Raw genomic sequence first — 288,358 nt, forward strand, 5'->3', positions numbered from 1 at the left:
ATTTTAGCTAAGCACATGAACATTGTATGCCCATGTAAGCCACTCTTGCTTTCTGCAGTTTATTTGTCCTCGTAATTATAAATGCACAAGTTGATGTAACTGTTTTTGTCTATATCCAAAGAGCAGAACAGGTACTCACAATATGGATATTTTTTTTAGATTAAGTCAAAAAAGAACAAATGTAAAGTCACCATGAAAGAACAGTGTCTGACACTTTCAAAAGCAACTACTGATTTTTGGGTACCTCTATTTTTGGGTGACCAGGTTGAGACACTTTTAAGGGAACTGATTTTTTCCAAGCATCAGTGCCCTTTGGTGAGTGGACCCAGGAACAACTCTTTTTAAAGGGGCACCTCCTCCTGGCCACCCTGGGGATTAGCTTTATCCAGGTCCAATATCCCCTTTTACTGCTTGTTGCATACCTTGCCATCACGCACTTTCTCTCTCTCACTGTCTGTGACTCAGGATGCTCTGTCATTGTCTGGTCCTCATGTCTTTCCCTACTCTCTACTTATCCTGCAGTCGTAGTATCGGAGCATCTTGAGCATCTTGAGCATCGGAGCATCTCAAGTAGCCAATATTTTTAGCAGGCAAGACTGAAAATATTACAAAAGGCTTTTATGGACTTCACTGGATTGTATTTAAACACCTACATCCTGGCCATGTCCTCTTTTATCCTGCTATGATTTCCTCCACACTCATGTTCACAGCAATGAAAACTTTATCTTGTATATATTTTTAACTCTCTAAATCAGAAGAAAGAAAAGGAGTACTTGTGGCACCTTAGAGACTAACCAATTTATTTGATCATAAGCTTTTGTGAGCTACAGCTCACTTCATCGGATGCATACTGTGGAAAGTGTAGAAGATCTTTTATACACACAAAGCATGAAAAAATACCTCCCCCCACCCCACTCTCTTGCTGGCAATAGCTTATCTAAAATGATCACTCTCCTTACAATGTGTATGATAATCAAGTTGGGCCATTTCCAGCACAAATCCAGGTTTTCTCACACACACCCCCCCCCCCACACACACACACAAACCCACTCTCCTGCTGTTTGTGTGTGGGGGTGTGTGTGTGTGAGAAAACCTGGATTTGTGCTGGAAATGGCCCAACTTGATTATCATACACATTGTAAGGAGAGTGATCACTTTAGATAAGCTATTGCCAGCAGGAGAGTGGGGTGGGGAGAGGTATTTTTTCATGCTTTGTGTGTATAAAAGATCTTCTACACTTTCCACAGTATGCATCCGATGAAGTGAGCTGTAGCTCACGATAGCTTATGCTCAAATAAATTGGTTAGTCTCTAAGGTGCCACAAGTACTCCTTTTCTTTTTGCAAATACAGACTAACACGGCTGCTACTCTGAAACCTAAATTAGAAGAGTTATAGTAAATTTAGTATAACAATCACGCATGGCTTGCATGAGAATGATTAGGTAATTTAAACTCTAACTGTTTTTTCCCCCTCCACGTGTGATAATGCTCATCCCAAAGGGATGTTGTGAAGGTTAATTATATTTATCAGAAAAGCACTTTGAGATCCTTCAGTGAAGATGCTGTGCACTTAAATGGACAACTGTTGGTGGGGGAGGGGAGAAATCTGCAGGAAATGTTGAATCTGAAGTGAAAAACTGAAAACCAAAATATTTCAAGTGAAAATAAAAAATTTAAATTTGGAAATTCCTCTGCAGTGCTCATGGGACTTGGAGTTTAGGCCCCACACATTCTCCTCTGTGGTCCAGGCTCCCCAGCAACACCTCATCTCCCATAATGTACTGTAGTATCCTCTCTTGCTAAGCCACTGATGTACATCATAGGAGATCTAGTCCAGACAGGGAGCCCATGGAGGAAGGAAACGGCCAATCTCCGATGAGGCACTGCAGAGGCATTTCAAAAAAGACATTCTTTTTGTTTTCAGCCAACATCTCCTCTGTTTTGGAGGCACTTTTTCAATGAAATATTTATTTTTTCCATAGGAAGCAAACTCTTCATGAATTTTTTTATTGTGTTGAAAACCTAATTTCCAGTAAAAAAAAAAAAAAAAACAGTTAATGGAAAATGTTCACACAGCCCTACTTGAAAGTACTTCTCTGAAGGATGGCAGGGTCAACTTTTATAGGATCTCAGTGGTATTGAATAGAAATCATGCATGTTGTAGGAAACCACTTACAGGGAGAAGAATTTTCAATTGAAAGAAACTGTAAGTACAAATAATAATCTTAAATTCAAATGCTCAATCTTTTTAGAATTCTGGTTGTGGATTCAGGATCAAAACACTGCAACTTTGGTCCACCTGTATTCATTATTGAACCTCCTAATTACTGTTACATGTCAATCAGGTTCTTTTCCAAGTTTTCAGAGTAGCAGCCGTGTTAATCTGTATCCGCAAAAAGAAAAGGAGGACTTGTGGCACCTTAGAGACTAACAAATTTATTTGAGCATAAGCTTCTGTAGCTCATGAAAGCTTATGCTCAAATAAATGTGTTAGTCTCTAAGGTGCCACTAGTACTCCTGTTCTTTTCCAAGTAACTGATTGCAGTAAAAATAGCTTTGAGTAGTAGTAATCTGATGTCAAGGTAGTCATGGGACCCATCATAGTCAAAGACAATCTCCATGGATGAAGTACACATACAAAATGCATGAATCATATTAATCTGAGACTGGAGAGCCAATTCTCATTAAAGTTAGTGGGAATCTTTCAATTGACTTGAATGGGAGCTGGCCCAGACCCTAAGAAAGCAAGCCACAATCTGTAACAGATTCTGTAATAGAATGCGTTTCATATCCACTAGCTGGGTATTTGTAGCAAACTACTTTTTTATAACATAACTTCACCAACCTATGTTTTAATCCACCATTCCAAAAGATGGCATCACACATTAGGGTATTAAATTAATACTGTTCATTTGAACACAGGACGTTTTTTCTCACTTTGAAACATAACCTCCAAACACAGAGATGCATCTGACTGTTTAATAGGTGAATGCTCTCTGCAACAATAAAGAGTCCCATTCCTGGTTCAGGAGATTTGACAGGTACTATATTTATACCATAGATTAACCAAGGTTTACCAGACAATGTCATAACATAACTATGATCTATCATATTTCCTGTCTGAGGAATAGCAGAACTTTGCTGAATTTTCATCTCATTAGTCACCAGTCCTTTGTCTCTTACCATTGTCTCTTAACTCTGTCCCTGTTGCTCACAGTTATTGTTCACTCATTCACAATGCTGGGTTCATAACAGGCACAATGTGCAAGAACAGGTTGGCTTCTAGAATGGAACATACCAATGTTTTTATTCATTTGCTCTTGAATAGCAGGGACCTAATTTAGTTATAACTATGACTTTTCTAGTAATTCCTTTCTGTGCCTGTCTACACCTGAAATCTCACTTCCTCTCTCAGCCCTTATGCCCTCTATCTCCTTCTCCCACTCACTACTCTGCACCTATTTTCATATCCCTGTGTTTGGGATAAACTCACTCTCTATACATATACATGTGCCCTCCCTCTCCTCCTTCAAACCCCTCCTGAAAAACCATTTCTTTCAAGCTGCCTTACCATTCTGATAATGATGCTAAGTGCTCTCTATAACACCCTAACACCTTGGGAAAAAACACCAAGATAATAAACAAATGTGGCTTCCCCTCCCCTAGTTTGTTGGGCAGCTTATAACCATAAAATTCACCTCTTGGTCAGTGCTTATCTAAGGAGCAAAGCTGTCTGTACTACTGTACATACACCATGTTCATTGAAAGGGGAAACACTTGTTCTTGCAATCTGTTGTCCTATGCTTGAAGGAATTCTGGGAGCAAATAATAGCCAATGAAGGAAGGACACAGTGGAAATTTTGGGAGGAGTGGGCTGGCTGGCAGAGCTGAGAGAAAACACTCTGCAGCATCTGGCAATAAACTTGCTGGCTCTTCAGCCGGCTCCTGCCAGTGAAGAGTTCCACAGAATGAACTGCCTTCTAGGTCTTGATTTTGATTTGCTGTTCCAGTCCATAGAAGTTTTGCTTGGCCTGCTGAGAGAGAAGGACTCATTGCTCAGACAATGAGCATTGTTTTAACTCCTGTGAGGAGGTGAAGTAGACTTCCTGCTCAGGCCTGACTAGCATGCTCCTGTTCCTCTATTTCTGAGTGCTCATATTAACCTGGATCTGTAGGGTGGCTTCTTTTGTGAGTACCCCAGGGGATATCCTGGCAACCAAAGTCTATTAAGTTAGAGAGATTAATAGACTCATCAGGGGAAGGACAGCTTGAGGGCTAGACTCTTGTGTAGAGAACTCAAATGCTTGAACTGCAGCATAGGATCTCTGTGTTGAGCTGTGTGGCTATTAGGAGTACTTAGGTGGATTTTACCACTGGTATGGATTTTTTCAACTATCTAAAATTGTTTTATTATCCATTTGTTCTTTATCCATTAATGGCACCTCCTGAAGGTAGCTGTGTTTTAAAAAAAAAGTATAACAAATGGAGGAAAAGGGAAGTTGATAGTAACGAATATAAATCAGAATTGTAGAACATTGATAAGTGAAGCCAGGTGATACAAAGAGAAATATATGGCCACCACAGTTCAGGACAATAAAAAGGAGGTTTTAAAAAATATTTTAGGAACTAAAAAGAATCCTGACAACAGTACGGGTGCATTACTAAATGGAGATGTTAGCCTAATCAACAATAAGGCAGAAATATTCAATATATATTTCTGTTCTGTTTATATGGGGTGTGATGTGGGTCAGATTTCCACACTAACACTGCAAAAGCAGAATTGGGCCAGGTGGGCCTAATCAGCTAATTAGACTGCAAATGGGATATTTTGGCTGTAGACAGCTAATTAGAGAACAGGCTCATTCTTGCAGGAACAGGTGGGGCCATTAAAACCAGGTTGCTGGCAACAGAGGGGGGCTGCTGAGAAGGACTGCAGAAAGGCAGGTAGCAGCCAGTAGTCACTCCCTGGGAAGAAGGAGGAAGGTTTGGAGATGAGTATGGCCAGGGAAAGGAGGGGAACCAGAAGTGTAGGAAGCATTCCAGGAAAGGAGCAGTGAAGGTGGAGAGGGGAAAGCCCAGAAATGCTGAACTGAGGGTTTCAGAACTGGAACCCAGAGAAGATGGCAGGCCTGGGTTTCCCTGCCAGTCACTGAGGGAGTGGCATCAAGGCAGTGGAAGGGAAGACTGCCTGGGACTGTTGATGGACTGACCCCCAGAAGGGAGAACACCACGTGACCTAGCTGGAGGGCTAAGTCACAAAGAGGATGCTGCGGGTCCTGGACTAAGAAAAGTTGCAGAGCAGAGTCAGAGTGACAGCGACAGTGTGCAAACTACAGAAGGAGGTGTTGGCCTTGAGAGCTAATCCCCAGAGTGACCAGGAGGAGGTGCCAGACAAGTGGTAAGTGGAGCATTCTGTGACAAGGGGGGAAAAAGATTATGCAACCTCACCATATGGTGATGATAACACTCTTTTTATTCCACTAGTGTCTCTAGGGGATGTTAAACAGAAGCTACTACACTCAGATAATTTTAAATTAGCAGGTTCAGAGAACTTGCATCCAAGAGTTTTAAAAGAGTTGGCTGAGGAGCTTGCTGTACCTGTTAATGTTGATTTTTGAATAAATCTTGGAGCACTGAGGAAGTTCCAGAAGACTGAAAGAAAGATAATATTGTACCAACTTAAAAAAGGTAAATAGGATGACCCAGACCTGTCAGTTTGCCATGAATCAGTGCCAGGATAATAGAGTGGCTGATATAGGACTCGATTAATAAAGAACTCTAGGAGGGTAATGTAATTAATTCAGATCAACATGGGTTTATGTAAAATTAATCGAGATTGCAAGTTTGGTTGATAAAGGCCATAGTGTTAATGTAATAGACTTCTGTAAGGCATTGGACTTGCATACTGCATGGCACTGTGATTAGAAAACTAGAATTATATAAGATTAACCTGGCACACATTAAATGGATTAAAAGCTGGCTAATTGATAGGTCTCAAAATGTAACTGCAAACAGGGAATAGTCACTGAGAGGGTCTGGTTCCAATGAGGTCCTGCAGGATCAGTTTTTGGCCCTAGATTCATTAACATCTTTATCAATGATATGGCAAAAAACATAAAATCATCACTGATAAAGTTTGCAAATGACACACATTGGGAGAATGGTAAATAATGAAGAGGACAGGTCACTGATTCAGAGTAGTCTGCTGGCACCTAATTTACTAAGAAATCCAAACGGTATGTGTTTTTTATATGGCTAAATGTACATATCTGGAAACAAAGAATGTAGGCCATACCTACAGGATGGGGAAACTCCGTCCTGGGAAGCAGTGACTCTGAAAAAGATTTGGGTTTGGTGGTGGGTAATCAGCTGAGAATGAGCTCCCGGTGTGATGCTGTGGCCAATGAGATGAGTAATAATTTGGTCCTGGGATCCATAAATGGAAATCTCGAGTAGGGGTAGAGAGGTTACTTTACTTCTGTATTTGGAACTGGTGTATCTGCTGCTGGAATCCTGTGTCCAGTTCTGGTGCTTGAAGAAGAATGTTGATAAAATGGATAGATTCCAGACAAGAGCCATGAGAATGATTAAAGGATTAGAAAACGTACCTTACAAAGATTGAGTCTAGCTAGTTAGCTTAACAAAGAGAAGGTTACGGGGTGACTTGATTAGTCTGTAAGTACCTACATGGGGAACAAATATCTAATAATCTATTCAGTCTAACTGAGAAAGGAAGGTGAAGCTAGACATATTCAGACTGGAAATAAGGTGTACATTTTTAACAGAGTAGTTAACCATTGGAACAATTTACCAGTGGTGGTTGGGGTTTCTCACTGACCATTTTAAAATTAAGATCTAAAAGATGTGCTCTAGGAATTATTTTGTGGAAAATCTATGCTGTGCACCACATAGGAAATCAGCCTAGATGATCACAGTTGTCCCTTCTGTCTTCAGCATCTATGAATCTATAACTATCTCCATCTGCCAACATGGGGTCCAAAGGAAAGCCGAGTTCAGAATTCGGTGCATGCATGTTCTAGTCAAACCACTGGGGCATATTCTGAGGCCATTCAGGCACCTGCAGGGCTAGCCAATCAGGGTGGTGGGAGGGACTGAGGGCTCAACTCACTGATTTTATGTTTGTTTTATAAATTATTACCTTTTTCTCTCTCTCCCCAATGAACACTTTCCACTAGTGCTTTGCGGTAGGAATTCTTCCTGACTGATTGTGGGTTCCCTTTTGAGTACCTTTTGCATGTATTGGGTATTGAAGTTGTTCTCTGGGGCAGAGTGGCACCCATTGCACCAGATTTTCAAAAGAAATCAGCATATTTGGTGTGGAGCGCTTCTGAGAATCTTGTGGGGCTGAGCGCTTGAAGACTTAACCCAGAGATCTTTGGAAAATGTGGCCCACAGTGCATGTGTCCTTCAGGCACTACTTTGGTTCCTCTAATTGACAACACCAGCTCCAGTTCTCATTGAACAACTGAGACCTCACACTGCATCTCGAGCCCTTAAACACATTGCCTAGCATCACCTAGTAAAGTGGTTCTTAACCTTTACTGCAGCCTGCACCCCTTTGGTTCTCAAAATATGTTCTTGCACCCCTTATCAAAAATTGTTGAAGTAGGTCAGTTCTTTAAACCTAGACATATTTTTGTTTGTATATTACAGTAATCATTAAAAATGTATAATGTTAATAAATACATAGGTTTGATGACACAAAGTAGCTGTACTTACGTGCCTGCGCTTAATTTGTGTGTTTGATGATTTACCGTCTAAAAAAATCTGGTATGTCTTGCAGCCCCAGAAAAGGGCATCTCGCACCCTTAGGGGATGGGTGCATCCCAGGTTAAGAACCACTGACCTAGTAGAATAGGGGTTACAATGACATATGAAAACCTCTCCAAAACCTTGACATTGTAACACATTACTTATGTGATTCCTTGTCAATAACTCTTCAAAGATCAATTTCCCCCTTTCCCCATTTGATCTCTCACCACTTCTTATTACACGAATGTGTCTAACAGAGCATGCTGTATCCGGGACGTGGATGTCCTATGCACCCTTTTGCATGGCTATTGTTTCTCTATGCTCCCCATTCTGTCCGTATCCAGCTACTGAATAATCTGAGTCAGTCTTCACTAAATAGGTAAACTGTGCCCAGATACTTAACACAATTTAATATTAACAGCAAGAGGGAAGGAACACATTCCAAAATAGGAAAAGAACAGGTTAAAGAATATTTAGGTAAGTTAGATATATTCAAGCTGGCATGGCCTGATGAAATTCAACCCGGGGAACTTAAGTAAGTAGCTGAAGCAATTTTGGAACTATTAGCAATTACCTTTGAGAATACCAGAGTGAGGCCCCAGAGGACTGGAGAAGGACACAAACAGTACCTATCTTTAAAAAGGGGAGCAAAGAGGATCTGGGAATTATAGACTAGTCACCTTAACTGATATCTGGAACAAATTATTAAATTAACTGTAAGCACCTAGAGTATAAATAGGGATCAATTGACAATATGGATTTGTCAAGAACAAATCACAACAAACTAGCCCAATTTTCTTCTCTGACGAGATACTGGCCTTGTGGATGCAGGAGGAGGTAGGTGAGGGAGATGTAGAGGGCTAAGGCACATCTCTTGCTTCAGACCTATTTATTGAACACCTTCTTATTGTCTTTTATGTCCTTTGGTAGGTATAACCTAAAGAATAATTGGCTAGGCAGTAGCACTGCTGAAAAAAGTCTGGGGGTTAGTGGATCACAAATTGAATGAGTCAACAATGTGATGCAGTTAAGAAAGAGGTTAATATCCTTCTTGCATCTATTAACAGGAGTGTCGTATGTAAGACATGGGAGGTAATTGTCCTGATTTGCTCAGCACCGGTGAGGCCACAGCTGAAGCACTGTGTCCAGTTCTGGGCACCACACTGGAATAAGGAGATGTACAAATTGGAGCGAGCTTCAAAAATATTCAAAGGTTTAGAAAACTTGACCTGTGAGGAAAGGTTAGAAACTGGGCATGGTTAGTCTTTAGAAAAGAAGACTGAGGGGAGACCTGATAAGTCTTCAAAGCCAACTAGTGGGGGCGCTTTTCTTGACCTGCTGCTCACAAACAGGGAAGAATTAGTGGGGGAAGCAAAAGTGGATGGGAATCTGGGAGGCAGTGACCATGAGTTGGTTGAGTTCAGGATCCTGACACAGGGAAGAAAGGTAAGCAGCAGGATACGGACCCTGGACTTCAGGAAAGCAGACTTCGACTCCCTCAGGGAACGATGGGTAGGATCCCCTGGGGGACTAACATGAAGGGGAAAGGAGTCCAGGAGAGCTGGCTGTATTTCAAGGAATCCCTGTTGAGGTTACAGGGACAAACCATCCCCATGTGTCAAAAGAATAGTAAATATGGCAGGCGACCAGCTTGGCTTAACGGTGAAATCCTAGCGGATCTTAAATATAAAAAAGAAGCTTACAAGAAGTGGAAGGCTGGACATATGACCAGGGAAGAGTATAAAAATATTGCTCGGGCATGTAGGAATGAAATCAGGAGGGCCAAATAGCACCTGGAGCTGCAGCTAGCAGGAGATGTTAAGAGTAACAAGAAGGGTTTCTTCAGGTATGTTGGCAACAAGAAGAAAGCCAAGGAAAGTGTGGGCCCCTTACTGAAAGAGGGAGGCAACCTAGTGACAGAGGATGTGGAAAAAGCTAATGTACTCAATGCTTTTTTTGCCTCTGTCTTCACTAACAAGGACAGCTCCCTGACTGCTGCGCTGGGCATCACAACATGGGGAGTAGATGGCCAGCCCTCTGTGGAGAAAGAGGTGGTTAGGGACTATTTAGAAAAGCTGGACGTGCACAAATCCATGGAGCCGGACGAGTTGCATCCGAGAGTGCTAAAGGAATTGGCGGCTGTGATTGCAGAGCCATTGGCCATTATCTTTGAAAACTCGTGGCGAACGGGGGAAGTCCCGGATAACTGGAAAAAGGCTAATGTAGTGCCAATCTTTAAAAAAGGGAAGAAGGAGGATCCTGGGAACTACATGCCAGTCAGCCTCACCTCAGTTCCCGGAAAAATCATGGAGCAGGTCCTCAAGGAATCAATCCTGAAGCACTTACACGAGAGGAAAGTGATCAGGAACAGTCAGCATGGATTCACCAAGGGAAGGTCATGCCTGACTAATCTAATCACCTTCTATGATGAGATTACTGGTTCTGTGGATGAAGGGAAAGCAGTGGATGTATTGTTTCTTGACTTTAGCAAAGCTTTTGACACGGTCTCCCACAGTATTCCTGTCAGCAAGTTGAAGTACGGGCTGGATGAATGTACTATAAGGTGGGTAGAAAGTTGGCTAGATTGTCGGGCTCAACGGATAGTGATCAATGGCTCCATGTCTAGTTGGCAGCCGGTGTCAAGTGGAGTGCCCCAGGGGTTGGTCCTGGGGCCGGTTTTGTTCAATATCTTCATAAATGATCTGGAGGATGGTGTGGATTGCACTCTCAGCAAATTTGCGGATGATACTAAACTGGGAGGAGTGGTAGATACGCTGGAGGGCAGGGATAGGATACAGAGGGACCTAGACAAATTGGAGGATTAGGCCAAAAGAAATCTGATGAGGTTCAACAAGCATAAGCGCAGGGTCCTGCATTTAGGACGGAAGAACCCAATGCACAGCTACAGACTAGGGACCGAATGGCTAGGCAGCAGTTCTGCGGAAAAGGACCTAGGGGTGACAGTGGATGAGAAGCTGGATATGAGTCAGCAGTGTGCCCTTGTTGCCAAGAAGGCCAATGGCATTTTGGGATGTATAAGTAGGGACACAGCGAGCAGATCGAGGGACGTGATCGTCCCCCTCTATTCGACATTGGTGAGGCCTCATCTGGAGTACTGTGTCCAGTTTTGGGCCCCGCACTACAAGAAGGATGTGGAAAAATTGGAGAGAGTCCAGCGAAGGGCAACAAAAATGATTAGGGGTCTGGAACACATGACTTATGAGGAGAGGCTGAGGGAACTGGGATTGTTTAGTCTGCAGAAGAGAAGAATGAGAGGGGATTTGATAGCTGCTTTCAACTACCTGAGAGGTGGTTCCAAAGAGGATGGTTCTAGACTATTCTCAGTGGTAGAAGAGGACAGGACAAGGAGTAATGGTCTCAAGTTGCAGAGGGGGAGGTTTAGGTTGGATATTAGGAAAAACTTCTTCACTAGGAGGGTGGTGAAACACTGGAATGCATTACCTAGGGAGGTGGTAGAATCTCCTTCCTTAGAAGGTTTTAAGGTCAGGCTTGACAAAGCCCTGGTTGGGATGATTTAATTGGGGATTGGTCCTGCTTTAAGCAGGGGGTTGGACTAGGACTGAGGTCCCTTCCAACCCTGATGTTCTATGATTCTATGATATGCTAAAGGTTGCTATAAAGAGGTTAGTGATCAGTTGTTCTCCATGTCCACTGAAGATAGGACAAGAAGTAATAGACTTAATCTTCATCAAGGGAGATTTAGATTAGATATTAGGAAAAACTGCCACCTGGACATTCAATGATAATGATTAGTTATATTACTATGGTGCCTAGGAGCACTAGTCATGGACCAGGACCCAGTTGTGCTAGGTTTTGTACAAACACAGAACAAAAACATGATCCCTGACCCAAGGAGCTTACAGTCCAAGACAAGAGACAACAGATAGTTACAAATAGCCTGACAGGAGAGTACAAAGAAACAATGAGACAATATTGGTCATCATGATAGTCAATGGTTACTGTTGTTTTAGGTTTTACTGAGACTGTGTTGAGGTGAATCTATCTCTGCAAACAATCTTTGGTTGAGGAACTGTCTACAAGTGGACATCCATAGCAAGTAAGCAAGCCTGCATTTAGGATGTGTTGCATGCCTCCGTTATTTCAGCTGGTATGTTTTGGACCATTTGGGGACTTCTCCCTTTTTTTCTATCTCCTTATTCCTTTCCTTCTTTGGCAATAAGCCCTCTGTGGGGGGAGGGGGATGATTTGTTGTTTGCCTATTGTGTTTGTCCTGCATTGGATTTGGCAGATTGGTTGAATTTTACATATAAAAATATATTGTCCTGGGTTAGGTTAAACCTCTGAAACTAGGTGTAACAACTGCCCTTCATTTGTAAGAAGCCATTAAGCTCCTTTATGTAACTATGTAGCTGAAACAAAGAGTCCTCCTCCCCCAAAACAAAGGCACACATGGGCAGAAGAGTTCCACTGGCTACAGTTTTGTGAATGTCTGACAGAAATAGCAGAAAGACTGGAGAAGCTGAGAGAAGGCAGAAAGGAAACTCCAAACACAGTCAGAGCAGCATGGCTATTGTGGCCCTGAGAAGAAGCTAAGAGAAAGAGATGTTGGGCTGAGTGCTGGCTGGAGGAGGCTTGGAACTATGAGCAAAGAACTATGAGCTATCTCCTGCTGTTGGATTTCTTCTGTTTTCAGGGAAACAGGACTTTGTATATTCTTTTTAAATAGGCTTGCCTCAAAGATAATTGATTCCATCATCAGTTTCTCCTCGTACTGAAAACAACCTGCAGGATCTGTACTTTGACTAACTGCTTGGGTGAAAACAGGTACAGTAATGTAAGTTTGTATGAGTGTATGGCACTTAGAAACCTACTACAAGGCACCCTGTAGATAGATGTACATGAAAATGAAAATAAACAATAACCTCTGAGTGAGCATGACTCCTCAGAAACTTGTGGGAATTTATATGTACTATGTGGCCATTGGTGCATGGGAGTAACAAGGTGTAAAATACCCTCCTGTGGATGACCCATACAACAGGTAGCAGCCCTGGAGGAGAATCAGGCTCTGCAGAGCCACTATGCCTCCTTCATTCCTTACATAGGTGAGCAGGAGGGGCGAGAAGGGTATACATAGTGGCTTTGTGCCCCCAGCTCTCAATGCTCCAGCCAGTAGAGTTGTGCTGACCTGCTGCACCCAGCACAGATTACTTCCTCTCCAGGCCAGCGAAGGAAGTTGGAGAGAGACTGTGACTCAGAGAATCACAATTGTCCCTCTTAGGATCCTCCAGGGACAGAGTAACAACATGTTGCCCCTTGCTCAGGGCAGATGGTACGGTTCCGAAGTAGCGCAACATGAGATGACTGCAGACCTTTTGAAGAAAATAACCAGAGCCATTTGGCCTGAGTTAAAAAGGTAGCATTACTAGAACAGCCAGTAGACCTCTCTGTTGTGCTTCTCCATTGTTTTAGGCCTTCCAGGGCAAAGAGGTTGTTTTCAGGACTGTCCCAATGCACAGTGAATGTCAATGCTGAAAAGCCACATAATCCAGACAAAATGGCTTACATTCTGCACAGAAGTGAAGCTGGGGAAAACTCCAGAAAGTCTCCTGGGTGAACAAGTCTTGCTTGTTCCCTTTCTCAGAAAGCTTTTAACAAGTATTAGACCTCGGGCTACGCTTGATCTGCAGAGCTTATGTCACAGAATGTGTAATGAATTGAACCCCACTGTTTAATTCTGAGGTGTTGGAGGCAAATCAACCCCTGTTGGTTCACTTCGACTGTTGGGTTTGGTTTAGATGAACTTGAACTGCTAAAACTGCACCTACGCTAGCAATTTGGGGGAATGTTTTTACACTGTTGCTTTACTATCCATTTACCAAGCGGTAGAAACTTTAGGATCACATACTGATGAGTGTGTCTGTTTGTTTGTTTGTTTGTTTGTTTTTTTTTTGATCAAGTTATCAAACTGATAAGTTTTTGTCCAGCAGTGCCTTGAGACCTCTTGAATTCTGTCATCTTTGATTAAGGCCACTGGAACCTAACATTCCCTAGTAGATCTAGATTTTCTAAACTGTAGGTTGAGTGAAGAAAGTTAACAAAATCCTATTGTGCATGCATGAAAAAACTTTCAGAGGTCATAATTTCAAAACTAAACCGATTTTCTTCAGACTAAGATATTATTATTCACTTGTGTTATGGGAGCATCCAGAGACCCCAGTCAGGATTAGTGCTACTTCCCATGTGCTACATGCTGTCAAAACATAGGGGGAAACATCATCCTTGTGCTGAATACTTCACAATATAATCGTCAGTTTTCCTCTTCCTTAGATCTCACTGAAACCTACCAAATAAACCAAGGTTGACTGAAATCAGTTCATTGACTGACTTGTACATGCATGGCTCTTCCGACTGGAACATTTGTGACGTGTGCAGTTGTGTTTTTTTTTTCCTCCTAGAACTCAAAAATAGCTGAACTGATTTTGCTGAACCTTTAAAAAAAGAAAAAGGACAAAAAAAGAGGAGGGGTGGGGGGTACTGGGCAGAGACCTAGCATAGAACAGTTCTGTCACAAAGAAATTTGTCCAGAAAAGTACTGAGCAACTGAAATAAGGTAGAATTACATGGGATGGTGCATTTTAAGGTTAACTATTGTGGTAGCTGCTGTTCCTGCTGTAACACTCACGTTACTATTGCTACTATCCGTTCCAAACAACCCATCATTATTTACAGTATATAGGTCAGATTTTCTCCAGTACCAAGATCCACTAAAGGCTACTGTAATTTATACCAGCTGGCTGTAGCTCATAAGGGATCTTTTACCATCTGAGAAATGGCAGAGCAGAGCAAAACTCTTCCCTGCCCCCAATATTCCCCTTCTGACCCTTAACATGATCTCCCACCACAGGCTGAGAGGCAGTTGGCATAGTAGCCAGTTCCACTGGTTTTGTGCCAGCTGAAAGCCCTGCAAACCTATTGAAGGAAATCTTAGCTGAGTAGCTGTGATTAGATTCCAGCCCCACTGCACCCAGAGGTGGAGAGAACCTGGTCTTATGTATAAATATATATATATGCATACATCAAATTGGTCATTTGTCCTCTGTTTCCAATAAAGATTATAAACAGCAAAAGTCTTTTTTTTTTCTTTTTTAAGAAGAAAAGGACAATCTGTGTGAAGAAAGACATTTCTATTTTCTAGGCTAGTTACAGTAGAGAACTGGAGGAAAAAAAAAAGAATGGTTATAAAATACTTGGCAGCATCACTTTGAAAACAAATGAGTAAGGAGAAAAATCCCAGGGCTGGATTCTGTGACCCCCCACCTACACTCAGTCTGTCAGTAAGAGAAGTTGCAGGTTAATTAACTTAGTTGTGTGTTTCCAACATGTATTGTTGGTTAATTACATGAGTCTAGTAAATTATGCATATTTCTGAAGGTGCAAAATATTGTTGGGTAACAAGCACGTGATTGTAACTCATTATAAACTGGGGTTTGAAGATAACAGCTCAAGAATTTCTATTAGAGGCAATACTTAAAATCCTGTTATAATGACTGGGCTGGATTAATGTAATCTACTCATGGGTGCTGAATTAGTTATAAACTCTAAGGAAAAAGACCTAAGTATCATGATCGATGTCCCAGTGGTGATGTCTACTCAATGTGCAACAGCATTAAAAAAAGAACAACAAAAAACAAGCAATTCAACTGCGTTTTATTCTAGTCACCTGTGCAATCCCAATGAAAACTTTGCATACATTGTAATTGCAACCTGAAACTTGTGCTGAAGAAGGGGGGAGGGATAGCTCAGTGGTTTGAGCATTGACCTGCTAAACCCAGGGTAGTGAGTTCCCTCCTTGAGGGGGCTATTTAGGGATTTAGGCCAAAATTGGGGGATTGGTCCTGTTTTGAGCAGGGGGTTGGACTAGATGACCTCCTGAAGTCCCTTCCAACCCTGATATTCTATGAAACTGCTTTTTTTTAGTGAGCACTGGGCATCCTGTGCACTGAATGAGACAAGGATCCTGTGGAAAAAATTGTATGTAGTCATGGAATTAAAGACTGTCATAATGCATATGCACAAGAGGGGCAAATTAGTTGCACAGACAACCTTAATTCTGGCATTTTTCCAACTTTTAAGTGCTTGATTTTATTAGTGTTGCAATGTTCTTTTAATTTAGGATTTTTTTTGCGTAAAACATAACATCGTAGCCTCCAGGCAAATGTTTGGACTTCTGGGATGAAATCCTGACACCGGTGAGGTTAATGGTAAAACTCCTATTGACTTCAATAGGAGCAGGATTTCACCCCTAGAGTGGGTTATTTCCTCATTGGGGGAGAAATGAGTGGACCTAATCCAAGGATTTCTTTTCCTGAACTATTCCTACTTACAGTAAGCGTATAGGCTTTGTTATTGCCTTAAGCTAAAACGGATTATCAACCAAAGCATAAGACTGCAATTCACAGGTAGACATATAGATTTAGAAGTCTTGGGGTGTCAGGAGGGAATAAAGGAGAGAGAAACCAACTGCAATCAGGCAGCCAGCTAGATCATTCAAATACACTATGGATTTTGTGCTGTAGTATATATACCTGTATGTATGTGTGTATATATAAAAAAATACACATACATACAGCCTAGCAGGTATAAATACCAGAGTGGGTATTAAGCATTTACAACATAGCAAAATTTCTTCAATACTTAAATATTTTTGCTGTTTGTTTATTTGTATGGTGAGAGAAGAGTTAACACAGTTAGATCATAGAGTTCTGGAGCTAATATAGAGGTGTTCCAGGATGTGATGCAAGAACTAGGTCAAAGTTCACTGTTGATGAGATTTGTGCTTCTCTGTGCCTTCTTTACGTCATTTCAGAAGTTGCACTAGCTCCATGTCCATAGCAATAAACCGAATAAACCCAGATAAAAAAAGAGAGAGAGAATTTTTTTTGAAAGCTGTATCAGATTGTCTGTCCCTGAATCACCCCTACAGCTGACAATCTGTGATTTGCTGTAGAACAAAAGTACAATAGAAAGCTAATCAGAAAAAATAGAGTACAAAAATTCCTTCCCCATGGGAATATTTGAAAAATGAAAGTCAAATGTACCCTTAGACAGATCCAGGCTATGGAGAGAGAGAGATGGAAGCCAGTTGAAAAAATGGTCAAGTTAAGGGAATATACATACAACTGCTGCCCAGAACTGGTTGCATGGCAACTAAAAGTGGAGGAACATCTCCACAGCAACAAGGAGTAGCAACAGCTCTAGAGGTAGATGAATTGTAAGATTGACAAAGTTTTAAAGGGGAAAGAACCAGTAACAACTGAAAACCACACTAAACCTCCCCCAAATCCAGCCACTACCCAATAGCAGCACCATTTCCAGCAACACCAGAGCTGCTGCAGAAACAGGAATTTAGCTCAGGTGGGTTAGAAGAGTGATCACTTCTGGATAGTGTCACCTCTTTGACAAGGAAATCCATGAATGCTGGGTAATGCTTTCATTACCTGCAAAACAATGGCTGACACTCCTATTGATGGAAGCAAACAACTATCCTCAACAAAGTGACTAAAAGTGTCACAGAATAAGTTATGGGGTGGCATGTCAGCCTACAAGAGTGGGTTATATAGGGGACCCTGAGTCTCACAATGACAAGCCAGTGAGACTCTTAAAGCTCACTGGGGGTGTGTGTCTCTATATAGACCTAATCTTATTGCCTGCTCTCCAGCCCACTTCTGGTTTCTCTGATCCTTGCCCCTTCTCTGCATAAGAGAAGTCCAAGCTCCTCTCACCTCAACACCTAGCACAGCTCCAACCCTCCCACTGTTACTCCTAGCCCTTAACCCAGCTTTAGGTACTGTGCACTTCTATTCTACTGTCTCCCACCTTCCCTGCCTCCTCAGTGGGAAAGCTCTGTGTGCCCAATCTTCCTCCAAAACCTCCTCAGTTCTTCCTGCAGAGCTCCAATATTTTCCTCCCCATGAATAATGCTGAATTTATCTACCCAATACCTCTGTGCTGTATTATTATTGCCATTTTTCAGCAGAGGAACTAAAACAGAGAGATTAAGGCCAAAGTTAATAGCCACCTCCAACCGTTCTGGCTTCAGTGACTTGCCCAACGTCCTAGAAGCAGCCTGTGGCAGAGGCAGGGATAGAATACAGCTTTTGAGGATACCACTTTATTGCCTTCAACTTTGGGTCACTCTTTCTTCTCATACCAGCCTATCTCATCCACTGCATAGATATTCCACCCTGTGAAACTATATGCTAGGCACATTTATTGGTGTACCTGTCATTGTTTTGCAAGAAAAGGCTCATTGCACAGAAAGTATGGGGAAATACGTAGATTTCACCTAACCTTTTAGAGAGTTGGTTTTGCTCTAAGTAGGATCTCAATTCTATTCCTGGCTCTGCCAGGAATTAACTGGTGACATTTCTCTCAGGCTCCTGATCTACCCATTTTTCAGAAAAATTTGGTTGTGTGTGTTTTTTTTTTTCCTCCTAAATTTTTAGAGAAGATGCCAAGTTAGAGTTTAAACTTAGCTGCAACTTTATTCAAAGTGGCTGGGGGGAGGGAGGAAGGAAGGAAATTCTGTACTGTTGAACCACAATGATCTCTGCATTAGGTCACCAGCAGTTTTTGAATGAAGGATCGTCAGATCCACTCAGACTCCTCTATCCCTAGAACTAACACACAGCTTTCAAAGGATTTTAACAGCTGCTTGTTAGACAGCAGTAGAATTTTGGAAATCAAGGAGTCCTGAGTTCTGTTTCAGGCTTGGGCTTTGGGGACTGGTGTCTAGTGGTAACAGGCTATCCAAGTCCATAACTTTGGCACATTCATTCATGAAGATTGGGTGGGCTAAGCGGATGAGAGTTGATTCTTTCATATTAAAGCAGTAGGTTCTGTTTCCAGCTCTAGAAGTCACCTTGTGCAACCTTTCCATTATTTTATCTGTAAAATAGAGCAGAATGTGGCGATAGTTGCCTGCTCCTGGTTATGGGTATGAGGTTTTGGTCAATAATAAAGATTGTAAAGTGCTCAGAAATATGAGTAGGCATCATCTGAAGATGAGTCAGGTGAGCCCAGAATTCATGATCTGGTGGACTGTAGTTCAATGCACATTCCCCTAGGGAAAAGAGTATTTGGTAGGGGAAGTTTTTTTTTGTTTCCTCTTTCCCTCCTACAGTAGAGGAAGGAGCTGTATCTTGGGCACTCCTTGATCAATAGCCTCAGTTTTTCTCTACCAAGTCTACCCTTGCCTTTGACCTACCTTATTACATTTTAAGCCAATCTGATTATGTATGTATATTTTAGATGCAAAATTCTGATTTAAACTGAAACTTAGCTGCAACCTTAGCTATGGAGAGGTGATACCCACTCCATAATGTTTATACCAACGTTACAGATGAGAAAACTGAAGAACGCTGAGGTTGTGACCTGCCGCAGGACATTCAGGAAGATTGTGGAAGACCTAGGAATAGAGCCAACATCTCTTGATTTCTAGATCACTACTTCAACCACCTCAGTTGTTTTGGGGTTAAATTGAGGGAATAGTATTTGTTAGAATTTTAGCTCCTTATTCTGGTTAGTGAATTGTTCATTAGCTGATTCTATGTTCTTTTCAAGCATCTACTGAATAGTTTGAGCAAAGAATTTTTAGATTACTGGTTGGTTGTGAATGGTTCACTACAGCTATTTATTATGTGGCTGTTCTCATGACCTGGGTTCTGTTTCTTGACTGGATGACTGAAATATTTTAAACAGGAGAATAATGAAAATATGTTTACTCATACGAACACTTGTATCAGGAAAAAGCTCTCCGTACAATACATGAAGACATTGATATTACAAATTCTTTCACAGCAATTGTCTATAACAAATAACATAAGATCAAGCCAGCAAGACCTGAACATGGTGGTTTTATTTCTGAAAATATTCATGAATCCATTTTTTAAAATGATTTAACTAACTCTCGTGGGAACTTTCTGAAACAAATCAACTATTGCACATCTCCAACAAATCCTCCTATAAGTGTTTCCAAGTCTAAGAACCTGTGAGGCTACAATTAAGTCTGCCGCTGATGGTATAGAAAAGAGAACCGTAGCTGTAGACAAGACATGCTCATGGTAGTTTTTGACAATAGGCCATGTTCTCTCAGTTACATTATAACAACTTCCATTGGACATCCCTGAACTTTCTGTTTTTAATTGAGAAGAAAGAAAATTCCTGAGAAATGGGTTGTAAAGCTGAAAAGGTTAACAATAAGTAACAGACCATGTAGTTTTTTGGGGCCCTAGCTCAAAAGTGTTCTGGGATGTGGTCTAAAAGCTAGAGATACTAATGCCTACTTTCCGTTATCCTCAGACTGTTCTGATACGGTGGTCTCTCTCTCTCTCTCTCTCTCTCTCTTTATAATTTAGAGACCAGGGGGGTGAGGTAAAATCTTTTATTGGACCAACTTCTGTTAGTGAAGGACACAAGCTTTTGAGCTTACACAAAGCTCTTCTTCAAGTCTGGGACATGTACTTAGAGTGACACGGTTAAACACAAGGTGACACAGATTTTTTTTAGCATAAGTAGTTAACACTTATTTCAAGGGACCACTGGTGAAGCAGTCAGTTAACACATCTCCAGTTATAAGGGGTGAAAGGAAGAAAAAATAATATATAAATAGTATATTTGTCAGGAATACAAATTATAAATAACAAAACTAACAAGAGTGTGGGAGCTTTTTAACATTCAACTACTTTTGTGTTTTAAATTTAATATTCTGAATGATTTCCTGTGTATTTTATGTAGTGAGCTGTATGATCTGTGTCTGTCATAGATTATAAGATTGGGAGAGGAGTATAGGTGGTCAAAATGTTTGTTGAAATGTTGTTTTTTAATGGAAAATAGCTTCGATGAAAACGAGAAATTTCAATTATTTTTTGATAAAAATGAAAAATATTTCTTTCCTCAAAATTTTTCATGGGGGCCAAGAGGGAAGAAATATTTGGTCATTTAGCTGTAGATGGGAGCCATGTGTTTGTACACTGCTGGACATACTAGTGATACTTATTAATTTTTTTTATTCTTATTTCTTTACTAACAATAGCCTCATTCACGTCTACATTTGAGGAAGAATCTACAGAGATTTCTATTGCCCCTGTTTGTTTAAAAATGTGACTTACTATTCAGTTTAACATGTTTTCTTGGAGTAATTCCACCTTATTTGTGATAGTGAATTCAAGCATTACAATAGTGGATGAGTAAAGTAAAATACAAAAGCAATTAAACTTACCATGGAACTTTTATGAAATTCCATAGACTTTAGATAATAGTCCATATAGCTGTCGAGGAGGAAAACAATAACATACAGTTTGGCTTGAACCTCTGTGTAGATATTTGTTATCCTTGATCCCCATTCTAAAAAATAAACTATGCCCAGGCTTCTGATCCATTTGCAATTGTTTATCATTGGTTTGTTCTAAATAACACTCAGAGTTCACCACTTCTTTAGATCGTCCTCGGCAGAAATGATTTATCTTTGAGACTCATAAAAGTACTTCTGAAGATCTTTGGACTGCACCAGCTTACATCAAGTGTCAGGTATTTTAAAACGTTTTCCCTGCAGGGGAATTACCATTTTCCCATAACACAAGCCAAACACTGTGCTGTTTTTATCAATATATTCAGTACACTTTTCAGGAACAAATTCCAGCAAAGTGCTCTTAATGTAAGTGATGTCAGTGCACTCACTGTAAGTGGTGGTGTCTCCCTTCTTGTTTAGGGTTATAAGAAAGTGTTTTTGTTTGCAGGGTCAGTTCAGATCCAAGTCATGAAGGCTCCATCACATCAGGGCCAGGTTAAAAGCTGGTGGAACATTTAATGCTCCTGCTCCAGTGCTATGTGGATAGAAGTGTGAGCTACTACCCATGGAGCGAGGGTTCCAAGGTGGTGAGTAGCAGTCCCTGGGGAATCAGGACATCTTTCATATCTTTGAGCCCGGGGAACATGATGGGTACTTCTGTTCTCCTGTTTAACAAGAACCCTGAATCCAGTATTTCCTTTGTACACTCACAAACACATTTAGTAGTACTGGGCACATTCCCTTGTACTATCCCAGATCTTTCCCACTCCTTCACAGCTTGCATGGCAGAATAGTTTGGGGCAGGCTGATGTAGGGAAGAAAGTGACACAGTGAAATTTGAGCCATGCAGCAGGTGGGAGACCTCAAATGAGTGGTTTCACAGGGAGCCTCTGATTTGCTCGAATGTCCCCACTTCCTTCCACTGCTCCCTGCTAGTGTATTTACTTGGTCTAAGAGGGGAAATTATGCATGAGGCTGTGCTATGTGTAACTGTGATTTTGATTTACAGAGGTTTGTCCAGATCTAGTCTTTAGTTTTGACCAATGATTGTTTGCACCCATTGTGTTTTGCTTTGTGCTTCAGGACCAAATGGACCCCAAAACTGAAAGCAAAACTAAGTCCAAAATGTGAAATTCTACCTGCTTTCATAGCCTGACTGTGCAAAGCAGCAAATTTCACCTAGTTGACCCAAGAAGCCATAAATCAAAGGCTTACTCAATGTGAGCTGAGTTTGCAACAGAGCCAGGAACAAGTCATGTTGCTGTTCTTTTGCAAACTTTCTGTGCAGCTGTAAAGGTAGAAGAAACTTACTGCAAAGATGGAGAATCCCAAAACGCTACAGAGGAGAACCTCTCTCTCTGCCCCTACTAATACATACAAAAGAGAAACAGCACATCAGCATCAGAAACTGGAAGCTCAGTAAGGATTCTGTCACTGGCACCAGGTCAGTGAAATGTGAACCTATTTGAATATAAAAGGGAACAGGAATATCTTGGGTAGGCACTAGGACCCCACGAATGCCTATATGAAATGCTGCTTGGCAGCATGTCAGTGGCACAGAGCTTCCTCAGCTGTTACACAAGACAAGGAGCAGCATTTGGAGCAGCATTTTCCTCCTGAAACCTGCAAGGTATTTAGCTATCTACCATTTATCTTTAGGATTCTTAGATTATAAAGCCTTGGAGCTGCTTATTTCATCCTTATTTATTTCCAGCATCTCAGTGGTTTATATTATTGTTGTTATGTTTTTATATTTCTGTAGATCAGATGGGAGCAACAGTGCCATAAAGAAATGGGCTAGTTATTTCCAGTTAGTGAGACCTGGGAGTATTGTACACCAAAAGTGTAAGTACGTGTTTTATCTTTATTATGCTGTTTATCACTGCTTGTTCCTTTGGTTTGCATTGTATTCCCCCTTCAGAGAGGGGAAGGAAACGTTGATGGGCTGATCTAGGAAGAGAAACCTGGATCTTCTGTTCACCCGTTGTGGAAAATGTCTAGCAAATGCCTGAAAAATCCTAAGTACTAGGGAGACATTGTGTGTTTTCTTCCAGCTTGTGAGATGGTGGATTTTGATGAGGATAGCAGATTTTTTTTTCCCATTGTGACTTTTTCTTCCTTGCCTGGGATGGAAAATAGATTTTGCTGGATTCTGTGAGCAAAGCTCGCAACTGGTTTATGTGTGCTCCATTTGCAGGGTTGAAGAACTGTTTGTTTTCTTTGTAATCACTTGTCCGATGCAGCATATTTTCTGAACATATCTGTAGTTTTCCAATTTCAAGATAGTCCCATCAGATATGTCATTCATTCATTGCTAGAAGGGTACAGAGATATTCATGAATCTTAACTGAAGCCAATGGATTGCTTCCTACTTATAAGGTTCACATTCAATGCTAACAATAGTCAGATGTAATCTTGGAAACAGATCATAGACAGTTTTTTCCCATTCATTGAAGCAAGTTGTATTTGGTCTAGATATGCAATTTTGTTAGCCATTAAAAGGTTTGTGATAATCTTTTAGATATGATTGCAATTTCCCTTTAACTACTCTGCATGTAGATAGCTACCACAGAATCTGACATACAGATTGGTCAAGGGCATATAGAGCACTGGATGCCAGTTGGAAAAAAAGTTTAATGAAAGAAGTTTTGATTGCAGTTTGAACTTAAGTGGATGTGACTACTGCTTGTCAATGGACTATGTGTGTAATTAAGGAGACAAGGATTTGGCCCAATCCCAATCTATGCTAGAAGCATTTACTTTACGAAGAGTAAAATAATTTATTTGGATTTTAGAGAAATGCAAACAACCAATATGACTTATAAATGGCAAGTGTACACTAAAGAAGACTCAGGCTTTATAATTTTAAATGGATTGATTTAAAAAGTGAGTGTTTTTAACTAATGACCAAAATTCAACTGGCAATGGGCCAAACTCATAGGTGAGTCTAAGGTAGTAAAAGGGCTGTAATTTATAACAACATGTGCATGACTGCTAAATTTGAGCCAAAATTTAAACAATCCAAAATATATTTTTGCAGAGAGGGATAAATTAAAGCATTCTCTGGGGAAAGGGGTGGGATGTTGTATCCCATGTTCATTTCTCTTTTTAAGAGAGTCAGAGCACAACTTAGATGCAAAATTCCCATAGAGTTAAAAGTAAGGTGGCACAATGAGACCTGAGGATTTAAGAGGTTTTTTTTGTAGTTTCCCTTAGAGCCATTTTAAATACAGTGAGTAGTTTCCACATGATTTAATTTAATAGCTAGATACAATTCAGATTGTATTACTTGGTAATAAAAGGTTTCAGAGTAGCAGCCGTGTTAGTCTGTATCCGCAAAAAGAAAAGGAGGACTTGTGGCACCTTGGAGACTCACCAATTTATTTGAGCATAAGCTTTCGTGAGCTACAGCTCACTTCATCGGATGCATAAAGTGGAAAGTACAGTGAGGAGATTTATATACACACAGACCATGAAATGTTTATCATACACATTGTAAGGAGAGTGATCACTTAAGATGAGCTATTAATACATACAATGTGTACGATAAACACCCATTTTTTCATGGTCTGTGTATCTAAATCTCCTCACTGTACTTTCCACTTTATGCATCAGATGAAGTGAGCTGTAGCTCACGAAAGCTTATGCTCAAATAAATTGGTTAGTCTCTAAGGTGCCACCAGTACTCCTTTTCTTGTTGTAATATTGTGACCTATAGGCCTGTAATCGAGTGACCAGAGAGATTGAAATGTTCTCCGACTGGTTTATGAATGTTCTAATTCTTGACATCTGATTTGTGTCCATTTAGTCTTTTACGTAGAGACTGTCCAGTTTGCCCAATGTACATGGCAGAGGGGCATTGCTGGCACATGATGGCATATATCACATTGGTGGATGTGCAGGTGAACGAGCCTCTGATAGTGTGGCTGATGTGATTAGGCCCTGTGATGGGGTCCCCTGAATAGATATATGGGCACAGTTGGCAACAGACTTTGTTGCAAGGATAGGTTCCTGGGTTAGTGGTTCTGTTGTGTGGGGTGTGGTTGCTGGTGAGTATTTGCTTCAGGTTTGGGGGCTGTCTGTAGGCAAGGACTGGCCTGTCTCCCAAGATTTGTGAGTGATGGGTTGTCCTTCAGGATAGGTTGTAGATCCTTGATAATGCGTTGGAGAGGTTTTAGTTGGGGGCTGAAGGTGATGGCTAGTGGCATTCTGTTGTTTTCTTTGTTGGGCCTGTCCTGTAGTAGGTGACTTCTGGGTACTCTTCTGGCTCTGTCAGTCTGTTTCTTCACTTCAGCAGGTGGGTATTGTGGTTGTAAGAATGCTTGATAGAGACAAACACCTACAAGATCTCTGTCTGAGGGGTTGAAGCAAATGCAGTTGTATCGTAGAGCTTGGCTGTAGACAATGGATCATGTGGTGTGGTCTGGGTGAAAGCTGGAGGCATGTAGGTAGGAATAGCGGTCAGTAGGTTTCCGGTATAGGGTGGTGTTTATGTGACCATTGCTTATTAGCACTGTAGTGTCCAGGAGGTGGATCTCTTGTGTGGACTGGACCAGGCTGAGGTTGATGGTGGGATGGAAATTGTTGAAATCATGGTGGAATTCCTCAAGGGCTTCTTTTCCATGGGTCCAGATGATGAAGATGTCATCAATATAGCGCAAGTAGAGTAGGGGCATTAAGAGACGAGAGCTGAGGAAGCGTCGTTCTAAGTCGGCCATAAAAATGTTTGGCATATTGTGGGGCCATGCGGGTACCCATAGCAGTGCCGCTGATTTGAAGGTACACATTGTCCCCCAAATGTGAAATAGTTATGGGTGAGGACAAAGTCACAAAGTTCAGCCACCAGGTTTGCCGTGACATTATCGGGAATAGTGTTGCTGACGGCTTGTAGTCCATCTTTGTGTGGAATGTTGGTGTAGAGGGCTTCTACATCCATAGTGGCCAGGATGGTGTTTTCAGGAAGATCACCGATGGATTGTAGTTTCCTCAGGAAGTCAGTGGTGTCTCAAAGATAGCTGGGAGCGCTGGTAGCGTAGGGCCTGAGGAGGGAGTCTACGTAGCCAGAAAATCCTGCTGTCAGGTGCCAATGCCTGAGATGATGAGGCGTCCAGGATTTCCAGGTTTATGGATCTTGGGTAGCAGATAGAATACCCCAGGTCGGGGTTCCAGGGGTGTGTCTGATACAACTGACTTAGGCTTGAATAGAGACTGGGAGTGGATGGGTCATTACACAAAGTAAAACTATTTCCCCATGTTTATTTCCCACCCCCACCCTCCACTGTTCCTCAGACATTCCTGTTAACTGCTGGAAATGGCCCACCTTGATTATCACTACAAAAGGTTTTCTTCCCCCTCCCACCCTCGCTCTCCTTCTGGTAATAGCTCATCTTAAGTGATCACTCTCCTTACAGTGTGTATGAAAACGCCCATTTTTTCATGTTCTGTGTGTATATAAATCTCCTGACTGTATTTTCCACAGTATGCATCCGATGAAGTGAGCTGTAGCCCACGAAAGCTCATGCTCAAATAAATTGGTTAGTCTCTGAGGTGCCACTAGTACTCCTTTTCTTTTTGGTAATAAAAGTCCATGATCCAATATTTTCTGCAGACAGGATACAGTAAAATCAGAATGAATTCTCCAGTGTCATACTATGGGGATGAAATGAACTAAATAACCTCTTCAACCGTTCATGTCTAATACTTGTTGAATATACATAGTCTGTGCATTTTTATCTTTTCGAGTATATTCACTTGAGTAACTGTATTCTATAATTCCACTTCTTTACATGTAAACACTATATACAAACACATACTGAAGCAGCAGAAAACACCTGGCACTGACTCACAAAATCAAGGCTATTTTGGCTTCTGCACTATTATTTCACTCCCACTTAGAAAGTGGCGGTAGCTCAGAATTAGAACTGTGCAAATAATGAATTTTTTGGTTCACTGGCAATTCTGAAAAATACAAAAGAAAAACAATTGTGGATCAAGCTGAAAAGAGGATTTTTGGTTTTTTTTTGGTTTTTTTTTGGAAATTTCAATGAATTGAAAAGTAAATTTTGTTTCAGGTCAAACAAAAGGTTTTTTGAACAAAATCAAAATATTTGACTTCGATTTTGATAATTTTAAAACATTTTTTATTTTTATTTTAATTTTTCTAAATTAAAGTCATTTTGAAAATGTCAAAACATTCTGAGGGGTTCTTTTTGAAGGATTTTGTTTTGAGCCAAACAATTTGGTGAAAATGATACAAATTTGCTAAATGTTTTGGTGTCACTGAATCTTCATTTGTCACTGGGGAAAAATATTTTGGCCAAAAAATGTTGCCCAGCTCTACCCTTAGGTTAGACATTGATTAGAACTATGTAGTTTTGGATCTGGATCTAGATCTCCATTTCAGCTCTAGTCCTCCAAAAATTCAGGGGTGTATGAATCCCAAGGTTTGGCTCTATCTTGTTATAGAGCTAACACCCATGATGTGAAATTTAGATCTGGGTCCAAATTCTAATCCACTTGCCCAGCTGTGTGAGTTGTCAAGGCTGGGGCTTTCACTTGAGCCTATGTGTAACTGTCCTATGCTTACAATTAGTTTTTGTGTATATTTGTTCAAAAGAACATTATTAAGGGTGCACTATCAAGCACTCAGAAGTTAACACCTGCCTGTGCAACTTTAAGTCAGCCCTTTGTGCATATGCATTATGATACAGTCTTTTATTATACATTGCCTCATCCAAAACACAGGATGGAGCTGCTCTGGGGGGTGAGTCAGGGTTGTACAGTGAAAGAGACTTTCGTCTGTAGTACCCCTGCTTCATTTACTACAGAAGTTGGAAGGTGAGTAATGATTAAGGCAGGGGACTGCAGGAAGAGAAAGGATGGTCTTGTGGCTGTTGAATGCTGGCTTGGGGAACTGGATTCTAACCCTGCCTCTGCCATGGAGTTCTTGTGCGATGCTGGGCAAGTCACTTAAGCCAAATTTTCACAGATGGTCACTAATTGTGTGTTTCTTATTTTCTGTGTACCCAGCTTGAGACCCTGGCATCTGCTAAGCACTCGCTGCTGCAACTGGACTTAATAGGCTCAAGCTGTGCTTTGGATATATAAAGTGCTATAAAAGTATTCTGAAAATTCAGGTCCTAACATCTCAATTTAGGCGCCCCACGTTAGTGGATACTTTTGACCGTGATCTCTTTGCCTCAGTTTCCCATTTATAAAATGGGATAATACCCTCCCCCAACCCATCTCACAGGAGTGCTGTGAAAATAAATGAATGTTTGTGAGCCACTCACTTGAATCATTTGGGGGATTCTTTGTCCTTTTTTTTTTAACATTATTAGTCTGAAATATGCTGGATTAACACTCCCAAAGAGCAGATGATGCCTCACTGCAACTGCTCTGACTGTGTACTCCACCCTTTCTCCTTTAGGGATTAAAAGGTAGTCCCATCTCCATACTCATTCCCTCTTTGGCCTCTTCGAGATTGATTACTAGACTGCCAAGTGTGGTGGTCATTTTTATGAAGATATCGCATGTGCACTATGAATGAGTCTGAAGTCACCAATTAATGCATTTCACATTGGCTGTTGTGATATGATAACAACTTTCACTTAGGCTGAATTCATTCTGGCAACCTGGCAATTATGATGTGAAAGATTATGTATCTTATCCATCTCTTGCATGATGCATTCTCCACAACTATGTTTTCATAAATATAAAGGGAAGGGTGAACCCCTTTGAAATCCCCCTGGCCAGGGGAAAGCTCCTCTCACCTGTAAAGGTTAAGAAGCTAAAGGTAACCTCACTGGCACCTGACCAAAATGACCAATGAGGAGACAAGATACTTTCAAAAGCTGGGAGGAGGGAGAGAAACAAAGGGTCTGTGTCTGTCTATATGCTGTTTCTGCAGGGGATAGACCAGGAATGGAGTCTTAGAACTTTTAGTAAGTAATCTAGCTAGGTATGTGTTAGATTATGATTTCTTTAAATGGCTGAGAAAAGAATTGTGCTGAATAGAATAACTATTTCTGTCTGTGTATCTTTTTTGTAACTTAAGGTTTTGCCTAGAGGGGTTCTCTATGTTTTGAATCTAATTACCCTGTAAGGTATCTACCATCCTGATTTTACAGAGGTGATTTCTTTACTTCTATTTCTATTAAAAGTCTTCTTGTAAGAAAACTGAATGCTTTTTCATTGTTCTCAGATCCATGGGTTTGGGTCTGTGGTCACCTATGCAAATTGGTGAGGCTTTTTATCCAACATTTCCCAGGAAAGGGGGGGTGCAAGTGTTGGGAGGATTGTTCATTGTTCTTAAGATCCAGGGGTCTGGGTCTGTAGTCACCTAGGCAAATTGAGGCTTTTTACCAAACCTTGTTCAGGAAGTGGGGTGCAAGGGTTTGGGAAGTATTTTGGGGGGAAAGACGTTTCCAAACAGCTCTTCCCCAGTAACCAGTATTAGTTTGGTGGTGGTAGCGGCCAGTCCAAGGACAACGGGGGGAATATTTTGTACCTTGGGGAAGTTTTGACCTAAGCTGGTAAAGATAAGCTTAGGAGGTTTTTTCATGCAGGTCCCCACATCTGTACCCTAGAGTTCAGAGTGGGGGAGGAACCTTGACATGTCTACAGTTATTATTTTATTATTTGTATTATCATAGTGCCTAGGAGCCCTAGTCATGGACCAGGACCCCATTGTGCTAGGCGCTGTGCTAACACAGAACAAAAAGATGGTGCCTGCCCCAAAGAGTTCACAATCTAAGTATAAGGCAAGAGACAATGGATGCATGCAGATGGGCGAGTTACAAGGAAACAATGAGACAATATTGGTCAGCATGAAAGGCAGTGGTATGAATGCACTAGCAACCTAATGGTCACAGTTTTTGTAGGCATCACAGCAAAGGAGAGCTTTAGGAAGGGTTTGGAAGGAGGATAATGAGTTAGGTTTATCAGAAGCTCTTCCCAAGAGTGAGGGGCAGCCTGGAAGAAAGCGCAAAGGTGCTACTTTGAAAATTTAAGAGCTGAGCAATGGAGTGTGGCATCCTGGGCTGGTCAGAGGGGAGAGTTGACATCTCAGTAGCAAATGAGATATGATAGCTAGGATGGGGTTAGGCCATAAAGGGCCTTGGAAGTTAATAGAAACCGTTTATGTTTGATGCAATATGGAAGAAAAACCCAATGGAGGGATGCAAAGGTGATAGTCAAAGTGACAGTCTAGGTAAATGATCTTTGCGGCAGCATTCTGAATGGATACAAGTGGGGCAAGATTGCATTTCAGGGCCAGACGGAAGCATGTTGCAGTCACCGACATGCAAGATGACAAGAGTCGGGAATAGAGTTTTAGCTGTGCAGATGGCTGGGAAAGGCCATATCTGAGAGAGGTTTTGCAGAAAGACTTGGCAAGATTTAGACTGAGCTTCGATGTGAGAACCTAGAGAGAAGTCCAAGTCAAAGATGACACCAGGTTATGGGCCTGAGTGAGAGGCAGGATGGTGGTGGTGTCCACAGTAACTGAGAAAGGAGGTAGCCGGGAGAGCTCAGGGAGCAAGGATTAAGAGCTTTGTTATATCCATGCGATAGCACTGAAGTCAGCTGGATTTCCTGGGTGCCACTGAGAGTAGAACATGCCACACTGTGTTTGTATTTTACTAAATTATATACATATAAAATAATTTTAAATCTATCAAATAGCCATAAACATAACTTTTCATTTGGAATGCCAAAGAGACTAATGCACTAGCCTGTTAGCCTGTATTACTATCTCAAATTGTCTGAAAGCACCTGCAACAGCACACTGTCAATTGCTAAATAGCTGTATCCATGGGCAAAGTATTTGTAGCTCATTTACTTAATAATGGAACATATTTATGCCCTTTTCAAAGATTTTATGCTCTGCAACTGATCATTTTTATTTATGACATACGATGGAACACAGAGGAGACATGACCCTGCCCGCTAGATGTTTACAATCTTAAAAAAAAAAAAATCTACTGTAAGGTGGAGGGAGAGGTTCTGAATTCTCTCTCGGTCTTATTTTTTCTTTTAATTCTACTATTTAATTGTAAAAAAAAATTAAAAACCAAATTGGGTCAGCATTATTGATGTTGGTATACAAAACAATGTTTAAGATGCCCTCTGGTGGTCTGAAGGCAGCAGTTATTCCCAGAACTATGCATATATTAGTGGGTCTTTTGACACTGCATTTGTTAAACACAAACAGACTGATGGATTTCAGCTGCTTTGAAAACACAGTGTGTGTAGGGGGGAATAAATATTTGCCAAATGGAGTAGGACACAGGGTCCTATCTGGCAACCCTTTCTCACCTGACTAGTCTATAGTCATGCAGGTACTTGCACTGAAGGCTATTGGCCAAATTGTGTTTTACTTGTTTAAATCAGGAGTAACTTCATTGATTCAATGAAGTCACTCCAGTTTTAAACAGTGTGAGAACAGAATTCGTCCCACTGGGGAAATCTACATGAGTGAAAGTTACAGGCTCTGATATAATGGGGGGCTGGTGATTCTGACTCCCATTATCCCACTGTAATTGCATTATTGTCACGGCAGCCCAGCCATTGCCCATTCAGTGAGTACCAGTGATCTAGTAGGACCGTCCTGTGCTGATTCTGAATGTGAAGGTGCCATATCTCAACATGTAGCCAGACCTTTTAAGTGGAAGTAAATATAGCTGACAAATTGTGAAAGCCATACTCTGAAGGCAATCTATAATACTTTTACTGGGCACTTTTTCTCCCTGAGTAACTCCATTGGATTGTTCTGACCCAATGTTTCTGTGATTTTTTTTAAAGCCTTTTCTAAGAAGAAATCCTCTTCAATATGATTGTCCTTTGAATTATAGCTAAGACCTATTTTATCCAGTATATAATAGCATGTCTGCTGATTTAAAAACTGGAGCACTATTCAATTTTTGTGGTATGTGGTTTTCTCCTTATGGTGTATATATGTAAGTCCTTTATCTGGTCTATTTGCTGACTTGTAAAGCATGCTCCTTGAAAGGATTCATAATACATCGTTTTTAGCAATGTGGTAGTCACACTTTGAAGCATTCAGTCGCTGGGTCAAAAGCCATCCATTAGAGAATGAGATGGTGCAATTAAGGAATACTTGTCTGTGGAACAATAGTATTGTAAATATTTTCTATCTAGTTGAGTTGGTAATCAGTGGATTTCACTGTCTTACCAAGCTTGACCCAAGACTTTTCAAAGAAGTGTAATTTTTGGTAGCACTGCTCAGTTCCTATTACTATTTCATCTTTTTGCATCTCAATCATGGGCCAAATTAATCCCTGATAGAACGCTAGTGATATCAGTGGTATTACACCAGAGATGAATTTGACCTAGCAACTCTCCATTTAAAAATCTCTGGCTCTGCATTTTAAATGAAAGTATCATTATTTATATTGTGTCACCCAGACTTTAGCAGATTATACTTTATTTTCAGTGCTTGTTAACTGGGGCTAAATAATGATGAAACAGAAGTACACATTTTCTCATAAATATCGAATCTGCATTTTTCAGCATTTCACAAATGTATTATTACTGGTGGTGCTTGGGAAATAGTATATTTTTAAAGCATAAACTATTTCTTAAAAGTAAATTGTTAATTTATTGTGTCAGGTTTTGTGCCAGGCTCTCCCTTGTCTGCTTTCCTAGGGCCTGACCCAAAGGTGGTTGAAGTCAATTGGTATTTTCCATTGGCCTTTGAATTAGTGTCATGGGTTCCCAGGAGTACAACCTGGAGCTGGGGTACTGCTGAGCTATTTGTCTTACCAACCTGGGATCCCTCTCATACTGTGATGTTGTTGTGACAAGCTGCAAACCCCTCCAGGTCCTGCACTCACACAGACATCCACAGACTGGGCCATACCCATATTCGTTACATGAATGCTTTCGCCAGCCACTCATGAACCAACAATAGAGAGGCTCCAGCCAATTCCCCACAGCTCCCCAGCCTAGGACCCCAGAGCTGTACCATCTTGCCCTTGTCAGAAGCCTGACCAGTGTAAATTTATTACCCAGTCTGCCCCTTCCTCAATGTGGAGAGGATCTGCTCCAGCCCTTGTTCCTGAGCAGATTTCCCTTGCACTTCTAACAACACACTGTTTTAGGTAAAAAATATAAAACAGATTTATTAACTACAGAAAGATAGATTTTAAGTGATTATAAGTAGTAAGTGTACAGATTAACCCTTCTAGTACAGTCATGTAGTTTTCACCTGCCATTTGTTTCTAGTCTTTTTTTTTTTCCACTGATGGCAACAACCACAATTTAGACCACTTTTCATTGTACCTAAGATCAGAAACTGGGTGCCAACTCAGGAAAACACTTAATCATGTGCTTAACATTTGTCATGTACTTAAGTCTCCGGTGACTAATGCAGCTGCTTAAAATTAAGCACATGCTTAAATGCTGTCCTTAATAGGGAGACTTCCTCTTGGCTCTGGGTGAAAATTTCAAATCAAACTGTCAATTTGTATGAAACTGGAGAACCTTGCTACATAATCCAGGGCTCTAGGGAGAATGTAGCTACTGATGCTGTGTTTGGGAAATTAGTCAGGATAAGCACCAGATGTTAGTGTCAAAGCACAAGTGGGAGCAGTATTAAAACAAAAAACCAACATGAAAATCCACTTATAGGCCTTCAGGGAAGAAGAGTGATCATCCTTATATTGACAAGGTGCTCTGATACTGTGATTATGGACTTTAGGGACCTATGTAGGCAGAGGGTGAAAATCTTGTTCCCATTGAAGTCAATGGGATTTTTGCCTTTGACTTCAAGGGGGCCAGGATTTTACCCATAGTCTTCTGAGCAAGAGGACTCTACTTGAACTTCATCTATGAACGTTTCCATTATAAGCTCTAATAATAAGCCACCACTATTGTTTTGAAAGGAAACTTATTCTAAGCAAGTTAAACATGTTAAAGAACTGTTCACAAGACATACAAAAGAAAAGTACTGCCTTTCTCCCCTCTGCAAAACAAGAGTCATAACTATACGTGGGAAGCCATGCAACTGCCCTTTTGAAATAACAGTTCTTTTGTGGGTTTTATGGATGATATCTCATCTTCAGCTGAAGTGATGGTTGTCCTTAATGGTAATTTTTGTCATTAAGTAGAGTTTGCAGGAAGGCAACTTCCTTATTAAAGTTTATATATCAAAGCTAAAAGCACATGAGAACAAAAAAATCATACTTTACAATCTATCTCCTGCACAAAAGAACATGCACGTGATGGGACTTCAGTTACATAAATCTCATTTAGTTTCAGGGGAACTACATGATAATAGGCTTGTGAATTGAGTTAGGACTATCCCCTCCCCAAGTCTGCATTCTCACATCAGTGTCACAGAATAAAATTAGTGTTCATGCATAGAGACCCACAGTTCAATAACTCAGTTGACGTTAATTTGAATTTATTCTCCCTTTCCCCAAAATATAAGAATTTACACCTGAGGTGATTTTTATGTCGCCTAACACCAGAAATCATTTTCCCTGGAGACACACATCTGCTTTGATTATCCAGATTTGTTTGTTTCCTGCTATGACACTTGACTAGACAGGGATAGCTAACAACATATCCAGTTTTCAGAGTAGCAGCCGTGTTAGTCTGTATTCGCAAAAAGAAAAAGGAGTACTAGTGGCACCTTAGAGACTAACCAATTTATTTGAGCATAAGCTTTCATGAGCTACAGCTCACTTCATCACTTGCATCCGATGAAGTGAGCTGTAGCTCACGAAAGCTTATGCTCAAATAAATTGGTTAGTTTCTAAGGTGCCACTAGTACTCCTTTTTATTTTATCATATCCAGTGTGTACCTAGTATTAGATGGTAAGGGCCAGATTCTGATCTCAGTTACATTGGGTAAATCCGGAGTAACTCCACTTTGACCATTGCATTGCAGTGGTCACAAAGTCCCTGCCAAACTGTCTTGTAAAACTTTGATGTTGGTTCAGAGCCTACGATGGCCATTGCATATGGACTTAGATTCCCAAACTGTTTGCAAACTCTAATGTGCATGTGTTTATGCATACACATAGTTGAAACCACTTTTGACAGGATGTGGATACCCTTTGACAGGATATAGGATTTGTAATTTAGCTGGACAGATTTAACTTAATGAGTGCGCTCTCACTTGAATGCGGTGCTCAGAGTTGATGGAGCTACTTTGTAAAGATAATTTGTGTCATTAATTGGCTTGTCAATCACAACGAAAGGGGCTACAAATTGCTTTCAGAATGCGACTCTGCTGCATCTCATCTGTGTGCACACAGTAGCATCCAGGAGGTACGAATTCTTCCTGGCTGAGAGTGTTTGCTGTTCTGCTGTTTCTTTCCTTTTCCCAGCCCTTCTGGGATCACAGAAGCCCAAGTGATTCAGATCAGTCAGAAGAACTTAAATATGAGTGGTATGGTGAATGAATGCTGTCACAGCAGGAATGTTAATTATGGGACAAGACTAGGTTGTTTCTGTCTCAGTACATGTAAATAGGCGTACTGTCTTGCTAAGGGTTTGTTCAGTCACTAATGCAGTGAAGCTACAATCTTGCTTGCTGCTAATACTTTGGATCTCATTTTAAGGTGGGGTTGGAGGTGATGGGTCAGCTGAAAAGGATCTGTCATGGTCACCACATGTAAACTCAGAATTGCAGCTCCTGAACATGTACAATTTTAAATTCCTTCACTCACTCAAGGGTGATATACCGCAGTGCACTTTCTTGACGGTGTCATTGCCGACTTTCATCAAATTGGATTCTGTGCTCTTTTCTTGCTGGCTGTAGGCAAGTGGGAGTGACTCGCAGACATCAAAGCCATAACTTCCTTCGAGAAGGTTATTTATTAGAGAACACAACAGGCTTGGAACATCTGTCTTGATTTGGAAGCCTTTATTAAAGGCACTTGCACAGTCTACATCTTTGGGTTTGCCCTTCTGAAAGGGAGGCAAAATTCAGACATGGGTTATGTAGTTAAAAAGACATTAACGTTTTCAAGAACACTGCTTAGTTCTTAGATTTGTTTGGGTCACTGATCGTCCATTTTCACTGGGATGCTCCAACTGCTTTACCCAGTTCCAGTGATGCACAGTAACAATAAATCTGTCTTAATAGGGCAGTTAATGTGGGTTTATGGCTGCTTTGCATTACTGGAGCAGCATAATCAGCCAGAATGTACTGGTGAAGCTGGTCCATATGGTTCTGTAATTTAAAAACCACATAATTGGGATTCTCAGGTACTCTCATTTGTACAAAATAAGCAGTCGTCCCAGATAAAAGGGTTCTTCAAAATGGAACCAAGGGCTACATATTCCCCAGTTTTATTGCAGTGCGGCTAATTTTGAGGAGTCCTTTATGTGAAATGCTCAATAATAGATTTCTGTATATTTAAGTGAATAAATTGCCATTCATAGTGTTTAAGAAATATGGGTCATATTAAACTCTTACAAGTACTGTAATCATTACATTAAGAAAACCCAATCATTCTGCTTTGTTTTAATTCAGAAATGGCTATTTTGTAAAACTGTAATCTCACCAGTATAACAAGTAGGTCTTTGCCATTCACCCACATTACTGGCACTTCATTGTTGTGGACAAGCTGTAAATTGTTTCAGCGGCATGCCTGGAGCAGTAAGTCTCCATGTCATTCTCCTCAGTCTCTCGTCTTCTATCCTCTGGAATATCTCTCCCTGCTGCGGCTAGCACCCTCCATCTGTCAAATCTTCCACTGTAGGCTTGTTTATATCCATGCTAACAAAATCTCTGAAGTCACCCACAAAGAAGGATTATGAAGTTAAAATTCACCATTAGTCTCTGAGGTTGTTCAGTTGCCTGGTAGAGTGAGGATGGTGAGGGAGGTCGGCAGAGAGGTGGGATGGTGAGGGATGATGGAGGAGTCTGGGTAAAGGGCACTTTGCCCTGGAAAGGGGGTTTTGGTGAGCTGGGCATGAAACTACAACAATAACAAGTTTTGCGCATATTTTAGAATGTGTGCATAACAACCGAGTTAGCATGTGAGTTTATTTTTGCAGCCTGTTCTGTTCCTCCGCTCGTCTGTGTTCTGTCATAGCTACTGCAGGTTAAGGGAGGATGGGCTACGGCTAGCGTGGGGAGAGAAAAAGCAACACTCCCTCCTCCAGTAAAAGTAGAGGGAAAGAAAGCTCCCCCTTCTCTCCCTGGTGGGGTGAGTCCTGTTTCCCTATGTCCACCCTCCTTCTGTTTCAATTTACTTTAACCTCTGGTGCTCCCATTAGATTGCGTGGTCTGCAGGACAGGGAGGGTGTCTGTCCCATACGGTCTGCAAGGTGGCTAGCATACTGTAGGTGCTATAAGTGGTTTATGATGGCTCTGATCACTAAGATGCCACGTCTTTCACCCTTGATTTTTAACTGTACTAATGAATGCATCTTAACAACAGTGTTGCCATTGTCTCTCTACCATATCTGTCAAGCCTCTGTGTGGGGCTATAAGCACTTGCTGAGCTACTTTGCAGTAGGAGCCTGAGGAGAATTGACATAGATTGTAAACTCTTTGGGGCCACAACCTTCTCTTTGGTCTGTCTTATAATCAGAAGGAGGAATTCTGACTGGCTCAGCTTGAATCCTCTTGGTCTCTGGGAGAGCACATGAGTGTGGCTCATCTCCCCCCCGCCCCAGGGCTGAAGCCCCAGTCCCTTTCCCCTTCCCTTCCACCTGGTGGCTGAAGTCTGGAGCTGCCATTCCCTTCCCCTGCCCCAAGCCCACAGGGCTAAAGCACCAAGGCCCCCACCACACACAGTGGCTGAAGCCATGAGCCCCGAGCCATCCCCTCCCCCCCCCCGCTGTGCCCTGAAGCTTTTATATTGTGTGTGTGTGTGGGGGGGGGGGGGTGTTTCAGAAGGAAAAAGGTTGAGAACCCCTGCTGCAAATTACAAAAGTATCTGCTTGCTCTTGCAGTTCGCTGTGAGTGAATCTAATTGTACTGCCTGCACTGACTTGCAGAAATCAGCTGAGCAAGTTTAAATTGGACTAGTGTAGAGTACCAAGCACCATGTGTTGGACCCAGTGGAGGAAATATAAAGGAAAATAGAAATATTTATGTATTACAAACATGGGGTTAGTAAAAGGTTGAACAAGGTGAAGAAATAATGTAGCTAAAAATGTGATTTCGGTATTCCTAAAGGTTCTACGAACATAAGCATTGTTATATAGGGTCAGACCATTGGTCCATCAAGGTCATCTGACAACGAGAAGTATCAGATGCTTCAAAGAAACCCAATACTGTATAGGTTGGCAAAAATCTGTCCATAGTAGAAATGTCTTCCTAATTCTGTATCCTGATCTATAGATTATGAATAAGAATTTCCAGTTATCACTTTGAGGGTTGACAGGTTCTTGTCCCAAGATCAGGCCTAGTATTAAAATTATTATATAGTTGGGAACCCCGATGTGCACAGGTGCAACACTCACACTATAGGAACTCCTTTATATTTACAAATAAATAATTTATTAATACATTTAGCAAAATCACATACTCTAACTCAGTAAGATAGATAGAGATAATACAGAAAGCAAATCTGAACCCCCATAGTTACACCATCCCTTGCAGAATAACCTGAAATGTTAGCATTATCTTCCTCATCACTGTCATCTTTCTCATCTTCACCAATGGCCGTCATTCTAGCCCCTCTCAAGGGCTACATCTCCCTCTCCTCCTGCTCACAGGCTGGGATGCCACTTTTATAATCTGTTACGTGGATGTTACCATGTCTTATGCATATTCAGTAGGGGTTTCTCCCCTCTTCCTTATTTGTATTTCCTCCCCTTACTAATGTTAAGGTGTCCATCTGTAGGATAGTATAATTATGATTTTAACTCATCATATACGTCAATTCATTGCCACGGCACTCTTGCGATTGGGTGTTCCATCCAAAACCTTCCAGAAGCTGGTGTGTGTTCAAGTTTTTGTGGTTGGCTGAAGTCACTGTGGACAAAATTCCGCCCCTACACTCTACTTCCAGTTCCCCAAAACATATGGGTTATCTAACTTTATCTATGCCAAAGTTCATAGGCCTCAAGCCTCATGCTAACTGCTGAAGCCAGTGTCTTACAGGATACAAGCCTGTAGGTTCCTTGCATTACAGCTGAATATAAGCAAGCAGAATATAATGCAAAGCCATGAATATAATAGAGGTAAACTGGCCCACTGGGCTACAATCCTTGGTAATTAGATTATACCCTGAAGCCTGAGGATCCCTTATTTGTTATTTTAATGCAATTGTGTATGTACTTATTATTCATGTATAAGTTTAATACTTTATGAAATCTGGGGAGCTGTTTGCTTCTGGGATATCTTGTGATAGTAATTTCCACAGGTTAATGTTGCTCACCTTGCACTTAAGCTAGAAATTTGATTCGACTGGTGAATATGGGTTTAATTATTTTTATTATGATTGTTTCCTTTACTCAAAAATGAGGTAGTTCCTAAAAGTCTTCCCTCTCAGCATCCATTTTCCATTCAGAACTCCAACATGTTCATATACCTTTTAATATTTGGTCTTTGGCTTAGTGCATTTCTCCAACAGGAAGTCACCATCTGTGTGCTCTAAAAAGCAGAAGGCCAAATTATATGACAGGGGGCCCCAAATCAAAATGTTAGAGCTTTGCAGCTCATCAAAATTCAAACATGGATCCGGATCCAGATTTTGCAAATGGCTTTTATCTTTATAATGAACTGAACTGAAAGCCCTGTTCTGTCCAACTCCACTTTGGGGTGTTCAAAATTCAGATCTAGACCTTGTTTCAGGGGCGAAATGTGCAGTTGGAGCTCATCTCTAGTATACAGCATATCAAACTCAGAAGGCCTACTTGCATGATATACAACTGTTTAGAGCATTCTTCTCTCATCCCAGAGGAACTCTGGGAATTTCAACGAGGCTGTCTCAGAGTTCATCAGCGACACGAGGAATAATGTCCTGAAATAGGTCTGAACACTTATATAAAATTATCATTTTTATTAAGTTGATTCTGCCAGCATGAAAGAGAGAGAGAAGATGAGTAATCCAGTTCTCCAATTCTAAAGGAAATTGGGTCAATAGGGGCTTAAAATGAAAGTCCTGCTGTCTATTAAAATCAGGAATAATAAGAATTGCAAAGTAACAAAAGAAGTTGACCAACCATGAAGCATCCTAGCAAAATTTAATGTGTGATTGAATTGTTTGTTGGCAATTGTCCAAGCTATTGTGGTCATGAGAACCAATTTTCTCTTTGTGGACTGTGAGCTGGAATGCAAGGGCTGCATTATCCTAGATGCTCTGTGAAGTCCTGCATCCCAAAGATCTCATCTATCCTGCCCGAAAGGACTTTTGCCACTGAGTTACCAATGGTTTGCACCTGGCAGGCAAGAAAATCCTCTACAAGAGAGGTGGAATTTTAAGGCTCCAGGTTCCTTAAGGATTTAAATTAAAATTTATACTCAGAGCAGGGAGGAAGCCCCTGACAGTTAAGGCAATGCCTTCAAACTGTCAGCATTTTATTCAGCAGCACAGACATTTATTTTATACATAGTTCTGTCAATGAAGCCCAAATTACTATTTTCCTATTACTTAGCAGAGGGAATTTTTGTGGACAGCTTAACATTGTGGACAGCTTAACATTGTTACATCCTGTAACTTGTACAGATTTTTAACTAAAGAGCAGAAAAGCAATGCTAGGAAACCAAGTAATATGATTGGTGAGCTCAAAGTCAACTCTACACAGAGCACTGACATTGGTTACTTGTAAAGGGGTAAGAAGTTCTTTACCAAAACTCCTTTCTTCTACACAGCAGAACCCACTGGAACACTTGCTCTATGCTGATTCCTTCTGTTATGATGCCAATATCACTCTTACTACAGCTCCTTTCACCCCCTCCCTTGACAACCGATGATACAGATTTTAGCAACTTAGTCTCCTGCCCAGCTTGCTTCCTTTTTAAGGCCACTCCAGCTCCCCAATAACCCACACTGTAGTTCCCTGCACAAACCTTCAGTCCTTCCCTAGCCTCCCGTGGTCACCCTCCCAAAGACCTGCTGATTGCTAACCCCTGTGACTGTAATCCTCTCAGGCCCTTGTGTGTGGTGCACAGGGGAAGGGGAATATAAAAGGAGCTTAAGCAAGAAGAGTGATGTTATGCATGGTTGTAGAAGTTCTGCTTAGCTGACTGTAGAGGCTGTTAGATCTTGGAGAAATGCTTTTTGTTAGGGGTGGTGTAATTTTTTGTGCATACAGTAAAGTCTGTGCCCCATCTTGGAGCCAAATCCAGTTTCACTGAAATCAGAGTGAGTTTTGGTATTAACTTCAATGGGAGCTGAATTTGTTTCTCTGACAAATCAGTGCTTAAGTGCAGGGCTGATGCTTATAGGATTTACCCAGAAAAGCAAACAAAAACATTCCTTGTTGCCAAAACATTGGAGGAAAAATCTGTTTGTGCCCTTCCCCTAACTTCCATGAGCACATGTAGATAGTGCCCTATCTGGCCCCAAAAATTTAGTAGTCTATTTATCAGTGTGCAACTCATGCTGAGGCTGATTCTTAGCCAGTGCAAATGGACATAACTTTAAAGTTGCCTCATTTAAGTCAGTGGGAATACATTGATTTACACTATCTGAGAATCTGGCCCACTATACACTGTTGCGGTTCAAATACAAGACAGAACAAGGCTTTAAGCAAGCAAGCAGGCTGGTCTGCCGACGGGCTGGTCTGCCTGTCAGCTTTCCACCCTCTTATTTCTCTCCCTCCTCCTGCGCATTACATACTCCAGCAGATAAAAGGAATACACTGGCTTTGTTTAATATTCTTACTTACCAATTTCTATCTACCGCATTCCTTGCTCTCGGGCCTTGAGCCCAGTCCTGGGAGGCTTCCCACAGTTCATGTCATCTGGGCGAGTTTCCAAGGTTCATGCCCCTGAGAGGAGCCGTGTGTGCGCTGCTCCTACACAATACTCAGGGTGTGCCCTGAATGTTGCCAAGCGCATGAACCCTGAATGAATCCTACATCCTCTCCTTTTTTGTTTATTTGTGCTCAGCCACCTCATGGTAGCCATCAATTTGCTTTTGCAAGCCATTAACTCCCGGACAGACAAGGTCATAACTCGTGGAGCCTGCCAGGGTGGTTCTCGACAAAGCCTTAACAAAAAGGAAATACATTGCACACAGCAACAGCAAGAAATAAGCCCAAGAAGGTAAAGTGTAGTTGGCCGGGCCCCAATTAGCCATGCTAGAGTACTGGGAAGAGAGGTTCGCGTAAGCAGCGAGCATCGTCTCATTCCCTATTTCCTCAGGGTGATGACATACTGGAATAAGGCACGTACCTAACAATTCTTCAGCTGCTACAAAATCAGATAAACAAAAGTGGGTAACATTTGCTATTGAAGCCAATCTTTCCCATAGGTTATATGTCATTCGGGCCCGTAACAGAGGAGGCGCTCCCGAGCCAACCCCTACAGGAAATAGCAGGCACATAAGGCACACAATCAATACAGAATTGGCAGTGATTTGGGTGAGAATGGCCACAAACAGAGTCTCAGGAGTCTCTGGCTGTTGGTTTGCTGCCAGTCTTCGTTGAGCTGCGGCGACCAATGCTTTCGCTGCTCCCCATGTCACGGACTGGCTTGGGACGCTACATCTCCTCCATCTCCGTCCTGCCATTGTCGACCCGGGAGGCACCGCGTTCTCCTCCAAGGTCAGCTGAAACTCCGGTATGGGGTTCGACAGCCCCTGTGCCACGCCAGGCTGTTTCAGTGCCGGTCGCACACACCGGGCCGGAACCCACAACGGTCCTGCAGGGAGAGACACAGCAGCATATCCCCGACCCCAAGTAATTAGAGGCACTAGGCCCAACCATTGCGGATCGGGCAGCTGACGGTAATAGACACGCGGTCTTTCCAGTACCTCGGACTTATGAAAATGCCAATCCATGGGGGTCTGCTGATCTGTATTCGGAGTTAAATTATTTAAAGTAAACAGAAGGACATGCAATTGTTGCTGAATGTCTCCTAAGGTTCGGAGATGCAGCTCCCCTTGTTTTAATTGTTTGTCAAGCAAGGTTTTTAGCGTGCGATTTGCACGTTCAACAATAGCTTGGCCCGTGGAGTTATAAGGGATCCCGTGTGTGAGACGGACGTCCCATTGGGCACAAAAGGTGGATAGGGCTGTGGAGCAATAGGCTGGGGCATTATCCATTTTTATCTGGCTCGGGCGACCCATAACAGCAAAACAGGCTAGCAAGTGGTGAATAACTTTGGGAGTGGCTTCCCCATGCTGTTGGGTCACCCAGAGGAATCCCGAGTAGGTATCAATGGAAACATGTAAAAACGAATAGGGGCAGAATTGTGGCATGTGAGTGACATCCATTTGCCACAGCTGATTCGCTGCGGTACCTCTGGGGTTAACGGCATAAGAAAAGGTAGGGGCAGCAGCGGCACAGTGGGGGCAGGAGCGAACAATAGAACGTGCATGATCAGCAGGAATGTGAAACTGTTGGGCCAGAACAGAGGCAGACTGATGAAAAAAGGAATGGCTTTCGATGGGGTCAGAAAAAAGGGAATTTACCTGACCACGTAATGCGCAATCGGCGCGTGCATTGCCCTCAGTGAGTATCCCGGGCAGAGGGGTATGACTGAGAATATGAGCAACAAAATAAGGGAAATTACGAGTGGTGATGAGATACTGTAAGGACAAAAACAGGCGAAGAAGGTCCGCATCGACCTGAGGGGTAATGAGGGCAAGGGGTAAATGATCAATTACCTAATAAACATAATGGGTGTCCACAATTAAGTTAAAGGGACAATCAGCAAAAAGTTGAAAGGCCAAAATAACAGCAGCCAGTTCTGAGGCTGCGCGGAACGCTGAGGCAGCATAAAACAAGAATGCCAACGAGGGGGGTCACCTAATTGATAGGTGACAACACCACGATGTGGAGAGCCATCAGTAAAAAGAGTGATAGCTGAAACAATAGGTCGAGAGCGGCTAAGACGACGTACGATTAGTGGCACCTTTTGTGTGATCACCAACCGAGGATTTTTGGGGGATTATAAGAAATCTCTCCCACATAATCACAAAGAGCAACCTGCCAGGCCAAGGAGGTGTGGTACAAGGAATCAAATTCACTACGTGATAAGGGGAAAACAATGGCAACTAAATCAGTGCCCACGAGTTGCACTGCACGGTGGCGGGCTTTACGAACTAGGTCGGAGAGGGCGTCTAAATAAGGATAAATGCTCCGAGGAGGAGTGGAAGACAAATATATCCACTCTATAATAGAGGCGGCTGTGTCTGTACGAGGTACAAACAGAGCCGCAGTAGGCGTATGAGGGGTGGCAAGGAGAACCAACTGCAGGGGACGAACCTCAGTGAGTCTATCCACAAACTGCTGACTCAACACTGCATTGATCTGTCGAATGCAGGCAATGTGCTCCTCAGTGATGGCAATAACTGCGCCCGGTGCCCAAGCTCCACGTAGGAGCTCGAACAACGGCTGCAGCATCAATGTGGGGAGACGGAAGTACGGTCGAATCCAATTTAAATGACCCAAAATTTGTTGTAATTTAATGAGGGTTAGGGGTTGGGGTAGGACCACTTCCGGGTGAACAGGGGCAGTATAGGTTTGTAAAACCTTATGCCCGAGATATTGGTAGGGATAAGAGCGTTGAATTTTTTCTGGTGCCACTAACAGGCCATTTTGGCCAAGAATCTGAGACAAATATTCAAGCTGTTGTGCCGTGACCTGGGGACCACTAAGCAAAATATCATCCATATAATGGTAGATGGGGTATCGGGCACAAAAAGGGGCGAGGGCCCGATCCACAAAAAATTGACACAAGGTTGGACTATTTTGCATTCCCTGGGGCAAGACCTTCCACTGATACCTTTGAGAGGGTCGCTGATTATTATATTCTGGTACCGTAAATGCGAATTTTTCGCGATCTTGTGGGCAAAGGGGGATGGTGAAAAAACAACCTTTTAAATCTAACACACAAAGCTGATTTGGTTTGAGGAATTAAATTCGGGTTTGGTAACCCAAACTGCAAGGGGCCCATGGGTTGGATGCGTTTATTTATTTCCCTTAAATCATGGAACAGCCTCCATGCACCAAATTTTTTTCTTAATAACGAACACCGGGGTGTTCCAAGGACTAGTGGAGCTCTCCAAGCGCTGCGCATGCAAATGTTGCTGCACAAGCGAATGAAGCGCTTTCAGCTTTTCTAGGGGGAGGGGCCACTGGTCAATCCATACGGGCTCTAAGGATTGCCACACCAAGGGTAATGCAGGGGGCAAGGTGGGTGGGGGAGGGTTTTGGGCCATTATATATTAATATCGAGGGTGGTGTCCAGCTTTACAAATAAGTCACGGCCCCAAATATTGAGGTGGACAGGGAGCACAAAAGGGTGGATTGTAGCAAGGGCACGGCCTCCTGGTTTAGAGACCGTGCCCAAGACAAACTTTGGCGCCCGGGTTTGCTACCCCCGATCCCCCACAACTCTTTAGAAGGAACTGTTGGCCAACTGACCGGCCAGTCCTGATCACGAATCACCGTAACATCAGCTCCAGTGTCCACCAGCCCTGTAAAAGGAAAATTATTTAAAAGAAGTGTTAACTGAGGTTTCGAGGGGCGGAGTGACATTGTTAGAGCAACAAGTGGAGAGGACGTGTCGTGAGACGGTGACTGAGACAGCGTTGATCCAAAGCCGCCTCCACCCCAGGCTCGATCCTCTGCAGCTGGCACCTGATAGGGGACTAAAATCAATTGTGCAATTGAGCGTCCACGTGGGAGCGACTGCGGAAGATGGGTCCATACCTGAACCTTAATAACGCCGGTGTAATCTGTGTCAATGACCCCTGGGATGACAAAAAAACCCTGTTTCCCAGCGTGTGAGCGAGGGAGAACCAGACGCACAAATCCGGCAGGGAGAGGTCCCGTCACCTGTGTAGGTATGGCGCAAACCTCCCCCGGCAACTGAAAATCAGCATCCTCCTGCATAATCAAATCAAGCCCTGCACTTCTGGCAGTCGCTGCCCTCATGGAGTCTATGGATTTTAAGGCAGAGGAACAGTTGTCTGAGTGGGGAACACCCCCGTTTGGCCCTGGGTTCGGGGGGGACCCGTCGTGCAGTTTCCCGACCCGCTACGACACTGATTAGCCCAGTGATAGCCCTTCCGACACTTGGGGCACTTCTTTGAGGGGCGGGCGGGCGCCGTCGATGAGCGGCACTCCTGCTGAAAGTGACCCTCCTTACCACAGCGATAACAACGCTTCCCCTCCTTCCTGCTTTTCTGCAGGGCGGCGGCCAGAACCCCAGCTTTATGTGCTTGTGTGCCGATGTTTTGGCACGCCCGCAGCATGTCCGACAGCTCTAGAACGCCAGCGGCTTGTGCCGCCTGGAGAGCACGGCGGCAATCCTCGTTCGCATTTTCAACCGCCATTTTTAACAGAATCTCCTGAGCTGCCACAGGGTTATCCACCTGTCGGAGGATAGCCTCCTGCAATCTATTGGTAAAATCCATAAAGGACTCTGATGCACCCTGACGGATACTGGCAAAGCTTTTGGTAGGCTTGCCTGAATCCGGGACCTTCCGGAAAGCATTCTGGGCGCAGGCAGAAATAATGGGGAAGACAGCCTGCTGGAGTTGAGACTGCATCTGAATGGTAGCAAACGGGCCCTCCCCTGCTAACTGCTCATAAGTGACACCATGCGCTATATATACCTGGGCTTGGCGTTCCACCATCTACCGATACGCACTAAGCCAAATAACATACTGACTGGGCGTCAGCATCATGCGCAACAGCGCCTTCCAGTCTTCAGGGACCAGGGTGTACCCAGTACCTAGCCCTTCAAGGAGACCACGTACATAAGTGCTAGTGAGGCCGAACTCGCGAATCACTTTCTTTACCTCTCTGATCACCGAGTAAGGCAAACTGACCCAGTTTGCAAGCTGGTTGCCCTGGCCATCATCCTGCCAGGTCACCAGGCAAACTGAGACCAGATCAGCTAATTCCTCTGATGTAAGATCTGGACGAGTCTTCGCTGCGTGAACCATTTGTTGCACCAGCGAAAGCCCCTGAGCAGACGCGGATGACCCCCCGGGGGGCCCCACGGAGCATGGGGCCCCACGGGGGGATGGTGACCACTCACCGGCTCCAGAGGGGAAGACAAAGGAGGCAGCAGTAATTGAGGCACTGGGGGCGAAGCAGGGGGAGGGATGGCTGCAGGAGCGGATAGGGGTGGCGAGATCGGCAGCCCCTCTATTGGCGCGGGAGAGGGTCTTTCCGAGGCGACACGCTGTGTCGCATCACCAAGAGGGGGGATGGCTGCAGGAGCGGATGGAGTGGCGAGATCATCAGCCTCTCTATTGGCGCAAGGGAGGGCCTTTCCGAGGCGACACGCTGTATCGCGTCGCGGCAGAGGTGCCAGGCATGTAAAGCCTGCACGGGCGCCCGAGGCTCTTTGTGCAATGTCTGGCCCAACCGCTCCCAGTCCGCTAGCTTAAGGGTTCCGGCTTCAGGGTACCACGGGCATTGGGCACTCACCTCCTGTAGCAGGAGAGTGAGTTCTCGAGTGGGGTAATCATGCTGAGCCTTACGCAGCAAATATTGTAGCTCATTGCGGTGTTGCACTTGCAAAGCAGAGAGGGAGCTTTCCATACTTACCACGACGAAAAATACTCACCGGGATCCGCGAAGCGGATGAGTGACACGTCTGAAACCCTTGCCGGGCAAGGTGAGTGCTGAGGGCTCCACGTTGGGCGCCAGTTGTTGCTGTTCAAATACAAGACAGAACAAGACTTTAAGCAAGCAAGCAGGCTGGTCTGCCTGTCAGCTTTCCACCCTCTTTTATTTCTCTCCCTCCTCCTGCGCATTACATACTCCAGCAGATAAAAGGAATACACTGGCTTTGTTTAATATTCTTATTTACCAATTTCTATCTACCGCATTCCTTGCTCTCGGGCCTTGAGCCCAGTCCTGGGAGGCTTCCCACGGTTCATGTCATCTGGGCGAGTTTCCAAGGTTCATGCCCCTGAGAGGAGCCGTGTGTGCACTGCTCCTACACAACACTCAGGGTGTGCCCTGAATGTTGCCAAGCACATGAACCCTGAATGAATCCTACAATACACTGCATGAGATAAAAATCTATCAGTTATCTGAGCACTTAAGAAGGTCTATATGAGCCTTGCACCTTGTCTTATGGATTTCATCTGAACATATTTTACTGATGTCTCACATCGTACGGCAGCAATACAACCCTGCTTTCTCCTGGATGCAAGTGGGCAGTGTATATTCATTTTTGTCAACAAAAAGAACATCTCAGCTTCCTGAAGTTTGCTGAGATGTTGCAAGTCCTGTGATGTCTGAGGGGCTCTTAAAAGGAGATGATGATGATGTTCCATATTCTACCTACTGAGGTAGTGATGGCTATTAAGTGGAATTGAAACCACAGCAGAACCGTGGCACTGCTTTGATCATAACCACTGAGGCTATTGAAGATCATCCATAGAGAATGATCACGTTGAGGCAAAGAGTTTGTTGTTAAAAAGTCCATAACTCTGCAGCTTTCATACATCTTAAGTCTTTCTTTTTTCTAAAGGTAGATCTTGTGGCTAAACTGAATCTGTTTATTTTTTATAAGGCCCATCATCCATCCTTAATGCTTCTGGATTTGGGTTTAAACAGAATCAGCATGATGAAAGGGAAAGACAGGCAGTTGATTCAAATCTGAATAAAACATTGGTTACTCCTGATTTGTCTCCCCCCCCCCCCCGCCCAATACTTTCCCCTTGCTAAAAAGATACTACAGCCAATGTTCTAGAGCAGAGGTGGCCAACCTGTGGCTCCGGAGCCACATGCGGCTCGTCAGAAGTTAATCTGCGGCTCCTTGTATAGGCACCGACTCCAGGGCTGAAGCTACAGGCACCAACTTTCCAATGTGCCAGGGGGTGCTCACTGCCCTGGCTCTGCCACAGGCTCCGCCCCCACTCCACCCCTTCCCTCCCCCTCCCCTGAGCCTGCTATGCCCTCGCTCCTCCCCCTCTGAGCCTCCTGCATGCCACAAAACACCTGAGCGGGAGGTGCAGGGAGGGAGTGGGAGGTGCTGATTGGTGTGGTTGCCGGTGGGCGGGAGCTGACGAGGGACTGCTGATGTATTACTGTGGCTCTTTGGCAATGTAAATTTTGGCTCCTTCTCAGGCTCAAGTTGGCCACCCCTGTTCTATAGCAATGTTCCAAATGTAACAGTAACACTTTTGCGCAAAAAAAAAAAAAAAAAAAGTAGGATTTTGAACCAATTCTATAGCACTTTTCTAACAAGCATCAAGATTGTGCCACTTATGGTCAGTTTTATGCTCAGTTTTGAATTCTTTACTTAAGCAAATCCTACTGAAGTCCAAATGAGTTCTTAAGAATTTGTATTGGGATTGCACCTGGAGACATGCAGGCATAAATTAACTTGTTGAACCTTCTTGTTTCTCTAAATGTTGGTTTACAGCTTCCCTAAACTTGTTGAAAGAGTATAGTAGTATTTAAAATGTGACCAAACAAGCTTAAATGCCACAGTAACACCTGTGTTTTTTTTATCATGGCTGGCGTTTAAATTGCAGCACTTAGATTTAAACCCAAGTTTACCATTTTTGAGAAACAAAAGATGGAAATTGTGGATTATGATGGATACTGGAATAATTGACAATATGCTGTTATTCCTATTTGTCGTTAGCACACTTTTTACTGTTCTGAGTTACTCCTCTGTTCCAGTTTAAACAAAGTCTTTTTGGAACTCACCTGTGCAAGAGCTTAGATAGTTGTATATTTTACAGCTTGAAAATTATATATAAAAACACTGCATGAAAGTCCCCTGGCCCAAGTAATTTCTCTTAAAGGAATAGCCCTTGGTTAAAAATCATATTTAAAAAATACTTATTTCCTTTTCTGATTAGGAATTAGATTATTAATATTCCCTTTTAGGAATATATCCTGAATATTCAGCTTAACCATTTCCTTTAGTTTAAATTAGATGCATTTTTTAAAAATCTACTCTTCATCATTTATCTTGTTTATTTCACTGAGTACCAACAATTTTCGGTGCCTTTTTCCATGCTGTTTCTATGGTTGAAATAACCTCCCTCTTTTCAGGTGAAAACTAATAACCCTTCCCTCATATCACCATTTCTCAGTGGGTCACAGCTGAGGATGCCAAATTCAGGACAAACTGCTGAGAAATAGGGCAGACTCGCCCTAAACTGGTGGTTATTCTATCATTAGTTTATACCATGCCAGTAAACTTCTGTCTCACCACACTGGTTAACAAGAAGCCAAAAATGTAGTCTCCATAGACATTCCAGCCTTTGGCTCACCACCCAGACACTGGACTCTATGATGAGTGGTTACTGAAAATCAATTTAATCAAATATAGGATCCTTCTAATCCCAAGAGATAAGCCACTTAACCAGGTCAATATATAATTCATATATTACTAAAGGATTGGCATCATGATTATTAGGTAACTAAAGGTTTAATTATAGAAGAAGGGGGTTAATAGATCATATACATACAAATAATTTCAGTGATGGAATAGACTGATGGCTTGTAAAGTCTCTGGTAACTTTCAACATATTGGAAGGTCCTCAGTCCATAGTTCAAAATGCTCCTTTTAGTTGTAAGTCCAGAGAATCAGGGCAGGAAAGAGGCAAAATGCAGGTATCTTAGGGGTCTTTTATATTGGTTGCCATGTGCCTGGAAAGTTACTGGCCCAAGATGGAGTCCAGGGTCACATGAGCATATCACATGTCCTTACATGCTTTGATGACTCACAGGGCAGCCACTACCCATATTCTTTTTGAGGCATCCACATGAAGACGTACTGGGCGAGATGAGTTTCCCTTCTATGGCCCATTGTTAGAGAGAAGTGTCGTTAATGGGCCAGCAACATGTAGCTGTCTACCCTTAATGTAGGGGTATCTGGTAGGTGTTACCCAGGAATGCAACACATGTGTAAGATACAGGTCCAAAGCCAATATTCATAACTTTAGATACAAAGATAATACATGGATTTAATCAGGATAATCATTTGATAGATTTATAACTTTTCCATTGACACCTTTGTATATACTTTGTACAAGATTTGTTACAATTGTGTAACAGTGGTAATATCAGTCATATAAATGGTCATATTCAATCATGCAGCACACATCTTGATCAAAACATGATTCAGGAAAGCACTTAAACCTGCAGTTAGTTAAATCCATCCCTAATCAGAACAGCACTTCAGCATATGCTGAAGAACTCACTGACTTCCATGAGACTCAAACACATGCTTAAGTGCTCTCCTGAACAAGGCTGAATTGGGTTCTCAAATTTCTACCTAAAAGTCATTCCTTTTGCCTAATCTTCTACCACTAAGCAGCTACCACAATGTCTATCAATTCTCCACCATTTTAGCTGTATGTATATGGGATCTGACCAGTATGTACTTTATGTATTGTAAAGCACTATGCATGCCATATGAGTAAGAACAAAAGGGAGACTGTCTCTTGTGTTCTTTATCAGATTCTAGGCAGTCACACTTCCTGGTTGTCATGCACAGACACAATGCTCTATAGTGTGCGTTTCAAATCCTGCAGGGATCAAGCCGAACTAAAATAAAAAAAAAAAGAACCTGTTTTTAATTTTAATTTAGTTGTTAACCATTTCAGTTTATGTTTCAGTTTCAAGTTTGAACTTAAGTACCTTGCAGTCTCTTTTTAAATTTTTAAAAAACCCTCTATTCTTTGTTTACCCTCAGAAGCTTTAAAAATACAATTTCTATTCTCTACCAGTTTTATTTCACTCTGTCTTAGAATCGGCGAGATGGATAAAAACCTATTGAATCGTATTGTAAATCCCCCTCCCTCCCTGCTGGTGCTCAACTGTTCTCTACAGTATGTTTGCCACTATTTCATTTGGTCTGTTTTTTTACATGACCCAGGCAATGAGGCTTTCATTGTTTCTGTTCTTTTGCTCTTGCCTTCACCGAGGTTCATCTCTCTCCTTAGAGTCCTATCCCTCTTCAGTTCCTTTCCTGGGTGTAGTAGAATTCCAATATTGGTACTTGTACATGATTACCATGTTCTATCACTCTCCTCATGGGGCCTGCAGCTGCACCTGTCTAGTCATCAGGCAGTCAATAAGTGCAGCTCGGTCACAGCAGAACCTCCCAATTGATTATGGTCATAGGTGGCTTGCTCGTAAGCCCAGCAGCTGCAGAAGATCAGTGGCTGCTCAATGCTCATGTCTGTGGATTCTCCATTTCCCTGTCCTTACCTCACTCCAGGCTAGACCCTACCTTGCATGCAGCCTTGTCCCTGCCTTCCCTGATGCCATGTAATCTGGCTCTGGCCATCTGCCCTGGTTCTGATTCTATCTCAACTGTGGGCTCTGGCATTCGGACTCTTTAGTTCTGAAACAGGGGGTTTGAATAGGCATGGGAGTTCTGGGGGGCCTGTCAGGGGGCAGGGATGTGGATAGGGGTCAGGGAACGGGGGTGGGGGGTTGGATAGGGGGTGAGGTTCGGGGGGGGTGGTTAGGGGCGGGGGGTCATGGGAGGGGGCATTCAGGGGACAAGAAGCGGGGGCGTGGATGGGTCTGGAGTTCTGAGGGGGGCAGTCAGTGGGCAGGATGTTGGAGGGGACTGACAGGGGGCAGGGGCCAGGCTGTTTGGGGAGGCACAGGCTTCCCCACCTGGCGCTCAATACAATTTTGCAACCCCGATGTGGCCCTTGGGCCAAAAAGTTTGCCCACCCCTGGTATAGGCCATCAAAAGCCATACTGGCTTTTTTCTTCATTGTTTTTTACCAGATCACATTTAAAAGCTAATATCCAGAATTCTATTCACTAGGCATACAGCTCTCTCCTATGCAGAGAGCCCACATGAGGCCCATATACCACTTAAGTCCTATTTAATAGCTTCCTGTGTACAACTCATAACAGTCCTGTTTGCAGGGCACAACATCAAGTTTTATTGGTCTTATAAAATCCAGCAGCTACTACGTGTTCTTAAGCACCATGTAAATAGTTTAAGTGCCAGTAAATATGTACAGGCCTAGAGAACTCCTGTAACAAGGACTTGTGTAGTGTAACAAGGGTTACAAATGCACTCTCTGTGAGCCTTTTGGACGGGAGTGAATTTTACCATATCACCTCAGGTCTTTTTCAGCATCACTGTTTTTAAACTCTCTCCTCGTGAGACACAGCTGCAGTCCCTGCTTCCTCTCTGCAATTAAAGTACTCCAAAAGGCGGTCTGGGAGATGATCCCACTACTCATCAGCCAGAGGAGATGTCTGGGCACTCAGGGAAGGTTAGGTGCACTCCTTGAGGGGTGTAGCAATATGTATTCCCCATATGAACTGTGGAGTCTGCCTCTGTAAGTTCCCTATGGGGCTGTGTGGTTCCAGTTCCCCCAACATGGGGATGTGTTCTGAAAAGAGCCTCTTCAGAGTTATAACAATTTAGTTATTCTTCTATATTGCATGGAAATAATTGACTTTGGATGTTAATAAAGCACAGGACATTTCTTCTGTTGACCATGAGTGTCATTTCTAAGGTAAGAGATGTAGATCAATGAAGACAAGTGACTGATGTATGGCTGTCTGAATGCCAAAACGTTCCCTTTTTGTGACTTATAATAAAAGCAACAATGTTTTAATTCATAAAGGATCTTGTCTGAATGATAGCAGGGATTTCACCTGTGCATCTATTAGTTCTCTCTCCTGTGCATAAAATATAATTAAACATTGGGTGGATAGTTACAGTATTGTCAATGTCTATTTTAATACTTAATAAAATGCACAACCATTATCTCCTGCAAGAATTAGTAAGCTGACTGCTGGTAAAGTCCTATATTTAATATATTCTGGGGTTTGATTAATATTTGAACACATTTCCCCTCTCTGGATCCAGGAAGCTATACTTCACAGTGCCATGTTGGAATACATACTAGTACTCCTAGTATGTTCTTCCATGTATTGGACTCAAGAGTCAACCACCTGTGTGTCTCTCTCTCTTCCCTGCCCTCCCTTTTCCCTCCCAGAAGCTGGGAAGGGCTGCAAGCCCTTTGGAAGACAGGATTAGAGTTCAAAATGATCTTGACAAACTTGAGAAATGGTCTGAAATAAACAGGATGAAATTCAATAAGGACAAATGCAAAGTGCTATAATTAGGAAGGAATAATCAGTTGCACAAGTACAAAATGAAAAACAACTGCCTAGGAAAGAGTACTACAGAAAAGGATCTGGGGAATTTAGTGGATCACAAACTAAACATGAGTCAACAATGTAATATTATAAAAAAAAAAAAAGAGAGAGAGAACATAATTCTGGGAAGTAATAGAAGGAGTGTTGTAAGCAAGAGACAAGAAATAATTCCTCCACTCTACTCAGCACTGATAAGGCCTCAACTGGCATACTGTGTCCAGTTCTGGGCACAACACTTCAGGAAATATGTGGACAAATTGGAGAAAGTCCAGAGGAGAGCAAAAAAAAAATGCTTAAATGTCTAGAAAACATGACCTATGAGGAAAGACTGAAAAATTGTGTTTGTTTAGTCCGGAGAAGAGAAGACCGAGGGGACATGATAACAGGCTTCAAGTACTCACAAGGTTTTTACAAGGAGGAGGGTGAAAAAAGTTCTCTTTATCAACTGAGAAGACAAGAAATAATGGACTTAAATTGCAGCAAGAGAGATTTAGATTAAACATTCAGAAAAATTTTCTGGTGGGGTAGTTAAGCACTGGAATAAATTACCTAGGGAGATTATAGAATCTCTATCATTGTTTAAGAACAGGTTAAACAAACACCTGTGAGGGATGGTCTAGATAATACTTAGTTCTGCCTCAGTGTAGGGGACTGGACTACATGACCTGTCAAGGTCCCTTCCAGTCATACATTTCTATGATATAGATGTGTGTGTGTGTGTGTGAGAGAGTATACACACACACACACACACACACACACACACACTATAATGTGTTATGAAATCTTTTATTAATGTTAAATCTCAATTAACTAGTAGTATATATGTATGTACAGAACATTATGTGGCTACAAGCCCATGTGTATAAATGGTATACAGCAAGAAAGACTTGCTGATATCTCTTGTGGAGACTACTCAAAGTTCTTGAAGGAGATTATACAAATAATTTGTGCTAATTTAGAATTATAGGGTCTGTTGCAAAGTCCATCAGAATGTATCAAATATTTTAGTGGATTGGACAATTACAAATTAATATAACCTCCTGCATCAGCTTCTTCACAAACTTTATAAAATCTGTCCAACCTGTACAGAGTTTAACATTCCTTTCTGGAATGTGGAGAGATTTCAGAGCTCTTTGCAAAACTAATGCTGGAGTGTGTGCAGGATTACAATTGTATAGTCTATTCCAGTCTTGGCTGTCTAGGGTGCGTAAAATCCTTAGTGGAGTTTTGGCAGTTGTCTTATTGAAAAAAATAGTAGAGATTCTTTTTCCTGGTTTACCTTTGTTAGGTCTATTGCAAACTCAATCTTTGTTGGTACTGTAAAATCTGACAAACTTTATAAAAAGTCTGAAGGAGATACTACAGGACATTATACTCGTTAACAACTGTAAATTATAAATAAATTAAAGCTTAATAAATTCTCACTGACATTACAAAGTCCTAGAAGGACTAATGAATGACATTTAGTTCCTTCTGACTGAGTAATTAATTGAAATCTGTTTCACAGTTGTTGACATGGAATAAGTAATATTTACCACACCACATTATGGTATCCCAGATACCACAATAAGCTTCTATTATAGGTAAAGGGAAAACTGTGGTATCTCAGATACCCCTGAGATGGGATGTTACTATTATCTCTTAATAAAACCACTGGATTTTTCACTATGAAGAAGCATTGTCTTTAGATGCCCATGAATTTAGCAAAAATCTATTCTCACTACAGGTGGTCTACAAAGGTCAGACAATCTGGTGCAATAAAACTCACTCATATCTGTATAATGAAGTGTATTTCATGTTTCTCTGACTCCTTGCTATAGTGATACAAAGTGGCAGAAAGACTGTTAGAAGAATTTTTAAAATACCATTATCTGCCAGTTATGTATTTTATTATTGAAATGATATGTTGGCAAAAAAGCCTTATGCTGCTTTCTAAATTCTATATAAATTTTTTTAAAAAGGGATGATGGTAAGATATTAGGTTGCAAACATGGTGTGAAAGTGAGCAGATGATCTGAAGTTCCTTCACAAACTTTTGAATGTAAAATCTAGGGGACTGTTCCCACTATATTTTATACACTTGCCAGGGCAGACATTGGGGACTGGATTGTTCAGGGATATGGAAGTGGAACACAGTCTCTCGGACCCCCATTCAAATACAGCTGTGTTGGTTGAAATGAAAGCTCTTCCTAGATGTTGGCTGTATACATTGGCAGAGCCAGGTTCTGAAATTGGGGGAAGAGAGGAGCGATAGTAGGAAGGTTAGGACATAAGGGAAAATGGGGGGCAGGACCCTGGGGGGATGGGGCAGATCAGGTGGGGATAGGACATGGGGAGTAGGAGAGTGAGGGGGTACAAGGCAGATGGGGATGCATCGTATCTGGTGCCACCTACCCTGGGGCAACCTCTCATCCTTGAGCTTATCCAGGAAGTGGCCACTGTAGGGTGCCCAGGTGTCCAATTTTCAACTGGAATGCCTAGTTGAAAAGTGACCTTGGTGGATCTGTTCAGCACCGCCATTAAAGTCCAGTTGGTGCAGGGCTTGCAGGCTCCCTGCTTGGCTCTGTGCAGCTCCCCAGAAGTAGTGACATGTCCCTCGGCTCCTAGGTGGAGGTACGGCTGGGGGGCTTCGTGACTGCTTCTGCCCCCAGCGCTAGCTCTGCAGCTCCCATTGGCTGAGAACTGAGGCCAATGGGAGCTGCGGGGGTGGAGGTAGCATGCACCGTGCAGCGCCACATGGCCGGCCCTATGCCTAGGAGCTCAAGCACATGTCGCAGCTTCCAGGGAGCCCCCCCGAGGTAAGTGCCACCTGGAGCCTGCACCCAAACCTCTGCCCCAGGCCTCAGCCCCCTCCCACAACCAAGCTCCCTCCCAGAGCCTGCACCCCATGCCCCCTCCTGCTCCCAAACTCCATCCCAGATCCTGCACCCCCTCCTGCATCCCAACTCCTTATCCCAGCCCTGAGCCCCCCCCCACATCCAAATTCCCTCTTGGAGCCACACCCCAATCCCAGTCTGGAGCCCCCTCCTGCACCTTGAACCCCTCATTTCTGGTCCCAGTCCACAGCCTATACCCCCTCCTACAGCCCAAATCCCTACCTCAGCCTGGAGCCACCTCTCACACTCTGAACCCCTCAGCTCCACTGCCCATCCAGAGCCCCCTCCTGCACCTCAAACCTCTCATCCCTGGCCCACCCCAGAGCCTGCACCCCAACCCCCTGGCACAGAGCCCCCTTCCGCACTCTGAACCCCTCATTTCTGGCCCCACCCCAGAGCTTGCACCCCCAGCCAGAGTCCTCACCCCCTCCTGCACCCCAATCCCTGCCCACACTCAGTGAAAATGAACAACTGAGTGAGGGTGGGGGAGAGCGAGCGATAGAGGGAGGGGGGATGTAGTGAGTGAGGGGTGGGTCCCCAGAGAAGGGGCAGGGCAGAGGCTGGGCCTAGGTGAATGGGTGGGGCATGGGGCAGGGCAAGGGTGTTCAGTTTTGCGCCATTAGAAAGTTGTCAACCCCAGGCCACTGGGAGCTGGGCCAGGCTACAGGCTTCCCCCTGGGCTGCCACTGCCAGGCCAAGCCTTCCAGCCGCATGGACCATGCTGAGGTTTGTGTGCATGTGTTAATATACTCAGGGTGTACACCAGGCACATCCTGCTGACACACATTAACAATTCCTTAATGTGCTTTGCTCTTGCCTCATTTCAAGAAGGACTAGATCAAAGCACGTTAAGGAACTTTTCATGCACCTCAGGATACACACAGACAAGTACTCTGTGCTACATCACACCCTAGCTTGCTATGAAACTGCCACCTAGATAGCTATGCTGCTCCAGGCGTTGCCTAACTTGCCTATGCCTAGAGTGACCTATGCACATATGCCTAAAGGCTGCCAGGGAGGAGGGAATGGCCTCTCCTGCTCCCCAGTTAGCTCAGTGACCGGGGAGCCTGCGTGAAATGAATTGGTGGTGTGGTGTCAGCCAATGTCGTAGAGGAAAGATGTTTACCTTACAAAATTACCTTTCATTTTCAAACCAATGCCTCTTCCTAGTTATATTGTCGTCTTTTATCTTAGTACCCATATGTATTAAATTATAGCTGAGTCAATGCTAGGATCTACATTGCAGTTTGGCTCACTTTTAACTACGATGAAATATGGTTGGTTTAAAAGATATAAGTCAGTGATTCACAGCAAAATTTCATTGAACTAAAACTGAGTTTTTCTGAATGAGCCACGCCAGCTTATTTAAAGAAAATAACAGATTCTGCACCGTTACACTGTATATCGGCTTGGTGTTCAGGACCGGCTCTCGGCACCAGCAAAGCAAGCATGTGCTTGGGGCGGCATTCTGGCCACTCCTTTTTTTGCTTGGGCAGTTGCGCTCTCGGAGCTTGGGGCGGCAAAATTTTTGCTTGGGGTGGCAAAAAACCTAGAGCCGGCCCTGTTGGTGCACTTCCTCTGGGAAACTGCCAGTTGCTAGTTTTAATTAAATTGACAGAGTGCAGTAGTTTTTCCACGAATCAGTGTGTGCTTTTTAAATCTGGAAAATGCCCCTAAATGCTATTAACCTTCATTAGCAGTTTGGTTTGTAACATGCCACAAGTACTCCTTTTCTTTTTGCGAATACAGACTAACACGGCTGTTCCTCTGAAACCTGTCATAGAGGAACAAAGTAAGTGGATGTTTGCCTTATGGTTTCCGCTGTGACGTGGAGCCGTTACAGAATGTACTCAGACTGTTCAAAAATATGACTGTGTTCTATTTTCTCAGATTATGCACTATTTTGTATGAATAAAAAGATAGGAAAGAAAAGGATAGTCCACTCGGGCTAGAATTGTGGGTGTTTTGTTTGGTCCATTCCATAGCACAGCAGGTGCACTCTACTGAACATACATGGGAACATGCCTGGTACATTCAGCAGCCCAGAGGGCACATTTACATGCCCAGCAGACACGTTATTCCTGAACATGCCTGCTTGGAACCTTCAAGATCAGAGAAGGTTCTCTCTACATTGATATACCTGCTTGATACATTTAGCAATAGACCAGGGTTAAAACCTAAAACTTTGTGTTCATTTAACTTTAGGAGTTATCTCTCTCTTCCCAGCTCAGCTGCTGGCTGCAACTTCTATGGAACTTTCCTCTCCTCTCCATTGTTCATTTTGTGTTGTACTGGAATCTGTGAGGGGAGAAGACTGGAGACAGAAATCTATTTCCTCTCAGCCTGAGACTTTATATCGTTTAGAGTCTTTGAAACAGTGATGTGATTTGGTAGCTGGCTGGGCTATTGTAATAGGTGGGGATCACAAATGAAATAAGAGCTAGTACTATTTCTAGCAGCTTGAGAATGGTGTTTTATTCACTGTGGGATGCATTTGTCCTCTTGGTTCTTGACCAACCTATATCCATAGCTGAGTTTTTTCTGTAAGTGTATGAAGAATCATACTGAAACTTTTTATTCCGGAAACTGTAGTAGTGCACACATTTCTGTTTTGGAGCAGAATATGTTTGTTTTATGTGAGGGCAGTTTTGTGGTTGGGAGCAGATGGTTGTTCAATACTGTTCATCTCAACTCTTTAAAAGACAATAGTTTTTGATGATATAGTCTGTAGTGCAAAACTATCACAGCACTTTTGATTCTGTGCAAATGACTGAGTTAAATTCTTGGCCACCCCCAGCTAAAACACCTTCCTTTTAGACATGAGTGCATTACTTTTAAAGGGTGCAATTCATGATGTTCTTTACTAAGATCTGTCGGAACTCTGTGCATTATTAGTAATTTTATTTCTCTGCTTTCTGGGCCAAATTTTTAAATGTGGGCATGAATATACATTCCAAGAAGTCCATATCTGCATCAGCAACTGGGCATCTACTCATGCAAGTCCGATAACTATGTGCTTAGCTAGCTATGTGGTGTGCATGTATGACATGTTACTTCTGTCATAACAGACACACATGCTTTTCAGGGTGTGCTCATTTCACCCGTCTTTGAAAACATGGGCCCATATGCTCCATTTCCCAACATTCCTCTTTACATTTTTAGTTCCTTTGTTGAATAAGGCCTGGTCTACACTAGAAAATTAAGTTGGCTTAACTACGTCGCTCAGTGATGTGAAATATCAACACCCCTGAGTGGTGTAGTTAAGCCAACCCAACCCAACCTCCAGTGTAGACACCGCTAGGTCGACAGAGGAATTTTTCCATCTACCTAGCTACCGTCTCCTGGAGAGGTGGATTAACTACAGTGATGGGAGAACCCCTTCCCATTGGCATAGGTAATGTCTACACTGAAGTGCTACAGTGGTGAAGCTGTGCTGCTATAGAATTTCAAGTGTGGGCAAGCTCTAAACAAGACATTCGATAGTGCTGGGTTAGATATTGATAAGCTAGTGGATGATGTTATAACATAAGTGACACACGGGCATGTATGTGGTGTGACATGATCCCCTCTAACTAATAAAAAGAAACATAAGAATTAAGTTATATATCCTGTGTACTTCAGATGGTTTATATTGTATATATGACAGTCCCTCCCTATCTTTTTCTCTCTCTGTATTATAGATATTTTTATAAAGTGATATGCTTTTTCTTTTGGCTGCTTTTTACTGAGCCAAATTTTGTGAAGCATGTGAGGCTCAGACTTACTTGTCAAGTTAAAATTTGGCCCATAATTTTCATAGCATGATTTTCTCTTTATGTTGCCATGAATTATGCCAGGATCAAATATTGTTTGACTATTGCCTCCTTTCCCCCCCCCCACCCCGTTTCGCTAGCTGAAGTGATTTACAAATGATTCTGCCCAGCAAACACATTTCCCCAGGTAGTGAGGCAAACTTTATCCGCACCACTCACTATCAGGCTGCAGCCAACTGAGCACATCACTTAGGAGACCGTTAGACATTGGGGAAAAACCCCACAGGCTGCACTGGAAAACTTTTGCACACTTGCTTTCAGACAACTATTTCACTTAATTAAGGGACAAGACTGAACATGGTGACTGTTATGAAATAGTCATGTGAAAACATAGTGATATGGAAGTTTGCTCCTTATCTGTAGAGTCAGATGCTGACCCTACTGAATACAATGGCAAAACTTTCTTTGGCTACACTAGGTGCTGGACTGATCAGATGTGCTCACTGCAGTTGTAGGTGGGGTGTACTAGTCCTGCTGCCTAGAAGAAAAGGAGTCATTGCCCTTTTAAGGGCCCCTTCTGTGACTGGTAGCAGAGGAAGGGGAAGGGGAAAATTTACCTGGAGTAGGGAGCATCAGGAAGCAGTTGATCCAGGTCTGGGGAGGGATGGAACTGTCCTTCCAGCTGAATGGAAAGGGGGCTTACTTATAGCCAATGCAGTCCTGGGATTTGAGAGTCTGTGCAGGGAACCAGTGAGGAGCCCATTCAGGTGAAGTGAGACCTCCGAAAGCCTGGTTCTTTATTCACCAATTTTGTCTTAATGCAAAACAACTAGCACTTTGAACATTCAAGTGTATATTTGAATTGGGTGAGAATTTCCTCCACTTTGCTATCAGGTTAATAAGGAGTTTGGCAAAGAAGGATTTAGATATGGATTTGAGGGATTTTCAGTGGGGAAAGGGACCAGACACTCTGTTTCTCAGGATGTCAATAAAACAATTGAGATAGCAAGGAAAGCCATATTACTACCAGAGCATGGGAGAGGCTAGGATTTGTCAAGTCAAAGCAGCACAGACTTGCTTAGTGTAGGTGCCATTTTCTCTTCACAGGGAAAGGAGTTACCTTGGAGAATGACATTTCCATGAACAGAAATTTCTAAGAATGCATATTGTTGAGGTGCCTCTGGCAAATTGCTTCATGATTGCATGGGTTACATCCACAGTAGAGCTTGGAATGGCAGGCCAGCAATTCAAGCCTATCAGTGATAGCATCCAAATGCATACAAGGTTGGAGCCCCCTGTTAAGGAAGATAATTTAGTGGCCTATGTGCTAAATTCTCTGTGTTTATTCCTTTCTTCAGGATCACATGAATAGACACAGGAGCTGGATGTGTGGGAATAATATTGTGCCTTTGGCCCACAGGTTCACTACTGGCCTTTAGCAGTGAGGGAGCTCTGAGTCAGCATGGATGGAGAGGCACTGTCAGGGCCAGGCTGTGGGCAGCCTATGTGCATTGATCAGTTACTAAGTTGTAGTCAGGAGACAAGTAGCAGGGTTGGGGACAAGCCGGGTCAGGATACCAGGGAGTCAGGGCCAGGCACCAGGTTACAGCCAATAGGCAAATAATAGAGTCAGGGACAAACAAATGTCGGTAGCCAGAATCAGGGCTGGAGGCAGGAAGTCTGCATTGCTTCCTGGTTTACAGTTCTTCCCTTTGTCCCTGGGCCTTATGCACACTAGATTGTATGCCACCTGCAGAACTGGTTTAGTGAAGCTCCTGGTAGTCCTCAGGCAGTTCAACAATTCTGGGATAAGGTGCAGGGAAAAGGATTTAAAGTGAAGCATCCCTTAAGGGATCTGAGGAAGTGGGATTCGGTGCTCCTACATCAGGTGCAATGGAGAGCTAACCCACCTCTTTTTTTTTAAGCCCCCTTAATCCACATACAAGGGGAGGATGGCAGGGTCCCAGCAACAGGGTGTCTGGCTGGGGATTTTGTGGAAATGCTTAAGGAAATGATGATGACCTGCACTGCAAAATTTATTGCTACATATTCCCAGATATTTTAGTAAAGTTGCAACCTATTTAAACCACATCCATTGCCTGCTGTCTTTCTTCAGCATGACTGGGCAATAGTCCCTACAGGGAGGCTCCTCTTTCATATCCTGGTCTAGGAAAATAGTTAAACAAGCGCCTATGTCCATTCCTACCGAGGACAGCGCTTAAGTGTATGCTTAACTATAAGCACACATGTAAGTCCCATTGCCTTCAAAGAGAATGGGCTTAAACTGGAGGGTGTGCTTAAATGCGGTCCTGAATAGGGATGTTTTCCTCTATCAGAGCCTCAATTACTTCCTTTCTAATCAAATGTGTCTAATGGAATTGCTCACTGAGATGTAAAAAGAAAAGGAGTACTTGTGGCACCTTAGAGACTAACCAATTTATTTGAGCATGAGCTTTCGTGAGCTACAGCTCACTTCATCAGATGTACATTGATATACATCTGATGAAGTGAGCTGTAGCTCACGAAAGCTCATGCTCAAATAAATTGGTTAGTCTCTAAGGTGCCACAAGTACTCCTTTTCTTTTTGCGAATACAGACTAACACGGCTGTTCCTCTGAAACCTGTCACTGAGATGTGTAATCTCAAATAGTTGCAGGGGCTTTTGGTCTGAGATGGTTTAAAAAAAAATCTACACAAGAGTGGTTCTTTTTTGGGTACACCAAGCCTTTTCCTCTCTTTAAAAATAAAATACTTAATTTCAGTTATTTACTGACCAGTAAATACTATTAGTTCCCTTTAAAATTCTAAGTGCTCAGATACTAGATCAAAATATTTTGCAGATAATTCAACACATGCATGGACTAGTAACTTAATCATATATAGTGCTGAACAGATACTGTACTACGTGTTTCTACTGCATGTTACTGTTGGTTATTAGCATGAAGCTACTTCATACGTCATGTTATGAATGTCCAATAATTAGTTAATTGCATCCTTTCATGGTTAAATAGGGGAGTAGTGAACAGGAGTAAGGAAATGATTTTTTAATCTGTATACTGCATTGATAAGAACAATCCTGGAATACTACAACCAGTTCTAGTGACAGTGGTTTTAAAAGGATGTTGAAAAAGTGGAGAGGATGCAGAAGAGATCCATTAAAATGATTTGAGGGCTGGAGAAAATGTCCTATAGTGAGAAAATTAAAGAGATCAATCTGTTTAGCTTGTCAAAAAGAAGATCAAGAGGGTGTGTAAATACCTGCACGGGAAGAAAATACTGGCTACCAGCAGGCTCACTAATCTAGCAGAGAAAGGCATAACAAGAACCAGTGGCTGGAAATCAAAACACATAACTTGTTTGTATTGGTGTATAAAATGGAGACTCAGAAGGAGTGTCTTTGGCTGGCCTAGGGGATAATGAAAAGTCCTGCCATTAACTGAGCTATTAAATTGCAATGGGCAACATGTGTTAGTGTACCTGTAACCATTAAGCCAGGGCATTAGGACCGGGCTTTGTTGACAATAAACCTGACTGAGTTCCTTCACCACAAAGGGGTCTGTGGTTATTGGGCAGTGCAATCGAGGTCTGCTGTGCCGGCTATCTGCACAGAGCTGGGACAGCACACAGAGAGAACACACACGCAGCCAAACATCTCACAACATCTATCAACAGTAGCCTAGAGTGTTAGTTCAGATGGGGCTAAGAGAACTGTAGCAGAAATGTTCTCAGCCAAGTTTTCAAATGGAGGCATCTCACACACACCTGAAAAACTTACAGATATATCCACTATTTCTGCAAATTCTGTCTATGCAAACAGGCACAGTCTATGAAACATGGTAACTGGGCATGTCTGATTTATGTGCATAAGTGCAGCATTGGATCTGAATGCGCAGCAGGTGAAAACATACCACCAGCCATTTGAAAATGAGGAGTTTAGCATTCCTATGCCCTCCTTTTCAAAAACCAGCCAGACTAGTAACTACAGAGACAACAATTCCATAGCAATGAGTCATGCTGATGTGTGACACTTAGATTAATACAAAAGCAGTCTAAAGATTTTTCAAGGCTCTTTGCATTTAAAGTGTTTCCCAGTTCAGTTCAATGGCAATGAATTGCTCCTTAAATTCTTATTGTAGTTCACTGTATCAAACTAAAACATAGGCCCCACCACACTGTCCAATCCAATATTTGTAGATATTCCCTTTTAAGGATCTGTGCAGGGTGGATTTAAGAACTGTGGGAAAGGCACAGCACAATAAGGAGTCTGATAGATAATGGTCTCCTAATTATTATTTCATGCCCTTACACACACAAGGATTGGCAAAGGAAAGCTAAAAACATTCTCTGTACTGCACTTGGGAATACCTAACTAATCTTCACAATACTTGATGAGGTATGGAAATAAGCATGGCTATCTTCATTTCACATATTGGGAACCTGAGGCAGAGAAGTGAAGTGACTCGCCTAAAGCCACAAAGGGAGTGAGTTGTAAGAATTGGGTTTAATTGGTTCCTGATTTTCAGTGCTATGCTCATACCACTTCACCACACCCATTGATTTCATAAAGGCATTTAGACTCTTCCTTACTGTATGCTGTATTTTCAAGCAATAAAATAAAAAACTGTAAAGCTTTAGAGGTAGTTATTATGGAACTCTCTTACTGAGCAAACTTCCTCTTCAAGTTAGAGAAATGGCACCATTGGACAAGTTCTTGTGCCTAAAAATGCAAATATAGTTTTTGAGGCCATCCCACGCACTGAAATGGTACATGTGTTGATAGGAATCCCTATACCAGTTATAATGAAGCCAGTGTTTTTGCAGAATAGTCAGAATTGCTGCACCAGTAGCTATATTTTATTTATTTTATTTCTGTCTGGCATTCACTGTGTCCAAAGCTAGCCCTAGCCCTACTCCCCCCCCCCCCCCCATTTGTTAAACATTTGAATACCTTATTTTTTATTACATTTCTAGCCCATTTCATGACTTTGATGTATGATTTGCATGCATGATTTATCCCTGTCATATAAAATGATAAATTTCCAGGCTAGGATCTGTAAATCTGTATGTATTCATGCCATATATAAGCAAATAAAAAAAATTCATTTCTCTAAGCTTCTATAAACTTTTTAATTTTAAGAATAACTGAAATATACTAACATCAGGAAATGGAACTGTGCACCAACATTGGGTGGACCAGTATTACAGAGTGTTACAGTAGGTGACAGCCTTAGAATGTTAACCCTAGTCCTTTAGTTCAAGAGGTCGCTTTTCTCGCCTTTGCCCTCATAAACTGAAGCACAGTGTCAGAGACCCGAAGACTGGCCAATGGTATTTTCAAGCAATAAAATAGCGAGTGATGTATGTCTCTTGTTGGCCATTGTCCGTTGAAGATATGTTTTAATGAGCCTGAGCTTTGAAAAGCTGCACTCACCATTTGCGTCTGTGACCGACAGCATGAGCACAATCCTCAAAACTATCCACACATTAGGAAAAGTGTCTTTGAGCTCTGCATCATGAATGAATTGGAGAACTTGAGGTGGAGAGTGGTTCCCTTGTTCAAGTGTGTTTTCCTGTCCGTCTGCAGCTTATTAAGGGTCATAACCCCCCCTTTTCCCCCCAGTCTTTTTGTGGTGCTTCATTTGTCTGAACCTTTCTTTGATGGACACTCGAGCAGTGTCAATGAGCAACCAAAAAAACTCCCTCTTGAATTTTACTTCTGAGCTTCCCATCACCTCATCTTTGCCCTCATAACTAAACTCTCTCTTCTTGTGATGAATACAATTTTCCTTGAAGACAGGCTTAACGCCTAAGTTTTCCACCATTTCTTTGGTAGCAGTGATGGCATCTTCAAATCCATTGTCTCCATAGGCCACAATGAAATCAAGGTGGCGTCTTATCAAAATAGTAGTGGTTGCGAAGTCCATTGACTGAGTTTGTAATGCCTTGCTTACTTGGAACAGGATATCTTGCCAAACCACAACTGAGACCAGAAATTTGAAGTCAGGGATCTGGTTTGCCAGGCTTTATGCCTCGTGTCAGATTCTGGCCTCAGCTTTACTGCATCAGTTCCATCAGGGCGCTGTAAATCTTAGTCTCTTGGTACCTCACTGGCCTTGCGCTGTCAATACAGCTCTCCTAGTGAGTGTCACTTAACGGTCTCATGGTCAGATTTGTAACATTATCTGTGAGCATCTTTCACCTGATACTTGAAGCTGACAACAGGATGTATATCCAGTATTCTGAAGAGAGATACTGAATCTAAAGAAGATGCTGCTGCATCTGACACAGCCAGGTTGATGGAATGGAAGCCATAAGGCATGAAGAAAGCTCTTGGATTCATCACAAGGATCCTAGCCTGGACGCCACTGTTTCTTCCCTTCATGTTCACACGTTGTCGTAGTCTTGGCCAGGGCAGTCCTGAAGCTTTATTTTACTCTCATTCAAAGAGCTGGGCTCTCACTTCACTTCCGTTTGTTCTTATATATCACTGACTGACTGGTGATACCCCTGGCCTTATATACCCATGAGGACATGGCTGACAGTATTCTAGGAGGTTTGAGGAAAATATAGATATCAGAAAGTCTGGAAGGTTCCATGAGATTCTACAGAGGTCCAGAACATTCTAGGAGGTTAGTGAAAAATGAATCCACATACAGAATACCTGAAACATTTTACTTCAAACATTCTATTTTCCCTTTTGTCACAAACAACAAAAACTGCACCCTGGGCGTGGCGCCCCCCCAAACCCAGCATCCCAGGCATTTGCCTGGGTCACCTGCCCCTCAATCCAGTCCTGATTGTGTCGAGTCTGGTCATGCAAGTGGCCAAGTCATGAGAACAGAGCATCACTCAGGAAGTTCTCAACAACTTGCAGGTTTGGGCACTAAGTGAATAACTGGATTTGAGTGGAATTCTAAAAGATAGAATTTTATTTCGCCTATTAAATGATTGCCCTTTAAACACTGAGGGTACGTTAGCTAGAATGATGTTTATGATGATTGCTTTATTGTAGGCGCTATCACTAACATATTAATGGGACTAGGGCCTTCTGATTTGTGACGTCATGTTCACTGTCATCACCATCTCTTCATGCTATCTTGCATTAGGCTCTGTAAGGAGACTGTTTTGGATGTAGTTGGTTTGGGGCCTGCCTACATGAGAGAGTGCCTCTCTTCACAATAGCCAGGTGGGGAGCTGAGCAGATGTACAAGGGGTTCCACGGAGAGAACTGCTTTTATGCAGCCTCCCACATGGGAAGGAAGAAAGAAAGATCTGTGTAGGCAGGGCCGGATTTAGGGGCAGGGATTCAAGAGGAAGTTTTTTGCTCAGTCATTGACACTGCTCAAGTGTCCATCGAAGAAAGGTTAGGACAAATGAAGCACCATGAAAAGACCTGTTTTTTTAATGACCTTAATAAGCTGCCAGCAGACAGGAAAACACTCTTGAACAATTGTATGGACCTTTACCGGATGCTGAAGGAATGTCCGGACATCAGTGATAAAGACCTCTATGTTGAATTGGACATCTGTCACATTTTGCCACATGGGAAGCATTCTCCATTCCAAGTTCCCCAATTCATTCATGATGCAGAGCTCAAGGACACTTTTCCTAATGTGTAGCTAGCTTTGAGGATTTTGCTTACTCTGTCAGTCAAAGTCGCGAGGTGAGAGCACTTTTCAAAGCTCAGGCTCATTAAAACATACCTTTGATTGACAATGGCCAACAACTGACTGACATCGTTTGCTATTTTATTGCTTGAAAATGCCATTGGCCAATCTTTGGATCTCTCTGACGCTGTGCTTCAGTTCACAAAGGCAAAGGCGAGAAAAGTGACCTTTTGAACTAACAGACTAGGCCAGGGTTAACATTCTAAGGCTCCAATTCATTCATGATGCACAGCTCAAGGACACTTTTCCCAATGTGTGGATAGCTTTGAGGATTTTGCTTACAGTGTCGGTCACAGTCGTTACCTACTACAACACTATTTAATACTGGTCCACCCAGTGTTGGGGCACAGTTCAATTCTTGATGTTAGTACATTTAAAATTATAAAGTTTCTATAAGCTTAGCAGAAATGCATTTTTTTTTGTTTATATGTGGCATGAATAAATACAGATTTACAGATCCTAGCATGCAAATTTATCATCTTATATGACAGAGATAAATCATGCATGCAAATCGTGCATCAAAGTTGTGAAATGGGCTACAAATGCAAAAAAATTAGAGCATTCAAAAGTTTGACAAATGGGGCAGGGGGTGCCGAACATGTTCCTCATTCGGGGTGCCATGCCATTTGGTCTAGGGCCAGCCCTGTGCGTGGGGTGGATTTTTGGCCTGTTCCCCACATGCTGTCCGTTGTAGTTCACTAATGTCCACAATATGCTGCCAGAGTGGTATTTGAAGCCTAGAGTGGGGGGGTCACATGCGTACAGGAAAGGGATAGCTGTTTTGTCTTGATTGTTCCATTCTTCATTTTTCTTCCTCTTTTTCTCTCCAGCCTATTCTATCCACCTCCTTACCATTTCCCCCCATTGTATTTTCTTTTAATATCTCCTTTCTCTTCTCTTCTATTTGAAACCTCTCTTTTCCTCTGATTCTTTATCTTTCACATTCACACCATCTTTTACTGCCCACTCACTACTCTCCCTGCTTCATTTTCCTTTTTCTTGTTCTTTCGTGTATTCCCTTTCTTCCATTTGGTCTCTGCGTGCAAATTTCTGTCCTTTTGATCCCTTCCTGTGTTCCGCTGTCTCTCCACAGTCCTGCCATCTATTTCTTTAAATACACAAGGGGTTGAATTAATAATTTATGATACCATCGTGAAATACATGATCACTTACTATCTTTTCCTCAGGACCTCTACCTCATTCATTGCACTGGATGAAGGGCACTCAGGGAATGAATCAGGGTTGTGTAGTGATTGAAGTTGTGGTCTGGAGGACCCCTGCCTCATTTGCTGAAGAGGTTGGGAGGTGTATCATTAAAGCGAGATTTCAGAGTAGCAGCCGTGTTAGTCTGTATTCGCAAAAAGAAAAGGAGTACTAGTGGCACCTTTGAGACTAACCACTTTATTTGAGCATGAGCTTTCGTGAGCTACAGCTCACTTCATCAGATGCATGCGATGAAGTGAGCTGTAGCTCACAAAAGCTTATGCTCAAATAAGTTAGTCTCTAAGGTGCCACTAGTACTCCTTTTCTTTTTATTAATGAGAGAGGAGACTACAGGAAGTAAATGAAAGTGGGTGAGTGCTCAGTAGTTTTGAAAATCAGGTTATTTATTTCTGCCTTAGGAGCCTTACTTTAGAAATCTATTTTGAAAATCTAATGTTGTTGCTCCCAGCAATGGTAGTGACGTTAAGCCCCCACAGCAAGTTTATATTGCTTCTCCCTGATCTAGTACACTAGGTTTGGGAATCGATAATATTTTGGCTGGGAAGATTAAAAGGTGGCTTAGGGCTCAGAAATGCCTAGTGATAACCTTAATATAAAAACCTGGACAGATTTGATTAGGTAGATCTTCCCTAGGTGCTAGCATGTGTGACTGCATGTTCTTTTTTTCATCATATCTAATAACTGGACTCAGCCACACCCCAAAGGCAAATACAGTTAATCCCATTGACTAAGCATCTGAGGTGAGTTGAAACAAGACTAGCAAGGGATTAGCAATTATGTAAACTATTGAAGAGTAAACATGCTAGAAATGGAAAATAATCAGTGCTGTGGAAAACAATAAGAGAGGGTTGTACAAGAAATATAAATTAACAGCCAGTTGCACACAGGGAGGCATACAAGCACACAGTGAAAGAATGTGAATAAAGATCAAGAAAGCTAATGTTACTAATAAAGACTACACTAGCTGAGAAGACAAATAAAACTTGTTATAAATATGTATATGGAGGAAAAGTTAAATGAGAGAAGCTATAAAGACCTGAACTCTTATGGGAATATGAAGTATATTTGGTACTATTACATATAAGGAAGATATTGCTGTGAAAGAGAATTGTTGCTTTTCCTCAGAGCTCACCAGAGAGACCAAGGAAAAAAATGCTGGAAATGGAGATAAATGTTCAGGAGTGCAGAAAATGAAAAAAATAAAATACAGACATAGAAGATTCTTAAATAGGTGACAAATAATTGGAACAAATGAAAGCTCAGAAACCTTTAAGACTAGAAAGCCGAATCTCAGAATCCTTAAAGGGATTGCACCCAAAAGGGCCTGCACTCCTTACTCAGGTGGGGTTCCCCTTCAAGTCAATGGAGGAGGAGTACAGGATTGGGGCAGATAAAAAAAAAAAAGAACCAGTTGCTGAAAACCAGAGAGGTACCTAAAGACATTAGAGTAGATAAGATCACAGCTACATTTAAGGTACCAAGAAAGGAAAAATGAAAACTCTTTGATTCTGAATGCCATACTGGGAGTGACTGAAGTCATGGACTAGGGACAGTTAGGAATAATTAGATATATGGAAACGTAATTAACATCCAGAAGGGACATAAAAAGGAGAGACAACAATGATGGTAAAAGGAGAGTTATATATGAAAAGATCTTTCTTGTGGAATTTTCAACTGAGTAGATTTTTCCTGTCAGAACTTCTTGTCTTAATCCTAAAATCAAACGTTAGAGATGAAAAGGATCCACAATATCAGGTCTTCTAATCTATCCCTCTACGAGTACAGGATTATACCCTGTGGTATATTTGGTATATTATATATATGGTATATTTTTCTAGTGCTTGACTAATCTACTTTTTAACTGTTATGCTTCTGCAGCAGCTGTAATATAAGTAAATTTTCTCTCTATATTAGCTCTATACATATTCTAGGTTGTGATTTTTACAGTGAAACAACACAAAATAAGGATTCTTCAGGGAAATAATTGCTTTATAGCTGTTTTCCTCTTTTGTATGCTCTCTGGAAGTCAAATTCCATCCTTAGTTGTATCTATAACTCCTCTTGCAATCATGTACTGCAGTGATGGGCACATTTTAAATGCCTAGACAGATAGTCCCATGTGTGGTTGTCCTGAAACGTTTGCCATTTTTGCCTTAAATAGTTGAGGATACCGCAGTATTTAGGGTATCTCCCAGCACCCACTTGCCCCCCTCCCAAAAAATGAAAACAGCTAAAAACAGGTTTTGATTTTCTTGAATGTTTTCCTAATTAAGAATAATTTGGTGAATAATTTCTGAAAATAATTCTTGTTCATGAGACGCTTGTTACAAGTATTTGATATTTTAAATTCAAGTAAAATGGTCAAGTGGTGAGCTGATATTCAGTTTTTCTGCTAAACTGTGATCATTTTGTGACCTGATCCTCCCACTGTCTTGTCTTCCTGTTGAGTCCTGTCTGACACCTACACCAAATCATATGTCCAGCACCTAGAAAATGGGGTCTTGATCTGTGATTGGGGTTCCTAGACACTATTGTCATACAAATAATAATAAATAATAGGACACATAGGTTACATGGAATGTTTTTTGTTCCCTGATTGAATTAGAGTACCTCTTATGAGGCTTCTTGTGTAAATATGCATGCTTACAAATTAAGAATTATTTTTTCCCATGACTATTTTGCAAAATCTACTTGAATACTTGCCAAAGTCAAAGTGAATTATTTTAAAAATTGAATGAATATTCATAAAAATATTTGCAATATTCACTTCATTCTGTTCTGGACCCAATTTTTTTAAAAAGATTCCCCCCAACCCCTTAGAAATTCTTTGGTTTTGTTCTGATCTGGAATAAAAACAAATGTCAAAACTGTGGAATTTCGTGGGCAGTTAAAATTCCAGTTTCTGCACAATTCTAATAATTACTGGGTCTACGTTGCTCACTGTTACACCCATGGAAGTTCAGGGAAGGAAGTGAATTTTCACAGGATTCAAGGGATGGTTGTCACATTGATTCAATGGGCTTTGGATCTGGCCATAAGTAAGAGCAGAATCTGTGCCATTCTGGTTAAATCATATTTTACAGAAAGTATCTGGCTAATATATTGTGCTTCCTTAATACTAGATCATAATTTAACATGGGACAGCACTTTCGTGGTGCCCAAAGGGTGGGTTAGTGGTGCTCAGAGAGTTACAATTTCCCTGCCAGTCTCCCTTCTGCCCTGGGGAGAGAGGGATTAAACTATGCCAGCTCTATACCTGGCACAACATACTTCTGTAGATTTCACTGGCTCAACTACACTGCCTTTCCCCTCCCTTTCCCACACACCAGTGCATGCTGGTGAGGATGCAGCGGCTCTGCAGAGATTGCTTCCCTTCCTTCATTGTTAGGCTTTGTCTGCACTATGCGTGAAAGTTACGCAAAAAGTTAACGAAAGTTAAGCTACGCAATTTGAGTTACGTTAATTGTGCAACTTGAGTTGATGTAGCTTAGATCTACTTACTGTGGGCTCCATACTACACTAAGTCAACGGGACACACTCTCCTGTTGACTCCCCTCACTCTCCTTGTTCCAGTGGAGTACAGGAGTCGATGAGAGAGCGATCTGCTGTCTTCACTATACCTGCTAAATCAACCACTGGCTGCCGCTTCCTGCAGCTCCCATTGGCCAGGAACGGTGAACCGTAGCCACTGGGAGCTGCAGGCAGCCGTGCCCGCGGACGGTCAATATAAACAAACTGTCTCGCAGACTGCCAGAGGATTACCCCGATGGGCCACGTGTGGCCTGTGGGCCACAGGTTGCCCACCACTGTTGTACAGGGTGCGGGGTTTTATGGTATTCTATATGTGCTTTACATTGGACACCTCATATAGCCTTGTATAACCATGTAGTTTTTTATTTTTGTTTTGCTTAGAAAGCCTTTCTTTGATTAGCTTAAACTATGAAGCTTGCCATCACAGTTTAAATGCCTCATCAACATTTCTGTGCTTTTTAATTGAATCAGAAGATGTAGGACATAAACTAAACAGCAGGTTTTAAATAATTAAGTTGCTACTAATCCTGAAGAAATGTCAGAAAATCCCCAAGTAATGTCATATTATATCTGCTTTCTTGTGGACCAGGTTGTGATGGGTTCGGTCATAGGGACCCCCTTGGGGCTGCCACCTGATGTGCTGAGACTACCTCTGAGCCCGTTTTCCCTGCCAGCTTGGGACTTCAGTACCCTGTCTTGTTGAGCCAGACACGCTAGTCTGCTGTAAACACAGACCCAGGTCTGAACCACATTCCCCAGAAGCTGCAGACTTAACTGAAAACAGCTTAAGAAGTGCTCCTGTCTCTAGCACCCAGATACCCAGTTCCCAATGGGATCCAAACCCCAAATAAATCCATTTTACTCTGTAAAAAGCTTATACAGCGTAAACTCATAAATTGTCTCCCCTCTATAACACGGATGGAGAGATATGCACAGCTGTTTGCTCCCCCCAGGTGTTAATTACTTACTCTGTGTTAATTAATAAGCAAAAGTGATTTTATTGAATATAAAAAGTAGGATTTAAGTGGTTCCAAGTAATAACTAACAGAACAAAGTAAGTTACCAAGCAAAATAAAATAAAACACGCAAGTCTATGCGTAATACATTAAGAAACTGATTACAGATAAATCTCACCCTCAGAGATGTTTCAATAAGCTTCTTTCACAGACTAGAATCCTTTCTAGTCTGGGCCCAGTCCTTTCCTGGTACAGTCCTTGTTCCAGATCAGGAGGTAGCTAGGGGATTTCTCATGACTGCAACCCTCTTTGTTTTGTTCCACTCCCTTACATAGCTTTGGCACAAGGCGGGAATCTTTTGTCTCTGAGCCTGTTTTCCCTGCCAGCTTGGGACTCCAGAATCATGCCTTGTTGAGCCATACTGCTGCAACACAGACCCGGGGTCTGGGCCATGCCCCCCAAAGCTGCAGACTTTAACTAAAAATAACTCAGCAGGTTACCTGTCTCCAGCACCCAGATACCAAGTTCCCAATGGGATCCAAACCCCAAATAAATCCATTAACCCCAAATAAAATCCTATAAAGATTATACAGTGTAAATTCGTAAATTGTTTGCCCTCTATATCACTGATAGAGAGAGATGCACCGCTGTCTGCTCCCCCAGGTATTAATCATTTACTCTGGGTTTATTAATAAACAAAAGTGATTTCATTAAGTATAAAAAGTAGGATTTAAGTGGTTTCAAGTAATAACAGCCAGAACAAAGTAAGTCACCAAGCAAAATAAAGAAAAACACGCAAGTCTAAGCCTAATACATTAAGAAACTGATTACAGGTAATATCTCACCCTCAGAGATTTTCCAATAAGCTTCTTTTACAGACTAGACTCCTTCCTACTCTGGGCCCAATCCTTTCCTCTGACTCAGTCTTTGTTAGATCCAGCAGACATCTCAGGTGGTAAGCAGGGGTTTTCTCATGATTGGCTGCCCCTTTTGTCCTGCTCCACCCCTTTTATAGTTTTGGAACAAGGCAGGAATCTTTTGTCTCTCTGGGTCCCCAACCCTCCTTCTAAATGGAAAAGTACCAGATTTAAGATGGATTTCATTATCTGATGACATGGTCACATGTCATTATAAGACCCCTAGTCTCCATTCCCCATGGGCTGAACCACACATACACAGGAAGGTTTTCAAGTAACTAAGGCCATTTACAACTGATTGTTTCTGGAGCACCCTTAATGGCCTCCACTTAATATGTTTACATCAAAAAGAAAAGGAGTACTTGTGGCACCTTAGAGACTAACCAATTTATTTGAGCATGAGCTTTCGTGAGCTACAGCTCACTTCATCAGATGTTTACCGTGGAAACTGCAGCAGACTTTATATACACACAGAGAATATGAAACAATACCTCCTCCCACCCCACTGTCCAGCTGGTAATAGCTTATCTAAAGTGATCAACAGGTGGGCCATTTCCAGCACAAATCCAGGTTTTCTCACCCTCCACCCCCCACACAAATTCACTCTCCTGCTGGTGCTAGCCCATCCAAAGTGACAACTCTTTGCATAATCAAGTCGGGCTATTTCCTGCATAGATCAAGGTTTTCTCACATCCCCCCCACCCCCATACACACACAAACTCACTCTCCTGCTGGTAATAGCTCATCTAAACTGACCACTCTCCAAGTTTAAATCCAAGTTAAACCAGAACAGCTGGGGGGGGGGTAGGAAAAAACAAGAGGAAACAGGCTACCTTGCATAATGACTTAGCCACTCCCAGTCTCTATTTAAGCCTAAATTAATAGTATCCAATTTGCAAATGAATTCCAATTCAGCAGTTTCTCGCTGGAGTCTGGATTTGAAGTTTTTTTGTTTTAAGATAGCGACCTTCATGTCTGTGATTGCGTGACCAGAGAGATTGAAGTGTTCTCCGACTGGTTTATGAATGTTATAATTCTTGACATCTGATTTGTGTCCATTTATTCTTTTACGTAGAGACTGTCCAGTTTGACCAATGTACATGGCAGAGGGGCATTGCTGGCACATGATGGCATATATCACATTGGTGGATGTGCAGGTGAACGAGCCTCTGATAGTGTGGCTGATGTTATTAGGCCCTGTGATGGTGTCCCCTGAATAGATATGTGGGCACAATTGGCAACGGGCTTTGTTGCAAGGATAAGTTCCTGGGTTAGTGGTTCTGTTGTGTGGTATGTGGTTGTTGGTGAGTATTTGCTTCAGGTTGCGGGGCTGTCTGTAGGCAAGGACTGGCCTGTCTCCCAAGATTTGTGAGAGTGTTGGGTCATCCTTTAGGATAGGTTGTAGATCCTTAACAGATTGATAGAGCCAGAAGAGTTCCCAGAAGTTACCTACTACAGGACAGGCCTAACAAAGAAAATAACAGAACGCCACTAGCGGTCACCTTCAGCCCCCAACTAAAACCCCTCCAACGCATTATTAAGGATCTACAACCTATCCTAAAGGATGACCCAACACTCTCACAAATCTTGGGAGACAGGCCAGTCCTTGCCTACAGACAGCCCCGCAACCTGAAGCAAATACTCACCAACAACCACATACCACACAACAGAACCACTAACCCAGGAACTTATCCTTGCAACAAAGCCCGTTGCCAATTGTGCCCACATATCTATTCAGGGGACACCATCACAGGGCCTAATAACATCAGCCACACTATCAGAGGCTCGTTCACCTGCACATCCACCAATGTGATATATGCCATCATGTGCCAGCAATGCCCCTCTGCCATGTACATTGGTCAAACTGGACAGTCTCTACGTAAAAGAATAAATGGACACAAATCAGATGTCAAGAATTATAACATTCATAAACCAGTCGGAGAACACTTCAATCTCTCTGGTCACGCAATCACAGACATGAAGGTCGCTATCTTAAAACAAAAAAACTTCAAATCCAGACTCCAGCGAGAAACTGCTGAATTGGAATTCATTTGCAAATTGGATACTATTAATTTAGGCTTAAATAGAGACTGGGAGTGGCTAAGTCATTATGCAAGGTAGCCTGTTTCCTCTTGTTTTTTCCTACCCCCCCCCCAGCTGTTCTGGTTTAACTTGGATTTAAACTTGGAGAGTGGTCAGTTTAGATGAGCTATTACCAGCAGGAGAGTGAGTTTGTGTGTGTATGGGGGTGGGGGGGATGTGAGAAAACCTTGATCTATGCAGGAAATAGCCCGACTTGATTATGCAAAGAGTTGTCACTTTGGATGGGCTAGCACCAGCAGGAGAGTGAATTTGTGTGGGGGGTGGAGGGTGAGAAAACCTGGATTTGTGCTGGAAATGGCCCACCTGTTGATCACTTTAGATAAGCTATTACCAGCTGGACAGTGGGGTGGGAGGAGGTATTGTTTCATATTCTCTGTGTGTATATAAAGTCTGCTGCAGTTTCCACGGTAAACATCTGATGAAGTGAGCTGTAGCTCACGAAAGCTCATGCTCAAATAAATTGGTTAGTCTCTAAGGTGCCACAAGTACTCCTTTTCTTTTTGCGAATACAGACTAACACGGCTGTTCCTCTGAAACCTATGTTTACATCAGTGATACAAGTTTATATCTTATTCTCCTAACTCCAGATAAAGAAATAATACATGCAAACAAATAGGATGAACACACTTAGTAGATTACAAACTTTCTAATGACACCATACAAGGGGTATTTAGTGTAAAGCATATTCCAGTTATGTCATATTCATAAGCATATTTCCATAAAGCATATGGAGTGCAACCTCACACCAAGTATACCTAGATCATCCCTGACAGATGATTGTCTAACCTGTTCTAAAAACCCTATGGTTCTTCTTCAAGAGATGTCCCTGTGGGTGCTCCATCCAGGTGTTGGTGCATCCCTGCACCTTCACTCGGAGATTTTTACAGCAGTACTCGTACTGGCCATGCACACGCAGAGTCTGCCTCCCCGCTCTGAGTGTACCTTAATAGTACGCATGCGCAACCGGTCTCCTCAGTTCCTTCTCTACCATCCCCCGCCTGAGACGGAGCTCAGCAGACTCATTGGAGACTGTCTCTCCTTTTGTTACAATTACCTTTCTAGTTAGTTAGTTTGTTACCAGCAGTACCTAGTTACCATTTTCTATCTTTTTTTTCTCTCCTAAAACAAACAAATACTTTTTCTTCATTCCTGTCAGCAGCAGCTGCTTCCAACATGCCTGGCTCCCCAGGCTTTAGGCGCTGCTCTACCTGTAAGGATGCCATCCCTCTGTCAGATGGCCATTCAAAGTGCATAAAATGTTTGGGGAAGTCCCACATCCCCCCAAAATGTGCCCACTGCAGCAAACTTAAATCTAGGGCACGGAAGGACAGGGAACTGAGGCTAAAACTGCTTCTCCTTCAAAAATCATTGGGGTCAGCTTCAGATCCGGGCGCCGACTCCGGCTCCGCTGCATGTCACAGGCCCCTGCCTCAAGAGGGACAAAAAAACTACAAAAAATTGGCACCTTCTCTCACCCGCAAAGGGAACTTCGCGGGAGAAGACTTCCTCAGGCAGATCGACAGCCTCCCTCCCGGTGTTTCCCCAGCTGAGCACTTTTGACACGCCAGGCTCCTCCAGTGCTGCGCGAAACCTGCCTGCGGCTGCGGCAGGACTGTGAAGCTCCGGTGCCAAGGCTTCAGGCTTCCAGTTGCCTGCCTCTCATATGGCACTGTTCGGCACCACGACGGAAGCAGTGCCGACACATGCTGACATGCCTGACACCCCCATACCCCCCCCCCGGCTGTTATTGCTTTCCCGGCACCGACACCCGCTGAGCTGGCCGGCAGTGAAACAATGCTTGGGACACCGGTGAAGAGAAATTTTTCTTCACAGCAGATTCCTCTTGCACAGCCCTCACCTCACAGGAGTTCCAGCACTGCAATTTACAGAATCAAGGGACCTGCTGGTATCACCTATCCTGTAGTCACCCCTAAACTTCTCTCCAAATGCTCAGTCAGGGTCCGGACAGCCTTCCTCCAGTGATGAGGAAGCTGGACTGCAGGGGGAATTTTCCCCATATCAAATCTCCCATCCTCAGACCCCGATCAATAGAGGTTATAGAAAAATTACTCACAGGATCCTGCCCAGTGGTGTGTAAACTCCTGGATGGCACCACCCATGCCCTTCTCTCCACAGTGGCAATATTGGGCCCCATGGGCATCTTATCTTTGAGACCACACTCACTATGCCACCTCAACCAGGCGCGAGACCTGTCCGGCACCACCAGCTGATGAACTGCCACTGACGTAAGGCACCAGGCAGCACCGTCACAACTGCAGGATCAGTCACGACCTGCCTCAAACCCAGCAGACACAGTTGTTATGCCTGATGAAGCCTGAGTTCAATCCCTGAGTGGGCCATTTAGGGATCTGGAGCAAAAATTGGGGATTGGTCCTGCTTTGAGTAGGGGGTTGGACTAGATGACCTCCTGAGGTCCCTTCCAACCCTGATATTCTATGATACCTCTGTTTTTGCTCATCCAATCACCAAGTGTTTTCTCAAAGGACTCCAATCCCTATACCCAGACATTAAACCTCCTACCCCTCCGTGGGACCTTCACTTAGTTATATCCTGCTTCACTCAACAGTCATTCGAGCCCCTAGCAACTTGCTCCCTCTTACACCTCTCTATGAAAACAGCATTCCTGGTGGCAGTCACCTCCGCCAGACAGGCAGGAGAAATAGCAGCTCTCATGGCAGACGCATCGCATACACTATTTTTTAAGGACAAGGTTACCCTCCAATTACACCCCAAATTCCTTCCAAAAGTGCATTTGTCATTCCACATCAATGAGCCAATACACCTATCAACTTTCTTTCCTAAACCACATGCAAACTCTTTTGAATCCACCATGCATACGTTAGACATACGCAGGGCTTTGTCCTTCCATTTGGATAGAACCAAGCCCTTTAGAAACTCTTCTAGACTCTTTGTCTCCATCATGGAGCGTTCCAAAGGATCACCTATTTCTACCCAGAGACTTTCAAACTGGATTTCTCAGTGTATCCAACTGTACTATCAGATAAAGAAAGTGACGCCTCCAACCGGCATCATAACTCACTCCACTAGATCTCTGGCTACCTCCGTGGCTTTTCTACACAAAGTTCCCCTGGCTGACATCTGTAAAGCGGCCACTTGGTCTTCTGAACACACATTTGTTAAGCACTATGCCCTTACTCAAGGACCTCTCTCTGATACATGATCCACTATGACCCCCAGATCCCTTTCTGCAGTACTCCTTCCTAGGCAGTCATTTCCCATTTTGTATTGTGTGCAACTGATTGTTCCTTCCTAATTGGAATACTTTGCATTTCTCCTTATTGAATTTCATCCTGTTTACTTCAGACCATTTCTCCAGTTTGTCCAGATCATTTTGAATTTTAATCTTATTGTGACTGGGGTCCCAATGGGGGTCAGGGATGATCACTCAATTAGGGTGAACTGCAAAGAATGGGGCAGACAATCCCCATAAAGCTGGTGGATATTCCACTATTTAGATTTACCAAACCAGCATAAAACAGCTGCTTTATTACCTTACAGGTTACTCAGAAGTCCAAACAATACAGTTCCCTTAAAGTGATCCAGCCTCAGGCCTCCATCCAGGTACCTATGTCAAATATGGTGAAAATTTCTGTAAATCTTATTTCATCATATAAAAGAAAAGGATCTACCCATCCCAAAGGATCAGACAAATTACCTCCCAGGTTATTGAATATTCCAAATCTTACTCAAATACATGCTACTTCCAATTCTTAATAGCTAAACTAAATTTTATTAAAAAATAAAAGAGAGAGAGAGTATGGTTAAAAGATCAGTATACATATCAACATGAGTTCAATTAATTTAGGTGCAGATTCATAGCAGAGATAGTGAGCTTTGTAGTTATAAGGAGTTCTTTTAGAAATAGTTCATAGTCCAATGTCCAAATATCATATTCAGGGCGTACCAGCATAACTGGGACCTCAGTCTTGCGACTGAAACTTCCCCTGATGAAGCCTAAGCAGATCAGAGATAACAGAATCAGAACACAAGGATCTTTTATATAATTTCATGTCTTTTGACAAGTTGGGAGTTCAAAAGGTAATTAGCATGACTTTGAAGGAGGTCCATCACCAGTACTTAGCTATAGAATCAGCATAAGGCAATTTGCTTGTTCCTTCACCATTCACAGGTTATTTGCTATACATTTCAAAGAGAGATGAATACAGAGATATCTCATGTTTACAATTTATTTAAATGATAGCATGTTCTTTTGACCTCTGAATTATCAGAATACAGCATAGACAGGGACTGTTTGATTACATTGCTGATCCTATTCATACATATGTAAATACATAAACACAAACATTATCTCCCCACATGTCTTTTGAGCGTTATTTATTTTGCAGGATGTTTAACCCTTTCTAGCCATGCGTCACACCTATCCTCTAAAGCACTTGCAATCCCTCCCAGCTTGGTATTGTCTGCAAACTTGATATGAGTACTCTCTATGCCATTATCTATATCATTGATGAAGATATGGAACAGAACCGGACACAGAACTAATCCCTGTGGGAGTGCACTCGATGTGCCCTTCCAGTTTGACTGTGAACCACTGATAATTCCTCTCTGAGAAGGGTTTTCCAACCAGTTACGCACGCACCTTATAGAAGCTCCATCTAGGTTGCATTTCCCTAGTTTGTTTATGAGCAGGTCATGCCAGACAGTATCAAAAGCCTCACTAAAGTCAAGATATACCACATCTACTGCTTTCCCACAGCCACAAGGCTTGTTACCCTGTCAAAGAAAGCTATTAGGTTGATTTGACACAATTTGTTCTTGACAAATCCATGATGACTGTTACTTATCACCTTATTAAAAAGAACAGGATTACTTGTGGCACCTTAGAGACTAACAAATTTATTAGAGCATAAGCTTTCATGCTCTACAGCTCACTTCATCAGATGCATAGAATGGAACATATAGTAAAATATAGATATAGATATATACACACACAGATAAGTTGGAAGTTACCATACAAACTGTGAGAGGCTAATTGTATGGTAACTTCCAACTTATCTGTATGTATATGTCTATATATATCTATATATATCTTACTATATGTTCCATTCTATGCATCCAATGAAGTGAGCTGTAGCTCACGAAAGCTTATGCTCTAATGAATTTGTAAGTCTCTAAGGTGCCACAAGTACTCCTGTTCTTTTTGCGGATACAGACTAACGCGGCTGCTACTCTGAAACTTATCACCTTATTATCTTCTAGGGGTTTGCAAATTGATTGCTTAATTATTTGCTCCATTATCTCTTTCTGGGTACTGAAGTTAAGATGACTGGTCTGTAATTCTCAGGGTGTCCTTATTCCCCCTCTTCTAGATTGGCGCTATATTTTCCCTTTTCCAGTCCCATGGAATCTCTCTTGTCTTCCATGACTTTTCAAAGATACTCGCTAATGGCTCAGATTTCTCCTCAGTCAACTCCTTGAGTATTCTAGGATGTATTTCATCATGCCCTGGTGACTTGAAGACATCTATCTTGACTAAGAAATTTTTAACTTGTTCTTTCCCTATTTTAGCCTCTGATCCTACCTCATTTTCACTGACATTCACTGTGTTAGACGTCCAATCACTACTAACTTTTTTGGTGAAAACTAAAACAAAAAAGTCATATAGCACTTCTGCCATTTCCACATTTTCTGTTATTGTTTCCCCCCTCCCTGCCCCACTGAGTAATGGGCCTGTGCTTCGTCTTCCTCTTGTATTTGTAGAATTTTTTCTTTTACCCTTTATGTCTCCAGCTAATTTAATCTCGTTTTGTGCCGTGGCCTTTCTAATTTTCTCCCTACATACTTGGATTATTTGTTTATATTCATCCTTTGTAATTTGACCTAGTTTCCACTTTTTGTAGGATTCCTTTTTGAGTTTCAGATCATTTAAGATCTCCTGGCTAAGCCAGGGTGGTCTCTTGCCATACTTCCTATCTTTCCTACATAGTGAGATAGTTTGCTCTTGTGCCCTTAATAATGTCTCTTTGAAAAACTGCCAACTCTCTTGAACAGTTTTCCCCTTTAGACTTAGATCATGGAATCTTACCTACCAGCTCCAGGTAACAGAAGTTTTGGGCTCAGTAATGGGGAAACTAGATGAAATTCTATGGCCTGTGTTATATGGGAAGTCATAGAATCATAGAATATCAGGATTGGAAGGGACCTCAGGAGGTCATCTAGTCCAACCCCCTGCTCAAAGCAGGGCCGATCCCCGACTAAATCATCCTAGCCCGAGCTTTGTCAAGCCTGACCTTAAAAACTTCTAGGGAAGGAGATTCCACCACCTCCCTAGGTAACGCATTCCAGTGTTTCACCACCCTCGTAGTGAAAAAGTTTTTCCTAATATCCAACCTAAATCTCCCCCACTGCAACTTGACACCATTACTCCTTGTTCTGTCATCTGCTACCACTGAGAACAGTCTAGAGCCATCCTCTTTGGAACCCCCTTTCAGGTAGTTGAAAGCAGCTATCAAATCCCCCCTCATTCTTCTCTTCTGAAGATTAAACATCCTCAGTTCCCTCAGCCTCTCCTCATAAGTCATGTGTTCCCAGTCCCCTAATCATTTTTGTTGCCCTCCGCTGGACTCTTTCCAATTTTTCCACACCCTTCTTGTAGTGTGGGGCCCAAAACTGAACACAGTACTCCAGATGAGGCCTCACCAATGTCGAATAGAGGGGAACGATCACGTCCCTCGATCTGCTGGCAATGCTCCTACTTATACATCCCAAAATGCCATTGGCCTTCTTGGCAACAAGGGCACACTGTTGACTCATATCCAACTTCTCGTCCACTGTAACCCCTAGGTCCTTTTCTGTAGAACTGCTGCCAAGCCATTCGGTCCCTAGTCTGTAGCGGTGCATTGGATTCTTCCATCCTAAGTGCAGGACTCTGCACTTGTCCTTGTTGAACCTCATCAGATTTCTTTTGGCCCAATCCTCCAATTTGTCTAGGTCCCTCTGTATCCTATACCTACCCTCCAGCGTATCTACCACTCCTCCCAGTTTAGTGTAATCTGCAAACTTGCTGAGGGTGCAATCCACCCCATCCTCCAGATCATTTATGAAGATATTGAACAAAACCGGCCCCAGGACCAACCCCTGGGGCACTCCACTTGATACCAGCTGCCAACTAGACATGGAGCTATTGATCACTACCCGTTGAGCCCGACAATCTAGCCAGCTTTCTATCCACCTTATAGTCCATTCATCCAGCCCATACTTCTTTAACTTGCTGGCAAGAATACTGTGGGAGACCGTGTCAAAAGCTTTGCTAAAGTCAAGGAACAACACATCCACTGCTTTCTTTAATCCACAGAGCCAGTTATCTCGTCATAGAGGGCAATTAGATTAGTCAGGCATGACTTGCCCTTGGTGAATCTATGCTGTCTGTTCCTGATCACTTTCCTCTCCTCTAAGTGCTTCAGAATTGATTCCTTGAGGACCTGCTCCGTGATTTTTCCAGGGACTGAAGTGAGGCTGACTGGCCTATAGTTCCTAGGATCCTCCTTCTTCTCTTTTTTAAAGATGGGCACTACATTAGCCTTTTTCCAGTCATCTGGGACCTCCCCCAATCGCCATGAGTTTTCAAAGATAATGGCCAATGGCTCTGCAATCACATCCGCCAACTCCTTTAGCACTCTCGGATGCAACGCATCCAGCCCCATGGACTTGTACTCGTCCAGCTTTTCTAAATAGTCCCGAACCACTTCTTTCTCCACAGAGGGCTGGTCACCTCCTCCCCATGCTGTGCTGCCCAGTGCAGTAGTCTGGGAGCTGACCTTGTTCGTGAAGACAGAGGCAAAAAAAGCATTGAGTTCATTAGCTTTTTCCACATCCTCTGTCATGGGGTTGCCTCCCTCATTCAGTAAGTGGCCCACACTTTCCTTGACTTTCTGCTTGTTGCTAACATACCTGAAGAAACCCTTCTTGTTACTCTTAACATCTCTTGCTAGCTGCAACTCCAGGTGTGATTTGGCCTTCCTGATTTCACTCCTGCAAGCCCGAGCAATATTTTTATACTCATCCCTGGTCATTTGTACAATCTTCCACTTCTTGTAAGCTTCTTTTTTGTATTTAAGAGCAGCAAGGATTTCACTGTTAAGCCAAATCAGACTAGATGATTTACTAGTGGCCCCTTCTGGCCTTAATTTATGTGAGACTATAAATTTAACCATTTACACCTATGCAAATGGATTCAAAATAAACGTTAGATACTATCATTCTGATTAGGTAGCCTTGGAAGCTCATTTTGAACTGGTGTAAATGACTAGATGAGGTATAAGGCCATGGAGAAGCTGGTCCAAAGTAAACATATTTGCCAATAAAACAAAAGGAGACTGCTTAATTTTTATTCTATATAGTACAAGAGTACGTTATTTCACTTAAAAATCAGTGTAGCACTTGGCATCAAATCATATTACATTATCATGTAATTTTAATTAGCAAAGTACACTAGAAAGGTCTCACTGAGTTCCCCACACCCTATAACTTACTTTAAAATACCTTTTGGGTTTGGAATTTTTTAAAAACTACTTTTCAGTCCTTTCATCTGACAAATACAGAGAGGTTATTTTAGGCTGTATTTAACTCAGCGACATCCCTTTTCAAAAGGAAAGAATGAAAATGTTATTTTTGAGTAAATTCCCATCAATTAAAGGAAAGATGCTGTCATAGTATATTTAATTATAACTGGAATTGAGAACCTTTCCATCTGCTCAACATGTTGACATTTTGCTTGTAGTTAAAATTATCTTTAAACTGTCCCACTTCCCGCTACGTATGTAGTCACTCTGATGAGAAGAAATAGAAGTGTGTATCTTTTTGTTCCCTTTAATGGAACTGTGTGAAAAGCTTCTCATTCAAGTGGTACTCTCAAAGGCCAGTTACAAGGGGTTCATGGAAAGGCAGGGGAAGAGAGGGAGGGAATCATTTTCTTTGTGTGGTTTTGCCAGTTTGTCCCAGGTAGAAGGCGATTTTCATCAGCAAATAGTGCTCTTCATTTCTGGTTTATGGAGGAAAACCTAGTTCCTAGTGCTGAACCTGAGCATTCTTACTCAGCAGCGGCATTCTCGGCAGAGCAATTAGAGAAGGAAACCTTCCCCTAAGGCCGTGCAGTAGTCACTGTAATCCTAATATGTTGCCACACTGGGTATGTCTACACAGCTGCTGGAGTGGGTCTCACAGCCCAGGCAGACTCGCTCGCACTAGCAGGGCCTGGGCTAGTGCACTAAAAATAGCTTTGAGAGTCATGCTTGGGTGGGAGCTCAGGCTCTGAAGCCCTTTCCCCTCCCTAGGCTTCAGGGCTGGCCTTTGGAGGGTGGGCTGCACGCAGGGTTCGGATTCCCACCTGACGTGCTACCCGCGGAGGCGGCAGGGCAGGAAGGCAAGCAGCAGCGTGGGGGCGGGGGAGAGACCCGAGCTGCAGGGGGCAGTTGGATGACCAGGCATGGGAGCCAGGTGACTCCTCTGGAGCAGGGGGACCCCTCCTCTGTCCTGCTCCAGGTGTGCAGCTGCTGTTGTTCCTGTCTCCTGCCCCGGCTGTTCGTCCCTGGAGTCGCCCCTGGCCACTCCGGATCGGGAGCGTCCTCCTGTCTGCTCTGTTGGGCAGGAAGCTGATGGCGGGGTGTGCCCCGCCCCCTCACCTGTGCCCCTGTTTTCCACTGAGCTGGGGTGATGGGACAGGGGGAATCTGTGTGTGCTCCTGCCTCTGTGGGTCTGGAGCTGCTGGCAGCTGCTTGTGTCTAAACAAGCCCAGTTCCAGCTCCTGACCCTGAGTGCTTTCTTAAAGAGACAGTGTACTCACTCACTCGGGCACACACACACTCCCCTCAACACATACACACACACACACACACACACACTCTCCTTCTCACACACACACTCCCCTCAACGCACACACACACGCCTTCACACAGTGCCCCCAACACACACTCCAGGGCTCCCTGCATCTAGGTCACTTCCCCACCTGGGCTGTGCTGTGGCATCAGGAGCTGCTGCTGTCCTGCCCTCCCTATACACAGCCCGCAGGGAAAGTGACCTAGATGCAGGAAGCCCTGACATTGCTCCTTGCCTCCCCCTCACAGCCCCCTAGGGCTGCCCGGGGCGGAGGAGCCGCAGTCCAGTGCAGGAGCGAGCAGCAATACCAGCTGCTTTGTGCATCCAGGTCAGTTTCCCCACGTGGGTGCAGGAGGGGGATGCAAGGGTTAGGGGCAAAGGGGGCACAGTGCAGGGGTTAGGGGGGAAGGGAGGTTGGGGAGCCTGGGGAGCCCATGGGGGCCAGGGGCACTGGGGGGTGCCACACCCACAGGGGCCAGGGGCACCAAAATGCAAATTCACCCATTTTCTCTAAGGCCGGCCCTGCTAAGCTTGAGGACCCAAGTTGCAGCCTGAGCCAGAACATCCACATTGCTATTTTTAGCACACTAGCACAAGCCCCGCTAACACAAGTCCGTCCACCTGGGCTGCCAGATTCGTTCCCAGCAGCTGCGTGGGCGTACCCAGAGGTTCGAAAGCAGGTGGACCTACTGAATCTCTGGAGACAAGGTCATTCACTGGCTAATGTGCTTTCTACTGTATTCTACCTGGTGGCCCCTCTACTGCAGAAATGTCGAAATCTCTCACCATTTAGTGACTGGCCTACAGAGGAGGTAAGCTTCCTACTGATTCCATTAGTTCTTGGGGAAGGGAGGAGAGTTTGTTGACCCCATAGATCCCAGCAATTCTTGGTTTGTTTTTTGTTTGTTTTTCAAATGAAAGCTAGCTTTGCCTTTAGTGATGAGACTGAGTGACATTGCAAATGTTATTAAGAACAAAGAAATACTTCCCCATATTGAGTATATTTTAGTGCTACCTTTTAGTTCATCAGCCTAAACAGGAAGTGGAAAGATATAAAGGCCAGTTATACAGGTTAAGGGGGAAAGAGTTGCCTTGATTACCACATAGGAAAATGTGGAGACATTGGTTATTCATCTCTCTGCTTCAGAAAGCTTACATGGGAGGCATAAAAAAGCTATTTCAGTAAATGGCCATACTGCTAAGGGCTGTGCACAATGCACTGTTTGCAATGCACAACTGTAATTTTATTGGCCAAGAAATTTATGAATAATATTTCAAATTCTCATGTGCCTGTAGAAGGCATTTTCAACATTAACTGTACACATATACGGTTATATTTTTTTATAAGCAATGCCCAAAACACACTTCTAGTCCTCACCAAGTTTATTTCAAAATATTGCTATATGGAAACAGGTTTTTAGATTGCACGTAGTAGGCATCCATGAAACAGAAACTAAGACACCACATAACCTTATTTTAACTTTCTGAAGTCTTAAAAGAGAAAGTTTTTTCCTCTTTTCTTCTGTCTGTTGCAAGGGGCCTATTATAAATATGGAGCATTGCATGTGTATACACACAACTGGATAAACAAATAATAGGTTTTGTCCCTGTGTGTCTCATGCAATGTTTAGAAAATCCTCCTAGCAGAAATTCACAGCAGGTTTCAATATTTCTTCACAAGGAAGGAAATAACCGGTACCAGAGTTGAGACTGTTTAGCTTTTCTTTCTCTTAGGAGGAGGTATAGCAATTAGCCCCTTGAAATAGGAAATCAGCAGGAGCTTCTGATGTATTGACACTAAAGTATCATAATAGATCTTTAGACAAGCCCCTGAAAACTGCATAATTCCTTGCTGGGGAGAGCATTGTCCATAGCTGCATGCTGTCCTTTTTTAATAGAAATAAAAAACGGAGATGAGCCATTTCCAGCATCTGAAGGTCTATGGTTGCATGCATATGTAAACAAAACAGTAATGACTTCACTCACTACATGTGTGAAACAGGGCTCGGAGGTACAGAACTTTCAATTTTCCATTCAAAAAAAAAAAAAAAAAAAAAGGTCCTCTAGCCAGTGAATTGTTGAAATAAGCCCAGCTATACTATAGTGATGGATGACTGCATGTAAAGCCGGAGGTAGACCCTACAATGTGAAAAGAATATGAAAGTAGAAATCACCTAACAGCCTTTGGATATGGCCATTTTGCATATTATGCATGCATTTCAATGCACCTCCAAAAACTCCAGATGACTGTATGCCAGCTTTTCGTAGAATAAATGGGGAGTACATTTTGCTCTTTTCCAATCTAAACTGTATAGAAGCCCCACTGCATATGGCATACCACAGAAATACTGAAGATGAGAAGCTTAATAAAAAAACTTTTACTATTAATTTTCTATCATTAGAAATTATTAATAAATAGGAGCTTTATAGCATTTTGGAAACAGCAGAAGAGAGTCCTTAGAAAATAGGGCAATGCTACATGCACAGCCTTGAATATTTTATGCAGCAACCATAAATTATTGCTTAGAAGTTGGACATAGCACAAGAAAATAGAAAAATTACACTTTTGGTTTGATTTCTGGCACGTCAGAGTCTGTTTGCTTCATAATGGCATGTTTTAATACTAACTGATTACTTATTCTGATTAATATCAAATCTCCTATCTGAGGAAAATAAATAACCAGAAAAAAGGTACATTAAGACTGACAAGTTGCTTTTTAACATTTACCTCTTTTTGCAGTCCTAGAACTCTGAAGAAGTAACCTGCTATTTACTGCACCCTTCTGATATTCAATGACCCAGAAGAAATGACACCACAGTAGCAGTGTTTATTACATACCACAAAAATGTAATGTTGGCAATGTCATCTTCTATGCTCTACTAGCTAGATATTCTATGCATGGATGATTTGATGCTCTTGCTTTAACAGGAAGGGGGCATGAAGAAGCAGTGTCAGATTAGAGGATAGAGCCAGGAACTGGGGAACTAGGAAGCTGCTCGGCTTGCATGTGGGTCACTGCTCTGCATGCTAAATAGAATAAGACATGAGAGGCTATGAAATATTAAATTTGAATAAGCATGTTTATTATACTTTAGCATCTATGACTGTTTTGCATTAATTTGCATATGTCTCCATATAAGTTTTTTCTGTGCATATATTATTTGCTAGATGTTTCTAAATAATATATTAAAAGATATGACCTACTCATTAACTATATTGTGTAAAGTTATTATAAATAAATAAATGTGGTCCCTAATTCTAGCTCACTGAAGCCAGTGGAAAGACAGACTTCAATAGGCTTTGGATCAGGCCCCCTAGTAAGAAGGATAATATAACAAGCCTAAATAAATGCCTTGCTCCTTTGCATGTGGGCTCCGGGCTACCTTTTTAAAAGGCCTCAAGCTGGCCTCCTCTTTTGCAGGTACATTTCGTAATGTTCTAAATAAATTTATTGTTACTCCTTTTATTTATTGTTACCCCTTTTGACTCGAGCAGTTATCCAGTGTTCGGGACATGCATGTTGTTTCTGCTAGGAGGATAAACTGATGATGGAGTCATGCAATCCTGTTTATTTAAAGAGTGTACACAAAGTCCTGTTTCCCTGAACACAATAGGAATCAAACAGCAAGAGACAGTTCTTTTGCTCACAGTTCCAAGCCTCTTTTTCAGTCAGCACTCTACACAAAGCTCCTTCTTTGTTTGTTCTCAGTTTTATGCTACAAGCGCTTCTCTGGCAGTCTGTTGGGCTTCCTTGATGTCTTCTCTGTGTACTTCTGTGGTATGTCTGCTGTTTTTTTCTTTCACAGAAACACAACTGCCATCAAATCAATCCCCTGCCCCCATGTTTGTTACCAGAAAACCGCTGGAAAACCCCTTGCACAACATGGCAAAGACTTGCATGCAGTCTAGTCCTTGGGTGGTGGTTTTCCATTGTTTCAGCTATCACTAAACAAAGGGTCATTGAATTCTTCCCTCATTTAGCCTGATCGGACTATCACATCCAACAGCTTCAATGAGATGATGTGATTGCTCACCATTCCCCCGCCCCCCTTTCCCCAGTATAACAGTAGTGGAGTGATCAAGCTTTGGAGTTGCAGGTCTGAGGAAACTCAGACTTTATATAATGTATAACTTTCACATACATTACATTTATTGTATTACATTGTGTTGGCAAAGGCAACTTCAACTTCAAATTAATGACTGTTTTCTTTATCAATGATAACATAATAACAGTGCTACTAGTATTTTACACTTTAATTTTACATCGGTGAAATTGGCAGATTTCTTTATCACTTTGCTGGCTGCTTTTGCACTTTTTTATCCTTCGGTATATAGAATCTGATCCAGAATCCATCGAAGTCAGTGGAAAGATTCCCATTGGCTGCAGTAGCTCTGGTCAGGTCTTTATACAACTTGGTTTCCAGATTTGGAAGTATTGTACGAAAATGGTTTGTGCATGTGTGTATTTAATTACTTAAAGGAAATTCATTCTCATTGGTTAGTATCGAAAACTAAGATATACCTTGTTCAAGCAATCAGCCAATTGTTTGGCTTGAATAAATTCCAGTTATTCAGATAGGGCCCAGTATGAGCAGGCACAATGCTAAGTGTAACATCTAAGTAGCTGGAGAACTATGCTGTGCAGTAACAGCAGTGTTTAGGGCAGGCTTCCCTGCAAGGAGTGGATTTTGAACATGAGATTAACAAAAAAATGCTGTCGCTGAGCTATTTTAGAGCTAGATTAATGTGCATATTAAATATACATTCTATTGCTACTGTGGGGCCTTCTTGACTATTTGTGTGTAACTGGCTGGAAATTTGTGCGAAACCAAGAAAGGTCATAAAATAAAGCCCGTCCTCCTTTGTATGTCCTTGGGTTCCTCCCACCCAAACAGGTCAAGAAAAAATTTTGGCTCTCAGATGACTTTCAGCCAAACAAAACAGGCTTACAAAATAGGAGAAACCTGTTAATGCGGGTTGGTGCATCCCTAAGAGACGGTAAAGTTCATTCTTATCAGCATCCCATGGTAGATTTGCTTAGCTGAGATAGTATTCTATTGAGTTATGCTACCAGGAATGAAGGTTTTTCAAATAATTTTTTAATTAACATCTTCTTTAAATGTAAGCTCTTGGGCAGGGACTGTATCTTCATATGTGTTTGTACAGCTCCTGGTGGAGGCCTGTAGGTGCAATGGCAAAATAAATACTAACTAGTGATAATGAGGGCCACATATTTTAAATAGATGGGCCTCAGCCCTCTGAAACTGCACCCATAATTTTGTGAACATGTAATATACATACTGTTATTTGCACCTGTAGTTTTGCAAATACTAATCTTTTTAGGTGCATATAATAAAATTCAGATGTTTAATTTCCTCAGATGGATAAATGTCCCATTTCTATGACACACACAGGTGATTAGAGAAACAAGGTGAGTAAGGTAATATCTTTCACTGGACCAACTTCTGTACGGGACCAACTTCAAGCTTGTGTCTTTCACCAGCAGAAGTTGGTTGAATAAGAGATGTTACCTCACCCACCTTGTGTCTCTAATATCCTGGGACTGACATGGCTACAACTAAACTGTACACACAGGTGATTGCATTAAGACCATTACGGGCACAGCTATTTGCAGATGAAACATTAGATTTTGTTTTCAAAATCTATCCTGTAATCTAGGATCCCTGTTCTCCCCAAAAGTGGAAATAACTCTTGTAAGGGTGTGGCATTTCTCTTCTTGTGCCTAGGGTAAGGGAGGAGAGTAGGTTGTGCCTTCCATCACTGTAGAAGCAGCTCAGAGTTCTACCTTCAAGAGCACAGATTCCCTGAGAGCCCCTCCCCTGCATTGCCGCTCCTCCTTCCCCACCTGCTTGGTTCCCTCTGTAAATGCACTCAGGAGTTGTTTCCAGAGCACAGAGCGAGAGGTAGCATATATTGCAGTACCTCATGCTGTTTCGTCCTGTTGGTTTTGGGATGGAGATCTGGTGTAGACTTCATTAGCTCCACTTCTGACTCGTGAAGGGGCTCCATGGGAAGGGAGAGGAGGAAGCCTGCCCTGGAAATGGCACTCTGCATCTCCATGTCTCCTCAGCAGGAACTCTTGGGGGTAAGCTCCCTTCAGCTCAAAGAAACAGGGGAGATAGTAACAAAGGAATGCAATAAAAGTGTAAATAAGTGAAAAAGCAGGCATGAATTTAGTTTTTTAATGTTAGGTACATTACAGACAGTGAGAGTAGAATAACAGAGGGCAAATCCATAATAATACAGTGGTTTTTTTGAAATAGTTTGTTTTACTCCTGTAATAGAGAAAGAGATACTGTATGTTGCCAAATCTCATTATATTTATCACGAATCTCCATGATATTTTGTGTTTTTTCTTAAAGCCCCAGCTCCTTCAGTCATGTGATTTTTTTTTTTTTTTTTAAGTTTCTAGCCCTCATGGCTGCAGAGACAATTTTGAAAATGTGAACTCTAAAGGCTCAAAAAACAAGGCAATAAAAAGAATCCCACAATTATTATTTTTTTTAAATCTCATGATTTTTGAGCCAATGTAATGACGATGTTAAGAGAGCCCTCCTCATGATAATTAGAAAGCTTCGTGTTGGCAATGCTGACTACAGACCTTATGTCAGAATATAGCATTCACAGTCAAGCTGGCAGGCCATATCGAATGGAGTCCCGCAGGAGACCCTTGGTCTGGTTCTGATCAATATCTTCATCAATGAGTTTGATGATGGCATAGAGAGTACCATAGGCGCTGACTCCATGGGTGCTTCGGGGCTGGAGAACCCATGGAAAAAAATTAGTGGGTGCTTGGCACCAGCGGAGGAGGCATTCCTTGATGCAGGAGACGCTGGTGGGGAGGGGGCACGCTCAGGGTAAGAGGCGCAACTAGGTGGGAAGAGGCAGGGCAGGGGTGGAGCAGGGGCGGGAAGAGGTGGGGCAGGGATGGAGGCGTGGGGGAAAAGATAGGGTGGGGGCGGGGCCCAGTGCGGAGCGGGAGTTGAGCACCCCCTGGGGCCCAGAGAAAGATGATGCCTGTGGAGAGTACACTTATAAAGTTTGCTGATGATACCAAGCTGGGAGGAGTTGCAAGTGCTCTGGAGGATACAATTAAAATGCAAAATGATCTGGACAAACTGTAGAAATTGTCTGAAGAAAATGGGATGAAATTCTATATGGAGAAATTCAAAGCACTTTACTTAGGAAGGAACAATCAATTGCACACTTACAAAATGGGAAAGGACTGCCTAGGAAGGAGTACTGCAGAAAAGGATCTGGGGATTATAGTGGACCACAAGTTAAATATGAGTCAACAGTATAACACTGTTGCAAAAAACATGAACATAATTCCAGAATGTATTAGCAGGAGTGTTGTAAGCAAGACATAAGAAATAATTCTGCTCAACTCCATGCTCATAAGGCCTCAATTGGAGTATTGTGTCCAGTCTTGGGCATCAAATCTCAGGAACAATGTGGACAAATTGGAGAAAGTCCAGAGGAGAGCAACACAAATAATGAAAGATCTAGAAAACATGACCTATGAGGAAAGATTGAAAAAATTGGGTTTGTTTAGTCTAAAGAAGAGAAGACTGAGAGGGGACATGATATCAGTTTTCAAGTACATAAAAATTTGTTACAACAAGGAGGACAAAAAATTGTTCTTGTTAACCCTTGAGGGTAGGAGAAGAAGCAATGGTCTTAAATTGCAGCAAGGGCGGTTTAGGTTGGACATTAGGAAAAACTTCCTAACTGTCAGGGTGGTTAAGCACTGGAATTAAATTGCCTAGGGAGGTTGTGGAATCTCTGTCATTGGCGGTTTTGAAGAACAGGTTAGACAAATACCAGTTAGGAATAGTCTAGTTATTACATAGTCCAGCCTTGAGTGCAAGGGATTGGATTAGGTGACCTCTTGAGGTCCCTTCCAGTCCTCCACTTTTGTGATTCTATATACACATAGACCAGGGATCGGCAACCTATGGAACGCAGCCCCTCAGGGAAATCTGCTGGTGGGCCGGGACAGTTTGTTTACCTGCAGCGTCCGCAGGTTCCGCCACTCGCAGCTCCCACTGGCTGCGGTTCGCCATTCCAGGGCAATGGGGGCCGCAGGAAGCGGCGGCCAGCACATCCCTCGGCCCGTGCCACTTCCTGCAGCCCCCATTGGTCTGGAATCACCATACAACACTGTCCATTTCCGTTATAGGTCATCTCTATAGGAGATTTCCACTTAGTTAATTGCACTGGGCAAGCCACTGGTGGTGTGGCTTTCAGCTGAGATTGCTGTTCATTTTCTTCTGTGTGTTATTGTGGTATTGTTACCTCAAACACATTACACCTACAGATGGACTGATGCCTTTTTTTGGACCAACAGGCAATCTGCAGGGCTTTCTACATTTGTGTTTCTTAATAATCGACCACTAGTAGAGGTACCATCAGTCGCTCTCAATAGATGTTATCTTACAGGTGACCTACTGAATGGGGAGCTTCCAGCTGATTAAACACATCCTTATTTGGATCGAACATGAATAAGGACACTGTGAATAAGACACCCCAGGAACTTAATAAGTTGCCAAAAAAAATTAAATAACATGAGTCATAGTTAGGATGCGCAATCAAAGATCCCAAATCGCTAACTGCAACATATATATTATGGATATTAGGAAACACTATTTCACTAGGAAGGTGATGAAGCACTGGAATGGGTTACCTAGGGAGGTGGTGGAATCTCCATCCTTAGAGGTTTTTAAGGCCCAGCTTGACAAAGCTCTGGCTGGGATGATTTAGTTGGTGTTGGTCCTACTTTGAGCAGGGGATTGGACTAGATAACTTCCTCTGGTCTCTTCTAACCCTAATCGTCTATGATTATATAGTTTTTGACATTTTTGTTAAACATTTAGCTCTCTCTTTTGCATGTCTCTCAATACATTTTGGACAATACCAATTTAAAGTTGCTCATGCTTAAAAAAACCTGGAACCTTCCCCAGTTCGAAAAATTGTGAAGGGCTAGTGATGGTTTCTAACAATTCAGAACAAATGATTTCCTTCCCCATATACTGATTCCTTTCTTGTGTATTAACTCTATTGGTTAATTTTAGTTTGTTTCATTAAGTAACTGTGCTATTTCATGCATACTATAAATTGTAAACCTCTCTTCAGTTGTTAAACCTTGTATTCCTTGCGATAGTGGATTTCTCACCTTACTGGCTTCTTTCTGAAGATAAGAACAATGTGGGGAGGGGTTGAATCATAAGTGCCTGATTCAGAGTCTTTTCCAACATTAAATTCACAGAAGTAAATGAAAAGACATCAATGGGCTTTGGATCAGGCCCGAAGTGCTTTGAAAGTGCTGGATGTCGTAACCATGATGTCATTACAGTAGCAATTACGTGTTGACTATGAAAACATTACAAATTTTACATAATCTTAAAAAGCCAGACCTAACTTATGGAAGGAGGGGGCTGAAGATGATTACAATATTTTCACTGCCCAGCACTGATGTCAACAGAGAATATTCTTGAAGAATAGTGCTGCTGGCAGTCAAGCATCTAACACTAACTATTAAATGTAACGACAATGTACTGCCACAGTGTTAAATCCTTAAACAGTGCAAAGATTATTTTAATTATATTTTTCTTCATTTTTACAGGGTCTCTTTCAACCTAAATATCTACATTCTCTAGACTGTACAGTCTCACCAAAGGGAAACCTGAGGAAAGTAACAACTATATAAGTCTGGGGGTTTAATGAACTACAGTCAACACAAATTAGCTATTAATCATGTGGAACTTGTGAATGCTCAGCTCCCCTTAGGACCAATGAACAATTCAAACCTTGAATGCCTCTCAATCTTGCCGTGGGTTTGTATGACACATTCTCCTACACTATGGCACAGTATGCCAGAAAATGTAGGGGCAAGAAAGCCTTTTCTCATGGCTGTTCTTTCCGAAAGGTTTAACTTGGTGTTTGTTATTCAGATTAACCATATTCTCTTCAGACTTGTTCTTCAGGTCAGTCATAACCATGGGAATTATTTTTTAACCTGCAATATTTTTTTAACCTTTTAACTGGAGCTAAGAAAATTTCCTCTTAAATATGATGCCTGATTCCTGTTTTCAAGAATGATATTGAAGGTCTGCTTTTCAAACCTTGAGAAGACCAGGGTGAATGGAAAATATACATATATAGTTGTTACCACGACTGCACCTTCAAATGCAGGTGTCAGTTGCCATTGAAATACTAGGACTTCAAAATCAGGACTTTATTTGTGTATGTGTGAGTGAGAGAGAGAATGCTCATTAAAAATGCCCTAAGACTGTAAGGGCCACATTCCCCATCCTACTCCTTCAGAATTGTCTGCTTCATAAATAGCCCTACTGATTTTAGTAGGACTACCTGTGGCACAAATACACCTCTCAACATGATTAAATGGTAGCAGAATTCATTCCTAAGACCTTAGAACAAGAATTTTTATACACAAATATAAGACAAAATTAGTAACCACTGGCATTCAGTGTATCTTACATATTGTTATATATGGGCAGTCACTGTATTTTATTATACTGTGGTCTGCATACATAATCAGTTGCAATAACTGACTTCAAATACTTGGCAAATACACAGGGTTATCTCAGTATCTGTAATATTCCCAATACTTCCTTTCACTTACCAAAAGTGATATTGCAGATTCTGAGGAGACTTTTGTAGTTATCTAAAGCTACTACTGCCTTTAGATAACTAAGTGATTGACACAAGAATCTTGAAATTTGGTACACTCAATTAATTAATGGGCCTCTGAGAGGAGAAAAGAATCCCAAAGTGAAACCTGACATTTCCATCAGAAATCAGCAAAAGGTCTTGTCATTTTTACAAGATTTCATCCATTCAAGTGCCCTTACATGAGTCATGTTTTGTCCATGTTAATGTTACCCATAAAAATAATTTACATTGACAAAACTATTTAAAAATCTTCTGTTAGTGATCATGTTGGATAAAAGTGTATTAATTTGGTGAAAATAAGGTCATTTCAGGACACCAGTTCTATTTATCGGATTTCAGCCAAGAACGTTTCCATAAATAAATGCATTCGGTAGCCGATTACAAAAATTGCATTAATGTCAACGTTACATGTCGAGCTGGTTTGAAAGATTCCATTGAAAGACTTTTCAACAAAAGCTGGAAAAACAGTTTAATAAAATAATTGAAAATGGTTTTCTCCTCATATTTTAAACCAGCTCAATTTACAGGCTGCCGTCTGCAGGTCAGTGTATGAGTGTCAGGAGCCTGGTGTTGAATTCAAGCCCACCAGATCATTAGGTAGCATCTTTAGCTACTGCACCATGGTGGTGGACTGAGCTGCTGCCCCTAACCAACAGCCTTAGTGCTAAATGCCTGTAGACCCACAGCAGCCATACCCCAAGCTCCTGATTGGATGGAGAAGCAGCACTCTGATTGGGTATCTGGACTATATAAAAACCCCAACAGGACACAGAAGCTATCTGAGTAACTTACCCTTGTCTGCTGGTTGCTGCCTAGACTGATCCTGTCACCTCGCCCAAGCTTGCCGCCCTAACCTGCTGACATGGCCCTTTGGAATGGATCTTCTGGCCACTGACCCCTGCAAAAACTCTGACAATTACCCTGGACTGCCTGTGATCCTGATTGACTTCCCAACACTTGACTACTGCTCTGGACTTCCCCCTAGCCTGCCTGAGCCACCAGGCATTACAGTTTGCTCTTTGGCAGTTGTGTGTTGCCCTAGGGTGTATTTGATTGTGGGCAGTGTTGGCCAGTTGACAGTCTTACAAGGCAAAGTAAGGATGGGCACTAGGGGGTGCCATTAGTGAAGGATGTGGAAACCATAGAGAGAGGCAGGACAGGGCAGGAACTACTAGGGGATGGAAAGAAATCAATGGGTAGATTGAGTCGTCAGGCAGAGCTACGAATAGGGGGCAGTGCATAGCTTCACTATGTGAGGACATGTACTACAGGGTACATCTACATTAGTGACCGTACACATGTCCATGCATGTGGTTGTGCAATAACCCCCCTATTGTCCACATCTAAATCCAGACAGAATGTGTGTGAAGTTGAGTACGGGGTGACTAAGGTAGCACCCCTGAGGGGTTACGGGTAAATACACACCTCAGCTCTGTAGCACAGCCCTGTACTCATGCTATTGTGCAGTGTGGATATGGGCATAGAGATACTCTGCTGAGGAACAACTCATCCGGAGTTTGCCTTTTCCATTAATGGGGGGAGCATGCCATGTCAGTCCTTTACAAGATGCTGCATACTTGCCTCATTTGCCTCCAGACTCTTTTCTGGATGGGGCATAGGAGTAATGCAGCCATAGCTATGTCTATTCCCGGACCCTCTCTGCCCACTTACTCTTGGGGTGAAGTATAGGGTACACATTCCATGGTCTTCCCCCTGTGCCTGGGGCTGTAAACCAGGTAGGTTTTATGCAGGTACATGTGGATGTAGGCAGGGCCATCCCTAGCTATTCTGGGGCCCTATGCAGCCCCCCTACGAGTGGGGTGGGGTGGGGCCCCAGGCCTCTGTGGGGTGGGAGCGGGGGGGAGGGGGCTGGCCCCAGGCCTCCGGGGGGGGCTGGCTTGGGGGACGGGGGGAACCACCCCCCAGCACTCACCAGCGGCGTGGCCGGGTCCTGGTCGCTGCACTCCCGCTGCCGGTAAGTGCAGGCCCTGCCCTGCTGCAGAGCTCAGGGAAGTGGGGGTGGGGGTGGGGCTGGGGCGGGAAAGAGGTGGGGCTGGGGCAGAGCAGGAGCGGGGGCCCTGGGGAAGAAGCGGGGCAGGGGCAGGGGCTGGAGCAGCACGCAGCTGCGCAGGGCACCAGGAAATTTGGTGCCCCAAATTTCTTGGTGACCTACGCAGCTGCGTACTTTGAGTATGGATAAGGACGGCCCTGGGTGTGGGGGCCTTATTCACACACACAGTAGCCTTGAAGAGGTGGCAAAAGTGACTGTGGCAAAAGGAGCTGCCTAAATAGATTGTCTGCATTGCTTAAGTGATTTTTCCAAACCATACAGAAATATATCTTTAGAACAGTTTGTCTGCTGGTTCAGACAACCCATCCCCATCTTAGGTGGAATTAACTGTATTCATCTTGCTGCCTTTAGAGCTTTCCCAGAGGGAAGAGGCCCAGAACATTACACTATTTTTAGATGTTAATTTTTTTTGCGCCAGCCATTGTGAGGGTAATATTTTTTTATGCTTGTCTTTGTTTGATTTATTATTATAATGCCTTTCACTGCACCACCACAAAACCACTCAGCCCCCCGTTTTCATCATTTTCAATAAGCTTGATTTACTGCCATAAGGGAGAAAAAACACACAATCCTCTTTGCCTTCCAGTTTCCTGTAAGAATGTGTCTTCAATCTATCCCAAGCAGACTCGCTCCTGCCCTTTGTTTTATTAACCCCACTTGACTCATGAGCTGAGCAGACTATATAGCTGGAGTTTAAATATTGACTAATTTTAAAATATACAATATTTATTTTTTAGGTGGTCCCACAACCCAATGCGCTTGTCAGAGTATGCTGGGTAAAGTTCAGAAATGCACAGTCATCCCTAGTCTTTATCCATTCAAGGAAGGAGTGGGAATAGCTGGGGGTTAGAATCCCCAAGAAAGTAAATTTTGAGGAGCCCATGTACAGTATTTTGAGAGAACTACAGGTAGGTAAAAAGAAAAGGAGTACTTGTGGCGCCTTAGAGACTAACAAATTTATTTGAGCATAAGCTTTCGTGAGCTACAGCTCACTTCAGCTTATGCTCAAATAAATGTGTTAGTCTCTAAGGTGCAACAAGTCCTCCTTTTCTTTTGTGAATGCAGACTAACATGGCTGCTACTCTGATACAGGTAGGTAGCAGCTGATGTGAAAGGAGGCTGGGCATATTGACACAACAGTGGTGGATTAACAACTGAGCCAACGGGGCTGTGCCCAGGGGCCCCGACCAACTGGGGGGCTCTGGAAAACGGACGCCTCTGTGCCCCGACCCCGCTCCCTGGTAGGAGTGCCGGGCAGGCGGAGCGGGGCAAGCCCCCATTCCTTGACTCCTTCTCCCCGGCAGGAGCGCCAGGCGGGTGGGGGAAGCCCCTGTGCCCCGACCCCATTTCCCCGGCAGGAGCAATGAGGCGGGGGAGGTGGGAAACTGCAGGCAGAAGGTGCGGGGAGGGGCCCCCACTTGCTCTGGCCCAGGGCCCCACAACACTGTAATCCACCTCTGGATACAATGGCAGGGAATAATGTAACTAAGGCTGGTCTACACAGTTTTTGTACTGGTATAACTTGGTCAGTTAGGGGAGTGATGTTTGAAATTGACATAGTGGTACAGCCCATACCACTGACACAATTATATTGATATGAAGGTGCCTTATAATGGTATAATTTATTCCTATATGGAAAGGGGAATAAGCTATAGTGGTTTAACTGTGTCCACACTAGGGACACCTTTCACTCTGCTGATAAGCTTTAAAGCTGGACAACTTTTGTGTGTAGATAAGGGTATGGCTACACTTGCAGTTGTAGAGCACTTTGGGTTAAACCAGCCTTCGTACAACGCAATAGGGAAAGTGCTGCAATCTGTCCACACTGACAGCGCAGTGGCGTGGCCACATTTGCGGTACTTGCAGCGGCATTGAGAGCGGTGCATTGTGGGCAGCTATCCCACAGAGCACCTCTTCCCATTCTGGCGCTGTGGCCTGTGGGAAGGGGGCAGGGGGTGCGGGGCAATTTGAGTCCTGTCCCAACGCCCCATGATGCATCGGTTCGCATCCCAGCATTCCCTTTGCTTCCGTCCACATTTGGCGCCATCTTTTAACTTTTTTTGTACTGCGCGCTCTGTCTTCCCTTTTGATCTGCGGGAATGGAGCCCGAACTGCTGAGGAATATGCTGACGAGTCTCGCCAGCGCGTCATGTTTGGCAGTCGAGTTATTCCTTAAGATCCAAAGTGACAGTGAGGACTCTGAGGACTCAAGTAACGCAAAGAACATGAGTTTGTTTGTGGCATTCACGGACATGCTGTCCACCATGGAAAGCCACTTTTGGGCTCGGGAAACACGCACTGAGTGGTGGGATCACATCGTCATGCAAGTCTGGGTTGACGAGCAGTGGCTGCAGAACTTTTGGATGAGAAAAGCCACTTTCATGGGACTGTGTAAGGAGCTCGCCCTCACCCTGCAGTGCAAGGACACTGCCCTGACGGTGGAGAAGCGGGTGGCTATTGCAATCTGGAAGCTGGCAACTCCAGACGGCTACCGATCGGTCGCTAACCAGTTTGGAGTGGGAAAGTCGACAGTTGGAATCGTGTTGATGCAAGTTTGCAGGGCCATTAATCGCATCCTGCTCAGAAGAACCATGACTCTGGGTAACGTGCATGACATTGTGGCTGGCTTTGCACAAATGGGTTTCCCTAACTATGGAGGGGCGATAGATGGGATGTATATTCCAATTCTGGCATCAGCCCACCTAGCCTCGAAGTACGTTAATCGGAAGGGCTATTTCTCTATGGTTCTCCAGGCACTTGTGGATCACCGTGGGCGTTTCATTGACATTAACGCAGGCTGGCCTGGAAAGGTGCTTGACGCACGCATCTTTCGGAACCCTGGCCTGTTCAGGAAGCTCCAAGCCGGGACTTTTTTTCCAGACTAGAAGATCACCATAGGGGAAGTTGAATGCCATTGTGATCCTTGGAGAACCCGCTTATCCTTTGATGCCATGGCTCATGAAACCCTACACAGCGAGCCTTGACAGCAGCAAGGAGCGGTTCAACAACAGGCTGAGCTGGTGCAGAATGACTGTGGAGTGTGCTTTTGGCCGTTTAAAGGGTCGCTGGTGCTCTCTGCATGAGAAGCTGGACCTGGCTGATAACAGCATCCCCACGGTTATATCCGCATGCTGTACCCTCCAAAACATTTGTGAAGGGAAGGGTGAAAGATTCACTCAGGCATGGAACTTGGAGGTTCAACACCTGGAGGCTGAATTTGAACAGCCAGAGAGCAGGGCTATTAGAGGGGCCCAACGCGGGGCTGCAAGGATTAGGGATGCCTTGTGGGAGCAATTTGAGGCTGAAAGCCAACAGTAATGTCTGGTGTGGTGCCCTGCATGGGAATGAAGTGTAGTAGGAATCTGTGTTTGCTATGTATGATACACTGACTTGCAGTGCCTGTTGCTTTCCTGGGCTAAGGTTTTATGTTATGCAATAATAAAAAATGTTTTCAAAGCCAAAAAATCTATTTATTGAAAAGAAACACAACACAACTGCTTGGGAAACACAAAGGGCAAAGGGATGGAGTGGGGTGGGGAATGGTACAATCACAGATTTGCATATGTCCTGTCTGGAGTGCTGTGCAATGCATGCTGCACTTCAGGATGGCTATATTGCATGGTGATGGGGGTTGAGTGCAATGGGTCAGGGTCATGGTTTTCAGGGCTGGGTGGTGAAGCTACAGGTGTTGGAGGGAGCGGGTGGTGGTAAGAACCCGGATGTTGGGGAAAGTGGTTTGGAGGTGACATGGTGGCACAAGGGAAAGAGTTTTGGGAAAAGGGCTGCAGGCGGTGGGGGTGGGGGGGTGCAGTAGTGCTCCGCCTGCATGGCTACAAGCACCTGGATTGAGTCCACTTGGTGCTCCATGATGTTTATCAGCTGCTCTGTGCTTTGGTGCCGGTGATCCACATTCTGCTGGCGGACCCTCCTTTCACTCTCCTGCCACTCCTGCACTTCTTTATTTTCATTAGTTGAATGCTGCATGACTTCATGCAGCATGTCTTCTTTGCTTCTACGTGGCCTCTTCCTGATTCTTTGCAGTCTCTCGGCTGTTGATAACACGGACGGCTGAGATCTCGAGGTTGCATCTGTAAATGCAACACTTAACAGAGGCAGCATTGTTCACACCACACAGAGCAATGATTCCCCCGTACTCAAGGGCAAGCACAGTATACACCAGGGGTCAGCAACCTTTTAGAAGTGGCCTGCCAAGTCTTCATTTAGTCACTTTAATTTAAGGTTTCGCGTGCCAATACTACATTTTAACGTTTTTTAGAAGGTCTCTCTCTATAAGTCTATATATTATATAACTAAACTATTGTTGTATGTAAATGTTTCAAAATGTTTAAGAAGCTTCATTTAAAATTAAATTAAAATGTTGATCTTACACCGCCGGCCCGCTCAGCCCACTGCTGGTCTGGGGTTCTCTTCACCTAGGCCAGCAGCGGGCTGAGCGGGGCCTGTGGCCGGGACCCCGGCTGGCAAGGGGCCGGCAGCCAGAACCCCAGACCGGCAGTGGGCTGAGCGGGGCCAGCGGCCGGGACCCCAGACCAGCAGTGGGCTGAGCGACTCAGCCCGCTGCCGGTCTGGGGTTCCGTCCGTCGGCTCCTGCCAGCCAGGGTCCCGGCTGCTGGTCCTGCTCAGCCCGCTGCCAGTCTGGGGTCCCGACCCTGTCCACATAGAGTAGGTACCTACTTTCTCCCTGGGTCTGGTCCATTCTCTTCCTCTCTCTGCACTGAGCTGAGGGTGGGAGTGTACTGAGAACAGGGCTGGGGGTGAAGGAGCAGGTTGGGGTGCAGGGTCTGGCCAGGAACTAAAATAAGGGAGGGGGCTCAGGGTTGGGGCAGGAGGTCTGGGTGTAGAGCGCTTACCTGGGCAGCTCCCATTTTGTGCGAGGGGTGCAGGTGGCAATGTGGGTGTGTGTATGCAGGAGCTCCCATTCGGTGCTCAGGGTGGGGGTGGGGATGTGGATGTGGGGGTGGAAGAGTCAGGGCACGGGGTGTGGGGGGAATGGGTATGTGTGGGGGGTGCAGGAGTCAGGGCACGGGGCTGGGGTGTGTTGGGGGCAGGGGTGAGGGCAGAGGGCTGGGTGTGTGTGTGTGGGGGTGCAGGGGTCGGGCAGAGGGCTGGGGGTGTGTGTGTGCAGGAGCTCCCATTTGGTGCTCAGGGTGGGGATGTGGGGGGTGCAGGAGTCAAGGCATAGGGTGTGGGGGGGCTGGGTATGTGGGGGGTGCAGGAGTCAGGGCAGGGGGCTGGGGGGAGGGGCTGGGTATGTGTGTGGGGTGCTGGAATCAGGGCTGGGGTTGCGGGGGGGTGCAGGGGTCAGGACACAGGGCTAGGGTGTGTGGGGGGTGCAGGGGTGAGGGCAGAGGGCTGGGTGTGTGAGGGAGGTTCAGGGATCAGGGCAGAGGGCTGGGGGTACAGGATTGGGTCATGGGGGTGCTCCCAGCCCCCTGCCCTGAGCAGCTCACGGCAGGAGGCTGGAGGGGATATACCAATTCCACCCCCTTCCCCAACGTCCCTGGAGCAGAGAGTGCTGCGGCTCCACTTTTCCCTCTCCCCTCCGTAGCAAGGGCCGTCAGCTGATCGGCCGCAGGGAGGGAGAGGAGGAGAGGCAGGAACCCAGCACGCTGGGGGAAGAGGCGGGGGGAAGCGGGAAGCTTGCCTGCCCTCCAAGGAGAGAGCAGTGGGCGGGGGCGGCGAAGAGTGGGCTGGGCAGGATTTTTAATTGCACGCTGCTGTCCCCGTCAGCATGTCGTGTTTGGCATGTCGTGTTTGGCATGCGTGCCATAGGTTGCCGACCCCGGCATACACAATAGCATAATTTGCCTGTCCCAAAGCAAGCGCACATAACCCACGGGAGCCCCAAAATGGTGAGTAAGCACAGGGTCAAGCGTGACTGATTGTTTTACGGCTGTACTGTCCTCTGAGTTTCTATGCCTTGGGGAGAGCCAACAGCGGCAGGGAGCCCCTATACTGAACACTGTCCCCACATTCTCCACAGGAGTTCGTCCTGGAAGATATCTCGCTGCTGAGGGTGACCAGGGAAGCAAGGGAGGGTCTTCTACTGCAATGCGGCTTCCGTCCTGGCCCATATGCAGCTTGCCTGTGTGCAGCCATGGTCCCCCCGCCCCTCATGACACAGTGGCGTGGACAAGTTAGCTAGCCTTACTGGGACGATGACCACAGTGGCTCTCCCAAAAAACCTGCGCAAGCGCATTGCCCAAGTTCTGGCTGAGACCTTTGAAGAGATCCCTGAGGCCGATTACCGTGATGTGAGAGAGCACATCAATGCATTATTCCGCATCTAGGCATGCATGCAGCCCTAACCTTCCTCTCCCCAAGAGCCTGGACCGAAGAACCTCCTTCCCGAAATAAATGCTACTTACCGGGAACCTCCTCTGGTGTTTGTCCTTCACCAAGCACTGGTCGCCGCAACTGGCTACCTTCCTCCTGGCTTGAGAACAGCTCCTGGCTGCATGCATCTAGGGATTCCGGGGTGTTTTCCTCGGCCGGAGCACCCTCACTCCTGCTGCTCCTCTTTCTCCTCCTGCCTTGTTGCACTGGCCTCTGAGGTGTCCATGGTGGTAGTCGCCATGGAAGTGGTGTCGCCCCCAAGTATCGCATCCAGCTCTTTGTAAAAACGGCAGGTCACGGGAGCAGCACCGGAGCGGTGGTTTGCCTCGCGGGCTTTGTGGTAGGTATTCCTCAGCTCCTTCACTTTAATCCTGCACTGCACTGCATCCCGGTCACGGCCCCTTTCCATCATGTCCCCTGATATCTGCCCGAAGGTACTGTAATTCCTACGGCTGGAGCGCAGCTGGGACTGAACCGCTTCCTCCCCCCAAACACTGATGAGGTCCAGCACCTCGCCATTGGTCCATACTGGGGCTTGCCTGGCACGTGGAGACATGGTCACCTGGAAAGATTCGCTGAGAGCACTCCACGCCTGGCTGAGCAAACAGGAAGGGATTTTTCAAAATTCCCAGAGAATTTAAAGGGCGGGTCTGAGGGTTGGTCACCTGAGGGCAGGGCAGTAGAGTTGAAAGTGATGACCAGAGTGGCTAGAACAGGCATTGTGGGATACTTCTGGAGGCCGATCACAGCGCAATAACAGACCAGGGCGTCCACACTGGCACCGCGGCACTCCAGCGGGGGCGCAGCAAATGTTATTCCGCTCGCCGAGGTGGAGACCAGCAGCGCTGTAGCCGCGGAGTCAGAGCGCTCTACGTGCCTTGCCAGTGTGGACGGGTAGTGAGCGAGTGCGCCCAGGGCTGCTTTATTGCACTGTAACTTGCAAGTGTAGCCAAGCCCTAAGGCTTAGAAATGCTTTATCTTCTAAGGTGCTTGGCAGCATTTTATCATATTTAACACTTTCCTTTCAAAGCTTTTTTATGCGTGTAAGTATAGCTGCTACTGTATAATCAACAATCTGATTATGAGGTTAGCTGTAGGCTAAATCAAATCATACCCACTCTCTCTCTCTTGTTTCTAAATGCTGTCTGGTCTTCTCTCTGCAGCTCCACTCTGCAATTTCTCTGATGCTTTAATCTCATTTCTTCTGCACTGTTAGGGGCACACCTAACTGCAAATGGCACAATAGCCACAATTACATTCCAGAGGCAGCAGTATGTCATGATGTCATTCAAGGAACATAACTGCACTAGCTCTCTACCTATTGTAAACCCCACTGCTTTGTAAATTGTCTTTAGGTTGTGCTAGGAAACCAAGCACCGTCATCACCTGAAACTCAGACAAAGAAATCCAAATATGGTAACACCCAACTTTGCTCAATACCCAAGATACATATCTATTACTGGTGGAGGGGTGCATTGGTCTAAGAACAGGACTGGGAGGTGGGAACTATTGAACTCTAATCCTACACACACTAACTTTGTCTGTCACTTTGGGTATACCTGGACCTGTAGGCCATACCTTCCAAACTTAGGTCCCCAACTTTCGGCACCCAAGTCAATATAAATGAAGATAAATAACTAGCCTGGTTTTCAGAAATGCTGAACATCTAAAATTCCCACTGACTTCAACAAAATTGACATTTGTATTAATATATATACGTGAAATTTTAATAAGCATTTCACTCACCAACATTTTCTTTCAAAATTGTTATCAAACGTGTTAACCAAAAACGGGTGTTGGTGAATGAAAATGTTTAATAATGATTCAAACAGGTTTTTGATAAAAAAGTATTGGCAAAAAATGTTGCATGAACTTCAATGAAAAGTGGAAAATTTCAAGGATGTAGACCAGGGTGACAAGGCTGGAACTCTAGTGGTGTGGAAACATGTCTGTTTGTGTCTGCAGTTGTGACTGTTCACTTTAATAAATGCCTCCCATTTAAGATGGACTGTGATTCCCTTGTCATGACAGTATGCATTAATATGCAGCTAATCCCTGCACCACAAACATTATCCATAGGCTAGCTTTTTAAAGCTTTTTTATTTCTATTTATTTTTAAAGGTCCTATGTTGCAACGCCTACATCTCATCTTCAAAAGGGAATTAGGCACTTAGGGCTGTTAGCCAATACATATATGTGAGGTGTAGTATACACCACATTAATGGGTATTATATGCAGTGTATTACTATAATATTCATTTTATATAAGTGTTGGGAAGCTATGTTAATTGAATATACTGTATTATGCTCTCCCCACAATTCTGTTCACCCATGTCAAGTATCCCATAACACTTTGCAAAGCTGTCAGCTTTCCTATTATAATATAGGAAGCCTATAAAAACCAAGGTACATGAATGGAGTGATCTAGCACAGGTTGGGATGTACCTCTACATCCAACTGGTTTGGAATGTAGCATCCAAAACAGGGCTAAGAAAAGTACAAAAGAAAAGAACAAAACAACAAGTTAAGGAAATGTTATGAACTGGTGGGCTGGATTTCAGTGACATATAAAGACTTTTGTAACTTTTAAAATCATACTATAAATGTGTATCTTTGAAGCATACCTTCCACGTAAGGGGAATAGTTTGTGAGAATTTGCTTTGCAGAAGCAGGCAATGTATCATCTTTTTCGTATTGTATTGCTTTGTCTTTCAACAACAAATCTGGCTACATTTGGTTATTTGGTCTCTTGAACAGTTTTAAGGATGAAGTGGAAGTGTAGTCAAATGGCGACACCTTTTAGTCAATAAAGCCACAACCCCATAGAAAATGAGTAGCTATTTTATGCAAAAATCAAGAGCAGATCAGACTAAGACTATGTCTGCACTACCCTGATTTTCGGACTGCGGAGGTGTGAATAGCAAAGTACTGTGCTGTAGATTCCCTGTGTGGACACTGTGGGCACAAACCAAAAGGTTCCTAGTTCACATTAACATAATCCTACTTGAAGAGTATTACATTAATGTGAACTAGGAATCTTTTAGCTTACACCCACAATGTCACACCTGGACGTTATAGTGCAGCACGTCGGTGCGTGCCACTATTCCCACCCCTGTCATCTGAACTGCAGGGCAGTGTAGAGAGGTCCTCAGAGGACTAAATATACGTACGTGTCCATCCACATGTGCTGGCTTCATGGTAATAGCATCAGAAAGTACTAACTTGCTGAAGAATCAGAAGTCAGGTCTTTAATTCTTGGCCTATCTGGTTCCATACCTGTAAGGTTTGAGGAAGGGGAGAGGTTTGCTTCACACCATCCCTCCTGTGCTCTCAAAGGAAAATGTAACTGAGATACAAGTTAGAAAGGGAGCTCGGCTTCCATCCTTCCTGTGTGGCAGCTATAGGAAGTCACATTTGATCCTGTTTGTGAGAGGGATTGAGGAGGTTCTTCTTGGAGGACTGATGTGTCCTTTGTCAGGGAAAGGGAATAATTTAAAGAGGAAAATACAGAGGCTTATGGGGGTCTTCAAAGCTGGACTGGAGTTCATCTGCTTAGAAAGGGAGTCAGAATCAATTATATGGTGGACTTGAGATGGGTAGATGCTATCCCTTTAGCAGCTTCTGAAACTATAACACAGTTTTCAGAGTAACAGCCGTGTTAGTCTGTATTCGCAAAAAGAAAAGGAGCACTTGTGGCACCTTAGAGACTAACCAATTTATTTGAGCATAAGCTTTCGTGAGCTACAGCTCATTTCATCGGATGCATACTGTGGAAACTGCAGAAGACATTATATACACATGTCTTCTGCAGTTTCCACAGTATGCATCCGATGAAATGAGCTGTAGCTCACGAAAGCTTATGCTCAAATAAATTGGTTAGTCTCTAAGGTGCCACAAGTGCTCCTTTTCTTTTTATAACACAGTTGCCTCCCTTCCACCTATCTGGAAAGAAAGTAATTTACAAAAGGACCTCTCTGCTCTACCGCCTATACAGACGCAATGGTGGATGGCTGCAGGACCTTCTTTTCTCAGCCCAGTACATTTTATTGCTGCTGACATTGGTGACCATCACTTTTGCCTCAGTGATGATTTGCCTCTGATAATCTCAGTATTGTCAAACAGCATTGGAAAAAAGTTTTCGATCTCTAAGTAGTATTTGGCACCATGAATTCCATATATAGCCTAATATGCTAAATCTTTAATTGGAAAGTAAGTAGGGGGATTATGCAAGTTTTATTAGACACATTCATTTCAATCCTTATTTCATATACCCATGGATGTTAACAAGATGGCACAGGGTAAGGTCTTTGTGGCATGGACTGTGTTTGTGTTTGCACAGCGGCTGGTGTAGTGGGGTTCTGGTCCATGACTAGGGCTCCTAGGCTCTATGGTAATACCAATATTAAAAGTCTGTGAATTAAGGCTGAGAATTGGAGCCCATTTTGTCATTCTGGAAGAAGGAAAATTTGACTCACATTCTCAATACTGCTTATGAATCAGCTTTGTCTGCACCTGTGTTGCTGTATGTTGTCCTACAATTCATTTTGTTTCATACTTAACCTCAAAGAGCTTGTCTTCACTACTGGGGTAGTTGACCTAAGTTACACTACTCCAGCTATGTGAATATCGTAGCCGGAGTCGACATAGCTTAGGTCGACTTACCCCGGTGTCTTCACTGCACTGCGTCGATGGGAGATGCTCTCTGGTTGACTTACCTTACTCTTCTCAGGGAGCTGGAGTACCAGAGTCCACCAGAGTGCTCTGCCAACGATTTAGCAGGTCTTCACTAGACCCGCTAAATCGACACCTGGTGCATTAGTTGCAGCAGCATTGATCTCCCTGGTAGTGAAGACAAGCGCGAATGCTGTCCAGCTCTTACTCAAAAGTTCTTTGAGGAATGAGAGGTTTCTTATTTCACAGGATGTTTTTTTGCACAGCACATGGAGGTCAAGTTCTCCTCTACTGAACTCCCATTTTGGGTTATTGAACCTCATATGAGGATGGGCTGGGCTAAATTTAAAGAAACAGACAGGCATCAATTTTTCCTTTGACTAAGAAAAACAAATGAGCATTTCCCCCTTTTAGAGAGAGGTAAGTGGTAGAATACAGTTAAATGAAATGCTGTGACAACACCTTGTTGGACAGTGCTAAGCAAGCAGCAAAGGAATTTGACTGACTTGGAGAAATAGCATGTGAATAAATCTAGGAAGGTCTGGATCCTGAAGCATGTGTGGAGCAGAGGAGCTGCTTGATGTGGAGTTCAGTAGTCGGTCTGAGCCAGGGAGTCTGGTGGAGGTCTGCTTAGTTTGGTAGCTGGGTTCTAACTAATCAGCATTTTTGTGATAAATGAAGCGGGGGGTGGGGGGTGGGGGGGTAGTTCCCTTTTATTGTCACCCAGCCAGCCAGTTAGCTACAAAATCCCTTTTAGTAGCTGTTATCCCAAAAGTAGCTGTTATCTACTTGCTTTACCTGTAAAGGGATAAAAAAGCCCATAGGTAAAAGGAAGGGAGTGGGCACCTGACCAAAAGAGCCAATGGGAGGGCTAGAACTTTTTAAAATTGGGAAAAAACTTTCCCTTTGTCTGTCTGTTGTTGTTCTCTGGAGAGAGAAGACACAGAGCTGCAATGCTGTAAGAAGCTTTAAAACAGGTATGAAAAATCATCAAATCATACCTAGGAGTTACTTATCTAAAACACGAGATATGTAAGTAGATCAGGGAATGTCTAGGAAGATGCGATTAGGTTTATCTCTTTTATTTCTGTAAGGCTTGTGGACTCTTCTGTGCTAACCCCCAAATGCTTTTGTTTTGCTTGTAACCATTAAGCTGTACCTCAAGAAAAGCATTCGTGATGCTTATTATTATTTTTGCTCTTTTTAAATCTAGCAATAGCCTAAGTTGCAAATGTATTTTCTTCTTTTTGTTTTTAATTATTATATCATATAGTTCCTCATATCTGCAAGCATTGAAGCAGACTACTTGCTAGCATCTAAGAGCTGCGGAGTGGGAAACTAATAAAGAAAGAAAATAACCCTGGTAGAAACTGTGGGGAAAAGTATAACTCTTGGACTATGTAGCAGATAAGATTCTTCATAATTATAGTTTGGCAAATGGGCAAACAGATCAGAGATGGTTCAACAATTCTTTTTAATTACATTAAACCTAAAGGTTAAGCCTCAAATATGATCCTAAAGAATGGTTAATGTCAGCCTGTGGAGAAACATGCCATGTGAACATCTATTGCCTCAGCTATATCGTTCGTACTGACTCAAAATAGCCACAGTTCCTTGTTTACCACCTTGTACAGTCGTAGGAACAGAGAAACAGCCACACTGGATCAGACCTGAGGTCCATCTAGTCCATTGTCTTCATCCTGACAGTGGCCATGCTTTAGAGGAGATTCACACGTATTCTATCTACCGCCTTTTTTACTACCATGGAAGGTAGTATCACCTAATTCTGCAGCTGAAACAGTCTATTATCTTTCATTTATTTTGATGTGCCTTTCCCCAGCTTGATTATTCCTTCCACTCATCCTTCTCATTAGACTTTCATGTTTATATTCAAAGGAAGTTGTACTGCCCTACATGTTCAGAGAATTCTCTTGATGTCAATGGAAAGGATCTAAGGATTTCTTATTTTTGCAAGGATTGTAGATAGAATATGGCTCTAAGAATTGGCCAATTATTGGTAACGTATTGCCTATTTAGTTCCTTTCTCCGCTTCCTCTGCAAGCTTCGGCTTGTTTTTTGTTTGTTTGGTTGGTTGTTTTAATTTCTGTAGAGATTTTTAACTTAAAACAGGAACTGCAATGCTGTTTAATAAAGGACTTCAAAATTCTGGACATGAATTACCTCTTTTGATTGAATGGATAGTAATGAAGATGCAATGGAATGGACCCAGATATGATCCAACAACTCAAGTACATACCCAGTGTCCCCAGAGGGCTTGTACTGGAGTGATTAGCCCATGCTGAAGTCCATGCTGCCGTATCTTTACTATTATTATCTTCACTATGCTTGCCTGTACTACAGTCACACTTTAATTCGCAGTATAGACATATCCTAAGTGACCTCCTACCGTGGTCACTACTGCCTGATATATGCTCTGATAGAACTATTTTCCACAGACATGAAGTTCATACTTAGTACTCAGTTCATGCTGTAGCAAAATGTCCTTTGACTTTAGCTGACTGAATAAAAACTGAAAAAGGATTTCAAGGCACTAGATTGTGAGTCCCATGCTCACTCAATGGGAGTGAGGATTTACTCGCTTCAGTATTCTTATTGAAGTTATTGCTTAGGCAAGTAAGTCCTCACTAGTGTAAGTAAAGAGTTCACAACTTCTCTAGTTATTGGTTCCATATTTTTAGTTTCAATTTCATAACCTGCCATCGGAGCTGGTTGAATAGGGAAAAAAATACACAGAGAATACATTACTTGAATGTCATTGCGGCAAAGAGTCCTGTGGTACCTTACAGACTAACAGACATATTGTAGCATAAGCTTTCGTGGGTGAATACCCACCTCGTGCATCTGACGAAGTGGGTATTCACCCATGAAAGCTTATGCTCCAATACTTCTGTTAGTCTATAAGGTGTCACAGGACTCTTTGCCGCTTTTTACAGATCCAGACTGTCACGGCTACCCCTCTGATACTTGAATGTCATTGATTGTTGAATAACTGTCATTCAACAGTATGTATGAACAACTATAAAGTTGACTTAATGGAGAAAAATGAGCAAACAAATATGTAAAGTTTGTTAAGGAAATTATTTACCAAATACTATTCTACCAGCTCCACCTTCAGCGGAACTTTCAGACATAGTGTGCAGCATTATATGTGATTATAGCAAGTTAGTCACTATCTGGGGTCAAATCCTATTCATTTTATGGAGAAGCCCCACTGACTTTATTAGGATTGAAAGAGTGGTCAAAAAGAGGACCAAGAATTTGATTGGTCAAATTCTCTGATTGTCCCTCACACATGGTAATTAGAAGAGACTCTTTAATGACTTTATATAAAAATTTATAAACAACCTGCATTAGCCTTAATGTATTCAGTTGCTTTACTGGTTTTCCTAAATATAAAAAACACTAAGGCCCAGATCTTGTAAAACACATATGTTTGTCAACGAAATCAATGGGACTCCTCAAGTGCTTAAAGTTAGGCATGTTTCTTCAGTATATTGCTGAATTAGGTCTAAGTGCATTCCTGGATGCAGCCTAAAATGTATCCAATTTACTGTAGTAAAATGAAATTATTCCTAGAGCTGCAGGAATAACAGACTTTTTTGGTTTGCTGGCGATTCTGAAACAAAGAATATTTTGGGTTGACTGAAAAACAAAATTTCAAAATTTTTGGTGAATTGAAAAGTTGAAGGTTAGTTTGTTTCAGTACAATTATAGCCATTTTAAAGGGTTTTTATTTAAATGAAACGAAATTTCAAAGCAAAGTCATTTTGAACCAAAAATCAAAATGTTTCCCTTTGAAAATGTCATAATGAAATGTTTTGAATTTTTCAGATTTTTTTTAAACGAACAATTCAGCAAACCCAATACAAATTCACAAAATGTTTCTGTTGCCAAATGTGCGTTCTTCTCTGAAAAAAGTTCAGCTTAAAAATTTTGCCCTGCATTAATCATTGGGCTTATTTCTGTCCTAACTCACATGAGTGCAATTCTTACTCAACGCAGTCAAAAAGTTATGCCTGTGTGAGCACCCAGGAAGTTTTGGGTCAATGTTTTCAGTGCATGTTGAAAGGAAGAACTTCAGTGAAATGTTTACTGGTTGAAATATTTGAATATAAATGATTTAATGCAGAATACAAAATAATAATGAAACGAGAATTTGAAACTATATTTTTCAGCACAGTAGGTAAGGATTTAGTCCCATGACTCCCCAGGATGCTACAATCAGTGTAGCTCTTTGAAAATGTCTGAGTTAATATTTTATGTAGTCTTGAATATATTGGTGACTCACATTATTTTTAATGTTAACATGAGCTAATGCTGCCAAGAGTCATGATCTCCACTGGAAATAATGCTCCTTGGCTTTTGTTTTAATGTAAGATATGGGAAGCGTGCAAGTAATGGGTGCGAAATTAAATCTCCTTACTACCCCAGATAAGCATGTTTCAGTTATGAATTTTGATCCCATTATCCATCTCTGTTCTGAAAGCCTGTCTGGTTTCTAAAGAATTCCTGTGTTATTTTCACTTACAAAATTATTCCCAATAGCATATTTCATACAATAGCTTAAATAAACTATTATGTGCATGCAAATCAGATTAGTAAGGATCTAACTAAGTATTCAGATAAAAATACTTTCCAATAAAAGTACACAGAAGGAGGCTTAAATATGTTTCAGCATGCCGTGGCTGGAACGTGACCTCATTCTATTCACTGGAAGCCAATTAGTGGGGTTTTTTTCCTCTCCTGCATTTTAAAAAATCATGAATGTAGCCCTCACAAACAATGTCAGATTGACAACCCCTAAGAAAGAAGACTCGTACAGTATTTATCCATAGAATAACATTAGCAGTAACACTGCAAACATCCATGGCCCACCTGTGTGCTTCAGTCCTGTTCTGGAGGAACCCCATATTTGGATCAAGTGCGTACTATGGTTCTTGGATTCACTTTCCATCCCACCTCCCATCACTTGGCACTCTTAAAATTAGACTGCAGAAAACACTAGAAAGTGCACTGCAGGGAACAACCCTTTTTGGCAGAGAGATGGACTGTTAGCTAGAAGAAGACCTATCAGATCATATTTTCTATGTTTTTTAACTGAACAGGTGCAGTTTAAAAGGTGATATTTTGTTCAGTGGTAAAACTGTGCTTACATAGTATGCTGGACCTAAAATCATAATGAGAAAGGTACTAGAAGTCAGTGGCTACTGAAGTTGTATATGCTCCTTGTAAATGAAATACCCTAAAATAAACTACATGTACAGAATCATACAACTGGAAGGGACATCAAGAGGTCATCTAGTCTAGTACCCTGCACTCAAGGCAGAACTAAGTATTATCTAATGTTAGTATTAGTATCTAAGTATGAGTGTTAGTATCTAAGTATTATCTAGACAGGTGTTTGTCTAACCTGCTCTTAAAAATCTCCAATGACGGAGATTCCACAACCTCCCTAGGCAATTTATTCCAGTGCTTAACTACCCTGACAGTTAGGAAGCTTTTCCTAATATCCAACCTAAACCACCCTTGCTGCAGTTTAAGCCCATTGCTTCGGAGAACAATTTCTCTCCCTCCTCCTTGTAACAACCTTTTATGTACTTGAAAACTGTTATCATGTCCCCTCTCAGTCTTCTCTTCTCCAGACTAAACAAACCCAATTTTTTCAATCTTCCCTCATAGGTCATGTTTTCTAGACCTTTAATCATTTTTGTTACTCTTCTCTGGACTTTCTCCAATTTGTCCACATCTTTCCTGAAATGTGCGCCCAGAACTGGACACAAGACTCCAGTTGAGGCCTAGTCAGTGCAGAGTAGAGTGGAAGAATTACTTCTCATGCCTTGCTTACAACACTCTGGCTAATATATCCCAGAATGATGTTTGCTTTTTGTGCAACAGTGTTACCCTATTACTCGTATTAAGCTTCTGAAATATTTAGCATAAGCATGCTGTTAGTTGTATCAAGAATACTCACTTTAACTATCATTAACATTAATTTTAAATATGCTTTACCATGTGTCTTTTTTTTTTTTACTGTAAATCATTCTTCAAAGCAGCACTGAAGTATTGACCCATATGTAAACATTAGTGACTTCCTTCATGGCAGGAACAGTGGTAATTAGTTGCTAGGGCAACATTTCCCCCCTAATCCTGGGATACTTCATGCTGCTTTTTATTGCCACTCTGATAATGAGGTTAATTTACAAATTTGGTCTGGTGTGTGACTAGACCAGTGTTGGAAGAACCTGCTGGTGACCTGCTCATTAGACAGTTTGCTGTACCAGACTGTGAACAATGGTATTTTAAAAATGAATGCTTTAATTACAATCCTCTTGTGCTATTATGATGTTTTAAGAAAAGGAGTACTTGTGGCACCTTAGAGACTAACCAATTTATTTGAGCATAAGCTTTCGTGAGCTACAGCTCACTTCATCGGATGCATACTGTGGAAACTGCAGAAGACATTATATACACAGAGACCATGAAACAATACCTCCTCCCACCCCACTCTCCTGCTGGTAATAGCTTATCTAAAGTGATCACTCTCCTTACAATGTGTATGATAATCAAGTTGGGCCATTTCCAGCACAAATCCAGGTTTTCTCACCCTCCCCCCCTTTCCAAAAACCACACACACAAACTCACTCTCCTGCTGGTAATAGCTCATCCAAAGTGACCACTCTCCCTACAATGTGCATGATAATCAAGGTGGGCCATTTCCAGCACAAATCCAGGTTTTCTCAACCCCCCCCCCCCCCCACAAACTCACTCTCCTGCTGGCAATAGCTCATCCAAACAGACCACTGTCCTTACAATGTGTATGATAATCAAGGGGGGCCATTTCCACCATAAATCCAAGTTTAACCAGAACGTCTGGGGGGGGGGGGTAGGAAAAAGCAAGGGGAAATAGGCTACCTTGCATAATGACTTAGCCACTCCCAGTCTCTATTCAAGCCTAAATTAACAGTATCCAATTTGCAAATGAATTCCAATTCAGCAGTTTCTCGCTGGAGTTTGAATTTGAAGTTTTTTTGTTGTAAGATAGCAACCTTCATGTCTGTAATTGCGTGACCAGAGAGACTGAAGTGTTCTGTGACTGGTTTATGAATGTTATAATTCTTGACATCTGATTTGTGTCCATTTATTCTTTTGCATAGAGACTGTCCAGTTTGACCAATGTACATGGCAGAGGGGCATTGCTGGCACATGATGGCATATATCACATTGGTAGATGTGCAGGTGAACGAGCCTCTGATAGTGTGGCTGATGTTATTAGGCCCTGTGATGGTGTCCCCTGAATAGATATGTGGGCACAGTTGGCAACGGGCTTTGATGCAAGGATAGGTTCCTGGGTTAGTGGTTCTGTTGTGTGGTATGTGGTTGTTGGTGAATATTTGCTTCAGGTTGCGGGGCTGTCTGTAGACAAGGACTGGCCTGTCTCCCAGGATTTGTGAGAGTGTTGGGTCATCCTTCAGGATAGGTTGTAGATCCTTAATAATGCGTTGGAGGGTTTTAGTTGGGGGCTGAAGGTGACGGCTAGTGGCATTGTTATTTTCTTTGTTAGGCCTGTCCTGTAGTAGGTGAAAAGCAGCATCACTTGCCCCATAACCTCAGCCGTGCAGAACGCAATGCCATCCACAGCCTCAGAAACAACTCTCAAAAAGAAAAGGAGTACTTGTGGCACCTTAGAGACTAACCAATTTATTTGAGCATGAGCTTTCGTGAGCTACAGCTCACTTCATCGGATGCATACCGTGGAAACTGCAGCAGACTTTATATACACACAGAGAATATGAAACAATACCTCCTCCCACCCCACTGTCCTGCTGGTAATAGCTTATCTAAAGTGATCATCAGGTTGGGCCATTTCCAGCACAAATCCAGTGCTGACGCCCCCCCCCCCCAGGATCCCTGCCCGATCCACACACACCCCTCTCCTGCTCCCTGTCCCCTGACCACCCCGGAACCCCTGCCCCTGACTGCCCCCCACTGCTCCATCCAATCCCCCCTCCTTCCTGACTGCCCCCCGGGACCCCTGCCCCCATTCAACCCCCCCCCCGTTCCCTGCCCTCTGACCGCCCCTACCCCATCCATACCCCTGCCCCCTGACCACCACCCAAACTCCCCTGCCCTCTATCCAAACCCCCCTGCTCCCTGCCCCTTACTGCGCAGCACATCAGCACGGGTGGCTGGCAGCACTACAGCCGCGCTGCCCAGAGTGTTGCCCGGCCACCCAGAGTGTTGCGCTGGTGTAGTGTAGTAAATTGCTCTCCATAACGGCTATCAGTAGCACACTCCCACGCAGAGTAGTTTAATACACTACACCGGCAGCATGGTGCGCTGAGGCTGTGGGGGAGGAGGAACAGCAGGGGAGCAGCCGGGGGCTAGCCTCCCGGGCCAGGAGCTCGGGGGCCAGGCAGGAGGGTCCTGTGGGCCGGATGTGGGCCGCGGGCCATAATTTGCCCACCTCTGACCTAGAACATTATTGGTGCTATAAAGAATGAGAGATTTGGGATGGATTATATTGGACTTCTCGAAAAAAATGTTGTGTAAGACCAGAAGATCCAAAAGTGAATTAAATAGGTGAGCTGGCTGGGAAACAGAATTTCCATTCTGCGCAAAATGAAGTTTTGGGGGGAAAATTTTCATCCCAAATCAAGGTGAAGAGCCAAATACTAAATTTTTCACAGTAGTGAAATTCCATAATACTCTGGGGATATTATTCTGCCTGGCAGCAGGTTGCAGCGGAACTGGAGATCTCATGGAGATTGGGAGTCTGGCAGGAATCCAGGTAATTTTTCTTTTTTGCATAGAAAATTTAGATGGAATTGAGAGGTTGCTGTGGAATATTTTGATTCCGTTGAATCAGCATTTTCTGATGGAAAATGGTTCCATCCTTCTCTCACTTTGACCCTTCTAATGTAACACCCTTCCCAAGAAAGTAACTTTTATTTATTGAAGATCCACTGCTCATATGGCCTGTTGCCTCAGCTCACCTAGGTGCTCTACTAGGAACATATGCTTCCTCATTCCTTCTTTTTAGGAGTTGCTAAATGTCCGGTTTCCCCATCCCTAAGTTGAACCTTGTTGGGAGCCAGTAGTCTTTGTGATTCACTCCACTACAGCAGTTCTCTTTCAGGATTCTAGAGCCTGTTTGATGTTCATCTCACGTGCTTCTGAGGATGTTGGGAATTCAAAAATGCACAGTCTACTTGGAGAGCACAGCACCAGCATGCCAAGACTGTACTGCTCAATCAGAAGACTGTTGCATCCTGCCACACACCTATTGCTACCAAAGACAGAGAGATAACAAACCCGCTTCCCTCCACCTCTAGGACTTGCCACTGGAATAACAATTAGAAGTCTCACCCAAAGAGTATCTTATACTAATGCAAATGTGGGGATAGGGGAAGGAGAGGTACAAGGCACTTGTGTAAAAAAGGAAGTGTGCAAGGGGAATAATTGAACATCAGAACAACTTCTCAGAAGAGGTTCTGGATTAGGATTGTTCTGTTTTCCCAATATTATCAGTAATGGTGTCAGTGTTACCCGGGGTTCTTTTAACCCAAAGCTCTTGGTAACTTTTACACTGTGTGAGGTGGTGTCAGGAAATAAATCGGGGAGACACGGCAGTCCGACTGATAGACACAGGACAACACAAGAGTCCTTTCACTTAAAGCGAAACTTTACTTAGTCTCAAGCACTTAGACACATCCACAACAGGTTAGTAAAACACCCGCAACCTTGATAATTACCAACGCTGAGTGTGGCTCTTGAGTGGCACAGCGGCAGCATTCCGGTGGCCAAATCTTCCATCTGCCGGTGGGGACCACAAGATGTATCCGGAGGGAGAGTCCAGTCCTGAAGAGTCCAACTATCTCAAACTTTCCCACCTTATTTATACATTTGTAACACAATGACATGTCCCTCAAAGAAAACTTGTGAAGCAAGCAGTTTCAATGGTCAAGCAAGAGGTTTCCTTCTGATTATTGATTAACCAGGTGTGGATTTTTCCCAGAGTTTGCAGCCTTGAGGTCCTAATAGACATTCCTGGGGGCATATCCTGCTCTTCTAAAATGCATATTATCAGCAACTTCAACACAATTCTTATCGGAAAGGATGCAGGGTCAAGCTGCCCTTTCTGTGGCACCCAAAACCCCCTCCCTTCCTACTTGGTTAAGCTGTGGCTGCTGCATGGCCAATTTATGGCCTGCTGACTTGGCTTCTTTTAATAATAAGCAATAGTGGTTTCAGGCACGTTACTGGTTTGCTGAAATCTCCCCATACAACAGTTTGGAAGCTAGCTATACTGAAGCATAAAGTGATGTTCACATTTGTTGGGAAAAGATGAGAGAAAATATAAGAAAAATCAATTCTAGCAAATAGAACATTGCTTTCTAAAATACATACTGACATTGTCCATTTTTACTAGTTCTCTCTGTAGTCTGGGGACTGATGTCACTTCGAAAGACACAGGTAAACCAGGGGAACGGATGTCCAACAGTATGCAAATCAATTGCATTTCTAGAATGAAGGATTGGCAGACACAGAGTTTAAAAGAAGTTGTACTGTCCTTTTATTGTAGATCAATACATTGATGTGTGTAACATTTGTTATTTTAAAAGGTGTTTTGTCATTAATTAGAGCTGGTCAAAAGTCAATTTCCACCCCATGGGAAATTCCAACATTTCAAAATCTGATTTTGTTTTGATTTGGAACAAAAAACAAATTTGGGAATTCCCTGCAAAGCAAACTTTCAAAATGATTTTATTTGGGGTCAATTGAAATATTCTGTTTCAATTAAACCAAAATGTTTTATTCTGATTGATCTTTTATAGTGTAATTGATAATACACATTATCATATGAAATACTTTTCAAAATGAAAAGTCATTTTGAAACAAAAAATTGAAATGTTCCATTCTGATAACCATAGAATTGTAGGGCTGGAAGTCATTGAGTCTAGCCCCCTGTGCTGAGGCAGAACCAAGTAAACCTAGACAATCCCTGATAGGTGTTTGTCCAACCCTATTCTTAAAACCTCAAAGGGGATTCCACAACCTCTCTTGGACGCCTATACCAGAGTTTAACTTCCCTTATAGTTATAGTTTTTCCTAATATTGACAAAGCCCTGGCTGGGATGATTTAATTGGGGATGGGTCCTGCTTTTGAGCAGGGGGTTGGACTAGATGACCTCCTGAGGTCCCTTCCAACCCTGATATTCTATGATTCTATGATTCTATGAACCTAAATCACCCTTGCTGCAGATTAAGTCAATTACATCTTGTTCTGCCTTCAGTGGACATGGAGAACATTTAATCTCCATCTTCTTAATAACAGCCCTTAACATAATCGAAGACTTACCAGTTCCCCCCTCAATTGTCTTTTTTCAAGACTAAACATCCAGTTTTTTTTAACCTTTCATCATAGGTCAGGATTTCTAAACCTTTTATCATGTTTGTTGCTGTCCTCTGGGCTCTCCTAATGTATCATGAGTTGGTTGAGTTCAGGATCCTGACGCAGGGAAGAAAGGTAAGCAGCAGGATACGAACCCTGGACTTCAGGAAAGCAGACTTCGACTCCCTCAGGGAACGGATGGCCAGGATCCCCTGGGGGACTAACTTGAGGGGAAAGGAGTCCAGGAGAGCTGGCTGTATTTCAAGGAATCCCTGTTGAGGTTACAGGGACAAACCATCCCGATGAGTCGAAAGAATAGTAAATATGGCAGGCGACCAGCTTGGCTTAATGGTGAAATCCTAGCGGATCTTAAACATAAAAAAGAGGCTTACAAGAAGTGGAAGGTTGGACATATGACCAGGGAAGAGTATAAAAATATTGCTCGGGCATGTAGGAATGATATCAGGAGGGCCAAATCGCACCTAGAGCTGCAGCTAGCCAGAGATGTCAAGAGTAACAAGAAGGGTTTCTTCAGGTATGTTGGCAACAAGAAGAAAGCCAAGGAAAGTGTGGGCCCCTTACTGAATGAGGGAGGCAACCTAGTGACAGAGGATGTGGAAAAAGCTAATGTACTCAATGCTTTTTTTGCCTCTGTTTTCACTAACAAGGTCAGCTCCCAGACTGCTGCGCTGGGCATCGCAAAATGGGGAAGAGATGGCCAGCCCTCTGTGGAGATAGAGGTGGTTAGGGACTATTTAGAAAAGCTGGACGTGCACAAGTCCATGGGGCCGGACGAGTTGCATCCGAGAGTGCTGAAGGAATTGGCGGCTGTGATTGCAGAGCTATTGGCCATTATCTTTGAAAACTCGTGGCGAACGGGGGAAGTCCCGGATGACTGGAAAAAGGCTAATGTAGTGCCAATCTTTAAAAAAGGGAAGAAGGAGGATCCTGGGAACTACAGGCCAGTCAGCCTCACCTCAGTCCCTGGAAAAATCATGGAGCAGGTCCTCAAAGAATCAATCCTGAAGCACTTGCATGAGAGGAAAGTGATCAGGAACAGCCAGCATGGATTCACCAAGGGAAGGTCATGCCTGACTAATCTAATCGCCTTTTATGATGAGATTACTGGTTCTGTGGATGAAGGGAAAGCAGTGGATGTATTGTTTCTTGACTTTAGCAAAGCTTTTGACACGGTCTCCCACAGTATTCTTGTCAGCAAGTTAAGGAAGTATGGGCTGGAAGAATGCACTATAAGGTGGGTAGAAAGCTGGCTAGATTGTCGGGCTCAATGGGTAGTGATCAATGGCTCCATGTCTAGTTGGCAGCCGGTATCAAGTGGAGTGCCCCAAGGGTCGGTCCTGGGGCCGGTTTTGTTCAATATCTTCATAAATGATCTGGAGGATGGTGTGGATTGCACTCTCAGCAAATTTGCGGATGATACTAAACTGGGAGGAGTGGTAGATACGCTGGAGGGGAGGGATAGGATACAGAAGGACCTAGACAAATTGGAGGATTGGGCCAAAAGAAATCTGATGAGGTTCAATAAGGATAAGTGCAGGGTCCTGCACTTAGGATGGAAGAACCCAATGCACAGCTACAGACTAGGGACCGAATGGCTAGGCAGCAGTTCTGCGGAAAAGGACCTAGGGGTGACAGTGGACGAGAAGCTGGATATGAGTCAGCAGTGTGCCCTTGTTGCCAAGAAGGCCAATGGCATTTTGGGATGTATAAGTAGGGGCATAGCGAGCAGATCGAGGGACGTGATCGTTCCCCTCTATTCGACATTGGTGAGGCCTCATCTGGAGTACTGTGTCCAGTTTTGGGCCCCACACTTCAAGAAGGATGTGGATAAATTGGAGAGAGTCCAGCGAAGGGCAACAAAAATGATTAGGGGTCTGGAACACATGACTTATGAGGAGAGGCTGAGGGAGCTGGGATTGTTTAGCCTGCAGAAGAGAAGAATGAGGGGGGATTTGATAGCTGCTTTCAACTACCTGAAAGGGGGTTCCAAAGAGGATGGCTCTAGACTGTTCTCAATGGTAGCAGATGACAGAACGAGGAGTAATGGTCTCAAGTTGCAGTGGGGGAGGTTTAGATTGGATATTAGGAAAAACTTTTTCACTAAGAGGGTGGTGAAACACTGGAATGCGTTACCTAGGGAGGTGGTAGAATCTCCTTCCTTAGAGGTTTTTAAGGTCAGGCTTGACAAAGCCCTGGCTGGGATGATTTAACCGGGAATTGGTCCTGCTTCGAGCAGGGGGTTGGACTAGATGACCTTCTGGGGTCCCTTTCAACCCTTATATTCTATGATTCTATGATCCACGTGCTTCCTAAAGTGTGGCACCCAGAACTGGACACAGTACTCCAGTTGAGGCCTCACCCTAGCAAGTAAAGCAGGACAATAATGTCCTGTGTCTTACCTATGACATAACATTTTTCTAGTCTTTAAAAAACAAAAACAAAATTTCAGATTGACAAATTCCTGCAGAAAGTTTTGATTATAACAAAATGGCATTTGCTGTTGCAAATTTCCCGATGGAACTCTTTCCAACCAGCTGTGATCAGTAGGCAAACCTGGGAGCCTAAGTTGTACTGAGGGTGCCTGAGTAGCCTAGGTCTGGGTGAATGAAAGTGTGGCCTAAAGCTTAGGCTTCCACTTCTTCTATGTGTCGTGTGCTGCGCCTCTTCGAGAACCTATTCTCGCCTCCAAATGTCAACATTTTTAATAATACTTTCCAGCTGAGGAAACTGAGGCAGAGAGAGGTTAAGTGACTTGCTTATAGGCACACAAGAAGCCAGTCGTTTAGCTGAGGATGAAAAAGGTCTCCATTCTCCTCGTCCTGTGCCCTAATCATAGAATCATAGAATATCAGGGTTGGAAGGGACCTCAAGAGGTCATCTAGTCCAACCCCCTGCTCAAAGCAGGACCAATCCCCAATTAAATCATCCCAGCCAGGGCTTTGTCAAGCCTGACCTTAAAAACTTCTAAGGAAGGAGATTCTACCACCTCCCTAGGTAACGCATTCCAGTGTTTCACCACCCTCCTAGTTAAAAAAGTTTTTCCTAATATCCAACCTAAACCTCCCCCACCTCCCTCACACAACCATCCTTCCTCCCTGCACACACATGATTACTAAAGAAGCAGGTGGAAGTCCATAAGCATGTTAGCAAAGGCTGCTGAAAAATGAGACATTAAACAAAAGTCTGTTCAAGGGAATAAGATGCAAAGGTCATATTCATAGCTGTATTAACTATTGACAGAGGTAACACGGTGTCAAGGTTCCTTCCCCACTCTGAACTCTAGGGTACAGATGTGGGGACCTGCATGAAAGACCCCCTAAGCTTATTCTTACCAGCTTATGTTAACAGCTGCCACCACCAAAGTGTTACACAAAGAACAGGGAAAGAGCCCACTTGGAAACATCTTTCCCCCACAAATCTCCCCCAAGCCCTACACCCCCTTTCCTGGGAAAGGCTTGATAAAAATCCTCACCAATTTGCATAGGTGAACACAGACCCAAACCCTTGGATCTTAAGAACAATGAAAAAACAATCAGGTTCTTAAAAGAAGAATTTTAATTAAAGAAAAAGTAAAAGAATCACCTCTGTAAAATCAGGATGGTAAATACCTTACAGGGTAATCAGATTCAAAACATAGAGAATCCCTCTAGGCTAAACCTTAAGTTACAAAAAGACACAAAAACAGGAATATACATCCCATTCAGCACAACTTATTTTATCAGCCATTTAAACAAAACAGAATCTAACACATATCTAACTAGATTGCATACTAACTCTTTACAGGAGTTCTGACCTGCATTCCTGCGCTGGTCCCGGCAAAAGCATCACACAGACAGAGAGGACCCTTTGTTCCCCTCCCCCACCTCAGCTTTGAAAGTATCTTATCTCCTCATTGGTCATTTTGGTCAGGTGCCAGCGAGGTTATCTTAGCTTCTTAACCCTTTACAGGTGAAAGGGTTTTTCCTCTGGCCAGGAGGGATTTAAAGGTGTTTACCCTTCCCTTTATATTTATGACACATGGTCAGACAACCATGATATGCACGAAATTTAAACTGTAGCTGGATATGCTTTTATCCTCATATGGAGTTCCTTTGTGTTTTGTTTTGTGCTTTATTTAATAACTTCCTCCCCCACACTTTATATGCTGAGTCTGAGGAAGACATAAAGTAATACGTTTGCATCACTTCTGAAATTGCTGAAGTTGAGCTTGAGTAGGAGGAAGAAATTGGTTACCACACTGCAGATGAAGGATGTTCACTTACTCTGTGATTTGTAGGTAAATTCCATATATTTTAATTCCACAAACTATTGCTGATGGCTTTTGTTTTGCGTAATCAACATAACTTCAGTATCAGTGCTCAGAAGAGATGCGCTCCCTTTAAAATTTGAGTTGCAACTCTTACTTAAATCTTGAAGCTACTGTACTGTAGCCAGTGAAAATAAGATCCCATCCACATCACTATGATGTTTTCAGGAAACTTTTGAGTCCTTCTGTAAAAGTGTTAATACATTCTGTAGTCAATTTTGTCTAAACAGACATAATTGATGGATTTTTAAAAGTGCTATTATCTGAACCAAATCATACCCCTTAAGTCCTCAATTGAATCACAAATTTCCTGGTCTAATCATAGAATCATAGGACTGGAAGGGACCTCGAGAGGTCATCTGCTCCAGTCCCTTGCACTCAAGGCAGGACTAAGTATTATATAGACCCCTGACAGATGTTTGTCTAACCAGCTCTTTAAAGATCTCCAATGATGGAGGCTCCACAACCTCCCTAGGCAATTTATTCCAGTGCTTAACCACCCTGACAGTTAGGAATTTTTTCCTAATGTCCAACCTAAACCTCCCTTGCTGCAATTTAAGCCCATTGCTTCTCCTATTCTCAGAGATTAAGGAGAACATTTTTTCTCCCTCCTCCTTGTAACAACCTTTTATGTACTTGAAAACTGTTACCATGTTCTCTCTCAGACATTCTAGCATATGCAAACATATATAATCTGTGCTGAGCTAATTAAAAGGAATTCTTTCAGAATAACCAGCTAATGTAACAATTATAATCATCACATTGCTCGTTGGTATCACTGATTTACCGTCTACAGTCTCAACATTGTTCGAACCAGTGTTATGTAACTGGGGGATGCTTTTCTTGCTTAAACAGTAATTATATTGCTGGAGATGCACCATAAATTATACATGAGTAGGAGTTTTGTTTTTTTAAATCTTCCTCATTAAAAAGTAATATTCTAATACATACTTACATGAACAGTCCTTCAAGCAGATAAAACACATTCAGTTACAAAATGACATGTAAGGCAACATGACTAAGCCTTATTCATCTTTATTTCCATGTCATGGCAGGCCTGAGGCCATAATACAAAAAGTAAGATTCTATTTAATCGGTTAATTTCAAAATTCCATTCCACAGGGGAATGGACCAGCTGTACATACAAATTGAGTTAAAGAAATGTAATGAGCTGCCCCTTTCATCTATTGCTCTGGCCATTGTAACACACATTATAGTTTTCAGTGATCAGGCTAAGAAGCAAGGTTGCAGCTGCTCAGGTTCATATTTCCTTTCCTAGTTTGGCCAGTGCAGGACTGCGCCCCCTGTTAAGACTTTTCTTTAATCTCTTCATGTTTAACCAGATCCATCAATATTGCTGAGAGAAAATATATTGATTTGAGCACGGCTGCTTGAGTATTAAAAAACACTAATATTTTGGTCGAGTTGGCCAAATCATTAGAAAAAAATGAGATTCTCAAATATATTCTCCAATAAATAACTTGAATTTGATTCATTGTTATTTATACCGTCATCCTATTCATTATTCGCAAGTGTATAGATACTTGTGGGGATTCATTAAAATGTTTTCAAATCCCAACAATTTCAAGATTCCCTACCAGAAGTATTTTATTTGCTGTTTGTTATTCATTTTTCTCATATTAAAAAAAAAAAAGTCATCCCCTCAGGGAACATAAGTAATACCGTGTGACCAGTCACTCTTCAAACAGCAAATAGTTAAAGAGAACAAATCACAAACAACCCATAGTCTGAAAGTATGTCCGAACTTCTTGGTGACTACTTACCAATACCAAATTTTTGATTTGGCAAATACTAGGTTTTCCATTCTAGTATTCTTTTTAGCATATACGCAACGTGCCTCCAGTGGCTCATGACCAGAATACATGACCACATTTGGTCTGCTGGTTGGATCATTAGCCTCCCTGGCCAGGTACTGATGAGGAGTTCAACGTAAATGCTGATCCATACCCTCCTTTCTAGTATTGAGATCAGATTCAATCTCATTTACACCAATGTCAGACTGAAGTGGGCTCCGTAGTAACTAACAGTTATATAACACTTTGATGGGTGTAATTGAGAGCAGATTTTGATTTGCATAATCTTTATTGCTGATGATGATACCAGAGTGCAGAAGAACACAACTTGACTTGCAGTTCTGTGGCTGTTTCCAAGGTTAGCAGTTAAACCATCTTGTTAATTATAAGTTTAACAAATTTGGCCCTAGATATCGATACGCTACTGAGACACAAATGTGGACTCTTACGGAGCCATCTTTACAGTCATTTTTCAGAGTAGAACGTGCCTTAAAATGACCCTGAGACATGAAAAGGGGACAAATAAGTAGAAGTAAGAAGCTACTAACTACAATTTCTTCTGACCAAGGTAAATGGAAATGGGCCAGAATAAATCCTTGTAACCCTCAAGGGATACAGCGGCAAAGTGCCCATTGTCCCCATGCCATAGGAGATTTCACTGTGTGTGGACTGGAGAGTCACTGTAGGCTAGGTTAAGAAACTTCTCAAAAGTGTTTCATACATTCATTGCACTGTAAATGAAACTGAGAGTTTTCTAGACTTACACAGGACTTTGTAAACTTTTCAGGGCAGTCCGGCATTGTACCAAGCTCCTTGTTAGCACTCAACAAATAAGAAAATGGACCACAGAACTTCAGTTTACACAGCTCTAAAAAGAACAGGAGAAACCAGGAGGCTGGAGATGGTGTTAGCTTAAAAAAATGTTGTGGACTAGGCTGTGGGCAGCCCTGTCTAATGTCTGGAACAGGGTGACCTGGCCTAAGCCTAAACCAGGTACCAAGTTACCAACTCCAGGCAGCAAGCCAGAGTCAGGGCTCGGAACTGGGAGCCGAGGGTCAGAGCCAGATCAGAAGCTGAACAAGTCCAGGTTGGAGGGCTAGACAGATGTTTTAGGCATTTGATACCTTTTACATACTGTGGGAAAAGAACTGAGCTTCATAACAACCTGACAGAAGAGTTGAAGAAGTTTAAGAGTTCCTTGGGGTTATGAGTCTGAGTGATGGTGGTGTCCAAGCGGACAGCAAGGTAGGAGTGGAGAGGGTTTAGGAAGAAGAATGAGCTCATTTTAGGCTGAGTTTAGCTTGAACTGACAGCAGGTGATACAGGATAACGTGTCAGATATTTGCAGGACTGGACAGAAGGAAACAGGAGAGGTGTGTGGGGAGACAAACTTATAAATCACCAGCATACAGATCATAGCAGGATCTCTATGAATGGATAATGGAGAAGGTGTAAAGAGAGAAGACACCCATTTATTGTATTTTTATACAAATCAATAATATAAAGTGTTACTATCATATTTTTAAAGACTCAATCTTGTGCTGACCCGGCAGTCTAATAATAATGTAACTTGCTACCATATGTGGGAACCCTTGATTTGGGACCAGAATTACAAGGCTCACAAGAAGGTCAAGTGCAGAGATTCTCATTCACACTAAGATCCTATTACACTGCTCTGGGCCCACTTTAAGACTCATTCACACTGCCAGAGCAGTGTAAATGACAATCCAGCCTACCACGTTCATGCCTTACAGGGATGGAATATTTCACATTATTTTGTAGTGTCTTCTCTGGCTGACCCCACAAGCAACTTTAACTGGTATTGAGGTTATTTTCCACTCTCTTCTGATGAGTTGCCAAGATGTGGGACTTCTGAAGATGTGGGGAAGTAGAAAAGAACCACAGGGAGATTACTTAGCTCTGAGGGAAATCATGCTTATCTGATTCATGACAAGGGCTGAATCAAAGCTCCCATTGGCTTGACCTTCAGTGCCAGTGATAAACCCTTTTCTTTACATCTGGTCTTCATCTTTGTTGGTGCTGAATAAGCCAGAGCTTTGCATATCACTGAAATGGTCCATAACCTTATGTAACTTGGAGCTCAGTTACCAGAAGTCCTTTCTTACAAAGTACTATTGAACTTCATATTTTACGAAACAAAACCTTCAATCACGCACTTCAGTAGCTCCAAAAATGATTCCTCACATTTGCCAGTGTTATAACATACATGCTGTACATTGTGACATCTGCTTCCTCCATTGAGACTGCTGCCTTCTTAAACATCAAGAGCAATATGCATTAGTATTTCTGTGTAGGAGTTCTGAGGACTTGGTGCATTGAAACTCTCTCAAAATTGTGGTTTTTTTTGAAAAGCTGTAGATGGTTCTTTTTGATTATGGCCATGTGCTCAGTAGGCTAACCAAAAGCACAGGAACTCCCACTACTAATAGAGGGAAAAAGTTTTCTGTGGCACATGGAACCACTGATTGGCACTGACTTCGGTGAAGCTCCACTGATTTACACCAGCTGAGCATCAGTCCCGGTGAATGAAAAGTATACATAAGGTACATACATGAGTTTTTTTGTGATTTTTACATAGTAAATTATTTTAGGGTGGGTGTGTTTGGTTAGTTTGTTTTTGCTGTTCCTCTTTAAGTATTTGTGGGCTAGCAATTGGGGAAAGACCCTGTGTTATGAGCACTCAATTACTGAGCACCCTTAGCTAAAGACTTTTGGATTCCCACAGAGCAGTTTTCAATAATTTGTAGATTCCTGGTGGCAGGCTTGCCAACAGCAATTCTGGGCCCCAGGGCCAGGGTCGTCCCGGGGGGGACCTGGGGTGGAAGTGATGAACCCGTCACTTCTGGGACTGACCACACTGGCCAATCGTGCTGGCCCACAGGGCCCGGAGCAGTCGCGCATGCCTAGGAGCCCTGAGGCCCACCCGCGCGATTGCCCCCTTTGCTCCCCTTCTTCCACCATCAGCAGGCCTGCCTGTGGGGTAGAGAATCCTGGCAAAATACAAAACAGACACTTTGCTGAGCATTCTGCCAAGTGCCCAGTGCAGGGTCTCCCCTCTAGTGCAAAGTGAGGGAACTGGATTGTGGTTGGTTGTGGAACAAGTATGGGGCTGGGAGAGTCTGTCAAAGTGTGAAATTCTCTCCCCCCAAACTTGGAGAGGGCTACTCAGATTTCAGATATTTTAATTAAAGCATTTGACTATTGTATGCCCGTACATTAATTCAGAAAATGCAAAACATAATCATAGTATCATAGGACTGGAAGGGACCTTGAGAGGTCATCTAGTCCAGTCCCCTGCACTCATGGCAGGACTAAGTATTATCATGATATAAAGAGAGCTTGTTCTTGGTTTTTCAGAGGGAAGCTTGACTGTTGAAGTGTCTTGAAATGTATACTATACCTTAAGACCTGATATATATGTATAACAGGCCGTTATTGCTGGAGGGCAGGACTTGGGGACTTCAGGCAGTAATTTCTCATTGTATGATTTGCTTGCCCTGTTATAATTTATGAAGTTTGATATTGATAATATTTCTGCTCGGGTGCACCCTACTGCTTATCCACAGGCATTTCCGTTACACTGAATTTTGCTTCCTGCATGCGGGGCTTTTGAGTGCTCTGGATTTCTGATGTTAGGATTTTTTGTACCTTGTTAAAGGTCGGTCGCTATCTCTGCAACTGAAGAAGCCACTACCTATTCCAAAGAGGTGCTTTTTCACTCAAGAGCAGCTGCATAATACTAATTGCTGCCTTAAATGTCTGCATAAGCCTGACACCTTCTCGTGTGAGAAATTGGGCCCTACATGATTGCTATATATGCACTGCAGAGGTAGCACAGAGTGGTGGTAGTAGCAGAAAGAAGGCTAACATACTTCTACGCCAAAGGAGATAGTTTTAAGGTCTTCAGTGTCCATAATCCAAAAGCAGAAGTTTCTAGTAAACATTTCTCTGCCTCAGTACATTTACTTCTCACTTCTTAAGAAAAGCATTGGGGCCAAATTTTGTAGTTTGTGTGGCATATTACACAACCTTTATTGGGTTATGAATCAAGGGGGAAAATCTACTGACACCCAGTGGGATTAGACTGCACTGCTTTATAGCATATAGGGCTCCGTCTTGAAGGCCTATACTGCCTCTGAAATCAAAGAAAGAATAGGAGGTGCAAAGACTTGAAGATTGGGCATGTAACAAGCTTTCTACCCCCTTCTCCCCATTCATTAATTCACACAAATGCGCCCTCCATACATACTTTGACGAAGGATTCACAAAGTGAAAAGTGTGTTGGCTTGTGTTGTGGGTTCCTAAAATGATTATTTAGGACAATGGCCGAGCCAGGTTTTCCAACAGGGTGGGGGGGATGTCTGAGGGGGCACTGACCACCAAGATGCCTCTGCCCTGGCATCACAGTGCTAATCAGAATGTGGTACAGAGGGGAGGCTGTGCATGTGTGTGTGTGTGTGGCAGGGGTGGCTATGACACCAAGGGTCCTTGCCAAAGGGTCCCCTGTTCTTTGCAAACAACTCTTGTCTCACGCCTGATAAACTCATTACACCAAACACACATCTTGCAGAATATTTCTCCATAAAGAGTAACATGTAAGGTATCTACAGAAAGCTAGTAACTTTCAAGGTTAATAATCCTGTTAAGATGTATGTGTAGGGGTAATATTTAAAAAATAATGTCATTATATTGAACGTGTACTTTATGGATTTGGAGTCAAAGTTAGTCACCATGAAATAATATGTCTCTCTGTGATGGCCCATTCAAACTGGAGAGAGCTGTTACCTCTCCCTGGTTAGCTGATAATGTTGCAAGGCTTAGTTGTGTAGCTTTGCTCTATCCCAATATTTTCAATGGAAAACCATGAGAGACAACTGCCAGCAATCAAAACCACTTGGAGGCAAAAGAGGAACATTACAACAGGCAGACAATCACCCTGCCTATGAATAAAGACAAAGAGTTGTTTCAGTATAATACAGAGTGCAGGAAAGGCACTTGGGATACATTCACTGAGGAGATATCTTGGGTTGTGGGGATGTTCTCATGAAAAATTGGATCATGGCTTCTGTGAAGGCAGCCAGCTCTGTAACAGACTGAAGTTTGGGGAGAAAACCTACTTTACTGATAGGTAAGTACCCATATTTGCATTTTATGATTTTGTTGCATACTGTAGTCATGTGTTTACATCACTCTCTTATTTCTAGTGGTATCTCTGTTTGTTTGTTTGTTTTTTAAGTAAACCTGCTTTTCTTTTATTGTAAGTGCTGTGTGGTTTACAGGAGTGGTGATTTAAGGTAGAACTAGTAAATTGGGGCACGGGATTTGGGATTTCTATGAGTAACCAGCATGGGCTGGCTATCACACGGGAGCAATTCAAAGGGACTTGGGGACTGGAGTGCACCTATTGCTAAACTGCATGGTAAGGACAAGGCTGGCATAGCTCTGAGGAAAGTGCTTGAGTGGCTAAAGGGATGGTGATGTTAGGACACTGACACCCAGCTAGTGCAGGCAAGATTCCCTCTTGCTGGAGGCAACGAGTAACGAGATGACTCACAGTCTTGGATACCCCGAGAACCATCGGGGGGGAGGGGGGGCTGGAGATCAGGTCCACCCCACACCTTGGAGTGGGGACTTCTGTCCTGTGGGGCTGGGCCCAGCTCCCCACTCTGGGTATTAATCCTGACATGATGGAGGGGCAGCAGGCGAAATCTTTATGAGTGGTGTTGCAACATGGTGCGCAGGGTTATATGCCATGTTGCAAAGCCCAAGCAGGGAGCTGGGCCTCGCTCTGCAGGACAGGAACTGCTGCTTCCAGCTAAGTGTGGGGTGGGCTTGCTCTGCAGCCCCATGTGAAAAGGCACCACACATACACCTAAAGGCTGCCAAGGAGGTTGGTCCCCGGCCCTCTTCCTGACAGCCCCTTATTATCTCTGCAACTGATTTAGGAGCTTAAGGGGTGCATTTTCAGAGGTGCATAATGTTGTCCTAACTTCATCTACTCCCATTAAATTAATGGGAGCAGAATTAAGCCATATCTAAGCACTTCTGAAAATCCCAAACTGAGTTCATTTTGTTGCTTGATCTTTAGATTATGTAATAATTATATTGATTACTTAAGAATTCCCAGTTATTAGTTTGAGGGTTGACAGGTTCTTGCCCTAAAATCAAGCCCAGTATTATTGAAATTATTATATAGCTGGGAACCCTGATGTGCACAGTTGCAACACTTACACTATAGGAACTCTTTTATATTTACAAATATAGTTTATTAATACATTTACCACAGTCACAAACACCCCAGTTCAGTAAGGTTGATCAAACCCTACCAACTAGGGAGATTAAAATAACCTGGCGATGTTGCATTCGTACGAAACCTCCTTCGTGATTTTTAATGTATTTTTTGCTGTATTTTGGTTGACAACAACTGGGTTCCCAGAAATTTTGGCTAACCGTACTCCACTTACTTTTAACTTCTACTTCAAATGAGCTTAATTAAATTCTACTAGCTAGTCTAATTAGCACATCACGCTATACATATGTGGAGGCTTCCCTGCTTAAATAATTAACCCCTTAACCAGTTTCGACAATTACTTAAAGAAGTCCCAAGAAAAGCAGAGGGTGGGGGAGTCTTCTCCCTCTCTCTTCCCTCAATGGCTAATGTGCTTTTAGCTGATCGAGAGGATATTACCCAGGTAGGACCTACCAAGCAGCAGGGGGCAGGTTGATGATAAATGGATCTGGGCACAGCCTGAGAGAGCTGAGGGGACTGAAATATGCTAGCCAGAACTGTACAAATTCTGAGTTACTGTGGCCTTTTGGTGTCCATTAAAACATCAATTTGCTACTCCCACCACCATGGAGTGTGGGTCACCGAGCTCTGTGTGACTGCCATTTGAACTTCAGGTACTATAATGTTATCACAATTCAATTTACAAAGCCCCCCAACACATGTATAAAGGAATCTCCTTTTTGTGAGATTCTAAACCCAAGTGATTAGTCAATAATACCCAATGAGGATGTCCTCGGAGTGCAATGAGGCGTCCTTACATACTTACAATATTCATGGAGACCTACTGGTGGGAGACAGGTGGTCACCCACACAGCATGCCAAGTTTTACTGATAGTCAAGACGTCGAGTGCTCCTTTGAGTCTATGTCTACTATTTCCCCCAGAGGACATATTCCTCCCTCTATTGCAGAATTAATCAGTTAATAAAAGTAGTAGTGTGATAGAGGCAAAGAAACAGAAAGGAAACAGCTGAGGAAAAAGAGGAAGTCCCTAGTGAGTTGTACAGTGTTTTTGATGGGTATCAAATTCTGACTGAGAGATCAATTGGATTTCAACTTAGATTTACTTAGAGTTTCCTTTCCCAGTAGGGAGGTTGTCCCTGTGTGCCTCTTAGGGTCCCATCTGGGGTGCCAATCTGTTGCCTGATCTTTAGATTATGTGTTAATTATATTGATTACTTAAAAATTCCCAGGTATCACTTTGAGGGTTGACAGGTCCTTGCCCCAAGATCAGGCCCAGTATTATTCAAATTATTATATAGTTGGGAACCTCGATGTGCACAGTTGCAACACTCACGCTATAGGAACTCCTTTATATTTACAAATATAGTTTATTAATAATTTAGCACAGTCACAAACACCCCAACTCAGTAAGGTAGATAGAGATAATACAGAATGTACATCTGCACATCCATATACTCATACCATCCCTTGTAGAACAACCTGAAATGTTAGCCATTGTCTTCCTCATCACTGTCACCTTTCCCATCATCTTCAGTGGTCATCATTCTGGCATCTCCCAAGCAGTACATCTCTTTCTCCTATTGCCCCTAGCCTGGGATGCCACTTTTAAAATATGTTACACTGACGCCGTTATGTTTGATGCATATTCAGTAGGGGATTTTCCCCTTTTCATTATTTGTATTTTCTTACCTTACTAAAGTTGGAGTGTTTTTTTTCTATAGGTTAGTATATCGAGGATCTCAACTTATTATGATATGTTAATTCATTACCATGATCCTTTTGTGCTTAGGTGTCATATTTGTTATTTCTGTACAAACCGGTTATTTTGGTTCTTTTCAAGTTTCAAGTTGTGGTGTACCTGTTAAGCTTAAAAAGGTATGAACTTAAGAAGCCCTCTATGCCAATCTACTTCAACGCATTCTCTATGTTAAAGGTTGCAACCATATATGGACCTTATGCTTTAGCTCATCACCATCTATTTAGGTGAAAGGTCCCAAACATATGTATGCTAACTCTGCCTTAGCTCAACATATAGGATGTGGCCTGTAGATCCCTGTGTTATGGACAAAATATCTTCTAATATAAACCTATATAATAACCTATTATAATAAAACAAATAATCAAACCCATAAGAACTTATAAGAAAAGATATATAGGCAAGGAAGCAGGCTAGTCTTAGATGTATCTCATGTACCTGTTATGTACATCAGTTCGTTTCCAGGACACTTCTGTGGTTGAGTCATGTACCTGTGGTCAAAACTTCCCCTGAAACTCTATTTCCAGCTCCCCAAATACTTGGGGTTTTCCATTGGGCCATTTATCTGTCCAAAGTTTATCGGTTCAAAGTTCATAGGCCTCAAGCCTTATGCTAACTTGCTGAAGCAAATGTCTTAACAGGATACAGGCCTATAGGTTTCTTGCATTACTGCTGAACATAATGCAAAGCAGAATATAATGCAGAGCAGTGAATATAATAAAGGCAAAGTAGGCCACTGGGCTACAACTTGAAGTGGGATTTTCATAAAGGCCTAAGTCCCAGATCCTCAGAGGTGATTAAAGACCTAACTCTCATTGAAATCAATGGGAGTTGGGTGCATAAATATCTTTGAGGAGCTAAGTCTAAGTGACTTAGGAGCAAAAGTCCCACTGAAAGTCAGTGGAATGCGTTCTATGAGTCCTGAGTCACTAAGAGTATTTATGCTGCAAGCAGAAGGTGTGTTCTTAAGTCTGGTTAGCTAACCTACCTTACCTAACTTGGGTTAAAATAGCAATGAAGCCACAACAACCTGGGTTTTAACATGGATCAGCAGCTTGAGTTAAAGCCTATAGGGGAGCCTGGGATTGAACTCAAGCTGATAACCTGAGTTAAAACCTGACTTGCTACGTCTTCACTGCTGTTTGAACCTGGGTTAGTTACTGTGGGTTAGCTAACCTGAATTAAGAACACATCTTCTACTTACTTCAATGGTTTTGAAAGCCTTCCCCTCTGTCGCACAAGTGTGCAATTGCTATACTCTTTTTTTGTTGTTTTAATATTTTCATATAGCAATCAGTGTTATAAAAACATAGTAATTCTTTCATTTACACAGAACATTTTAATTACTTTGTAATGTCATATCAAATATCCCATAACCTGCACAGGCAGAGTCTAGACATTGCAGATATGTGAAACCAACCATAACACATTAGCAGTCACAATTGTAAATTTTTACCCCTTTCTATTGTTTCTTTGGGTCATTTTTGCTCAAAATTGGTCTATTTGTTATCCTGCAAGCTTTCTGCCTAGTTTAATCTCCCTCATAGTTCATGCCCAAGCTATAGATGAAGAATATAATTGTGCTGAAGCAACATTATTAATGATTTTGGTTGGGGCTTACTCCTATTTTTATTAATTTCATGTGAGCGTCTCTAGGTACTAGGGTCATTTTGGAATGGTTCTATCTGATGGCAGTATTATTAGATTACCATATGTCAAGTCATTTAGGTCTGTGTCAGTCGTGAAGAGGTCTATGCTGTCATGGGACTCCTTGTTTTGGTTCAGGGCCATTAGCAGAGACATTTGGCATTTTATTTTAACCTTTGCTTGGTGTATGACTGGTAGGTTCTTCAGAGGATTGTCAGGTAAAGACAGTCATAATGTTTGCTATTACTGAATGCAGATATACTTTTCAGCAAGTGAGTTCAGAAAAGAACTCTCGCTTTCTTGCCAATAGATACTTGTGGGGCAGGGTAATGAAAAGTGTGCAGCTTTCCCCCTCTCCCCCTTACCTGAATAAATCTGAAGTTTGACTTGGTGATCAAGTGCAAAGAATGGAAGCTCTTCATTAATGCTGTTTGTCTTGCAGTCGGCACTTCACTACTTTTTTCTCTGTTGTGGAACATTCAGTTTCTTACCATCTGCACTGTCATTATTGATTGATGTAAATTCCATCCACTTAAATCCGGCTGTTAATTTATTGCTGGATTTCAAAGATGTTGTCAGACCTGGTCAACAGGCTTTCTAGGTCCTCTGGGGCAAAGAGTCCACTGCATTCAATTTGACCTTCACTCTAATCCTGTGATTTAACATTTAATGATTTTCATTTAAAAGCTTACGCAAGCACTGTTCTTACTTTAAAAAGCAGAATCCACAGCTTGCCAGACCCATTGCCTAGAAAACATCACCAGACTATTTTTAAACATTTACAGATTATGCTCTAATTTCAATAAAGCCAACCATCCCTACAGGAGCAATTCATAGACCATTTTCTCTGAATTTTACCAAGCTCACTGTCTGTAAAGGGTCCCATTATGCTAAATGTTTACAGATTTTTGTATTAATTTTATTTGAGCCTGACCACTTCTCCTCCTCCCCACCCTCAGTGTCCTTTATGTTCTGTGTTGTGCTTTTAGATCAAGCTGGAAAACAGACGCTCTGCCAGATTAGTTATACTTATTTAAAAATTCATTACCGAAGAGGGATGCAGTCATGCTTATTTGCCATTACAGGAAATGACTTTCAGTGTTTACCTGCAACATTCCCAAAGGGGGGGGGGGCTGTTTTTGCAAGATTACAAGAACTCCAGCAAAAAATCAATGTGCTGCCATTGAGTCCACAGAGGTTGTATACGTGCATGCATAAAATGGGGATTTGTGCATGCAAATGGCTCTGCTTTATGCACACCTTGTTGTGCAATCTGCCTGGGGCTTTGAGGAATGCAAAAGGCCCTACTGTAGTCCTGGGGACAGCTTCTTTCTCACCTGTTATACTCTTTTCTTTTTTTTAACATTTTTTTTTAAGTTTCCTCTTGTCTGGAAGTTACTTTGGCCCCATAAGAAAGATTTATCTCTGGACAAGGCACAGGATTGAGAATTGGGAGAACTTCATTCTGTTCTCAGCCCTGCCACAGACTGTGTCTCTAGGGAAGTTATTTAACCTCTCTGTGTCTCAGGGCTAGTCTACGCTAGAATCCCTACAATGACACAGCTGTACTCACGTAGGTGGGCTGCTGTAGCGCTGCTAGTAAATTATGCCTCTCTCCCGTCGGCATAATTGCGCCACCTTCCCGAGGGGCTCCCCCACCAAGCTATGTTGGTGGGGGAGCTTCAGAGTGGTTTTTTCACAACTCTGAGCGACTTAAGTGATACCAAAGTAAACGCTAGTGTGTACGAGCCCCATGTCTCCTCTTTCATAAATCTGGGAGAATTCAGTAACATTTGAAGATCACTCTGAAATCCCCAGATGATAGGTGCTAGATGAGTGTGGAGTATTATTATTGTAACATAAGGCAAAAATGTTGAATACTTCAAGAAAAGCAACTAATTTTTGCCTTACAGCAACATCATCTCAAAGGATGGAAAACAATACAGAGGAAAAGGGATATGATTCATATTAGACACTAATATTATCTAACAATAGTCCTTGTTGAAAGAAAAGTATAGCTAATAATTTTCCCTCCCAAACTTGCTTTGCTTCCTTCATTCTTCATTGCTATTAACACCACTACTTCCAGTGCCACCCAGGCCAATAATCTAGATGTCGTCTTTGAGTCCTCCCTCTCTCCTCTCCCATCTGGACAATGAGACAACCCTGTCACTTGTTATTCCACAATTTTTAAATCTGTCCTTTTCCATTCCCATTGCAAAATCACTTGTGCATGCCCTAATCAGCATCTATATTGACTACGGCTACTTTGTCCTCCTAGATACTTATGTGACCCTCTCTTCACTCTCTCCAAAATGCACGGACAAGAATCATATTTCTCTCCCATTGTTTTGACCATGTCACTGCCTGCCCTCTCTTTGAATCTTTCCACTGGAATCAGTGGTTAACTAGAGCAAGCTATTTTCTACCCACGATTTGATCATATTTATGTAGGGCCAGTCATTCCAGGTTCTCAAAGCACTTCACAAACTTTGATTAAGCTGCCCAGCTCCAGTGTGAGGAAGACCTGATCTTCATTTTAAAGTTTGATTCAGTAAGTGGTGAAGACATTTGCCAAAGGTCACAGGTGTGGGAATAGAACCAATGAATCCTGAAATCCCCTGCTGTGACCACAGTGAGTAAAATTTTCAAAAGCACCAGAGTGGCTTAAGAACCTATGTACGATTGACTTTCAATGGGACTTAGCAGCCGAAGTCACTGAAGAGTTTTGAAAATTGTATGATACACCAATAACCCCAGGGGCTCAGCAACGCATATCTTCCAATGTTCTTAGCGCCCCACATCCTACAGTACTCTTTTTGCCTTTCCAAGATAAAACTCTCATTGAATTCTGCCTGAGTTATGACAGAGTAATTGTTACAGGATTTAGCCCAGCAATTTTATAGCTCTTTGGCTACATACACTTGGATTCTTAGTTAGAAGGAAACTGCCCTAGTTTATATTCCCAGAATATTTATGTAGTTAATGACAGTAAATTATAATGCATAAATCCACAGGGGGTTAAAGTATGCATTTAATCAACATTTTTATATCAAACTGAAAATTCCAGAAAAAGCAGTGGTGGCACAAGAATCAAGCTTCTGGCAAACAGAGGCTAGGGACACCATCCCTGCCCATCCTGGCTAATAGCTATTGATAGACCTATCCTCCATGAACTTATCTAGTTCTTTTTTGAACCCTGTAATAGTCTTGGTTTTCACAACATCCTCTATCAAGGAGTTCCACGGGGTGACTGTGTGTTGTGTAAAACAATACTTCCTTTTGTTTGTTTTAAACCTGATGCCTATTAATTTCATTTGGTGACTCCTAGTTCTTGTGTTATGAGAAGGAGTAAATAACACTTCCTTATTTACTTTGTCCACACCAGTCATGATTTTATAGATCTCTATCATATCCCCCCTTAAAGTCATCTCTTTTCCAACCTGAAAAGTCCCAGTCTTATTACTCTCTCCTCATATGGAAGCCATTCCATACCCCTAATCATTTTTATTGCCCTTTTCTGAACCTTTTCCAATTCCAATCTATCTTTTTTGAGATGGGGCATAGTAGGCGCTTACCAAACACAGAAGAAGGAGTGACTCTGGTGACTCACAGACAAGTAAACAAAGAAACAACATGGGGAGCAATAAATAAATAGAACAAATAAATCATACTCAAGTTATCTGACCAGCATGACAGTATCAGTTGCAAGTATCTCATAGGCATCAGAGGTGAGTTTAAAAGGCAATGACAGCTAAGGGGAATTCGGGAGGAGCATTCTGAGTCATTCTTGTGGTAGGTATTATTGGTTTAACACTTACATTCACACGGTTGGAAAAATGCTCTTAAATCCAACCTGAGAAGCCTCCCAAATACAACATCTTTTTTTCTTAATGTCATGTCCTTTTCTCTTTGACAATGGCTGTTGATCCATGCAGCTTCAGTAGGTTGCCTGTCCATTCTGAAAGTGCAGCTTCACTATAACTGACATTCTTTATCTGAAATATGTGTTCTTGTCAAACTGGTCTCCAGTTGTGCTGTGAGTAATCTTTACTGCTTGAGAATGAGATAATCTTCTGTAGGCACTAGTATGAACTAGAGACAGACTACTGAAATTAGACAGGCTACATTTCTTTCCTGTCAGCTATGCCTTCATAAAACCTCATGGGCCCAGGAGTCAAGGCATCGGGCATACTATATTCCAAGCACAGTAGAGTCACATTTCACAAATAATACAGATTCCTTCTACTTCTTTCATTCAAGTGTCTCATGGCACTTAGCTAATATTAACTAATTAAGCCTTATAAAGCTCCTGCAAATTATGTCAAGGATGTATAAAAATCACTTGAACCATCATTTACATGTAATCACCTCTGATGTGGATACGAAAACACGTGACAGCATATAGCAACACTGTACTTATGCAACAGCTACAGATGGGGAGCGCAGAAGAATTTTAGGGTAGTCAGAATTTATTTACCTGAGTGGGAATGTGATCAGTAGAAGCAGGGAGAACACCACTGCTCTTCCTGAAAGCACTCTGACTCAGGGATCTTTAAAGGTCAAATATCTTTTACATCTGATCCTAAAAACGTCCGTGCTGGAAATGGCCCACCTTGAATATCATACACATTGTAAAGAGAGTGGTCACTTTGGATGGGCTATTACCAGCAGGAGAGTGAGTTTGTGGGGGGAGGGGGGGGCGGAGGGTGAGAAAACCTGGATTTGTGCTGGAAATGGCCCAACTTGATTATCATACACATTGTAAGGAGAGTGATCACTTTAGATAAGCTATTACCAGCAGGAGAGTGGGGTGGGAGGAGGTATTGTTTCATCGTCTCTGAGTATATAATGTCTTCTGCAGTTTCCACAGTATGCATCCGATTAAGTGAGCTGTAGCTCATGAAAGCTTATGCTCAAATAAATTGGTTAGTCTCTAAGGTGCCACAAGTACTCCTTTTCTTCTATCAGCAAAGTGCCTCCTAGCAATTGTTCAGAGCAGATGCCTGAAGGAAGAATGCCAACAAATGAATCCCGCAAAACAACTTGGTGCAAATGTTCCCTAAGTACTGATTTAGCCTAATCCTATTTGGCTTGCAAGATCTAATGAACACATAGCAAGAGGTGACAGGGCTGAAGGCACACACTTAATAAAAGTGATTTAAACCAATGGAGTCTGGTCTCTGCAATTGCAAGCAGCCATGTGATAGAATCATATTTATAAATTTATCAAGTTCTATCTTAAAACCAGTCAGGTTGCTTGCCCCCACTACTTCTAGTGGGAAGCTGTTCAACAACCTCATTCCTCTGATAGGTTTCAGAGTAGCAGCCGTGTTAGTCTGTATCTGCAAAAAGAAAAGGAATGCAACCGATGAAGTGAACTGTAGCTCACGAAAGCTTATGTTCAAATAAATTTGTTGGAATGCATCCGATGAAGTGAGCTGTAGCTCACGAAAGCTTATGCTCAAATAAATTGGTTAGTCTCTAAGGTGCCACAAGTACTCCTTTCTTTTTACTCCTCTGACAGTTAGAAACATTCGTCCAATTTTCAGTCTACATTTACTCATAGCCAGTTTATACCCATTTGTTCTTGTATATTATGGCTAAGCCTGAGATTTTGTCATAGAGGTCATTGAAGTCTATGACTTTCTGTGACGTCCGTGACTTCTGCAGCAGCCACCACCCCGCCCCCTCCCAGCAGCAACAGGAGTTTGAATGGGGGGCTCAGGGCTGGGGTTTGGGATGCGGGAAGGGGTGAGGGTTCTGGGCGACCCTTACCTGGAGGGGGTGCTCCCCAGAAGTGATGACATCCCTCGGCTCCTAGGCGGAGGTGTGGCCAGGGAGCTCTTCACACTGCCTCTGCCTGTAGGCACCACCCCCACAGCTCCCATTGGCTGTGTTTCTTGGGCCAATGGGAGTTGCAGAGCCACCACCTGGGGAGGAGGTAGCGCACAGAGCTGCATGGCTGCACCTCCATCTAGGAGCTGAGGGATGTCATTGCTTCTGGGGAGGCGCAGAGCCGGGTAGGGAGTCTGCCAGCCCTGCCCTCCCCATGCAATTCACCATGCATTGCCAAAGCTACCCACAAGACAGTGTGCTGAATGGTCGTGGGTTCCTCACTGGGATACCTACCCATAGTTCACCTCACTGTGCATTCATAGAATCATAGAAGATTAGGGTTGGAAGAGACCTCAGGAGGTCAGCTAGTTCATCCCCCCGCTCAAAGCAGGACCAACCCCAGCTAAATCAAAAAGCACCCCAATTGCCCATTGACACAAGCGCTCCTGGTGAGTAGGCACAGCACTGACGCAAAGAGCCAAGTACGCATGTGCACAAGCGCTATAATGACTCTGTGGCTTTATGCCAATGCAACTTGCATCGGCAACACTTCATAAGACATACCCTGGATTTACTGACAAGATGGAGGCAAATTTACTATTTGACTGAAAATTTTGTCCAGCTCTACTCCTCACACTGTGGCTCTGGCTATAAACCCCACAATAAATATCTAAAACTATAGATTCTTACATCAGACACACAAGCACATTGTATACTGCCTCCAGGAAAATCAGCTGCTGCACTTAAGCAATATCCAAAAGACGTGTAGATCTACACAACCAGACATCTGAGTTCACAACTGGATCTCAGGGCCCTAGACCTGTTGTCAGTGAAGTTAATGCAAAAAACACAGGCTGCTTTCAATGAAAGCAATACCAAGCCTGTTGTATTAATTTAGATGGCATATATATAAAGTATAAACCTTGTCATTGTCCAACATTAAACTGTATTTGGAGGCTTGGAGTTTGGTATACAGTTTGTTTTGCCATGGTACACACCATTAAAAATTCATTTAACTTTTTATTAAAGCGAAACAAAAGAAGGAAAAACAGTTAAAATATCTGAAACAAAGGATTAAATAACGCTTTCATTTTAACAACATCAGTTGTTTCTTTTCGACCTAGCCAGAGAGAGTTTTAGAAGGAAAAAAACCCCTTGGCTGAAAGTCTGTTAGATGGTTAGCTCAGATTGACTGGAGCTGCTGTTGATGCTGTTAAAGTTTGGGATTCAGTTTAAGCTGGAAAAGGTGGTGATATCATCTGGGTCCCTCTTTCTGGGTTTAAATTGGTTAGTCTCTAAGGTGCCCCAAGTACTCCTTTTCTTTTTGCGAATACAGACTAACGCGGCTGTTACTCTGAAATCTGGTCAGGACATCTCTCAGGATCAGAATGACGAGGGCCCAGAGTTTCAGGAAATGGTGGAGTTAGCACACAGGATGGTGACACTTGCTCCAGTAGCCTCTGTCTGTTCTGTATTCCCCCCTGAAAATCTCTTTCTTAATGACCCAGAAAGAGAGTGAAGGGTGGAATAGCCAATCCCTTCATGATGTTGTCCACCATTAGGCCTAATACCCAACACACCAGTTTTGGTTTACTGATTTCTAGACCTACCTTTTCTTGTTTACCAAGCATGATTTTAACACAGTCCTTGATTTATATCAGTAGGGCTTTTTGTTTATACTACATTAATCTGCGCGCCTTCCTTTTGAACCTTTCCCCATCAATATTTGTTATTAGAGGTTATTGTGACATCTTCTGAACTTTCACTTACTTTTATAGTTGAGCTCACAGTTAGGGTTCTCTAAATTTGTTGGCCCAATTATCACAACAGGCCTTATCTGGTATTTGGACCTAGTTTATGCTGAATATGACTTTTTTTTTTTTTTAGCCTGGCTTTGAACTACCACCTGCTGATTTTGATTTGGGGACAAACTCTTCCATTGGGGTGGAGAATCTCTTTTATTCATCCAGTTTTGGAGGCTTATGGAACAGTTTGGTTTCAGATAGCTGGGAGGAAGATTTCTGTGGAACCAATAGTTACCCTCACTGTTAAATACTAGTCCATTATTTCTAATCTGTTTTTGTAGCTTCAACTTCCAGCCAATTTTGGTATACCTGTGTCTGCTAGGTTGAAAAGCCTTCCCATTATCTGTGGTCTAATACAACATTAGAATTGTCTTTTGCCCACAATTACCTGTATGGCAGCTCCCAAACACCCTTTTCCCACAGGTCATCTTGAGACAGAGGGATACAGGAAAGATGGTTAGAACTCTGGTGTTGGAAATCTAGGGCTGCTCCTGACCATTATTAGAAATACAGAGGACTTTAAATCTTATGCTAGTGATACACGAATCATTTTCTTCTGCCATTGTGTCTCTGAATTCCTGTTCCAGTTAGTGCAGTGTTTCTCAACCAGGGGTTCAGGGCCCCCTTGAGAGTCATGAGCAGGTTTCAGGGAGTCCTCCAAGCACGACCGGCGTTAGACTCACTGGGGCCCAGGGCAGAAAGCTGAAGCCTAACTGCATGGAGTTGAAGCCTGGGACCCTGAGCCCTGCCACCTGGGGTGGAAACCAAAGCCTGAACAACTTTGCTTCACGGGGGCCCCTCTGGCATGGGGCTCAAGGCAATTGTCATGCTTGCTAACCCCTAACGCAGGTGCTGGCTTTTATATGCAGAATATCAGTTGTTGTGGCACAGGTGGGCCGTGGAGTTTTTATATCATATTGTGGGGGAGGGGGGCTCAGAAAGAAAAGGGTTGAGAACCCATGGGTTAGTGGATTGTTGGTTAATCCTCACTGACTCCATTCAGCAGCAGAGTCCATTATTTCTCATCATGCTTCATGGATAAGAAGGCTTCAATTCAGATAAAATTTTTGGCTCTTAAGGTGCCAGAGAAGGAGGAGCACAGTAGATTTGCAGGGGTGGCTGGAGAGACTTTTAGTGGAGAGGTGAGGTTGGCTCAACAGTCTTAATTAGAGAGGTTGGTTCTTTTTGTTATCATATAGTTTATAATAGCATTCAATTGGCTCTTTTTTTCTTAAGTCTAAATAAAAATGTAGCACTGTGCAAGACTTTCATCTGTATCATGCATAGGGTACCAATAGGTACATGTGCCATGGGAAAGGGTAAAAACTTCTCTAACATTCGATTATAGTATATGCATTCTCTTCTTTAAGCAGTTAAAAATCTTAGGTGGTTATTCTGTAGGTGCCTCCAGATAGCTTTTATGCCCAGCATTTATTCAGCATATCTACGATTCTCACTGACCTTGGCATCACTAGAGGATGGATTTTTACTTAACATTGGCTTTGTTTGTCTTCAACCAGCACATTGTATGCTAGGCTGCCATTGCAAGAAAAAGCTGACCAGCTCATTAATGATCCCCTGTCTCCTTCCTACAGTATCACAGGAAACATTGTGATAGAAAATAGAATTCCACTTTTCATTTCCCTGCTGCTTTGAATGGTTTTCCATTAAAACCCCACTGTAACAGAGCAATTAATATGTATTATCCTTTAAATAATAGTTCATATTTATACAGCACATCACAAATCATGCACCACAAAATTGCAGCCATCGACTAGTACAAAGCATTGTTGCAGAGAGATGTAGTGTTGGTAAAGGCATCAGGGCAAACTTTGTCTTAGGAAAGTATCCTGGGCCCTTTAATGTTCATGCAGGGCAGAGAGGACCTTGGAGGACAGTAAAGACTTGCAATTCAGTTTACCTAGGAATGAACCTGTGATTCCAGGAAGTCTAGATATTACAAACTTAATGCTTAGACCATGAAGCCATCCCTACTTTTATAACTACTGCTCAGAAATAAAGTGATGGAAGAGTATTGAGACTGCATTGTTTTATCCGGGTATGTGAAGATCCAATGTGTGGAAAAGCAAAGAATGGGTGGCATCACAAAATTAAAAGCCTATTGTTAATGTCAAATTAATTCAGAGCATCTTGCTATAGATTCTTATATTCAGAGATTCTAAGGGCTGGAGGGACCACAGTGATCATCTAGCCTCAGCTCCTATAAAATACAGGCCATAGAACTTCCTCCAAATAATTCCTAGTGCAGATCTTTTAGAAGAACTTCCAATCTTGATTTAAAATCTGTCAGTGATAATTGTTCCAATGATCAATTACTCTCACCATTAAAAAGTTACACCTTATTTCCAGTCTGAATTTTTCTAGCTTCAACTTCCAGCCATTGGATCTCATTGTACTTTTCTCAGCTAGATTGAAAAGTCCGTTATTAAATACTTGTTCCCCATGTAGGTACTTACAGACTGTAATCAAGTCACTCCTTAGCCTTCTCTTTGTTAAACGAACTAGATCAAGTCTTTGAGTTTAGCACTATAAGACATGTAGCGCATTCTCCTTCAGGCACCAGAACTGGACACAGTATTCCTGTAGCAGTTGCACCAGTGCCAAATACAGAGGTAGAATAACCTCTCTACTCCTGCTTGAGATTCCCCTGTTTATGCATATGAGGATTACATTAGCTCTTTTGGCCACAACATCACACTGGGAACTTGTGTTCAGCCGATTATCCACCACCACCTCCAGATCTTTTTCAGAGTCACTGCTTCCCACGATGGAGTCCCCAATCCTGTAAATAAAGCCTCTATTCTTTGTTCCCAGACGTATACATTTACATTTAGCCATATTAAAATATATTGTTTGCTTGCACTCAGTTTATCAATCTAGATCACTTTGAATCAATGACCTGTCTGTTTCATTCCGTACCACTCCTCCAATTTTGTGTCATCTGCAAACTATCAGTGATGATTTTATGTTTTCTTCCAGGTCATTGATAAAGATGCTAAATAACATAGGGCCAAGAACCAAGCCCTGAGGAACCCCCCTGGAAACAGACCAGCTCAGATGATTCCCTGTTTACAGCTACCTTTTGAGACTTATCAGCCAGTTTTTAATTCATTTAATGTGTGCCATGTTAGAAGGGTCATGTCACTGTGATTGGGGAAACATTTTAAAATACAGTACATAAGGCGAATCACAGTGCAGCCAAATGATATTGTAATCATTTTACTACTAAGGGCTAGGTTATACCTCTAGTATATAGCCTGTACAGCTGGGTGGTGATTGATTTTTTATTTTTATTTTTTGTTCTCTGGCAATTTTGAAAAATCCAAATAAATTAATTTCAGGTTGAACAAAATATTTAACTTGCCCTGAAATGAAACACTTCATTCAGATTGAGCATTTTAAATATTTGTCAATTATATTAAAATTAAAGGAAGTTTCAAAATGAAGGTTTTTTAAATTGAAAAATACAACATTTCATTTCAAAGATATCAAAACTAAATGTTTACATTGTTTCAGAATTGTATTTTAGAGTTTTTTTCCCCAGTTGAAACAACTTGACAAAACTGACATGAATTCACGCAGTGGCTCAGGGCTTGTCTTCACTACTGGGGTAAATCGACCTAAGTTATGCTACTCCAGCCATGTGAATAACATAGCTGGAGTCGACGTAGCTTAGGTTGATTTACCCCAGTGTCTTCACTGCACTGTGTTGACAGGAGACGCTTTCCCGTTGACTGACCTTACTCTTCTCAGGGAGCTGGAACACTGGAGTCGACTGGAGAGCACTCTGCCATCGATTTAGCAGGTCTTCACTAGACCCACTAAATCAACACCCACTGCATTGATTGCAGCAGCATCAATTTCCCCAGGAGTGAAGACAAGCCCTCAGTGTTACTGAATCTGCATTTTTCACTGGAAAAAAAATTCAGTTGAAAAATTTCACCCAACTCTAATAGTTGCTTCCCCCGAGGAACAGCCGTGGGCAGAAGTTATGATTTATGAAGTCAGTATTCCTCTCCTGCTCCCACCTTCTCTTTGGGAAAAATCTGTAATAGTCTCTTACCAGCAGAAATCTCTTCTACTTCTCCATGCTAGTTGAGATGTGCAGGCTGGAACTTGGAGGTAGAGAGACAGTCAAAGCAGGCACTTTCCTCTTCCCACCCTATGGTGAAAAGCTTGATGGAGCCTGCTCCTCCTCCGTGCAACTTGTTATACAGGGAGATCATGGAGAGGAATGTGTCTGGTGGGGTCTTACCCCAATCCTTCCTTACACAGTTATATAAGGTGGCGCCACAATCTGTCTTTACAAAAGGAGGATCCTGAATGACAGGAATCAGCTCAATTCCTTAGCACTGCTATTATTTACAAAGAATTGTTTATAACCCTCACATCTGATGGATTTTCAAGCAGCATTGTAGTATCTTCCTATCTAGATTTCTGCTCTAGTTCTACTAGCCTGGCTTGGGATAGCTCTTGAATCAGAATTCCTGCTTTGTACACTGTAATGGGAAGATAAAAATTTACTTATCATGGAAATTCCTGGATTATCTGGAAAAAAGTCAAATTATTACAAATCAGTGGAGCCACTGCTGGAAAATAACCCCTGTAATTATATATTACATCTTGCTAGAGACTCGTTGTGTTGAGCCATGTGGTCTGTCAGTAACCCTTCATGTTGATGATAACGCTTAGAGCAGTATAAGAGCCTCTTACAGTGTTATCAAGGACAATACATGCTTGTCACAAACATTTGAATCCTCTAATGTATTTCATAACTAAAAGCTCATTCAGAAAAAAACTTGTGTATAATTAGTACTGAAATTAGATGCTATTAACTTAGATTATACATTCCCTCTTTAGATGCAGACTTTGGGGAAATTTTCAACTTCTTTCAAATTTGTACATGTGTATCAGTTCTGTAAACCATTATAGAGAGTCCTCTATATAACTTCAAAATAATTCTTCTAAAATTGTATTATAAAACAACTTTCAGTCCAGTTTTGATCAGTATGGAAGTGTGCAGGAAGGATTCACAGGGATGATAGATAATTTCTTTACAAATTTGGAATCCTTCCTAATGAACTAAGGTGCTGCAGACAAAAATCCCAACTCCCTTGTTTATTTTCATCCATTCAACAAAGACTCAACCAACTACTTAAGTATGTGCCTAACAAACACATGAGTAGTCCCACTGACCAATATTTATTTGAGCTCCATTGAATCAATGGGACTACTCATGTGTTTAAAGCCTCAGTACTTGGCTGAACTGGGGACATAGATTATAAATTCCACAAGGCAAGAACCCATCATTTTGTATTTGTCATGCCCATCAATGACACTATCTAAATGAGAATTCTGGTACTTATTTTATTTATTTAATTTATTATATAAAATCTTAAAAGGTCAGATTTTAAACCTGCTGATCCCATTATGATAAATCAACACAGAAATGTAAGAATCACAGTGTTTGAGCATGGCATCTCCCCTGCAGTGTATGCATTTACAGCTGTTGGGGATGATGATTACAGTCACGTGATGGTAGAATTGATGTTGATAGTGTGGGAGGATCATAACGAGCACGTAACCTTATTTTGGCCCATGCAGAGTCTTCACTGTCATCATTAGCATTGGAGGGCAATAAACTAGCACATTGAGCTCTGAACTGCACAGGAGCTTGTAGGTCCAAGGCCTAAACCACTGATAAGTCCTTAATATGCTAGATCAGAGGTACCTGATTGCCTCTCTCCTGTGTCACTCCAAGGCAAATGGGATCAACTGGATTGATCATACTGTCTATGCTGAGGTCCTGCTGGTTTGGATGGAGTCTGGGCATTCTTGGTGGAGGAGCCCATCGATATGACTTATTCTGTATATATCCTTTGTGGCTGTCAGCATGGTTCATGAGAATTCTTTCTTGACTATTTTGGTTTTCCCCAGCTTTTCCTCACAGACTTTTGTCCCTGTTGCTTGTTTTCTTTTGCATGTGTCTTTTTTAAACTGGCTGATTTCTGAGTGATGGCCCAGCGTTATTTTCCCTTAGCGCTTGTGCAGGATATCAGATGGCTTTGACACACACTCTTCATAACAGTAAAGTAAATTAAATGTGAGAAGTTGCCATGACAGTAATTCTGCTTCATTTACGTAGACGTACACCTGTGTTTATCATAGGTTCATTTCTCATTTAAAAAGTTGGTTTTATTGCTTGCACTTGAGCAGCAGCCTGCCATGGTTGCCATGATTAGGGCCCTACTAAATTCATGGCCATAAAATATGCGTCATGGACTGTGAAATCTGGTCTTTTACCCTATACTATACAGATTTCATGAGGGAGACCAGCATTTCTCAAATTGGGGGTCATAACTCAACAGGGAGTTGCAGGGGGGTGTCACAAGGTAGTGGGGTCATGGTATTGTCACCCTTACTCCTGCACTGCCTTCAGAGCTGGCCAGCCAGAGAGTGGCGGCTATTAGCTGGGCACCCAGCTGTAAAGGCAGCGCCCTGCCAGCAGCAGTGCAGAAATAAGGGAGGCAATACTATACCATGCCACCCTTACTTCTGCGCTGCTGCCTTCAGAGCTGGGCTCCCAGCCAGCAGCTGCTGCTCTCCAGCTGCCAACCTCTCAAGGCAGCGCAGAAGTAAGAGTAGCAGTACAGCAATTCCCCCTACAGTAACCTTGCGGCCCCTCCCCCGTACAACGCCTTTTTGGGTCAGGCCCCCTACCATTACAACACCATGAAATTTCAGATTTAAATAGCTGAAATCATGAAATTAACGATTTTAAAAATCCTATGACCATGAAATTGACGAAAATGGACCGTGAATTTGGTAGGGCCCTAGCCATGATGTTACACCTCTTCATTTATTTAAGAGCTTCTCATGCCATGTCAAGGTCTTCCAGATGCTGACATTTCCATTTTCATTTCCTGTCAGAGATCAGGATGTGAGAAGTCATGCCCAGTGGTTAGAGCAGGAGTCAGTGCTGTAGCTCACAAAAGCTTATGCTCACATAAATTGGTTAGTCTCTAAGGTGCCACAAGTCCTCCTTTTCTTTTAGCTAGGAATAGGAGCTCAGGATCAGAGCCGGAGTAAGATGCCAGTGCCAAGAGTCAGAGCAGGAGTCAGGAATCAGAGCTGAGGGTCAGAGTAGGAATGGCCTACTACATGGAGAGAAACAAGGTTGGAGCTAAGGCAGGTGCTGTCTCAGCCATGGAAAAATAGCCACCGAACTGCTGCTTCTGGTCTTAAGAGCTGGTCTGCGGTGCTGACTCTTCCGCCAGTCAGGCAGCCTGCTACAGGCCATCTGCGCTCATTAGGTTGCCCAAAGACTAGCCCTCCTGAATGACAACTGCCCCCCTCCCCCCGAATGTCTCTGAATATTTTTCATTCCTGCCTTTGCCAGTATATTGGAATGTTCTCAGAGAAATGAATAGCAAATGATTAAAGGCACCCTAAAATCATTTAATCCTCAACCTTTCACAGTTTCCTAGGGCATTTTGTTTTGGCTATAAGAGGTAAACTCCATGTCCCCTTTCTTCTTTTAAATGTAACAACAAAGTATTACACCTGGAAAGTGTAACCTCCTTGCTTTCTTTAACCCTTTCCTTGTAATTGGCCCATCTCCTGCATTGATGGATTTCCCCTATCTCCAACACCTGCTGTCCTGCATCATTCCTGTAGTACCATATACAACATATACATAAGTCCCTCTTTCAGGACAATGGATGTGAATGTTTCAGGAGCCATTAAATCTATGGCTTGCCCAGTAGAGGGGGTTTTGGCTAAATGGCTGAATAAATCTCCCTGTAGAGATCCCTCAGGTCACCTTCACTATCTCCAGATTGGGAGGGATGAAACACTCTAAATCAGCTGATGGGTGGCTGAATGACACATAAGACTAGCTCCTAAACTGATTTAAATCAGCTGAGCTCCACTGAAGTCGATGCTCATGTTCATGCCCACAAATAAATTCACCCATAGTCTTGTGCCTATGGTTAATTGTGGGCACAGTTATTTTCATTTGGAACTTACTTGCAGGAGCAAAGCAGAGCAGCTATACAGACACGGGTCTCTGATTATCTGACTGCACCCCTCCCCTCTTTCTTGCTTTCTCTCATCCTGAAAGGCAGAAGTGGAGATTTCCTTCGCTACAAAAGGGGGAGAGAATTAGAGATTCTTTTTCTTCTATTCCATGTATATGACCAGGAAAATGATGGTTATGCATAATTACTTAGGTTTATGGGACACATTTGAATTATTGGGGTGGAAACGGAGTGGGTGGGTAGAGTTCTGCTCCACCGCTCAATCCACCAGGTGTCCAGAAGAGTGAATGAGCAAGACTTTCTATCTCAGCTATGTGCACTAGGTAGAGTGAGTGAAGCATTTATCAAAGCTCCCACTATACACTCACCCTGCTGCTCATTTGAGGGACCTGCCCACTGTGCACATATCTAGCAAACCACAGTGGGCTTGCTGAGTGGTATATGGGACAGTAAATTTAATTTCCAGTGTCATATGGCTACAGAAATAGCCAGTGCAGTTTAAGGCTGCATGAGCAAAGGCAACCAGCTATAGACTAGGTAAGTAGGAGTCCCTTTTCATAAGGCTCTGGTGTCACCCTACAGGGACTAGGGTCTTAATTTCTTAGCACTGCATAACAAGAATGGTTTTGATAAAATGGAAGGAGCTCAGGAACAAGCAACAAAATAATCAGATGGATGAATGGACTGCCTAATAGGAAAGGTTTGACATTAAATATGTGTCATTTGGCTAAGCAGTTACCAAGGGGCACATGATAATCTTCAGATATATGTGACACTGAGGCTGTAGAGGAATTATTTGGTGTGGTAGAGGACATAGTGATATAACATGAAGTAATAGGATGAAACTAAGAATGAGGAAAACTTCAACTGAATATCAGGAAAAGCTTCCTGGCAGTGCTGTGGAAAAATTCACATGGGAAGTGTTTCAAACCTCATTACGTGCGTTTTAAAACTAGGTTTAAAAACCACAGTGAAATATACTTTAGGGAACAATGTGCATTGGCTCCAGGGAGAGGAACTGGTTGGCTTATTAGGCTTATTCCACCTCTAAACCCTGATTCCTTTAATTGCAAGAGATCCTTCAAGCAGTGTCAAAATACAGTAATGCTACATGCTTCTGGAACATATAATCCACGAGATATTAGTGACATGCTTTGACATATGGTAATTATGACTTCTATACCCCAAGGACAATGATAGCAAAGCCTTCCATGTCCCTCTTGGCTTGGCATAAGTAAAATCAAAAAAGCACCTTGAAATTATAGTGTGCATCTTTGTGCAGAGAGGACAAGTCTTTATAGCTTTTCTGTGTACCTTTCTTTAGCTCACTGAATAAAACAGAGAAACAAAAGTTTCCATGATCAGATAAAGAAGAATATTACCATCTATGTCACTGTGCTTACTATCAGCAGCCATCTCTTTCTATAGTGAAAGCAGAGGCTCTGGTAAATCAGCACTGAATCTGGACAGTTGATAACAATAAATTACACTTAGCTCTTGTTTTTTGTTCATATGATCTGCCAAGCAATTTCCTCTGTAACTATCGCCTGCCTCCAGATACCCAAACAAGAGAACTGTTGATTATTAATAATAATTATTTATTTGTATTAAGGTAATGCCTTAAGTTCCAATCAAGAATTGGAGTGCTGTACGTGCCCAGAGCACTGGAAGAACACTTACCATTGTATTGAAAAAACGGAAGTAATAATCATACATTGAACTAGGCACTTTGTTATTTAGTTAGTTGAAATGGTTAAATCAGCAGAATTAGCTGACTTTTTGGCATAAGCAATGGACCTTACCATATGCATGAAAGCAGCTTCAGAAATGCAGTACAGATACTGGATTTTCCACCTGCATAGCATTCTACTTGCCAGTTAAAAGATTTTTAAAGATGAGGTATGTGGAATCAGTGCAAATGTGATTTAGGAATCGATGAGAACAGAAAAAGCTGAATCCAGTCTGCCGTTACTTAAGGGATTTTTTTTTCAAAATTTTTTTTCAGAAACTATAAATCATGGGTGATAAAGAGGCATGTTCCTGAAGATGGTAAAACTATTGCCTTACAAGTGGGTTGGCATGTAATCCAGAAGGAGAAGCTATCCAAAAATTCTTAATGACATTAAAAAGGACCCTACATAACATATCAAGAAAGCGTCTTTGAGCAGAGAAAAGGCTCCTGTCACAATAAGAAACTTTCTTTTAAACCGAATATTTGATTGTATTATTTGACATATCTACGTTTATATGTTTCTCCTTTCCTCATTGTTCTTATGATTAACATTCCTTTTGCAGCGATATATCAGAGTGGCGAGAGATACCTATTTGATCATTTAGCCTTGACCAAAATTAATTTATTGGCCTACATATACCACAAGGTCCAAAGAAAGTCTGCATCTGATGAAGTGAGCTGTAGCTCACGAAAGCTTATGCTCAAATAAATTGGTTAGTCTCTAAGGTGCCACAAGTACTCCTTTTCTTTTTGCGAATACAGATTAACACGGCTGCTACTTTGAAACCTATAAAATTTAACACTACTGTAAAATATGTTAGTTTGTGTCTTGATTTCTATCAGATCTAGTAGTAGTGGGTCCCTAATAAGAGGCAGTAAAAGTAGGTGTCTGATACCAGTAGCATTTTTTATCTCTAGAGTAAATTGCTGGTTCCCATGCTTGTGTGTGCTAAAGATAATCAAGACAGTTCATCTCTGGGCATAGATTACGCAGTCTGGTAGATTCTGAAACAAAATCAACTTTTATCTTCTGTTACTGTAAGAGAATACAGAGTAGTTGGTATAATTGGTGGAGGACGAAAGCTTTGTTTGAAAAATCACATTTCAGTTTCTTATACACATTATGATTTATACTCCCTATTATGCAACCCTTAATTTGATTTTTGAGGTACAAACACTAATCCCACTTTACTTCCTCATACATTCTTTCCTGCAACACTCTATTCAGCAGTGTAGCTAAAAGCACTTAGTGACAGTAGGGTAATTATTGGTTTTTAACTAAAATGTGTCTTAAAAATTATAAAACATAGTAGTCCTTATTTTGAAGCACGACTTTTGATATGACTGATTTTTTAAATCAATTTTCAAGTAGGATTATTGTTTGTTTGTTATTGTGCTAGTGTCTAGAAACATCAGTCATGGACCAGATCTCCATTGGGCTAGGTGCTGTACAAAGACAAAGCAGATATAGTTCCTGGCTCCTAAACTTAAATAGAAGTTTATTGATATTTTAGCATGTCTGTCTAGAAATCATTTATTTTTCAGTTTTATCAATGAAGTATCCTTCTATGTCTGGTTACTTATTAATAATCCTTCGTATTTTAATTATTTAGTGCAATATATTATATTAACACATACTTAATTCTTAGTAATTGATTTATGATTACTAATTTACACTTTGTTAGTTTGTACAAGACACTGTACAAACACATGGCATGAGACAGACCCTGGTTTGAATTGCTTACAGTATAATTTGAGGCAGAAGTGACAAATGAAAGGAAAGAAGGAGGATAAGGGTAATGAAAATAAGATTGTGTGGTTACACTGATAACCAGGTTCCTGATGGCCCTCTGCCTCAAAAGAACAGATTATCTGATTCCTGTTTGCTTCCTTTCTTCTAGATAACAAAATACTGCCCCAAACTCTCCTTCCTGTGGAAAATTTTGGTAGGGACAGTTCAGAGATTATAGAACCAGAAGGGACTGTGACAGGTCTGGCCTCCTGTATAACAAGCCGTAGAATTTCTCTGCATCAACCTCTGCCATAACTGTTGTCGATCCCATAGTTAATTACTCTCACTATTAAATATTATCATCTTATTTCTAGTCTAACTTTTTCAACTTCCAGCCACTGGATTTTGTTATACCTTCGTACGTTTGATGGAGGAGTCCTCTAGTATTAAATGCCTGTTCTGCATGTAGGTATTTATAGAATGGGATCAAGTCACCCATTAACCTTCTCTTTGATAACCTAAATAGACTGAGCTCCTTGAGGCTTGCTCTTAACATGTGTTTTCTAATCCTTTAATCATTCTTCTGGCTCTTCTCTGAATCCTCTCCAATTTTTCAACATCTTTCTTGAACTGTGGCCATCAGAACTGGACACAGTATTCCTGTAGTAGTCCCACTAATGCCAAATGCAGAGGTAAAATAACCCCTCTACTCCTACTCACTATTCCCCTGTTTACACAGCCAAGGATCACATTAGCCCTCTGGCCACAGCATTGTACTGGGAGCTCACATTCAGCTGTTTATCCCTCAAGTCTTTCAGAATCATTGATTCCTAGAATATAGTCCCACATTATGTAAGTATGGCCTACATTATTTGTTTCTAGATGTCTAACTTTACATTTAGCCATATTTAAAACACATATTTTTTGCTTGCACCCAGCTTACCAAGTGATACAGATTGCTCCATAGCAGACACCTGTTCTCTTCATTATTTATGACCCTACAATCTTTATCTGCAAGCTTTATCAGTAATGGTTTTATGTTTTCTCTCAGGTCATTGATAAAAATGTTAAATAGCATAGTGCTAAGAACTGATCCCTGCAGGATCCAGCAAGAAATATCCTCAATGGATGGTGCTTTTATATCACTCTAGTTTTTTTAATCATGCATTACCAAGTCCAATACTGTACAGAAGTCTAAATATGTTATATCAACACTGACCTTTATCAGCCAAACTTGTAATCTCAAGAAAAGTATTCCATAAACTCCATAGCTCAAGGTTATTGGAAGGGGGTTTGTAGTATTGCTACCCTTACTTCCGTGCTGCTGCCTTCAGAGCTGGGCAGCTGGACAGCAGCGGCTGCTGGCCAGGAGCTCAGCTTTGAAGGCAGAGACACCACCAGCAGCAGGCCAGAAATAAGGATGGCACAGTATAGTATTGCAACCCTTACTTCTGTGCTGCCACCTGCAGAGCTGGGCCCTCAGTAACCAGCCGCCCCTCTCCAGCCACTCAGCTCTGAAGGCAGCATCACCAAAGTAAGAGTGGCACAGTATGGTGTTGCCACGCTTACTTCTGCGCTACTGTTGGTGGGGGGCTGCCTTCAGAGCTGGGAGCCCGGCCAACGGCCACCACTCTCCAGCCGCCCAACTTTGAAGGCAGCGCAGAAGTATGGGTGGCAATACTGCGACCCCCCCCAAACTAACCTTGTGACCCCCCTGCAACTCCCTTTTGGGTCAGGACCCACAATTTGAGAAATGCTGGTCTCCCCCTCTTAAATCTGTACAGTATAGGATAAAAAGCACACAAAAGACCAGATTTCACCGGGGGAGACCAGATTTCCCAGTCCAGGATACATTTTTCGTGGCTGTGAATTTGATAGAGCCCGAGTCATGACAATGTAACTATACACTCACCTTTAGGGGTGTTCTGTCTAGCTCAGGAATGAGGCACGTTGAACAAGGTACTGGAGGGTGGGGAGAAGCACACTGGCCTGCAGAGAAGTAGTGGTCTCTAGTGGTTAGAGCATGGACCTGCACATCGAGAGTCCTGAGTTCTATTCCCAGTTCTGCTATGGAATTATGCTGTGTGACCATGAGCATGCCAACGCGTCTGTCTATGCCTCAGTTTACTTTTTATTAAAATATGGACATAATAATTTGTGAAATGTAATTCATGAATGTTGTAGCAATAGAGTGGCCAGTGGTAGGATTCCACCCATCATTCCACTGGGAGCCCAGCTACTCTGGTTTGTCATTCAGATAGCTTTCTCCCCTCAGAGTGGATTTGCTTGGAATGTGTTTTATTTGTCATTGATATTAAAAGTACACACAGCAAGGGAAAAGGTAAATTTTGACATGAAGACTTGTAGGAGATACAGTGCGGTTTGATCACTGTTCCTGCTGACTGCATGTTTTATATCTGTAATTTTCTGGGTGTTTTCATTTCAAATTCAATAAAAATGTTTGATATCTGAATTAATTTGCTGATTTAATACCTATTTCTGCTGCTTTACCTCTTACTTTTTTTCAGCAATAACTTAATAAAATTGCAAGGGAGAAGTTGTGAAATGTAGCTATCACATAGTGTTTCTTTCTGAAGTCTTTTCTGTCCTTGTAAGACTGAAACTATTTTCCATTTTTAAGATGCAGATGAGTCTTGAGTGAGTACAGTGAGGTATTGCTACATTGTCACCCGTACAGAAGGGTGACATTTTTTTACCATAACTTTGTGAAAATGCAGATTTGGTAACCTCAAAACATGCTGAGAATTTGTGTCGGTTTCACTGAATATTTTTCATTGGAAAAAATACCTGAAAAAAATTCTAAAAGATTTCAAAAGTTTCATTTCAACATGTTTTAAATGAAGCATGTGAATTTTTCGCTTCAAAACTGCTTTTCATTTAAAAATTTCCCTTAATTTTATTTAAAAACAATCAAAAACCTTTAAAATGCTTCAAAACAAACTGTAACATTTTGTTTCAGCTCAAACAAAATATTTTGTTTGACCTGAAATGACATTTTTTCAACTTTTTGATTAGCTGGAAGTTTAAAAAAATGTCACTTTTGTTTTTACCTGAAATAATTTTTTGTTTGTGTGTGACTTTTTTTTTTTTTTTAATTTTCAGTGAACTTAAAAATCCATTATTTACATAGCTGTAATCACTAGTATTACTAATCATGGTGTATGCTGTGAGTACTTTACAATTCAGAAGTTTACAGTCTCACAGTACCTGGCTGTTCATGTAGAAGACATTAGACCACAAAACCAAACAAACACACAAAAGCTAGAGATGAACAAGCAGAATCACACATTCCAAAAAATGCAAGTCAGTGAGAGGAAAAGACATAGTGAATCGAATTCATATCTGTGTAACTCTGCTGACCTCAATGGAATGACACCAGGTGTGAATTTGGCCCATTATTCATCGCTTGGCATCCTCGCATTTACTGTATATTCACTTTTTCTCAGTGCACAATGCAGAGATGCACTTTGCTCAGAGAAGCCCTTTCATTTTAGAGTGCCTAGAATTAACACTGCAATGAAAGGCAGGCTCTGTGTGTGTGTGTGTGTGTGTGTGATGCAACAGCTGTAGTTACTGATTGGTTACAGTTCCACTGAAACAGCCACCCTCATTAAGAAACATTTATACCTCTATTTGAAGAATGCAGTGTTGTTGTCACCATGTAGGTCCAAGGATATTAGAGAGAAAAAGTGGGTGAGGTAATATCTTTTATTGGACCAAGTTCTGTTGTTGAGCAAGACAAGCTTTTGAGCTACACAGAGCTATTCTTCAGTTCTGAGAAAGGTACTAAGGGCTTGTCTACACTGGCAAGTTTGGTCCCCCAAAACTGCCTTTTGGCGACAAAACAGCAAGAGCGTACACACTACAATGGGACTTTTGTCGCGAAAAACACCCAGTTTTGGTGACAAAAAATTTCCACCTCTATGAGAGACTTTTGTCTTTTCCCCTCCCTTTATTGTCGACAAAGAGCCAGTGTAGACACGGCTGATTGTTTTGTCGACGTGTACTGTCTTCCACCAGTATCCCGCCAGGCATGCGCCCCTCCCCTTTCAAAGCTCCGGGAAGTATCTGTTGGGGAACAAACAAAGAGCAAATCATTGGACTGCTCCTGTTCTGCCCAGCACTAGGAACACAGCAGCAGGCAGACTGCTGCTACAGGGGGAGGGGGGACAGACAGCTGTGCTGCTTTGCCACTCCTCAGCGTGCAGAGCTCACAGAGGGGGCTGTGGGAGAACTCGGAGAGAATCCCAAGATGCACAGCGATCAGCTCTTCCTCCCACAACACTGCACTGTAGGATACATACCCATGGTGCATTGCTCACCCTGTCGATGATGGTGTCCCCAATGTGGACATGATCTGTTGACAGAGGGAGCAAGTGTGAACACCCTTTGGCGATTTTTGTTTTGTTGACTTTTGGGTGTTGACCTAAGTTTTGTCAACAAAACTTGGCAGTGTAGACAAGCCCCAAGAGTGTCACAGCTAAATAAAAGATTGAACAAGTAGTTTAGCATAAGTAGTTAGCACATATTGTAAGGACCATTCAAGGTGTAGTGGCCAATTAACACTCCTGTAGTCACAGGACAAAAAAGAGGGGCTAGTGAGTTATATAGATCGTTGTAATAAGCAATAAATCCAGTGTCTTTATTAAGACTATGATTTTTAGTTTCTAGCAAAGTTATGAATTAAGCTCCCAGGCGTGTCTTCAGGTTTCATTTGAGGATGAGGACTGATAGGTGAGATATAGTGTGATCGCTTTGTGAAAAGTGTTCACTCACAGGTTATATGGTGTTTTTGTCTTTTATCATTTTCCTGGGTGAGTTCATTCAAAAGCATAGTGATTGTCCGGTTTCACCCATATAGTGAAAAGAAAAGGAGTACTTGTGGCACCTTAGCGACTAACAAATTTATTTGAGCATAAGCTTTCCTGAGCTACATTCATGCATCCGATGAAGTGAGCTGTAGCTCACGAAAGCTTATGCTCAGATAAATTTGTTAGTCTCTAAGGTGCCACAAGTACTCCTTTTCTTTTTGCGAATACAGACTAACGCGGCTGCTACTCGGAAACCCCATATAGTGGTTATTGGTACATTTAGTGCACTGGATGATGTATACCATATGTTGTGATAGGCATGTGTAGGACCCATGGATCTCGAAAGGTGCGTTGTAGGGGACGTTGATCATTTTGAAGAAGTCTTGTCAGTGTATAATGGACTGAAATGACGACTGCTAATGTCCCGGTATTATATTGTGTGTGTTGAACTGATTTATACTTGAGTAACATTGTACAACTGTTGATGCCCTCAGGCAGCTTCCTAAAAATGAGATCTGTATCTCATGAGGCTATCCCAGTGTGCCCATGCAAAATAACCATAGCATATCCAAAAGGCAGAGTATGAAGAGAAGTCCCAAGAGGACAAGGAAACAGTGACTCAACATGCACAGTACACATTGATATTCTCTTCCCTGAGCTCACACTGTTAGCACTATACTGCTCACGGGAACATAGATAATCATGGTGCCATTGCCCTAGTGTGCAGTTATTTTCCTTCAAGATGTACTAGGATGGATGTGAGCACACTGAAGCCAACTGAGTATGCCCCTGAGCTTTGAAATAGAAAAAAAAAAACAATGTGGTGCATTGTCATGAGGCTGCTTGCAAGATGTTGAGTGTAGAATCCCAGTCCCAGAGCAGGAATATAGGCATGTTCCACTTGGCTCATTAAAAGCATCCAGATGCTCTGAGACAAAGAAAACTGAACAGTTTACTCCCAGTGTGAGAATGGAGAGAGAGAGAGAAGAGTATGCTAGCTCTTCAGCAAGAGAATAATAGATTTTATGCCTTGTTTGGAACAGGTTTATGGCCAAGCCTGAGAGAAATATTCAAGGGGAGCAGGAAGGAAGTAAAAAGGGAATGTAGGAAAACTTGATTAGGTGCTGAGCAGGTATGGGGTATATCTGACTTGAAATCATTGTGGCTAGATTAGCTTTCAGTCTGAAATATTAGTCACTCTCTGCCTACGCTATCAATGTGGGGTGTGGCTGAGAGGAGGAAGGAAGGATAAGGCATGACTCACTGGTATGGTACTTGATATAATTTTATTTCTAGCAAAGGTCAGTGTGCAAGAATTCATTTTTTTAAAGAGTGGACGGACTAGAGCCTAGTCAATGATCACACGCACATACTGTAGTTCTTTTGACCCTACAGGGGCTAGGTTGGGAAAGAAGAAAAAGCGTTGGCACTGTACTCAATTCCACTCACAATCCCCTGATATGTGAATCATCAACAGTGAATGAGTTAACGATGTTGATAGATATCTTAATTATCTTCATTAGACGTCAGAGTCAGCTGCCCATTTAGATGAGCTGGGCAGGTCACACCTCCCTTCCAGCTATTGGGCCTCATTCTGCAATCACTTACTCCAGTGTAAAACGGGAGTACCTCTGCATGGGTACAACAAGGATCTTCCAGTGTGTGGTAGCTGTCACAAGCTTCCCTCAGCCTTTACAGCTGGGAGTGACACAGTTAGCTCCCCAATGCTAGCACTGCTCACTGGAATATCAAATCTCAGAAGTCCTTTCAAAATTCATAGGGAAATGGCAGAAACCTTCCAAGAAGATTTCTGCATCTTTGGTTCAGATGTTGGATCCAAAATCTGTATCCATACGGCTGAGCCCCAAATTCTAATTCTGGGGACCTCTGCATCCAGATATTACTGTTTCAGAGTAACAGCCGTGTTAGTCTGTATTCGCAAAAAGAAAAGGAGTACTTGTGGCACCTTAGAGACTAACCAATTTATTTGAGCATAAGCTTTTGTGAGCTACAGCATATTACTGTGTCAACCTATCTCTAGTAGCAACATTGTAAAAAAAACAGAAGCTGGCATGTCCAGCAAAGTTCATGCAGCAGCAGGACTGTCAAATCAGAAGTGCAGGTTTTCTGGGGGACATGCATGTTTGTTGGCCAATTTGTCACACTTCTTTTTAGTCTCAATGCATCACAAAGCCTCTTCACATCTTAGTCTCAGGACTCACAACTGCCGAGATCTTTTAGTTTGATCAGTTAAGGGCTTGCTCCTTAATTTAGCTGAAGCAAAAGGGACTGCTCTTGTGAAAAAGGACTACTCTAAGTAATGGTTTGTAGGATCAAACCTTTAGTCACTCAGATTATAAAAGTACTTAAGAATGCTTCTCTGGAAAGTACAATATATTAGCTTTTTACAGAGAACAGGATCATTTTGTGCAAAGCACTCAATATTGTTTGTGCTTCAGTCACTATTGGTGAAAGAGCTGAAAGATTAAGAAAAAAATTATATAAGAAAAAAAGAGACTGGAAGGAATAGATAAAAGCTGGTTTGGAGGATTTTATTTTTATATTTTTTATAGATTTCAGTTGATATCAGTTTTTCCCCAAGTTTTTTAAAATTCTTGTTTAAACGACATTGAACTGTATCTATGGATATGATTTTGTCACCATAAAATTAGGCAAAATTTACAGAGCAGTCATGGTAAAAATGTACAAAATCAGGGTATGGTCACGGCAGGGCTGAAGCCAAAGCTGGAGCCCTGCCGCTGGGGGCTGAAGCCGGAGCCAAAGAAGTCACAGAGCTCTCTTAAAGTCACGGAATCTGTGACCTCCGTGACAAAAGCGTATTCTTAACTATATTGTACTATCACTTTTCAAGCAGAATTCTTCATTAGAGGAGAGATGGTTCATATAATAATTAATTTTGAGAAAGTAACAGATTTTTTAGACAAAGGAAACACAGTGGGTCTAATTTACCTAGATTTCAATAAGGCGTTTGATACTGTGCCACATGGGGAATTATTAGTTAAATTGGAAAAGATGGGGATCAATATGAAAATTGAAAGTTGGATAAGGAATTGGTTAAAGGGGAGACTACAACGGGTCCTATTGAAAGGTGAACTGTCAGACTGAAGGGAGGTTACCAGTGGAGTTCCTCAGGGATTGGTTTTGGGACCAATCTTATTTAATCTTTTTATTACTGACCTCTGCACAAAAAGTGGGAGTGTGCCAATAAAGTTTGCAGATGATACAAAGCTGGGAGGTATTGCCAATTTAGGGAGAGACTGGGATATCATACAGGAAGATCTGGATGACCTTGTAAGCTGGAGTAATAGTAATAGGATGAAATTTAATAGTGAGAAGTGTAAGGTAATGCATTTAGGGATTAATTAGAATTTTAGTTATAAGCTGGGGACGCATCAATTAGAAGTAACTGAGGAGGAGAAGGACCTTGGAGTATTGGTTGATCACAGGATGACTATGAACCGCCAATGTGATATGGCAGTGAAAAAAGCTAATGCGGTCTTGGGATGCATTAGGACAAGTATTTCCAGTAGAGATAAGTAGTTTTTAGTACCATTATACAAGGCACTGGTGAGACCTCACCTGGAATACTGTGTGCAGTTCTGGTCTCCCATGTTTAAGAAGGATGAATTCAAACTGGAACAGGTATGGAGAAGGGCTACTAGGATGATCCGAGGAATGGAAAACCTGTCTTATGAAAGGTTTCAGAGTAGCAGCCATGATAGTCTGTATTCGCAAAAAGAAAAGGAGTACTTGTGGCACCTTAGAGACTAACAAATTTATTTGAGCATAAGTGGACTGAATGCATCCGATGAAGTGAGCTGTAGCTCACGAAAGCTTATGCTCAAATAAATTTGTTAGTCTCTAAGGTGCCACAAGTACTCCTTTTCTTTTTGTCTTATGAAAGGAGACTCAAGGAGCTTGGCTTGTTTAGCCTAACCAAAAGAAGGTTGAGGGGAGATATGATTGTTCTCTATAAATATATCAGAGGGATAAATATTGGAGAGGGAAAGGAATTATTTAAGATCAGTACCAATGTGGACACAAGAACAAATGGATATAAACTGGTCATCAGGAAGTTTAGACTTGAAATTAGACAAAGGTTTCTAACCATCAGAGGAGTGAAGTTTTGGAATAGCCTTCCAAGGGAAGCAGTGGGGGCAAAAGACCTATCTGGCTTTAAGATTAAACTCAATAAGTTTATGGAGGAGATGGTGTGATGGGATAACATGATTTTGGCAATTAATCGATCTTTAACTATTCATGGTAAATAGGCCCAATGGCTTGTGATGGGATGTTAGATGGGTTGGGATCTGAGTTACTACAGAGAATTCTTTCCTGGGTATCTGGCTGGTGAATCTTGCCCATATGCTCCGAGTTCAGCTGATCACCATATTTGGGATTGGGAAGGAATTTTCCTCCAGGGCAGATTGGAAGAGGCCCTGGAGGTTTTTTGCCTTCCTCTGCAGCATAGGGCACGGGTCATTTTCTGGCGGATTCTCTGCTCCTTGAAGTCTTTAAACCATGATTTGAAGACTGCAATAGCTCAGACATAGGTGAGAGGTTTATTGCAGGAGTGGGTGGGTGAGATTCTGTGGCCTGCATTGTGCAGGAGGTCAGACTAGATGATCATAATGGTCCCTTCTGACCTTAATATCTATGAATCTATGAATCATAATGGGAGGAGAGGTCAGACCATTTTCTAGTAATAAATGGTCGACGCTATGCAAATGTTGGAGAAGCCCTAATCTACTGCTTTATACTCAGGAAGAGCAAATAAATAGTGCATATACAAATTAGGAGACAGTGCTCTGGAGAGCAGCAAGACCTAGATTTAATAGTAGGGATAGTAAAAAAAATTCTGTTGAATAATAATACTAATTCATGCAGGGTAAAAAAAAAAATTAAGCCAGTACCATAAAATTCAATGTGAAAAGCACTACAACTCATACAGTGTAAAAGAAGTTTGTCAGGTAAGTGGTTCCACACATTTTGGTTGCACCCCTTGTATTGGGGTGTGGCATTGCAGGCACATCCTGCCTCAGTTTACAAGGTTTGGCAGTCCGTCCAGAGCAGGCCATAAGATCAGCGGACAGTCCTTACAAGGTTAAACAATAACCAAATCAGAATCTTTCTGTCTAGGCCTTTAAACAAACAAACAAACATAAAAGACAGTTGCAATGCTTTAAGCCCAAGACCTGACCTGGCCCAGGGGTTCTGGGTTAGCACTGAGGAGCTCCTTCTTGCCTTGGTTTCACCCAGCACTACTGTCAGAGGAAGTAGGCAATCCTTCTTAACTGGATTTGTGTCACCTCCTGTCCTTTCTAGGCCTCTGGTGGACTGAATCTTTCTGGTAGCCCAGGTTTTCCTTAAGCTGGGATGCCTGGGGGTTGACGTCTGCAGCAGGAGGCCGAGACTTCCTGATAGATCCTGTAACAGTGTCTCTGATGTGACTGCATTTGGAAAATCGTAAATAGTTGTAGTTCCACAGTATAGAAACCAGAAACTTGGAAAACTGCAGGGGTGGGGGAAGGAGGGAGGTCGGACGGACGGACAGACACACACACAAGAGTAACAAATATCACACAGAGATTCGAGGATGATTTGAGGAAGCTAAATTTACACACGTTATTCTAAACAGAAAAATGCTTATGATTAGAGAGACTGAAGGAGCTAAACGTATAGAAAAGATTAGAGCAGGACATGATTAGAGTATGCTCTGAAGAAAAGAAAGGAATTATTCACTGTCACAAGAAAGAAAGAGAAAGAAATAGCCTGAGAGTAAAGAAGGAAATCTTTTAACTAGATTTACAGTTAGAGGAAAATGGCAGTGTCAGAACTTGAGATGTTTCTGATAAGACAAAAGTCATCATCGGTGCAGATGTCCAAGAACTGGTTAGATAAGACCTCAGTGACAAGCTAGTGAGTGTGACATTGGCAACCAGGTGCCAGCTCAGGCCAAGGTCCCCCATGCCTCAATTCAATACTGACAAATACGTCAGTGAAATCAGTCTGGCTCACCTATGGGTTAGTATTGCTAAAAATAGGTATTAGAATTATAAGAATGTGTTTAGACTATTGAATGTTTGTAAGTTCCTGCATGCAGGGTTGCTGGAACGGGGGGGAACCAGGGGCCATGGCCCCAACACATTACCTGCCTTAAGGGCGAGAGATGGAGGGCACGGTTGTAGAGGAGCAAGTGGGAGGAGGGGCCTCTGGGGAAGAGGTGGAGCGGGTCAGGGACAAGGAAGAGCCATCAACACCTGGCAGACTAGAGTGGAACATCACAGAGACAAAAGACTTCGTTGTCTGCTCGCCCCCAGTGAAGATGGGTCATGCAAATGAATTGCTTCCATTGGCTGAGTTTGCATTCAAAGCAGAAAGGAGGAAGGGTATAAATCCCCCTCACAGGAAGAATTGTATTTTTATGCTGCTTGGACTCTGGGAGGCAAGGACTTCTTGGCATAAGCAAAAGATCCCTAGTACTTAGCCTGAGTTAATCCTTAAGTACATATAGAGTGTGCTTATTATAGAAGTGTCTTTTACTTTTTGAAACTTGAGTTTGGAACTCATTCGTGGGTATATATGTTTACCTGCTTTAACCTTCTAAATAACTCTCTTGTTTCCTTTTTCTATATAGTAAATCTTTAGATATTGGCTAAAAGCATTGCCTTTGATGTGAGACCTTAAGTGCAATTGGCCTGGGATAAATGATTGGTCCTTTGGGACTGGGAATAACCTGAATGTTGCTGTGATACTTGGTATATGGGATCATGTATCACAAAAGTAAGCTTGCATGGTTGGCAAGACAGATCAGAGTACCCCAAGGGACTGTCTGTGACTCCACGTTAGGGCTGTTTTAGTGCCTGAGGAGTTTACACTTGCTAACTGGTTGGTGAAATCTAAATATAGTACTCACAACCAATTTGGGGTTTTTGCCCCAGTTCTTAACAGTGTGGCCTGAGGTTGGTACTCATGCTCTTGAGCCACTGCAGGACATCTTGACCTTGAGTTTGTCTCCAAAATGAAGCAGTAAGACTGGGAAACTTACCTGGTCATTTTGGTCATGTTCTACTATCTGTTAAACCTTTTAATCTGAAGTGCTACAGGCCACTGTGTGTCAAAAGTTTGCAGCTCTCCCACTGCATTGCAGATTCTGTGGTCTGTTCCTTTTTGGCCAAATCTCCTTTTCCGTCTCTTCCTCCTAACTGGGCATCACTTCTTTCTACCCAGCAATCCCCTCCCCTTGCTTCTGTTGCTTATAGTCAGGTGCAATCTCCAGCACCTTCCTCAGCCACCTTTCCAGCCTCTCTAGCTTGTAGTAAGGCCATGTCTCTAACATATCCCTGTCCTATCCACTTAAATTGCTCCACATTCCTCTCTAATTTTTATGAGGCTCCCAGGGGGACTGCCACTCCTGTTCCCTCGCCAACTCTCCTAATTTCTTCATCAACCTCTTTTCCACAGATTTTTTTTCTGTAGCTGATTCCTCACACTTAGCTCACAATTTTCTCCATCATTAGAACTTTTCTGGCTGCTACAATGTACCTAAATTCCCCTAAATGTTGAAAAGGGATCAATAGTTGGTCCAAGCATTTACCACTAGGCTTCTTGTTGAGAGTGAGGTCAATATTCATTAATTCCAATTCATAAATCCAGGACCTCTGCCATATGAGTACACTGGGGAGTAGTTTGGTCTCTTTGTAGAAGTATTGACAGGTAGGTCAAATTGCTCATTATATTTTGTCACACATTACACTGTAGTCCTTGCTCACAGCAAATGATTATTTGGACTCTGTTAACAATAACATTATCTTGCAGTGGTTTCACAGATTTAGTCACAGATATATTTAGAGGTTCTTTTTGAGAAGATCATGATTTTATGACAATCTTGTTAGATTAATCTTTACAATGAGTGAAGAGTTCCTCTTGCTCAGAACTCCATAGACTGAATAATATTTTCCATTGACCAGCAAAGTTTAAATAAAAAGCTCTCAGTTTCTAGGTATTAGAGATTTAATCTAGTTTAAAGCATTTTAGGTTTTTCCCATACTGCATGTGCCATCAAAAATGAGAGTATTAGGTGCAATGAAGGGATGCTTTTACAGTTAAAAAGGGATCCATTTGTGTGACATTCCCCGGGGTACAATCTGGATAGCTGAATAGCTGTGTCCCTTCAATTCTCCAACTTGGGGGGCCTTTTACACTGCTTTGCTGTGAGAGCAGCCACGTCGGGCCTGTTCATGCACAGCTTCAAGCATGCAAAATCACTCCCAACTGAATGACATGAGTGCTTCTAGCCAGCCACTCCTGAATTATATTGCAGAGTAATACCAGCAAACTCCAAGTCCCTGACTTGTTCCCAGAAATGTGTGTCTTTTTCTGCCCAGCACCCTCCTGGACAATACTAACTCACAGAAAATCCATCATTTTATTAATGACTGCACAAACCCTGTTATCTCAAATGGAGGTTCCCAAACACACACTGGTTTAGATGAAACAATAAAATAAGTTTATTAACTACAGAAAGATAGATTTTAAGTGATTACAAGCAATGAGGCATAAAAGTCAGAATTGGTTACAAAGAAACAAAAGGTAAAATGCTAACTAATACCTAACTTAACAAGCTTAGGCTATGTCTACACTAAAGACCTCACAGTGACGCAGCTGTACCGATGCGCTACTGTAAGATCTCTATGCCAACCAGAGAGCTCTCCCATCAACATAATTAAACCACCTCCAACAAGTAGTGGTAGCTATGTTGGCGGGAGAAGCTCTTCCACGAACATAGCATTGTGCATACTACCACTTATGCTGGTGAAACTTATGTCACTGAGGAAGGGTTTTTTTTCACACCCCTGAGCGACATACGTTTTGCCAACATAAGTGGCAGTGTACACGTGACCTAAGTGGATTTGAAGCAAAAAGTTTTTCTTCACTGTATGCTCACAACAGTCTGGCTAGATCTTTCAGCCAGGACCACTCCCCCAGTTCAGTTATGCTCTTTTGTCTGTCAAATTTTGTCTGTTGATGCCGTGAGAAGAGATGAAGGAAGAGAGATGATTTGTGTCCTCTGTTCTCACTTTTTATAGCATTTCTCTTCTTTGAAAATCATCTCCAGCTGGGGTTCTGGCAACAGTAAGTCTGTTTTGGATGGGAACTCCCAGCTATTTATTTGCCAACACGTAAATTTCTCACCTACACCCTTCTTCCTGCCAAAAAATAGCCGCTTACCCAGGTGATAGCCCATCTGATTTTGTTGACACCTGGCTGAGGTGTCAGTTTGCCTTTTGTCTCTGATGAACTAGTTTGTGCCTGCTTTTCTAACCTGGGAGCATGTCTCAGCAATGTCATACAGTAGAATCTTATAACTTTACATACAATGTTGATACACACATTTTACCAGGACAATAATGATCAGTGAATTATGAGTTTTCAAATGATACCTCACAAGGCATACTTTGTACAAAATTCATCGTTGTCTTGTAAAAGTGGTGAACATAGGGTACAGACTGTCACAATTTGGTAATGTGTATGGGAGCAGATATGAGGAACTACTTACATAAAGGGGCTAATAGCTCATACAAAGCTACATTAGCACAGTCAACTGGTTACAGTTGGAACTGTTAGTCAGAAAATCTGGGTTCTATTCCTGGCTCTGCTGCAGACTCATGGGGTGGGGAGGATCTAAATTAAATCACTTTCATAGATTTTAATGCCAAAAAGAACCATTCTAATCATCTAGACTGACATCCTGAATAACACAGTGTATAGTTATTCATGCTGAAATCCCTGCATCAAACTCAGTAACTTGTGGTTGAACTGGAGCATATCAATTAGAAAAACATCCATTCCAAGATTTCAAGTGATGAAGAATCCACCATATCCGTTATTTCATCCACTGGAAATAGTCGTCCAACAATTAATTGCCCTCACTGTTAAAAGATTTGTACCTTGTTTCCAGTTTGAATTTGTCTAGCTTCAGCTTCCAGGCACCGGATCCTGTTAGGTCTTTGCCAAATTAGAGTCCTCTATTTGTTAACCTTCTATGGCTTAGTTAACCCTTCTATGGCTCAGTCTGTAAATGGGGATGGAGATAGTAATACTTCTCTCATAGGGGTGCTCTGAAGATTAATGTACATTGAATTATCTTTACAACATGGGCCAGATTCTTTGGTCTGCCAAAGAGACCTGGTGAGGAATTTTCTGTTGGAAAACCATTCCATCAGAAATGCATCTTCCACAAAATATGTTGCTTAAATTATTGCTTAATATGCTACTGGAAGGAACTCAGATAGTATGATGACAAGAATGGTATAAAAATGAGTATAGACTAGACAATGAAAATTGTCAATGTTTCCAGAAGTTTTGATCTTTCTATTGGGAAAACCAAAACAAAAACTCCCAGGTTCCCCAGGATCTCCAGCTCCCTGGCAGCCCACCTGGTGTATCCCCACTTAAGTAAAAGCGTTGGCCAAAATGTTCAAATTTGAGTGCCTAAAGTCAGGCACCTGTGACGAAGTGTAGAGGTTGGCTGATAAATAAGAGATTACCAGATTTGTGCCTATTACATAGCTGACCTGGGATGAGTTATAAAAGGATGAGGGAAGATGGTAAAAGGAGGTTATCAATGACATGGGCTATAGAAGATATGCATTAGTCAAGTTTGGGGTTCAATAAGAGGAATTGGATGAAATTCTGTAGTCTGTGTGTTACAGATAAGCCTGAATGATCTGATGGTCCCTTCTGGCCTCACAATCTATGGATCACAGGGTAATGCTGTGTCCTCTCTCTTCTCAAAGCTGGAAAGGCCTTGAGTAATTATCACCCAGTAGCTTGAGCTGATTGGTTCTGGTTTTGAGTTTGGGTTTTAAAACTACTGCAAGCCCTGAAGAGAGCGATGTGAAGAAACCTGTAACTGAGACTTTATTTTCCCCTCCCAGGTTGGTGAGTCTGTATGCTGGTTTACAGCCATCTACACTACTGAAAAATCAATTCCCTAAAACTGTACCATAAAACAACCAAAGTATTATTATCTTTATGTCGGAAACTGGGACAGAGAGAGGTTAAGGCCAGAAGTTGCCACCAGGAGTGGACAATGCTAAGCATCTGAAATAAAGTGGCCTGATTTTCAGACATGCTGAGCACCCATAACTTACATTGAAGTTAACAGGAGCAGCAGCCTCTGAACAGGCCATGTTGATTTAGAAGCTGAACTTTAGTCACTCAGGTTTTCCAATTTTGGCCCTAACTTCTCAGTGTCTTCATTTCCTCTCTAATGGAATGTTATTTGCCACCTTTGTAAAGTGCTTTGGGATACTTAGGTATTGGGCTTGATTTTCCATGGCTTTGCAATTTGTGTAGGATTGCCAAACCTCCAGGATTGTCCTGGAGTCTCCAGGAATTAAAGATTAATCTTTAATTAAAGATTATGTCATGTGATGAAATCTCCAGGAATTTGTCCAACCAAAGTTGGCAACCCTAATCTTGTGGAGTCATCTACTTCAGTAAAAAATGGATGTAAACTATCAATTCAGAAAGATATTGGAGGAATGGGGCAGCCGGGCAGGAGATACTCTTGTGCAGTGGCTGGTGTGTGTCTTGGAGGGGACTAAGGGGTCCATTTAAAGTGGCAGTCATCCTCTTTCTCCCTGAGAGCTGCAAAAGAAGCGGTCAGACCAAAGCTGCAATGGTGCAGCAGCCTTCAGCACTAGCCCTGTAACTGGTGTGTGTGTCTCTGTGCTTAAAGGGGCAACACCTCAAAAGTACCTTTGGGATGCACTGTTCCAAGCCATTGCTGTGGGTATGGGGATACCCTTTAAGCTCCCAGCACCTTGTTGGTGTGGTTTCTAGCTGGTTGGGGAGAGGAGGAGCAGAGGCACCAATTTAAAAAACAGCATCCAAGGTGGCCAATTATTGCCCTGTACATTGCACAACCTCCTTCCTTAGAGGTTTTTAAGGTCAGGCTTGACAAAGCCCTGGCTGGGATGATTTAACTGGGAATTGGTCCTGCTTCGAGCAGGGGGTTGGACTAGATGACCTTCTGGGGTCCCTTCCAACCCTTATATTCTATGATTCTATGATTCTATGAGTGTTAATGACTCCAAAAGGTGCAAGCTGGTGGTGAATCAGGACCCAAATGTGTTACATAAGTGCCAAATTGCATAAGTGCCAAGCGCCTGTAGATAATGATGTAACATCTGAAATATGGTATGCTAATACTCTGCTCAGATTTTGAATGTTTCTCGGGTCTGATAATAATGTGAATGTCTTGTAGCTGCATGGAAACTTTTTGGTTCTGCCTAATTTATCAAATCTGGGCCTTTCTTACAGCAAAGTTCATAACACGTTACATGGCACACTCTAGTTCTGATGACAATTGCTAGGGAGTGATGATAATTATTCAGTTTCTTTCTCTTTTACTCTGTCCTAATTAACTCAATGATTTAATCACTAAAACATCTCTAATTATGACATGTCTCAATCTGTCTGCAGGCAAAGTTACAAGAGGTCTTGTCTAAATATGGCAGTGAATAAATATGGTAGATTTTCTCTGCTGTTATTTATTGGCTCATATTCCCCATCTGCAAGTATCAGGACAGTCACTGATTTAGTCATGAAAATGTTTGTGAATGTCAAATATTTCACAGATAGTAGCCCAAATGTTTATTCAAAAACGTTTTCTGGAAGTGCACTACTAGGGCTGGTTGAAAATTTTCCATTTAAACTTTTTTCTGATGGAAATTTGGGGTTTCTATTAAATGGAAATTTTCATGGGAAGTGGATTCTTTCCTCAAAAAAAAAATTGGTTTTTCATTCGGAAATTAAAACACAAAAACATGTGGCCAAACCATTTATTAGTTTCATCAGCTTTTGGATAAAAAATTTTGGTTTCCAAAAATGTGGCCTACCTAATGAGGCTGTTACCCAGAATAGATGCATTCACCCTGATTTTCAATCTAATGTATATTTTCTAAATTAAATAAATCTTGTTTTCAGAGAATTGGTTTTCAAATAGTGATTGTGAGTCAGGAATTGTTTGTTTGTTTATTTTTACAGTGCCCAGAAACATGCTAAATGCTTTACAGGACAAACAGAAAGATGCAGTTTATGTCTCGAGGATCTAACAATCGAATTTGAGAGGTGATGAGACAAGGGCAGATAGGAAACTATAAATCATGGGATAGAAGGGTAGAGAATAAAAATTACATCAGTGATATTGTGTCATTACTCGGTTTTTAGGCATGTGTATTTCTGGATGTTTAATTAATTATGCAGTGCCAACAATGCCCCTCTGCTATGTACATTGGCCAAACTGGACAGTCCCTACGTAAAAGGATAAATGGACACAAATCAGATATTAGGAATGGCAATATACAAAAACCTGTAGGAGAACACTTCAATCTCCCTGGACACACAATAGCAGATTTAAAGGTAGCCATCCTGCAGCAAAAAAAAAAAAAGTCAGGACCAGACTTCAAAGAGAAACTGCTGATCTTGCAAATTTGACACCATCAGCTCAGGATTAAACAAAGACTGCGAATGGCTAGCCAACTACAAAAGCAGTTTCTCCTCCCTTGGTGTTCACACCTCAACTGCTAGAAGAGGGCTTCATCCTCCCTGACTGAACTAACCTCGTTATCCCTAGCGTGATTCTTGCTTGCATATTTATACTTGCCTCTGAAAATTTCCACTACATGCATCTGACGAAGTGGGTATTCACCCACGAAAGCTTATGCTCCAATACGTCTGTTAGTCTATAAGGTGCCACAGGACTCTTTGCCGCTTTTAATTAATTATTGATATTTTAATAATAATAATTATTGACTGACTTCTTAAAGGTATTGAGGAAGAAGTAAATCTTGTCTACATTAGAAAAGTTGCATTGGTTTAATTACATTGATTTATAATCAGTCTAGCTAAACTGGTGCAAACCCCTAATGTACATACACTTAAACTAGTTCACCTCTTGCTTAATCTGTTTATCTTAATTTAGTAATTTACACTAACCTGATTTAAACCAGAATTAAACCAGTTTTAGGAGTTTGCTAATCATCAGTTTAACTAGATTGATTATAAATCAATTTAGCTTGCATCAGGAAATTACAAAATTAAGCTAAACGAATTCAAGCCAGAATTAAATTTGTTTGTGTGTGTCTTCACTAGGGGGTTTGCATTGGATTAACTAGATTGAATTAAAATTAATGTAATTATTTGAATGCAATTTTTTTCCAATGTAGAGCAAGCATTAAAGAGGGATTTGAATGGGGAGAAGATAGTGGTTTGGACCAGATAAAGGATAAGTGGTAGAGTAATATATGAGGGGAGAGAGATGGCTGAAAACTGCTCTTAAAGAGAAGGAAAACATATCTTAGGGTTCAGTCAGCAGTTGCCTGGGGACACTCAGTCAAATATGTGGGTACTCAAAGAAGAGATGAGATAATGTGTTTGTCTTTTAGTGTGGTGTGATATAACAATTAATGCAAATATCCTATTCAGAGGGATGATAAATTCAAACCCAAAACTTTCTTCTAAGAGGAGGTTCATTCAATACATGGGATCTATTTATTTATTTACTGGAGTCATTTTTTTCAGTAATTGTTTAGTCACTGCTATGTACAGTATGACATTTCTCTTTATCTGGAAAGAAGAGGGTCTATACACATTTCCTGTTCTTGCAAATAATACTTAATTTTAATTAGCAGAGGCATAGACAGGAAACCGAGGTGGTCCTGGAGTGAGAGACATTCCTTTTGTTTAAGAGACCCAAAGGAAGCAGAACATATGGACTGTTACATCTACTCACAGCCAATTCAAACTAAACGAGAAAAGTTATCCAGAAATTAGAACTTTTTTGTGAAGGTACTTGACTCTAAAGTCTCCTGTCATAGCAGAGCATTTCCAGCAATATAAATGGAACTAGTAACCTGCAGAGTCAGTAAATGTATACGTGGCAGAATTGAAGCACTGTGAATTTTAAGCCAATTTGGAGAATGCTTTAAGGGATCATAGAGTGTCTATTTTGAAGCAGGTCTTACAGAAATGTTTGCCAACAGAGTTTGATTTCATCTGCTCACAAGCACTGCTTGTTACTGGATCAGTGGAGACTACAGGAAAAAAATGTACCAGGGGAAATGACCTATGGGAAGAGTGATGCATGCCACATGAGCGGAAGTGAGCAGCCAAAGTTGAATAGCTTTTGCTGATCACTGAGTTAATGAGTGTCATTTCACAGGTGAGCGGTGTTGGAACTGCCATAAAAAAGGACACACACAGCACTATGTGTCGAAGCCCAAATGAAACCAAAAGAATAAAGCTGTTTGGGCTGTGGGTGAGAGACCCTCTGCTAGTGGTAGTGACGGTGCAATTCTAAATGCAGCCAGTAAACAAACTCCAGATATCATTTACACAGAACTGTAAGGGGCTGGTTATCCCTCGGTCCTGGACATAGCCTGTGCATTTTGACCAATTGCCCAGAAGGATTATGGGAGTTTGCTTGCAGCTATTCCACTTTGCATGCATCTCTGAACCCACTCAATTACAAAAAACACAAACAAATAAAGAAAGCAGGGGTCCTGCATGTTCACGCTGCATACTAGAATCAGCCATCACCGTGTTGTTTGTGCTTCTTACTAAGGCAGGGAGCTCTCCATTGTTTTCTCTAGACATTCTAGAACAACGCACTGAGACCCTGCTACAACCTGCCCCCATCTGTTCAGCCCCTTTGCAGGTGAGAGCCCCACCTTCCATCAGAGACCTTTTGTTTCTCCAGCCACACCCCACATCTCTACAAAACAATAGCAGCTGCTCCACACAGTTTATCATGTAAATCTATTCAGGCCCCCAGCCAAGATCTACCAGGCCTGGGACATGAAGATTAAGTGGAGCATCTCTGGGTATGTCTACACTGCAGCACGGAGGTGGGATTCCCAGCGTGGTAGACAGACTCATGCTAACTTTACTCATGGGAGCGCATTAAAAAGAGCAGTGTGGATGTTGCTGCATGATTGGCGGCTCAGGCTAGCTGCCTGAGTTCAGACGGGGGGGATGTCAGGCAAGCTTGGACTTGGGTGGCTGCCTCCATCCATCTCAGCCTCACATTGTTCCCTACAGCACTCCTCCCACCTGAAAGCTACCCCCTGAGTGGGTCTCTGCCCCATTTCCTCCAGCTTTGAGCATTTCACTGCCTTTTTCTTCCATTGTATTGGTTTCTCACCTCTTTTCTTTCATATCCTTCTTGTTTTGTTCTTCTCCCTCTTAGTGTGTGTTCTCCCATCCCCCCATTTCTTTCAGTCCTGCTCCCTCACTTCTCTGCTCCCCCCACTTTCACCTGGAGCCCACTTCTCCCCAGCTGTATCTGCCTCTTCTCTTGCTCCCCTTCTCTCTGCCTGCCCTACTTCTCCCATTCTCTTTTTGCCCCTTTCTCCCCTGACTTATAACCCTACTCTTTTTTTTCCTTCCCAACCTAGTTTATGCCCCACTATTCTCTCTCTCAATGAAATAAACAAGAATTATAATAGTTAATCCTAAAAAGGAGCATTAAAAGGGATATACAACTTCATGCTCTGGAGTTTACCCAAACTCTGTTAGGTATTAGGATAATACACTCATGGGGGAGAGATTATCCAACTTCTACCTACTGTAGTGTTTCTTGTACCTTCCTCTGAAGCATCCTGTACTGGCTGCTGTCAGAGACAGGCTACTGGGCTAGATGGATCAAGGGTCTGATACAGTGTGGCAATTCCTATGCACCTCTTCTTTCCCACTGTTTTTGGCTCTTTGAGGGCAAGGAGGTATGACAGGATGGCAGAGTTGAAGGACCCCAAAGAATTAAACACCAAAAGACTTTCGTGGAGACCAAAAATGTGCCATAGGTACCACTGACTCGCCGTTAGGTCCAGCATTGTAAATAGAAAAGGCAAAAAGGCAAAATTCTAGCATTTCATCAATGCTAGTTCAAACCAGTTTCACCAGTGGCATTAATGGGCAAACATCAAGAGATACCAGTGGAGTTTTCCATGGGTAAGTCAGCAGTGAATTTGGCAGTTAGTTTTCTGATCTCCCACATACAGTTGTATTATATGCACAGTCCTCCTCAATCTACAGTATCTAGGTATTTATACCATGCTCATCACCATGCTATCTGAGCCCCGGTCAATTCTGAGCTCTGAACTCACACCAAAGATAATACTGTATACACAATTATGCTATTATATGGAAGGCTGCAACTTTATCAATGAGTTCCAGGAAAACTATAACTCCTACTTGAAGATTTTTCATGAGAGCCCCAAGATACAATTACTTCCTTTTATGTATTAAGTAGAAAAATAAATAAAAAAAGGAAGAAAGCGAGATAATCAAAACACTTATTTCTTATTTACTGTTACTGGTTTTCCTTTCCCACAGCTCTGCCTCTCTCTCCTACTCATTTTTTCTTTTTAAAATGGAGAAAACCTTTGCTTGGGGTTTCACATGTCCCAGTTGATAGCAGTGTGATGCACATTTCTTCATCCTACCACCAAACTTCCCTCCACAGCATTGCATAATATGCTGATCTAAAATACATTTCACTACATTGAGTGGACTAAGATGAGGCCAGCAAATTCATTTTAAATTGTGCTAGGAGATGGACTTGACCCCAGGTCTCAGAAGTTGAAAAGTGAATGTGCATTAACTCATAGTGTAAACCGGCCTCCTTGATCTTCTCCTTCTCTCATTTGTTATCATCATATTTCCCAGTGTTTGTCATATAGTTTGCTTTCGGCTACATCATACTGTAACAACTTTATAGCATGGCCTAAAGCAAACTATATTCAGAGATTCTATGACCAGAAGAGACCATTGTGATTATGTAGTCTGAGTTCCTCATGATACTCTAATTTGTTCTGAATGCAATAGTTATTATGCTGATTGATTACAATATAGTGAGGCTATGCAATATATAGACCCCTTATCCATGCCCTAACTAGTGACTTTGTATACTTAGTGGGACAGTATTCCATAAGAATATGCTTTATCCTCCCATATTGACTAGTTAGAAAGTTAGGCAATGCTTTAGATAGAAATATATTTATTATTTATATTATAGTAGAAACATCTAGAGTCCTCAAGCAGGTCAGGACCCCGACCTGTGCTAGATGCTGTATATATGTTTTATAAATGACAGTCTGTGTCCCAAAGATTTTATAATCTAAAAGACTGTTATTCCCTAATGATTTCAGAGACTGATAAGCAGTAGATGAATGGGTTGAATATTTAGGGCAATGCTTTGTTCTGAATCTTTCAGCCCTTACTTCTGATTATACTACAATCCCCCTTCTTTCTCAGAAACACACCTGTATTACAGAATCCTGCTGCCACCCCCAGAGATTACAGATCAATGTTGGACACACAGACATGAAAGCTGGGTCTCCCACAAGCTGAGACTAACTACGTTGTTCTGAGACTGAGCTGCAAGCTGTTCCTTTCTGCTTGCATTCTGTCTTATTTCCTTCTGGGATACCACAAAGAACAACTCAAGGATTTATATTAATACTAAGAAAGTCTCCTTTTAGAAGTCTAAATGATCTGGGGAAAGGGGGTAAACAGTGAGGTGGAATAACTTGCAGATGATACAAAATTACTCAAGATAGTTAAGTCCAAAGCAGACTGCTAAAAGTTACAAAAAGAAACTCACTAAACTGGGTGACTGGGCAACAAAATGTCAGATGAAATTCAATGTTGATAAATGCAAAGTAATGCATAATCCCAACTACACATACAAAATGATGGGGTCTAAATTAGCTGTTACCACTCAAGAAAGAGATCTTGGAGTCATTGAGGATAGTTTTCGGAAAACATCTGCTCAGTGTTCAGTGGTAGTAAACAAGCAAACAAAAAAGCTAACAAAATGTTAGGAACCATTAGGAAAGAGATACATAACATAGTAAATATCAGAATGCCACTATATAAATCCTTGGTACACCCACATCTTGATTACTGCATGCAGTTCTGGTCACCCCATCTGCAAGAAAGATATATTAGAAATTGAAAAAGTACAGAGAAGGGCAACAAAAATGATTAAGGTTATGAAAAGCTTCCATATGAATAGAGATGAGAAAGGCTAGGACTGTCCAGTTTGGAAAAGAGATGACTAACGGGGGTAATGATAGAGGTCTAGATAATCATGAATAGTGTGGAGAAAGTGAATAAGGAAGTGTTATTTACCCCTTCACATAACAAAATAACTGGGGGTCACCCAATGAAACTAATCAAGGAAATAAGGATTCACCCTTTGCTCTGCTATTACAGATCTTTTGACTATTTTCCTTTTAATGGGGATATAACAGTCCAGGAAAATGTTTTTTTGACTTTATTTTGTTTTACTAAAGCGGTGGCCATTTGAACACAACCTATACATGGTGCCAGTTGTGGAGCGGATGATATGCATACCTCTCAACTTTACTACAGTTGGAGAGAAATTTTGCTCCCAAAATTGCCAACATTTTACACAAATTTGGTACCCCCTTGCTTTTATTGTAGAAAATCATTTAAATCAGACATAAAGAGTCAGGGACCAGAGATTATGGGAAGAGTCATTCACACTAAAGAAAGGGATATCATAGCATTTTAAAAAAAGAAAAGGAGTACTAGTGGCACCTTAGAGACTAAACAATTTATTTGAGCATAAGCTTTCGTGCATCTGATGAAGTGAGCTGTAGCTCACGAAAGCTTATGCTCAAATAAATTGGTTAGTCTCTAAGGTGCCACAAGTACTCCTTTTCTTTTTGCGAATATAGTCTAACACAGCTGCTACTCTGAAACATAGCATTTTAAGTTTCCTGCATGAATAATCTTTGGTGTCTCTTGGGTCTTTATCACCCACTGCACCCCATGTTTGGCCTTTAGCAGGCTCAGAGGTCTGGTGGTAATGCGACAAACCATATAGTTACATAGAAACAATTGTTAAAAGCAACACAGAGTACTACAAACACAGAAAGTAACCCTGAATGAACTGGTGCAAAATTACCAACCCAAGCATACTAAGTGGTATCTCTCTATCTAGATACTAGACTGCTAGGTTAATCAATGCAACCCCTCCATGTGCTAAAAAGGGACTTAAATTGCTGCAGATAACCTGTGGCAGCTGATCCCATTTTATTAAGCCTGACACTGCTACCACACAGCTGTTAGCATGTGTGCAGAACATCAAACAGGGCAGAGCCTTTAACAAAGGGCAGAGTGTGTATTTTAACAGTTAGTGCCTGCAGTTGAGTCACAAGCAAGGTTTGCCCGAGGTTAGTTCCTTACATCCGTGTACAGGCGCTCAGGGCACGCCTTCTTCTTATACAAGCCTTTTAGACAGAAGCCTTGTGAGGCTCGCTCCCAGGGGTGGTGCTAAAACAAACTTCAACTCCTTCACTGCCCTGACAGCAGCGGGATCTACCTAATCGCTCGGGACTATCGGAGTAAGTTTCTTGGCTTGCGCTTTTAAACTTTTCCAACAAAAAGTGGGTTATGGGGGGAGGGTTTGCCTAGGAGGAGTTGAGTGCGGGACGGAAAGGTAAAGCAAACATCGGTCCCTGAAATCCGACACCCAAGTTCACACGCTGGTGAGTCTGGCAAGCAGGCGAGAGAGAGTGCTTGCTGGAATGGACTCACACCCATCTAGCATGCTTATAACTGCTCGGGAACTGTGTGAAAAGGAAGTTAGGCCTAAAATGGCAAACAGCTGTTCTTATGTCTTTGCTTCTTCTACCCTTTGGTCATTTCAGATTATATTGTAAAGGGTTTTTGTTTGGTTTTTGTTTTTCAAAGATGACGCTTTTCTAAGGCATATGGATTTATATGCCAGCAGGTACCCATCTTCAGCGATAGGTCACCAGACCCTGTTACTTGGTGCCCTCTGCTTAATATTTGCATATCAAACAGCTGGCTTGAAAAAGCATGGAGGTGTCAATGCTTCCATTTTATTGCTGTTAGAAATTTCATGTGTGCTTTCTGAAGAGCTCTAAGGAAAATGAAAAGAGATAGGCACAATGTTTTCCAGATTCTTTAAACTTTTATTATGAATTTAGTTGTGGATCCCCCCGCAAATTTGCCCCACTTTATTGTTTGACTTTTGTATATGGTTTTATAACTTACAGCACTCCGATATTTTCTGAAGGCTGATAAGGTTCTGCTTTACTTCAATAAGAGGTTACTGCTGATGTTTGCTGAAGCGTTCTTGTTATGTTCTGCCTCCAGTTTTAAATAAGACTTTTTTGTCGTGGCAGGCAGTTGTTTTTACTCACTGTCGATGGTGATTGTAGTTAAGTACTAGCACTCTTATAGCACTAGACAACCATTTAGTCCTCAGTTATGCCCCATGGAAGTCAGTAGGATTGCATGACGTGTAAATGGAGCAGAACTGGTCTCCCTAGTTCTGTGTTGTTTAAAATGTAGGACGGTTAAGGGCAAGGTCTGCTGATGGGTAGTCTGGATTTACATCGAGTTTAGCTGAAGGATGCTGATGGATTTACAGCAAGTTTTACATGGGCATAAAAGGAAAAAGAAGAAATCTGCTTCTAGTTTAGAGTGGCTAGTTTTTGTGTATAAAATGTGAGCAGTTCAAATTGTGGCTTGCATACCAAAATGGACATTGTTCAGCAGCAGGAATTTATTCCAGACACAACATGGAGAGAGGGCAAGGTTTTAGAATGCAGGAATGGGAGACAGTCAATGTATTAAGAGGTTTTCCTGGGGAGCAGAGAGGTTTCCTCACAATCAATAGCGAGTTGCTTCACAATAATGAAAAGGTTATATTGATTCTGCTACTCTGAAGGGCTATTTGAGTTTCACCATTACTGCTCACGAGGGGACCATGCAAACTTTCAGTAGAAATTAGATTATCCTAATCTCCTGGCAGTTGTCACTTCAATGGGCACTGGCAAGGCTGACTGTGCACAAAATGTTTCATTTCCCTCTCCCCCATCTTTTTGGCTCGGTTAGCTTTCCAAATAAAAAATAAACCATAATTCAGTGATCCACTTAGAATAACCCTAGAGTGCTGGGTTTGTTGTGGAGGGTCATAATCTTAGTGTGGGCTGGACAGGATTGAGTGTCATGGGGTTTTAGTAAAAGACGTTGGACCAGTCTGTGTGTATGTGTATCTATGTAGATGGATATAACTAATTAAATTTTCTCTTTTAGAGGCAGGAGTGGACACATTTATGTATGTCTAAATAAATTAAGTTAAATATCATGCCAGCTGTCATCTACTCTGGAAATCTGTTCTGGAGGAAGGAGATATGTGAAACTGACAAGTGATCTCTAGAGAATTCCTGTCCATTTCAATCTCAACAGGCTCAGAAGGAGCAGAACAGCCAGGAGTACAGGAGAAGAGGTGCAAATACAGTTTGGCAACTCAGGCTATGTCTACGCTACTGCGGTAAATCGACCTAGGCTGTGCAACTCCAGCTATGTGAATAACATAGCTGGAGTCGCTGTATCTTAGGTCGAGTTACTGTGGGGGTCTACGGGAGAAAATCTCTTGTGGACTTACCTTACTCTTCTCGTCGGGGATAGAGTACAGGGGTCGACTGGAAAGTGATCCGCAGTTGATTTAGCAGGTCTAGTAAAGACCCACCAAATCGACTGCTGGTGGATCGATCTCAGAACATCAATCCCCACTGTAGTGTAGACCTGCACTCAGTGCCCTACCGTGCACTGAGCAGCTCAGAGCTGGGATTTTAACACTGTGGTAGGCTGATAGTGTTTGTTTGTTTTTTTGTTGTTGTTGTTTTTTTCATTAAAAGGTGTGATGTAGATGTATCCACCTATAAAACAGATTTAATGTATTTGTGGGACATCTTACATTTTGAGCAGCCCAATTCATTCCTTTGAAGCAGCTGATCTCTTGGGGGTGTGGGGTGGGAAGAGGCTGCTTGCATGTTTCAAGAATCAATTTCCTGTTCTGCTGAGATGAAATCTGTAATACACTCACTCGGAGGCACAGGGTCATTCCGAATTAGGGGCAAGAGAGACCGTAGTTGCAAAACCAGAACACGGTACTCTTATTCTAGAATAAAACCGTCCATACAAGGAATTATTCCAGAATAGCTATTCCTGACTAACTCCACGTGTAGGCAAACCTACAGAATACCAAATTCTGCTGTCATTAACACTTCTTCTGCTCAATGGTGGGAGAATGAGTAAAGTTAGAATATAGTGTGGCGTGTACAATACAAGAAAATCAGCTAACTAGAAGAAAAATACACGGCTTTTCGTTCACAATGTAACTGATTGAGAAATATTATTGCCACAACATATCAGTTTAGAGTAAATGGGCACAGTTTCCGATAGCATTTCATGCACTTGCACCACAACAAAACATATTTAGTCTTTTCAACGCTAAAGCAGAGCTCCTAGCTATAACCTCAGGCTGCAGTCTGTTTGTGTGTGTTTGGGAAGGCGTAGAACTAGATCATTATTTTCTATCCTTCCTGAACTCTGTTATAGGATCTCTTAAACTAATTGTGCACATCAATCACCCAAGGGTAAAATAAATCACATGCTTTCAGACATGTGAAAAGAAAGGGCTGGAGCTATGCCCATTGAGACCAGCTGAGGATCTGTCCCAAAACATTTTTAATTCTTGCTTCAGACTTTTTAAAAACAGGAGATAGTTTTCCCAAGCTCCAGACACTCAACTGAGCAAAAAATTTCAGTGTGGAGCAATGCTCTCAAATCAGGGGTTGCATGTGAAGGCTAAAGAAGCCAGAGTTGGTAGCCCTGCATACAGAATGTTTGCAGGTCCGGCTCAGTTGTGATGTTGATAAAGTTTGAACAGCTGTAGAGATAAGCGACAGCTGTCATGGCACTGCACTTTATGTTTGCATTCAGAGAAACAACACTATAAATACACCTGCTGACAAATCTGCATCAGGATGTAGCAACCCATTTAAAATGTCCTCATAAACGTTACCTTAGTGTACCTGGAAATTCCGAGGGCAGACACTCAATGGGCTTGCTGCCAGAGTACATTAATTTAGATGTAGAGGTTGCTATTTATCAAACGGCATGATTAAGAACTTCTGGTAAAATACATTGCCCCTAAAAAATTACAGTTGTGCACTATGTGGTATATCCTATGCCTTTCAACACCCATGATTTCTATCGGTCTAAAAGCTATAATAATAGCATAGAGTGGAATTAAGTCCTGATGTGAGACTCTCTACAGTCTTGTTTTGTTTTTTCAGTGCTGAACCTTTAAATTTCTGAGCTCACCCGGTGAGCACAGCACAGCTATACTTTGTTTTCAGATTTGCTGTAGAGACTACACACTCTGCTCTTTCTCCTAGAGCCTTGACTTTTGTTTTTTCTTTTGGGTTGTTTTCCCTCTTCAATCTAAAATGAATGTATGTGTTTTGCAATTGTACATGGAACCATGAATGCAATAGCATTTGCTTCAGTGGATTTAGAGCAAGGATGAATTTGGCCCCAAGTGTGTTAGAAAAGAGTCTTTTTTTTTTTTTTCTCCTCATTTACCGCTATCCCTTTGTATGTGGCTTACTATGCTGTATTACCATACAAATCTGCAAAGGGTCTTTATTTTAGCGAATGGTGTTTTATTAAATGACAGATTTAATAGCTGACTTGAAAGAATGAGGAGATAGAAATGCTTCTGTGGGTTAAACCACAGCACATTCAGAATGCAATAAATGATTCCTTGGTGGATCAACAGATAATGGACTATATGCTTGTAGGGGTTTTTTAGGTGAACTCTACATTTTCTGTACCAAAGGAGTATCTAAGATGTTGGCTTCCATTTAAACCGTAGGGAATTGTTTGGTTCCCAGATATCTAACACAGCCAGTTGATTGTCACAAGGGTTCTAGTGTCAGGAAGGATTTGGCATTAGGGAGGTGGAGCAAATTTGCTCCATCTTCCCTGAAGCAGGTCCTGACTCACTTCACCTCCCTGCAGTCACAATCTCTCACTGATCTCAAATCTACCTGCCCAAGGAACCTGCATCTCCACCCTTGGCTTGGGCAATTAGCCAGGTGAGACCAAAAAATGGATGTTTCTGGAGGTTAGAGAGGGAGCGACTGGATGCAGACTTCAAGAGCCTGGTTCTCCTGTCACTGACACCTGTATCTATCTGCAGTAGCTCTACTGAAGTCAAGGTGGTTCCACTGTTGTAAAACTGGCATAAGTGAAAACAGGGCCCGGGATCTGGCTGGCAGCAGGTAGGAGAAGCTGTGGATGGGAGACAGAGTTTAGGTTGCAGTTGTTGGTGCGTGGGGCCCATGCTTTTCTGCACTGGAGAAAGATGGTCAACATGTTAGGGGTTAGTTCTAGGATACGCTGAAAGATTTTTACCTTCATTGCCTCTGTGCAGCTCACTGAGAAGCACTGTAAAGAGTTAAGCATTCCGCATTAAGCGGGTTTTTTTGTTGTTTTGTTCTCAGCACTGAAAAGAGTTAAGCAAACATTCTGGTATAGTCATTTGTCTGCAGAATGGAATATATATATATATATATATATATATATTTAACTCCTAAGAATTTTTCACTGAATAATCAAATTGCTTGAATATTCATGTGGGGCTCCCATAGAATGGAGAAATAACTGACTATTTCAAAAGTGATGACTTAAAGGCATAAAAGACATCAGTGCTTTAGAATTCATTCCTGACTAAAATGCCACTACCAGTGAGAAACCTCCTTCATTATGTGCAGTCCTTTAAGAGTCGCACTAAATGGGAGAAGATTATTTGACAAGCCAAACAATTTTGATCGCTATTGTTCATTTGTATTTAAACAGAACAATACAGGAAATCAGACTAACAGCCGTGTTAGTCTGTATTCGCAAAAAGAAAAGGAGTACTAGTGGTACCTTAGAGACTAACCAATTTATTTGAGCATAAGCTTTCGTGAGCTACAGCTCACTTCATCTGATGCATACTGTGGAAAGTGTAGAAGATCTTTTATACACACAAAGCATGAAAAAATACCTCCCCCGACCCCACTCTCCTGCTGGCAATAGCTTATCTAAAGTGACCACTCTCCTTACAATGTGTACGATAATCAAGGTGGGCCATTTCCAGCACAAATCCAGGGTTTAACAAGAACGTCGGGGGCGGGAGGGAGGAAAAAACAAGGGGAAATAGGTTACCTTGCATAATGACTTAGCCACTCCCAGTCTCTATTCAAGCCTAAGTTAATTGTATCCAATTTGCAAAGGAATTCCAATTCAACAGTTTCTCGCTGGAGTCTGGATTTGAAGTTTTTTTTGTTGAAGAATTGCAACTTTCATGTCTTTAATCGCGTGACCGGAGAGATTGAAGTGTTCTCCGACTGGTTTATGAATGTTATAAATTCTTGACATCTGATTTATGTCCATTTATTCTTTTACGTAGAGACTGTCCAGTTTGACCAATGTACATGGCAGAGGGGCATTGCTGGCACATGATGGCATATATCACATTGGTGGATGTGCAGGTGAACGAGCCTCTGATAGTGTGGCTGATGTTATTAGGCCCTGTGATGGTGTCCCCTGAATAGATATGTGGGCACAGTTGGCAATGAGCTTTGTTGCAAGGATAGGTTCCTGGGTTAGTGGTTCTCTTATGTGGTATGTGGTTGCTGGTGAGTATTTGCTTCAGGTTGGGGGTTGTCTGTAGGCAAGGACTGGCCTGTCTCCCAGGATTGGTGAGAGTGTTGGGTCATCCTTTAGGATAGGTTGTAGATCCTTAATAATGCGTTGGAGGGGTTTTAGTTGGGGGCTGAAGGTGACAGCTAGTGGCGTTCTGTTATTTTCTTTGTTAGGCCTGTCCTGTAGTAGGTGACTTGTGGGAACTCTTCTGGCTCTATCAATCTGTTTCTTTACTTCTGCAGGTGGGTATTGTAGTTGTAAGAAAGCTTGACAGAGATCTTGTAGGTGTTTGTCTCTGTCTGAGGGGTTGGAGCAAATGCAGTTGTATCGCAGAGCTTGGCTGTAGACGATGGATTGTGTGGTGTGGTCAGGGTGAAAGCTGGAGGCATGTAGGTAGGAATAGCGGTCAGTAGGTTTCCGGTATAGGGTGGTGTTTATGTGACCATTGTTTATTAGCACTGTAGTGTCCAGGAAGTGGATCTCTTGTGTGGACTGGACCAGGCTGAGGTTGATGGTGGGATGGAAATTGTTGAAATCATGGTGGACTTCCTCAAGGGCTTCTTTTCCATGGGTCCAGAGGATGAAGATGTCATCAATATAGCACAAGTAGAGTAGGGGCGTTAGGGGACGAAAGCTGAGAAAGTGTTGTTCTAAATCAGCCATAAAAATGTTGACATACTGTGGAGCCATGCGGGTATCCATAGCAGTGCCGCTGATCTGAAGGTATACATTGTTCCCAAATATAAAATAGTTATGGGTAAGGACAAAGTCACAAAGTTCAGCCACCAGGTTTGCCGTGACATTATCGGGGATAGTGTTCTTGACGGCTTGTAGTCCTTCTTTGTGTGGAATGTTGGTGTAGAGGGCTTCTACATCCATAGTGGCCAGGATGGTGTTATCAGGAAGATCACCGATGGACTGTAGTTTCCTCAGGAAGTCAGTGGTGTCTCGAAGGTAGCTGGGAGTGCTGGTAGTGTAGGGCCTGAGGAGGGAGTCTACATAGCCAGACAATCCTGCTGTCAGGGTGCCAATGCCTGAGATGATGGGGTGCCCAGGATTACCAGGTTTATGGATCTTGAATAGTAGATAGAATATCCCAGGTCGGAGTTCCAGGGGTGTGTCTGTGCAGATTTGATCTTGTGCTTTTTCAGAGAGTTTCTTGAGCAAATGCTGTAGTTTCTTTTGGTAACTCTCAGTGGGATCAGAGGGTAATGGCTTGTAGAAAGTGGTGTTGGAAAGCAGCCGAGCAGCCTCTTGTTCATATCCTGATCTATTCATGATGACAACAGCACCTCCTTTGTCAGCCTTTTTGATTATCTGTCAGAGTTGTTTCTGAGGCTGTGGATGGCATTGCGTTCCGCATGGCTGAGGCAAGTGATGGGGCTTTTCCACAATTTCAGCCCGTCCATGTTGGCGGAAGCACTCTATGTAGAAGTCCAGTCTGCTGTTTCGACCTTCAGGAGGAGTCCACCTAGAATCCTTCTTTTTGTAGTGTTAGTAGGAAGGTCTCTGTGGATTAGTATGTTGTTCAGAGGTATGTTGGAAATATTCCTTGAGTCGGAGACATCGAAAATAGGATTCTAGGTCACCACAGACCTGTATCATGTTCATGGGAGTGGAGGGGCAGAAGGAGAGGCCCCGAGATAGGACAGCTGCTTCTGCTGGGCTGAGAGTATAGTTGGATAGGTTAACAATATTGCTGGGTGGGACGAGGGAACCATTGCTGTGGCCCCTTGTGGCATGTAGTAGTTTAGAAAGTTTAGTCTCCTTTTTCTTTTGTAGAGAAGCAAAGTGTGTGTTGTAAATGGCTTGTCTACTTTTAGTAAAGTCCAGCCACAAGGAAGTTTGTGTGAAAGGTTGTTTTTTTTATTAGAGTATCCATTTTTGAGAGCTCATTCTTAATCTTTCCCTGTTTGCTGTAGAGGATGTTGATCAGGTGATTCCACAGTTTCTTTGAGAGCGTGTGGCACAAGCTGTCAGCATAGTCTGTGTGGTATGTAGATTGTAATGGATTGTTTACCTTCAGTCCTTTTGGTACGATGTCCATCTGTTTGCATTTGGAAAGGAAGATGATGCCTGTCTGTATCTGTACAAGTTTTTTCATGCAGTTGATAGATTTCCACTCCATATGGCTAAATACAGTGCCTTGCATAATGACAGGTTTCTGAGTAACAGCCGTGTTAGTCTGTATTCACAAAAAGAAAAGGAGTACTTGTGGCACCTTAGAGACTAACCAATTTATTTGAGCATAAGCTTTTGTGAGCTACAGCTCACTTCATCGGATGCATACTGTGGAAAGTGTAGAAGATCTTTTATACACACAAAGCATGAAAAAATACCTCCCCCGACCCCACTCTCCTGCTGGCAATAGCTTATCTAAAGTGACCACTCTCCTTACAATGTGTATGATAATCAAGGTGGGCCATTTCCAGCACAAATCCAGGGTTTAACAAGAACGTCGGGGGGGGGGGGGGGGGGGCAGGTTAGGAAAAAACAAGGGGAAATAGGTTACCTTGCATAATCGGAGAACACTTCAATCTCTCTGGTCACGCGATTACAGACATGAAAGCTGCAATTCTTCAACAAAAAAACTTCAAATTCAGACTCCTGAATTTAAACCCTGGATTTGTGCTGGAAATGGCCCACCTTGATTATCGTACACATTGTAAGGAGAGTGGTCACTTTAGATAAGCTATTGCCAGCAGGAGAGTGGGGTCGGGGGAGGTATTTTTTCATGCTTTGTGTGTATAAAAGATCTTCTACACTTTCCACAGTATGCATCCGATGAAGTGAGCTGTAGCTCACGAAAGCTTATGCTCAAATAAATTGGTTAGTCTCTAAGGTGCCACTAGTACTCCTTTTCTTTTTAATAAAATGAAATAGATTCATAGATATTTAGGTCAGAAGGGACCATTATGATCATCTAGTCTGACCTCCTGCACAACGCAAGCCACATAATTTCACCCACCACTCCTGCAATAAACCTCACATGTATATCTGTGCTATTGAAGTCCTCAAATCGTAGTTTAAAGACTTCAAGGAGCAGAGAATCCTCCAGCAAGTGACCCGTGCCCCATGCTACAGAGGAAGGCAAAAAACCTCCAGGGCCTCTTCCAATCTGCCCTGGAGGAAAAGTCCTTCCCGACCCCAAATATGGCGATCAGCTAAACCCTGAGCATATGGGCAAGATTTATCAGCCAGATACTACAGAAAATTCTTTCCTGGGTAACTCAGATCCCACCCCATCTAATATCCCGTTACAGGCCATTAGGCCTATTTACCATGAATATTTAATTACCAAAACCATGTTATCCCATCATACCATCTCCTCCATAAACTTATAGAGTTTAATATTAAAGCCAGATAGATCTTTTGCTCCCACTGCTACCCTTGGAAGGCTATTCCAAAACTCCTCTGATGGTTAGAAACCTTCGTCTAATTTTTAGTATAAATTTCCTGGTGGCCAGTTTGTATCCATTTGTTCTTGTGTCCACATTGGTACTGAGCTTAAATAATTCCTCTCCCTCTCCAGTATTTATCCCTCTGATATATTTATAGAAAGCAATCATATCTCCCCTCAACCTTCTTTTAGTTAGGCTAAACAAACCAAGCTCCTCGAGTCTCCTTTCATAAGACAGGTTTTCCATTCCTCGGATTATCCTAGTAGCCCTTCTCCATACCTGTTCCAGTTTGAATTCATCCTTCTTAAACATGGGAGACCAGAACTGCACACAGTATTCCAGGTGAGGTCTCACCAGTGCCTTGTATAACGGTACTAAAACCTCCTTATCCCTACTGGAAATACTTCTCCTAATGCATCCCAAGACTGCATTAGCTTTTTTCACAGCCATATCACATTGGTGGCTCATAGTCATCCTATGATCAACCAATACTCCAAGGTCCTTTTCCTCCTCCGTTACTTCTAATTGATGTGTCCCTAGCTTATAACTAAAATTCTTGTTATTAATCCCTAAATGTATAACCTTACACTTCTCACTATTAAATTCTATCCTATTACTATTACTCCAGTTTACAAGGTCATCCAGATCCTCCTGTAGGATATCCCTGTCCTTCTCTAAATTGCCAATACTTCTCAGCTTTGTATCATCCACAAACTTTATTAGCACACTTCCACTTTTTGTGCCGAGGTCAGTAATAAAAAGATTAAATAAGATTGGTCCCAAAACTGATCCCTGAGGAACTCCACTCCAGCCTGACAGGTCACCTTTCAGTAGGACCCGTTGTAGTCTCCCCTTTAACAAATTCCTTATCCACCTTTCAATTTTTCTATTGATTCCCATCTTATCCAATTTAACTAATAATTCCCCATGTGGCACGGTATCAAATGCCTTACTGAAATCTAGGTAAATTAGATCCACTGCGTTTCCTTTGTCTATAAAATCTGTTCCTTTCTCAAAGAAGGAGATCAGGTTGGTTTGGCACAATCTACCTTTTGTAAAACCATGTTGTATTTTGTCCCATTTACCATTGACTTCAATGTCCTTAACTACTTTCTCCTTCAAAATTTTTTCCAAGACCTTGCATACTACAGATGCCAAACTAACAGGCCTGTAATTACCCAGGTCACTTTTTTTTTTCCCCTTCCTTAAAAATAGGAGCTATGTTAGCAATTCTCCAATATATGGTACAACCCCTGAGTTTACAGATTCATTAAAAATTCTTGCTAATGGGCTTGCGATTTCATGTGCCAATTCCTTTAATATTCTTCGATAAAGATTATCTGGGCCCCCCGATTTAGTCCCATTAAGCTGTTCGAGTTTCACTTCTACCTCAAATATGGTAATGTCTACCTCCATATCCTCATTCCCATTTGTCATGCTACCATTATCCCCAAGATCCTCTTTAGTCTTATTAAAGACTGAGGCAAAGTATTTGTTTAGATATTGGGCCATGCCTAGATTATCCTTGACCTCCACTCCATCCTCAGTGTTTAGCAGTCCCACTTCTTCTTTATATGGCTATAGAACCTTTTACTATTGGTTTCAATTCCCTTTGCAAGGTCCAACTCTACTTGACTTTTAGCCTGTCTCACTTTATCCCCTGACCTCAATAAGGTAGCTTTCCTTGCTAATCCCTCCCTTCTTCCACTCCCTATATGCTTTCTGCTTTTTCTTAATCACCTCTCTGAGATGCTTGGTCTACAGCTCCTGCCTATGAATTTTTTCCCCTTTCTTGGGATGCAGGCTTCCGATAGCTTCTGCAGCTTTGATTTAAAATAATCCCAGGCCTCCTCTACCTTTAGATCCATAAATTCTTCAGTCCAATCCACTTCCCTAATTAATTTCCTTAATTTTTGAAAGTCAGCCCTTTTGAAATAAAAAGCCCTAGTAAATCCTTCCGTTCAATTTGAACTGAATTAGCTCATGATCACTTGAGCCGAGATTATCCCCTACAACCATTTCTTCTATGAGGTCCTCACTACTCACCAAAACCAAATCTAAAATGGCATCCCCTCTAGTCGGTTCAGCAACTGCTTGATGAAGGAATCCATCAGCTATTGCATCTAGGAAAATCTGAGCCCTATTATTATTACTAGCACTCATCCTCCAGTCTATATCTGGGAAGTTAGTCTCCCATGATCACACAGTTTCCACTAGTATTTACTTTATTAAAAAGGCTCTATCCATATCCAAATTAGATTCTGGCGGTCTATAGCACACCCCAAGCAGTATCCCAGGGGAGGCTCTAATAGTTTTCTTCCCCAATTTAATTTTTGCTCAGATGGACTCAGTCTTATCCATTTCATCGCTTCTTATTTCTTTACATTCTACCTCATCATTGATATACAATGCTACTCCACCACCTTTACCTTTATTTCAGTCTTTCCTAAACAGCACATACCCTTCAATACCTGTAGTCCAGTCATGATTACTATTCCATCATGTTTCTGTTATCCCTGTAATATCTGGTTTCACTTCCTGCACCAGTAGCTCTAGTTCCTCCATTTTGTTACCTAGGCTCCTCACATTGGTGTACAAACATCTTAATTTTTGCTGTTTGGCCTCACTCACATTCTGTACCCTATTAGGCACAGTCATTCTACAGCCAGTATAACCTATTAGACTGGTATCTACACTGCCCTTCCTCCTACCCACAGCTGTATCCTCTCTTACTTCGTTTTCTTTCCTCTCAGTGCTAAAATCCAGTGTGGAGATTACCTGGACATCTCCCCCAAATTCCTAGTTTAAAGCTCTCTTAATCAGTTGTGCCAGCCTCCATCCTAGAACTTTATTTCCTTCCCTACTCAGATGAAGTCCATCCCAAGAGAACTGTCCTCTGTCCATGAATGCCTCCCAGTGGCCATACATCCCAAAGCCCTCCTTATAGCACCACTGCCTAAGCCATCTGTTGATAGTCATAATCTTGTCACACCTTTGTTGCCCTTCTCTAGGAACAGGCAGAATCCCACTAAAGATCACCTGAGCCTCGATTTCCTTAAGCGTCTTCCCCAGCCTAGCATAGTCTCCCTTGATACTTTCCAGCGAGAATCTAGCCGTATCATTTGTTCCCACATGAAGGATAATTAGGGGATTCTTTCCTGTCCCCTTTAGAATCCTTTTCAACCTCAGGTCTACATCCCATATCTTAGCACCTGGAAGACAGCACACCCTCCTATTCTCTGGATCAGCTCTGGTTACAGGCCTATTTATTCCTCTCAGTAAAGAGTCCCCGATCACATAGACCTGCCTTTTCCTGGTGACGGTGCTATTCTCCAGTCTATCCCCTGTTCCCTCTGGCTGCAAGTTCTTTCCATTCCTATTCTCCCTTGTAATCCTCTTCAACCCATCCTGTATCCTCCTGGGGCTCATATTTGGTGTAGTCTCCATTGACTCTTCCCCTGTTCCTATAGGACTAGCTGCTCTTCTCTTCTTCCTTGCCCTTCCACCTTCAGCGACTACCTGCTGAGCCCCTTCTTCATTGTCCAACTCTGCAAACCTGTTCTTGAGCTCTATTTCTCCTTCACTAGCCCGTCTTTTCCTCTGCCTGGTTCTTTTAGTCACGTGCTTCCACTGACCACTATCCTCACCCAGTCTCCCCTCAGAATTCCCCAGCCCTGCTTCCATCTGCAAGTCTGAGCTTTTCCTTTCAGATACCTCATGTCTTTGCTCCATAATCTGCTCAAACCCCTTCCTAAACTCAACCAGACTTTCCATCTGCATCTCCAAACCTCAGATCTTTTTCCCCCTGATCAGTTCTATCAGACAGCATTTCATGCAGACAAAACTCTTACCAGGTGCCCCCTCCAGGATCATGCACATACCTCAGCTTCCACATCCAGTCATCTTCATTGTGTCTTCTGCTACATGGGTCACTCCCACTGCTGCCTCTGTATCTGTCATTGCCTTCCCACCTCAATCCTGTTAATCTGGGAAACACAAACCCCACCCAAACACCACTGCCCACAGCAAAACCAAATCCCAAACAAGCACCACAAGACAGACTCTTCTGTTTGCTGGCTCCTGTGCCGTTGCAGCCGTCTGTGCTGCTGCCTGACTGGCTGGCTACCTTTTATGACCCCTAGTCAGAGAAGCCCTGCCCCCTAATCAGGGCTCAGCTTCTCTCCCATTCTGTTATTTACACAACAGTATTTCCAAGAATTCACTTGCATCTGCGCTGGAAAGTCAGACAATTTTTGAGATGACTGATTTTTTTAGGAAAGATACCAAGGTTTATTTGTCTGAGTGATAAAAATTGTATATGTGACAGCTTGGAGTGTACCACAGTGTCTGGAAATAAATTGCTGCAAATGCATAATGGGGCCTGATCTTATTTACAGGAGTCGGAGTAGCAGCCGTGTTAGTCTATATCCGCAAAAAGAACAGTAGTACTTGTGGCACCTTAGAGACGAGCAAATTTATTTGAGCAAGTGTCAATTTAACTCCCTGAAAATCAATGGAATTACACTAGTGCAAAACCAGTATGAGTGAGATTAGAACCAGGTCTAAGAAATGTGGTTCAGCAGTATAGTGGGTTCTTCAAGTTTTTAAAAAGTGTTTAGGAATTATTCAGTCATCCTTAATATTCCCAAAGCTAAATCACAATATGCATTCTGATTCTCCCACCCATTTTGTCAGACTAGGCAGTAATTAAGGTAAACAGGGCTGGAAAATTTTCACCAACACCTTCTCATCCAACTTTACTAAGTGGGTGAAAAATAGCACCCCCAAAGCCACACTAACTCTGTGCATCTGTGGATGTTTAATTTTCATTACTGGATCTTCTCTCCCCACTCACTATTGTGCTCGCCAAATAAACCCATTCAGTCCCAGTCAATTCTGTCTATTTCTAGTCCTATTAAATCTCTTTCCCAATCAGTTCTGCCTCCCTCCTCCCAATTCTTTCACTAAATCAAGGAATATTTCCTACCAAGCCAGTCATTTTAATGCTACTCAATCTTTTCGTAGCTCTGATACCCCCATTCTGTTTTCCTCCCTAGGAACACAGAAAGGCCTTTATCCTGTCAGATTCCTGTTACCAGTTAAGGTCTTTCTTCCCTGCTTCATCTCTATCCTGTGAGCAGAGACTGTTCTATTCCTCACTTCCTTCTTCTAAAAGTAGGAACGTATTTTTATCTGCCAATAAAAATATAATGGGCCTCCTATAGATAGGAGCAATTCCTGTTGAAGCCAAAGGGAACTGTGCAAAAATACTGTGTATGTGCAAGAATAGATTTTTGGCCATGTATCTGTTCTTCTGGCCACTGGATGGATAGCGCAATGTGGTATGACATTGTCTAAAAGGCTAATGTGGAGTGATTCTAAATTCTTTATACCAGAATTCTAAATCCAGATTCTGGTGTATAGAATACAATATGTAGTCCTAGATATGTTTCCTCATTTCCTTTGGTTAAGCACATTGTAGTCAGTAACCAGATGTGCCTGAAATGTGGGATTTCCAGATCATGGGAGCTTTTGTTATTCAGACACTTTTCCCCCAAACCTGGAATTCTCCCCCCCCCCCCCCCCAACCACTTTTGTTTTGGAAACACTGACACTTGGTGTTTCTGAAACAAAATTTGCTCCCAGCTGTGGCGTGAACTTGACATTCTTGTCAGTGTCACTGCTGCAATTTGAAAGAAGTGAAACCGGCCTGTGATTCAGTAAAAATTCATTGGATCCATCTTGCTTTCACAAGAAATTTCAGGTTTGGCGAACTGGCATTTTCCAGCAGAGACCCAGCCAGCTCTAAGGGTAACACTGTGGGAGCAAGAGGAGAATGTAGTTTAACCTCTGTCAAAGAAGATGCTGTGGTTAGCGGTGCCAGGCTTTTGTAGTCTGAAGCGCAACATTGCATTTGGCAAATGTCAAGGCAGCTTTGTCACCAGAGGCCAAATTCTGTGCTCAGGTACTCCTAAACAATTCCTCTTTTAAACCCAATGGAAGATGTCTGTGTGTATCTGAAGGTAGAATTTAGCTTTCAGGTGCTTTCCCTTTCTTATTCCCCTGATCCAACAAACAGTTGATAATCTGTGGGACTTGCCCTTTTCTTTTACTTACAGTATAGGCAGAAAGTTTGAGGACTTCGAACACTCAGCTACAGAAATACGTCACATAGAAAATTATCAAAGTTTGTCCACAGAGAACTAGAACAGAACCACACTGGAGCAATATAGGAATGAAATCTAAGATGTGTTTAACTGAGATCCACATTTCAAAAATTACTCCAATATCCTTTAAAAATTAAAATGACTACAAATAAAGTAAAATGAATCTCTTTCAAGGGTCCCACCGGCAGTTTCTGAAAATATCAGGCCCACTAATTTTCCATTTTATTGATGTATGTGCTTTTTCTGTCCTTCCTTTCTTTGATTACTAAGGGCCAGATTCTGATACCCCTTACTCAGACAGTTGCCCCATTGAATGGGTCTGTTCAAGGTCAATTGGTGGTATCCAAATCTGGCCCACCATTTTCCTGTACTCTTGGTGGGGGTTTGCTAGACACAGAGGATGCATCTAGCAGCTTATGCTGTCTCAGTAGAAATAATGGAGCCTCAGAAAACTGCACAGCCCCAGGAGTGGTGGTAAAAGGTGACTTTAAAAAAGAGAGAGGAAAAATCTAAATACCAAACCAGGAAACCTATAATGGGGTGGAGAGGTGCAGGGAGCTAGAGAATGCACACGTGATCCGGCATTGACAACTGGGGTGAACAGGGATGGGAGGAAAGGATGAGATGGACTCCTCAAGTCACCAGGTCGCCAGTGCTGCACAGGGAACCAAACTTACTGCTTGGTACTTTCAGGACTTATTTTTGTCTTCCCTGAGCTTGGAAAATGACAAGAGATCCATTTCACTTTCAGATTGACAGGCACCAGAATGACATATTTGGACTGAGAGTGCTCCAGTGTAGAGAGAGAGAGTGTGTGATTTTGGTTTTCTTCTTTATGTGGGAGAAGGGACCATGATTGTGATCCCATGCTCATTTGATGCTGGTTCAGTTCCAGCTGGTTGAGTATTCCTTCAGAAAGGATGAAGGTGTTGGCTTATCGCATAGGTTTTCAATTTTATTTTGGGGGGGGGGGGTTTGATTTCCTTTTTGGCCATGGGATTCTAGATGAAGTAGTGTGATGCTGAGCCTATAAAAATTATGCAGCTCCGAAGTCTTTTGCAGTTTGCTAAGCAGAAGCAGCACAGCAGCAAGAAGCAAAGGCAACTCACTGACTTTTTTTAAAGAAAAACTAGACTAGTTCATTGTAATAAAGCAACACTTTTTTTTTCTCCTTTATTGTTTCCTTCAAGTAGGAGTTTATTTTCTAAGGTTTTCTATACTTTATGGATTGACATTTTACTGTATACAGTCATTTCATTTTAATATGGTCCCCACTATAATGCGGTACTTGGCATGGATCCCAAATCCTGCGTTCTAGTGAGGGTCCAGTGTATTTTTATTGTCAGTAATCACAGTTATGCTATTCAGTCACTCAAATATGAACAAATGGATTGCATATTAGAGTCAGGCATACCCTAGACTAGTCAACCGCAAATCTGAATCAGATACTTATTGAACAGGTTTTTGAAACAGAGAAGAATTTATATGGTCCCTTGTGGTATAACTAATTCCTGACCATGCACTCAGCATGGAACAAAAAATTTCTATTTCTAAATGATAACTTTAAGAATCAACTATTTTCTTTATTTCAATTCTGTTTCATATTGTATGGTACTGAAAAATGATTACTGCATTGCATTAGACAATCAGACTCTCTTTGCATGAGAAAGGTGCAACTATGACTTTATTGTGTGTACATATGATGAAGGAACCAGTGCTACATGGAATCTTTGTTTAGGGAATTAGGGAAGGAATTCAATGTTGCTTCAGCCCTATTTAAGTATGGCCTGAGGTTGTAAAGAAGACCGTTTAAAAGCAAGAGACCAAGAAGCTGCAGGTGTGTGATTAGGAAATATTGATGTCCTTGGGTGACTCAGAACGTGTTTTATAGTATGTTATGAATGACCCTTAGAATAAAAGTGAATTTGAATGGGTAATTGTTGCATTTTTCTTTGTTTAACCACCACATTTAAAAGTGGTGTTTGTAGTTATGTTTGCTAATGTCTGAATTTAGAGCCAAATCCTCCTTGTCTTACTAGCATGAATAGACTCATTGTGGGGCTACTTGCATGAGTAATGTGAGCAGGATTTGAATCTTAAGATCTGCAGGCTTCTTTGCAAGTCTGTGTATTATAGTATGCATTCTAAATTAATAAACAGGCCCTTGTAAATATTGGCATGTGTTGAAAGAAATTGAATACAAGGTGTACCTTAGAGTGTCTATCTTTTTTGTTGTTGATGAGCTGTCAAAGAAAGTGCATTCAAACTTCTAAATGTTGATGGTATGTTGTGTTAAAGGGATACTTTCAATTGACTGTATATACATCTGTATTACAAATAACATCTTGGCTTATTAACCCAGAAGGAGTGATAAGTCTATACTTTTGTTTGTAAAAAGCTTTTCACATGTGGAAGCCTGTTTTGATTTCAGTGGTGCATACATGTACTGAATTTCTGCCTTCCAAGGTCTCCAGTGCTGCCCAGTGAACCAAACTTACTGCTTGGTACTGTTGAGACTTATTTTTGTCTTCTCTGAACTTGAAAAATGACAAGAGATTCATTTCACTTTCAGATTGACAGGCACCAGAATGACATAATTGGATTGAGAGTGCTCTAGTGTAGGGGGGGAGAGAGTGTGTGTGTGTGTGTGGTTTTGGTTTTCTTTATGTGGGAGAAGGGACCATGATTGTGATTCCCACACTAATTTGATGCTGGTTCAGTTCCAGCAGGTTGAGTATTCCTTCAGAAAGGATGAAGATGTTGATTCATTGCAAAAGTTTTCAATTTTATTTTGTGGGGTTTGCCACACAATTCCAGATGAAGCAGTGTGAACTTGATATGATTGGTGGAAAAGGTTTTGTCTTGAGCGTCTATTGCTTATTCCCCTTTTCAGGAAGCAGCCCTGAGGCCATCCATGCGTAACTCAAACTCTTAAAATCTGGCTTCTGCACCCTCATCCTGTTTTGCAACCATGATCTCACCCTCTATCTTTTCTTGGGGAAACATGCCCCAAATGAGGAAGAGAAAACTCTCTTGGGGGGTGGGGGTCAGTGCTCTTTTTTTTTTTTTTTTTTTAAAGTAATTTTCATTCTGAACTAAGAATGAAGTTTGGGCTACATCTAAAGTCCAGGTTCTTACATATGCTACTCAGAACTCCATCTTGAGACTCAGTCCTAGACTGGGCACTAAGACTTTTTTTGAATGATGATCAAAGGTCTCTTATGGGACAATCCTAGTGGCAGTTGGTTACACTCATTTTCTAGGATCTGGTTTGTGGTAAGGTACGTACGTATGTACATATGTACTTCAGTGATAGAAAGGTAGGGAAATCCCTTTGCCAAGGTATCTGAAAACTGAAATCCATGCCTAAATCTTCACTTATAGCAGGGGTGGGCAAACGTTTTGGCCTCAGGGCCACACTGGGGTTGTGAAACTGTATGGGGGGCCGGGTAGGGAAGGCTATGCCTACCTGAACAGCCTGACAACCTCCACCCCGTCCAACCTCCCTCTGTTCCCTGACTGCCCACCCTGGAACTCCCTGCCCCCTTACCATGCTGCTCAGAGGGGCAGGAGCTCACCATCACACTGCCCTGCAGGAGCAGTGCAGCGAGCTGAGGCTGTGGGGGAGGGGGAACAGCAGGGGAGGGGCAGGGGCTAGCTTCCCCAGCGGGGAGCTCAAGAGCCAGGCAGGATGATCCCGCGGGCCGCAGTTTGCCCATCTCTGACTTAGAGGAAGACTGGTATAGAATCTGGAAAGTTGCTTGTTGTCTCATTGAGTGGAGCATAAAGAATAACTATGGGGCATGCTATATGGAATTTTCCAATTCTCTGTATTTTGCAGAGTTTTAAATTTAACGTGTGGTGGGGAGGAAGAAATAATTTGATGATAATCTTATTTGCTTCTGAATTACAACTCCAGCAATAGCCTTCCATGATTTTTTTTTCTTTTTAAGGAGTTAATTCTCCTGCTTCTCAATGGGAGGAGTGGAGGAGAATTCTCAATAATACTTTGTTTTCTATCCGTTTGTTTGGCAAGGGGAATCCAAGACCAGTCCTCTGAGAGACTTGCTCTAGGGAGGATGTTTGCATAAACAGTCTCTAATCCTTCTAAATCTAACCTCTCCCAGGTCCTGTTTATTTCAATTGCTAGGTGGAGCTACAAGTAATTTCCAAAATTACCGTTGGCTGGGATTTGCAGACCTCCATGTAGTGCAACTACACATTTCATCTCTGAAACATGCATGTCATGGTAAAGCTGATGACTGAAGGCAAGAGAGCAGGGTAAAATTTTGGAGATATCTTTTTAAATGGAAACCCTCCTAAAAACGCCAAGAGCCTGAGCAAATAAATGAAAGGTTGAGGATATGTATGTGGCTGACTCTCACAGGATGGTTGAGTTGATGTAATTTGTTGGTTTAACTTTCCTTAATGCTGCTACATGCATTGTGCTTTTGTGGGAGTAATTGTCAGGGCACCTAGAACACTTGTATTTTCACTGTTATTTTCTTTGTGCATCAAATTTGTTTCAGCTGCTGTTATTGTACATGTTACAGAGATTATAAAAAAGAGGGGGCAGAGGTGAAGTCCTGGTGGTGTTAGAGGAGGCCAGGCTCTGGGCTCAAGGCAGAAGAAAGTCCACTGGGAATGGGGGCACAGCAGTGCAAATTTCCACAAGCCCCACTCCAGCAGAGTGTAGAGCTGGCCAGTGTAGTTCCCAGAGTAGGCCAGCTTAGTATGACCAGGAAGTACTAACTTTGGATACTGAACTGATGGATACTATAGGAAAACCGTAGAGACATGCATCTCCAGGGCAGTCTTTCATGCATTGTTTCCCATGGTGCCTTTGCTGGAGCTTAAGGCTGCCATCCTTGGTAGAACCCCAGCGGTGTTACCAATGTCACTCCCCCACAAGGGATAGTCTCCCACTAGCACACTTAGTGCCCTGTACCCATATGTCTGTGGGAATTTATCCTGCTCTCTTAAGAGCCAATCGTGTTTATGCAGAAGATTCTTGTTGTGCAGCTCTTCCCCAATCTCCCACTAATGACAAACACAAGATCTCTTGTTTTTAAAGAGCTCATTTTTTCTTGCTGTTCTACGGATACTCTCTAAGTGACATCACAAATAATTACTGCAGGGGTTGAACATTAAGAGATCCTGTCTTCACACACATCCCCGTTAACGGGGAAAAAGCAACCAACAGAAAATCTGATAAATACATTTTATTTCTTACATAAAAATTTGTTTTCAAAGTCTCTGAGATACCAGGTGTTTGTTTACTATTCGGTTCTTGGCAGCTTCTGGGATGAGGGTAGGAGTAATCCAATTAAGGCTGTACATATATATTAAAGAAGAAAACAAACTGGTAAGTCTTCCTCCCCGCACCTCATTCCCTCCTTGTATAGAAAAGCAGCAATATGGGGCACCTGCCTTAATCCTGTGCAGTGCACTAGGGCACAGTCTGGTTCATCCAGAAAATATAGTTGATTGAAGGCTGCCTTCTCTCTCTACAGAGAGAGGAGCCTTATGATTGTAGCTAAAGATATGATATTGTCATGGAGGTCACAGATTCTGTGACTACTTTGGCTTCAGCCCCCACCCGAGTGATGGGGCTGGGGCGGGGAGTGAACCCATAACTATTAGTGTCTTCCCCACCCCCCCTTATCCTGGGGTATTTTTAATAAAAGTCAGGGACAGGTCGCTGGCTTCCATGAATTTATTTTTGTTGCCTGTGACCGTCCCTGACTTTTACTGAAAATACCTGTGACAAAATCTTAACCTTAATTATAGCAAAGGATAGGGTTACTTCAAGGAACACTAGAACCATTAATGAGTTTGCTGACAGTTGGTAGTACTTGTCCTGTTATGTTTTTTTCAGCTCAGCATGGCACCAAGTTATGTTGTTTAAACAGGGCAGTTTTATTCTAGGAAGTGTTTCAGATTCAGTGCCCTGAAATTGCATGTTGTATTTTCATGACAGTAGTACCTAGAGTGCCCAGCAGGATTCGGGCTACTTGCTGTACAAATGCATGTAAGACCGTTCCTTAGCTGAATAGCTTAATCTGAGTAGATAAGACTGAAAAAGGGTGGGAGGAAAGGATGCAACATGCAAGAAGAGTGATGGTTGGCAGAGATCATGTTTGTTCTAGGATTTGGGGGAAGGGGAAAATTGCTGCTGTATACAGGCTAAGTCATGGAAGCGATGCAAAAAGGAGAGGAGGGTGGAAAAGGTAATGAGGAGCATGTATAGGGCCCTACCAAATTCACGGCCATGGAAAAACGTGTCGTGGACTGTGAAATCTGGTCTTTTTTTGTTTGCTTTTACCCTATACTAGACGGATTTCATGGGGGGAGACCAGCATTTCTCAAATTGGGGGTCCTGACCCAAAAAGGAGTTGCGGGGGAGGGTCACAAGCTTATTTTTGGGGGGGTCACAGTGTTGCCATTTTGTGCTGACTTCAGAGCTGGGTGGCATACCATAGCGTGCCCCCCTATTGTAGGGGGGTTGTGGTACTGCTACTCTTACTGGTGGTGCCCCTTCAGAGCTGGGCAGCTGGAGAGTGGCAGCGGCTGGCCGGGAGCCCAGCTCTGAAGGCAGAGTCTCTGCCAGCAGCAGCGCAGAAATAAGAATAGTAGTACCACAACCCCCTTACAATAACCTTGCGACACCCCTCCACTCCCTTTAGGTGAAAGGGGTTAGAGCAGACTCCGACCCCTTTCACCTAAACTATATGGTTTGATTCGTCTTTGTTTCAAACTTTCTGTGGAGCATTGGGATCAGAAAGCACTTTGACAGACTGGCATACACAAATTAATCAAGACTCCAATTTCTTCAATGTGGCAAAAGTACCACAGGGCATGTTAACCATGCATTGAAACAGATCTCTGAAAAGGCACTCTGCTTCTACTACGCATCTGTCCATAAAAGGAGAAAATACCCTCCCACTTACAATTTTCATAGCCCAACCTCCAAAATATTCAATTGACATCTATGCACCATACGTAATCATAATCAAATGCAGATACTCTAGAATATCTGACAAATGGCAGATTTTCAATTATCTGCCACACTACAGTGAGAGAATATTAGAGAAAAATAATCAGTAATCAAGTCAGGAGAAGATGATGGGCTGGATGAGAGCCTTAGCTGTCTGTACAGAAAGAAAAGATCTGATATCCCTGATTTCCCCCCCCCCCTTTGAATTAGACTTAGTCTGAGTGTGGTGGAGGGGGGGAAGGGGAAGGGGAGAAGATTAAAAGAAGAGTGTCAAAAATGACACATGCACCCTTCCCTGGTTATTGGCCTGATTGACAGGAGGGCTTTGAAGGAAAGGTAAGGGGGTCAGTTTGAGGCATGTTAAATTTTTTTAATTGACAGTATGCCATCTGGGAGGAGATGTCAGGGTGACAGGCTGAGAGACGGAATTGGCTAGAAGGAGAGGTTGCTTGGTGAGGAGCAAGGTGGATAAAAATCAAAGATATTTAAAATCAAAGTTTTTTTTTCTCTCAAAAAAAAAAGTATCTAAATATAGTTTTAATTTAGATATCTTTGAGCTATTATGTATCTTATCATGGAATAGGGATTATTAATTCTATAGTATGAGACAATATATTCATGTAATGTTTAAGAAACACTTTGTAAATGGGTCCCTAATCCATGAACTATTGAAACTCAATCTTATGGGATTCCACAGGCTTCGGTATAGTTTATTTAGGTCAATCTTTCTATCTAGTCAATGGGACTCAGTGCTCAGTCTAGAAGATACCATCACAGATGCTTAGTTTTGCCGTTCTCAAACTGTAGATTTGTGTCTCCAGAGGTAGTATGCTTGTTAACAGCAAAAATGTTTTTAAATAATGTATAGAGATGCAAAATAACAGACCTCAACTCTATTGGCCCTCTGCAAATTTGTGTACATGGTGTCAATCCCTTACTCCTCTCTCAAAGTGAAGTTTCAAAAAGTTCAATGAAGATTGTTGAGGGTGGAATAGATCTGGACAAGGAAAAGAAGTCTGGAGATAAATGTGAGAAGCAAGGGACATATGCTTATTTTGTTAAAATATTATATGTTTGCTGTTGTAGAAAAAAATCCAGAATATTTAACATTGTTTTATTTATCTAAAAGAACATCTGTCTGGTGATATTCTCTTTCTAATACAGCATGGCAAGAAAATCCTCCAAATGTTAATGATTAACCTGTTGAACTGGAGATAGTTCACCTCCCAATGACTTCATAAATATCTGTTTCATTTACCTTTTGGTAAATGAAATAACCAATCATTCATTTTCTGATATAGCTGATATTTTCTGATTTTTAGTTGTAAAACTAATCTGAAAAGTTTTCAAAATCGCTTTAAAAATGTATAGGGTGTACCTTCTAAAAATGAAACCTACATCTATCTCTGAGTTGTGAAGAATATGTATTAAGGTTATAACAACCACCAAGAATGCACTTTTATGTAGAAAACCATGATTAAATCGAGTCTTCCTGACTAGTGATTTAAATAATGATTTACATCAATTTGATTTTTAAATCAAATCTGCACTGGTGAGGAGTAAAAAGTGGAGTTGTGAGTCATTTGTATTTAGGTGCTTCTTGGAAGCTGTGTGAGCAAATGATAGCTAGACAGGATGTAAGGGAAGTGTTAAAGTTTTTTTGAGGGAGGAAGGGCAGGCAAGGTCTCACTGAATGGAGTAGGGAAGGAGATGTTGAAGGAGCAATTAGAGAGATGTTAGGAAAACCAGAGAGGCTGGTCTGAGAAATGCTGCAGTAGTGGAACAGGGCACCCAAGAACCCTGTCAGTGTCCGGGAAGGAACTGGAGGAAGTTACAGTGGATCTTGTTGACCTTCTCTTGTGTGAATGAAAGAGAGAAGGGTTGAGGAGGGAATCCGCAAGGGAATAAGTGGAAATATGGGTGCGTTCGTGACGTGGCTCTCGTAGCCATGGGTTTTAAGTGCTGCAGAGCTCTAACACGAGAACAATGCTGCTGGAGGTACTAGAATGAGCTCAGTGAGGTTAAAATGCTGTGGTTCTTGTATTTGGTCTCTGCAATAGACAAAGTTCCATTATACAATAGAGTTGTACTATCCCATGTGTACCGCACTCCTTTATCACAGGTCCGGGAGACATGATTCAGGAATCACGATTTGGACATAAGGCCAAGTTACTCACGAATGACCAGTGGAGACCTACTATTTATCACTTCTCTCTAAACACTGGTCAGCTTAAAAAACTCACTTTTTCTGATGTTTTTAGTTTAGGAAAAAAATAATCATCCAAGTGCATCCATTGAATATGCGTGACCTTCGGTGTCGTCTAGCACTGCTGTTGAAGTTATAAAATTATTGGCTGGCAACTCTTAGAGAAGACTCTTCTCATAAGAGACAATCCATTAGGTTGTTTATACTCTGTAATATCAAAACACAAACCATGCACGTAAACCAAAGTAAAACATTCCTTGTTCTGAGTGCACTAAACATAAATACACTGTAATAGAGCAATTGTAGAGGCAAACCAAAGTGTATTTGTAAAATATAGTGGGCTAAATTGGATACATTTAAGTACTTTAAAGTTGGTGGTGTAGGGACTGAGTTGACAGGTTTAAAGCAACTTTTAAAAAATGCACCATTATTCAGGACAAATCTTGAATACTTCTAATCAAGGAATGCAAGGACTGCTATTGGTCTGGGATATGGAGAACTTCAATGCCATAAGATTTTAATTAGCACGGCAAGCAATACAAGTGTTGATGGTGTGTTTAAAATAGTCTTTGGACATGTGATAGAAGTAGGGCAATCTAGCCTGTGAGTCATTGGAGACTGGATAATCCATGCTTCAGAAGAAGGTGTAAAACTCCCCATCAAACAGCTAATCAAGCTGCCTGATTTAAGATACGTTAACTTCAGGAGGAAATTTCTACCTGTAGCAGGGATGAATTTAGCCCAGTGGCTCCTGTTTTAAAATGTGAAAAAAGCAAAACAGTAATATATTGGACAAATGATCATGTTGCCTCTTTGTCTACAGAGGTTCATAGTAGATTGGCTATTTAACTCTGCACTCAGCCAGTCCTTTTCCTTCATGTGACTGTGAATGGTGGCTGCTCAGTTTTCTTATTGTTAGGACGAGAGCTATTGAGGTTTTTTTTTCCTCTGGCTTTTATAGCACCTGTGCCCTCAATCAACACAACCTCTAGTGTGCTTATCAGTAGATTTCCCGAGTGGAGATGACCTGATGCCATTGGTAGTGGTCTCCCATATGCACTCATCTCAGACCATAAATTTAGTTTTCACACCCACTTTACTAATCTGGTAGTATCTTTCTTTTGTCCAACACCTGTAGATCCAATGCATTCTGACAAACGAGCTCATCTTAACTAATTAGCCTCTCACAGTTTGTATGGTAACTTCCAACTTGTGTATAAAATCTTCTTACTATATGTTCCATTCTATGCATCTGATGAAGTGGGCTGTAGCCCACAAAAGCTTATGCTCCAATCAATTGGTTAGTCTCTAAGGTGCCACAGGTCCTCCTGTTTGTTTTGCGAACCCGGAGGAGTAAGTTGTAGTTACATCTGTGTACATTTGACCATTCACTTTGTACACTGAAACCTTTTTATTTGATAGAGAAATTTAAAACACAGCTTTCAAGCAACATGAAGGTCGGGACTAATGCTGAGTTTATAGATAGATGGTTTTCAGTGCTCTATTCTGCCTGATCTAAGATTCAGCTCTGTTAGCCAAGGCCAAAGTGGGCTTATGAGACTCTAATAAGTGGCTCAGAATAGCGGAGGACAAGCACCGCAGTAGGTGTAGAGTACACACAATCTCTGCTTGAGATTGTGAACAAATAATGGCTACTCCCAAGATGCCTGTCTTTCTTTGCAAAAAGAAAAGGAGTACTTGTGGCACCTTAGAGACTAACCAATTTATTTGAGCATGAGCTTTCGTGAGCTACAGCTCACTTCATCGGATGCATGCCGTGGAAACTGCAGAAGACATTATTTATACACAAAGAATATGAAAAAATACCTCCTCCCACCCCACTGTCCTGCTGGTAATAGCTTATCTAAAGTGATCATCAGGTGGGCCATTTCCAGCACAAATCCATTCTGTATCTGTACAAGTTTTTTCATGCAGTTGATAGATTTCCACTCCATACGGCTAAATGCAGTGCCACCTGATGATCACTTTAGATAAGCTATTACCAGCAGGACAGTGGGGTGGGAGGAGGTATTGTTTCATATTCTTTGTGTATAAATAAAGTCTGCTGCAGTTTCCACGGTATGCATCCGATGAAGTGAGCTGTAGCTCACGAAAGCTCATGCTCAAATAAATTGGTTAGTCTCTAAGGTGCCACAAGTACTCCTTTTCTTTTTGCGAATACAGACTAACACAGCTGTTACTCTGAAACCTGTCTTTCTTTGCTTTATCTAATGGGTCACATGAGATTATGGCTGTAAAGAACAATACTTCAGGCCATGTAATTTTGCTCCATATTTTGACATACATGCTGGATGAGAGAAACTCTGTGGAATCTCTTGTCATGCAATTGGCTTGTTGAACTAGAATGATCCAGTGAATTTTCTGTCCTCTCTGTGCCATGTACAGAGCAAAGGAGACACCAAGCTGTCTGTGAATAGACTGTCACAAAAGCTGATGCTGCTAGACTTTTTTTTTTTTTTTTTAAATTCTTTTGATCTTTCCCAAGTCAGAAGATGCCAAATAGCCTCTTGCAGTCGCTGGGCTGCTTCGTATTTGTCAAAGAGCACGTATGTAGGTGAAACTGTATTTGGGAAGCTCTCTCAGCGATACAGATAACAAATGAAAACAAATTTCAGGTTAATCAAAATTTGTTAGTTAAAGCAAGCTGGCACTTCTTTATTCATGCACCAAGGGGGATAGATTCTGTTCTTATTGAAACTACTGGAATTACACTGGTGCAAATAGGAGTATCTGAGAGCAGAATTTGACCCAGGGAATCCGGTTCAGATGCCTTGGTGATGCACACAATACAAGAATTTGAATAGAATAGAACCTCTTCTACACTAAGGATTCATTAGACCCTATTCACAAGGAAGCAAACACTTTTTTGCTTATGAGGAGTAGTAAGATTGAGAGGCAGTGTAAAATGGCTTGCACATACATAGTCTCATTCATCTCATGATCTCAAGGCATTTTACAAAAGTAGGTAAGTATTGTTATCTCTTTTTTTTATTGATCAGTGTTTCAGCCTCTTAATGGATTGCCAACCTGATTTAAAGTAAAAAAAACAAAAACAAAACATGACCACATTGCATTTACTATAAAAGTAAAATAAAACCATATAATTCATGTGTGTGTTTGAGAGGTTGATGGCGCATATCACAGGGAATGCAGAACAAGATTTTCTCTGCTTTAGGTTGTAATAGAATTTTCAGTGCCTCGTGACCCCTGCTCCCCGCTTGCCTTTTGGGACCCCTGGGGGTCATAACCTTTGAGCTGAGGAACATTGTTATGGATAGCTTCCCTGTTTTAAATACCCAAGATAATGCAACCGGTCCTCAGCAGAACTTGGAATGAAATCCAGGTCCACTGAATCTCAATTTGCCCGTTTTCACTGCTAAACTATGGTGCCTCAAATTTGAAGTTGATCCTAATTTAAATTTATTATTATTTATTATTTTTGTTCAGATTTGGGATAATAGCCAATGTCTAAATTTCATGAGTGCTTCTTTGCAAAAACAGATGGTGAACATGTTCCCCATCTTGCAAAAATGCAGTTTTTTAGCTGTCGGGCACATACACTAGAGTAATATTGACCAATTAAGAGTTCTCTGTCTGGTTGGAGGACTCTCTGGGCTTGCATCCTGCAAATTATCCACAACAGAGGGCTAGCTGGGACCCCAGTTGGTTAGAACTACTGTTAAGAACCATGATTATCTTTTTTTCCAAACCAGTAAGAGCCGTGGTTACTAATAAATGGCACTTGATCTTTGCATACCACTCTCATGCTTTCACCACACAGTGTCCTGCTGCCCAGGACCTGCTGTGGTTATCCATCAGTACAGAAAGATGTTCAACCTTGTAGTGTGTACCTGAATTGTTTAGGCGGGAACCAATGCCACCAGGTGCTGCATCTTTCCCTATTGCTTGGGGGGAGAGTTCCTGGTATTGAGGTCGCCATCAGCATAAGGAGAGGGAGTAACTGAATAAATAAAAGTGGCAGGGAGAAGTATGATGAAGTAACATACCTCCAAGTTCTGGTCAACCAGGCCAGCAACTCCAGTTACTGCAAAGAAAGCAAAAGGGCAGTTTCTGCCCTTGATGGATAAGAAATTAACCTTAGGAACAATTTTCCAAGGATCAGGGTGGATTCTCCATCATGGCAATTTCTTAAATCAAGATTTGGATCTTTTTTGGAAAGAGATGTTCTAGGAATTGTTTTGGGGAAAGTTCTATGACCTGTTATACAGAAAGTTGGACTAGACAATCACAGAGGTCCCTTCTGGACATAGAATCTATGAAAAGAAGAGGAGAATCAGTCAGCTCCATCAATATTTTTGATATTGACCTCAAATGCTATAACTAAAGATGTATAAAGCTAGTACACATAATACTTAAGAGCTTTACTGTACTACTTTTCATGATGATGATTCCTGGCATACTGTAGTTCCTGTCCTGGTTTGGACGATAATGAAGGGACAGAAGTGAAATAAAATATGCCTTGTCACAAATGGGTGCGGCTTGGCAACCATCCTTTCCTCTCTGCTGAAGCTGTATTTAGGTTCCCCGAATAAACTGACAACCTGCAAAGGCCCTGCTGTGTAAGTAATGAGATTAGACAGCTGTTGTGTGGGGCAAAGGAAGTCTCTCAGAAGTGTTACTATTGCAGCTATTTAGTTCTAAGAGCATATGCTCAGTACAAGCCAAACAGGCCTGGTAGATCATGTTCAGTGTTTCTCACTCTTGCATGAATCTGTGCTATCCTCTATAACTTAATGATTTAAATATTTGTAGCAGAGGTGTATGATGCTGCTGCTGCTTCCATAGATCTGGTCCATTGTTCTCTTTAGACATAGAAACCATTTAAATGCTCAGAATTTAATGTTGTAAATGGTAGTTGGTTTTGTGTTAATATTACGTATTTGGAGTCTATGCAAAATTCTTACTTACCTTCAATATATGAATAACTTACCATATTTAAAAAAAAAACAAAGAACTACTCAGTGGAGGCATCAGGATGTACACGCACCCTAAGCGAGTAAGTACCTGAACATATTGTAACCTATGACCTTCCTCATCCCATTCCCAACTACGATTAAACTAAAACCTTATTGATACTGAACTGGGTTTAATAATTTTTTTTGTTTTGTTTTTTGGCAGGGGAACATAGAGGGAGAAGAGGGAAGGTAGGGAGTCAAGCTGAGTGAAATATTTCTGTTTGGGTACAGTGATGTTATTTGATTAGAGTATGACCCTGCAAATCATTGTTGCTACCACTGTTATATAATTGCAATGAATCTTGCACAAAGTGTGATGCATGGCCAGAAAGGGTTAAGCAGCTTTGCAGGCTAATTGACCCGGATTCAACCCTTAGGGACATCTTGTTAGATGATTTTTTTGTTTTTGTGTGTTTACATATATATTATTAGAGGTTAACAGTGTAATCAAACAGTCCCTGTCTGTGCTGTATTCTGTTAATTCAGAGATCAGAAAGACGTTTTAAATGCACTGTAAACAGAGTATTCAGCTCTTTGAAATGTATAGCAAATCACCTGTGAATGGTGGAAAAACAGGCAATTGCGTTATGTTAATCCATATAGCTAATTACCAGTGGTGCTTCGGAAACAGATCTACTTCAAAGTCTCCATGATTGCCTATTGTTCGCCTAAGGACTCCGACCTGTCAAGAGAAGGCCTGGAACTGTATTAAAAACCTTTTGGGTCCTGATCCTTTTTATCGCAGATCTGCTTGATGCTTCATGCAGGGGAAGCTTAAGTCACAAGACTGAGATCTCCAGTCCTAACTGGATCACCCTGGATATGGACATTGGACTATAACCTATGGACTAATTCTGAAAATTTTTTGCAACTACAAAGCTCACCATCTCTACTTTGAATATGATCTCAGAACTGTACTCATGTCTGTATATTGATCTTTTAACCAATTCTCTCTCTCTCTCTCTCTCTCTCCTTTTTTTAATACATTTTAGTTTAGTTCATAAGAATTGGCTGTAAGTGTGTATTTGGGTAAGATCTGAAATATTCATCATATAAAAAAGTTCTACCAATCCCATTAACCTCCCAGGTTAATGAATAAGATTTTTCAGTAATCCTCCTCATTTGACTTGGGTGTCTGAGTGGAGGCCTAAGGCTGGGATACTTTAACGGAACTGTGTCGGTGGCTTCTGGGTAACCAGTAAGGTGGTATAGAAGCCGTTGTGTGCTGGCTTGGCAAATCTAAGTATTGTAATAATCCCCAACGCTGGTGAATATCTGCCCCATTCTTCGCAGTTCACCCTAACTGAGTAGCCTCATTGAGGCTCCCTGGGACTCGGTCACAGGGATTGAACCAAAAAATATCCTAAAAACATTTGATTCACTTTAAACCAAAATCTTTTTTTTTTTTTCTGCTCAAGTTTAAAAACTTGAGGGGAAAAAATTCATTTTGAATGAAGTGAAACTGTTCAGGTGTTGCATTTTGATTTGGTCATTTTAGGGTGCTGCTTGGCTTTTATACTGGCCAAATTCAAAAATGTCAAAAATATTTCATTTCAAAATGACATTCCATTTTGGAATCCCCCCCCTTTTTTTTTTTTTAATCAGCCAAAACTGTTTGGTGAATTCAACACAAATCCAAGAAATACTTTGGTTTACCCAAATCTGTATTTTTTTTTTAAAGTTTAAAAAAAACTTCATCCTAAAAATTTCACCCATTTCTAGTATACACCACTTTAAAATCTACATGACAGACACATTCTGTCCATATAACCATGCCAAAGAGTAAACTTGGCTTTAGACATGTTCTTACATTTAGTAGTGACCTTTTGGACAATTGCTTACTGAAACTTCAACTTAAATCCATGGAGTAGCAAAATAGACCACCTCCTACCTAATGTACGTAAATCTAGCACTGATAGTGCCATCTGATCACGTACAGCAGTTGAGCTCTGAGATGGAGTCTTTTTTCCCTGTTGACTGTCTCCTTTGATCTTGAAGATACACATTTCTTGTACCTGGAAAACAAAACACTCCCCCCCTCCCCCATTTTGGAACACAGCTTAAAAACCAATTTACTTTTAAGATGGATTTTCACTCACACACACCCCCTCCCGTGAAGCATCTGTAGAACAGGCCACACAACTTGTACAATACAGAGGATTTTACAAAGCCATTTGTAGGAATAATATAACAATCCAGAATGTTTTGATTTTAGCCTGGAAGGCCTATTACATACCAAATCATCAAGAGAAGACAATTCTGTTGTCCTCTGTTAAACAATTATATTCTAAGTCATGTGAAGAAGACTTATAGTTTGTGTCATCTGTGACTTTCCTACAGCATTGGTGATTTTTAAACCATGTAAACCTTAGTGGGTGGTAGCTTCTTCAGTGTAAAAATTGAGTACAGATGGTGTATCCATTGAACAATTAATAGGATTATTATTGTCTATCAGATTAGAGGAATTTAAAGAACATGCAACTACATCCACATTACCTTTTTTCTTTTAATTTACAGTAAAATAATGGATTGACGAGAAGGTTGTATCCCTGAGTTTTGGTGTTATCCTGTGGGTACCAGAAAGGTACCTCCTATTCATGTGTCTGTGGCACATGATCATCTAGTCCAGTGGTTCTTAGACTTCCTTGCACTGCGACCCCCTTCTGACGACAAAAATTACCACACAGCCCCGGGTGCAGAGGGGGACCAGAGCCTGAGCCCCATCACCCTGGGTGTGTGTGTGTGGGGGGGGGGGGGCCAAAGCCCAAGGGCTTCAGCCTGAGGCAGGGGGCCTGTAACCTGAGCCTTGCTGCTCAGCAAGCCAACCCTGGTGACCCCATTAAAATGGGGTCGCGGCCCACTTTGGGCTCCCGACGCAGTGTTTGAGAACTGCTGGTTTAGTCTCTTGTGGGCTGGTATAATTTTGGTTGATGGGTTTAATGTGCGGGTGCTGTGTAGGGGTGGTGGCCTGTGACATATAGGAGGTTCGAGCAGATGATGCGGTGGTCCTTTTGGCCTTTAAATTCTGACTCTCTATTGAGGCATTTGAAAGTGTAATTGAAATTGTCGGAGCCTCCACCAACTCACAAGATTGAAATTTAGACTAGGCTTGGCCATGCCCTAAAACTTTCAAACTAGAATTTGAGTTCTCATGTTACATAGGCTAAAATCTAAAACTATAGGCTTCCTTCCTTCCTTCCTCTACTCTCTTCCTATGTAAACATTTTTAGCAGACAGTCTTGAATACAGACAATAGCAATTTAATTCAGTCAAATGAACAAAAGTTGTTTTAAAATTAAGCATACTAAGAATTCATTGTTGAACCCAGTTATACTTTTGGCTTTAGAGAATTAGACAACTTCATAGAGGATAGGTCCATCGGTGGCTATTAGCCAAGATGGTCAGGGATGCAACCCCAAGTTCTGGGAGTCCCTAATTTTCTGACTGTTAGAAGCTGGGACTAGACAAAGGGGATGGATCACTCAAAATTGCCTTGTTCTGTTCTTTTCCCTCTGAAGCATCTGGCATTGGCCACTGTCAGAGATAAGATACTGGGGTAGTTGGACCATTGGTCAGACTCAGTCTGGCTGTTCTTATGTTTATCACTGTTTGTTTTAAAACCAGTTCTTCCTCTCTCTGCAGGTTCATAAAAATCAGCACTATGACTGATGGGGACTATGACTATCTGATCAAACTCCTGGCCCTGGGGGATTCTGGGGTTGGGAAGACAACATTTCTTTACAGATACACAGACAACAAATTCAACCCAAAATTCATCACAACAGTAGGAATAGACTTTCGAGAAAAACGTGTGGTAAGTTTCTCAAGTCATCAATGTCTTCACTTCTTCCAGTTTCCAATAGTGTTGAGAACATGCTTTACGTAAATATATACAGGTTTCAGAGGAACAGCCGTGTTAGTCTGTATTCGCAAAAAGAAAAGGAGTACTTGTGGCACCTTAGAGACTAACCAATTTATTTGAGCATGAGCTTTCGTGAGCTACAGCTCACTTCATCAGATGTATACCATGGAAACTGCAGCAGACTTTATATACACACAGAGAATATGAAACAATACCTCCTCCCACCCCACTGTCCTGCTGGTAATAGCTTATCTAAAGTGATTTAAAGAGACTGGGAGTGGCTAAGTCATTATGCAAGGTAGCCTGTTTCCTCTTGTTTTTTCCTACCCCCCCCCCCCCAGATGTTCTGGTTTAACTTGGATTTAAACTTGGAGAGTGGTCAGTTTAGATGAGCTATTACCAGCAGGAGAGTGAGTTTGTGTGTGTATGGGGATGGGGGTGGGGGGGGGGGATGTGAGAAAACCTGGATCTATGCAGGAAATAGCCCGACTTGATTATGTAAAGAGTTGTCGCTTTGGATGGGCTAGCACCAGCAGGAGAGTGAATTTGTGTGGGGGGGTGGAGGGTGAGAAAACCTGGATTTATGCTGGAAATGGCCCACCTGTTGATCACTTTAGATAAGCTATTACCAGCAGGACAGTGGGGTGGGAGGAGGTATTGTTTCATATTCTCTGTGTGTATATAAAGTCTGCTGCAGTTTCCACGGTATACATCTGATGAAGTGAGCTGTAGCTCACGAAAGCTCATGCTCAAATAAATTGGTTAGTCTCTAAGGTGCCACAAGTACTCCTTTTCTTTTTGTAAATATATACAGTTCCTCTTACTGAAAGGTTTAAGGTGTGTTGAGAATGCCTTTTCTACTTTAGTTTCTGACTTGCATCCAGTCAAAAATAGAAGGGAGTGGGGTAGAAGTTGTTGCCCTCAGATGGCTGCCTGGTGTCCTAGTGGGGTATTATGTATTTACATTCCATTAGCACCAAAGGCCTCCAGCGGGGCCCACGGTGCTAGCTGATGTACAGACTCATTACAGAGACAGCCTCCGCCACAAATTAGTTTGCGGCCTGAAGAGATAACATGACAGAAAGAGGCACAGCGAGTGTCTTGCCCAAGCTCACACGCCAGGTAAATGGTTAAACTGGAAGTAGAACCCATGTCTTCATGCTCCTTCCCAATGCTCAGTCAACTAGATCAGAGGTCAGCAACCTTCAGCACACAACCCATCAGGGAAATCCGCTTTTTGTTTATGTTGACCGTCCAGAGGCATGACTCCCCTCCGCCCCCACAGTTTCCGGTGGCCACGGTTCGCCATTCCCAGCCAATGGGAGCTGCGGGAAGTGGTGGCCAGCATGTTCCTGCAGCTCCCATTGGCCGGGAGTGGTGAACTGCAGCCACTGGGAGTTGCGGGGGGCCATGCCTGCAGATGGTCAACGTAAACAAAATGTCTTGTGACCCACCAGCAGACTTTCCTGATGGGCCATGTGCCAAAGGTTGCCGACTCCAAACTAAATACTGCCTCCCAAGATGTCTATAGCACAAACGATTGACTTCTTTGACTCTCACTTTGGTAATGTGGCTGTAGATTGAACTATCCTCATGCCTCTATAGGTGGCCGTTTCAGGCTACAATTCCACACTTGTAGAACAGTGTGGGCTAGCTTGTACTGTGGTGCATTTGTTCCTTAATATTAAATGGAAGATAACAATCTTCTGTGCTGTCAACCTGACTCCTTTCGTGTGTACTAACATTCATTGCCACTGTTTTTATAGACCACAACTATTGTGCATATCCACAGACCTTGACAAAAATGGATAGTATTTTTTTTATTGCACACAAAAATTTCTGTCTTCAGATAAGAATGCTCTTGGCTTGCTTGAAGCACAATAGCAATCATCATAAATCGCAGGATCGGAAATCAGGAAACGTGGGCTCTGTTCCTAGTTCTTGAACCTTGGATGTTAATACTTGCCAAACTCAAAGGGAAGTGCCTAAATTCACTAGTGTATGTAAAGTGCTTGTATAGCATTGCAAAGTGTTTTGGAAGCATTAACCATAACGAGAATGGAGCATTTGCAAAAAGCAGGTCTTTAATGCACAGCAGGCCATATTAAAGAAATCTAGGAGGTGATTTCAACACATTTGTATCCTGAGGTGAGCAGAATCGGGGTCTAAATGACCATATTGAATATACCCCATTCATCTTCAGAAGACAGTATTGGTTTTCTGGTTTTGAAATATTGTTTTGTAAGAGGCCCTTTTGAAGTGGAATATTAGTGAATGTGAATCTCTGTAGCAAGTTTAAGCTATATTTAATAAACCAACTTATTCTCCATTTGTTTTTGAATTTTTTTTGTTTCAGTACAGCACTATGTGCCAAGGGTGAAATTTTAGTAATGGGAAAGACATTCATAAATTAAGCAAAAGACTTCTTTATTGACTATAGAATAAGCTGATTCTACTCTGTGTGTTTGTCAGATATACAATAGCAGAGGACCAAATGGATCTCCAGGAAAAGCCTTTAAGGTTCATCTACAGCTTTGGGACACCGCTGGGCAGGAAAGGTAATGCACAGAGTTTGGCATCTCATGTCCAGTTAATCAGAATCATATGCATGTTTTCTAAAATGTAGACAGGTATCCTATTCAGATGAGTCAGAAAAAACACTGGTCTTCTGTCTCAGATTTTGGTTTTGACAACAAATGAAAATCCACCACTTGTTCCCGAAGGATCATTTTAAACTGTTGCTGCTTTGCTGTGATTATACTGAAATACTGTGTTCACTTCTTTTGTAAGCTCCCCTAGCTACTCTGGAGGAGCAGTAAAGTTCATGGTGATTTGTTAGCACACAGTATATAGCTTGGCCTACTCTTGATGATTAAATATTGGCTGTGCCTAGAGACAGGAAAGGGGGCAGGGGAAATCAGTGAGGTAGCAGGAAACAGTACTGAGGCGGGAAAGGGCAGCCTAAAACAGCTCATTAAATGGAGAAGGGGAAACCATGAGTACAAGCTGTCATCATACTTCTAAAGGGAACCTGAAAGCACTGAAGGAAAATTGCTTACAGCAAAATTCAGTGGATAGGAGAACAAAATCAGACCTGAGGAAAACAAGTGCAACTACATTGTTTGTGCCTTTTGTCACCTTTTTGTGTGGCATCTACACCTGGAAAGACTAATTTTGGTTTGAACCAACATGTTTCCATGTTTTTCTTTCAAGCCCTCCTAAAGCACATAGGGGAGGTCTAGGGTACAGAACCGAAGAGAGGTCACAAAGTAAATGACTGGCAAACGAGGAACTGGACACATGCTAAATGTCACAGCTAAAACACTTATCCCTGTGTCCATAGTCTGTGTTGTCTGTCTAAATTATAAGTTCCTCAAGGTAGGGACCTTGTCTTCATACTCTTTGTAGATAGCGAACATACTTACTGTGGTGCTATATTAAAATTGGCCTCTATTAAGACACACCCATTTTTCTGGTTTGAATCTGTTCCATTGTCTGTTTGACAACCACATTTAGCCATGCTTTTATACAGGATCACTTCTACAAAAGAGATCATATGGTAGCACTCTTGCAGCTAGCTTGTCATGGGAAACCTAACGAGTGTGTGGCTCTTTTGCAGCAGTAGTTTGTTTTTTAATTTTGATATATGTGCCCTGGGATATCTTATCTACCACATCTGCTACTGACAGATGTACCAGATTATGTGGTGGCTTTTGTGATGTGGTAAACCTTCCTGTACATAAGACAGAGCACCATATTCCATTTTCTGTTTTCTTAATGTGTTTGGTTTCCTAATTTATTTTGAGACTCTGGCTTGTGGTCCTGTGGCAGCAAATTGGGGCTATTTTTTGGATGCTGGGTCCATGGCTTTGTGGAAAATCTGCAAAATGTGTTATCTCTGAATGCACAAAGACCAAACAAGTTTCATTGAGCTCAGATTGTCAACTACAGGTAAATCAGGGCCTCTGTAGATGAGCTTCCCAGTAAACTGTTTTTATTCTAAACTATGATTAAATGGCCAGATACTTCTTTCATATCTGCCATATTAGGTGGTGGTTATCCATCAATGAAAAGTTTCCTCACAATACTCTTCTTGTATTCATCAGTTGAACCGATTTGTGTCCCAGTGATTAGGGATGAACTCAGTGCATCTGTCTCATTGTGATTAAACAAGCAATATGTTAATTTTTAGACTAGTCCAAAGGATAGAGAATTTGAACTAGCAGGGTGGTCATTGACAATGTAACATTCTCACACATCTAAGCATCCTCTGGTAAATTACACGCTCGCTGATAGCTATGATAAATGTAGCCAAAAGAAAGGCCAGGGGCTTTTGACTATTATGAGAACACTTGGCTGATTGTGCAACTTCTCTGGGTTTGGATTTTTTTTAAAACTGCCTGTTGCAAAAGAGATTCAGTAAAGCTTTTTTTGTATCTCCCCTTTTGATGGTTGGTTGGTGGTTTTTGGTTTTTTGTTTGTTTCACACACACACCCCTCCGTAAGTCCTGCACTAAAAATCATTACCTATTGATTTTAGAGGTCCGTCTGTGTTAATAGAGCTGCTTATTTGTTCCTTCCTTCAGATTTCGAAGTCTCACCACAGCATTTTTCAGAGATGCCATGGGCTTTTTATTAATGTTTGATCTCACCAGTCAACAGAGCTTCTTAAATGTCAGAAACTGGATGAGTAAGTAAAACAAACAGCTTGCATGCATCCGATAGCTAGCAGCTTGTTTTTGTGTTTGGGGGGGGGTGGTTTTTTGTGTGTGTGTGTTGTTGGGTGTGTGTTTTTTTTTTTTTTTTTTTTAAGGTTCCTGTATATTGAAGGTCTTCATTTATGTGATGTTAATTTCAAAGCATGGTCCAGTATTTTTCAGGTGGCCATAAACCTATGGCTTGAGTCGGTGGGCTCTGAAGACCCAGCTCTGGAAAATTTACACAAACTTGTTAACCTTCAGAGCATTCTGCAAAGCACATCTGTTCATCTGGCCTTTTCTGGGATGGGTTGGAGGTTGAGACGAGTTTGTGGTGGTCAGTTTTTGGGACTTGTAAAATAAAATTAATCATACCATATATGTGCTTAGTATGATGTTATGGACTGTTACATTTTGTATTATCACTGTTTGGGCTGTGTGGTATTGTCCTGATTTTTTCTACATGTATTTTTTATTTGTATAAAGGATGTTTATTGGTCTTTAATACGGTACAGTGCCTAAGGTTTGGTTAGATGTTTCATCAGATTTTAAACACAGCCTACCAAACAAAAATGAGAAATGTGTATTTTAGGTATATTTCAATAGCTTCTTGCTTCGCATTTGGTTTAACCTATTAAGAAATCCTAGTTCTAGAAACATCCAAGAGGCAGCATTGTATGCTGTCTAGAATACAGTTGGGTGAGGTGACACTAAAGGAGTTCACACTTCTACTCTTAGTTCTGGTACTGATTTACTTGTGACCATGGTCACTGAACTTTTGTGCCTCATTGTTCCTATCCCTAAAATAGGATAATCCTTTCCTGCCTATCTAGGAGGTTTTATTACTGTTGAGCTTCAAGGCTTCTGAAAAGCAGTGTTAGTGCAGTGCAGTCATAACTCCTAACAACTGACCATACTTACTCTGAATCTTAACAAGAAACATGCCACTTTTAAATAATTCTACATTTTGAAAAATATGGTTACTTCTTGCCTCTTGTGCCTGTTGCCCACTGACTTGAGCAGGACCAGGATTTGGACCCAACGTATTTAAAAAAATGAAGAGTTGAGAAGAAACTGAGGGATTTATAGTGTGTGGTGTTTTTGTTGGGGGTGTTTTGTTTTGTTTTGCAAGGCAGGAATATCTGATGCAGAAATATGTGAAGTAACCTGAAGCAAGGGTTAAAACAAAATTGCTAGAGAGCATGGATCATCCCTATTTAAAATAAAAATGTTTAAAAGGGGTGGGGTGTGTGTATTCTTGTCCAGTACTGGTTAAGCTATTATACTGGAGGAAAAAACAACATGCAAAAGATGACCAGACTTAATTTCAGGTTCTGTATAATTCAAATTTGCCATTTGTTAGCAAACTAACTTCTGCGTGCTAGTTGGGAGTATTCTGGCCTGTGTGTACAAGAACACCGTGAAAGGCAATATAGGAATACAAATATAACAATAGCCATACTCCCACTTCAGTCCACTATTTGGCTACTGAAAAATTAATGCATTGGACTCTATCTGCTTCAGTGGTTCCTTTGCCGCACTGCTCCTCTAAATTTCTTCCACATATTCAATTATACTGCAGCTGTTCATCTTTTCTTACCCCAATTTTTGAGGTAAGAAAAGATAAGTGTAAGGAAATTACTTAAATATTTTTGTTCACACTCACACTCTCTATCTAGCTCCAGGGAAACCAGTGGATCTACATACTTTTATCCCAACTGAAGATTTGGCCTCAAATTTCTAAATAACTGCTTGTGAAAAGCGTTTGGAATGATCTTTGTTTCTGTGATTCTCCTAATGGGTTTCTTTGACTAGGAAAATGTCTCTGTACTAGAGAAAACCTAACCAAAATGTACTGATGTCTATTACTTATAGACTGAAGTACTTTATGTAGAATACATCTTTGCATTTGATTCTCCTCTTTCTAGGCTGTACGGAGGTGAAATGAATAGTTCACTGGAAATAAATTCCTAATCACATCTGTTCCATTTTCCTCTGTAGAAAATTTACTTTAATGAGCCAATGTATTCTAAAAAGTCCATATGATACAAGAATTGTTTTTTAAATCTTGAGCCATAGTGGCATTTCAATACTTTTTACTCTAGGTTTGTTTTTTTTTAGGTCAACTGCAAGCCAATGCGTATTGTGAGAATCCCGATATAGTATTACTTGGTAACAAGGCTGACTTATCAGATCAGAGGGAAGTCAATGAGAGACAAGCAAGAGACCTTGCAGATAAATATGGGTAAGTAAATTGTGATTGGAAAATCACTTCAGCTGATCTCTACATCAGTGTAATGTTTTTAAAACCTAAATTGCCACCATGCAGCTTTGAAATTTGGGAAACCACTTAGATTGGTTAGATTTACAGATGTTGATATGCTATAGAAATTAGTCTGATGTGCAAAATCTTCTACAGCGCTGCCCACCCTGTTGCACTTTGAAATTAGTAGTCCACATGTTTCAAAGTTTGACAAGCTAGATAACACCGTAGAAGATGGTGTTACAGCATATTGATGCTTAAGCAAAATATAATTACTACAGAGCTACATTCTAATTCAGCTGGTTAGCCCTAAGAACTGGGACAAAAAATGTCTAAAGCATACGCCCTAAAACTCACTGTGAGAAGGGCTGCATGGCTAAAGAGACTGGTAATACGCTCTAGCTGTCATGATTGCACCTAGCGACCCCAGGATCTTACAAGTGGAGAGTGTAACACACTGATGTCCTCAGCTCCTTTTCTATTGGACAATTCTGAACTGTCATATTTTGCATGATCATGCCCTGCACTTTTTTTTTTAAATGAGCAATGCTTAATACAAGAAATGCCCTCTTCTAATTACAGAAAATTTGGTTAGAATTTTGGGGATTCATAGTATGAACATTTAATAAAACTAACTCTTACATTGTTTGAACTGCCTGTTAAACTCAGAAAATAGCACTGTGTCTCATTAATAAAAAACAAAAAGCATCCTTTTTTCCCTGATTTGATTCACTAGGGCTTAATGTGGCTATTCACAGAGAATTTGAGCCAAAAAAAAACAGATGAGGCAAGCTGAGGGACTACAACAAGCAATCAGACAAATTCTTATTTTGATACATCAGAAGTAGAAAGTCTAAGAATTGTCCTTAGTCAATTGAGTAAGGACACTGCAGAGAAGTGAAAGGGCTGCATCAACTTGCATAGGAGTATTTGGGGGGATCAATGAGATATTAACAAAGATTTGAGGGGTCAAAAGAGGAGGCACTGGAGCAAATTGATCTTTTTGCTTGTTAGAAAAAGCAACAGAACTAGAGGGCATTCTTCTGAATTCCAGGTTGAGATTTAAGAATGAAGAGGCTAAGCTGTGCACGTAAATAGACAATCTCTTTGAAATAGCCACTAATTCAAAGAACTGGGGAGTAGCAAATGTTGTACCTATCTTGGGGTTTTTTTTGTAAAAGCATTGTTCATATTTTAGATCCGTATTGCTCACTTCACAATCAGGTAAACTGGCTGAAATTCTAATCAAAAGCAGTTGAGTTGTAAAACCCCTAGAACAGGATGGCCTAGTAAAGGAAAACTGCATTATACTATGCGTCATCTCTAAGGATTCTATGCTTGTCTACAAAACCATGGAGAACCAGTTGCCCTGACACTTTTGTCAAAGGTATTTTGAAAAAAAATCCCTCAAAGGTTATTAAGGAAACTAAGTGGTCAGAGTGACAGTTTGTTACTCGTGACAATCCTGGATCTCGGACAGAAAATGGAGTAAGAGTAAATAGTATACTTTAATTATAGCAAAATGTGAAGAGTCGTGTAACTCAATATTCCATCATAGGGCGGTGTCACTGAATTATCAGTGTGATGAAATGCAAGTTCAGTCACATTGAAAGGGATCATTTGAGCTGCTCGTACATATTGCTGCTCTCCAAATGGAATGTAACAACTCCACTCAAAAGTGACCTGGTAATCAGAGGAGATCGCTCAATGGGAACTGCTGCTTGCGGTTGCTGTTTGACAGCTGATGCACAATACTAGAATGCATAGAGAGGGAAATGAAAGCAATACTGAAAATATACTGTTGTTACATAGACTAGTCGTGTGCCCCACCCAGTGAGCTGCCAAAATCTTAACAACCGGTTCCCTCCTCACCCCATGAGGGGGTCGTGGCCCACCCCCACCCCCTGGGACTCCTGCCCCATCCACCCCTGTCCCCTGACTGCCCCCAGAACCGGGCAGGAGGGTCTCGTGGGCCACCGTAGCGGGTGCCCACCCCACCCCTAAGAGCCAGAGGGACCTGCCAGGGGGCGAGGTGGGGCAGTTCCCAGGAAGCATCCGGCAGATCCCTCTGGCTCCTAGGCGCGGGGTAGTAGCTTGGGGAGGGGGAGCGGCTGCTCCCCCCACTGATCACATCGAAAGTGGTGCCTTAAGCACCACAAGGAAAATTTTTGTGGGTGCTTGGCAGCTCCTCACCCCGCGCCTGGCCCCAGCTCACCTCACCTCCGCCTCCTCCACTGAACGTGCCACCCCGCTCTGCTTCTTCCCCCCCCCCCCCCCCCGGTTTCCCCACAAATCAGCCTTTCGCGTGGGAGGGCTGAGAAGCAAGCAGCGGCTTTGCGGTCAGGCCCAGGGAGGTGGAGGTGAGCTGGGGTGGGGAGCAGTTCCCCTGCGTGCTCTTCCCCCCCCCCCCCGGTTACCTGCTGTGGCATGGGCGGCCCTCCTCGTCCCCCCCAGCTCACCTCTGCCTCCCTGGGCCTGAGCGCGAAGCTGCCACGTGCTTCTCAGCCCTCCCAGGCTTCACCCGCGAACAGCTGATTCGTGGGGAAACCAGGGGGTGGAGAAGCAGAGCGGGGCGGCGCATTCAGGGGAGGAGGCGGAGTGGAGGTGAGCGGGGGCTGGGCATGGGTAGGGGCAGGGAGCTGCCGGTGGGTGCTCTGCACCCACCAAATTTTCCCCATGGGTGCTCCAGCCTCAGAGCACCCATGGAGTCGGCGCCTAAGGCACCACTTTTGGCCGGTTGTTAAAGTTAGAAGTCCTCACGGGACAACCAGTTCTAAAAGGGCTTCTAACTTTAACAATCAGTTCCAGTGAACCGGCTCCAGCTCACCACTGGCCCCGCCCCAGAGTGCTGGGTTCAATTCTGGTCATTTGTCTCAAAAAGAATTCAGAAGAAATAGAGGGATCTGTGAAGTAGATGACAACAATGATCAGAAACATGGGAAAACTTCCCTATGAAGAGTCCAAACTCCTCTCTGAAAAGATTGGATAACAGGGTACATATATTTTAAAAACCTTATGACCACTCCTCCTTACCTGTTCTAATTATGCTTTCCATTAAAATCAAAAGGCAACAATTTTAAAATCTGTAAAGCTGGTATCCTCCTGTGGAACTCACTGACACAGGAGATCAGAAGCAAAGATCATACTGTCCACAGCTACATTAAATAGAATCCCAAAACAAAACCTTCAAATAGAAATTTTAAAACTCTTCTGCTCCCCACAGGAAAAAACTAATCCTATCCCACTATGGGTAGGCTTCTCCATAACTGTCTAGTAGATAGTTATTGCACCTTTTACCTGAAGCATTCTGATAAATGCTTCTATTGGAGATAGACCACAGGTCTAGACCGATATGGCATTTTCCATGTTCCTTGAGAGTTACTGTAGATGCAGACAGTCTTTACTTTCCACCCGGGAAACTTCTGGCGACCTAAAACGGACTGCCTGTGCATAAACGTATGAAATCCTTCAAAGCTGAAGTATCTGGAAGTCCATGTTACCAAATAGTGAGGGAGAGTGACTATAGAAATTTAACTGGAAATGCTCCTGAATGCACTAAATAATCATGATACACCTCTGCTTCCTGTTCCATCTCTCTATGAGCAGACATTGCAGCTCTTCCTTACAGAACCTTGGAAAAACTAAACTTTTATGAAGGCCTGTTTCTCCCAGCTGTAGTTTGTGCACATGCTGCCATTCCGGTTTGAAGCCAGAACCTCCAAGTTAGTTAAAACCGGCAGTTGGTTCAAGATGCAAAACTTACCTTGATCTTAATACCCATTCCCCCAACCCTCTGTGTTTAAAGAGCTGGGATTTTGTTCAGCCCGCTTAATGCAATGAAGGACAGCCCGATTCCAATTCCGAAATTCCCTATCCCCCACCAAGAAAATTTGTTCATGGGTGTTTGGATCAAGAGTTTGGCTCTGGGGCCTCTCTCTCATTTTAAGCCCTTTCTAATGAGCTTTTTAATTTTTTTCATATCCTATATATTAGCATACCATACTTTGAAACAAGTGCAGCTACTGGGCAAAATGTGGATAAAGCTGTGGAAATGCTCCTGGACTTGATAATGAAGCGCATGGAACAATGTGTTGACAAGACACAAGTGTCTGACACAGCCAATGGAGGAAGCTCGGGGAAGCTAGATTCAACAAAGCCAGAGGAGAAAAAGTGTGCCTGCTAGACCTCACCTGTAAACTGTGAGAACCAATAAGAATATTTGATCTGAAAATGGTTGCTTTACCACTAAATTCAAACCTGGCCATGCACAGAAACAAAGTTTGTCTTGTTTGGGTTTTTGCTTTTCTCCAGAGAACTAAGTTTTCAGAGAGGCTTCTGTGCTGGAACAAATATTCCTGATATGGCGCCATGGAAGATCTAAAAGAGCCCTCATCTTTATCTTACACAATCAGGCTAGAAAATGTAGGAGAGCTGTTCCCTCCTTCCTTGGAAGGAGAAAAAACTATATTGTTTCTATGGGGTGGGGGAGAAATAATTAAATTGGATATCGTGATAAACTAAAAAGGGGGTACTTTGTAGGTCTCTGTCTTAAATGAATCTTGCTTCTTTATACTACTTTGTATTTACATCAGAGACCAGGCATTTGCTCAAGTGGAGATATGAGTAAAGAGAATTTTATGTGGTATATTAGGAATGACCTTAATACTTGCACAAGGCAAGCAATGGTGTGACTGACTGGCTGATAAGTTGGTGTGTGAGGAGAAAGGGGTGGATGCTATTTTTTAAAATAAAACCAGGGAAACCTGCAACATTTATTTGTGTTGCTAGTAAATAATCAAGCAGGGTTTGGAGGATGAGGGGATAGGGAGAAGATGCTCAAATTCCAGCACTACAGGGAAAGTGGCAACACTTACTGTTTGAGGACAGCAAGATGCATTTTGTGGAGTGTCTTGCAGATTTCACCATAAGCAAAAGCAGTCTTTGCTAATCAGAAAAATTCTGTGTTCAACACCAGAAAACAGGCTGTGTGCATCACGTAGGGCATGCAAGGGGAATTGTGAAAATGGGGTCACTGTCTAAAAGAGTTGCAAAAAATGTATCGCACTTACTGATTCTCTAAAAGGTTATTCAGTTGACTGGGAACTCACCACCTGCCATGATTTTGTGATGTTGCCAGTATGCTTTGTTTTCAAATGAGCACAACATTCTCGTATACAAAATAAACTAGAAAGTGACACTCCTTGTAAAATACTTCTAAGTGGAGATTTGGAATGCCAACATATTAAATGTGATCTAACACTAGATAAAATGTATTGTGTAGAGTCTATAGAAATGGGGTGGTATGGCAGGTAATTAGAAGGCTGCCAGTTGCACTAAAAAGTAAAGCAGGAAGGTAAAATGTGAGTAACTTTTTGTATTGTCTTAGTATCTCTGAGTATGGATGAGCGAAGGAATGAGAAAGTTCTGTTACAACAATGTCTCTCATCACTGGCTTCTCATTTAAAAGCAAAGAATACAAGAAAATATTTAGGGTTTACTTCTATTAAATAGGTAAGGATCTAACAACATATTCAAAGGACTCCATGAATTTGTACTTCCAGACTAATTTTTAAAAATCGCTCCAGGGAAAAATCTTTCACAGAAGAGCTCTGCCAAAGAGCAAAACTAAATTGGTTGGGTTGGGGGAGATGGTGGAAGGGAGGCAGACTTCCTCCGCTTTAAACTTAAAGCAAATGTGAGGTTTTCAGTTTGTTTTTGAAGCACTGTGATTCTGAACCAATTAAGCTTTCCAGGTGGCAGTCCACAAACTATCTGATTCAATGCCTTTTTTTGAAAAATATTGAGGGTTTACCAGCTGCTTTGGTGACTGGGCAGCGCACTTCCTGCCCATCCCTCCCAATGATATTTACTGAAAGATTTGGCATGTAGACAGGGCAGATGGTCTGACAATAAGGGTAGCCATTTTTGTAGGGTGAGTAACCAAATAGCCCCTATAAACAAATTGGAGAGAGCAAATCAGTTTGCTAAGTGTCTAAATGAAGACATACCCTATGCAGCAAGTTCTGAAATACCTGCTGCCTTTTTGTAACCCATAAAAAGCTCATGTTACGCATCAACTCCAGTGGCTGCAAGACAGACACTGTTATAATTGGTAGCTATTGCCTAGGCAAAGACTATAAATGTTGAAGTAGGCTGTTTAAATTTCAAGTACGGTCCCACAAAATAAATTGAGTTAGTGGAGTTTCTCTTCCTTTAAATACTAAACCGTACCAGAGCTTTGTTCAGTTAAGTCCTCCAAAGTCTGTGATAACAGTAGGAATGGTTGTAACCTGGGATTTCCTGCCTCATTATTTTTATTTTTTTTTTCCCTAAATCCTCAGCCAGGTAGAATCAGTACTTAATTTACAGTGTTTGGTTTTGCCCATTCAAACAGGGTGAGGCGGCTAGCCCTCTTGAAAACATGACTTTTGCCCTCCTGTTATCCAAAGCAGACTGCTCTACAGGAGAACTCTAATCCTCCCCATTAAACTCCATTGCCTGACAACTCCCAAGGGAAAGTGTTCTGAGACATTCCACTGCTTGAGGTTGAAATGTGTAACAATCACAACTTGAAGGGCTCCCTAGGCCATGGGAGCTTGACCCCCCCCCCCACCTCCACCACTGATTCACCCCAGGTCACGCTGGAGGGTGACCCATTGTGGGACCTCACATGGCTGTTACCCATTTGGGGCACACTCCACAGCTCCCCCCATGAGGTCACAGCACAATGCACCATGACCCAGCTCCAATTACCCTGCCCCACCTGGCAGGTCAGGATGGGCTGATCTCAAAGCCAGGGCAGAAACTTCCCAGCCTCTGTGCAAAGCTTCCATCCAGGCAGCTCCTCCCCATGCTCTGCACACAACTGCAGCAGGTGCCCCAGTTCTTCCAGCAGGGCCTACTGGTCCCTCCCCAGGAGCTTTAGAGTTTGTACTGCAGGTGAGTGGTCAGTTCATTGGCAGGAAGCCATGTCATTGCAACACTTTGTTGGGGGGATGACAGCATTTCCTGCCAATCCAGCACCCCCCCCCCATTTCATTCCAGTCACTCAAACTTGGACTTGGCCCTGTCCTGCCTTCATCGAATGTTGAGCAGCAGCAGCAGGAGGCCCAGGCAGACCTTAGCCAGTGACATTGCTTGCATACTGTAGTTGAGACCGGTAGGCAGTTGAGTATGGTATAGTCTCTATTGCCTTAATGTACTAGCTCATTGAAAAAGCTCTTATCAATTTTTAATTATCACAGTCTTGCTGCCATCATAAATTATTTTCAAATATTAATGTGGATGGGCTGGTAGCCACCAAACCACAGTGTGGAGGGAGAGGAAGAAAAGTAAATCTATACCTTACCCCTTAGATACACTGGAAGAGTAGCATTCAACTACTATTAAAAATAAACTACAAAGCCATTAGTAGCTGATTGGAGAACTCCCAGATTCATTTTTTTCCACAAGAAACTGGATAACTTGCTTATTTCTTAACAGTCTCCCCAGCTTGCTTCCATTTCCCCACACCCTTCTTGTTCCTCCTAACTACTGTTTTTAGGGTCACATTCTAGTGGAGAGAAGGCTGCTATATTTGTGTAATAGCCTTTTGGGCCTGATTCAAACTACTGAGCAGGTGCAATCCCCATTCACTTCAATGGGTGATTGAGATGCTGAGATTCTCATTGGGCTCACTCCTTTGTGTCAGTGAAGATGTCTCCATTGCTGCATGCACTGGAAGTGAGAAAGTTTCCATGTTAGTGTCCTTTTACTGTAAGCTACCCTGAAATGCTTATCTTGAGAGCAGTGGGTCTTAAGCTCTTAAAGTGCCTGTATCGAGTGGAACTCTAATGTAGTGAAGTCTTACCCTACTGCCCCAGCTCCCTCCCTTAACCACTTCCTATAAGAAAAGAGGGGACATGGCTGCAGTTGCCATTTTGAAGCCTTTTCAATTTTTCACTATCTGGAGGGTCACTATGCACCAATCCCACTATGTAATTTTTCCATAACTGTTAACGTACTGAGTTGACAATGCCGAGTGACATATGACTGGTTGTGACTCATTGTTTGTGCACCAATTAGTTTCCAATCTCCACGTTGCAGCTGAGACATTAATAGAATAGTTCAATTTCTACACAGATGTGGTGCTGAAGTAGAGAACTCAGTCCCTTGCCATGACACTCCTATTTACCAGTTCAAACTCTCAAGTGTTCATTCTGAACTGCTACAGAGTGTAGCAGCTGCAAAACCTGTTTTTACACCAGTATTCTTTGGAGCACTGCACTTGAGCATAATCCTTCCTTCAAATACCCCTACGATCACATGGCTCTAAAATGAATTCACTTTTATGTACCATTTCCATCAAGAAGTAACCACTCTCTCATTTTCAAGTAATCTAGACTCGGTATTTCAATTTTGCTATTGCATAAATTATGTGGTACACAGTTGGATCAGAAGCTCAACATCTGCTTTATGTACAAACACAACCTAGCTGCAAGCCTTCTAACTATCCCAAAGGCATTGGAATAACAACTCCTGCAGTTGTACATGTGTATACATAAGTACTTAATATCAGTATAAGCCTTCTGCTCCTGCTAACCTTTGTTTCTAAATTTAATTCACATATTGATCCCTGTGTCCTACTGGTTTCTCTGTCTTCTCCCCTAGAAATGTGTGCCTCCCTCCTTAATACCCTTTTTGTAACACTCTCTTCTAGGTAGTGCTCATTTCTGAGTTTGCAGTAATACATGGTGCTATGCGTGAGCCAACCCTGAGCATGGTAATTACTTAATCAAGGAATGACATGCAGCATCCAAGATGACAATACTGCCAAACCTATGTAGATCTGATTTTCAAGGACTCTAAACCCAGCAACAATGTGCTGATTTCTTTCTTTCTTTGATTTGAATCAGGTATGTCTTAGGGTCATCGTCTCTCTTCATAGGTAGCCTCCAGGCTCTGTACAAATCAGAGGTCATCAGATTTTTGTCTCCTCTGTTTTCTTGTTCATTTCCGTCCATGCTCAATTAACTTTTTGATCTACTGTAGGGTCAGAAATAATTTCTTAACTCCAGGTAGTAGTCCATTATTTCTTCCCGATCTACAAGTATTTTGTCCTCCTAATCTCAAGCATGAATGTAAAAATGTGACACTACTTAATACACTAAGTATCCACAGCATTGTATGAAGACTTCTTGTAGAATAGTCAAAAAACGAGAATGTATTTATTATACATTATAAAAATCTTTATTTCCTGTAACCTTCACCCCAGCCTTCAGTTTCAGCTGTTGAGGTGGAACAATGGGTTAGAAAAATACCAGTGCAGATGGGTAAATACACTTGTCTTAAAGTCATCGTTTTAAGCTTCTGAAATAGGTGGTGCTCTGCTGCATGAAAACTGCCATTTTGAGAGTCCGTAAAACTCATGTAGGAAATATTTTAGACAAGCCTTCCTTCTCAGCCATGCCCCAAAGCTGAAAATCCTCTTAGCCAAAATTACCCATTTAATCCTGGTTCTCAATCTCCCCATCCTTTATTTGTTCTAAATTAGTCTTATTTTCTACCTCTAGCCTGAATTTTAAGGGTCTTCCAATGCATCTGGAAAAACAAAGGAAGATTGATCTGGTGGCACTCGAATCAAAAACTTCTTTGCAAATATAGAAACCTTTTCTGCAGTGAGTTTACACTGGTCATGTTTTCATTGCTCTAAAATGATGTCTCAGCTGCTTCTATGACCAAAAGCTTCTTAAATCCTTCATTGTCACCTATGTAATCTGCATGTTACATCCTCTATGGGTGACATTGGGCTCCTGTACTGAGGACAAACATGGACCAGTGCACCACTTAAATCTCAAAGTTTAAGGGCATAAGAAGGGTGCACATAGTGCACAGGGTTTTCCATAGTGACATCTTCATGTGGGTTGAGTCTGTCTCTAAGATTACCCCTAGATTATAGACCTGGCATAAAATGTTCACCAGGTCTCCAACTCAGCCAAGTGGTTAAGAATATGCCAAAGTGCTTTGCTGAATCAGGAGCGGGGGCACCTTTATGGAGAGAAGTAGAACTGCCAGAGTAGAATAACCATAGTTCAGATAATCCTTAAAAATGCAACTGTGTAGAAAAGACTTACTTTTTTTAAACTATGTAAGCTTGTGAACAGGGTTGTTTTGATTTTTCTTTATTTACCATCCAGTTATTTGAAAAACTATTAAATCAGCACTGGGGAAAATGTTAAGTGTTTTTCATTAACTTGCCTCAAAGATTGCTTGCAGCCTTAAGCATATGATTTCTACTGATATAATGTAGAGTATACCACTCACCTGTTTGCCTGGTAACAGCACTACCTGTGCTGAACTGTTCCAGGATTAGACTCCTACTCAAGGTGACAGCAAAAAAGTTTGAACTTAAAATGCTCTTCTGCATTTTGTAACTTACTTACTTTACATCATTATGAAACCTAGTGTTAGCCTCCCCTTTTTCTGTAAAATACATCCATCTGTCTAACTTTCTATGCTAATTCTCTTGTTCTAATTTTGACTTTTTTTTTTCCCCAAAATTAGAATGTGAAACAAACAAAACCTTAAAATGCACAGGGTGGAGAATTTACTGCAATTGCCACTGTCAATTTATGGAAGCCCCAAATGCTATCTTCCTTTGAGGACTATGAATCCCATGTTTGCTCTTTAGAGCATACCCTTTTATGTTTAAAAAGATACTGTTATCTCTGAAAATATATTGGGTCTCCAAAGATACACTTGGGTTGCTAATAGCCTGAACATGTCTTTAACTAAAATTTGCCTACATAAATATCTAAAATTCCTTGTGTATGGTACCATAGTCATTGAAGGCAAGAAAGCACTTTTCTGGAGCTTGAAATAGACTGTCTCTCTTTAAAAGATGTGAAAGGGAATGTAGATATTCCATTTTTCTTGTGGTGGGTCACAGGTGCCTCTTCAACTGTTACTCTCATTTCCACGTCTATGTAGATGAGACTGATGATGGATATGCTGTACCAAAAATCCACAAATAAATCACTTGAGACGCTGCCATTAGCTATACTGCTAATTTTGTAAAATCTGTTGCCTTAGAAATATTTTGTGAAGGCTAAATCTTCATTAAAACTTTGAATATGTAAAGAATTATCAAACACTTGTTTAGACTTTAGATAACACTGGGCCATATGACTAACTATAGAAAAGAGATATAATAGAGATATTTTGATACCTGCTTGACAGCAAATATTTCAAAACCTGTTTCACTCAAAGTGGAGAGTTCATCTCCTAAAATTAATACTGTAAGGCTTACAAATAGATCCCCTGATCAACATCCAGCCTCTAGAGACATAGAACCAAAATATCTAGTTAGAACTGTACTTCCAATAGTAATCAAACCTAGCTGTGAACTGTCTTAGACACTTAAAGAATTCTACTTTTCTTTAATGGAGCCACCTGTAACAGTGGCTGAAGGATCCTGGTAATTAGACAGGAAACAGAAATTAGCAACTGCTACTCTAGTACAGGTACAAAACACTATATAGAGATTTCAGGCCTCATTCTGATTTGCTCAAAACCGCATTTTTACACTGGTGTAACTCCAAAGATGTCCATGCAAATCAAGTAAGACCAGGCTTGCAATATCTTTTGGGGTGTATTTTCAACAGGAAACTGTTTTCATAACATGTAAGCCATCTGCTCTACACCCCTCCCATCACTGCCGATAGGACAATTTTTGAACCAGAGACAAGGTAGTCAGCTGAGAACCATCCCTCTGGCTGGTGGACAGATCTGTTTTTTAGATTTTTTTTCTTTTCTTTTTCTTTTAGGTCTATATTCTCTAGTTCAGGGAAATACAGATGGTAACTCTTCATTGTGTGCTTTTTTTTGTATGGTAATTTAAAAATGGAAAATATTCTTTAGAAAGCATACCCTAAAGGGGTCAAGCCTCATTGCTCAATAGGGCTTTTAATGTACATACTGTATACTCTGATACCAGTTGTATCTTACTGGACCTTATTTATGGAAGTTAAATTGTTCTTTGATCTTTTGTTAAAGGTAACCAGCCAACAAATGCTAACAATGTTTATTGTTACCTTTAAATGTTCCGTTATGTCACCTTAAGCATGTTTTATGTTTGTCTTTGCAACAGATCTGTAAACGTTATGCCTAGTGATATGAATGTGATTTTAAACTCTTGAACATAGTATTTTTATTATATATGCCCCTTGATAGACTGTGGTGCCTGCATATCACTGTTAACATTATTTTGTTGTACCAACTTACTGGTGGCTTCAAAATATATTGTCCAATGATTCTCTGGTGTCTGGGTTTGTATGATATGGTCAAGGAATGTAATCCTGTGATTCAGTTTCTGCATTGTTCTTTTCAAAATAAAAACGCATTTTATATCTGTTGTATTGGCTGTGTGGTGTGGGGTGGGGAGGGGAGGGGAGAAAAATAAAGCTCCTCCATAAACAAAATGACCCAGCTGTCTAGTGTTTGTAGCAGAACAATTCCAGGTTTAGAATGACTGACCAAGGGGGGAGAGAAAGGAACAATTCTCTCCCCTCCCCCGCCTCCCCAAAACTGACTGTTTCCATATATCAGGTCCTAATTTGTCTCAAAGAGTTAGACCAGATCAAGCTCCTCTAGATCAGTACAGTGGTAGGATCACTGAAAATGACAGTCACTATATAGCCTGCCCCATTTTGAAACCGAGCATTATGCCATTGAAAGTATGTCTACTAATCGTATGCCATGCTCTACGTTTGTAGAGAGGGGTGATCTGATTGCCAACTCCTTTTCTGGGCCAGTTCAAATTTCTAGCAAAAATCTCCCTCTTGAGTGGAGTAGCAGCTTGCTAAACAGAGAGAGCCAAAGGCTGAGTCCTCTACTGGGATGGAAACTCGTTCAGAATTTGGCCCAGTAATTATAGGGATAGAAATGTAGGGGATGCTGCTTGAAGCCTTATGTGAATACATCTGTTTAGCAGGTGCAGAGGTATACACTTAACTGAGGAAATCACAATCTCACTTTCAGAAGAAATGAAAGAGATGAGCTTGATGAGACTGAATTGTACCTGATTGACATGCATTGGGCAGAGCAATTGCTGTGATATGGCTTACAAAGCTAGCACTCTACAATTGTCTAGTAATTATGCAAGACAGTCAAGTATTTTTTTTCTAACCTAAGCCTGTTCAAAGGCTTAATCATGCACAGCATATCATCTGAATCAACTGCCAGACTAGCTGGAAGGTAAACATCATTTGCACCTTAGTGTGCTAAGCCTGAAGTGACAAGCTGCATGAATACAAGTCCATTAAGTCATGCAGGACTAAGACCTTGTTGAAATTAGATTCATTTTAAGACATGACTAAATGGAGTTGTAGTTTTTCCAAAAGTGATTGAGGCATTCCACTCAAATAGCTACATATAGTGTATTTTTCCCTCCACCACATCCATGAGGAGACTATAAATACTGAAATAAGGACAGCATGTACTGGACACCTCATGTTCTGTAGTATAACATCTAGCTAGAGTGGGAAAAATGTTTTATAGCCTACAACTGCCAGTGTTACTGAACAGGCACAGCCCTGCCTTCCACAAATGAGGGTAATCTTTTGAGCTCTGCAACAACCTTTCCCATTAAACAGCTGTTTCACATGTATCTAGCCTGGGAAATGAGCTTGTCTGCATCTTGGCATTAAACATTGAAGGTTACGCTGCAGCAGAGTCCCTGTGTGTTCCTGAGGGCTTGTCCGCATTACAGGTTATGTTGGCATAACTTATGTTGCTTGGGGATGTGAATAAGCTACCCCGAGCACTGAGAGTTACACTAACCTAAGAGCAGGTGTGGACAGCACTAGGGCAGCAGGAGAGTGGCTCCTGCCAACCTCTCAAAGAGGTGGTTTTGTTATGGCAGCAGGAGAATGCTGCTGTAACACTTCTAGGGTAGACAAGTCCTCAGTTTGCTCATTTCTGTTAAAACTACAACCCTCTAATTAACAGCTGAGAGTGGAGACTGTCAGCTACCCAACAATCCTGCAGCACAATACCATGTATCAGTGGCTTATATTTGTGTCCTGTATGTAATGCACACCTTCAGCTCCTCTGCAGGTGTTTCCTGCTGAGATTCTACTGCCTTGTAAACTTGGGGTGAAAAGAATAACCCTTAAAGCTCACGCATCAGATAACTCAAATGAAGCCCTCCACTTGTCATATTTGTTCTAAACATGAATTTGCCAGAATTCATAACATGTCAGCATGAGATCAGCTTAGTCAAGGGTCAAATGTCTTCAGGGTATAAGTTAGTCTCTTTGCTGTTTTCTGCTAGGGCGGCCCTATGGTCTACATTTCTACCAGTGCATAAAACTAGTGTATCAGCATGTTAGTTTTTTTTTTTTTAAAAAACACCTAAACTTTAATCACTACAATTTTTGTAAGCCTTGCATTGATTATAGTAAAGTGATATTTCACTGTCCCCTTCATTTAAATTTATGGGTTTGTAATAATGTTCTGTAAGTTTATATACTGCATCCATCACTAGTATAAGCAACTTCCTCCCTCTGAAAAGAAACAAAGTGACCAGCAGGGCTGTCAAACACTACTACAGTACTTCCAATTAAAAAATTATTAAGTGTGAAGGTGCAGACAGGTGCAATGCACCACAAAATCTAGACCAGTAGTTTGAATCTAGTCAATTTAGCATTGGATTCTAATCACTGCCAGCTAATAGAACCAATCTGAAAGTAGCTCAGTTCCACTGCAAGTCCTAGAATGTTTATTCCCTCACAAACAGCAACCAGGGAGACAGTCTCAGCAGTGAAAAGGTACAGAAACAATTACTCTGTCTCCTTGAAGATGGTAGCAGTAGCTCAGTTAATGCACTCAGGACAGAAGAACCCCATGCATCGCTACAGACTAGGGACCGAATGGCTAGGCAGCAGTTCTGCAGAAAAAGGACCTAGGGGTGACAGTGGACAAGAAGCTGGATATGAGCCAACAGTGTGCCCTTGTTGCCAAGAAGGCCAATGGTATTTTGGGATGTATAAGTAGGTGCATTGCCAGCAGATTGAGGGATGTGATTGTTCCCCTCTATTCAACATTGGTGAGGCCTCATCTGGAGTATTGTGTCCGATTTTGGGCCCCACACTACAAGAAGGATGTGGAAAAATTGGAAAACATTCAGCAAAGGGCAACAAAAATAATTAGGGGACTGGAACACATGACTTATGAGGAGAGGCCAAGGGAACTGGGATTATTTAGTCTGCGGAAGAGAAGAATGGAGGGGGGGGGATTTGATAGCTGCTTTCAACTACCTGAAAGGGGGTTCCAAAGAGGATGGATCTAGACTGTTCTCAGTGGTAGCAGATGACAGAATGAGGAGTAATGGTCTCAAGTTGCAGTGGGGGAGGTTTAGGTTGGATATTAGGAAAAACTTTTTCACTAGGAGGGTGGTGAAATACTGGAATGTGTTACCTAGGGAGGTGGTGGAATCTCCTCCTTTAGGATGTTTTTAAGGTCAGGCTTGTCAAAGCCCTGGCTGGGATGATTTAGTTGGGGATTGGTCCTGCTTTGAGCAGGGGGTTGGACTAGATGACCTGAGGTCCCTTCCAACCCTGGTATTCTATGACTTATTTGAAGGCTCTGGGAAGAAAGCTTACCTTATAAATAGCCAGACTACAAAATTCCCACTTCAGTTAGATGACCATTTTCAGCTACATATGGTTATTGCAAAACAAACAAACAGTTTAATATTATCTGTCTCAGAAGATCAATAAATTCAGTTAAGTGCCATAGAGGGTAAGCTTTTGCTTTGCCTAAAACTGTTATTTTAGACTTTTTCCAAAGTCTGAAAATGCTGCAATCAACATGCATAGCACATGTTGTCACTTGTGCAACCATTAGGTGAAGCTACCCAATGCCTATATAAAAACTAAAATAACCTATTAGTATGTCATGTTCTGATAGCTAAAAAAAACCCATTGATACACACTATAGATTAGAAATGACAAGTTTAAGATGCTAACACAAAGACTGAAAAGATTAAATATAATTTATTAAATAGCCCTTTACAATTAATTTCTCAAATTTAAAAAAGTTCTTAGTTACATTACAGTATTGTGTTAAAACTTGATAAACACCAATCTTTTTTTAATGTCTGTACCAATTTTTGTATACAATTAGGAAAGTTTTAATTCGTTAATCCTGAATATCCTCTTAACTGTTTGATGTACCTCTGGCCCATAAAATGCTTGTTGAAGATGGGCTCTTTGATACATAAGAAGCTGTTACAATGGCATATATTTCCCCATCAGCAATGTCCATAGGATGCTGCTGTCATTTGATTACACTGTATGTTAAAGAACACAATGTCTCTTCAGTTCTTGCCTTAAATCCAAATTTGTTTATGCATTTAATGAATCTTCTTCTGTACAAGTGCTATTCCTGGTGGCCAAGCATGTCAAGTTGCTGTATTATAACAAAATATATAAAAGGACTGAATGAAGGGTCATTAACGTAGATACACAGAGCTCCTTATGAGGAAGCTGGAACAGACACCACCGATGGACTCATCTAACCATTTTGCTTCCGTAGCCTAGCTAGCAATGAATAGGGGGATACCCCATCAATCCTGGAAGAACTAAAAAAGAGAAGATAACTATTACTCAGAGAATGAAGCACACCAATACGAAACAAACTTAGTACAGACATCTAGACATTTCTACTGTACCCAGATATTGGTGTGAAATGCACTCTGTCTTTTCCACCTCCATTCTTCCCCCCCTTACAGTCTCTCATCAGAGTCCTGAATCATGGCTGCCTTCCCTCTGTAGTAATGACTCTCGCCCCTCTCCAGAGCCCATCAGTGCTGGTCCTCGGGTGAACAATTCACTTCCTCTAATGCAATTAAGGTTGATCCCACACAAGACCGGAGGGTATTCTGAAAGGGTCTTAATGTTTTTTCCTTCCAGACATTGGTTTTGGTGAATGTGTAATTTTCTCTCCTATGTAATTTCACACATTGTTAAAATGACATTAATGGAGATGGCATTCCTCTACTGTAAAATGTTTTTACAGTTGAAACTGCAAGCCTCTAAGCCCAGTCTGATACTAATCACAGTATTCAGCATCTTCATCAGTTATTAAAAGCTACTTTTCAAATTTAGTGTTGATCTGACAACATTTTGTGCAGATGCTCACTAGTTGGTGTAGTAGTATGATGTTGACTGCACCAGTGTCTCAGTAAATAAGACAGACATCACATCTCTTTCAAGACTGAGGGCACTACCATTTGCAAGTCAGAATGCAACATGAGACAGGCAGAAGGATGCACCATTGATGGACTTATTGCCAGTTGCACAATTAAGACCCTTGTTATGTAGAATGTCAATTACTTAACTTCTCTCTCACACTGAGGCTTTTGTTTTCTTTCTTTATAAAGAAACTACAGCATGAAAATGTTATGACTATTTCTAACAAGACCAAAATAGAATAATTCAAGCAGTTTGGAATAAATGTGACATTAACACGCAAATAGCACTTATTAATCATTTGACACAATTTTTTACGATTAACAACATTTGCAGACAGCGTAGGAAGAGAGATTTCAGATACATGGTAATAACGTCAAAAGAATCTTACGTTGTTGAGACACCTTTTGAAACTTTAATCTTGGGTTGGGCAGACCAGAATTCCACCTTGTATTTAAGTTCTTTATTCTGAAATTGAGACATTAAATTAATTGCATTTCCACCAGTATATTATAGCATTTAAGAAAGTCAAAGATAGAGTTTGTGGGTGCGATCCTCAGCTGGTATAGATCAACACCACAGATAAATTGAAACAAGTCCAATTAGTATGTTGACTTCGATAGAGCTATTCCAGTTTACACCAGTTTAGCATTTGGCCCTTTGGGTCATCCAGAATGTCAATACAGTTTACAGGCACTGAGGGATACAATGCAGTCACTTTTGAAAATCTTGGCATGCTGGTCGAGCCTCAAACCTGAAGAAACATCAAGTTCCTGTGCCCAGCATTATTGTCACTGTTTGGATTTTGCTCTGTTGGTAAGAAAATCCCGCACAGCTCTTTTGAAGTGTAGGAGTATTTTTGTTAGTTGAAAAGCATTTTTGATGGTTGAAAATTTTCCTTCAAATCCGTTTTTCCAATATGACAGGTTTCAGAGTAGCAGCCGCGTTAATCTGTATTCACAAAAAGAAAAGGAGTACTTGTGGCATCTTAGAGACCAACCAATTTATTTGGTTAATAAATAAATTGGTTAGTCTCTAAGGTGCCACAAGTACTCCTTTTCGTTTTTCCAATAGAAATAGGAGGTTTTGACTCCACTCATTTTTGTATATATTTATATATTCTTCCATCAAAAAAACAATGCCCCCAAAATATTTTGATTTGGGTATTCTGCTGCGATGCCTCATGCTCCCATTCTCCTCAATGGCCTGGACAACATCTTGCATGATGCATTAGTCTCCCCACTCTGGTCTGTCTGAAAAATGGCAACAATTATCCTTTGATCTGTCCTGTTTATTTAGACTGAGATCCTTGGGGGTAGGGATGGCCTTACAAACCGTGCCTGGATGGGATGCTGTAACACTAATTAGCTAGTACAGGTCACTTTGAAAATGTCTAGAACTATATAATTAGTGTTATATAAATATAATAAATACATATGATATGTTAATGATATGTGTGTGGATTATATTTAATCCCCCACACATACTGGAATTAGAATCAATTTAGTGGATCTGCTATGACTGAAATTAAGATTCTGAATGGCAGAAAAGCATTTTATTTGTAATATATTTAATGTCTGTACCAATGTAAATTCCAGGATTATAGACTAGTGTTTACAACGGGATGTCAAGAACTATATTGCTGCAATGCGTCATTACACAAAAGATTGCTACAAACTGTAAAATGTTGCCAAAAACCACACAAAACAATAACAGTATTGCTACTGAAGATTATGTAAAATTGCAAGAGGCTAGTTTCTATGCAATGCTGAAAATATGGGGTAATTATTTTGACAGAATGCACAGTTCTTCACTGTAGCCTAATGCTTTCCAAAATACTAACATGTAATATTTCCTCAGAAGCTGAAAGTGAGCAAGGGCCATTATTAAAAAATCCAAACACACACACACATTTTAAGAATACAAGAATGGCCATACTGGGTCAGACCAAAGGTCCATCTAGCCCAGTATCCGGTCTTCCGACAGTGGCCAATGCCAGGTGCCCCAGAGGGAATGAACAGAACAGGTAATCCTCAAGTGAGCCATTCCCTGTCGCTCATTCCCAGCTTCTGGCAAACAGAGGTTAGGGACACCATCCCTGCCCATCCTGGCTAATAGCTGTTGATGGACCTATCCTCCATGAATTTATCTAGTTCTTTTTTGAACCCTGTTATAGTCTTGGCCTTCACAACATCCTCTGGCAAGGAGTTCCACAGGTTGACTATGTGTTGCTTGAAGAAATACTTCCTTTTTTTGCTGTTTTAAACCTGCTGCCTGTTAATTTCATTTGGGGACCCCTAGTTCTTGTGTTAGGAGAAGGTGTAAATAACAACACTTCCTTATTTACTTTGTCCACACCAGTCATGATTTTAGAGATCTCAATCATATCCCCCCTTAGTCATCTCTTTTCCAAGTTGAAAAGTCCCAGTCTTATTAATCTCTCCTCATGCTGAAGCCATTCCATACCCCTAATCATTTTCTTAACCTTTTCCAGTCCCAATATATCTTTTTTGAGATGGGGGAATCACAGTTGCACGCAGTATTCAAGATGTGGACATACCATGGATTTATACAGAGGCAATATGATATTTTCAGTCTTATTATCTCTCTCTTAATGATGCCCAACATATATATATATTATAAGCCCTAAGCTGAGAATATTACCACAAATAAAGTGAAGCATTTGTGTAGTGTAAAGTTCACCATGTGGGTAAGTGTTTGCAGGATCAGAGCCTAAATTATATCGTCATGGCTAAAATTCTCATCCAGACACTCATTTCATATCTGCATTACTGCAACAACCTCCTCTCTAGCCACCCCAAAATACACACTGCTTCCCTCCAGTCCCTATGAAATTCAAAAAGCACTCCCTCTCCTCCCTAACTCCCACTTCCAGCCTGTGGCCTACAAGAAATTACTAAAGAATTATGATTAGGCAGAAGGCTGATTGGGGGAAGTGGATAAAAAAAAAAGCAATTATCCTTTCATCCCTCACCTTTAGGTCTTCATATGTTGTGTGTGTGTGTGCTCAGGTTGAGCTCTTTGGGACAGGCAGAGTGTCTTGGCACTTTCCAAATATGTGCTTGGCAAGTAGTGGGTGCTACCATAGTGCAAATAATAATTGTTAAATAGAAATTAGCAATTTTGATATTCTTCCTCCCAAACTCACCAGTACTGTATATTGAATAGAAATAGCTCGAGGGACATAGGGACATGTACGGTGAGAGATTTCCAAAAGCACTCTGCTTTGTTCTAACTTTGACCAAACTTACCATTGTATTCAATAAGAGCAGAGTTAGACCCTTGCTGAGTGCTTTTAAAAACCCCACCTGCAACTGTACCAACCACTCCCACTTCTCTGTCCTCAGAAAAATACTTAAAGAATCTTATTGTACCATACAGTTGGCCGAAGATGATGGTATAAATCTCTTGATGACTACTTGGGGGAAGAAAAAAGGAGACTCAAAAAGATGCAGAGTTGAAATAGTCTTAGGCTCACAATTGTAGAGTTTGGTGTGATACAATCTTTCCCTTTACCTGAGCTTCAAGCATATTTATCTTTTCTTTCATAGTCTTAATTTTTTTATCTTGGTTTTGTAGTCCGATGTTCAGTTCTTCAATCTAAGAGTTAGAAAGTAAAGTTAGAAATAGTTTTCAAACTTTGTAATATATTAGATACACTTTCAATAACCATCCTTTAAGTAGAGGGATACACTATTAGAGCATGAGGATCAAGAAAGTCAATATAGTCTGAAATCTACATGATAAAAAAAATGCTCTAGAGAAAGTGTAATGACATGATTGGCTGGCTGACTTATTTTTCTTTTTAAACAGATCATAAGTCACACTTCCACTAAGGGTAACATGTCTGCCTTTTTAATTCTTGGTCTCTGTGCCCAACCACACACTTGTTCCGCAAATGCAGCTTTCTTAGCCTAAGCAAGCTAAGGCTGATGAGAGAAGTTCCTACCCTTTGACGATTCACAAAATGTGAATTAAATTTTGTATAGGTAGTTTAGCTGAGCAAAAATTAATACTCTTTGTGACAGTAGCTCATATTAGTACCCTCTTTAAACGGGATGTCAAGTAATAAATATTAAAATGGCTTCAAGTTTTGTTCCAGCTTTATCTGGGACCAAATCCTTTTTGCTTTGGTCACTGACTTCACTAGGACTGCTTGTGTGCATCAGGGAAGCAGGATTTGAGCCTCTAGTGAGGAACAGCCTATAGATTTCCAGACACCTGTTTATTTTATTGATGGTCTTACACAGTGCCTGTAACTGCAGTAGCCAAGCATCATTAGAGACTCAATGTTCCCCATAAAAAGGCAGTTCATTTTGTGGAACATACGTAAGAGGTTTGCAGCTCTTGCATTCATTGCTTCCTCTGCAGAAGTAGCTAACCAAACACTATTTCAGAAGCTACACTAAGTCTTCCCCTGGTGAGTGAGTGAATATCCATGGTCTGCCACATTTTAGGGATATTCCCAATCTACCTTAAACTGGCTGGGGACTCGGTATTTCCTGATGTAGCCCTATGGTATGGGCCTGTTCTCCTATGCTCCTTAGGTAGCTATCTCAGCCCTTCCATCCCACTTGCAGGAAACAAAAACCTTCCTTTCTTCCTTCCTTGCAACATTCTATTTCAATCGCTGTCACGATGGGAGGTAGAACCACCCCCATTTTTTAAAGTGATGCCACTTTCTTTTTTTTAAATTATATATAAAATATTATGTAACATCTATTGCTAACTGGTTTTGCATGTCCTGTGATGGAGATCATCACATCATCAATAATAAACTTCACAAAGTGAAGGAAGCACTAAAACAAGTCTCTAATTTTTGTTCCCCATACACTAAACGTGCTTGGTTAACCGGACCTCTTCTATCACACGGCGTAGGCTTTGATGCTGGGTCTGGATCACATGCTGCAAGTGAGAAATCTGTTCTTGTACAGTGAAAATCTCCACTTGAAGATCACGACAGCTGGTGGGGAAAAGACAGATTACCAATAACTTTTTCAGTTGATATTAAGGGGATATATTATTCACAAAAGATCTAATGAGTGACCTGATGTATGCTTTCTGACCAAGAATATACAAACTAGCCATCTGAGCACCAAACTTTTGGGTTTGGCCAAAGTTACATTTACATATGAATTATAAATATAGGCATTAAGATTCCTTTAGTGACCAGATCCAATAATTTGCATTCCACATGGGATTCCAACTCACTGTATTGGCCTTGACTCATATTAGCTGTACGTGAACTAATTTAATTCATGGGTAATAAGCGTAGTCTGATATAAAAGAAGGAAAAATTGTAGTTTATTTCTTACATTATATTTAACTACTATATTCAATTACAGGAAAAACAGCACCAGTCATACTTCATATCGGAAGAATAAAGTTTCGGCACAATATATTGGAGCAATTCTTCAACAGTTCCTCATGGCACATACTGCCAAAGTAACAGTGTACTACGTAGTAAGTTGGGTACGTCTACAGAGCCTGTGGCAGTAAGCCTCCAAACCCAGGTTAACAGACTTGGGCTTATAGGGCTTGTGCTAACTACATTGAAAGTGCTTTTAGGTTGTGGCTTGGGCTGGAGCTCAGGCTCTGAAGCCTAGGGAGAGAGGTGGGCTTTAGAGGAAGTTGAACTGAATAGAAGATAGAAATTATTAAAATGTATTGTTTGGAAGAGGCCCCAAAAGCCATTAAGATATTAATTCTGGTTAACAGGATGGGGGTTGAGGTGGGTTGAACGGTTTCCTCTCAGCAGGCGAAATCCTGCAATCCGGAATTAACCTCTACTCAGAATTCCTGTTAATTGAACCAAGAGTTTTGCCAGAGTGAGGACAGCAAGATTTGATCTTGTGCCTTCACATGTCAGAGTAGTAGAGAACAATTACTTATTCTCTAAATCAGAGGTGGGCAAACTGCAGTGGCCTGCGGGACCATCCTGCCCGGCCCTTGAGCTCCCCGCCTGGGAGGGTAGCCCCCGGCCCCTCCCCTGCTGTCCCACCTCGCCATGCCGCCAGCGCTTTGGGCGGAGAGCTCCTGCCAGGCAGCGTGGCTGTGAGAGCCGCCGGCCTGCCCTGGTGCTCTAGACTGTGCAGCAGCGTGGCTGGCTCCAGCCAGGTGACACGGCTGCCAGTCCTGGTGCTCTGAGCGGCATGGTAAGGGGGCGGGGAGCGGGGGGGTTGGATAAGGGGGAGGGGGTCCCAGGCAGCAGTCAGAGGACAGGGAGCGGTTGGATAGGCATGGGAGTCCCAGGGGGCATGTCAGGGGGCGGGGGTGCGGATAGGGGTCGGGGCAGTCAGGAGATAGGGAGCAGGGGGGGTTGGATAGGGGGTGGGGTCCCGGGGGGGTGGTCAGGGGACAGGGACCAGGGGGGATTGGATGGATTGGGGGTTCTGGGGGGGCAGTCAGGGGACGGGAAGTGGGAGGGGCAGATAGGGGAGGGGCCAGGCTGTTTGGGAAGACACAGCCTTCCCTACCTGGCCCTCCATACAGTTTTGGAACCCCGATGTGGCCCTCAGGCCAAAAGGTTTGTCCACCTCTGGTGTAAATAAACCCAGGTCTAGAAACCCTACTGCACATGTCACAGGAGAATTTATATTCTTCTTTAAAAAGTAAAGACAGTGAAGGCATTAGGCCTAACACCATGTATATATCCACTACGCGGGAGAACTTAGCCAAGTTATTGTTAGGTATTTCACTTGAAATAATCCTTCTGAACAGAAAAAGCATTTCTTCATGCACTATTTGCTCACCTCTTCGTATCTTCAGAGTTTGATAGAAGCTTCTCTTCAAATGACTGCTTTTTTTCTATTAATGTTTTCTTTTCCTAGGGAACAATGAAGAAGTAATAATGTGCACATAATCACTTCATATAAGTTTTGTAACTAATTTTTCAATTACTTTCTGAAAACATACAAAACCACCAGAGATATGTCAGCTGTCAATTTACAGATATACCCTCACCCTCTTGCGAGGATCAGAAGCATCTGTCATCAATGAGAATTGGGTCAGAAAAGGCAAGATTACCAGGGAACAGCTGTGTATTGATTTACAGAGGAAAAAAATTATTTCAATTGGATATTTTTTTTTTTAAAGGAAAGCCTGTCAGTAAAGATGATTAGCTTTTTGACTGATATGTGTTCAAAGACACTTTCTGCTCCAGGAACTATACTAAAAGGGCAGTGGTACTTTGCATTGCAAAGATGGATTTGAGGGTCAAGAGATTAAAATTGATTCAACTAGAAAACTTCTTTTTAAGTGACAAATTTTGGTAATCCACATCTAACTGTTTAGTGACCTAAGTACAATAATTCCTAGTTGTAAATTTAAAGAGTACACTAATACATACAGCCACCCCAGGGTGTATCTTCTTAGCCTGTCAGGGTGAAACCCTGACTCTAATGAAGTCAAAAAAAGTTTTACAACTGACTTCAATATGGCAAAGAATTTTAGGCGCAAGAGATATGAGACAAACACATCAACATATAAACCTTGTCTATCTATGGAGCTGCCTGGAAAAGATCCTAGCATGTAGCCGTGAAAATGAAGCTTTGTGTATTCTACCCACAGCCCCTTTCCTCAGCCAGCTCCACAGTGCAACAGATTGTGTGCAGATTTGTAATGCCAAACTACACAGTGCTAAACCATATCTGCTATCAGCCTGGTCAGTCAGATGTGAGGTATAGTAGGCACCTTTGCAAGTTTCAGTGCATGGGGTAAGAAACTGGAGTGGGGTAAGAAAGCCCTGGGCTAAGAAACCTATTGATGTGCATGAGGACTGCCTGAGTGTACCAGAGGGAAGGGCTTGGGAACACCACTGAGAAATGCTTCAGAGGAACACAGTACGGGACAGTATACTCAGGGAGAAAGATGTTCAAAGGTGTATTAAAAATATTGGAAGATGAGTTATTGTGACTGACTCTACTCAGGTGTGCAAAAAGATAGGGATCAGGGAAAATGAGGAGAGGGCACAAGGAGCTGTCCTGCCACTTGGCTGCAGGAGCATAAGCCAACCACATTTCCAGTCCTCCTGAAACTAACCATGAGAACAGGGAGAGAATCTAGCAGCACTGATGGAGTGATGAATGGGGGTTAGGGTGGAGACATGGCCCACTTTCCAGCTCCTGTACTGGTGCTGATCTGGCATGGGGGTGGGAGAGTGCACATGTGCCCCTGTTAAATGACATCACAGCAGCCACTCAGAATGAGCTTCCCCCACCCACTTATCTCTAGTCACTCATAATTGCTGGGGGAACTCCCACAGCTACCAAACTCTTCTACTTCCCAATCACAGGCTGCCGCTTAGTTGTGGCAGGAGCAAACCACAGCTTGGCACGACAAGTGACAAAAATGGCCTGAAAGCACATTGCATTTAAATGCTTTTAATCTGACTTTTTGACAGAACTGTATTAGTGATGTGTAATCTTGCTGCATTCTTAATTACTCCAGAACAGATGGTGAAAGTTAAATTTTATGTGATATGGTCATTACAATACCTTTCACTGGCTAACAATTATTTACTACAACTGGAAAGTTGTTCTCTGTAAACACTCACTGCTTCTGCATCAGCTGAGAACTTGGGAAGGATTTTGGAAAGAAATTCACTACAAAGGGGAGGAGATTAATAGCATATTGCAATATACTGTACTTTGACAATGCAAGAATAGGAGTTGAAGGTGTTTCCTCTTAGAAACCAGGACATTTCAAATCTCATAAATTAGGATTAATGTATGGCAGTTAGGTTAAGTAAGTTAATTGATTTAAAAATCTAGTGTCTAAACAACTGAAAGGAAAAATAAAAACCTTACCTCTCATGTCATTTAAAAGGCCTGATGCTCAGCTGATGCAAACTGAGGTAGCATCATTGAAATCCAGGGGGCTTTTATACCAGTTGAGGATCTGGTCCAAAAACTTTTTAAAGTAATTGAACTCTTCTTTATAATTAGATTTCAGCATGAGACTGACACGCTTAGGACACGCTTTACACTGTAGTTCTATTACTTAAGAGGTAGGAGCTAATACAATTGAAACTGAGATTTACTGTAGTTCCACAGAGCTTGATACCTTTACTCATAGCACTTGCTGCAGATCAAGTGCAATATGCAAATGAGCAAGGACTGTTCACATGGTTAACAGACTGCAAGGTCAGGCCTCGGTATTGTGCAGCAGATACTAACAAAAGCCACATAATGGCCTAAGAGACAGTGGCCATGATCCTTGCATAGAGAAGACTCCTATTGCCTATCCAGGAACTGCATGACTGGGCTCTATGAGCATACCTCTTCCATTCGTTGCACCAGTTTCTCCATGTCTGTAATCTGGCTGTACTTTTCTTCGAGTCTTTCAGTTACACAATTGACATTTTCTAGATTTTGTTTGAGTTTTTGTTCTTGCTCAAGTTTGGAGGCCTGTGTTTAGAGAAAAATGAAAAAAAAAGCCCAAACCAATGAATGAAGAGGATTTCCATTTTCAGCAAAACCATTTTGCTGCTATTCTTCAATATGTTGCCAGTCCCACAACCTCCCCACCCCCGTGAAAATCCTGACCACTTGTAGTCAAGAAAGATCCATGCTTCTTTCCCCAAGAGTGAGCAGTGAGAGAATAGGGCAAATTCTACACCTTTATTCCTGCCTTATTTTGAGCACTGTACCCATCAAATCTGAGACTGGACATTTGAAGTCAGGAAAAATTAAGCTTTCCTTTTTTATATTGTACTGTAGTTAAAGTTAAGCCTATAAGACAATGAAAGTCTGCATTAGAAGCCCTGACCTACATTTTCAAGAGTGACTCGTGATTTTGGATCCCTCCACATTGGGTGTCCACCTTAAAGGGACCTGGTTTTCAGAATGTGCTGAGCATCCTCTGAAAATAAGGCTCCTTTAAGGAATCATCAGTTGAGCCCACAAAGTTGTGTTTGAAAGAGTTAGGTCTCTATTTATACATCCAAGGTACTGATTTGTCATGTTGACATATGGAGTTGCCAGCATATTGGAGAGAAGGAACACTTGTATCCCTGCATGCTCCAGTGTTTGCCTTTTCCACACATAGGAGAGTGCTGTACCTGCATCAGCAGTTTATCATCTTCATGCTTTTTCTTAAGTTCTTCAGACCGACTGTAGTAATTCTCATATAGACTTTTCGAGGCATGTCTTAGAGACTGTGCACCTGCTTCTCTTGTCGCATCCAGCTGGAAAAAGCCATTGCAATAGGATTAATAGCATATGTCACACTTTAGAAGTTTGGTGTGGAAATCAGGTAGCACACAAATAATGCAGTTGCTATCCTGTTTGAACAACTGTTAGCACCAATTCTTGCAGAACCCCTCCCACCCCCACAAACCCATTAAAATATATGGCAAATAAAATTTAAATTCTAATTTTTGAATAAAGGATGCAGATTTGCCATGTGATACAACAGCCCCTCCTGACTGGAGATGAAGGTTGTGGGTTTAAAATGACTGATACACTTCTGACTGGTTACAAGCACACCTGCTCTAGACCACTGGCTGAGCAGACTTCATGCCAGGAACCACTGCAAGAAAATCCAAGCCCAGAGCACAGCCCAACAAGCTGTAGTTCCCAACAATCAGCTAGTTAAATTCCACCATCAGCTAGTTAAAAATCTATTTCATCCTCATGAGAAAATCTGATGAGACTCTGCAAGGTTACTGCACTTCATGGAGAGGGCAAAGCCACAATGAACAATTGCTTTCCTGCCACTGCTGGAATGAAACTTTAATCCAGGCAAAACTGGATCTTCTCTTCAGGCTGACAAGCTGAAATATGCATTAGAGACTGCTAAAATGGAATGCACCTTGATCTTTAGTATTTCATTCTCCCTGTTGACAAGCAAGAGCTGCTGGTCAGTCTCTTTCAGCTTTTCCATGGTTAGATTGTAGCTGGAGTTAAGCGTGTCCTTCTCAGCCTCCAGCTCATTTCTGGGCACCCGGAAAGGCTGCTAAAAATGAACAAACATGAAAATAATTTGTAAACGACAGCTTTAGCAGACCGAGTTCATGAAGGTAAAGCTGCACTCATCTACCTTCCTATCTCAGGTCCCCACCCTGCAATGAGCTCCAGGCACCCAGGTCTGCATGGTGCTCATTGCAGGATCATGGTCTAGAGTAATTACAGAGCAACAATCACCACAGTTTCTAGGTACTGACTAATTCCCCACCTTCAATATTAAATAAAACAGTGTTCTATTTGTGCAGCTCTCCAGGGTTTTACATTTGAAACACATCATTACCAATACATAACTGCTTTTGGTTCTCCAGAGTGTAACTTCGTACATGAGGTTAATTAATGTTTAGAATATTGCAGCATATGGCGTATTATAGTATTGGGACCAGCAGTGTCGCCAGTTATGAAGGTTGCCTGACACTACCCATTATAAGACCCTCTTTTAGTTGCTTATATTTGCCAGACTTTATTTATTTGGGCTAACATTTTTCATGCCAGGTGTCTCCTTCAGGATGAGTATTTTTGGAATGTTTCTGCCAAAATGGTTCAGCCATTTCAGAATGATGCTAGAGAAAGTCCCTGCTTTGGAGCATAGACTAGAGGGTGGCCTTTGTGTCAGTGCTGTGCCTTTTGATATTCTTCATATCCACCAAAGTTTGGTCAATCGCTAAGCCTTTGAATAATCTTCATTTTCTCATCCTCTGTATAGATCTTAGATCTGGCTAAAATCTCCCAAATTCCATCATCACTGAGCATGCTCCAGCCCCTCACAGCTCCTAGCGCTGACAAGGCTCTGTATGTGCCATCCCCTGAGCATGCTCTCGAGACAGACTGAAGGAGTACAGAGTGTGAAGAGAGCAACTGTGACTGGGGATGAAAGTGGGAGTGGTACTGAGAGCCAGAGGGGAGATGTGAGGCGTTGTGCAGAGAGGTTGGGACTGGGAGCTGCAGGGGAAGGGAAGCCTTTGCATTTGATTTGTCATTTGCAATTTTATGGTTTGCATACCTGATTTTGAATCTTTGCTAGTGTGGATCTGATCTGCAGGGAAGAGATTAGAAATAGGTCACAAAAAGAAAGATGATATTTTCTTGTTAATCTGCCAGGCTAGTTATTCCAGGACATTCTCCTTAGGACAGCAGCAATGTAGAAAAGTTGCCTTTGGGCATGATCACCATTCTGCTCTTTTGCTTGGATACTAGAAATAAAGCATCTGTCCTCAACAAGCCAAACCGTATTGTCCAAGAGATCTCTAATGCAGAAATGGATGCACGGAATTTAAATATTTATTTTAGTGACAGGATCAACATACTTTTCATTGACTCAAAAGAGGGCCTAAGTCTCACACTTGTTTCAAAAATTCATTTCTTCCTCAGATATTGTATCATGAATATGACTTAGGATCATAATTTTGTAATTGGTACAAAATTCTCATAGTGGCGTTCTGACAAGCATTTGGTCTGCTCCCTCATATGACTCATTATAAAGACAGATGTGCATACCCCAATTAAATCCTTGTCTCAAACTGATCAGTGTTCCTTGAGGTTTTGTGTTAGACTCCATTATAATGGTATTAGGCCAGATAGAGTTTAAGGGACAGTGAAATGTGAATTTCCTCAGTAAGTCAACACACACTTGTTTAGCTTGGAAAATTTAGACAGTGTAGAAGGATTCAAATTTTTTATTTTCTTACTTGCAATGGGTTGTATTCATTGTTCTCCTCCAAATCAGAGGACAAGACAGCACAATAAGAATAATGAAAAAATTGTACCTTTTTTATGTATTCTGTTTCGTCAGTGATTTGGACAGAAGAAGATCCATAAAGGACATAGTTTCCTTCCATCCCTTGGTCATCTCTTGTTACGTGTTCTGTGAGCCTCACTGTGGCACTCATTATGCGTGCATTTCACTGCTCTGTATAGTTGGGAGAGAAGTGGATTTTGTCTTTTATTTATACAAATATCCATAGAGAATGAACTTAATTTTGTAAATGCATCTACATGTCCATTGCATCATTAACAACATATACAGTAAGGCTCATATTAGACAATTAAAAGCCTTTCAGACAGCTGCAAATATGACCTTGTGCATAATTTCCGTATTTTAAAGGACCTCGCAAGTCTTCAAGATGTGTTACTTCCCCACCCCCCAATTTACTTAAGGCAGTCCCCCATCCAATTATTGCATCTGAATGTACATTCAAATATGCTACAGCATATAAGATATCAATAATTTTTTATTGGCAATCCAAATAATTTCAGTGTAAGTATTTGCTTATTCAAAAGTATTGTTTCACCTGTCACTTCATTCCACACCCCAGAACTGGTCATATTCAATGTTATAGGAGTTCCTGTCTCTGCCATCTTACTCAGACTGAGTAACGCTGTACTCCACAAGTAGTTGCATTGATTTCACCAAGACTATGCAATGTAAGAGTGGCAGAGTCAGTTCCACAGAAATCCATGGGACTACTCACACTGAAGGGTAAACCCCTTTGAAATCCCTCCTGGCCAGGGGAAAGCTCCTCTCACCTGTAAAGGGTTAAGAAGCTAAAGGTAACCTCGCTGGCACCTGACCAAAATGACCAATGAGGAGACAAGATACTTTCAAAAGCTGGGAGGAGGGAGAGAAACAAAGGGTCTGTGTCTGTCTATATGCTGGTCTTTGACGGGGATAGACCAGGAATGGAGTCTTAGAACTTTTAGTAAGTAATCTAGCTAGGTATGTGTTAGATTATGATTTCTTTAAATGGCTGAGAAAAGAATTGTGCTGAATAGAATAACTATTTCTGTCTGTGTATCTTTTTTGTAACTTAAGGTTTTGCCTAGAGGGGTTCTCTATGTTTTGAATCTAATTACCCTGTAAGGTATCTACCATCCTGATTTTACAGGGGGGATTTCTTTATTTCTATTTACTTCTATTTTTATTAAAAAAGTCTTCTTGTAAGAAAACTGAATACTTTTTCATTGTTCTCAGATCCAAGGGTTTGGGTCTGTGGTCACCTATGCAAATTGGTGAGGCTTTTTATCCAACATTTCCAAGGAAAGGGGGGGTGCAAGTGTTGGGAGGATTGTTCATTGTTCTTAAGATCCAAGGGTCTGGGTCTGTAGTCACCTAGGCAAATTGGTGAGGCTTTTTACCAAACCTTGTCCAGGAAGTGGGGTGCAAGGTTTTGGGAAGTATTTTGGGGGGAAAGACGTGTCCAAACAGCTCTTCCCCAGTAACCAGTATTAGTTTGGTGGTGGTAGCGGCCAATCCAAGGACAAAGGGTGGAATATTTTGTACCTTGGGGAAGTTTTGACCTAAGCTGGTAAAGATAAGCTTAGGAGGTTTTTCATGCAGGTCCCCACATCTGTACCCTAGCGTTCAGAGTGGGGGAGGAACCTTGACAGGCTCACTTTGAGTAAGTGGTAAGACTGGACTCAGCGTTGTAGCATTCCACAATATGAGTTTTTTCATGGCAGTGGGAGAGTCACAAATCAAAACGCTTTTTTCTTAAGCACGGGAAAACTGGATTTACACACCAAGAACGAGGTCCCAACCTGCTTGCAGTTATGTTTCTGTGGTACAATGGTGACATCCAGTGTCAGTTGGATTAATCTCAAGTGAACATGTATATAAACAGCATATCTCAGACGATATGCATACATTGCACTCCATTTGCCATATATAGAATCAGATTAATGTATATATTTTTTAAGTCAGGTTGTCAAATGTCTGTTTGGAGTATCTGAAATTAATTAACAATTGCTCCTGCAACAATAAGATCCAATTGATCTGTGCAATGTTTTATCAAGGTTTAAAACATTAGCGGAGGAAGAGGAAGCAGTAGACATAGAGTGAGGTTTTTCCAAAGTTTACAGCTTATTTTTGGGTTTTGTACTTTAAATAATCACATTTTAAATGAGATTTTAAAACACAAAATGTCAATTTAATAAGAACTTATGGTTGCTTCCATTTAACTCAGCAACAACAATCTGATTCCTGTGCTACACGAGGTTTTGGCCTACAGCATCAGCCCTTGTTTATTCATCCCAGACTAAAATTATTGCCTTACTAACAGGAAGTACCATCAAGTCAGCACATTTAATTAATTAAGGCATTTTCTCATAAAACCCAATTAGGCCATTTGAAACTGTTAATGCTGTAATAAATTAGGAATGTCACCACCACCATGAGCACATGGACCTGGCTTGCACATTTTGCTAAAAGAATCATCAGCAACTAATCCAGGCTACAGAAGTTTTAACTTTCATATACTTCAAGTACACATCTCAGGCAGAAAACAAAAATAGAGAAACTGTAATTTCTTTAACATATGAGCTTTGGGTGCTCTTTTTAAAAACTGGAGTCTTAAATTTTTGTAAAGTTTACAAAATTACAAATCCAGCAATTTCAAGTCACTCCCTTGCCAACAATCAAGGAAAGTGAACAAAGAACTCACCATTACCACCTCACAATTTTTCCCCACTCACCCAAAAGTTGGGATCATAGACAGACATTTCAGAGTGTCCTGAATGTCAAGGGATTTGGACTATTTTAGACAGGAGTCTGGGAGTGAGTCCCAAACATGAGGGGTCCAAAGTTGAAAAAGACTCACCAGCAGCCCCTTTCTTATAAACCAAGGAAGCTCCGCTGATCACAGCTGCACCAGTACTGATAGTGAAAGATGTTTACTCAAACAGATGGGTTATAAACACTTGATTGCTTTTGACCCATAGAACAAGATCTTAAACTTCTCCAGGAGACTACCAAGCAGTCAGTGAAGATCATGGCATGGCAAGAGACAACACAATCAGTGGACTGCCAAATTCAATACCTGCTTTAGTTCACAATGGTCTTGAACAGGCATAGCCTCATGTGGCTCTCACAGCCGATGTCTAACCTCAAGGTGACAAAACAATGACCAGCAGCACTGAGGCTTGCATCCAGCAACAAAATTCACAACCTTCTGGCTAGAATCACATGAAGAGGAGTATCATCCTGACCACTGCTGCCACCTAAGAGTAGCTGGAAATCTAACCATATCCCTAGATTTTTGTCAACACAAACAAGAGGAGGACAGAGACATACCATGGTCTAAGAGACTAAAATAATCCCAGCCATGTCTTGTAGCTGCTTCCCCAGTCAACATTACCTTAGTTTTATCCAGATTGAGTCTTCCCAGGTTAGCCCTCATGTATACCCCAATCTTACCAAAATACTGGGAAAGCACAGCTTTGCCTGGGTTGGACAGAATGGTGAGAGACATCTGCATATCACCAATATACTGAAGACTCATGTCTCCTTACTAACCCTTCTAAGGGTCCCATGTACACATTCCACAGGGAACACAAGACAGAACCCTATGGAACCCCTTATACGAACACCATCAGAGAGGAGGAAAACTTGTCCTCAAAAATTAGTTGTGAATGATCATCATGAATGGAGCAACCCCAAAAAATAGCTTCCTCCATTCCTACTGTGGTCCAGAGGTGTGTTCAACACCACCTTGCAATCAACAGTACTCAAGGCGCTGATAGATTAAATAATGCCAGCTTGGACACTGCCACTTCATACATAGCAAGCAGGAGACCATCTACCAATGCAACCAGCCTGGTCTCCAAGTCATTAAATATGTGACAGAATATATACCTATGTTCACACCCTACATGCTATTAGAATCATAAAATATCAGGGTTGGAAGGGACCTCAGGAGGTCATGTAGTCCAACCCCCTGCTCAAAGCAGGACCAATCCCCCATAGTTGCCCCAGATCCCTAAATGGCCCCCTCAAGGATTGAACTCACAATCCTGGGTTTAGCAGGCCAATGCTCAAGCCACTGAGCTATCGCTCCCCCCACCTTTCTGGTTATCAGGGAATAAGGTACAGATTATCAAGGGGTGCGAAATTTGCTTTAGGAACGGGTGGCATAAGGAATACATAATCTGCAATCTCCCCGATTGGGGAGAAAGTTTAACCGGTCAAAGTACAGACATTGAGATATGGGGGTATGTTCAGGTATGGAGTATAATGAGTGGATACGATGATGGGGATGGATCTACCCTCATTTGGTGGGATTTAATGTTCAGTGAGTTTATGGTTCCAGTTCATATGGTCCAATGGAAAAAGCCTCTCAGTCTCTTTCCCATAGTGGATGCACAATGTCGTACCGGCTCACACCTCCTGGTACTGTCGGTGGCTGGTGATGTGTTCGATTGTAATAGTGTTTGTCCAAGGTGCACCTTATGAGTTTTTGAATGACACCTCACAATTTGCTGATCAATAATATCATGGAAAAATGCACATAACAGTGTTATATGTGAAGTTATAAAAAAAAGCTGAGATCTTGACCAAAAGCATGTTTTCCAGATAAATCTGGTGAGTGGCCAAACTAGTTCCTCAGAGACAAAGAGCAAGATGACGCCTCTGCCAGGTGTAAACAAGCCTGATGGACCATTACCTGCTAAGTGACCGTTCTTTGGTAGGAAATGGGGTAGGAACAAAAAAAAAAAAAAATCAATCTACATCTTAGCAAACAAACAGAATGGAATGTCCTTCCACCCAGACTGTCTGCCACCTTGCTCCCAGCTGGAAATATTTTTCAAGAGGGGGACTGAAATTATAAAAAGCAGGGGCAAATACCCCAAGACACCCCTTCTCTCTGCCCATCACATTCTCTGCACCTTCAAAAATAAAGGAAGCAGCCATTGGACTCTGGAGGAGGGGTCCTGACCTAAAGAGTTTGGTCAGTAAGACTGCTGGAAGCATGTGGTGAGAAAACTTTGCAGGCATTTTATCTTTATTTTTCTTCTAACGATTTCTGACATTTATGCCTCATTGCTTATATTCACTTAACAGGTCTCTTCTGTAGTTCATTAACTAATTTTACTGTTTTATCTAATCCAGTGTGTTCTAGTTGAAGTATCTGCATAACTCCATTTGGGGGTAACAGATTATTCCCTTAAAGGAATAACAGACTTAATATATTTGTAATGTCTAGGAGAGGGCTGGGCAGTACAGGACATAAATTTCTGAGGGGAAATCTCAGACTAGGGGTGTGCTTGGGTCACCCTGTGGTAATCTTTAAGGCTGATAAGAGCCAGGGTGTGGCTTGCTGGCTGCAAAACACACAAAGACATGGCTGGGGGCGACTTACATGTTGGAGGCCGTTTGTGAGCAGTCCACGTTGGAGGCTGCAGCAGCAAGGCATTGTAAAAAGCACACCAGGTTACAGGGAGGGGTGACACAGCTACTCATTGGTCTGGATTGTACCCTGGTATGTCACACCATGGAAGGTATTCAGTTTGACAGAGTCCAGGAGGAGAGCTAAATCACCTAGATACACAGAGCTGCACCTCTGAAAAGCAGGTCATAGGTTCTTTACACATCTAAGAAATCTTCACACTACACAAGAATTTCTGTACGGTCATTCCAATACCATGGTAAAGGACACAGCATAAGATCCTTAATAGAACTGTACTGACCTTGTAATGCCAACAATTAACATGGCACCACTAGTTTGTTAAATATCATTTTTGAAGTGACATTCTATTACGTTTTAAAGCATGTTAACAGAATTAAATGATACAGGGAACTTGATTTCCCCCCACACACACACACACTTTATGCAGCTCAGAGCTTGGGAGTAGAAAGAAATTCACTTGTCTTACACTCAGAAAGCAGAGTCTAAAGGGCATGACATTCGTGGAGAAATCCTTTGGCACGCTGGGTAGATGCCAACTTGTGTCTGACATGGGTGTTCTACTGCAATATTCTAAAATTGCCACTTGTGAAGTAAGTTACATTTTCTCTGTCAGCTTTGCAGCTGCCAGGTGTAACAAGCGAGGAAACATCTGTATTATAGTTTGTGAATAAGGTGCATGCTTTCTGTGTTTATGATGGGTTACTTGCTATGAATTAGATCCAAAGAGCTTGCTATGGGAACCAAACAGAAAGGCAATAAAATGGCCCAGATAAGGAGCATCCCAACACTCAGACTCAACAGCCAGGTTTAATTACAGCATGATGAGGCAACTCCACAGCCCCAATCCTGGCGACAGATCTGTTTTGCCACAGCAGAGAAGAGAGCTCAATGGGACACTAAACCATCACGTGTCCCTGAAGTGAAAGGGTTTACAAGAGCCAAACGCAGCTGGGCCTGTTGAGTTAACACAGTTGGGAAAATAGGGAGCTGACACGCAGAGAGGCAGTCCCAGAATGGATGAACCACGCAGTTCCGCCCAGTTGGAGGGGCAGCAAGCCCAGCCTGTCACTTAAAGGTCCACTTGAGAAGGACTAAAAGGGTCCAAAGCACTGTTCGCCATAGAAGCGTGACAACTAGCTCCTTTACTATAAACATCTTTTCAGAATAGGTCCTATAAAAGTAGAAATATCTATTCTGTGTCATAGTTTGATTCTTCTTTTCACACTCTGCTATTACCTGCTATGAAAATCTCTTTTACATGATTAGCTTTAGGGTCTAGGGCAGAGGTGGGCAAACTGCGGCTCATGGGCCACATCCGGCCCGCAGGACCCTCCTGCCCGGCTCTTGAGCTCCCGGCCGGGGAGGCTAGCCCCCAGCCCCTCCCCCGCAGCCTCAGCTCGCCGTACCACCAGCACTCTGGGCAGCGGGGCTGCAAACTCCTGCTGGACAGTGAGGCTGTGAGAGCCGCCAGCCTGCCCTGGTGCTCTGAGCGGCATGGTAAGGGGCGGGGGGTTGGATAAGGGGCAGGGGATCCCGGGCAGCCGTCAGGGGGCAGTTGGATGGGGTGGAGGTTCTGTGGGGGGGGGGGGGCATTCAGGAGACGGGAAACGGGGGGGGGGGTTGGATAGGCATGGGAGTCTCAAGGGGGCCTGTCAGGGGGCAGGGGTATGGATAGGGGTCGGGGCAGTCAGGGGACAGGGGGGGTTGGAAATGGGGTGGGGTCCTGGGGGAGTGGTTAAGGGCAGGGGGGTACCGGGAGGGGGCGGTCAGGGGACAAGGAGTGGGGAGGTGGTGGATGGGTCAGAGGTTCTGAGGGGGGCAGTCAGGGAGCGGGAAGGGGCAGATCAGGGGCAGGGGCCAGGATGTTTTGGGGGGCACAGCCTTCCCTACCTGGCCCTCCATAATGTTTCAGAACCCTGATGTGGCCCTCAGGCCAAAAAGTTTGCCCACCCCTGGTCTATGGGTTGGCTGGTTCGTAGTTATTTTAAAGGGCAGCAATGAATTTGAGTATCCAAATTGGATTATTCAAAGTTAATCTTCAGACAACCAGCATGAAGCAGACACATATTTTCCACTTGGTTGTAAACTCTTCTCAGTACAGAATAGATTTGAATGCTACAAGTTAGAATTGGATGACTGCAATGCAGTGTTTGCATACATTAATTTCAATGATGAGTAGCTATTTGATTCAACAATATTCAGTAAAAATGTATTCACCTTTTAATTTGCTATTCATGAATATCTTTGGAAAGTTTCTTGAGGTATTTTGTTCTCATGAATGTTTGAGCAATAGTTTGTATGAATACCTGTACTTACATGTGAACGTGGCTATTTGTGCTCAGGGAGGAATGTTTACTGTTCATTATTCTCCAATATAAAAGGGTTCTCTCATCCAATCACAGTACAGAAACAGTATCAGATGATGCTGGTTGTCAATCATACAGCACAAATATAACTGCAAATAGTCAAAGGGAACAATTCGCAAACAACCCATAAACTGAAAAATTGTTCATCTGAGTTGTTTGGCAAATATATTTATAGAACTCAGGATAAGTTTATGAAGAATATGTGTACTGCTAAATGAGCTAGATTCACTGGATAATTTATTTACAATAAATAGTTCAGGCAACTATCATACTAGAGTATTTTCCCCATGAAAATATAATCAGCTATTTATTTTACTCTTTACTAAAAGCACATGTGCATGGGGGTGTGAGTGGGCAGGGGCACGGGGGACAAGACACGCCTGGATTTTTCAACTTAAAAAAAAAAACACATGCAAATATTTACTTTTCCATTACCAGAGACACACAGCAAACATTAAGGGGTCTGCAATGCCGATCCCTTTCTCACATAGACAGTGTTGTTGTCACCATGTTGGGCCTCAGATATTAGAAAGTCAAGGTGAATAAGGTCATATCTTTTATTGAACCAATTTCTGCTGGAGTGAGAGACAAGCTTAAAGCTAGAAGAGCACTGTGTAGCTCGAAAGCGTGTCTCTCCCCTCAACAGAAGCTGGCATTCAATAAGAAGATATATCCTCACTCACCCTGTCCCTTTCTCACGTTAGTTACTAGTATTAGTGTTACTCACAGGAGGGTCTGAACAAGTAAAGGGTTGGGAGGATGGGTCCCTAAATGACAGTGAAGCACTCTCATTCTCCACCAACAAGCTCTGCTAAATTTCACACACACCACCACCCTCACTTTGTTCACATTTCTAATCTCCTGCATGTCACACATTTAAACAGCCACAGCATTCCTGCCCAGGGAGAGCGTGCAAAACCCCAAAGGGCTTCAAGTGAGCTGTAGCTCACGAAAGCTCATGCTCAAATAAATTGGTTAGTCTCTAAGGTGCCACAAGTACTCCTTTTCTTTTTTGCGAATACAGACTAACAGGGCGGCTACTCTGAAACCTGACTGAGAGAGGAAACCCTATTGCTAAGTCTCGTGTTATGCAGTGGCATCCAAGCCGTGCCCAGTGTTTTCCATCCAGCCCCCAACCTAGAGAGCTGGCATAAAAAGCAGATCATGAGTGATAAAAATCAGCTGAGTCCTCTCTACCCAGCTTCCACACCTGCGCATTTCCAGCCTCAAATGATCAAGCCCCTGAATCTCTAGGGACGGGAAGTGGCAGGCAGCCCTTTCCCTTGTTCTCACGGACCCGGGGAAGGAGGGGCGACCAGCCCCTGGGCGCTCTGTAGGGGCCCTGAAATGCCCCTTTCTCCTCCCCAGCTCGCTGGCCTCCTTACCTGCTCTCTTCGGCTCTCTCCGCTCCCTTGCTCCTCTCCCGGGCGCTCACGTCCGGGGACGGTGCAGTCCGGACCTGGCCCCGCCCCGCCCCTCTCTCCTCCTAGCAGCAGAGGCTGGAGCCCATGGGAGAGAGGAACTCGGCCCAGTTTCCCTCTGTGGTTGACTTGTAAACACAGGAAAGGCAGGGCACTTTCAAAGTCCATTGCCAATGAGTTAACCAGGTGAGAGTGTCAGAGCAGCAAGTGAAGCCATTGGTTTTTAAAAATATTCAACGCTGCCCCTTTGTAAGATTAACAATCTCTCTTGGCAAACGTACTGCGAGGCAGGGCAATTTCTTTTTCACTAACAGCCTCCCTACAGCTCTGGAGTGACAAATAGTCTTATTTTGTTAACGTGGCTTTGTCAAGCATATATAAATCACTACACACCAATGATGACTGTGCAGTGCATTTCCAGAGGGTTAAGAACCATCTTGGATGAAAGCCACAGCTCCAGGTGTGCGAAAGCCAAAATCATTAACTCCAGTCGTCACTAACTACTTCATGGCTGCCTAATGTGCCAGGGAGTTGGGGCAAAATGCAATCCCACAGCCCTTTGAAGTTGCATTTAAGACTATATGAGGGCTCAGTTGCATTCCATGGCAAGGAACACTCGGCAGGGACTTGAGATTAGTGTTATGTATCTTGTTGTTGCTGAGCTCTGGGACAGGGCAAGGAGTATGAATCTCTTTTAAAGGGAGGGGCGGTTTCAATTGATCTGTACAGGGATTTTCTATTACCTGGGCCCCAAACCTGCAATGTGTTCCATCCAGCATAAGACTCTACTCACACAGGTCTCATTGCAGCATTCGGATTTGAGGTTTTAGCTTTCAAAGAGCTGTCCTGAAGCCCAAAGTGTACATGAATATGTACACTTCTCTTGAAATTGTAGGATTTAATGCCCTGCACATCAGCCAGTCAGATGGCTTCAGTCATCTTTCCACACTCCATTTAACTAAGAATGGGCCATCTGACCAAACAGCAATGAGGCCCTAACATAGTAGTACTTGAAATAGTCTGTGAGGATACCTATCTTAGGTATAAGTGGATCAGACTAGAATTGGAGGACTGCTGTAGAATCATCTAAAGAATCAACATTTTTAAGACTTACTGACTCCCACACAGTTTTTGAACATGACTCTTCTTAAAAGACAGCTCCTTTAAACACAAAAATATCCAGAATCCAAATGCCTCTTTCCAGCAAAATAAGCGATCTTGAGTGCCCAATGTGCAATTACACAGGAACAGGTATTTCAGCAGAGACCGGAATGGGTTCTTATAATAACTCTAGAGCCCTCATAACAAACAAGAGGCACAGGAGGGCTGTGAAATACCCTAAGTAAGGTTAAGGGCTCAAGCTTAGTGCTGGGTTCATTGGTCTTTTTCATCACATACTGTATTGAATCAGCTACAGTGAAGCTGGTTTTCTAAGATATACAGTGATATAAGCTTATGTATAAAAAGTCAGACTGTAAATTCATAGATTCCAAGGCCAGAAGGGATCATTGTGCTCATCAGTCTGATCTCCTGTATAACACATGCCATAAAACTTCCCCAAAATAATTTGTAGAGCAGATCTTTTAGAAAAACATCCAATCTTGATTTAAAAATGGTCAGTGATGTAGAATCCACCATGACCCTTGGTAAATTGTTCCAATGGCTAATTACTCTAACCATTAAAAATATATGAAATTCCAAATTCTAGCCTCAATTTGTCTAGCTTCAACTTCCATCCATTGGATTGTGTTATACTTTTCTCTTTTAGATTGGAAAACCCATTATTAAATATTTCTTGCCCAGCTAGATACTTATAGACTGAAATCAAGTCACCCCTTAACTTTCTGTTTGTTAAGGTAAATAGATTGAGATCCTTGAGTCTGTCACTATAAGGCTCGTTTTCTAATCCTCTAAGGTTTCAACCCTTGTATTGCTTTTCAATGGATTTAGTTCTAAATCTTGCTGTCCAAAGGCTCCATTTCCATCTAAGTAAGCTATAAAATGTCAGAGTCAACTCCACAAATCATTAAGAACTGGACTGAGACCACGGATATGTATAATATAGAGCACACTCTGTGTAAAATCTGATTTAGCTGATTTAGCTCTAAATTTGCAGGAGTGTGTCAAATGGAAAATCACTAGGAAAGAGTTTAAAATATGAGAAAACCCCACACACACATATTAGTGTCAAAATGCAGGGGAAATGAACCTGTATACCCCCTTGATGGTCTGCCAAGGCACTGACTCCTCAAACATCACCTCTTTTGGATAAAGACTCACGTCTCTCTCCCTCCTGACTGGGTTTTTTTCAGGCTGCACACTTCGCTGACTACACTGTGATATCCCCAGCAAGCCAGTGTCTGCATTTTGCTCTTTCTGAAGGCTATGAACAGCTATAATTGCCAGCAGTCACAAGTTACCACAGAGATCGTTATAAGCAAGCACATTTATTTTTAAGGTGAAAGCATTACAGCAAAAACATAATAAGAACAATAAAAGAACTTACACACATGCTAATAAGCTCACCAATTCCAACTCTGGGCTCTGGTAGCTGTCAATCCTTCAAAACCTACAGCTGGGTTTTTCCAATGGTTTCAAGTTCAAAACTGTTCTGGTTCAAAACCAGAACAACCATGAATACTTCAGTCTTTCCTTTATACAACTTGGGCCTTTGAGCTTGATTTCATATAACACGTGATCAGCAGACATAGCTTCAAAAGGCTAAGTTTTTGCATAGGTGGAGAATTTGCATTAACCTCCCCTTAGGTATTTTCCAGGAAATCCACTTCACACAGATTGTCCTAAAAGTCCATTCTTGTCTGTCACATTGTCCTTTGATTGCCCAGGCCGTACATCATATCTCCCTCCCAGAGAGGTTGCATACAATTCTGGCCCATAATAATCCAAACATTTTGCATTTAGTATAATGGACCCCAGAGATACTTCAACTTCATTCAGTAAGATTTTTCAAGGAAATTACCATATCTGTCACAATTAGGAACTATCCTCTTTAAAAAAATCATTCTTATACAAGTTACAAGAACAATTTATTGAAATGCAAGTGAACTACAGGTGAACTTATTTATTGCACAGGAAAGCCCTTTGAAATAGAGGAGGAAAGTTCTTTTATGATAGGATTATATGGATTAATCACCAGAGGAACATAAATGGAGGTGGACAAAATGTTCTTTTAGTCAAAACTTCTGGGGTAAAGGATTATGACAAATACAGAGGCATGTTTTGGAGAAGAAGGGGTGAAGACTATAGCCTTGGCATTGAGTGTAAATTTCAGAAGAATATTGAAATATCTATGATACACAAACATTTCCTTTCCTTGCATAGTCAAAAGCTATCTGTTTCTGCCTGTTAGCTAAATCTGATCACATGACCATGTGCATCTGTCTTCTGGGTTTAACTGGAGGCCCTCTAGGTATAATCTATTGGTTTTGGAAGTTCAGATTTAAATCTTAATTAGCATTTGGTATTACATCACTTTTTAGGTCAGACCAAGGTAGTAATTTCTTTGGTGAGAAGTACAGCTGTTAAAACAAAATACATTCCTTTTTGAAAACCAATTTTGGCTGACTCATGTTTCTTCCGGTCCTAGTACATAACATGAATATCAGTCTGTATTATTCTGGAATGCCCACTTTTTAATGGATCCCATCGAATGCATACCTACTACTTGTTTTATCCTTCAAATATCACAGATAATGGCATCATTTAACCATAACTATACTCCAAATAACAGAGCTGAAGCCAATCTTTCTGAAGACCCTTAAAAGGGCAGTTCCTTCCAGCAGAGTTCTCTGCACAACAGTTAAATAGCTATTTTTATTTACCCACACATCCACAGAAAAATGTTCTTTAGCTAAAGGATTCATGTTAGAATTACTTCGATAACAGGCAGCCGACATTTTGGCATCAGACTGGTTTAACAGAAACCGTACATGGACTGCCCTCACATGAAATAGTTCACTGGACCTCAATCCAAAGGGCAAGAAAAGGCATGAGAGAGAGCAAATATATTGTATGGCCGTGGCCCCCTGTATAACCACTCTTCCACCTAATTAAATCCTTCAGGAAAAAGAGGAGTAAAGAGCACTACAGAATAAATTCCACTGTGGTAAAAAAATAATTTAATAAATAGTACTCAGAGCTGCATGCAGAACACACACACACCATTGAGTTTATTCATGCTCCTGGCAGGAGTTACCTCTGTGCAGGACTGCTCCCAAGCGGAACAGAATCATGCATTAAGGGCCAGATTCTGGCATCCTCCTTGATAGTTTCAGCGCTAGCCTCCCAAAAGGAGCCATGATACAGCAGGCTGGGTGTAAAGAGGATCACCTGTTGCCCTCTTCCTAAGGGTGGAGATTCCCGGCTTCATCGTGCATGCCATGAAGGATTCTAGCTGACTCAGCTCGGATTGTGCCTGAAGTTCCCAGTTCAGCATTATACCAAGTTACAGTTTAAAGGCACAATTCAGCCATTCTGCTACATCTATAGCTGATGAATGTGTCCACCTCTGTGGGATTTTGCCAGCCTCCAAAAAACATCCAGACACTCAAATGTTAGTGTGTGTCAAATGGTGTCAGAGCTACTGGAAGGAAAATGTATTGTGGCAATTGCTCTTACACACACATAAATATTGTTTTGTGACTGCCCATTTGCCCCAAAGGAAGTAACCTAAATTGTTAAAGCCGGGTGTTGAAACTAAATAGTAACAATTCTTCAACAAGGAGTAAGAGACAGCAATTTTGCTTCAAGTGTTTAATAGTCATCAGGGAAGCCTGGTAATTAATGTTTTGCTTTAATTATACAGTACTGTTCCTGTCAATGTCTTTTTTAAGATAAGAATTTTGTTGCAGGGGTAACTTGGGTGAGACTGAAAAGGCTGCTGAGTTCTTCTGATCCTGCCCACACAGAAAACATAATGCTAACAGAAGAATGAAGTCCTGATTCTTCCTATACTGTATAAAAGGCATCCCAATTAAAAAAGCCATTAACCATTGTTAGAAAAAGTCTGCTTACTCCTGACTAAGTGGGCACCTCTCTGGATGTTTCTTATTGGTAAATGGGGCAAATATTTGTGCTTTGTCTAAGTGACTGATAACTTCAATTAATTAAACTGAGATTAAGTCAGAGGATTACAACAGGGATGAATTTAGCCCATTGTTATTAAACAGACAATCCCACAAAAATTTACTTTTTTTTTAAATATTCCCTTCCTATTACACCGATGGCTCTTTGAAATATTGAAATTGTCTATCTGCTTCCTTGTCTAGGCAAATGCAATCCAAAGAGTTAACATCTAAGACACATTACCCTATTGATTAGGGCTCCTGTCCTTTCCAATTGTCTTTCATGGGGATGACCAACCACCTACAGGACATAGGGATTTGCATGAGAGCTAGCTGGGTGAAGCTCGATCAAAATCAGGCACCCTCAGTTGATGGCTTATGTCCATTGTATCGTAATCTCAGTGTACAGACCCAACACTGGTGCTAGATGTGGAGTGGCAGTCAGGGCCAGGTGGACATTTTCCCATCTGTTTTTGCCAATATGAGTGTAACCTTTGATTTCGGATGAAGACGTGGACTTCCTTTCCTCCCTAGCATGCCTGGCCTTCTAAGAGTCATAGGGCCAGGTTTTCTGCTGTGCCCTATTTCTGCTGGGCAATGGGAAGTAGATGCTGCAGCTCTCTGATTCTGGAACCCTTCCCATGCCAGGCCTGAGGTACTTCAAAGTAATCTAGGGGCTCTCTAAAATATACCCACCAGTTATGGCCCATTCACCAGTGGAGAATAGCTGAAGAAACATGCTCCCTCATGCAGGATTGGCTCCTGGCATTGGACATTACCTTTTAGAGACCACTTCTCCCACTCATTTGCCCTTTAAAAAGAGCTATCTAAATGTGATGGAGTATCAGACGTGTTAAGTACTGAATGTTAGAACTCAATGAAACATGTTTGCAACAACTTATCTAATCAAAACAATTATGTAATTGTCTCATAATATAATTTAAACTATTTATATAAAACAGCTGTAAATATAATGAAACAAAGAGAATTCACAGTACTGTGAGGGAAAAGAAAAACTTAAGGGGATTTCAAGTACACATTAATTTGTAGCAGATCATGGTGCAAAACCAAAGAAGTGACAAATATGAGTCACCCCAGGGCTGATGTGCATGCATAGTGAAGAATATGGCAGCTATTCCCCATATGCGCCTTGTTGAAAGCACTCAATCAACAAACTATGTAGGAAAATATAAGGGCTTAAATAATATTCACAATTGACTAGTGTTTTTGGGTGCCCTCTGTTTTTGGATGCCAAATTTAAGGCACCTTAAAGGGTACTGTTCTAAAATCAGGCCCCTTTATGGTGTCTCAAATTAGACACCCAAAAATGGAGACACCCAAAATCACGGCACTTTTGAAAATTTCAGTCATAATAGTTGCTGAATTTCTTCATACCAAATGCAGCTCTTATTTTGGAAATTAAAATAATTCTCAGGGCCTAATGCTGAAGAAGAATGTCCAAAGCAAATCCTTTTTGGCCAAGGAGAAGACCTGGTAAGCTAACAACCGTTTTGAACACATTCTCCTCACCTGCTACCAAGTAAAGTTTGCTTCCTGTATTGTCTGGTTAGGTGGTTCTTAGTCTTTATATTTCTTCAGCTTCTAGAACATTTTGGAATAGACAAATACAGAAATAATCTATGAATTAGCTTGCATCAAACCCTGCAGCATTTTATACTCTTTTTTTTACTGATTTTATACTCTTCTTAAATCTGCCTTTTGTTCTTTTCATTGTTGTTGTTGTTTAAATGTCTTCCTTATGGCTGAATAAAGGAGGGGGAGGGATAGCTCAGTGGTTTGAATGTTGGCCTGCTAAACTCAGGGTTGTGAGTTCAATCCTTGAGGGGGCCATTTAGGGATCTGGGGCAAAACTTGGAGATAGGTCCTGCTTAGAGCAGAGGGTTGGACTAGATGACCTCCTGAAGTCCCTTCCAACCCTGATATTCTAAGCAAGAAAGGCATCAGTCCAGCAAACCTTATGCTTAGCTTTAAGCATATGAGTAGTTTCACTTATTTCTCTAGGATTACTCACATGCTTAAAGGTAAGCATGACCATAAGTGCTTTACTATATTGGGGCCAAAGTCACTGTGCTGAGCTGCCAAAAATTTATGAAGAGTTATATGGGCTAGATGAATGTTATGAAGTTAGATATGCTAAAACTAGTTTGGAAAATATGAGATAATTCCAAAACTCACAAGTACTTGTCTACATTTAGGGAAGGGTATTGTCAGAATCCTTTTTAGGAATTCAGGTGTCTATAAATCTGCAGCAAAGTCTTGTATTGTATTATTCCTCAGAGGCCATTGAAAGAGCTTGAGCTAGAAGGAAACAGCTGATTCACCTACTGTCCCTTTATCTATAAGTCATGGTATTTTACTTCCATTTTTGCAACCAACCCGTAGCCAACTGGTTGGATGGTTGAATTTACATATCTGAACCAGCACTGAAACACTTTTCACATATGTGTAGGACTGACTATCCTTTGTTTCTGCAGATGCTTCCATCTTTGATCTAATGTGCCTATCACATCTTGTCATTGTTTTCAATGTGTGCTCATGCCAGGAAATATTTTGCCAATAGTGTCCAATGAGAAATGATAAAACTACTCAAGAATGTGCAAAAACATGATGAAGCATTTTGTAAATATGTAATTTTCTCAGAATATTTTTTATTTTATTTACATTTATTTGAATGACTTGCAGTTTAGAGAAAGCCTTAAAGGACCCAGTTCTGCAAACCCTTATTCACAGTGGTGGCCCTTACGTGGGTTGACCCCATGAAGGCAATGGAACTACTCACGTCATGTATGCGTAAGGCTCCTAGAATGGTCTTTAACTGTTGTCTGGGGGAGAAAGAGTACTAATAAAGGGACAAAACACATGAAAAAATAACAAGCGATTTTTGGTTTTTGAACTTTCAGAAACTTCCTAGATTGATCTACATTAGGATGAATCCTAAAATAATTGCTATTCTGAAAGGTGCTAATAGCTGCCATCAGTGGAGTTTTGCTTCTGAAGACAATCATAGACCTTGATAAAGCCAATGGCTGCACCCAGCACCCTCCTTCAGCCTCAACAGAAGATGCAATGAAGACCCTCTATGTAGTAAAGAAAGCTGCATACAATGGAGGCTACCACCCAAAGCACTAGGCCACATGACAAGCCTGAGATAAGCTATGTGGCCTGAGAGGTTTCCCTGGTTGCAAACACAAGGGCTAGGATATTTGTCTGTAGCCTGTGTGTGCTGGAAGCAGAAAAGCCTAGAGAAGGAGTTTTAATCATGACTGTGAGAGGAAGCAAAGAAACAGAGCTTCTTCTTGGCCACGCAGCTCACACGAATGGCAGACTTGGGAATTTCTGAGCAAGAAAACCGCCTGCTATGATTTGTTTCTGCTGTGCTCAGACAAATGGGGTCCTGTGTACATTTCTGTAAATAAACAAGATTACACCAAGAATATATCTGTCACATAACTAATTTCTCCTCATAACAGAAACTGCCCTACCAGGGTAGCCTTAAATTCTGGCTTAGCACTTGAGCCAAAGGGTCATGTTTGTTTGAACTCTGCCCTGAGTTGCCCTAACACAACATTGTATTTTGGCCCCACCGGATTGATATTTACAATATTCTTAGTAAAAGTTGGAACAAAACTATAGGATTATGACTAGAGATGGGTTCATCAATTCAGAAAAAAAATAAAACTCTACCACGAAACTTTGCTTAGGACTGAAATGTTAGCCAGGCAAGATGTCAGATTTCCAAATTTCATGGCTCAGCTTCTGGAGAGTCTAAGGGCCCCATTCTGATCTCAGTTACATCAGTTTTATACTGTATTTCCATTGACTTCAATCCAATTACTCTTGAAATACACAGCTGTCATTGAAATTAGAATCAGGTTCCAAGGGTAAAAAAAAAACAAAACAGTCTTAGTGTGGCATCAGCAGAGTAGCATCCACACCATGGCTGAGTTTGGGAAACTTTGAGTGCCTAACTTGAGTCACTAACTTTGAGTGCCTCCATCTTTGGGTGCCCAACATGAAGTATCTTGGACCTCCTTTTTAGAGGAGATGAGCTCTGCAGCTCCTCTTGAAGTCATTTGGAATTGTGGGTGCTCAGCAGCTCTGCAGATCAAGTCCAAGGTGTCTTATGTTGGGCCCCAAAACTCAAAGCATCCGAAAATTATCAGTTTTGAAAAGTTTGCCATTAGCCCTTATGTCTGATTCTGGAGGTGAAAGTTCTCTGCTCAGTTTCTATAGCATTTAGACTTGCCGCTTTTGCCAAGTAATGGACATTTATACCTCTGGCTTTTGATGGTTTCACTCATGGTCTACAGTCTTGTCACTTGGCGTTAAATACAGCATATTGGACACATAATGAAACATTTAAATCTAAATGTGGTAACTCTTGCTTTTTTCTTTTTTGTCCTTGTATCAGAAAATGCTATTGAACCCGGTGTGTTGATATAGCAGTGGTGATACACTGTGCTGACTATGCTCCCAAAATCACTGGGCTCATGAAACCTGGAGCAGTTTCTTCTTTGACTGTTCCTGGCTGGGAACCCCTGAGGCCACCACACCATCATCTTTGAGAAATAAAGTTACTGATCCATAAATAGATGGTCATTTTTCACCTTTTAGCAGTGTAATAATTGTAATGGTTCATGTGAATGATGACACTTGTGCTAAAAACAGAACCCTACTCTTTCATTTGAAAGGTGTTGGTAAATATATTTTAAACGGCTGTGCTGCCACTTATATTTTTAAAATATAAAATGTGATGCATTTCCAAGTATATGGAATATGTGCATTTTCCAGCTCTTATGGCAAATACACAGTTACAGTATTATAAGAGTGTTGCACATGGCACTGTGGGGAATTGTTCCTTTCCCAACATTTTCAGCAGACAGATGCACAGTAGAAGGATCGCTCTTTGTGTAATTAGAAAGGAGGACCTATGGGACATGACACAGTTGTAATTCGCCCATGGATAAGATGGAGGTGGCAGCATGATGCATACCATTAGCATAACACAGGTGGAGCTTTTCTTTTTGTGCAATAGCACACGTCAGCGCAAAAATTGAACGAAACAACCTGAGGTTCAGTTTAATCATATTTTCTCTATTGGCAGAGAGAGTATGTTCTTTTCTCCATGGACTTCATGATCCTATTGTGTACCTTGCCCTGTGCCCTTTCTGTAACCAGACTATGAAATCAAATACTAGATCCCTGAATAATCACTGGCAAAGTTAAGGGCCTGATTAACTTCAAAGGGCTTTGGATCAGGCCCTACATCTTTTTGGCACAGTGTAATGATATGTTAATTTAGAAGAAAATGTGGCTGTATTGATTTCATTATTCCATATTGATATGTGCAGCGTAAGTTAATATTTTTTTTAAACTGTAACCGAACCGGACAATCACATTGGGCAAGTGTCATACTTGCCCCAAATGAATATTTTCAGGTAAAATAACTGTTTTTCTAATTAAAGATGAGATCACTCTATTCAGAGTCAATATTTTGCTATTCAGCTATTCTTCTGAAGAGTATGGACACAATTGGAGGATCAGAGCAAGGGCAGAACACAGTACTGAGCACCAACATATCAGAAGCTAGGATAGTAAGGCAAATACAGAGCATGAGAAAGAAATATTAGTACCAGAATTCCAAAGACCATAACTATAGTTGGGCAATATAAAATTGATCATACGATCATAGGATCATTGATCATAGGACTCAAAAGGACCAACTAATTTTGGCTTAGAAAACTGATTCAGTCTCTATGCAATTTATCTCTAGGCTCCAGTAAGACAAAGAGCAGCTGCTAAACACTGTTATATGGCTTGTGGTCTGAAATGATTTCTGAAAGGATTCTTCATTTTTAGCTGATGATCAGTGTTCAATTAAAGTCCTTGTTTCCAGAGGTTGAACTCAATCCAGTAAAATTGACAGTTACCTTGAATTTATATGTAGTTTTAGTGGGAGGCAGTCAAAGCCAATTATGTTGTTACCTCCCAATGTGCCACCATGTAATTCATTGTAACGGAAAGTGAACTGAAATAAATGGCATGCCGTGTATGTGACCACTCCAGGGTCCAACAAAGATCAGTTCTGCTTCTAATAAGAACAGAATAGTGCTCTCTGGGTGAAATCCTGGGCCCATTGTCATGAATGGGAGTTATGCCATTGAGTTTAATGGTGCTACAATTTCACTTAATAGATTTAGATATATAATCTGGGTGGTTTCTTGAGGCTTAATTAAAAGCTCATTGAAATCAATGGCCTGAGGGGTGAGAAGCCGTGTTAGTGATTCAGACCATTTTTTAAACAGAGGATCTCTTTCTGCAGTGACCTTGCATAGTTGTGGTATGTGGTATTTACCTAGAGAGAAATAGGCCCCAAATATGAAAAGGTAACATGAAATGAATGCTCACAGATAGCTAAAACTAAGTATCTTATCTTGGTGGGACAGCTGGAAGGGCCCTTTCACATGTAAAGAGGCTTTCCAGCATAATACGGTCCCCCTTGCTTTAAATACCGTATGTAAGAATCAGTGCAGCCCTCGCTTTTAGTCAGATAGTCCTTAATGATAGCTGCATGAGCTGCATTTGGAGATAGTAATGTGCCAGTAATCTGATAATATACTGCCACCTAGTGTTGTTTCTACAAAAGGCAAGGAGATACATCATTAGATAGGTTTCAGAGGAACAGCCGTGTTAGTCTGTATTCGCAAAAAGAAAAGGAGTACTTGTGGCACCTTAGAGACTAACCAATTTATTTGAGCATGAGCTTTCGTGAGCTACAGCTCACTTCATCAGATGTATACCATGCATATAACTGCATAGGCTGCAGTTTCCACGGTATACATCTGATGAAGTGAGCTGTAGCTCACGAAAGCTCATGCTCAAATAAATTGGTTAGTCTCTAAGGTGCCACAAGTACTCCTTTTCTTTTTGCATCATTAGATAGAATGTTTGAGTCACAGAAAAAAGGTAGATGGATGTAGAAGCCCTCTACACCAACATTCCACACAAAGATGGACTACAAGCCGTCAGGAACAGTATCCCCGGTAATGTCACGGCTAACCTGGTGGCTGAACATTGTGACTTTGTCCTCACCCATAACTATTTCACATTTGGGGATAATGTATACCTTCAAATCAGCAGCACTGCTATGGGTACCCACCTGGCCCCACAGTATGCCAACATTTTTATGGCTGACTTAGAACAACGCTTCCTCAGCTCTCGTCCCCTAACGCCCCTACTCTACTTGCGCTATATTGATGACATCTTCATCATCTGGACCCATGGAAAAGAAGCCCTTGAGGAATTCCACCATGATTTCAACAATTTCCATCCCACCATCAACCTCAGCCTAGTCCAGTCCACACAAGAGATCCACTTCCTGGACACTACAGTGCTAATAAGCGATGGTCACATAAACACCACCCTATATACTGGAAACCTACTGACCGCTATTCCTACCTACATGCCTCCAGCTTTCACCCAGATCACACCACACAATCCATCGTCTACAGCCAAGCTCTACGATACAACCGCATTTGCTCCAACCCCTCAGACAGAGACAAACACCTACAAGATCTCTATCAAGCATTCTTACAACCACAATACCAACCTGCTGAAGTGAAGAAACAAATTGACAGAACGAGAAGAGTACCCAGAAGTCACCTACTACAGGACAGGCCCAACAAAGATAATAACAGAATGCCACTAGCCATCACCTTCAGCCCCCAACTAAAACCTCTCCAACGCATCATCAAAGATCTACAACCTATCCTGAAGGACGACCCATCACTCTCACAAATCTTGGGAGACAGGCCAGTCCTTGCCTACAGACAGCCCTCCAACCTGAAGCAAATACTCACCAGCAACCACACACACCACACAACAGAAGCACTAACCCAGGAACCTATCCTTACAACAAAGCCCGTTGCCAACTGTGTCCACATATCTATTCAGGGGACACCATCATAGGGCCTAATCACATCAGCCACACTATCAGAGGCTCGTTCACCTACACATCCACCAATGTGATATATTCCATCATGTGCCAGCAATGCCCCTCTGCCATGTACATTGGGCAAACTGAACAGTCCCTACGTAAAAGAATAAATGGGCACAAATCAGATGTCAAGAATTATAACATTCATAAACCAGTCAGAGAACTCTTCAATCTTTCTGGTCACTTCATTACAGACCTAAAGGTTGTAATATTACAACAAAAAGACTTCAAAAACAGACTCCAACGAGAGACTGCTGAATTGGAATTAATTTGCAAACTGGATACAATTAACTTAGGCTTGAATAGAGCCTGGGAGTGGATGTGTCATTACACAAAGTAATACTATTTCACCATGTTTATTTCCTCCCCTTCCCCCCCCCCCCCCGCCCCACTCCTCAGACGTTCCTGTTAACTGATGGCAATGGCCCACCTTGATTATCACTACAAAAGGTTTTCTTCCCGCCCTTCCCGGCCCCTCCCCGCTCTCCTGCTGGTAATAGCTCATCTTAAGTGACCACTCTCCTTACAATGTGTATGATAACACCCATTTTTTCATGTTCTGTGTGTATATAAATCTCCTCACTCTATTTTCCACTGAATGCATCCGATGAAGTGAGCTGTAGCTCATGATAGCTTATGCTCAAATAAATTGGTTAGTCTCTAAGGTGCCACACGTACTCCTTTTCTTTTTGCGAATACAGACTAACATGGCTGCTACTCAGAAAAGTAGCTGTAGAACACTATCCAGGAAGACTCTTTGCTCCAGGAGGGCAAATTCATTGATGAGATAAGCAAGGCCAAGTCCATTAAAGACTAATGGAATCATGTGCACTTCTGTCTCCAGTGAATTTGCTTCTGTGCATTTACCCCACCTACAATACATCAAATCCACTGTGTTATGGATGTCTTACAATGTTACTCCTGGTCAGGTGGCCGAAGTGTCAGTCCATACCACCTGGCACTGATATAGGTACAATCACAAGAAGGGTGTTATGTTCCTCCTTCCCCCAACATTTTAAGCAAGACCATTTGTCGTCTCCAACTTTTGCCAGGATTCATTTTCCATATAAATATGCCAAATCTTGAGTCTGCGCAAGTGCAATATTTCTGAAACTCTTCTGCCTACCCAGAGTTCTAGTGAAGGAAATCATTTTTCCTTTAAACTGAATGTGGGCTTTGCTAAGAAACAAAGCTGTGAAATAGGAAGAGCTGGGGAGAGACAGCTTTAACTGGTTCTGTTTTCTTTAAACGTTTTTTTCCCTGTTGGTTTTCTGAGTGGTTCCATAGCTGCAAACACTTACATATGTGATTAACTTTACTACCATGAATATTCCCATTGATTAAATGGTAATAAAAATAAGACATGCTTAAGTGTTTGTAGGGTCATGGCCTATGTTAGTTACTTCATTACTGATGTTTACTTCATTCTTTGGAAGATAATTGCATCAGTATATGCAGGGTCGTCAGCCAGCTCTGTTCCAAACTATTAGACCTAAAATGTGAAATTTTTCATTGAAAATTTTTTTCAACAAAAAATGCCTTTCATTTCTTTCAAAATGTTTTAACTGAATATAAGGAAAGATTTGACCTTCTCAATTATCATTCAATAACCAGAAAGTTTGTGTAATAATGTCATTTGCAACATGCTACTTTTGGAAATGTCTAGTCAGGATTTCAGAATATTCATATAATACTACTTACCATTTACCAAACATTTCCCACAGTTCTTGCATTACATTAGTACTGTCTCAATACAACATATCGAAATATCAGCCTGATCACCTAGCTCTTCATAGAACTGCCTGAAATTTAGTAATGACATCAGTGAAACTTGAACTTCCTGAATCATAGAATCATAGAATATCAGGGTTGGAAGGGACCTCAGGAGGTCATCTAGTCCAACCCCCTGCTCAAAGCAGGACCAATCCCCAATTAAGTCATCCCAGCCAGGGCTTTGTCAAGCCTGACCTTAAAAACTTCTAAGGAAGGAGATTCTACCACCTCCCTAGGTAACGCATTCCAGTGTTTCACCACCCTCCTAGTGAAAAAGTTTTTCCTAATATCCAACCTAAACCTCCCCTACTGCAACTTGAGACCATTACTCCTTGTCCTGTCCTCTTCTACCACTGAGAATAGTCTAGAACCATCCTCTCTGGAACCACCTCTCAGGTAGTTGAAAGCAGCTATCAAATCCCCCCTCATTCTTCTCTTCTGCAGACTAAACAATCCCAGTTCCCTCAGCCTCTCCTCATAAGTCATGTGTTCCAGACCCCTAATCATTTTTGTTGCCCTTCGCTGGACTCTCTCCAATTTATCCACATCCTTCTTGTAGTGTGGGGCCCAAAACTGGACACAGTATTCCAGATGATGCCTCACCAATGTTGAATAGAGGGGGACGATCACGTCCCTCGATCTGCTCGCTATGCCCCTACTTATACATCTCAAAATGCCATTGGCCTTCTTGGCAACAAGGGCACACTGCTGACTCATATCCAGCTTCTCGTCCACTGTCACCCCTAGGTCCTTTTCCACAGAACTGCTGCCTAGCCATTCGGTCCCTAGTCTGTAGCTGTGCATTGGGTTCTTCCGTCCTAAGTGCAGGACCCTGCGCTTATGCTTGTTGAACCTCATCAGATTTCTTTTGGCCCAATCCTCCAATTTGTCTAGGTCCTTCTGTATCCTATCCCTGCCCTCCAGCGTATCTACCACTCCTCCCAGTTTAGTATCATCCGCAAATTTGCTGAGAGTGCAATCCACACCATCCTCCAGATCATTTATGAAGATATTGAACAAAACCGGCCCCAGGACCGACCCCTGGGGCACTCCACTTGACACCGGCTGCCAACTAGACATGGAGCCATTGATCACTACCCGTTGAGCCCGACAATCTAACCAACTTTCTACCCACCTTATAGTGCATTCATCCAGCCCATACTTCTTTTACTTGCTGACAAGAATACTGTGGGAGACCGTGTCAAAAGCTTTGCTAAAGTCAAGAAACAATACATCCACTGCTTTCCCTTCATCCACAGAACCAGTAATCTCATCACAGAAGGCGATTAGATTAGTCAGGCATGACCTTCCCTTGGTGAATCCATGCTGACTGTTCCTGATCACTTTCCTCTCATGTAAGTGCTTCAGGATTGATTCTTTGAGGACCTGCTCCATGATTTTTCCGGGGACTGAGGTGAGGCTGACTGGCCTGTAGTTCCCAGGATCCTCCTTCTTCCCTTTTTTAAAGATGGGCACTACATTAGCCTTTTTCCAGTCATCCGGGACTTCCCCCATTCACCACAAGTTTTCAAAGATAATGGCCAATGGCTGTGCAATCACAACCGCCAATTCCTTTAGCACTCTCAAATAGAACTCGTCCGGCCCCATGGACTTGTGCATGTCCAGCTTTTCTAAATAGTCCCTAACCACCTCTTTCTCCACAGAGGGCTGGCCATCTATTCCCCATGCTGTGATGCCCAGCGCAGCAGTCTGGGAGCTGACCTTGTTCGTGAAGACAGAGGCAAAAAAAGCATTGAGTAAATTAGCTTTTTCCACATCCTCTCTCACTAGGTTGCCTTCCTCATTCATTAAGGGGCCCACACTTTCCTTGGCTTTCTTCTTGTTGCCAACATACCTGAAGAAACCCTTCTTGTTACTCTTGACATCTCTCGCTAGCTGCAGCTCCAGGTGCGATTTGGCCCTCCTGATTTCATTCCTACATGCCCGAGCAATATTTTTATACTCTTCCCTGGTCATATGTCCAACCTTCCACTTCTTGTAAGCTTCTTTTTTATGTTTAAGATCTGCTAGGATTTCACCGTTAAGCCAAGCTGGTCGCCTGCCATATTTACTATTCTTTTGACACATGGGGATGGTTTGTCCCTGTAACCTCAACAGGGATTCCTTGAAATACAGCCAGCTCTCCTGGACTCCTTTCCCCTTCATGTTAGTCCCCCAGGGGATCCTACCCATCTTGAAACCAAGAACTGACTTCAACGGGGCTACTAAGAAGACTAAGGTTAAGTATGACTGTAGGTGTCTATAGGTGTTTGCAAGTTCAGGAGCTTCATTGTTAGCCTGCTGTGTAAATACAATCCTACAACTACATCCATGTATCTTATGATGCACTCACTGACTCGTAGGTACTTTCCATGCACACAAGAAGGATGGTCCCTCCTCTGAGGAGATCACAGTCTATCATCATATTTATGTAAAAGGGGGCAGAGTTGAGATCAGTGCTGGCATTTTCTTATTTTTGAGTACTTAATTGTACAGCCAAAGTGTTCCCTTAATGTAGCATTTTTGGGCGACCACTTCTCTTTCTCTCTCTTGTTTTACAGATACAGAAACACATGCACAGACACACTCCATGAAAGATAAAGGCCTGCGTAACAGATGGACAGATACAAATTTAATTAGGGTCACTGCTCAGTCCAAAAAAGTAGTAATCTCCAAAACAGTGCCTGGAGGGTTGGGGAAAAAATATAGCAGGATGCCCCTCACCCCCATCTCTTTATGTTCATTTCAGGCAGTGATTAGATTAACCCCAATATTCCTCTTTACCTGTGACATATAGCCACTCTTCTCCCCACACACACACAGTTTGATAAGCCAAAAGAGTTTCCTTTTGTGCTTAAATATCTTAAGATGAGTCTACCATGCTCTTCCCTCTCCAACCCTACACCAACCCTTCCCTTGCTGACAAGGAAATACAAACAACACTGTAGGAACCCGACATGCAGACACACCCACATGCACACACCATCTTAACACACACACACACATACCTTAATGTCCATAGAATCATAGAAATGTAGGGCTGGAAGGGACACCAAGACGTCAACTTGTCCATCTCCCCACACATAGGAAGATTGTCCCCTCCTCACCATTCTTTAATCTTTTCTATTGTTCTCTCCTACTATCTCCCATTTATACCTTTGTAGCATTTTTCCTTTTTCTTCTTTTCTTTCTCCCTTTTACTATTTTGTTCCCTCTTCTTCTGTCTCTCAAATGCCCTCTCTGTTGTGTGTCTTTCTGGCCACTTGCATGCAGAAATTAGGAGTCAGCATGGTCTGCTGTTTTGAATATCAGGTCTTAAGTGATTTGTCCAAGGTCACAGAATGACCTGGAAATACCTAAAAGCCTAGGATTCTTCTCCTAAATTCCTGAAAGCCATTGGAGCCCAGATCTGGAAAAAGAACTCAAGAGGAACTCATAAAATTGGAAGGTATAGTTCACTCAATCTGACTCATGAAACATTCCCATGTGGAAATTCCTCTCTGGAACACATTGGTCTGCCCTTGCCTGCAGTAATTGGACTCAGTACATTATTCCATGTGTGTATGTATCATCTCAACTTTATTTAAGCTGTGTAGCCTGAAACCTACGATAGAACGGAGGCGATTGAGTGAGCTCTTTTATGGCATCTACTGGAGACTAAGAGAAGTCGACTGAGTGAGTCAGTACCTTATTTACCTGTGAACTGCAGGTGGTTTGGGGTATGACTAAGTATTGTACTTTGGAGATTATTCTTCTGGGAAAAGCCTGGACAATGACTGGGTATAGGATCACCCTGACAAAAAAAAACCCTGATGTTTGCCAAGGTGGGTAAGAGGCCCTGCACAGAGCTAGGAAATGAAAGAAGAAAGACTGCACATTCATGGCTTGCTGCTGGGAATACCTCTCTGGGGGGTGGGGACTCTGATGAGTTTTTAAGGCTACCGATAACCTCAAATCTGAAAGAGCTGAGTTAAGAGCTATAATTACCGCAGAGCTCACCAGAGGTCCTGGTTGTCTAGCTAGTCAGACCCCAGCAGCGGTTCCAGACACCTGACAGTAGGCAGAGCAAGGCAGCAGTTGGATTCACCCATGGGCCACAGCTTCCAGCAGGCGAGCAGCAGAGTGAGATCAGTTGCATGCACTATAGTGGGAGCAGAGAAATTCATAGCAACTGTCTACGTCAGCCTAGTGACGCAGGTGAGTCCCCCCGTCCTAGCTGGTGAAATCATTATAGCAGGACGGGTGGTGGAGCCCCAGAGCTGCCTACAAAACAGGGACCATGATTTTCCTGGACTCCTGGAACTACAAGCTGTAAGTAATACCCGTGAATTGAGAGTGGGAGCCTGGTAGGCAGAACAAACTGCATCAGCCAAGCTAGGTCCCAATTTATTAGGAAGTGTGACTTATGCACCCTGAGGTAAATGGTGGTGGAAGGTATGACACAGAAAATACTTGTGCCAGTTCAACCAAGCCATTCCCTTTTCCTTCCTCCCCCAAATAAAGTTCTTTGTTTAAACCTTTGTGCTTGCGAGTGGGTACAGATTTGCCTAGCAAAGGTGCCCAGAATGCTTATAGGTTCCCAGATTACTAGGTGGGGGCTCAAGTAAAAAAAAATTAAGAAATTATAGAGAATCCCCTAAAATAAGGACCTGGCTCTAGTTGCTGCTGACACCACTGGCAGAAGGGTTACATTTAGTTATTTATTTGAGGATAACCTTTTATGGGACCAATACAAAATGTAGAATACATTTCAGGCCACAAAGGTAGCAGCTGCAGGTGATGCCACAGATACCCCATTCAGTTCCACTGAGGTTAATGCAGTCAGGCTGGATTTATACAGACGTACCAGGGCTGAGATGCTGGCCCAAACTATGGAAAACTATTATATATTTCACGCTTGTTCTGTGCTTGTGGGAGCTCAGTATTCCTAATGGGTGCTGCACATGCAATATTGTAATCTCATTTATGTGGGTGTAAATCTGCAATAAACCCATTGACGTCAGTGAAGTTACTGTGCATAGACACCTGCGTAACCGAGAGCTGCATCTAGGTCAAGATTTGCAGTGTGGAGTGGAGAGCAGAGCGTTGATCTGTGCAGGTGAACTAAGCAGGACCTCGGCAGCTACAAACATTTCCTGCATTAATTTCTCCCTAATTTGAAAACGTTCCACACTGATGGCTGCATTTTTTTCTTTCTGAGTTAACGATACCACAACTTCCTTCATTAGTAAAATCTCAGAGGGCAGATGCTGTTCTCTTTGTTCTACACTGCATCACCTCAGAGACAGCTCTCTCCCTTCTAATGTATCAGGCACTGTATTTGTAACAGATGAGAGATCAGTAAAGTAGCCTTGAATCAGATCTCAATAAAACAGAAAAGGGTAATAATACAATTCCTATCCACTGCGGATTTCAGCAAATGTTCCTTTTCTTCTCAATACAAATCTTATATATATAAATATCTTAGATATCTGCCAGAGTTGGTAATCAAGACAACTCTACCTTAATATAAGAAAGGAAGTTGCAGCCTCAGCAGGGGTAAATGGGTTTCCTGCAGGTTTAAGAAGATTTCTCTGATCCAAACTGGGGTGCTTGAACAGTTCAGATAATGAAATGAAATGAATTTTCAACTGCTATAGAAATGCTGCTCCATGGACCCAGATGTGGATCACCATTGCTGCTTGCTGAGTATAATTCGTTTGAGCACAGATGTTCATTTCTTAAAAGTGTCCCCTTCCTTTTATTTTAAGGAGCTTGCACGCTATTATGTTGGGAGTGTAAAGTGGGAAACTGAGTCATACATCTACCCAATTTAGTCTTAATCAGTTTTTGCTTTTATTTAATACAATTTCAGACAGAATTATTGTCACTTACAATGTCTGGACATACATTCATGCCAGACAAGTAAGAACAGACAAGATGGAATAGGTAAACGGGACCAAGTTACCACATACCAGGGCACCTCCAGGATGGCCATCACCTCACCTGTTCTCCTGGTCTGATCCTTCAGGATCCTTCTTCAGTTTCCAGTTTTGGAGCTCATTTTCACACATACTCTTAAACATTTTCATATTCTCCATTACCTAATTTTCCTCCCATCAGTGTTCAGAATGTTACCCATTTATTTTTACATAAACTTTACATTACACATCTGCAAGCTTTGATCTCCTAATGTCCAAATTTTCTCTGCTGAATTTGCAATTTCTGGGTCATGTTGCCCTGGTCATCCAGTTTCTCAGTTTCCCAGAAAAAGGGAGTTTTTGTTTATCCTTACATTTGTACCTCTTTCTTACATCTTCCAACACAACATGTTACATATGTTGCCAACAATATCATTTTAAAGAAATCAGCAATTTTTTTCAAAGAGAAATTAACAAACAAACAAAAATACACTTATACCAGGTGAAGCCTTGGCCAGCATGTTACCTTATGTAAATACTTACTCACTATTCATAATTAAAATGTATTAATAATATAACTGACAAAGCTTTTAATGTTATAATTAGAAATCCTTCATTTCATGTTATACAGTAGAACCTCAGAGGTACGAACACCTTGGGAATGGAGGTTTTTTGTAATGCTGAAATGTTCATAACTCTGAACAAAACATTATGATTCTTTCTTTCAAAAGTTTACAGCTGAACATTGACTTAATACTGCTTTGAAACTTTACTATGCAGAAGAAAGATGCTGCTTTCCATTTTTTTTAAAAGTAATTTACGTTTAACACAGTACTGTACTGTATTTGCATTTTGCGGGGAGAAGGGGTGGTTTGTTTTTTTCTCTCTGGTGCTGCCTAATTGCCTACTTCCAGTTCCAAATGAGGTGTGTAGTTGACTGGTCAGTTCTTAACTCTGATGTTTGTAGCTCTTGTTACCAGATTTGCCCGTTGCTTTGGGGTATGCTTATTCATTAGGGTTACTCTTCAGGGGGGTGGGGGGGGAGGTCTGTAATTCTATTAATGTACTGCTTGTGTCACTTGTCATAGAATCATAGAATATAAGGGTTGGAAGGGACCCCAGAAGGTCATCTAGTCCAACCCCCTGCTCGAAGCAGGACCAATTCCCAGTTAAATCATCCCAGCCAGGGCTTTGTCAAGCCTGACCTTAAAAACCTCTAAGGAAGGAGATTCTACCACCTCCCTAGGTAACGCATTCCAGTGTTTCACCACCCTCTTAGTGAAAAAGTTTTTCCTAATATCCAATCTAAACCTCCCCCACTGCAGCTTGAGACCATTACTCCTCGTTCTGTCATCTGCTACCATTGAGAACAGTCTAGAGCCATCCTCTTTGGAACCCCCTTTCAGGTAGTTGAAAGCAGCTATCAAATCCCCCCTCATTCTTCTCTTCTGCAGGCTAAACAATCCCAGCTCCCTCAGCCTCTCCTCATAAGTCATGTGTTCCAGACCCCTAATCATTTTTGTTGCCCTTCGCTGGACTCTCTCCAATTTATCCACATCCTTCTTGAAGTGTGGGGCCCAAAACTGGACACAGTACTCCAGATGAGGCCTCACCAATGTCGAATAGAGGGGAACGATCACGTCCCTTGATCTGCTCGCTATGCCCCTACTTATACATCCCAAAATGCCATTGGCCTTCTTGGCAACAAGGGCACACTGCTGACTCATATCCAGCTTCTCGTCCACTGTCACCCCTAGGTCCTTTTCCGCAGAACTGCTGCCTAGCCATTCGGCATTGTGTTTTCATAGCCATTGTGTTTTCATATGGCACTCTACTTCCCCCTTCTGCTAGTCCCCTCCCAATGGAGCTTTCTTCCCCAATGTGATTTTTGCCCAGACAGACTCTGTCTTATCCATTCCATCACTTCTTATTTCTTTACAACCTACCTCATCATTCAGGTTTCAGAGTAGCAGCCATGTTAGTCTGTATCCGCAAAAAGAAAAGGAGTACTTGTGGCACCTTAGAGACTAACAAATTTACTTGAGCATAAGCTTTCGTGAGCTACAGCTGCATCTGATGAAGTGATATACCTCATCATTGATATACAATGCTACTCCACCATCTTTGCGTTTATTTCTGTCTTTCCTAAACAGCACATACCCTTCTTTGATGCAAATCAGGCTAGGGGAGTTGCCTTAATCCCATCACCCTTGTCAGGAGGGGTCCAGGTGTGTCTCCCGCCACCCTTCACTGTTCTCTGCAAGTCTTTTCTCTGACTGGTTTTGGTTCAAGCAGAGGCCTGGGGTTGCGGGGGAGGGCGGTGTCCTTTCATGAGTCAGACAGGCTGGATACTGTGCCCTGGTTCCCCAAGAACACAGAGCTGACTCGTATCACTCTGAGGTTATACTGTAGATCAGTATGTATATATTACTCTCCCCCTTAATCTATTAGGAGGAGGATTTTGGAGAGCACACTATGATTCTTTAATATCAACATTTCTTATCTTCTGCAAATACAAATTTGTCAGGGAATATTCATTTTACTCAAACTCCAAAGTTTTTCCTGTTACAATTTTTAGGTGCTCTGGTTTTTAGGCCTTGAGGTTTTTTTTAGTTTATTTTAATGGTATCCCAACAAATAGGTCCTTCACAAGGTCGCGTGTCAGCAACGGTTGAAGCAGCCCTTATGAAGCGGAGCTCAGAACACAGGGATCAGATTTAAAAATATGCAACTCCTTCTACATAGGACTATTTCCCCCCAAACCCTAGTTCTAGCACCTGGCTTCACATTGAATAGTACCCATTCTGCAAAGGCTAATACAGGCGATTACTTGCAAAGTAAAGAAACTACTCAATGGGAGTCAGGGTGAGGGAATCAGGTTATGAGAGAACAATTTGCAGAATAGAATCATAGAATCATAGAATATCAGGGTTGGAAGGGACCTCAGGAGGTCATCTAGTCCAACCCCCTGCTCAAAGCAGGACCAACCCCACTATATTCTTCCAACCAGGGCTTTGTCAAGCCTGACCTTAAAAATCTCTAAGGAAAACGATTCCACCACCTCCGTAGGTAGCCACCACCCTCCTAGTGAAAAAGTTTTTCCTCATATCCAATATAATTCTCCCCCACTGCAACTTGAGACCATTATTCCTTGTTCTGTCATCTGCTACCACTGAAAACAACCTAGATCCATCCTCTTTGGAACCCCCTTTCAGGTAGTTGAAAGCAGCTATCAAATCCCCCCTCATTCTTCTCTTCTGCAGACTAAATAATCCCATTTCCCTCAGCCACTCCTCATAAATCATGTGCTCCAGCCCCCTAATCATTTTTGTTGCCCTCTGCTGGACTCGTTCCAATTTTTCCACATCCTTCTTGTAGTGTGGGGCACAAAACTGGACACAGTACTCCAGATGAGGCCTCACCAATGCCGAAGAGGGGAATGATCATGTCCCTTGATCTGCTCGCAATGCTCCTACTTAAACAGCCCAAAATGCTGTTAGCCTTCTTGTCAACAATGGCACACTGTTGACTCATATCCAGCTTCTTGTCCACTGTAACCCCTAGGTCCTTTTCTGCAGAACTGCTGCCTACCCACTCGGTCCCTAGTCTGTAGCAGTGCATAGGATTCTTCCATCCTAAGTGCAGGACTCTGCACTTGTCCTTGTTGAACCTCATCAGATTTCTTTTGGTCCAATCCTCTAACTTGTCTAGGGCCCTCTGTATCCTATCCCTACCCTCCAGCGTATCTACCACTCCTCCCAGTTTAATGTCATCTGCAAACTTGCTGTGGGTGCAATCCATGCCATCCTCCAGATCATTAATGAAAATATTGAACAAAACCGGCCCCAGGACTGACCCTTGGGGAACTCCGCTTGATACCAGCTGCCAACTAGACATGGAGCCATTGATCACTACCCGTTGAGCCCGAAGATATAGCCAGCTTTCTATCCACCTTATAGTCCATTCATCTAGCCCATACTTCTTAAACCTGCTGGCAAGAATACTGTGGGAGACCATATCAAAAACTTTGCTAAAGTCAAGGAATAACATGTACACTGGTTTCCCCTCATCCACAGAGCCAGTTATCTCATCATAGAAGGCAATTAGGTTAGTTAGGCATGACTTGCCCTTGGTAAATCCATGTTGACTGTTCCTGATCACTTTCCTCTGCTTGAAGTGCTTCAAAATTGATTCCTTGAGGACCTGCTCCATGATTTTTCCAGGGATTGAGGTGAGTGTTCTCAATATGGATCAGGGTGTAGATATGGACCACTGTGTTCCCAGATCCTTGGAACTTGCTTCCTACCTAGATCCATAACAGACCATGTACATCAGCCTTCAAGGTGCATTGCAAGACCTACCTTTTCTCCCTTGCCCATTGGCAGATGAATGCTGGGTGGGCTGGGTGTGGTTCTCTGAGGACTCTGTGTGTGGTCAATACATTTCTCTTACCACAGTGTATTTGATTTGATCTGGAGGAACTGATGGGTCTGTTTATTTAGTATATTTTTATGTGGGTGGATGCTCTTTTATAGTGTGTAAAAAAATCAAAATAGATAAAGAAAAGTATGCTGATGCAGTTACCTTTTTCAGCAGAGGCTTTTCCTGGCCCCTTAACTATGTAGATTGTTCCATTTTGGGGAGCCATGCATAAAGCTCGGTTTGGATTCAGTCTTCAGTGCAGTAATGGAAACAGACATCATCTGTCAAGAGACACAGCACATTAGCAATTATTATTGTCAAGCTTTCCTTTTTTAATCAAAAAGGTTTAATAGGTTCTATGTGCAAGACTCATGTCTGACAAAAAAAACCCCACACAAACAATGTGTGCTTCACATCAAGGATTGGCCCAGATTATCCGCTAATTTATTTAATTTGTCTCATACGGTTT

General features: G+C 42.1%; 2 protein-coding genes across 6 annotated transcripts; one reads left to right on the plus strand and one right to left on the minus strand.

The window, feature by feature from the left end:
- The first annotated feature begins 22,627 nt into the window (after positions 1–22,627).
- On the plus strand, positions 22,628–233,803 carry RAB27B (RAB27B, member RAS oncogene family). 3 transcript variants are annotated; one of them, XM_048850452.2, is made up of 8 exons: positions 22,628–22,733; positions 22,866–22,948; positions 216,330–216,501; positions 219,022–219,107; positions 221,136–221,239; positions 223,368–223,491; positions 227,503–227,708; positions 232,208–233,803. In XM_048850452.2, exons 3-7 carry the CDS (start codon positions 216,349–216,351, stop codon positions 227,690–227,692), a joined length of 657 nt encoding a protein of 218 aa, XP_048706409.2. In that variant the 5' UTR covers positions 22,628–22,733; positions 22,866–22,948; positions 216,330–216,348; the 3' UTR covers positions 227,693–227,708; positions 232,208–233,803. The 3 variants fall into 3 exon arrangements, with proteins under 3 accessions (XP_048706409.2, XP_048706408.2, XP_048706410.2); XM_048850451.2 differs by having other exon boundaries at positions 227,503–233,803; XM_048850453.2 differs by lacking the exons at positions 22,628–22,733; positions 22,866–22,948 and adding an exon at positions 182,629–182,750 and having other exon boundaries at positions 227,503–233,803.
- A 5,721-nt stretch (positions 233,804–239,524) lies between these two features.
- Positions 239,525–262,974, minus strand: CCDC68 (coiled-coil domain containing 68). 3 transcript variants are annotated; one of them, XM_048851373.1, is made up of 11 exons: positions 262,658–262,763; positions 253,492–253,634; positions 252,729–252,761; positions 251,574–251,717; positions 250,822–250,947; positions 250,040–250,168; positions 247,514–247,587; positions 245,619–245,724; positions 244,278–244,361; positions 241,132–241,208; positions 239,525–240,130 (listed from the first exon to the last, which is right to left on the minus strand). In XM_048851373.1, exons 2-11 carry the CDS (start codon positions 253,612–253,614, stop codon positions 240,064–240,066), a joined length of 963 nt encoding a protein of 320 aa, XP_048707330.1. In that variant the 5' UTR covers positions 253,615–253,634; positions 262,658–262,763; the 3' UTR covers positions 239,525–240,063. The 3 variants fall into 3 exon arrangements, with proteins under 3 accessions (XP_048707330.1, XP_048707331.1, XP_048707332.1); XM_048851374.1 differs by lacking the exon at positions 252,729–252,761; XM_048851375.2 differs by lacking the exons at positions 251,574–251,717; positions 252,729–252,761; positions 253,492–253,634 and having other exon boundaries at positions 262,658–262,974.
- Between the last annotated feature and the right edge of the window lie 25,384 nt (positions 262,975–288,358).

Source organism: Caretta caretta, chromosome 5 (assembly GCF_965140235.1).
Source record: "Caretta caretta isolate rCarCar2 chromosome 5, rCarCar1.hap1, whole genome shotgun sequence".
In the NCBI taxonomy this organism is placed as follows: Eukaryota; Metazoa; Chordata; order Testudines; family Cheloniidae; genus Caretta; species Caretta caretta.

Bases quoted from the DNA above. Each gene is read 5' to 3' on its own strand.
- CCDC68 (XM_048851373.1), bottom strand. From the start codon at position 253,614: ATGAGTGCCACAGTGAGGCTCACAGAACACGTAACAAGAGATGACCAA. The intron at 251,718-252,728 runs GTATGCAAACCA...GTTCATTTTTAG, and splicing joins TAGCAAAGATTCAAAATCAG to CAGCCTTTCCGGGTGCCCAG. The intron at 244,362-245,618 runs GTCCGGTTAACC...TCTAACTCTTAG, and splicing joins TACGCCGTGTGATAGAAGAG to ATTGAAGAACTGAACATCGG.
- RAB27B (XM_048850451.2), top strand. From the start codon at position 216,349: ATGACTGATGGGGACTATGACTATCTGATCAAACTCCTGGCCCTGGGG. The intron at 219,108-221,135 runs GTAATGCACAGA...TCCTTCCTTCAG, and splicing joins GACACCGCTGGGCAGGAAAG to ATTTCGAAGTCTCACCACAG. The intron at 221,240-223,367 runs GTAAGTAAAACA...GTTTTTTTTTAG, and splicing joins AAATGTCAGAAACTGGATGA to GTCAACTGCAAGCCAATGCG.